Source organism: Plecotus auritus (assembly GCF_963455305.1).
Source record: "Plecotus auritus genome assembly, chromosome: 13".
Classification (NCBI taxonomy): Eukaryota; Metazoa; Chordata; class Mammalia; order Chiroptera; family Vespertilionidae; genus Plecotus; species Plecotus auritus.
The window spans coordinates 6,841,819-7,128,874 of record NC_137779.1 but is presented as its reverse complement, the minus strand read 5'-3'; the positions used below and the strand labels follow the sequence as shown (position 1 = coordinate 7,128,874).

Sequence of the window (287,056 nt, the reverse complement as noted above, 5' to 3'; positions counted from 1 at the left end):
CCGTTCATGTGAATTTGACAGGGGGCTCCTGGGCTTGCTTTGGAGGCCTCCCTACTGTCCAGCCTTGCTTTGCTCTGTGTGCACAGCTGTTCTAAAGACAGGAACCTCAGATAGGGAGAAAATGAACCAAAATGAGCTTCAAGCACTTGCCCTGTTGCTGTTGCTGCTGCTGCTGGTAGAAAAATAGCATCATCTCTGCTCTTCAAAATTCCCTCGGCAGATGTGCATACAGCTGTTCCGCCTCCTTCCTGTGGGCAGAGAGCAGGCGGATGCTGCCAGGAGTCTAGGAAACCATGCTATAACCAACTCATGCAAATGAGGCCCATGACAGCTTTCCCCCTTCTACCTAGTCTTCCTTCTTTATTTTTCTCCATGGAGGCAGTGGTGTGGGAGACATCTCTTAGTTCTAGGTGCTTCTAGAGGAGGAACTGAAGGAGGGAGGTTCCCAGAGGGGAGAACAGCCAGGAAGGAAGGAGGAGATGAAGAAGAGCAAATCTGGGTGGCTGCAGGGATGCAGCAAGGAGTGTTGGCAGAATTTAATCCTAACAACACTGACTTGCTATGTGACCTTGGGCAAGTCACTCCCCTCTCTGATTCTCATCCTGAGCCAAACGGCACATGATAGTGGAGTGAGCATAAGTGTTGGAGCCCAGTCTTTGCAGGTTGGAATCCTGGCTCCACCTGTACTAGTTGTGTGACCTTGGGCAAGTATCTTTACTTCTTTGCATCCTTAGTTTTGTCTAAAGAAGGAGGGGATAGGGAATCTTTGTCCTTTGTGCCCAACAGGTTTACTGTAAGGATGAAATGACCCAGCACATGTCAAAACACATCCTAAGAAGTGAAATGCTGGCAGTGTATGAGTTGTCATTCATTCCATCCAGGGGAACTTGATTCCTTCATCCCCACCAAGTCCAGGGAGCAGAAAACCTAAGACAAGCCACCAGGAGAGGGGTTGCCTTGCTGTTGGTGCTGCCTGCAGGAGGATCAATTTCAGCATGCACTCCACCCCACTTTCTAACACAGCTCCAGGCATTGACATAGAGAAGGCATTCCATCCATCATGGGGGCATTTGGAATAGAGGCAGTTTAATGTAATAGGTAAGCACAGGAGGCATAAGATGGGTCTAGTTTCAGATCTCAGGTCTGTCACTTACTGGCTGTATGATTTGGCACATCACTTAGCCTCTCTAAGCCCTGGCTTCCTCCACATTTACATGAAGATGATCATAACTACCTCACAGCATTATTGAGGATTAAAAGAGATAAAGTATATTGCCCAGTGCTGGGTACATAGTAGGTACTCAGTGAGCGAATGTTAGCTCTTATTCCTTCATTATTATTATGTTGAGTCTGAGGGAAGGACAGCCTTCTCAGGTTTGCCATGAGGCCAAGCGTCCATTGGCTGCAAATGTGAGGAGAGCTGGGATTAGCATGGCTGGGTGTGAGGCCTGCTGGGGCTGTGTGGCTTTAGATGTGTCCCTTCCTCTGAATTTTCACTTTCTCATCTGTAAGTGGGGGAAGTGGCCTTTAGCTGTCTCCCTCACTGGGTCGTGGGACTCAGATGAGTGACTTCATAAAAAAATGCCTTGCCAATTTGAAAGTGCCATGGAGCTGAGAAGAGGAGCTAGTGTGTAGGTACCATCTCCTCCCGTAGGCTGCTTCTTCCTTGCCATTCTGCAGCTCACTGTGAGCCAGGCAGACAAGGCAGATGGGATTTAGCTTGTCAAAGCCCGAAATAGGAGGCTGCCCTAGCCACCAAGATCTACCCCCTCTGCCAGCAGCACACGGGACATCAACAACCCCTGGCAATTCCTTAAGGCTCTTCCTACTGGCAGTTTACCAGCTGAGCCAAGACAGCCCAACTCCTCGAGAACATATTACAGTCTGGCCTCCCCAACACACATACACCCCAATACCCAGGGCCCCATGAGGAAACAGGAAGTCTGAAGAAAATTTAATGAAAGGACTACTTGAGAGGTAGGCAGGGTTAGGGGGACTTATCAGGGATATGAGACCCCCAGAGACTAGCCAGAGCTGGGAGCAGTTACCACCCCTAGGCTTGAATATCAAGGAGAGGAACCGGGTTACCAGAAGCTGGTGAGAGGTGGAGCTGGGGGTGGGGTGCCAGAGGGAGCTGTAGTCATAGAAGGACTTGGCCAGAATCACAGCACTGAATCAGGGAAGGAGTGGGAGGGAATGGGAGAAATACCTCCAAGTCTTTCTTCCAGCTTTCGAACCTCTGCTGGTGCCTCCCAGTGACCAAGCCCACTGGGAAGCTAGAGGACAAGGGACTCTATGGATGCTGTCTTAACGGGTGAGTCTCCCGAGACAGATGGTGCAGAGAATGACAGAGGGCGACCTGGTTGGGGGAGCATCATAAGCAGAGAATAGCCAGCCCCCTCCCAAATGCCCCTTCCTGTTCGTTCTATTGGGCCCCCAACTCTTAGTGAAGGGTACCCTCTCCACTTTCCTGGAGCCGTTTTCAGAGTAACATTGAACTTCTCAAGGATGTCAAATGTAGACTGTAGGAAGTGCTGGAGTCTGCTTCAGGCATAGCTGGGTGGTGAGCTCCATGAGGCCAAGGTCCGTGAACAGAGTCCAGCTCTTCCCAGAACTGTTCTTGCCATTTCTTTTTTCCATGCAGCTTGAGGGCATCTCATTTCTGTGGCTCCCCCCCATAGTGATTATGCGCATGGCTTTGGAGTCAGACAGACCTGGCCCTTCCACTGCTGGCTCTTTAGGCTTGGATGTGTTTGCTAACCTCTCTGAGCTTCAGTTCCTGCATGCATAAAAGAGGGCATACATCTACTTTATAGAGTTGTTACAGGGGTTGAATGAGAAGCTCAGAGCAAGGATCTGGCCACCCAGAAGACTCAGGATGTGACAGCTAGAACATTATACTGTCACTGGTGTATGACTTTCCCTGGTAGGGCTTCCTTGGCTGGGGAGCACCCCTCTCCTGGCCCCCACCTCCCCGTCCTCTCCTTTTCTCCATCCAATGTTCTCTGCTAGCTCTGTGCTCCTGGGAAGGGCTGCTGTCTGGCTCAGCTTGCAGAAAGCAGGGCAGGAGAGGCTGGGAGAATGCAAATGTGGCCTTATCTGCATGTGTGCAGCTGCTCCTTCCTTGAGTCCCTCATGGGGAACAAGGACAAGCTCTGGGCCCCACAGGATGCCCCAGGTTCTTCTGGCCCAGTTGATTCTGTAATATCAGCCACAGCGATACTTCCCAGCAACACCTCAGGCTTCTCTATTTGCAATGAGCTCTAATTGCTGTCATCTCACGGTAGCCTCCCAATGACCCTTGATCATTATCACCACTGTGTTGTACAGGGGAGGAACACCAAGGCTCAGAAGGGTAAACATACTGGCCCAATATCACATGGCTAATTGGTGGTGGAGTGGAGATTGGAACCCATGCAGTTGGGCTCCAGGATTTAAAGTTCATTATATTAGTGAGCATTGCTTCTGGCTGAAGTAAGAGAAAACCTTGACTCAATGTACTTAAACAAGGAAGACTTTCATCATGTCCCACACAGGCAGTCTCGAGGACATTGGGTCCTCTGGTTCCTCAGTCAGCATTTCAACAATGGCATCTAACTTGATTCTTCCCATCTCTAAGCTGGTTGGAATCGCCCTCAGTCTGGCTCCTCTCAAAGTCACAACATGGCTGCTGTGGCTCCAGGGGAGATGAGAGGCCTTCTCTTGATTATGTTGCTTTAAGAGCAAGGAGACATTTCCAGAAGCCATTGGCCCAAAACTGAGTCCCGTGTCTGATTCCCAAACCAAATCTCTGAGGAAAAAAACCAAAAAAACAAAAAAACAAAACAAAACAAAAGCAGGAATGGCTGAGACCAATTAGACTTTACTTCTGAGTCAAGAAGGGGAGGGAGAAATGGCCGTGATGGACCACCATCTGTCCCCTGCCTTCATGCTTGTGACTCCTGTACTGTTAATCCTGGCTCTGTGACTCGTTATCTATCTGTGTCCATTACTCGTTGCAAAGCAGGCTCCATGGTGTATAAGATAAATCTGGTGTTAGGACACTGGCTTTGTGGTTTCAGCCTGGCAGTGACTTGGAAGACAACTGGGACAAGAAACTTTCCCTCCCTGGAGGCTGTGCACTATTGTGAGTGCGCATCCTATCTCTGGGATCAGAAAGCTCTGTCCCAATTCGGGCCATGTGGCCCTGAACAAGCCTTCCTGACCTCCATTCTTCTTTCAGTAAAAGGGGCCTAATAATGGTGTATGTCTCCAGACTACAATGCAAAAGCACCTGGCATAGTGCCTAGTGCCTAGTAGGTGCTCAGTAAAGACCAGCCAGTGTTCATTTTCTTCCCCTTGAGAGTGAAGGAGCTTGTAGTCTCTTTGAGCCCAAGTGCTCTTGGAGACCCTGGCTTTGTGTTGAACCCCATGGCCATCTTAAATCTCATTGCTCCCCTAGAAGAGCAGGGATAGCTAATATCCTTCTGGCTCCTGAGGGAACTTTTCCAGGCAGCCATAATTCTGTGAAGCTTGACTACCATCTACACGCCATGCAAAACATCAGCTGACATTTCCTTCGCTGGTCAGTGCTGTGTGAAGCTGGCACAAAGGGGCCTAGAGAAGACAGCCTTTCTGGGACAGCAGTAGGGAGCTGGTGGCATTTCCTTCCCCCCAAGTGGCCTGGGGGAGCAAGTGACACCTAGGAGTCATCTGAGCTGCCCTGGGGCTGGTGAGTGCAGCTGTGGTCCCCCATGCTGCTCAGGAGTGTGAGTACATATGTTGGATGGGGGAGGGTGAAGGCAGAGCATGGTCGTGGGGGTTGGCATTCCCTCCCCTTCCTCTCCAGTCTCTGTGAGTTCTTTGTAGCTAAGATGAATTTTCTTATTTAGCATTTATGTGGCACTTTGGATCTGCACAGTGCTTTACAACCCGTTTTATTGGCTGCGCTTGTGTGTTATATATAGCAGCAACCTCAGCTGCACCCAGAGACTCTCTCCAGAGATGTGAACTGAGCAAGGCAAACTTTACCTAACTTTCTCAAGCTTTCTCAAGCTTGGCCCATTTCCTGGGACAATGCCTGGTCTTTTGTGTGTGGACAAGTGTGGAGTGGATTGGTGGTGGGGGTGATGCTGGGGTGGGGGTCCTCATGCGGACCTGGCAGCCAAAGCTTTCCCTTATCCCTGAGAAACTGGTGAATCTAATCACTAGATGACTTGCCTGGCTCAGCCCATACTTGCCTAGGCTAGTGGATAAGGGGCCACTTGCAAGACCGGCTTAAAACTCCTTCCATTTCTTGGTGAAGACACTTGGTCTTTGTAATTGACCTTGCAATATGTCTACTAACCTGTCTTAGAGTGAGTCACCCTCCTACCCCGACTCCACTCCCAAGCTGACCATGAGACAAGGACACGGTGTAAATAAATTATTAGAAAGGTGATCTCAGGAAGCATGAATGAGGGATAGAAAAGTGAAATGGGGAAGGGAGAAAAGCCTAGAGAAGGTGTGTTATTCAGGGGACCACTCCTGTGGCCAACTGGAGCTTTATTCTACTGGGAAACCTTGGAATGTGACTTCATTTGGAAATACATTCTTTGCAGCTATAATCAAGTTATTACGAGAGTATCAAGTTATTACGAGGGTATACTGGGTTAATCCAATGACTGCTGTCATCATGTGAGAAATTTTGACAGAGAGACACCGAGAGATGCCACGTGAAAACACAGGAGGACATTGGAGTGATGCATTTTCAAGCCAAGGAATGCCAAGATAGTTGGCAGCCACCAATCTAGGAAGAGGCAAGGAAGGGTCCTTCCCTAGATTCTTATGAGGGAGAAGAATGGGGTCCTGGGTGCACCTTGATTTCTGACTCCGCGCCTCTAGAACTGTGAGACAATAACTTATTTTAAGCCGTCCCATTTGTGGGAATTTGTTATACAGCCCCAGGGAACTAAGGTGCCACTCAAGAACTATATGAGTGCATGTGTGGAAGCAAATATAGGGAGCTGTGGTAGCCAGTGAAGGGAGGTGGAGGGGCGGGCACGGGGCACTGGAGCTGGGTTCTGAAGATGGCATAGAAGTTGTGTGTGCACAGAAGGAAGTTCTAGGCTGGAGGGAACAGAAAGTGCCAAGTTTCTGTGGATTGAGTATGACCTACCCTCTGGAGAAATGACAGATCAGTGGGGGAGCCAGGCCATTCCCCTTCCAACCCTTCTGGCTTCTGGCTTCTCTTCTAGGGCCTGTTGGTTCAGTATATCTGTCGGTCCATCTACTGGCTGTTCCCCTCTCCTTTTACTCCATCCCCACTGCCCTTGTAGAGTCCTTGTCCTTGAACAGGGTCTGGGGCTGCAGAGGGGAGGCACAAAGGTGCTTTGTGCTGTAGCACCCAGCATCTTCTGGGCAAGGGAGCTGGCTCAGCTGTGAATGGGCCTCAGACAAAAGCATCGCCTGTGAGTACCTGTAATTGGAGTGTCCGCGTGCAATGCTAGGGACAAAAGGGAGATGAATGACTGTGTTGTCTGCTGTCTGTTGCTATGGTTTCCAGGGGGCTGGTAGGGAGCATGGTTACCAGGCAACGAGAGAGGGACCAAGACAAAGTGATGGTGTGAAGGAGAGGTTTTGGGCAGGTATGAGTGTATGCAGGGTGAGGTGGGGAGGAGGTACAGAGAGAACGAGGGAGAGACCCAGGCAGACATAGAGGACAGACAGAGGCAGAGGGGAGAAACAGAGAAGATGAAAGAGAGAGAAAGGGAAGGAAAGGAAGGGAGAGGGAGGGAGAGGGGGGAGAGAGAGAGAGAGAGAGAGAGAGAGAGAGAGAGAGAGAGAGAGAGAGAGAAGGTGGGTCAGGGGTGAGGGAGAAAGAGACATAACACACAGAAAAAAGACTTAGAGAAGCAGAGACACTAAAACAGAGAAAGAGAGACAGGGACAATAGAGAAATGGAGGTACTCATTCACCCAGGAGTGCCTGCTGTGTGCCAGGGCCTGTGGCCTCTGGGGATAGGGCTGTTAGGAAGACAGATACCATTGCTACCCTGGGAGCTCACACATCCAGAGAGGGAGAAACGGATGCTGTGATGGAGGCAGGGTATGCTCCCTTCCCCCCTTGGAGTGACTGGGGCTTCCTCTCCAGGCCGGTGTCTCTTGGAGGCTGGTGGCCTCTGGAGAGGGCCTCTGGGTTCTTCCTCCTGTCTCCAGGAAGTGTCCACAGGCAGCTGCACTCCTAGGAGGCTGTACAAGTGACTGGGTAAGCGGCACTGGCTCTCTCCCTGGCAGCTCTCTCTTGGCCGCCCATCATGATGCTTGAATCTCCCACCATTATAACTACTTTGGCCAAGTTACTTCCTTTGAGGATTCTATAGCTATAAACTTCTTTTACATATGTTGCTCATCTGATCCTATATGGCAGGTATCGTCACTGCTTCCACCATGGAGGAGTGGAAACTGAGGTCATGAAGGATGAAGTGCTTTGCCTGGGGTCACACCCTCACTCAGGGGCAAAGCCCCTGCAGACTTCATATCCCCCGCTCAGTGTTCTTCCTTCTACTTACATCCCTGTCTGGGTCAGGCTTACTTGTTTCCAAGGAGCAGAAACCTACACAAATGGCCTTAGTAAAATGGGAGGTTTATTGAAAGGACAGTGAAGTGGCTCTTGAGAGGCAAGGGCAGGACTCACAGCTATTCTTACAGACTCCTTCGGGGCACTGAACAGAGATCAGAAGCCAAGGAGACAATTCCTTTCCATTCTCTCTTTCTGAGACTGGCTAGTGGCTCCTCTCTGCTTTTCTCTACACATTGGCTCAGCTCACAGGATTGAAAAATGCCAAGAATGACCTTCAAGGAAATTCTCTTGTCTTACAACTCGGATTCTCAAGAGAGACCCCGATTAGCTCACTTAAATCAAATGTATGGTCCTGGTCTAATCAGTGGTGGCCAGTGGGGAGGCTCCTAGCATGTGACATGACCAGCTACTTGTGGCTACCTCTTCTACAATGGCTGTCAAAATGGAGGTGTCAACAAGACAGCCCCCAAGTTATCCACCTAAACACATTCATTCCATCATGGGGATACCTTGCCTATCTTCCAAGGCTGTTGTGAGGAGCTCACAAACTGTCAAGGGCCTCAAAGACAAAACACCCACCCCCCATCTCCTTGCCAAGGTCACAGCCCTGACTCAGTGGAGCAGTGTTCAAGAAAATTGTTATTGATAAGCGAGCGACAGAAGGCAGGAAGAGTTGAGAGGGTAGATGGGCCAAGGTGTGTATCATGAGGAGGTGAATATGAGGAGGAGGATGCCATTAATTAATTCATTCATTCACTCGTGTACTAAGTCCTGTGAGCCAACAATGTTCTGGAAACCAGATGATAAAGTAGTGATGGAGAAACAGAGGTGAAGATGGCATGGCCTCTGTTCCCCAGAGATGCAGAGGGGGTGGGTGACAGGCACACAACCTGCTGGTTACAAAATATCTTGAGATGTTCTATGCCAGAGAGATAATGGGAACAGCAGGGGTGACTGGGAGCACCAAGGAAGGTCAAGTGCAGGTGAGCCCAGAAGGGCCTTTGAGGGATGAATAGGATCTGGAGAGGCAGAGAAAGGTAGGGTTAGAGAGTGGTGGGCAGAGGTATACTGGAAGAGTCATAGAAGCATGAGTGACACAAAAGTGAAGGGTCCCCGTTGGTGGGGTGCAGGGAGTGTGTGGGGTGGTGGTGAGAGCACTGGCAATCAAGGCTGGAGATCATCATGGAGCTAAAATATGCAGACTCAAACCTGAGGACACTGAGAAGCCATTGGGAGGTTTTAACAGGGGCTGGAGAAGAGGGTGATGCTTCAGATTTGTCTCTAGAAGATCACTCCAGCTGCAGCGCAAGTAGAATGAGTAGGGGACATGGAGGTAGAGAGGCCTGGGTGAGGGGATGGTGAGCACTGCCTTTCAATTTTTAATGTTCCCCCCAGGGAACTTGGCTAAAGGTACTGATTATAGGTCTCTGCCCAGCAGAGATCAACTCAGTAGGTTTGAAGTGGGGCCCATGGATCTGCCTTTTCTAATAGCACCCTTGGTGATGAGTAAAAATGGTTCTCAGACCACTCTAAGAAACTGTGGTCTAAGGGGCAGGAAGGTACAGACACGAACCAGGGCATATTTATTTATTTAAAAAAATATATTGATTTCAGAGAGGAAGGGAGAGGGAGAGAGATAGAAACATCAATGATGAGAGAGAATCATTGATCGGCTGCCTTCTGTAGGCCCCCTGCTGGGGATTGAACCCACAACCCAGGCCTGTGCCCTGATCAGGAATTGAACCTGGTTCATAGGTCGATGCTCAACCACTGAGCCACACTGGCTGGGCTCAGAAAGTATTTTAGAAACACCTTGCCAGTTACCACTTTAAAACCAAAGACCATTTTATGACGCTGATGGATTTTCACAAGAGTGGTTATAATTGGTTCATCATTATCATCTCACATATATATCATGTTACACACTCAGCTGCCAACATCTGTTGCTTATAACCAGGGAATAAGACAGCAGGATGGAACTTTGGTAGTAGCTCATTCTTACCATTTTTTTTTTTAATCTGCCTTCTCATAGGCAGATAAGAAGGGAAAGTTAAACTTTATTGACTACTTTCTGCAATTTTGCAATGTCCCAGATCTGGTAGGCCACCCAAGGAACTTTGAGGTTTCATGCGGGTACCTGGCGTAAGCAGGGGAGGTGAGGTAGTAATAGATCATTTAGAAAGGTCTGGAAGTTCTGGAGGGTGAGCTTTCTCAGGAGGGACTCCTCCTCACATCAGAATTCAGTTTGGCACCTACAGGAGACATGCTATTTCCTCCCTGGGCGGGGCCCTGCTCTGGGCCACTCCCAGGATGACCTTGCCAGGAGGGGGTCAGGAAGGCCTTAATCAAGCCAGGAGCTCCTCCAGCTCCTGGCTTCACTCTGTCAGACCCTGCTTGGCGGTCCATCCAGCTGGCAGCCTCTGACCTTTGTAATTTCAGAAGCTCTGCATTGCTAAATCTTTCCAGCCAAGAAAGCCAAGGAGGGTCCTCCCCTGCTGCTGTCTCCACTGCTGCCTTCTCAGGAGTGGGAAAAGGGCATGGGGGTAGATATTCACTCTCTCTTTAAGGACATAGAGGGATCTTGCCAGGCTTGCTCAGTTGGCAATTTCAAGACCTCCAGGACACAGCTGGGACAGTCCTGGGATTTCTTCTTTGGGGAGAATGGGGACAAAGGAATATGAGGGGGTGGGGGAGGGTTGGCCCAGTCCTGGCCACTAGTCTAGCTTTCTGTCCATCATCTTTAGCCCCAACATTGTCCTTCCCTCAACTATTTGCCTTTCTCTCTCCAGCTCCTCTTTCCTCCTCCTTCTTCCTCTCAAGCTTATCTGGATATTGGTCAAAGGGAAATGAGAGGACCTGGGATGATTTCCATGGCAGGTGACAAAGATTCTCTCCTCGCCCACACTCCAGTCAAGCTCCTCTGAACTCCCTTCTCAACTGGGTCCTGACTTTGGGGCTCTCCTGTTCCTCTCTGCATTTGGCAAGAATCCTGCTCAGTTGGTTGAGCCATCCTTGACATCTGCTCACCGTTCATATCTGATTGGGTTCCTCATCCTCCACCATCCCCCTGGGCTACCTTCAGCAAGATCCAAAAGGTCTGCTTAGCCAGCATCTCTACCTTTTGAGGTTTCCTCTTAGTAATTTTCTGTCTACTGACCCCCCCCCCCCAACCTGCTCCTTGACTTATAAATTCCCACTTCTGCATATTGTATTGTATTGTATTGTATTGTATTGTATTGTATTGTATTGTATTGTATTGTATTGTATTGTATTTAGGTTTCTCTCCTACTGCAAAGTCCTGTACCTATAACCGTGGTCATCCCTGAATAAAGTCCACCTTAGCATGCTTTAACAAGTGTCATGAACAACTTTTTCTTTAACAGGTCAAAGGCATTTTTTCCAGTAGATTCTATAGCTCAACAGAATTTAACCCAGCAGTTAAATAATAAGACTCTGGAGTCAGGGCGGTTGGTCTCACATCGCAGCTCTGCCACTTTCTAGCTATGTGGCCTTGAACACATGGCCAACTCTCTGTGCCTCAGTTTACTATTCTGTCCAATGGGGATAAGTACCCACCTCCTGTAGCTGCTGTTTGAAGAGGATGCCTGTAAAATGCTTAGTCTAGTGTCCTGCAGATCTTAATTTCCAATTGAATGGTGATTAGCCTTAATAAGGGTGGCTGCTTTTATTTCTGGGAATGAAAGATAGTTGAATGAAATAAGCACTTAGAGACAAGCAGGCCTAGTCTTGAATCTCTTCTTTGCTGCTTACTGGCTCAGTGACCTGGGGTTAGCTAATTTAACTCTTTGAACCTCCATATCCTCATCTTTAAAGCGGAAACAAACAGATCTAGCTCTCCAAGTTGTCCAGGTGAGGATGTGAGCTAATGTTTGTAAACTCCTTGACACTTACCAGGGGCTGAGTAACTATTTGGCCTCACCACTTACTGTGCCCTGGGCAAGTGACACTCCCTCTCCTGCCTGAGTTTCCTCATCTGGAAAATGGGGACAATGAGAGGACCTATCTCATAAGCTTGCTGTGAGGATTAAAGGATTCATTTTAAGTAAATCCCTCAAAACAGTATTTGGCACTGTTAAATATTACAATTATTCTATGATTCTTCCTCCTTCAGTAATAAAAGTTGATGGCCACTATTGACTAAGCACATTACAGCCCCATGAACTAGGAGCTTTTGGCCCCACTTTGCAAAAGAACAAACTGAGGCATAGAGAGGTAAAATCACTTGCCTAAGGTCACCTTGCTTGTAAGTGGCAGAGATACTATCACTGTCTTCACAAGCATTCATACAGTGGTCTGAATATGTGCCCACATATCCAAACGTAGTGGCATCCTGTGGCCCCAGGCTCCCAAGCTCCTCTCCGCCCCCCGCCCCCCGCCCCCAGGCTGTGGGCAAAGCCTAGTTGGGGTGATGGATGATGAGAGATCTGCAGTGCAAACAGAGAAATATAGGTCAGTTGCTGCAGCCAACCCCCACTTCGCTTTCTGCTTGTATCCCAGAGCCAATTTTGTCAACTTGATCTTCTGCCCTGAACTTCATCTGTTCTCGAGATGTTCTTGTGTCTCATGAATCATGCAAACTTAACAAAATGTGTGCTTCACAGATGAAAGACTATGGTCTCCTGACCGGAAGGCCTTTCTCTCCCCATCTGCATGCTTCTCTTCCTCTTGCCCGGGCAGCCTATTTTTTAGCCACCCTGCAGAGCGTCTTCTCTCTTCTTGCTCTTAACCTGCTCAGCTTGTGACTCCACTGCTTTGTACTATTCTCACTACAGACTCTGTCTCATCAACTAAAAACACTTTGGAGAATCCCAAGGGGTCCTGGATGAGCTTCTGGGAAATTCCCTGGGCAAGTTTAGTGGATTAGAACTCTGATCATAGGGTCCAATCAGTAGTGTAAATGGACTCTTCAATCAAAAAGAAAAGCCCTCATTTGTAGTATTTGCCAGTTTCCATGGTGCAAACACCTCCATCATGGTGTTTTTAAACTACCAGTATGACATCACTGAATGGGATCTTGGTAATAGATGCCCACAATCAGCTCTTATGAGCTGGTATGATCTGGGTGCAGTGCATGACTTTGTTCAGTTCCTGTGAGTGGTAGAGGCAGTTTTTATTATTAGTCTCAGTTTGGGTTCTGACTATGCCACTTACTAGTATTAGCTGTGTGAACTTGGGCAATTTACTTACCTCTCAGAGTCCCAGTTTCCTCATCTGGAAATGGGTATGCTAATAGGACTTATGTCTAGGGTTGTGGTCAGGGTTCAATGACACACAGAGTTAAATAGATGGGAGCTGCACTAGGTCAGACTAGAGAGGCCTCATGTCAGTCAAGATAGGCTAGGTGTAACAGATATAGTAACAGATAACCCCAAATCTCAGAGTCTTGATGTAAGGAAAGTTTATTTCTCATTCCTGTCAGGTGGCAAAGGCATGTTGGCAGGGAGGTCTTGGCTTGCCCTGGTTTTCCAGGAAAGCAGGTTAACAGTGGCTCTGTGTGACATGTCTGCATGGTCAGCACAGCATGAAGGAGAGGGCACACTGAACTGCAAGCTCTCTTAAACCTTTCCCCAGAAGTGGCACATGTCACTTCCACTCATATTTCATTAGCTAAGGCAAGTGAACGGACATACCTAAATCCAAGAGGGTGGAGAAGAGTAATCCTACTATGTGCCTGGAGAGAGACTCTGAAATTCTTGGTAAGCAGTCTTAAAGATTCCCATGCTCTCTTAGATCATTTTTTTCTAGTGGCTCCCATTTTTTTTCATTATGCAGCTATTGTTAAAACTGAACAAAGAGAGTAAGTGGGAAGCCCAGCCCTCAAAATTTACCAACTGGGTAACCTTGGGCAAGTTACTGAACCTCTTTGGCCTCAGTTTTCTCATCTGTAAAGTGGGGAACATAGATCCTTCATCTGTCAGCCTTGTAGTGCAGATTACCTGAATTAATATGCATAGTCATTGCAAGGACTGTGCTAGGTATAGATTGTCATTATTATTAACCCACTAGGGGCCCAGTGCACGAATTCATGCACCTTGGAAGGAACTGTGGGCCACAAGGCTGCAGTGGGCACAGGGGCGGGTCTCGGCCCATCCTCCGCACCTCTGCCTAGCCCCTCCTGCCGCAGCCTGGTCCCCTGTCTGCCAGCAGTCCCCGCTCCCACCACTGCCGCCACTCCCACACGCTGACGGCGCCAGCCCCACTCGCACCCACTGATGGCACAGAGCGATTGGTGCCAGCGGTGAATGCGAGTGGCAGCTGCTGCCCTGATCGCCCCTCAGGAGCAGAGGGAGGTGGAGAAGCCCTCAGGGTTGATCGGGCCCGGCAGCTGCTGCTTGCACCCACTGATGGCTCTGAGCGATCGGGGCTGGCATCAGGCACTGGCAGCAGGTGCAAGCAGGGCCGGCACCAGCAGTGAGTGCGAGCACTGGGCGGGACCATGACACGCAGGAGCAAAGAATTTTCAGTAACTACCAGAGGCTCACCCCAATGACAGCAACCGGCGACCCGCCTTGTTCTAGTGCCCCCACTCACTTGCTCCACCATCCTGCCATGGCTGATGCCCGCCATGTTCCACGCTCTGCCACCTGCTGCCAATGCCCGCTATGTTCTGCGCACGCCCCCTGGTGGTCAGTGCACTTCATAGCGACCAGTTGTTCAGTTGTTCTGTTGTGCAGTCTATTTGCATATTAGCCTTTTATTAAATAGGATAATAATCCTATGAGGTTGGCAATATCATTACCTCTTTTTGAAAATGGGGAAACAGAGGCTCATTGGAGGTTTCACTTGTCTAAAGTCATACTGTTGGCAGGTAACAGCATCAGGATTGAGTGTATGCCTATTGGACTTCAATCATTCTACTTTTGAGGAGCCTGGCACTTTTTTTAAGAGGGAACCACCAGCCTCTCTCCTATCTGGTGTGTCTGAACCCAAAGAGATGTCCTTGGCTCATCTGGGGGTTCTTCTGCAGACCAGGGACCATGGTGACTAAACAAAGCAAAAAAAGTAAACACTCATTAAAATGCAGACACATGGGTTCCTGCCTTGCTTAAAGGAAATGTCTCAATTAACACAGAAGACCTTCCTTGTTCTGTAGCTGCAGGCTAGTTTGTCTTTTGGATCAATTAAGTTGTTGACAGTCAGCACAGGAGGCTCTGTACAAACGAACAGCCAAGGTGCCTTTTGATGCAGGTGTGTGTGTGCTCTGATGGGCTGTGTGAGCAGGGAATGGACTAGAGTCAGGTTCAAATATTTTGATGCCATCTTTGGTAAGAAATACATTTTTAAAAATATATATTTTATTGATTTTTTATAGAGAGGAAGGGAGAAGGATAAAGAGTTAGAAACATCGATCAGCTGCCTCCTGCACACCTCCTACTGGGGATGTGCCTGCAACCAAGGTACATTCCCTTGACCGTAATCGAACCTGGGACCTTTCAGTCTGCAGGCCGACGCTCTAGCCACTGAGCCAAACCGGTTAGGGCAGAAATACATTTTATATCACAACCGGTACATGGCATGCACCCACAAACACATGCATGTGTGCACACATGCTCACACACACCGGATTACACATAACTATTGCACAGCGATCTTTTCATTTCATTCCATTTCACTGAACTCCATTCTATTCCACCCTGCTTCACTTCACTCTACTCCATTCCACTCTACTCCATTCTATTTTCCCCCACTCAATTTCACTTCATTCCTCTCCACTCCACTCCACTCCACTCCACTCCACTCCACTCCACTCCACTCCACTCTACTCCATTCAGTTCTGTTCCATTCCATGCTATTCCATTCCACTTCATTCCATTCCACTCCACTCCCACACCACTCCACTCCATTCTATTCCATTCCACTTCATTCCATTCCACGCTACTCCATTCCATTCTACTCCACTCCATTCCTTTTTGTTTTGTTCAACACCACTCCATTCCGTTCCGTTCCATTCCACTCCACTCCACTCCACTCCACCGTTTTCCACTAAATTTCACTCCATTTCTCTCCACTCTACTTCGTTCAGTTCTGTTCCATTCCACTTCATTCCATTCTACTCCACTCCACTCCTTTCCACTTCATTCCATTCCACTCCACTCCATTCCATCCTACTCCATACCTTTCTGTTCCATTCAACACCACTACATTCCATTCCACTCCACTTTTTTCACCAAATTTCACTACATTTCTCTCCATTCCTTTCCATTCCACTCCACTCCACTCTGTTCAGTTCTGTTCCATTCCATTCCACTTCATTCCATTCCATTCCATTCCATCCCATTCCATCCCATTCTACTCCATCCCATTCCACTCCACTGCACTCTATTCCATTCCACTCCACTCCATTCTGTTCCATTCCGCTCCACTGGACTCCACTCCATTTCATTTCATCCACTCTATTTCATTCCAAAAATTCAGGTTTCAGTTCACTGAATCGGTTTCACAGCACCATGAATGGGTTGAAAACATTGGACTGGACTGTGAGTGTCCAACCTCGGGTGTTGAGACACTTGGATATAGTAGGAAAATGCCATGGGGTTAAGGACAGGCCTGCCCACAGGAGTGAGACAGACCCTAGCACTGAATGTCAGTAAAGTCCCACTGCTGCTTAAAAGTCCTGCTTTTCTGTCTGACCTTCTCTCCCCCATTCTCCTCCTTACTGACTTGACCCCAGCTGCATTGACCTCTTTACTCTTCCTGTCATGCGTCAGCTCATCCCATCTGGAAGCCTTTGTACGAGGCTGGTCCTACTGCTCTGAGCCTTCTCCCTCTCCAGTCTCATTTCCTTTAGTCTGTCTGCTCATCAGTAAAACTTTCCATGACACCCCTCCCCCCCCCTATAAATGGCAGATCCAGTCATCTTCTATATGATTACCCTGCTTTGCTTTTAACATTTTTTACTACTTCATATATGTTTATACATTATGTAACTCTCTCTACTCAAAAGTAAGTTGCCTGGGGGCAGGAAATTTGTTTAGTTTGTTGTACCTCGGGGTCTAGAGAAGTACCTGGTGCATAGTAAATAATAAGCATTTATCAAAGGCACAGTAAACACTTAAGAAATACTTGTAGTTTTGTTTTTAACTTTTAGGTTCCATTTTTTTTTGGTATGTCCTCTATTTTTTTTAAAATATATTTTTATTGATTTTAGAGAGGAAGGGAGAGGGAGAGAGAAACATCAATAATGAGAGAGAATCATTGATTGACTCCTGCACGCCTCCTACTGGGGATCAAGCCCACAACCTGGGCAAGTGCCATTGACCAAAATCGAACCCGGGGCCCTTTAGTCCACAGACCAACACTCTATCCACTGAGCTAAACCAGCTAGGCCTCAAAAATTTTTATAACAGCTTTATTGAGAAATAATTCACATACAACTAACTCATTTAAAGCATATAATTGGTATTTAGTACATTCAGAGATGTGTGCAATAATACCACAGTCAATTTTAGAACATTTTTTATCACCTCAAATAGAAATCTCTTTAGCTATCAGCTCCCCAAACATAAGCAACCACTAATCTGCTTTTTATCTCATAAATTTGCCTGTTCTGGTTATTTTATATAAATGCAATCATATAATACATGATCTTTTGTGAATGGCTGCTTTCACTATGCATGTTTTCAAGGTTCATCCATGTTGTAGTGTGGGTAATTCTTTGTTCCTTCTTATAATTGAATAATATTCAATTGTATGGATATGTTACATTTTGTTTATCTAGTCATCAATTGATGGATTGGGGTTGGTTTCAGATTCTGACAAAATGATGCTCCTGTAAACGTACTTGTACAAGTTTTGTGTGGATATATATTTTCATTTCTCTTGTGTAGATTCCTATGGTAGAATTACTGCGTCATATGGTACCTCTATGTTTAACCATTTGAAAAACTGCCAGATTATATTCCAAAGTGGCTGCATCATTTTATAGTCCCACCAGTGGTGTAGGAGGGATCTGATTTCTCCACATCCTTGTCAACATTGTTATGTCTGGCTTTTTTATTCTAGTCATCCTTATGAGTGTAAAGTGATAGCTCATTGTGGTTTTGATTTGCATTTCCCTGATGACTAATTCATATGTTTATTGGCCAGTTGTATGTCTGTTTTAGAGAAATATCTATTCAGGTCCTGTGCCCAATTTTAATTGGGTTATTGATCTTTTTATTAACAAGTTGTAAGAGTTTCCTATATTTTTAGGTAAAATTTCTTTATTGGATAATGATTTGCAAATATTTTTCCATTATGTGGGAAAAACTTTCACAGAAGTTTTTTTAATTTGATGAAGTTCAATTTATCTTTGGTTGTTCACACTTTTGGTGTCATATTGAAGAATTTATTGCCAAATCCAAGGTCATGAAGATTTACCCCTATATTTTCTTCTATGAATTTTATAGTTTTAGCTCTTTGATCCATTTTGAGTTAGCTTTTGTGTACGATGTGTGGGAATTCACACTTCATAGTTTTGCATGTGGCTGCCTAGTTTCCCAAGTACTTTTTGTTGAAAAGACTACTCATTTTTGTTATTTGCTTGTTTACTTGTTTTGTGGTGGGTGGACTATTTTAATGAAGTCGTTCCCTTCCCCAGGTCTGTGAGTGTGGGGCACAGGCAGATGACACTGCTAGGTGCTGCCTCAGATCTCATCATTTAAGGAGGGCAATGATCAGACACAGACTAGTTCAGTGTGAAGCCTCTAATGTTGCTTCTCAGGGGTGCTGCCTGGGCCATGCCCACAGTCACACTAGGATTATAGTGCCTCTGACAGAACTCTGCTTGTTTCTTTCCCTGAGCACATTGACTGTTAAGCTCCATTATTTATTCTATTGTCAGCAACGATGCCTTGGGGAATAAATTGTCCAAAAATAGTTGTCATTTGCATGAAGCAGGTGCTGTTCTTAGTGTTCTTTACAGCCCTTCAGTCACCCTATTACACATCATTTATTATGCTTAACCCTATCATACCTCATTTATAATGAGAACATTGAGACATAGAGGTTTGAATCATTTGTCCGAGTTTGCCCACTATAGTAAGCTTTGGGGCTAGTATTTGAGTTCAGGGAATCTGACTTCAAAACTATTTTGAGCCCTAGCTAGTTTGGCTGAGTAGATAGAGTGTTGGCCTGCAGACTGAAGGGTTCTAGGTTAGATTCTGGTCAAGGGCATATGCCTGGGTTGCGGGCTCGATTCCCAGTAGGGGGCGTGCAGGAGGCAACAATCAATGATTCTCTCTCATCATTGATGTTTCTATCTCTCCCTTTCCCTTCTTCTCTGAAATCAATAAAAATATATTTAGAAAAAACTATTTTGATAAGTTGTCTAAAGTGTCTATCAAGTACACAGTAACTCCTCAGTATGGCAATTAGTAAAATGCATGCATCAACAAACCTAACCTCTAATTAAAGAAAGGGATTTCCGATCTTGTATCTGGCTTTCTTTTTTATGAACTAGTCCGTGTCTGATCATTGCCCTCCTTAAATGATGAGATCTGAGGCAGCACTTTGCAGTGTCATCTGCCTGTGCCCCACACTCACAGATCTGATTCATAGCCCTAGAAGGGCTCCAGACTCCCCAAGTGATTCTGATACAGTTCTCCTACTGACCAGAACTCTGGCTTTCAGCAGTGGCTCTCCATCCAGGCTGCACATGAGCATCACCTGGGGAGCTTTTGAAACTTAGGATGCCCAGGAGCAGCCTCTGACAAGTGCAAAGGACTGTTCCAGATGAAATGCCCCATAGACGTGCCTGCTCATCTGCCCTTCTGCCCCACGCGTTGCCTTTCTGTCACTGGTGTCTCTTGTTTTGTGTCCCTGTCTATTGATTTTATTTTTATCTCCTGTGTTTCTGTTGCTCTGTGTTTATCCTTGTTTACTGCCTCTCTCTCTTTCTCTCGCTCTTCTCTCTCTCTCTTTTGTCTCTCTCTGTATTGGGTGTTAACTCTCTGGGTGAATATTTCTGAGTCGCTGCCTCTCTGTGTGTCTCACCTGTCTCTCCCTTTTCCCAGGTTGATTGCTCTGTGTATCTCTGAGTCTCTGCCTCTGATTCTTTTCTGTCCTGGCTCTCTCACGGACTCTGGGTCCCTCTTTTCTCTTGTCCTGCCTACTGTGCATCTGAGTGTGTGTGTGTGTGTGTGTGTGTGTGTTTGTCCATGATTCTCTATCTCGAGTCTTTCCTTCTCTCTTATAACCTCCCTCCACCCCCCGCCCGCTTTTCTCCCACCTCCCAGCCCTTCAGCAGATTTTCTGTGAAATACAAAAAGACTCCTGTGGAGCAGCCTGAAACACTTGGGTCAGACTCCTGACCCCTGCAGCCCTCAGAATGTTTACCTGTAATTAGGAACCCCATCTGGGCCTATCCCACTCTCCTGTAGGGCTTATCTGGGGTCCTCAGCCTGCTGTGCTGCTAGAGATAAGTTGCCCTTTATGGCAAGGTTGCCTTGAGCAGGACTCTCAAAAGACTAGATAAGAGAAGCAAGGCCTTTGGGATCCTGAAACACTGTCCCCCTCCTCCCAGGCTGAAAACTGACCTTCCTTTTACAGTATTGACCCTACGTGTCCTAGGATATACTCAAGGGCTTTAAGGCTGGTCCAAACAGCCTTTAGGACAATCAAACTAACTTCTTTTTTGAGCTAAAACATTGCTAATTTATCATTAATTAAATAATTGATTTGCCCAATATTTATTAAACACCACTGTGTACTATATTCTGTGTTGAGAATAGAGCATTAAAGATAATAGATGCAATATTGTAAATCTCAGTACTCATAATAAATGAAATGGATTGAGCACCTACGGTGTTTCAGGAACTTAATTTATATAAGGAACTTCATAGCAGAATTCCTCGAGGGGAGACAACTGCCCGTTTTAGTGGAAAATACTTTAATTATCTGCCTGTAATCATTACAGCTCTTAATTAATTATAGCTATTAATACACTGGACACTTAACTCCCCTAGATTCAGGGGTTGTATTTAAAATGTTTAACAAATGACCAATTAACCAATGAATACATTTGTCCCACTTCTCACTGCTATAGCAGTTTATTGCATTAATATCAAATCTTCAGTTATTCATATTTCCTCCCCCCTTCCCTTCCCTTCCCTTCCCTTCCCTTCCCTTCCTTTCCCTTCCCTTCCCTTCCCTTCCCTTCCCTTCCCTTCCCTTCCCTTCCTTATATTGTTGAGGGCCTACTGGATGTCAGGTGCTGTGTCAGAAACTGGAGATACAACAATTAAGAGGACATCATAACTAACTCAGAAGAGGGGGATAGGGAAAGACATTAACCAAGTTCATGAAATGTGACAAAGGAAAAGTTCAAGAGTGTATACCTAGAAGTCTAACCCAATTGGAGGCATTAGGAAAGGCTTTCTGTAGGAAAGGACATTAATACTAAGACTTAGGTGTTGAACAGGGGTTAGCCAGATGAGGTCTCTTGCTTTCTAATTTTTGTGTTCCATAAGATAGAACATGTGTCCTGAGCTTAGTAGGGCTTTACCAAATCAAATAAAACATGTTGGCTTTGAAAGCAGATTTCTGGCTGGGTGGTAGTTGACTAAGCAAGTCATAAGGAAGATGTATGACATCTTTTGTCATTGCATGCAGCCAGCCGCTAGCCGAAAATCAAAGGCAATTTTCTCCACTCAGAATTCATGGTGACATCAGAGCTTCCAACATACTCTTTTACCTGCTCACTCCCAAGACTGATAAGCTACATTAGAGCCCAACAAAGTAGGCCTGGGATACAAAAGTTGATGGGAAAGAACATTATTAGGTCCTAGGCTCTCAAATTCATGCCTGCAGGAGCCATGCTGGTTCATGTTTCTAGAGCTTCTGTTCTTTTAGAGAAACAGAAACCTAAATTTTCTGATTTTCATGTTAGAACCTAATTTAAAACTTTAAAAAAGTCATTGCATACAGCAAATCAAATATCTATGGTTTGCTGTCTTAGTCCGTTTGGACTGCTGTAACAAGAATACCATAAACTGTGCAGCTTAGACAACAAACATTTCGGACAATTCTGGGGCCTTGGGAAGTCCAAGGTCAATGGGCTGGCAGATTGGTGTCTGGTGAGAGTCCACTTCTTGGTTCATAGGTGGCTGACTCCTTGCTGTGTCCTCACATGATGGAAGGGGTGAGGGAGGTCCCTGCGGAGTAATCCCAATTCTTGAGGGTTCTACCCAGAAGGCTCCACCTCCTAATATTATCCATCTCCTTGGGGGTTAGGATTTCAACATATGAATTTTGGGAGACACAAACATTCAGTCCATAACAGCTGCTATTTCTGACTTGGAAGTTATTACCCAGAAGTGGCAAGGGAATATGAGGAATTTACTATGTAGCAACATTGTTCTGAATATTGTACTACATGTTCCATGGGTCTTCATCGTGAATATTCATTGCATGAATATCTCTATTATCTTGTTTAATCTTTGGAACAACCTCATGGGACTGGTATTGTCCTATCTGTTGAGGAAGATTGCCAAATTAAGTCCTCAGGGACCCAATATTAACCATAAGGAAGCTTAATAGTCAAACAGAATTGGAAGTGAACTAAGGAGAGGAGAAAGCTTTTGAATTAGAGACCTGATTTTATAAGACCCCCAGGTGGTCTTATAAAGAGCCTTGAATAGCCAGATGTTTGTCTAAAAACTGTTTTTGTTGATTGGGTGCCTTCACTAATTGCTTTAAGTGCTATCGCTCTTTCTTGCAACTTTCTTGCTTAGAGAATTTTAACATGCTGGTGTAGGAACCTGGCTCCCCTGGTATGGAAAATGTATGTAACTCATAAAGTGATTCACATTCAATTAATTCACATCTGTGGTATTTCAGATCCGGCTAAGTAACACTTATAACTTCCCTTTCTGATCTCTTGATGCCTCTGAGATACTTCAGTCCTTTTATTTGATTCTCAAGAGGAGTTTCATATAAGAAAAGATAATAAAAAAATACGTACCTATTCTAGCTGGTTTGGCTCAGTGGATAGAGCATTAGCCTGCAGACCAAAGGGTCCTGGGTTTGATTCTGATCAATGGCATGTACCTTTGTTGCAGGCTCCTCCCCAGCCTGGGCCCTGATCAGAGCACGTGCAGGAGGCAACCAATCGATGTGTTTCTCTCACATCGATATTTCTCTCTGTCTTCTCCTCTCTCTTCCACTCTCACTAAAAGATCACTAGAGAAATATCCTCAGGTGAGGTTAAAAAACACACACAAAAAAAAAACTTACCTTTTACCACAAATTCTGTAATTTTTTGCCTGTAATCCTAGAGTCTTAAGGGCTTCTGTGCCAGCGAGTAGTTCACCAGATGAATTCCAAGGCCCCTCTGACTATTGCCAAGTGGGATTTGTCAGGTCGTGGATCTTCAAACCATCCCTTAGAGATGTTGTCTGTTCTAAGATGTGAACCCCGTGAATAATCAGATAACAGGGATTTACTATCTCAGAGTCACTGAAAGGTCAGAAATTGAATGGAGTAGCCACGTTGCTTAGCAAAGTGGATCTTGATTTCTGTCGTGCATTAAGCCATCGGGTTGCTTGTTGGAATGCAGATTCTTGAAACTGGTCCTCTATTCTGATTCACTGGAAGGATTAGTTATGGCAAAAGACTAAGTTATTGTATCAAGAGACCCAATAATAATGTGGTTTAGAGAACAAAGAAGGTATTTCTCCCACACAATTACAATCCAAGGTGAGTGTTCCTTATTTTTGGATACTATTTTGTTTCATGAGATGTGGCAGATTAAGGATGGCCACACATTATTTGGCATTCCTCTCATTGAGAAATGAGGTTGATGTCCCCTCTTCCAACATCTGGGCTGGTTCTATGACTACTTTGGGCAACAGGCTGTTGGGCCCAGGCCTTTAAGAGACTCCGACTTTTTTTCTATCAGAAGACTCACTCTTGGAACTCTGCTGCCATGCTGTATGGAAGCCCAACAGCCTATGAAGAGGCACATACACTGAGTGGCCAGATTATTATGACCACCTGACATTTGTAGGCAAATTAGTCATATACTGCATCGTATGGGATATGGAAGCCAAAGGCCTGTTCGAACACCTTTGCTGTCTGCAGTTACCAAGATAAAATGTCTCCAATTCGCACAGGAACATAAAGATTGGACGGTCGAGCATTGGAAAAAAGTCATGTGGTCCGATGAAATACGTTTCCAGTTGCATCATGCAGATGGCAGAGTGAGAATTTCACGGAAACAGCATGAAAGCATGTACCCCACATGCATGAGTACAACCCTTCAAGCTGTTGGGGGAAGTGTTATGGTTTGGGGCATGTTTTCCTGGCATGATTTGGGCTCTTTAATTCGTGTGGAACAACACAACATACCTAAGTATTGTTGCTGATCAAGTTAATCCTATCATGTTGATGGCGTATCCCAATGGAGATGGCTTCTTTCAACAAGACAATGCGCCATGCCACAGTGCTCATATTGTGCAGGAGTGGTTTCAAGAACATGAGGGAGACTTTACCTTGCTTAGGTGACCCCCACAATCACCAGATCTCAATCCAATTGAGCATTTGTGGGACGAAGTTAAAAGAGCCATCAGGCATCTGGTTCCACAGCCATCAAATCTCATGGAACTGGACAGTGCTATTCATCAGGCATGGTGTCAGATTCCTTGCATCACCTTTCAACATTTCGTGGAGTCAATGCCAAGAAGAATCACTGCAGTATTGAAGGCAAAAGGTGGCCCAACGAAGTACTGATGGGGTGGTCATAATAATTTGGCCGCTCAGTGTGTGTGTGTGTGTGTGTGTGTGTGTGTGTGTGTGTGTGTGTGTATTAGAGGCCCGGTGCATGAATTTGTGCATGGGTGGGGTCTGGCCAGCCTGGTCAGGGGGAGGGGACATGGGCAGTTGGCCAGCCTGCCTAATGGTTGAACTCCTGGTCAAGGGGACAATTTGCATATTAGCCTTTTATTATATAGGATATACACTGAGTGGCCAGATTATTATGCATTCAGAGATCATAATAATCTGGCCACTCAGTGTATGGAGAACAGCAAAGGTTCCTGGCTGTCAGCTGAACTCTCAGCTGAGATCCAGAAATGACTCTCCAACCGTGGGCATGACTCATTATGGAATTAGCTCCTCTAGTCTCAGTTGAGCCTTCCCAAGTCAGGGAAGCCATCCCCATCAATCCCTGCCCAAGTTGTAGATTCACATTTCTGATTAGAGTCACATTCCCAATAAATGACTGTTGTTTAAAGTCACTAAGACTTAGGGTGTTTTGTGTAGCTGTGATGACTAAACCACATAGGCATTCAGAAACCCAGGTTTCTTCCGTAAGAGTCTCCTCCACCTTTCATGAACTTGTCATCAGGTCAAGGTTGATTGAATTTCTACCATGTCCAGGTTCCAGTCTGTGGGAGAGGATGGAGAAGATGCATCTATTTCTTTCCTACATTGGCTTGGAGCTGGTACCCATTACTTCTGCTCACATTCCATGGGCGAGAACTTGTCACATGGCCACATCTAATTGCAAAAAAGACAGGGAAATACAGTCTCTAGCTATGCAGCCATATTCTCAGCCACTAAAAAGAAAGGGGAGAATGGGTTCTGGTGGAAGTCTAACAGTCTGGACTGGGGCACAGAGATCTACTTTTTTGCAAGCCCTCCAGGTGATTCTGATGTAAATGGTACAGCTATAGCATGGAAGAGTATGAGTTTTGAACTCAGTGGGATCTGAGTTTAAAACTAAATTCGACCATTTGTGTTTCAGTGTCCTTGTGTATATAAAAATGCATGAAAAGTGTGAGCACAGAGCAAGCACACGGCAAGATCTAAACAGTAGAAGGAAGGAAAGGAGGGAGAGAGAGAGGAGAAGGGAAGAAAAGAGGGAGGGAGGGAGGGAGGAAAGAAGGAGGGGAAAAAGGAAGAAAAGAAGGTTGGTTTTATTGTTAACTTAATCAAGTATTCCATTCTATCTTTTATTTTTATTAAATATATTTTTATTGATTTCAGAGAGGATGGGCAAGGAAGAGAGATAGAAACATCACTGATGAAAAAAATTATAAAACAAACAAACAAGCAAAAAACAGAATAAAGGGGGAAAAAACATCAATGATGAGAGAGAATCATTGATTGGCTACCTCCTGCACACCCCACACTAGAGATTGAGCCTGCAACCTGGACATGTGCCCAAACCAGGATTTGAACCATGACCTCCTGGTTCATAGGTTGACACCTAACCACTGAGCCATGCTGGCCAGGCAATCTTTTAAAACATCAATGCACTCAGTCATTATACTTAAAATGTCCCTTTTACCCTCACATCCCTAGTCTTAGTTCCATTTTACAGACAAACTGAGACTCAGAGAAGTTAAGTAAGCAGACCAAAAACTCTCAGTTGTTAAGTGCTGATGTTAAAATTGGAGCCAATATTTATTTCACTTGGTGTTTTATTACAAATGCTGTCTTTTAGGAAAAAATGAAGAGGACCTGTTCATGAATTTGGGGCAAGGAAGTGACATTTCAGAATGCTGTGTAGAAAGATAAATCTGAAAGTGTTGCTATGAGATTTGTGGAAACTAGAGGCAGGAGGACCAGTTTAGGAATGAGGTGAGAAGGTTCTGAATTAGGCTGAAGTGAAGGCTAAGTACATTCCTGCCTCCCCATCTGCAGTTACTTATCTCTGAGGAGGCAATCCCAGGCATAGTCGTTCCCTCCTTCACTTGAGTGTGCCTCTGCAAACCTGACTAGCCAACTCTTCCACTCATTTGGATATGACTTGCAATGTTTAGTTAGCATTGGTTCCAGAATATGATAGGTTCTTTTTGTGTGCCTCAGTTTACCCATTTGGAAAATTGGAATTACAATGCCAGCTATAGCCATTTCATAGGTATTCTATGAGGAAATGCATGGGAATATATTTTTTAAAAGTTGAAGTCATCAACTTCATGTTGAGTTTTCCTGAAAATGGAACAAAACAAGACAGCAGGAAGCACTCATTTAAACTTCAATTTCATGATTGATTCTGTGTGTCTTAATTTTGTAAATTAAAATTTTATATATTAAAGGATGAGGTAGTGGAGAGAGATTGGAAGATAAATTTTCTTGTGTTGTGGTTTCCATGGTGACCAACTCTCAGGCCTCAACCACTGGCTGAAATACAGAGAAATAAGAAAATAATGGTGCAGTGCTTTGCACAGTTCCTGGCACATGGGAAACAATCACTGTCAATGACATCAGAGTCACTGTCTCTGTAAAAGCAACCTACACATAGATGCTTCTCATGAAGACCATCATGGGAAATTCCCTTCTCCTTTGGGATACTTAAGCCTGAACATTCTGGGATTTACGAAGGTTCTAAGACAGTGAACCTTTAAGGGATGGGACTTAGATAAGGAGTTTGATTTGTGGGATCCCTGTTATTTTTAACTAACTGTGCAGTGGGGCCTCATCCTCCCAGCTCCTGCGTGTCTTATTTAAGACATCTTTGCATGCCTCCAGCTCAAGATTCTCTCCTATGTTGTCTTTTAGGCGCCTTATCATATCAGTCCACCTGGAATTGATTTTTATGTGTAATATGAGGTGGAGACCAGGATTCAGAGTTTTCATATGGATGGCCAATTTATTGCACCATTTATTGAAAAAGTCACTGTTTCTCCCTTGCTCTCCAGTGGCCCCTTTGTTATAAATCAAGTGTCTTTGTATGTGTGATTTTGTTTCTGCGCTCTCTCTGCTATTCCTCTGGTCTGTTTATCTTTCTTTGTATCAAAGCATGCTCATTAATTCTCTGGCCTTGTAATAACTCCTGATATCCAGTAGTGAAATTCATCTGACTTTGTTCTTCCTTGTGATAATCTTGGCTCTTTAATTTCTAACACATATTTTAGAATTCTCTTGTAAATACCTCACCCCCCCCCCAAAAAAAACAAAAAAGAAACCACAACACACAAAACAAAGAACCTACTTGCTGGGATTTTGATTGTGATTATACCTCTTTAGATCAGTTCGAGGAGAAATGGCATCTTTACAATATTGATTCATTTTTTTCTCACAACAACCCTGTGAGGTAGGTTCCGTTGTTGTCCCCATTGACAGATGCACCTCCCCTGTGTTGCTGGCGGAGCGATGGGAACTAATCTACTGACCTACCAAGAAGGAGAGGTGAAGCGGCCCCTCCCACCTGGATGTCTATCACATCTTTGATATGGTTTAGAAATATTGGCTTATGGTCATACTATAAAGCAAAGTGAGTATATTCAGTTTTACTATATTGCTTTATAAAATTCGGTATTAAATAAGCACTCCTTTGCTCTTTGCCCTATGGCAAACCACTCCCACTGCCTCTGGCATGCCTGTGACCTAATGCTGCCAATTTTACTCGCCTATGCAAACAGTCCGTTTGGAGGTAAGCAGTGTTGGTAAGCAGGTATGGGTGGAATCCAACTTTGAATGAGCAGGTGGCAGACACACCCAGCTTTTCAGGGGCCACAGTGGCGGTGTGATGGTGCTTTAAGTCCAAAGTCACTATTATTAATGGAAGTGTCCATAATGACTAGTCAGAGCCGTTGTCTTTGCTGAGGTGGTGACTTGGATTTCACTCCCGGCAATCTAATTCCTAATCATCATTTCTTGACCACCCCCACTGGAGATGCCAGAAACTTCTTGACATCATTTAGATTTCTTTCTGATGAACTTGGTAGAAGTACTTTACTTGCAACTCAGGATCCCGATGAGTAGAGTGATCACTGTCATTGTGATTAGTCGTGCCTACGCTACCCAGTTTATACAATGCCAACTCTCTGCACGCACACTAGCTCAGACTTCCAGAATACCAAATCTTGCTCAGCCCACACACGCCAGGCGCCTGCTTGTCAGGAGCCAAGGACTGGGCAAATACCAATTAGGACTTCTGTTGTCCAGCTGGAGCCTAATGAAAGGTGTCTCTGTTTGTAGTGGCCCCACATTAGGAATGACTCTGTGTGTTCAGTGCCCTCCAGCTCCCCTCTGTTTGGCAAGAGTTAAATGACATCATGTGGAACGAGCCAACATGCCACTGGCTAAAGGATCAATGAATCATGCTGTGGACGTGGGAAACAGCGAGGCCTTCCCTGGAAAAGCTTTCTCGTCCAAGGTACCATTAGCCACGCCACTATTTGCAATCATAATAAAAATAAAAAGTAATAGGAAACCCACGTAGAGGCAATTCTACTGCCTACTGGATTTTTAATTTTCTTGAGGATGCCAGAGGCAATCTCGAGCCCATTATGTCTGAATGAGACACATTAGAAAAGACTTGCAAAGTCCAAACTGCTTTTACAGCCATTAATTAGCCAGACTTCTAAATAGGCCCACAAGATTAAGTTTGGGTATGGTCTCTGGTCTCTCGAATGGGGTTGTAGTATGCAGAGATGTCAGAACCCATTGATCATTCATCTTTCCCTACCCTCTCACTCTCATCTCTGTTCTAATCAGATGTTGCCTTGTTTGGGACGTGGGGAGGGAGGATACTTCATGGCCAGGCACCTGATGAGAGTGCTCTGAATTTCCCTGCAAGGTCATGGACAACTTGAGCATATCTTGTGTACAGTAGGTGTATCATCCAGCATCCTTGGTGGCAAGGGACAGAAACCTAACTTTGGCTTTCTTCAACGAAATGGGGTGTATAGAATCAATGATGAGCTGGATGACCAATGAGCCTCAGGAAGTACAGCGAATGTCCAGCAGCAGAAATCGTCTGGGTCACACTTCAATTATCTCTACATCTTTCAGTCACTCACTTAAGAGTCTAAGCCCCTGGAGAAAGCATGGAACTAGAGGGACCCGAGTTATTCTCTTTCTCTTCTATGGCTGCTATGGTGACGATGAGCACTCATCCAGAACCATTCTCAATGGAAGAGCTCCCAGAGCAGAAATCAGCATGCCAACAGGAAGAGTTGTAGACTGGACATCCTTAAGTGACAGATGTCTCTGGGCTAATGTGGTCCATAAGTGTTACAGGATGAACTGACTTTGCTACCTTCCTATTCTGGGCAGAGTGAGGTGTCTCCCCAAAAAGGAAGAAATAAGAAAATATGATTTTCCCCCACTCTAATATGGGCCAGAGAGAGCTTATGGTGTCCAAGGAACTATGCTAAACATTGCTCATACATTATCCTCACAACCCTTGAGGTGTAGGAACTCAATATCCCCATTTTACACATGAGGAAAAGGAGGCTCCCCACGGGGAAGTCACTTTCCCAAGGACAGGGGTGGAGCACAGATTCAAACCTAGATCTGTCAGACTCCAAAATCCATGCTTTTAATCATCCCAGGTATTTCCTCTTCCCATTTCTGGTTTGGGGTAGGGTACATCTTAAAAGACAAAAGGGCCCTCAGAACTACAGACTTGATTGTAACCTGACTGAATAAATGAACATATCCAAACATAATAATAATATGCTATTGACAGGGAATGATGAGACTGGGAAACAGGGTGAGTGGGTAGAAGGCAAGTGGGTGCCAAGTCCATTCAGTACTGTTCAGGGGATGGGAGGCCATGGGCAACTGGCTTTTTTTTCTTCCAAGGGCAAGAGTAGGTTTTTAAAATTCCCTGAGAAGCAGCATGACTTCTGGAGCTACATGGCCCAAGTTTAAATACCCTGTGTACTTGTGTGGTGCTGGGCAGGTTATCTAACATCTCGGTGCCTCAGTTGCTTTGTGAGCATAGAGACCTCCCCTGCCCACCAAGGACTGTTGTAGTGATTAAATGGTTCAGTGTGTGTGAGGCACAGAGGAGGGCTTCTAGAACATCTCAACTTTTGGATAGGTGTGTGCTGATAATATTACCTTTCCTGCGTAGTCCTTGGTCCCTTTTCTGCTGCAAAGTATTCCACTGTAACCATTCCCCGAAGATGGATATTAGATCATTTCCCACCTTTTGACTATTACATGCAGCTCAGTCTTGAATATCTTTGTGTATCCCTCCCTGTGTGCATTGTGTCTATCTGCATCTTTCTCTAGGCTAGCTGCCAGGAAAAGAAATGTCTGTATCCTAGGGCAGCGGTCGCCAACCTTTCGGACCTCATGGACCACCAGTCACTTTTTAGTTCTAGAGAGTGTTAGGGTTGCCGAAGGAGGAAGGAACACACGAGGCCAAAAGGGGTAAAGAATTATGACTTTACTAGAGGCCCAGTGCACAAATTCGTGCACGGGTGTGGGCCAGCCAGGGGGAGGGGCCGAGGGCGGTTGGTCGGCCAGCCCCGTCCCCTGGTCAGACGCCCAGTTGAACTGCAGGTCAAGCTCCACTCTAGATGACAATTTGCATATTAGCCTTTTATTATATAGGATTAGGTCATCTGGAAAACCAGATGGGCTGAGCCCCAAGATGGCACTAGCACATAAGGACAGGAAGTCAGAGATTTTAAAGGACTCTAGATGGGCTTTTTCTGGGCGGAGAATTCTCTGGGTAGGTCTTGAGGGGAAAGGTAATGGTCTTAGCAAGTGAAATGTGGTCTAAGCAAAAGGGAATGTCCATTGTGAAGTGGTCTAAAGGTCAGTGCCCCGGGCGGGTAGTGGAAGGATGGTATCCATTCAGTTATTTGATCAGACTTAACAGAGAGTACCACCAAATGGCCCCCCCAAAGGCACTGAGCCAAGGTGCACCCCATCATTAGAGTGGGATGAACTGGTTAATCTGCCTTTTTGGTGAAGCTCAGCCTCCCTCTTCTCATTAAGGCACACCTATTTTTGGAGCTCAGCTGACATTCCTGGCTGCCCCCACTTTGTGATTCCAGCTTTGTGTCCTCAGCAGTCCCTTGCTATTGTTTCTCCTTCCCGGCTCCTATTTAATGCGGCCAAGTGCTTTTGGAATCCTTGGAAATAATGGCAGACAACATGTGGAATGGAATGTAGAAGCGGAGGTGCTGAATATAGCTTTTGTAAGGAGCTTTTGGTGTGATTTCAGCCTGAAATGGAGCACTTTTTTGCTCTCAGCCTAAATTGCCTGCATTGCACCTGGCGTGCTGGGTGGACACACAGACAGGCTGGATGTTTCTCAGGAAGAGTTCAGGCTGCTTTCTGTGGCTTTGGAAACAGGGCAGCAGCTCAGCAGGTGGGGAAGGGTTTCAACCCAGCATTGTGCTTCCAACAGCACTTTCCTTTCCCACCCTGCAGATTTCAGTCAATGGGCCTTTTCTAGTGACCTCAGAGGGAGTAATAACCCGAGATGGAGAAAAGGGAAATTTAGTGATTGAGGGCCTAAATTGGCTGTCGTAAAACCCCCTTTATTTATCATTATTATTTTTTGGAGGTATATGCGCAAAACAGAGCTTGAAAGATTACCTAAAAATCCAAATGAATGCCTTAGCAGCTCCCCGGAGGAGAAGATGGACTTAAAGTTACCTTGTATTTTCCCATTTCTTTGGAAAGTTTGCCCCCACCCCTGTCACGATTGTTGTATTTGGTTTACTATCCCCTGGGGTGTAGATTTTGCTGTATTTGCTTTCTCTGAGGAAGAAAAGGGAAGGTTTTGAAATAAATGTCTGTAATGGTGCTTTGCATTCAGATGCTAATGAGATGGCCAGGCAGAGTGTGTTGGACACTAAATGTTTACATTAAAATGGAAATATATAATCGATTTTTCAAACAGGGCCTCCTATTCACTGTTAAAATAACACTTCGTGGGACTAAAACAAAATGGAAAAAACCACCGTCTTTAAGTAATATTGGCTGAGGCAGCAACTTCTGGCGAGCTCCAGCCCAAACTAAGTAGAGAGACAATCGTTTCCAAGAATGCATCGGTACACCATCGTCTTTGTTATAATGGAAAAGGAGAGTTTCTTTATGAGCTGGGCCTGGGATTGTTATCATTTCAGTAAAATGCCTTCTCTTCAGGAGACAAGTAAAGAAGTTGATATTTCAACATGAATCAAGTTGAAGCTGTCTGAGTCTATTCATTTGACTGCTGATAGATGGTTTGAGAAAAAGTGGGTTAAACACAACTATTTCAGAGTCAGAGATGAGAATTGGAATCCAAGATCTCGTTACCAGCTGTGCAGCTTAGGGTCTTTTGCGGCCTCTGTTTCCACATCTGAAAAATGAAAAAGAAAAAAAAAAAGCTGAAAGAAGAACTGGGTTATCAGAAGAAGTATAGAAGAAAACTCACTTTAGGTAATAATTCAAAATATCTTCCCATTATATGGAGAGAACACACTGTAAATAATAAGATTAACTATTTATTGAGTGCATGCTGTGTGCCAAGCACGGTAGAACTTTAATTACATTAACAATGTAATTCTCCTAATAACTTTATTAGGTAGGTACTATTAAGTAGGTGCTAATATTATGCTGGTTTTAAGGATATTGGCTAATTTATTCAACAAAATGTTTATTAAATGAGTTTGAATTTCTCAGTAAAATAGGATTAGTTGGCTTATTCCTTGAAATATTTATTGAGTATCTATTATGTCCTAACCAATGTGTTAAATTCTGGAGCTGTGTTGGTAAGCAAAATTAGCCATAGTCCTTGCTCTCATGGAAATTAGAGTTCAGATGGGGAGGCAGACCATAATAGAATAATCTTGAAAATGGGTGAATTGTAACAAAATGAACCAAATGTGAAGGATGAGGATCTGTTCCTGTGAAAACATCTAATAAGACTTGGAGGAGTGACCTGCCCTGAGGTCTAAGGAGGTGCTGGAATTAAATGAGGGGGAGGCAATGGGGGTGTGGGCATTCTAGGCAGAGGGAGCAGCCCTTGCAAAGGTCTGTAGTAGGAGGAACATGGCATGTGAGTGAGGCCCTCCCCCCCCTTTACCCATTTCCATCTCTGTCTCTGGTCCCAGAAAGTGATAAGGATCAGGGCATGTTCTCAGCAGCTGGGCAACTGTTGAAGTAAGAGGACAACTGTGCTTTATGGGGAATGGGAAAGCTGTGGTGTAGCAGTGGGGTCATGACTATAACTCCCACTCTTATTAGAAAACTTTGTTCTAGGGGCCTGGCCAATCTTGCCGTGCATCCCAGGGAGCTATGAGATGAGACTCAAGTCAAAGTGAAGAGAAGAAGTAACCACTTTGGATAAAACCTAATGAACCAATGTGGTAGCCCAATTGACCACTGGTGACATGGAGAGCCCTCAGGGGACTTGTGGTCTCAATCCCTGTGGAACAGTTTCATGACATGGTACGTGAATGATTGAGACAGGACCGTGGATCTCCTGACAGGTGCCCTGGGATCTTATTATACTGTATCAGACCTGGGCTGGAGCATCTCACAATTACAATTCCTCTCACGGGTGGTGAGTGGGTGTGCACATGCTAATGAATTAAAATCTGCCAAATATTTCAACACTCCTGAAACAAAATGGAATAGAAGTGTAAGCTTTTGTACATGTGATTGTTACTGAGACTCTGCTTCTCAGCAGAGCCAGAGGATATTCTTGTTAAAATGTCAGTGTTCTACCAACAAGACCAGAACATGTGTTGGGATATTGCCAGACACAGGGCCTTTCTCTGCTGTGTGTGAGTATGTGCATGGTGCATGCATATGTGTGTGTACAGAAGGGTAAACATTAGATGCAGAAATAAGGGGAAATTTATCTGATTTGTAAAATATCTCAGAAATTGCCACTGGAGCCTGCTTAATTGAGAAGTCTCCTTTCTTTGAGGAATAAACATGAAATTGTTTCATTTTTTTCCAGTAACTACTGTGAGATTAATCTCTGTTCCACTTCCCACCCACTTCCTACCTTTCTGCTACCTGTTAAGTCTGTTTGGTTCTATAACTTTTCAGTCTCCTGGTCGCTGGGCCATTTTTCAACTCCAATCTTACATTTTTTTTCAAATTTCCCCTTTTGTTTCTCAGCATTGACCTGACTTGGGAGGTGGATCTGGCCTGTCTCTTACAACGCTGTACTCCACACTCTCCTGCTCCCTTTGTTTTCCCTGCTGCATTGAGGTAAGAAGGACAAAGCAGAGAAGAAAGAGGACATTTCTTTTTCTTTTTAATAGATTTTATTTTATAGAGCAGTTTTAGGGCCACAGAATAATTGAGCAGAGAGTTCAAAGAGTTCCCATATATTCCTGTCTTCACACACACACAGCCTCCCCCTCTAGCAGCAGAGTGGGGCATTTGTTACAACCAGTGGATCTGCACTGACACACCATTATCACCAAAGTCCATAGGATGCATTAGGGTTCACTCTTGGTTGTCCATTCCATGGCTTGGATAAACGTATGACATGTATCCACTATTACAGTGTCACAGAGAATAGTTTCCCTGCCCTAAAAATCCTCTGTGCTCTATTTATCCTTCCTCCTCCCGAATCCCTGGCCACCGTGATCTTCTTACTGTCTCTGTAGTTCTGCCTTTCCTGAATTCCATGTAGTTGGAATAATATAGTCATTACAAATTGGTGTCTTTCACTTCGTAAGCTCCTTCCATTTCTTTTCATGGCTTGCTAGCTCACTTCTTCTTAGCACGGAATAATATTCCATTGTGTGGATGTACCACTGTCTATTTATCCATTCACCTACTGAAGGACCTGTTGGTTGCTTCCAGATTGGGCGATGGACAAAGCTGGTAAAAACATGTGCAGGTGTTTGTGTGGCCATAAGTGTCAACTCATTTGGGTAGATAGAAGGAGCATGGTTGCTGGACTGCATGGTAAGACTATGTTTAGTTTTGTGAGAAGCTGCCAAACTGCCTGCCAGAATGGAATGAATTTTGCATACCTACCAGCAGCCAGTGAGAGTTCCTGTTGCTCCACATCCTCTCCAGCATTTGGTGGTGTCAGGATTTTGGGTGTTTGCCATTCTAATAGGTTTGTAGGACAGAGGGAGCTGGGGTCAGACCCGGTCGGAATGTGTAGGCCACGGTAAGGGAACCAGTTTGTATTAGGAGTGGGATGGGGGGCTGAACTGAGAAGTGACATGCTCTGTCTTCTGCCTGAAAAGGGGGCCTCGGGCTGCTGTGATAGAAATAGAGCTCAGGGAAGCAAGAGAGCCAGTTGCGGGGAGCTCATTGCAAATAACCTGGGTGAGGCATGATGGGGGCTTGGATCAGGGTCATGGCATTGAGGCATTGGGTAGCGGCTGAACTCTGGAAATATTTTGAAAGGTCAATTGCTGATGGGTAAAATGTGGGGTGTGATGAAGAGAGGAATTAGGGGTGATGCCAAGGTTTTTTGCCTGAACAATTGAATGGAAGGAATTGCCATTTGCTGAGATGGGAAGGATGGGGAGTTCAGTATCAGACTTACTAGTCTGACACATTTATAGGTATCCAAACAAAGCTGTTGAGTAGGAAATTTATCCTAGGACCATGGAATTCGGGGAAGAGGTAAGTCAGGGATACTGTAAGTAGGTAGCAAATGTTTCCAAAGCAACGTGTAAGTGCAGCCATAGGTGAGTGCGATGGGCTGTGGAAGCACAAGAAAGGGGCACAGACTGTGGTGCTGAGAAATGCCGCTGGAGTGAGTGGTCTTCAGGCTGTGACCTGAAGATGAAGTGGGATAAGCCAGGTGAAAATCGGGGCAGGAAATAGTTTAGGCAAAGGGAACAGCCTGTGCAAAGGCCTGCGGCAAGGGAGAGCATGTTTCCATTTTGGAACTAAAAGTAGATCAGTCTCACTCAGGGAAGACAATGGGGGTGGGGGGGTGGTCGAGGGGAGTGGGGAGCGCAGGAGGCAGGGGATAGAGACACACAAGCAGAGCCCTGGAGACCACGCTGTGGAGTCTGGACTATCTCATGTGAGCACAGGGTATCGCTGAACGTTCTGAAGCAGGGCGCCCGTGTGGTAGACTTAACATGCTTCTCCTCTAGGGAGACCTTCCCCCAGGAGCAGTGTGAGCCAAGTCTTGTGAGCTCATCTCCCTGGGGCCACCCAAGCCTGCCTTCTCGTCCATCCCCATTAGCTCCATTCCAACGCTCGTCAGGCATGTCACAGCTAAGTAGGTCAGGCCAGGCCGAGCAGTCCCTTAGGGACTTGGTCGAGTAATGGCCAGGCCCAGAGTCGGGGGTGGGGAAGTGATGTGCATGGACAGCCTGACTCCTTGCAGGGACTGGGTGCAGCAAGGGGAGAGGCAGCCTGGGTTGCTTCCAGAGCAGCCTAAACAGGAGTAGCTTTCTCTTTCTTGCTCACCACCAGTTTTCTCAAAAGGCCCCAGGCCTGTAGGTAAAATTGCTGAACTCTGAGGCTCCGGATCGGTGCTGATGAAGGTGATTTTCACTCTGGACAGCTCTTTCTCTCTGAGTCACCAGATCATGCCAAGGAGTGGCATGTGGGCATTTAAAGTGCTTGTGTATGTCATTTTCAGAGAGACCCTTAGACCATTTCCTTGGGCTTTCAGGAGGGGGTGAGTCTGGATGTGGCAGATTGAGAGCAGTCGGCTGAGCCTCTGAAGACCGGAGGCCCTGTACTTGTCTGTCATTTACTATGTGGCCTGGGCATGTCAGTTGTCATATCTAAGCTTTCACTTCTTTACCATTAAGTTAACTGGTTAAATCTGACGACTTAGATGAAGTGTACAACTTCCCTGAAGAATATAACATACCAAAATTAGCAGAGGAAGAAATAGAAAAACCTGAATAGCCTTGTATCTATTTAAGAAATTGAATTCATAATTTAAAACCTCTCCTTGCCTCCCCTCCCCCACAACTACACACACATTTTATCAAATATTTAAGGATAAAATAATGCTGAGATTACACAAACCCTTCCAGAAAGTAAAGAGAATTATTAGTTCACAGGTTCAAATCCTTTTTAAGGCGCATACCTGGGTTGTGGGTTCAATTCCCAGTCGGGTACGTGTGGGAGGCAACTGATTGATGTTTCTCTCCTCCCTCTCCCTCTCCTTCTCTCTCCCCCTCCTCCTCCCCTCTTCCTCCCCCTCCCCCTCTCCCTCTCCCTCTCCCTCTCCCTCTCCCTTTCTCCTTTTCTCCCTCTCCAAAATCAATAAACATATCCTTGGATGAGAATTTAAAAAAAAAAGAGAATTGTTTCCAACTTGTATCATCAGGCCAATATAACTTAGATAAGAAAAGCAGATGAAAGAAAAGAAAAAAAAAGCAACGCAGATGAGGACATTAAAAACAATTATAGATGCAAAAGTCCTTTAAAAATATTATCAAATAGAATTCAGCAACACATACAAAGGAAGAGTTGTGATCAGCCATGGGCACAGGGCCTACCACTCCCCCATATCAGCCCTTGACAGACATCACCAGTGGATACCTCTGGTTTTTCCAGCTCAATCTTTCTCACTTTAGCTCTCCAGGAAGCTCCCACCCATCAGTGACATTTGGCGTGTCAGAAGAAAGCTATTTGACACCATGGATCTTACCAATATAAGGCTGAGATGCTATCATTTTGTTGTGCTATTAAATTTTGAGGTCATGTATGGCAAGCATCGCTGTCTGTGTGGGAAATGGCCAGATATGGAAGAGCAAAGCTCAGTTGTTTTGGGTGATTCACTTGAAGGAAGAAGCCATAAAGATTAAATGCCAATAAGGACCATAGCCTTGTTGGTTCTCAGCACTCCTGTGTGATCAGCCCCAAAGATGTTATGGGTACACAGTAACATCCAAGACTGTGTGTTGAATGAATGCATTGCGAAGGAAGCAGATAAGTGGTTCTGTCTTTATAGAGTTGTTATGGCTTCTGCCAGTGAATTAAGGATAACCCATCACAAATGACAAGATCCAAACCCAATAGTTGGATGAATGAATGAATTCTGAGGGAGGCAGACAAGTAGTTATGTCTTTGTAGAGGTGTTATGGTTCCTGCCATGTGGAAAAGGATAACCAGCAAGTGATGAGGCCAGGAATTGGGGTCCAAGCCAAAGGCTGCCGTGTAAAGGGTGAACATCTATAGTCTGATGATTAAATTAATAACTTCAACCTCCTCTCGCCTCTGAGTTGCAGACACATCTGTCCAGCTTCCTTCTTGATATGTTTACCGGATTGCTTCACAGATTTCTTGAGCTCAGATTCTATGATTGACTGTATATCTGACCCCTAGTGTTTCCTATCTTGGTGAACCCCACAACCACCCATCCAGTTATGCAGGCCAGAGATTTGGAAGACAGTCTGAATACCATTCCCTTCTTCATGTCCCACAGCATCATTAGTTCTCAAATATATCCGCTTTTCCCTGTTTTCCCCACAACCACCCTGGTCTGAGCTCCCCGCACATTTTCTATGTGGAAACAGATAAGTGGAAGAAACTGATGCCCAAACATAGAGTCAGTGTCATTTACATGCTAAGAAAAGAGGTGTCATAATATGGTCCACTGACCAAATCTGGCCCTCTGCCTGTTTGTGTAAATAAAGTTTTATTAGAACACAGCCACACTCATTTGCTTATGTGTTGTCTATGGCTGCTTTTGCACTACAAGGACAGAGGTGAGTGTTGCAATAGAGAACATATGGCCTCCAAAGCCTAAAATATTTACTATCTGCCTCTTTACAGAAAAAAAAAAGTTTGCTGACTCTTGTTAGTCTCAGCTCCAACACATACTAGCTGTGTCAGCTTGAGAAAGTCATAGCACCTCTCAGAGCCTTAGTTTTCTCATCCACCAAATGGACAGAGTAATAGGATCTGTCTCATGGCTGTTTAAGGATTTAATGCACTCCATGCTTTGCACATTGCCTGCCACATAGAATATGCCTAATAAATGATAGCTATTATTAATAAGTTAGTACTATAAACAATGAATATCATTAATAAAACAAAGCCTTCTTTTGTGCCTTGGACAGACGTAGATACTTCCCTCGGGCCTGGCACTAAGTTTTCTTCCTTCATCACAGACGCGGTGGCAGCCCATAAGGAAACGTGTTTATCTTGAAAGCACCCAGCAGAGACGGCAAGGAAGGGGCTGAGCTGGTGGGAAGACCCCATTTCTCAAACCCAGCTTTCTATACGGAATTATTCAAAGGGAAACCTTATCAAGCAGCCTTCCAGCTTGGTGTCATCCATCTTCCAAAGGTAATTCAATAGCCCTTGGTAGCTGATGATTTATGGAGCTGGTGTCCGCGGGGAGGTTGCTCTTTGTATTACAGCTTGTTTTTATCAATGACCAGCAACCCGCTGGCTGGGGCCAGAAGCAACAGGCTCTGTGTTTAATCCTGTTCCCCTAGGCTGCAGCCAGCTCCAGGCCAGCAGAGGGCCGCTGGCCACTGGGCAGATAAAGGAATCGGATCATTCAGAGCTGAGTTTCAGTTGTTAAGTAGGACTGCTATGTCTCCTCTACAAAGCTGCTTTAAGCCTCCAAACCTCATGTGATCAATGCTGCCGTTCCCGCGAGGGGAGAGACTGTCGTTGCTGCTTTACAGATGAGATGCTGAAGCTGGGAGGGGGTTACTGGTCTGGTGCCTGGATTAAGAATGCACGGCAAGTGCTCCTGTCTTAACAGGACGTGTGTGTGCCTTGTGAGGAGGCCTAGTGTGTGGGCCGTTTATGAGGGCTTGGCTTTGTCTCACTGCTGCCTTATTCTGATCATGCCAGGACAGTCTTCATGGGAGATAGGACCTTACTCTCTCATTCGTCATTTCATTCATAGTACCAGGCCTGGCATGTGATAGGTGTTTCATAAAGAATGAATGAATGGTGCCTGGGCCTTTGCATATGCTTTTTCCTCTCCCAGAAACACTTTTTCTATCCTCTTTGTCTGGTTAGCTTCCACTTGTCCTTAAGGCCACAGCCGAGATGTCATCTTGTGTCAGTCAGTGTCTAATCAGGAAAATAGAAACCATATCAGTTAATTTAACCAAGAGAATTTGATAGGGATCTGGTTAAGCCCTTATTGGAAGATGGGTAAGGTGAAAAGGGAATGCTGAGGTCATAGAGATAGTAACCACAGTGGGTTAGTTATTCATCGCCGATGGTCTTAGGCTCTACAGCAGCGGTTCTCAACCTGTGGGTCGCGACAGGTTGAGAACCGCTAGCAGGGTCGCCTAAGACCATCGGAAAACACAGATATTTACATAACGATTCATCACAGTAGCAAAATTACAGTTATGAAGTAGCAACGAAAATAATTTTATGGTTGGGGGTCACCACAACATGAGGAACTGTATTAAAGGATCGCGGCATTAGGAAGGTTGAGAACCACTGCTCTAGAGGGACATCCCATCATCTCTGCTGTTTCCCAGTAGAAGTGAGTCCGTAAGTCCCCCTTGCACTCAAGGGGAGGGGATCACACAGGGCATACATATCAGGGGCTATGTCAGAGGCTGCCCGGCTCAGGCAGAAAGACTGTAGTACCTACGGGGCTGAGGACAAAGGGAAGAGGTTGGGACTTTAGAATCTACTAGTAGATGGTTGGAGGAAGGTCCCCATGGGCTGAGACGGGCTCTGAGGGGGTGGCCCTGACCAGTTGATACAAGTGACACTGGTGGGACTTAAAGAGGCTGTTTGTAGGAATGTGAGGAAAACAACACTTTGCAGCTGGAGCTAGCTGTTGTTTCTGGAACCAACTGGCACTGCCTGGAGTTGCGGGGAGCCATTGACACAGATAGGAGCAGGATGCAAACTGGAAGGAACGGTCCCTCTGCCCCTGGGATGGGTTGAATTCCACCCCCGCCCGCCCCCCCACCGCCGCCAACCCCCTGAAATTCCTATGGTAAAGCCCTAGCGGCCAGTACCTCAGAATGTGACCTTATTTGGAAATAGGGTCATTGCAGGTATAAGTCGTTAAGGTGAGCCCCTACTCCTCCATGACTGGTTCTGCTATAACAAGGGGACACAGTCCAAGAGAACATGAAGGCAGAGATCAGAGTGATGTATCTGCCAGCCAAGGGACACCAGAGATGGCACACCACCAGGAGCCAGGGGAGGCTGCAGCAGACTCCGTCTCAGCCTCAGAAGGAGCCAGCCCTGCTGACACTTGGATCTGGGACATCTGGGCTCCAGAACTGTGAGAGAACAGCTTCATGTCATTTAGGCTGCCCAGTGTGGCGCTTCGTTAGAGCAGTGCTTGCAAATGAATGCGACTCCTCCAGCCCTGTAGTCTCCTCCGGCACCACCCGTCTTTCGGAACCTGCAGGCATGTGTCCAGCAAAGTGGGCATAGTCACAGCCCTCGTCACCACAGGGGCGATGGAATGGTGGGTGTGAAGCTGGGTGTGAGGGTACTGGCCAGCATGTACCTCTTCCAGGAAAGCCTGCATGGACCCCGCCTGTCCCCTGTGTGTCCCCTTGGCCCTCTGTACTGCCTTCTGTCATAGCCCTTACTACCCTCTTAAACTAACTGATTGTCTGTATCTTGTCCTAGACTGTTAATTTCACGAGGGCAGGCACTCTGTCCTGTGTTCTCAGTTGTATCATCTATACCAATACAGACGATTATATGTATAATAACCTCATGTGATCCTCGTCGTAACCCTGCACAGAAGGTATTTTCACCCCCATTTGCTTATGAGAAAACTAGAGATCAAAGGACTTCGGTGGCAGAGCCAGGGCTTGGGCGGACCGCCTTCTACCTCCAACCCTAATCCCCCCACACCCCGGATTTTTAGAGCCACATACATTACAGTTTTGCATTATGCTGGGAACTGGGTTAGAACCTATCTGCATATCTTTCTCTATCTCCATATTTATGTTAGCTACATAATCATCCAGTCCCATTTTGTAGAGTAAGCAGGGCTGATGGAAAGCTAGAAACCAAACTTAATATTTCCTTTAAATCCAGCTCCACTGTGCAGCCAGAGAGCTGAAAATCAACCAACGTCCCTCCACGAAGAGCGGATTAATAGGTTGTTGATGCATCTAATGGTTTGTTTAATTGATGGCTTCTGCCATTATTAGGAGACAGGTTAGAGGGGTTTTTATGAGTATAAGGCCCACATCAATTAGCCCTGGAAGCAAGAATGTAAATACAAAATGTTGTTTGTTCTGTTGCCAAGCAAAGTAAGCACTATACTTGTAGCCAAAGCTTTAAGAATTTATTCTGCAAATATTTGAGCATGTATCACGTGTTTGGCACTGTTCTCATAGCTGTGTGGGATACAAAAGGGTAAGATGCATTTCCTTCCACAAGGACCTTGCAGTGTAGTTAAGGAAAAGAGATCTACATACACGCAACATTAATGAACAAAACAAGGCCATGGAGGGTAAATAGTGTATTAATGGAACGGACAATAGGAAAATGGTACTTATGGGACTTCAGAGGAGGGTGTGGTAATGATGATAGTAATGAAGACTTTGCTACCATTTTATTGAGCTTTTATTGCGGTCCAGGCATAGTGCTAAGTGTCTGTGTGCATTAGCATTTTACAGATGAGGCACCTGCGGTTCAGAGAAGGTGAATGACTCACACAAAGTCACACAGCCGGTGAGTGATGGAGTGAGTATTTATCCCGGGTCATATCACAAAGGAATTAGCTCTTAATTACCTACTGTGATATATCCTGAGAGTAGACTATACTCTGTACTTCCACAGAAAGCAGTGACTGTCTTAGGGGCCTGGGGAAGCTCGTGTACATGGTAGAGTTGATGGCATTTAAACTGGGTTTTGAAGCATGAATAATAGTTCAGTAGTTGGAGAAAGATAAAAACATTCTAGGCACAAGGAACAGCTTATGCAAAGCATGTAGGTTTGTCCCTCCCCCCCCTCCTGCCTGTAGCTATGCCCACCACACCCCCCTTTTCTCATAGATGGCCAGTATAAGTCAGTTTCACTCTCTTATCCCCCTTCATTCGGGGGACGGGGGTTTGGAGTGTCAAGATATTTACCCTTTGACTCTACTGGTGCGGAGGCTTGATTCTTTAGAATTCTACAGCAGACTCAGATCTCATTGAGTATTTTGAGCATTTAGAGGAAGACATGGTGGGACACCCTCCCTCACGTCAACATACGCTTATTAAAAACATTAGGAACATGTTGAGTGAGCAATCCTTGGGAGAACTAAAGTGCTTCTTGCCAGTTAAAAAAGGCCTTCCAAGAGAAAGCTGAAACAGATGGAAATAAATTGAATTCACTGCCCTAGGAGATCTTGCACAGTGAAACTCATGTAATTGACCACTGGTCTTCTGAGGGGGTGGGTATGAGAAGCGAGAACATAGCAGGAGGAAGGAAGAGGAATGCAGAGCTACATTTAAAATGGCCCAAACCGGGTTAGAAAATGGGACCTATATTAAAGTTGACACCATTTTTATTAAAGTTGTAGTGGAAGCTTCGGATCTGTCTGATCCCTGATGAGTCACTAGGGAGGTGGATTGAGCAGAAGGCAACTCCTCTGGGGGGTTTGAACTGCTGTCTCCACCAAGGTCCTTGCACTTGGAAAAGGATCCTGTGGACACGAAGGGGCAGAAGGCTTGCGGGGGGTGGGGAGGGAGGGCAGTGGGAGGAGCCACATGGGAGGACATTTACTAATAGACCAGCAATATTTCACTGAGAAATTATTTCTCCTTTGACGAGATAAATATGGCTGTCAGAGAAGGTTTTCATTTTCATTTTTAAAGATCTAGTTAATTAAGGTGGAAAACAAAAGAACCATGATTTTTCTTCCTTACACTTGAACACCAAAAATAAAACCACCACACCCATCCCTGCCCCACACACACACCTGGGGCAAGCTGGACATGTCTGCATGTTAAATAAAAGAAGAATCTATATATATAAAAGCCTAAGCGACTGAACAAGCGAACGACCAGTTGACCAGTTGCTATGATGCGTAATGACCACCAGGGGGCAGACGCTCAATGCAGGAACTGCCCTGTGGTGGTCAGTGCACTCCCACAGCCAACCTCTCGCAGCTAGCCAACCTCCCACGGTCCCTCCCCCTAGCCAGTGCCCACCCCTCCCCCCTGATTGGCCCCAATCGCCGGCCAGGCTGAGGGACCCCACCCGTGTATGAATTCATGCACTGAGCCTCAAGTTTATGAAATAATAAAGCAGTTCTGATATAGTCATTTTAAAATTTAAGAGTGTAAACTTGTTTCAAATATAACATAAAAAACAAAAATAAAATAAAATGGAGGAAAAGATGGTTTTGCAGAATGAGGAGTGCAGCCCCCTAGCAGATCTGGGTTTCTTCTGAGAGGCCAGAGGAACTTGTTAGGGATGATGCCACACATACCTTCCCAAGCTGCAGTTTCCTCATCTGTTAAATGGGGGTAGTGTCACTAAACCTTTGAGATAATATACGATGAGACACTTAAAGCATGTCCCGTATTGTCTGGTATATAATAGGGGCTCTAAAATGTTAGTTGTTATGAATGACAGTATTGTGGTCAAGAGTGACGTACCAAGTTGATATCTACAAACTGAATGTGAGACTCTGGCTCTCAGGCGTGTGATGTATTGAGCTCTCAGGAGCAAGGAGATGGACAAGGACAAGAAAAGGAGCAAGGATGTGATCTCAGTGGGAGACTAGCTACAGTCTCATCCCTGGAGTGTAAACTGTACTGTAGAATTGATGCCACATGAAGGTGTGGGGTGAGCCTTTTTAACTCCAGGTCGGTTATTACTGGATATAGGACGCCTTGTGGGGAAGGGATGTGCCCAAGGTGGGCTTTCTAGGTGAGGTGGCTCCTATTTGAGAGCAATTCTCTCCCAGGGCAGATGGGAGCCTAGCAGCTAGTACTCACAGCATCTGGGGGATGGATGCCATGGGCTCGTAAAGGGCGTTGGGGTTGGGTTCATCCACCTGTCAGGGTGAAGGATGCGGAATGGAAACTGAACAAAGTGAGTGAGTCAAGCCTATTGGTATGTAGCATGAGGACAAACCTTTTGACGCAAAGATGCCAGGAAGATCCAGGATATTTCTGACTAATTCCTCACAGGGATCTTGACAAAAGTGAAAACCTCCGCTTCCTACCACAGCCTGTCTTATGCTGTTGTTCAAAGTTAGGACGCTGGCTCTTCTCATCAGTGAGTCTTGAGATGCTACCGATGAGATGATGATGCCTTCACGGCTGAGATTACATCTTATCTTTCTTTGTGTCCCCCATGGTGCCAAGTGCAGTGACTGAGTAGTTGATTGAAGAGCAGCTCCCCCAGGCATTCTCAGGGATCCCAAAATGCTGACTTTTGGGGGGTGATTAAAGACGGTGCCTTCAGTTATGAATGTCTTGTTCCGGTGTTTAAGATCCCCCCACCCTCTTGATCTAGCCTCCAGAATTTTTTCCAATGACCCTCTCACCTACTTTCATAAGCCTCACGCTGTAGTCCAATTGTTTCCAACCTTTTCTCATTCAGTGGATACATCCATCCAGTTGTGCAGGCTAAAATCCTAGGTGTAATTTTTTTTCTTTCTTCTTTTATTTATTTATTATTATTTTTTAAAATAAATCTTTATTGTTCAGATTATTACCATTGTTCCTCTTTTTTCCCATAGCTCCCCTCCACCCAGTTCCCACTCCCCCTGCCTTACCCCCCGCCACTGTCCTCATCCATAGGTGTACAATTTTTGTCCAGTCTCTTCCTGCACCCCCCACACTCCCTTCCCCCTGAGAATTGTCAGTCCACTCCCTTTCTATGCCCCTGATTCTATTATATTCACCAGTTTATTCTGTTCATCAGATTTTTTATTCACTTGATTTTTAGATTCACTTGTTGATAGATATGTATTTGTTGTCACTTCGTTGTTCATAATTTTTATCTTTACCTTTTTCTTCTTCCTCTTCTTAAAGAATACCCTTCAGCATTTCATATAGTACTGGTTTGGCGGTGATGAACTCCTTTAGCTTTTTTTAATCTGTGAAGTTCTTTATCTGACCTTCAATTCTAAATGATAGCTTTGCTGGGTAGAGTAATCTTGGTTGTAGGTTCTTGCTATTCATCACTTTGAATATTTCTTGCCACTCCCTTTTGGCCTGCATAGTTTCTGTTGAGAAATCAGCTGACAATCGTATGGGTACTCCCTTGTAGGTAACTAACTGTTTTTCTCTTGCTGCTTTTAATATTCTCTCTTTGTCTTTTGCTCTTGGCATTTTAATTATGATGTGTCTTGGTGTGGTCCTCTTTGGATTTCTTTTGTTTGGGGTTCTCTGTGCTTCCTGGACTTGTAAGTCTATTTCTTTCATCAGGTAGGGGAAGTTTTCAGTCATTATTTCTTCAAATAGGTTTTCAGTATCTTGCTCTCTCTCTCCTTCTGGCACACCCATAATTCGGATGTTGGTACGCTTGAAGTTGTCCCAGAGGCTCCTTACACTATCTTCATATTTTTGGATTCTTTTTTCTTTTTGCTTTTCCAGTTGGGTGTTTTTTGCTTTTTTGTATTTCAAATCTTTGACTTGATTCTTGGGATCCTCTAGTCTACTGTTGGATCTCTGTATATTATTCCTTATTTCAGTCAGTGTATGCTTAATTTCTGATTGGTCCTTTTTCATATCCTTGAGGGTCTCACTAAATTTCTCGGAGGTTTCTAGAAGATTCTTGAGTAACCTTATAACCGTGGTTTTGAATTCTATATCCAGTAGTTTGCTTTCCTCCATTTCTTTCATTTGTGATCTGTTTCCTTGTCTCCACATTTTGGCTGCTTCCCTGTGTTGATAGAGTGGCTTTGTGTGCTAGGTGTCCTATAGGGCCCAGTGGCCTAGCCTCCCTAATTACCTGAGGTGGACACTCTTGGTGCACCTCTTTGTGGGCTGTGTGCACATTCTTGTTGTAGTTAAGCCTTGATTGTTGTTGGTATCCCTGGGAGGAATTGACCTCCAGGCCAATTGGCTGTGAGGACCAGTTGTGTCTACAATGGGAGAACTTCTGTGCTGGAGACACCCTTATGGGGCAGGACTTGCTTCAGTGGGGCTTTGGCACTCACTGAGTCTGCCCCCTGAGTGTGTCTCTTATGGATGTGAAGAGTTGTAGTCTGGATGGTCTCACTCTGACCACTGGGTACACTGGCTCTTGGATCTCCAAGGAGGTGCAAAGTTAGCCACTTCCTGAGGCCACCCAGCAGGAGCTACCTAGAGATCTGCAGATTCCTCCTCTTTGTTTGGAGTTTGGAGGTGCCCAGATGAGGCCCAGCTGTGAAGCAATGCAAGCTGCTGTTGAGCCTTGGGCCTTCTTTTGGAAGCTCTGGGCTCTCTGACCCAGCTGCAGTTTGTTAGGTTTGAGATTGCAAAAGGCCAGGCCATTCATATGCAAAAGCCTCCACACACAGCTTGGGTGGGGTTGTAAATTGGGTGGGGCAGGGTCTCAGGGAATCACCAGGGCGGAGCAAACAGCAATGGCTGCCTGTCAGCCCTGCCCGGAAGAATCCCCTGGGTCTCTGCGTCCCGTGGCACCATGCAGGAACAACGATGGCTGCAAGCACCTCTGAGAGAAAGCCGCTCTTGCGTTCTGGCCCAATGCCAGACAGTCCAGTTTCTCTCCATATGAGTCTGGGTCCCCAGAGTCTTGCCTGGACCTGGAGTTCAGAGTAGTCGGGAGCTTGTATCTCCCTCCCGATTGAAAAAGACAACAGAGTACCCAGTTGCCAGCCCGTTTCCACGTGCGCCTTCGTACCTCCACACCTCTGCACCTCTGCACCTCCTCCCAGTTTCAGTGCGCTTTTCTCTTTCCTTCTAGTTGTATAACTTCCACTCAGCCAGCCTTCCCGTGGTTCTGGATGACATCCATTTTGTCTTTTAGTTGTATTTTTGATGTGGTTGTGTGAGGCAGCAAGTTCAGGTGTTTACCTCTGCCACCATCTTGGTTCTCCCCTAGGTGTAATTTTTTATTTCACTCTTTACCTGATCTCCTCATCATCAAATCCACCAGCAACTCTGGTTTATTCTACTTTCAAAATATGTCCCAATCTGGCCATTTTTCGTCTTTTGCTTTGCTATTGTCCCAATCCATGTCTCTCACTCAGGTTACAACATCCTTCTCCGTGGTCTCTCTGCTCTGAACCCTGCTTGCCACAACACGTTGTATCTAGCACAGTGGCAGGCACATATGGGCTCTCAATAAATACTTGTTGAATGAATGGGATGATATTTCCTTTTTGACATTAAGAAATATTGTGTATTTCCAAAATAACAGTCCAGATTTTAGTATACGTTCCTTGAGAAACCATTTGTTGATTAATTCATCTATGAATTCAATAATGCTTTTGAATAAATTGATCTTCAGATATATGAAAGTAGTTGTATTAAGGAATGAGACTTTGGCACATGGGCATGAAAATTGGAAGATACCTCTACAGCCCTCTAGGAGGCAGTGGTTCACAGGTAGATGAGGTTAAACTAGGTCTTGGCTATTTCAAAGAATGACTCATTCTGGATTTCTGTTCTCACCTGTGTGCCTTTTTTTCTGGCTGTGCCCTCCACTTGGAATGCCCTTTTGAATCTACCTCAAAACTTTAAGTATATAAAGTCCATCCATCTTTAAAGTCTCAGCCCAAATGTCAACTCTTTGAAGTCTTTCTTGATTTTACCCAAGTGAGAAGACATCTCGCCCTCCTTGCTGACTCCCAGAGCTTTATCTGTACTGCCTTTATTTATAGCTGTGGGTGCCTGATTTAGATATTTCCTTAGCCAATAACATTTAAAAACGGGGGTGGGATGGAGTTCTGACATAGATTTGGCAACTTTTGACTTTGCCAAAAAGACCTTGAGACAAACAAGTTTTATCTGTACCATCATTTCATAAAGGAAACTTATTTAAGCACAAAAAGAGAAAACAGGGAGGAAGAACATTGTTTCAAAATAAGGAACTGTTTTAATAATGAAATAAATTTAGTTCTATAAAAAATTCATACAGAGGTGGCTTTTATTTTTCTCTTGATTCTGAGTCCTGGTAAAGAATTAATCACAGATAAGTTCTGGTTTAGAGAGGGGTATTAGGAAACGTTGTGTTCTAATTCTTCATGTCCCTACCCCATGGCCACTCTCAGCCTGAGCTTTTCATGGGTGATCAGTGGGTCTGATTCAGCACCAGCTCCCAACGAAGCCTGGCTCACTGGTGACTGTTCTAAGGCTATTTGATTGCACATCATGAAGGGCATAGACCAGCCGTGGGCAAACTACGGCCCGCAGGCCGGATCTGGCCCGTTCGGCTGTTCTATCCGGCCCGCGGAGCCGAAAGAGCGGAGGGTTCTCCTGCTCTCCCCTCCGCTCCTTCACCAGCAGCAGTGTTAACATGGCAACGTCGGGAAACACAGCCGCAGCTCCTTCTTCTGAGTGGGCGGATTTCTATCCGCCCATTCAGTAGAAGGAACAACCTCTCAATCTTCCAGAGGCTCCTTGTAATGCCTGTGGACGCGTCCCCGACATCACCCTGGGAATGCGTAGACTAGTTATCGTGGTGATGTAGGAAGACATGCCCCTGGAGAGCACCGTATCAGAGCATTAGCTAAAAAGGAGACCAACAACACTGTTCCCACTGAAGTTGATGTTTTAAAGACCAAAAACCTTTCAACCCAGTCTACATTGCCATCTACATCTACGTCCCGGGCATAATTTGGAAGTTGCACTAAAGAAAATGTTTAATTTACTGTTTACACATTTTGTTCTTTTCTATTTGTTTTAGTTTTAAATTATTTTATTATATTTAAGTTTAATTTGAAAGGCTTTTGTACCTTTCCTTTGTTAGGCAATTTTATTTTGCCTTTGCCATCTTCAATATAATGTATGTTATTGTGCTATGATTCCTCCATTTTTTGAAGTTTCAAATTATAATAATTAGTGTTTACATTCTTCTTATTAAAATGTTTGAAATGAATAAAACTATTGAAATAAAAAAAAAAGACCGTACCCTTTTATGTAATGATGTTTACTTTGAATTTATATTAGTTCACACAAACACTCCATCCATGCTTTTGTTCCGGCCCTCTGGTCCAGTTTAAGAACCCATTGTGGCCCTCGAGTCAAAAAGTTTGCCCACCCCTGGCATAGACCCTCCTCTTTCTCTAGAATGCTTTTGGTTCCTGATCCTTGGTCTCTGCACCATGATGGTTTTTCTGAAAAAGGTGAGGGCAGCGTAGAGCCCCTTGGATGTTTACCTACCAGTTCAGCCCTGAAGGTACTCATTTAGCTTTCCAGGAAGACATTGTCCACACAATGTAGCGAGAAGAGGCTATGATATTCTCAACTTGCACTGTCATAGTAGGTGCTCAGTAAATACTTGAACTCTACAATGTTGATCTTAACCTCTACAAGGTTAACTCTTTGCTTTGATCCTAGGGGCTTTCTTTGTTGAACCTGAGCCCTGTCATGCTTGGCTTTATGTTCCCAAGTACAGGTATTCCTTTAAGCAATGGCAAGACATAATGGAGACCAAAGGTGCCTGTATCTATCTTCCTTCCAGTCACCGAACAGAGGGAGGTCTTGTGACTCATTCTGTGATGCTCTGGATTATGGCTCTTTTCAGAGCCCTTGGGAGAACTGGGCCAAAGGCAAATAGCACCTTCCAGGGTCAAGGCAATAACCACAGACACCCCAGGAATTGAGGGGATAGAACCAACCCAAGGAGGCTGAATGTCTAGTACCCAGAATCTCTGTCTGTGGAATAATGAATTCTCGTTTGATCATCTGCTGTGTAAATCACCGACGATGGGGAGTTAATCATGCATAGGAAATGAACTCTTTCTCTGAGTTAATGAGCACAGAGCTCAGAGCAGCATCTGTTTACTCCCTCTACTTTAAAATCCCTGGCAGTTTGAACAATTAATTGTACCCAATAATCTCTCTTTATTTTCAAGCATTTGGAGGAAACCCCCAGTTCTCCCCAAAACACATACCACTGAGTAGTGGGAAAAGAAGCCTCTACTCGGCCTCTTTACCCACTTAAAAGTGATGCTCTAAGAATGGAAGGAAGGACATATATGTATATGTAAATGTGTGTGTGTGTGTTTGAGAGAGAGAGAGAGAGGGAGAGAGAGAGAGAATCAGGAGGAAAGATTAATTTTGGCCTCTATTTTATGAGCACTGCATAATGTATCAGGCAGCGTACCAGTGTTTCACTTACAGGATCTCGTTTCATCATCATAATACAATTACAGGCAGAGGTACTATTTTATAGAGGAGGACACTGAGGTTCAGAGAGGTTTAGTCACGGTCCATGCCACCCAGCTAGGAAGTGGTTGGGAGTGGTTGGAGCTTAGGCTTTTCTGACTCTAAGGCTCAGGTCTTAGCTGTTCTATCACAATTGCCCTTTCCTCACTCACCTGGGAGTCCCTGCTATGATGCCCCTCCCCTGATGCCTCTTGGATAACCCACAGGCAGAGGCTCTGAGGCCAAGCTGCCTAGGTGTCCATGTCCCACTTTGCAGCAGTGGGCTAGCCACTTCACTTCTCTGAGCTTCAATTTCTTCATCTATCAACTGGATATAATTACAGTGCCAAGAGAAGGAGAGGGAGAGGGAGAGACAGAGACAAAAAAAGTGACACAGAGAGAGAACAGAGCCCTATATCAGTCATATTCTTATTATTTTTTATGGAACACCAACTATGTGCCAGTCATTGCTAAACATGTTTGTTATATGCAGTATGCATCTCTAAGAATCAAAACTATTGCAGAAAGTAGGCATTAATTAACCAATAATCAGTCCATCATTTAGCAAATATTTACTGAGCATCTGCTACATGCATGCATGTCTTAGTGCTAGGGCTGGTGTCTATGTGGGAAGATAGACAACAAGCAGTAATTATGCGCTTAAATGATGATAAGAGGAAAGTGCATGGTGCTATCAGAGCACATAGTGAGGGGAAGAGGACCCAGCCTGTTTTTGGAGAAGGGGGTTTTAGAGATGTCTATTTGGAGAAAGTGACCTTTTAGCTAGGCCCCGAAGGTTGACTAGGAGGAAGTCAAGGAAAAAGATGAGGGGAGACCAAATGAGTAGGGAATGAGGGTGTGCTATTCTTATTTAAGCAGGCTCTTTCATATTTAATCCAAAGGAGTGATCAGGTCTGAGCTACTGTCAGGTCTGTGGCAGACTGTTGGAGCTGAGGGTGGGGGGCGAAGTTTGAGGCAGGGCTATGTCCTATTTAGATAGCCTGGAATGTTTCCATGCAAATGACTAATGATATCCTCAGTTGACTTTATTCAATGTATGACACTCTCACCAGTCCCTAGAATGTCAAAACTGGAAGGAAACTTTGAGGTCATCTGGGCTCAGAGATTACAAGTAGATCACACTTAGGGTGGCAGCTGGTAGTGACTGGTAGTGTCTGCTTACAGTTTGTTTTTTGTTGAAAAGAGTCCCTCTTAGTGGCAAATAGTGGTGAGATTGCTTAGTGATGTGTTTCAGGCATGGAATTGGAGGTTTATGGCAGGTATTTGAATAGGGGTAAAAAAAAGCTATATACACAATTGTCATCAGAACCCCTCTTAGAGAGAAAGCTGTCTTTGTCTTAGAATGTATTTTTATAGGCTGTTTTGGATATTAACGATGGGGCCCAAAGGACATAAGAAAACAGCAGAGAGAACTAAGTTGTTCTGCATAATGTGTAGAAATTCAAGGTTGTGGATGAAGCAGGATGCAGGGAGAGCTTGTAGGAGAGGAGAGGTTGAGCCACATGATGGACAGCTGAGCCTCAAGGAGAAGAAAAGACAACATGGGAACTCCCTGATGGTAGAGCAGCCAAAGATCTCCAATCAGGATGCCTCGTTTCCAACTTTGCCTCACTGCAGTCTAGAGTTTGTTGACCCAAATTGCCAATGAAAGTCAATTTTACACCTTGAGACTTGTATTGGCAGCAGTTGGGAGAGTGAGGGAATAGGGTCATCGTCCAGTATCAGATGACATAATATTGGGGGAAAAGAGACCACATGGGATGCTAAATGGATGATCCATAAACTGAACCAGCTCAGCGAAATAAAGAAGCTGGAGATAGAGAAATACAAGCCCCAACCCACACCCAAACATCCCTGGACAACCGAGAAGGAAACTTGGTCTGTTGCTGCATAAGAGATAACAGTCTGGGCTGATTTCTTTTGAATTTCAAAGAATGGGTTAATAGACATTGATGTATGTGAGATACTTGCCTATCTGCTTCCCAATTCTAGTTTACCCTCCTAATTTTAGAGATGGGGAAACTGAGGCGCCTGGAGGGGGAAGGAACCTAATGGAGGTCTCATTCGGTGGCTGCCCAATGAGCCTCTTCTCTGAGACTGTGGTGGAGACATTAGGCGGGAGTAATGAGCCAGGCTTCCTGTCTGCCGTCACCCTTGGGCTGCAGCACCAGCTCCGTTGGGGAAAATATCACAGTCTCAGATGCACTTGTATTTTTAAAGGGAAAATTATCAGGATTTAAATGAAGGCTGTTTAGTCGTATGCATGTGTGTTTTGTGGTGTTTGGTCAGATTATGGGGTATAGTTGGGGATCTGACGTGAAGGGAAAGGGAAAAAATGGGGATTTCACTTGGTTCCATCTCCTGCTTTTAACCCCTGCGACATCTCTCCTCCCTGGAGAGGTCATTTCAGGAGAACGCCTGAGACTTAGGTCTCATATGTAAGCGGTGGGTGGTCACTTAGGTAGCGGTAATCTAGGGCAGCCAAAGGGCTGCCTGCTGAAGAACTAGTTTGTGCTTAACATTTCCACCAGTTGTTACCCCTTTGGGATGAAGCATGGATATGCAAATGTATTTTTTCAATTCAGATGTTTATTTAAGTATAGTTGGTATACAATCTTATGTTGCTTATATTAGTTTCAGGTGTACAGTATAATGATTTGACATTTTTATACTTTACAATGTGATCACCTCACTAATTCTAGTAATCATCTGTCACCATGCCAACGTATCATAATATAGGGTGCCCCCCCAAAATGTGTACACACTTTGAATAATTATTAATTCCAATGTTTCTTTTCAGATTGAATCCATTGGAATTAATAATTATTCAAAGTGTGTATTTTTTTGGGGGAACCCTATATTATTGACTATATTCCTCTCCCATTTTCACTCATCCCCCCACTCCCCTTCCTCTGGTAACCACTCCTTTGGTATCTGTTTCTATGAGTCTGTTTTTGTGTTGTTTATTTGTTTTGTTGTTAAATTCCACATATAAGTGAAACCATGATAGATGAATAGAAAAAGAAGATGTGGTATGTGTGAGTGTGTGTGTGTGGTCGTGGTAATATGAAGACCACTTAATTCATGGTTGTGATGGTCGCAGGATGGGTCTTGATGAGTAAGTGGTCCCAACTTTACCTCTAGAAAGGTGGAGGTGGGGAGTGTACAGCTTCAAAAGAAGATTCTAAGACCCCATGAACAAGACAGAAAGGAAGGCAGGGAATTGAGATGAAAAGGAGTTTAGGTCAGAAAGACAGTGAGCGAAGACGGGAGATGGGACAATTTTGTTCATTTGGGTAAAATGAGCCCAGATGGGCCTGTTATCTGCAAATAGGCCATGGTGTAGGCCAGTGGTCGGCAAACTCATTAGTCAACAGAGCCAAATATCAACAGTTCAACGATTGAAATTTCTTTTGAGAGCCAAATTTTTTAAACTTAAACTTCTTCTAACACCACTTCTTCAAAACAGACTCGCCCAGGCCGTGGTATTTTGTGGAAGAGCCACACTCAAGGGGCCAAAGAGCCGCATGTGGCTCGCGAGCCGCAGTTTGCCAACCACTGGTGTAGGTTAATGCCTCAGACCTCGGGAAATAGTCACACAGGGTGGCATAGACGCCAACACTGTCCTTCCACATCCTCTGCAGAATCAGGCTCCGCTGCCCCTCCCCAGTCCCTGCCTATGCTGATCATTAGCTGGTAAGAACGTCAGTGCATCCTATAAATATAGACATCTCATCTTGGATTGCTTTCTGGCTCAGATAGCACCCCTTGTTTTATATCTGTGACATTAAATAAATGCTTCTGAGGACTACTCCATGCAAGTTTGTGGGTAAATGCCAAGCTCTAGGAACCCCCGGTTTGATATCTCCCTCTTTTCCCTCCCTGCCCCTCCCATTCTCTCTCCTCTCCTTTCTACCTCACCTCCTCCTCCCTCCCTGCACACATGCACGCATCTACCCATCTGCCACCCATTTCTCAATTCATTTAGTGAGTCAATACTTCTTATTAAGCCCTAGCTTTTTGGCAGGTATTGGGCTAGGTGTCAAGGACAGAAAGAAAAGAAGAAGCAGTTACTCTTTAAAGGGAGTGGGAAGCACAAGAATTGCTCTGATCTGCTCCAGACAGGCAGTGACATCTTCATCTGTTATTCCAAAGCAAGGCAGCTCAGGCTAGTTGCACTACAGTTGCACGAGGACTTATTAAAAGCACATGTCCCGAGCCCACTGCAGATGCGCAGTCTTCCGGGTGGATGTTTCGCTGAGGTCCCCAGGTGACTCTGAGGCACCTCCAGGTCTGGGAATTCAGCTGACAGAGTTTTGAGTGAGTCTCAGATGGAAAATGGAAATAATTTTAAAATAACCCCACTTTGCAGCATTGTTAGGATTAAATGAGAAAACAGCACCGGACTGTTTCCAAGTGGGCCTTCTGGATATATCCAGTCTTCTGTCCTTTCCTTTTTTTTTTTTTTTTTTTTAGATATCAGCTGGGATCCAGAGCAGACAGCTGAGTTGAGAAAGAGCCATCTGCTCCAATTAGGATAAGGGTCCTGGAAATGCTGTCAGTAGGAGCAATACTCTCTTCAAATAGAATCTTCTGGTTAGAAAAGTCTTTCTGAGACTTCAGCTTAAATTATGCCTGCTGCAGTCGCATCATGCTGTACTCTTGTTTCTCCCCCCATTCATGCGAACTCATTCTCCTGTTAGCACACTAGCTAACCACAACCCTAATCCTAACCCTAATACATGGGAACCTCATTACTTATAGGTAATTCAATTTGAGTTAATACTAAACTGCTTGGAGTGTTTTTCTTTTCTCTCTTGATGACAGTGGGTGATTTCTGCACACTGTTAGAAGCTAGTAAACCATTAATGTTCTTTTACCAGTTCCATCATATTTCTGACAGAATCCCCCACCTCTGTGCATAGGTGCTAAGCTCATAGTCTAACGTAGCTGCTCCTCCCTGCTGCTTAGAGTATTCCTACCCTTTTCTCACTCTCTGATGGCGAGGATTTAGGAATTCACACGCATTAGCATCCTTCTGCTCTGCACGTGGGGAACTGAAAGCCCACTGCCTTTGTAGGCTGACAGTAGCATGAATTCTCTTGTTCTTTCTTGACACATTCTTCTAGCAACACACTCCTAAACACACACACACACAAAACACAGCTCACGCTTTGTCTTGGTTATTGGACATCTAGCGTCTTTAGATCAGTCACTGTGTCTCCTGTTTCTCAGCTCTGATGCCATTAGGGCTAAGCACACAGTCACTGATGCTTCAGCACACATTTACAGAGGTTTGTTGTTAATAATGATGAAGAATGTTCCAGTTGTAATCATACTTTATAGCATTTTCCGAGCACTTGGAAGTTTACTAATGCATTCCTTAGTTATTTTGTGCAATTCTAACATGTCACTTTTGGCAAGTGACTGATAATTAGAATTACTGTGGTTGTATTTCAAGCACACACAATCTCAGGACCAACTGCAGCCCGGCTCTCAGACGGGCATCTGGAAGTCCAAATGCTCAGCACTCTCCCGGGCAATCTTTAAGATGATCCAGATGGGGAACCACAGTGTGGTGGCCGTGTACAGGGGCCCAGAAGTCAGCCTGACCTGGGATGGAATCCCGACTGCTGGGGGACCATGTGCACATCACTGAGGGTCTCCAGAGTGGTCCATCTGTGAAATGGGCTGATGAGACAGTATCAGGAAGATGAAATGAGAGCACATGGGGATGATATGTACTCAGTGAGCAGCAGCCACTACAATTATTTATTTTCCCTTGTGGCAGCGTAAAATTGTAGCTAAGGGCTGCAATTTATATCAGGGCTCAAGCCCTATCTCTTGCACTTATAACCCGAGTTGCCACCGAGTCTCAGTTACCTCATCTGTAAAATAGGGGTGATGGAGACCTCTATCTCATGGGACTGTTTTGAGAACTGACCCAGTTAATTGTGAAAAGTGTCATGGTAGAGCAAGGGCTGGCGCTTCACCAGGAGAAAGGGGAAGTGAGGCTTCACAGCCTGTGTTCTCTGCCTAAACGCTGGGCTCCTCCCACTTGACAAACCTGACTGTCAACCCTTCTCAGACTTAAAACCAAGTGACTGCTCATCTCTGTTTTTTTGCCTGAGGGAGAAAAGGATCACTTCTTCCCTGTATCCCACTGCCAGCTCTCCTTCCCTCCCGCAGCCCTCTCCTGTTCTCTCTTCCCAGAGCCAGGCCCCATCACCGTTTTTCAGAAACGGCAGCTTTGGGTACCACACTCAGAGGCCCTAGAACAGAGTGATTTGGGATTCCCGTCTCGTCCCCATCTGGCTGCTGCAGTCTGGACAGACACCAGAACAGACTCATCCAGTCAATGGCCTCGCCTCCTCTGGGGCTTGGGCCGCTGGGGCGTGGCTGCACATTTCCCTCAGCGGCGAGGCTGGTAGTGGAAGCTTCCCACAGAGGCCTGGGAGCAAAGAGGTTTCCAGCTTCTGGAGCAGGGGGTCGGGAGCCTGGGCGGTGGGGACTCAGAACTGGAGGCTACCTGGATGCAGCTGCGGGAAGGACATCACCTCACCACTCCGACCTCCGTGTCCTTATCTACAAGATGGAATAATAATTGCACCTGCCTCACAGGCTTGTCAGGAATATGTACATAGAGTGATGCTCTCAGGATCACCTGACCTGTACCTCCTTCCTCTCTTTGCTTCTTCACCGTCTTTCCAAACTCTTCAGTGATTTGGACTGAGGAGGAGAGTAGAGGAGTGAGTGGGGAGGAGAGTAGAGGAGTGAGTGGGGAGGAGAGTAGAGGAGTGAGTGGGGAGGAGAGTAGAGGAGTGAGTGGGGAGGAGACTAGAGGAGTGAGTGGGGAGGAGAGTAGAGGAGTGAGTGGGGAGGAGACTAGAGGAGTGAGTGGGGAGGAGAGTAGAGGAGTGAGTGGGGAGGAGAGTAGAGGAGTGAGTGGGGAGGAGAGTAGAGGAGTGAGTGGGGAGGAGAGTAGAGGAGTGAGTGGGGAGGAGAGTAGAGGAGTGAGTGGGGAGGAGAGTAGAGGAATGAGTGGGGAGGAGAGTAGAGGAGTGAGTGGGGAGGAGAGTAGAGGAGTGCGTGGGGAGGAGAGTAGAGGAGAGCGTGGGGAGGAGAGTAGAGGAGTGAGTGGGGAGGAGAGTAGAGGAGTGAGTGGGGAGGAGACTAGAGGAGTGAGTGGGGAGGAGAGTAGAGGAGTGAGTGAGGAGGAGAGTAGAGGAGTGAGTATGAACCCTGGCAAGTCACCTTGAGCAAGTCACCCTCCAGGCCCAGCTTCCTCATCTGTACATTGGAGGCGATCATCTTGATCATGTTTGCTGAGATTCTAAAGCGGGGTCAAGTATGTTGGCACATAGTAAGTGCTCAATAAACATTCAGTAGCATCCACATGAATAAGCATAAGATTGGACTCATAGCCCTTCCCAACATTTCCCTTTTTCATGTGGATGATGAGCCATTTCCTCTCCCGGGACCCTCATTGCCTGTGTGATTTGGCAGCTTCAGGATTCAGCTCTTGGGGACTCTCCTCGGCAGAGCTTTTCCTGAGACGGGTCCTCCTCCTGGGCTCCCTCCACCCATAATCCTTTGCACATAGCATTATTTGAGTCTGCTCCTCCCTTGGACTTACATCTCTTGGGGCAGGGCTCCTGTGACCCAATGGAGCTCAAGACCTTCCCTTTCACCCCCGCTACCCCCAGTAATTTCAGTGCACAGGCCCCAGGTCAATGTGAAAGAGAGGGTGGAGACTGCTCCATAAATCACAGCTTCACCAGGAACGCAGGCAGGTTCCTGTGGCAGGGACCTCGAGATGCTTAGCCGACTAAGCCCCGCACTCATTGTCAGAAAAGAGATCACCAAAGTAATTTACCATCATCTAGTTATGCCCTGCTACACTACCCCCTGGTGTGGAGACCCCTCACTCACAATACAATGCTGCTGGAGCCAGCAGAGCAGGGCAGAATGGTTAAGGCTTCCCCTCCTCCCTCCCCCGTGGAGGAAGGACCTGCTCATGGCAGCATTCATGTGGTGCCTCTCAGCATGGTGCTGAGTCACATGGTCCTGGTTCTAATACAAACTGTGCCACAGCCAGCTGTGTGTCCTTGGTCAAGTAGCTGTACTTCTCCCTTCCCCCATTTCCTCATTAGTAGAATGGGAATTTAATAATATTTTCAAATACGACCTATTTTTTTTCTGTGAGAAAATGAAATAATACAAGTTAAGCGTCTGATACTTAAGTCCGCAGTGAATTTCATAATGATCCCCCTCATTGCGGTTGCCGCTGCTCTTGCTTTAATTAATGATAATCACAAATGAACACGTTAGCTTCTGAATGAGGTGCAGAGCATCTCTAACGTGGAGAGTGCTTGAGAGATCGCATCCTCTTGACAAGAGAGAGCCCCATGTTCCTCTGGACTGGCGGTGTTGTTGCCTCCTAGCAGAAGGCTCTAGATGCATGGACATGTGCTTGAACTTTGGCCTACTAGGAAGAAGGACGCCGTTTTTTCATTCTGGGTACCAGGGGGCTTCTAACTCCTGCTGAATTGGGCTAGAGCAGAAAAAAATGGCCCAGGGAGGAAACACATACCCTCATTTCCTTTTTCTTCTGTGGCCTCAAACTTTTCTCTCCTCCCCCAAATGGACTGTTTTCATTGCTGTCCTGACCCCTCCCCTTGCCCTGGGAGTTTCTCACGGCCATTGGCATCGGTTCTTGTTCTATCTCCCAGTTAAGGACAGTGCTCAGTTAGCAAGTGGCAGAGCTCCATAGATCAGTGCTGAATCTGTGACCCTGCTTGCCTGGCATTTGCTTCTCTCCTCCACCCTGTCCCCAAAACTCAACCACCTTTTGATTTAACTCATTAGCTGAAAGAGCAGAATTTTAGCAAGCTATTTTAGCCCTTCTCTCTCTCTCTCTCTCTCTCTCTCTCTCTCTCTCTCTCTCTCTCCCCCTCCCTCCCTCACTCCCTCCCTCTCTCTCTCTCTGATGCTGAATTTCAGCAGATTTACAGATGGGGTGGCCCTGTTATCTTCAAGGACAATCCTAACAAAGTAAGGCCCATTTAGCATTTAAATCTTCTGATGGTCAAAGAGAAGAAATCTTAAGAGCAAATTATTCATGCTAATCTTATTAGAATCTTTAGATACAAATGGTCAAACCGCTCTGTGTTTGGTTCCATCATAAATTTTGAAGGAAAAAAATTTCATTTCCCGATATTGGTTGGTGGTAAAATGTCCAAGGTTGGGAAAATATAGCTAAAGAATGATATCAATTTGAACACCCACATGATTACCACTCAGGGCAAGAAGTCAAACATTGCCAAACTCCAGGAACTCCCTGTATGTACCTCCTCCCTCCTCCTTGGAGTTAACTACTATATTGCCTTTAATTGAAACCACTTTATTGCTTTTTCTTAGAGTCTTACTATTTATGTTTACATCCTAAACAATATGGTTTAAGTCTGTCTGGTTTTTAATTTTACGTAATGGACTCGTACTCTGTGTATTCTTTATTTGCTTCTTCCATTTAATGTTGTATTTGATTCATCCATGTTGTTGCATGTGTTACTAGTCTGTTTATTTTCATTGCTGCATAATTCATTGTAGCATTTATCTATTCTTCTGTTATGGGCAGTGCCATAATTCCTTTATATGTTAAGTTTGTTTGTGCTGTTTCTATGATGGATAACGGTGTGATGAATATCTTTACAGATATCCATAACAGTGTGCCCAGGACAAATTCCTAGATGTAGAATTTTTGGATCAAAGATTATGACTACTTTTTAAGCTTCCTTTAGAATGGTTGTACCAATTCGTACTTCCACCAGCAAAGTACTTTTCTGTCTGTGTGCTCACACTCCTGCTAGCTTATTTGCATGTATTTTAATCAGGCCAATTTGATAGGCAAAAGATGTTCTCTCAAGATTGTATGCATTTCCATTTCTGTGAGAATCATGAGGCTGGGCTCCCTCCCTCCTTTATGTTAATTGGCTATTTGTATTTATTCTTTTATGATTGCTTTTTTATATCCGTTGACCATTAAAAATTGTGGATTTTAATAACAGTTCACACGAGGGCTCAGCCCTGGTGAAATGTCACTGAGGCACATTTCAAGTAGGAGCGCTCAGGAGGTACAGGGCAAATGGGAGGAGGGAGGGGACTTCTGAGTGGCTGGCAGATCTCAAGTGGAGCTGCCAGGCGGAGAGTAATTTGGAAGCTTATTGTTCAGAAACCAAAGAGGACAGTTGTGCATTCAGCCCCATGCTGGGGAGAAAACAATGCTTCCTGGACCTGAAGCCATTTGAGAGCCAGCGATCCTGCTCTAATTGAATCTGCCTTCCACTTCCTTTGTGCCCAGGGGCTCTCTTTATGATTATGACTGCCTGGCTTCGGAGCAAGATGGGGAACATGGAAAAGGAGACAAAGCGTGTCGCTTGGCTTGATACTTGGGATTTGAATGACCAGCATCCCAAACTGAATTTACACTTCTTCCTTTTGTTCTCCCTGTCCTCGTCCTTTCTTCAACAAACATTTATTGAGCTCTACTATGTGCCAGGCAGTGTACTGGGTGTGAGGTGTTTTCCACCGCCCTAACCCTGATGTTTCCTAGCTTAGCTACTGGCAACTTCATCTTCCCAGTTCGGGCGAAGAAGCTGGGCGTGTTTGTGACTCTGCTGTTTCTGTAATATGTTGCAGCCTATCCACCAGCAAATTCTTTCAGCTCTACCTTTAGAATAGGGCGGGGGGATAATGTGGTCTGCTGCTCTAGAGATTGAGAGTATCTCTTCACAATATGGAGATCTTAGCTCAGATTGTCTCCTGAAAGTGGAGCTTGAGAGAATGGCTTGCATGCAGGTAGTTTGGTTGGGGAAAGATGCCAAGGAACAGAAGAGGGAGGACTTGGAAAAGTGAAATAGAGAAGGAGGGAAAGCCAGTGCAAAGGTGATGTAGGCAACAAGGCTCCTACTCAGCAGAGGTCCTCTCAACAGAAATGCCCTCCTGAGAATGGGAGGGGAATAATTTACCCATCAGTTCCTGTTCTTTACTAATCAAAGGATTGCCCAAGGGCTGTTACCTCCCTCTCATCTTCAGTGTTGTACATACACCAGAGTGCCTCTCAGATCAAACCCTAAAGCAGAAAGCAGCTAAAGCAAGGTGTACACCTGTGAGCAGGTGATTTGCTGCAGCAAGGCTGAAGGTGAAAAGGTAGGCCATGAGGATGTCAGATGGAGCAAACAAATTGCCTATCACAGGAGGTATGGGCAGGTTGTCTTAGAAGACAATGTAAATGTGGGTAGAATTAATTCATGTCTCTACTATCTGCTTGATGAATGTTTTCTGAATGAATAAAGAAATGAAAATTGATGGAAAGGGTCTTAGAGGAAGCAAGGTTTGAAGACCCCTGAAGGCTGTGTCTGGAGGCACTTGGATAATGATAATCTCTTCTCAAGTATTTTTCTACTGAGGACTGTCCGTTTTCTTGATGAGTCTGTGATGTTCTAAGGAAAGTAGAGGATATTTCCCCCCACTTGGGAATGCTGAGCACTTTAGCACAGATGCACAAGGTCAGCACCAGGTCAAAGTTTAGGTTTTCTGTCTGCTTTCTCCCCTTCACCTCCATTTTCTTACGGTCTCCTCTGTGTATAATTCAGCACAGTGAATACAGTGGTTGTTAAAACCTAAAGCAGTTTCTAATTTCGTTTCATTATGAGTATGAATGCAACCCTTAGGACCCATCCCTACGGCCTTAACTAAACGCAGTCTTTCAAGCTAGGAATCGACGAGATAAAGATCTGAATGGAGACTCTAGTTGGCAGAGGGCTGGGCTGACTCAGCCCCAGTAAACCTGCCATCAAGAAATCAATAGAGCTTTTTCAGAGCTGCCATTATACAGCAAGGAAAGAAATTTCAGAAATAAATTGTGGCATAGAATCAGATTCAGTAGATAAGGGGTGTGCTGACTCGGGCCACGTGGGGGGCAGCCCACAAGGGCGAGAATTAGTGATTTGATGAGCTGAAGTTTACTTCGCCTGTCTGTGAGCTTCAGTTTCCTTATCTTGAATTGGGCTGCCTGTTGACTGGGCCTGGGGGAAAATTATCCCACAAAGGAAGTTGCTGTGATGTTAGAACCAGAGAGAATGGATGCTGGGCAAGAACAAACCACAAGTGGGCACAGTTACAGATCCAGCTTTTTTGTCTTGACTCTGGCATTTCCAGAACCCTTAAACATGTCCCCACTGAGCTCCTCTGTGGTTGAAGTTAATCTAAGTGCACCCACAGCCAGGTGTTCTGATGGAGTCCAGACAAAGTGCAGGAACGGACCCGCGCTCTTCCCAGGGATCCCCCTGCCCCTGTGTTCCTCTGGGCTCTGCTCCCTGCCTGGTTTCGGAGCCAGGTGCTTCTTCTCCCTGCTGTCTTAGGTGCTCTTGGGCTTCACCTCTCGCCTGCTTACAATACCATTACCCCCTAGACCCACCTGACTGTGCCCTCTTAATCCTGGCACCTTTCTTCTGGCTTGCTCAGTCTTATTCATAACAGTACTCTAATTATTGGCTAAGATATGGCGACCCCCCAAATCAACATGGGTGCTTCATATGGGCTGGGAGTCTATTCTATCATATGCTTCCCTCTTGTCACCAGCGGAAATCTCATGGGTGGGTGTGGTTGCTTTTCAAGGAGGGCCCAGCTCCAGGGGGCGCCATCCATGTCATACTCCACGTGAATGGGCGCTCCAGAATGGAGGTGCCTTCAGCATCTGAGAAAGAGGACACTGCTCTTTACAGTGTTTGCAAGTCACTGTGAGGCTTTCCAAGTGCAATTGGTTCTGAGGTCAAGTCTGGCCCTGCATTTATAATGCAGGAATCCTTCATCTACTGCAGTGGCTTTGTAAAGTGCCTACTCAGTGAGGCTGAACTACATTTCCCAGAATGCCCTCCCTGGTCTGTTTCTAGAGCCACAAGCAAGGTTTCTGGGAGAGACTTGAAAGGCAGAAGTGAAGCAGCAGCCATTTTTGTTTGTTTGTTTCTGTAGGTCAAGGTAAGGCACTCTCATAGCTCACATGTATTGTCTTGGGTTCACCTCATTGGCCAGCTCCCCACGGTCCCCCTTCAGGCTCTTTGCTTCCTGGGCCAAGTGTGTGTGTGGTAAAGGACACCCACATTATCAGGGTCAGAGGCAGTACGGGCCAATGTGGATTCAAGTCCACGTCCTGTGGGTTCTAGTTTGTGCTCACAGATTCCAGCTTGTCCTTGTTCTCCCCCACTTCACACCTATCTGCTCTTCGGGACAGTCTGCCCTGCAGATTTCAAACTCTAGCATCAGATGTAAAGGCAACAACAGCCTCACAGAGACTGTTCAATCAGTTGCAATAGAGGAAGGTCACAGGCCTGGGACAGATTCTTTAAAATGCACATCAACCTCCCAGGGGGCCTGCTTCTTTGATTGAACAGCTGACTGATTCGCCTAAAGGATACATGCTTGGGGGCCTTATTTTGGATTCTTCCAAAGCAGAACCCTGACATATGTACTTGGGGGCAGGTCGTTAATCTAGGAGCCGGTTCCCAGAAGCAGAAGTGAGGGAGCAGGGAGACTGAAATCAGGTAACAATGAGATGTCAAGGAAGAATCCGCTATTTACAGGCTGTGGCTGTAGGCAGTCGGGCTGGACTCCACTAGGGCACCTGAGAAGTGTCTAGAGGCCTCCCAGAAGTCTCAGTGTGAAGGGGAGGCAGGAAGCAGTGTGTTTGTTCCTCTGAGGGCGTTAACTGCCCTGCACTGTGGGGATGCAGCTGCCTGAGGCTGAGCAGGCTTTTGAGCTTTAGGAAAAGCATTGATGCAGAAGGCAGAGAGCCCTGGGTTCTGGGCAGGTGCTTGTAGCTGAAGTGTGCCAGTGTGCTAGGGTTGTTGAGGTCACAACCAGGGATGAGCTGAAGGGTGGTGACTTGGGCACCAGGAGCATTTGTTCCTGGCTAAGCCATTGTTTGCAAGATCAAGTCCCATAGATGTTAGTGGTCAGGAAGAAATGATTAAGATGGCATAAAAGGTATATTTAAAAGGCAAAATAAATGAGTTCTAGATGTGTTTTTTTTTTTTTAATTTTAAAGGGCTGTTAGGAGCGCACTCGCGTGTGCATGTGCACACACACACACACTTTTCCTAACTCTCACTTCACCACCTTACCTCCTAAAGTACTTGCTTCCATTGTTCAGGAAAAAGTTTTTTTTTCCTTCAGCCCTGGGCTCTGCTGAGGCGGATACTTCCCAACCTTCCCAGGCAGCCTTACTCCAGCCCTGGTGAGGGCTATAAAAGAGCCCATCCCTGGCTCTTTTAAAATGAAAAGAACCCTTCATGTTAAAAAATTGAAGACTGGTAACACATATAAAAGCATGGTAGCTCAGCATCTTGGGGACAAGACTGTGACTAGCAAAAGGTTATTGATTGTCAGTTTTCAGGTAAGGGTCAGAGGCCTGATGGTTTGGCCATGCCTGTTATTTAAGGCCTGTATTTGGTTATCATTGGGTCAACTGTAATTTCTCATCCCCCGTTTCCAACCCCATGGCCTTCATGTTTGTTTTCTACTCCAGGCTCAGTGACAAATCAAGTAATCTCCTCATCTCAGTTTGGGATGCCGGCTGGGTCAGGGTTGTGCTACATGCTAGGCAGGGCAGCCTTCCCATGTGAAAGATACAGAGAGGGACAACTTCTTAAACACACAGAGTTTCTTTCCATTTTCCAAGTGGATGTTGACTTCGATATTCAAATGGATACCAACAGTATCACTTGATACTCAAACCTCCTCCTAGATGCGAACATTAGTGATAACTCTCCACGTGATAAATGAGAATGTTGAGGCCCCGAGAGAAGAAATGAGTTACCCAAATCCCAACAAAGCATTCATGGCCAAGCACATAGTAGGTCTTTAATAGTCATTTGACTATATTGATTAAGTATCATGGTTAAGGGCACAGGCATTGGAGTCAGACAGATTAGGGATATGCCCTGACTCTGCTTATCCCTGGAAATACTATTGGGCAGGAGACTTGATCTCTCTGAGCCTCAGTGTTCCCGACTGTAAAGTGGGAATAATAACAGCACTGTTGTAGATTGTTGAAAGGATTTAGTAAGATTGTGAACTGTGTAGGTGTTTGACAGATAATAGAAGTAACTGGTGATGATGATGTTGATGATGATGATGATGACAGTGATGATGATAAGTTAGCCTGACCTGGCTTGTGGGAACTTAGGTCATTCTCCAGCTACCTGACCTCTGAGGGCTTGGCAATCTTCCCACCCACTGGCAGGTAGACAGGAGCAGAGGCCTCCCAATGCTGTTTCCCTGGCTCACTGGTAATTGTTTCTTATACAAGCCAGTGTTGTATTGATTTTTGCAGGGGCCAGGGAAATTCTTGGGCCATGGAGACAAAGGCAGTGCTTTCCAGCTCGAGGGGTCCCAGGTGGGTGTCAGAAGCATCACCTGCTCTGCCCTACTTGGGACAATTTCTTAATTAGAACCAGCTGTACCCCCCCACCTCCTCCCACATGCGCCCCTTTATTGCATCCGTCAGCCCTTCCTCTGCTGCTCCTCTTGACCTTTAATAAGCACCGCTTTGTGCAGAGCTGCCGACGAGACATCGCTGTGTGCACAGTCCCCAGGACAGGCTGTCTCCCCAGCCCCTGGCCTCGCTGCAGCTTGTAAGGGAAAATTACTTTTTGATCTACATTTCCCTTTTCCATTCTTTGTCACCTGGTTTTGGAGACAAAAGGAAGAAAATAATGTTTTCTGGTCCCTCCCTCTGTCTCTTGTTGCCTCTTGGGTTATGCCTGTGTTGTTTCCTTTCTTCCCTTCCCTCTTTCTCAAGTCCATCCTGATGGTCAGTTAGGGAAGGTACAATAGCCTGGCAGGAAGCTCTCACCTAGGCCATCCAGCCCTGGACACGTGGATCATCAAAGGTGACTTTTGATGCACAAATGTTTAAATTTTTATAAAGTCCAATTTATCTACTTTTTCTTTTGTTACTTGTGTTTTAGTTTTCATATTTAAGAATCTTTTGCCTAATCCAAGGTCATGTAGATTTATAACTGTGGTTCCTTCTAAACTTACATTTTAGGTCTCTGATCCATTTGGAATTAATTTTTTAATGTGTTAGGTATGGTTCCAACTGTATTCTTTTGCATGTGGCTATCCAATTGTTCCAGCACCAATTGTTGAAAAAAACTATTCTTTTCCTCTATTGAATGGTCTTAGGATCCTTGTCAAAAATCAGTTGACCATAGACACACGGGTCTATTTCTGGACTTTCAATTTTATTCCATTGATCGATGTGTCTGTTCTATGCCAGAACCAAATTATCTTTATTACTGTAACTTAGTAGTAAGTTTTGAAGTGAGGAAGTGAGGGTCCTCCAACCTTGTTCTTTTAACGATTGCTTTATCTAACCTGTTTCAGAGCCCCCGATTGGGCTTGTAGAGACTTTATTGGATATGCATTGGGACCTAGTGCATCCTCCTGCCCAATCCAGATTCATCCCTTTCTCTTTCACATGTGTAAATCCCCAGTAACACTTTTGGAAGGCAGCTATGCTCGCCACTATACCACCAACGCCCCAGTAACACTTTTGTATTCTTAACTTTGCCATGGTGTCTGATTCCTGGGGAACCCAACTTGCAGAAACTCCCAGTGTCTGGCACATTGGTTGGAGTTCTAGAAACATTTCCAAACAGAGAAGAAAGATACTCTTTTTAAAAAATGTTTGTATTGATGAGAGAGTGAGAAAAACATCCATGTGAGAGTGAAATATCAATCCACTGCTTCCCACATGCTCCCTACTGGGGATGGAGCCCACCACCCAGGCATGTGCTGGTGACCTCTCTGTGCACAGGACGATGCTCAGCCAACTGAGCCTCACTGGCCTGGGCCAGACACTGTTGATGTGGAGGTCTAGGCACACAAGAGTGTGCCATCAGGTATAATTTTTCATTATTGATCCAGATAGCATGGTGGCCACCCTTTTAAGAACTTGTGGCCAAATGGAGCTTGTTGGTAGTGGAGTCAGGTTAGTTAGGGTGGTTAAAGGGCCTGGAATTATGCCATCCAAGGAAAGAGAATAGAACTCCCCAGTGGGACCAGGTGGTCAGAGCAGAGTGAGAGCAGAGGGCAAGTATAAGAGGGCACAGGTGACTTTTAATGTTTGCAAAGTAAAGACTTTCTCTGTGCTGCTCTTTAAGGAGAAACTTGGATCCACGACTGCTTATTTTCCTTCAGGTCTTAGATTAAATGTCACTTCCCCCAGAAGCTTCTCTGAACCACCTCCAACACGTGATAAGGTCATCATACACTCTGGGCACACTGCACTTCTCCTTTGAAACCTTTCATGAGGACAGGTCCTGGTCTGATGCATTTCCTGGTGTTTTCTCAGCACCAAGGACAGCTCTGGGCTCCTGGTAGGTGCCTACTGTACCTTTGCTGATGAAAGAAGAAACAATGAGTCAGTAGGTAAGAGTTAAAAGTGGAACAGATGTGGATTTCATTACAACACTACGTAATAGTGACTCACATCCAGCTGTGAGGGGCTGCTTCCAAGCGCTGGCTGCACAGAGTAGGGACATGAACCCAAGTCTTTTGCCTTCAGGTCCCACGAATTTTCATGACACCAAAGCTTCCTCCTGCATTTCTTTTACTTCTCTCTGTACCTTCCTCTACTCAGGAGGATTTCCATGTTCTCCAAAGGGGAACTGAGGAGTAGAATTGTTTTCCACCTGCTATGAAAAAAAAATACAAGTCAGACTATGTAGGAGCTACCCAGAAGAATAGATTTTTGGGTCATCTCAAGTGCTCAAGTATTTATTTCCTTAATAACACTTACTAAGCACAAGACACTGTATTATAAACATGACATATAATTTTTAGATTCTCAGAACAGCTCTGCTGTGTGGGAATTGTTATTTCCCAAATATGAAAACTCCCTGGTTTTTCCCAACTGCCTTGGAATTTAGAGCTACTATCCAACTTTTAAGGGAGTCGATGTAGAAATACAACCAGCTCAGTGGAGACACTCTACCATAGAATAGTAGACGGACCCCAGACCACGGAGATGGGTGTCTTCTCACACCATTCATCATGCCTCCAATTCTTCTGGTAAACAGCCCAAGAAACCAGATATGACATTTATGTTTGACTTAGTCCCACAACCATGTACCTCCCAGAGAGCTCCGACAAGCAAAGGTAAGGCTCTATTTTCATTACCCGGATTTTTTTAGTCTCAAATAAAGGAGAATGACATTCAGAAATATCTCCTAAATCATCAGAAAGATGCAATTATGTTTGTTGTCATTTGTGTTAACTGTACTTTGAGGAATGCTAATTTTCAAAACATCGGTTACCTCAATGTGTTATCTAAAAAAAGCCTCTCCCTAATCAAGAAAGCAGTATTTCCCTGAAAATTTCAATGGTAGGAAAATTCAAGCCCTTGAAGCTTAGGATCATCCCTGGGAAATTGGGTTGTGTTGTGTAAGGGTCATGAGTGAAAGTGGGAGAGTCCTGCTAAATTTTCTTTTACATCAAATAAAACATAGGTGGCATCTAAATAAGGTGGCATTAACCAGGTTATGCATATTAAGTGATTGGTAATGGGTCATGTTTAATTCATTGCCATGCATCATCCTTGGCTCCCCAGAAAATGTGTGTGCTATCTTTGCAAACTTGCAGGCAGGCAGTCAGAATGGTGGGCGTGAGCATTGTTTTTAAGGAAATCCAGTCTCAGGCTAAAGGCTTGAAGTCACAGGTGAGGCCAGTGGAAGTCACTTTGATGGAAGTCAACAGAAAGCCACTCCAGCTAGCTAGAGTGCAATTGAGGCTTTGCTGTGAGAGGCAGAAAAAGCTCATGGGAATCCAGAAAATAGAACAGTGGGCCTCAGGAAAGGCAGGGAGAATATCTGGAACTAACAGGATGATGGTTGCAAAAGACGCCTCCAAATGCTTGCTGTGTGACTTTGGGTGGATTACTTCACTTCTCTGTGCCTCAGTCTCAACAGAGAAGGTAATACTGCATGTGCTTCTGTGTCAAGTTTTAACTGGGTTTATCACTGCACTGTACTTAGCACGTACTATCTACTCAATGTGTGTTAGCTGTTATTATTTTTATACTTTTCCTGCAGTACTTTTGTGCAACTGTTCCATCGTCCTTTTGTTTCCTATTGTTCAATCTTTGCAGTGGTCCCTGAATCAACAAGACCTTCTAAGAGGGAGAATCTGATTGCTCATCCCTACCAAGATCATAGGCTCCTGCCAACCCATGGCTGGGATCCCTCTGGGTCAGAGACCCTCCCTGCTCCCCAGGTCAAGTGGCAGGGTTCATTTGGCAGAGCTGTGGAGAGGGTTTCCCTTTAGGAGGTGGAGGTGAGCAGCAGACATGTGGAGCTTGTCTAGAAGCAAGGATGAGAGCACTTCTGGCTGGGAAGTGAGAGAAAGCCTGTGATGGGCTGTGAGGATAGATTATGTGTGGGGCAGTGGTTACTGGTTAGGGAGGAGCCATCATGTGGCAGCAATTTACTTAGAAATGGAATAGAAAAGGGGTGTGTGTCTATGTGTATGTGTGTGTGCGCGCGCGCAGGCATGTGTGCGTAAAGAATTTGATGAATCTAGATCAGGGTATATGGGTGTTTAGCAAACTACTCTTTTAACTTTACTATGTTGCAGTCACTGTTTTAAGCATCAGGGACACATCAATAAACAAGCAGCCACTGAGCTGTGTATGTTGGGTTGTGTTGTGTAAGGGTCATGAGTGAAAGTGGGAGAGTATAAACAAATGCATGTATATGTTCATACAGAAGTAAATGTTTAGAAGAAAAACAAAATATATAAGGGGTTATAAAGTGATGGGTGGTGTGGCACAGAAGGGAACTGTATTAGCTAGAGTGGTCAGGGGAGACTTTTCAGAGGATGTGCAAAGACTTGCATCATGAATAGTGCATTAGGCAAAGAGCTGGGGGAGAGTATTCCAGGCGAGAGGAACAGCAAGTGCAAAGGTCCTGAGGCAGGAATGAGCATCGCAAGTATGAAGACTAGCAAGGAGGCCAGCATGGTCCGACTGGTGTGAGCAAAGGGGGCAGTGATATGAGATGCAGTCATAGAGGGAGACAGGTGCCAGATCTTTAACCTGGATTTTGTAAACCAGGATAAAGAGACTGGATCTGCTTTAAGGGAGAAAGTATGTCCGAGTTACATTTTAAAATATCAGTGTGGCCACTGAGGATTGTTCCATCACTCATATCTCCATTCCAGCTCATGGGAGAATGAAAAACGATTGTTTGCCCTCCTTTGAGTGATTCCAGCCATCATCCCCCTCCTCTCCTCTTCCTTCTCCTTGAGAACTCTCTCGTCACTGGCACGGCCACTGTTGGCATGAGGACACCCACTGGAAGCCACCCATTCTTCTTGTGCTTGCCTTTCTCCTGGGACCCTTGGCATGGCTACTCAACCCAGAGCTCCACCCAACAGGAAAGAAAAATTGTAATGGCCCTAACCAGTTTGGCTCAGTGGATAGGGCATCGGCCTGTGGACTGAAAGGTCCCAGGTTCGATTCCAGTCAAGGGCATGTACCTTGGTTGCGGGCACATCCCCAGTAGGATGGTGTGCAGGAGGCAGCTGATCGATCTTTCTCTCTCATCTATATTTCTAACTCTCTCTCCTCCCTTCCTCTCTGTAAAAAAATCAATAAAATATATTAAAAAAGAAAAGAAAAATAGTAATGAACATACCCAACAATAAGGGGTTGGTTAAGCAAATCCATTCACCGTGACACTCTTCACCATCAAAATTAAGTTGTGGGTAAGTAATTTCTATTGTTACAGCAATAGTAATGATAGCTACTGGAACATCTATTATGCAACAAGCTCAGCATTGATAACTCACCTATTTTACTTCATTTAATCTTCTCGACCCAGAGAGATCAATTCTGCTTTTGTCCCCAGTTTATAGATGAGGAAATTAAGGCCTCAGCATCTTGCCTGGAGAATTAAATAGTAGATGGTCCAGCGAGAGTCAGATGCAGGTCTTCCTCATTAAAAAGTCTTTGTTCTTGACAGAGGCCCTGGCCTCCCGTTGGAATATAACTATGTGTGGCTTTGCCAAGTCAGGAAGGTTGGCTGTTCAATAATCAGTGCGGCCTCCAGCCCATCTCTTTCAGCAACAAAGTGCATGCAGCTAAGTATTAAAGGTTGTTATCTCTGGGTGATTAATTAGGGGAGATTTTTGCGTGTGTTTATGATTTTTGTAATTAGAGTTAAACAAAAGTAATAAAAGATCTCCACGTGTTTTCCCCCCCTACTCAGCCCCTCTTTTTCCTTTCCTGTGGTCTCCAGACTGGCTCCGGGTTCTTAATGCACATAAAGCTGGAGTGGCCTCTTCCCCTTGGCCTCTGGCTTTGCAGTGTCAGCACAATTCTCTAGTTTGCTTCACTTGCTGGCATTCTGGATGCTGAGCTTTTCAGCTTCCAAAACAAAAGTGTTGTTTCTTAGCTAGAGGCTTCCATAATACATTTGCAAAAGACCCAGGTCTCTGAGGTTTTGTTGGTCATGGCCTCAGCCCTGGGGCCAGGCTCGGATGGGTGTGTCTTTGGTGATAAGAAGAGCACCGATTTGCTCAGCAAGGAGCTGGACCCAGACAATAATGGGGGTGCCTGGAACTCTGCTGCCAGCACTGAGACCTGACATCACCCACGTGTCCTCAAACACCGCCCAGGGGATGGAGATCTGTGTGTGCCATGTTTGGAGGTCATTTCCATGGCAGGTAACTCCCAGCTGTGCTCTTGGTGCATCCATGATTCACTCATTGCGCTCTGACTTGCTCCAGCCTGTGTGAAATGCTGGGAACTCAGCAGTCAGGAGAAACCCGAACCTGCCTTGGTGTGGAGTTCAGGAAATGCAGTCTCCGAAGAAGACAAACACTGAACGAGTGTCCCAGTGCTTAAATGTGACAAAAGGTGAGAATGCAGGAGGCCCTGGAGATGTGTCAGAGGGGAGCTAGCTGAGCCTGAAAACTCAGGAATGGCAGCCCCAGGAAGTGATGTTAAGCTGAGAATGGAAGGATGCCTGGGAATGAACCCCGTTCAGAGAGGCGAAGAGGGAAGTGTTTCAGCATGAGAGGGAGCCAATAGAAAGAATCGAAAAAGAGCAAATACAGGCGCTCCTGACCAGCTGAAAGAATGTATGCTATGCAGACACAAGACAGACAGGGGCATGGCATGAGCTGAGAAACCTCAGCCAGAAGCAGAGCGTCCAATAAACCACATCACAAAGGTTGTGTTATCCTAGGGATGACGAGAAGAAAGCGGTTGCAAGATTCTACTAGAAAAATAAGTGTTATTTTTAAATGACGTCACCAAGCAGCTGAAAATGAAGTTGCTTCTTGGAGTAGAGGATGCTTCTGTGACAACATGTTGTTCTTTCATTCAACAAATATTTACACAACTTCTGTAATGTAACAGGCACAGCCCCCGATTGTGGAAATGGGGGCGGGGGTAAAGGTCTCTAACCTTATGGCGTTTACAGTCTAATAGAAAGAGAAAGGTAATTTACAAGGGAACAGATAAGCAGATAATATAATATTGGGTATCACTAAGAGTCAGGGAAAAAGCAAAGAAAAATAAGGAGTATAGAAGGCCAGGGAGGTGGCCTGAGGCCATGCTCTTCCCAGTAGGTCAGAGAGGTTCTTCAAAAGTCATTTGAGCAGGGGACTGGGGGTAGGGAGGGAGCAAGGCAGACCTGTGAGTCACAAACCTGATGTGGTCTCCCCTCCGTGGACTTGAGGGCAGCCAGGCCGACTTGGGAGGCAAGCGAGGGCTTTTGAATAGTAAGGAAGGTTAGCCTTTTTGGACTTTTGACCTCAGATGTTTTAACCCTGCCTGTCTGGTGAGCACAAGTGAAATGTCCATCCGCACAGTGCACTCCAGTGTGAACCCCAGTAATTCTTTAACAGCAGCTTTGAACTTCATCGCCTGGTCACTGGTCACTACCAGATGCATGTCTTTACTGACCTTTATATTTAAACCAGAGATGAGCCTGACCAAATGCAGGTAAACCCACACTTCTGCCAGAGCCCTGTGTGGCCACGCGTCGCTGAGCTGGAAATGTCCTGGCGGTCTAACGGGCCTGTATTAGGACCGGAGTCCGAGGCTTGCTCATTCATCAGAGCCTCCTGATAAAGTCTGCAGCAGCCAGAGCGCAGGCGTGTTCTTTCTCTCTTTTAAAAGATACAAAGCGGTCTCATTGTCCTTATCCATCTCTACTGTTATTATCAGACCCCCCCCCCCCCCCCCCCCCGTCCTGTGGCCCTGCTTTCAGGGACATAGGGACCGGCAGTGGGTAAGACTGAAGGTTTGATGCTTGATGGTCTGCGTTTGAATCACATTTCCTACATACAGGCCGGGTGACCTCCCTGAACCTCCATGTGCCTCGCTGTAAATTGAAGATCATCACGCCTAACTCTTTGGCTAGTTGAGAAGATGAAATGAATTGGGGGAGCTTGTGCTTTTTGAAAATGATTCTCAAAATGTAGCTCATAGGAATGACTCTGAGAGTCTGTGTTAGAGTTCAGATTGATGAGCCTCATCAACGGAAATCTGTGACCCAGTAGGCCAGGGGTGGTGAATTTCAGGCGGGTTTGTGGAAAGGCTTCCACGGGATACACTTGGAGAAACATGGTTCCAAATTTGTGTTTTGCCAGAATGTTTCTCCTTTTATTTCCTCAGCCTGGATCGGCAATGTCCAGACACCCTGGATTCCGCCTTTGCTTTCAGATCCACAATAGATGTCGCCTCAGTGTCTCTGTCTCTCCCAATTTCCCCAGGTGTACAGGCATTTATCTTTTCTTCTGTTTAATCTCTCCTACACTATGGAACCTTCTATTATAGATTATAGATAAAATATTGTAGGCTAAATGTTATCTTCTGGAACTAAGAAAGTAATGCAGATACACTAGATACAAATTACATACTATGTATTACTTTTGCAGTAATGCAGATAACATGTTATAACATAATAGACATGGACAGTATACGTTACAGATGTCTTCATTCATCCATTCCACTACGTTTTAAGCATCTATTATGTACCAGGCACTGTGCTAGCTGCTGGGATATAGCAGCGAGGAAGACTGACAGGACCTCTAGGCACAGAGCCTGGGATCCATTTGCTGCTCCTTCCCTGGACTAAAAAACCCCGGGCTCCTAACGCCTACATTAATGCAGCCACCAGTGACTAGAATGGCATCAAGGCCCCTTTCAATACATCTGCATGATCCAACTGGTGCCTGTGGCTGGTGGTTAAATACTCCCCTTGAAATTAAATCTCTTCGTGGATTTTCATCCTTTAGCAGCCAAGCCATGATCCCCTCCCCTGGGTTTCTGCATTTGTCACACTGGCAGCAGTGGACTAATGTCTTTGGGGTTTTGCCCAAAAAAGATATATGCATCTCTTTTAGCCAACTTCCCCCCAGATTTGATTGCTTTTTGAAAATTCAGGTTCCAAAAGAGGAGGCATTATGGATTCCTCAGTGGTTTCACAATATACAGACTTCTATTCATCCATTCTTTCCTTTAACAAGAAAGTATTTCCCGTCTACCCATGCACGGCTCCGCACTGGCTTAAGCCTTGCCCCACCAGGTGCTCAATAAATGTTGGTGGAATTGGTGCTGCACTGGCAAATGCACCTGGCTCTGGGAGTTCGCTCTGTATTTACTAAGTGGTGGGAGTGTGTGTGTCGCTGGTCCAGTCGTTTCTGCCTTCCAAGTCGATGGCGATGGTGCACTGACCAGCTTTGATGCGGAGCCATCCAGCACATTAGAGCCCTGTTATCTTCTGTGCGCCAGGACGTGTTGTGCGAGACCAAAATGCTGATGTGCCAACATGGGAAGAAAGGAAAGCAGATTTTTACATTTGCAATAAAACTGCCATCCATCACACCAGCAAGACTCGGAGCACCTGAACTAATATCTGAGCTGTAAGATTGCAGTTTCTCTGGCTTTCCTGTCAATAGGAAATGTTTGTGCATAGCAATTCAGCGGCTGATACAAGCATTAAAAGACAAGGGAGAAGGAACGTAAACAAGGACACAGAAACATCCTGTCAGCCTGCCCACAGCGTGCTAATTAGGTGCAAGCCTGTACTGGGTACCGGATATGTATTGGATCCATATCCATTCTTCATCCTGTTTGGAATGTTTCCCAGCCAGTTGGTACTCTCCAAGAATAGAACAGGTGTCCTCTCATTGTGTCATTGGTGAGGATATCATCAATGTGATCGTTATCATTATCATCACAGCAAACTCATCTAGGTCTCCCATGTCCACCGAAGACTATATATATATCCTATCTAATAAAAGGGTAAGATGCAAATTAACCATCACTCCGTTACGCTACCAGCCAATAGGAGTGAGTATGCAAATTACCCAACAAAGATGGCCACACCCATATCGGCCAGGCAGCTGCACCCAGCAGCTCCAAGACCCGCCATGGCGGCACTGGGGCTGCGGGGGGCTGGATGGGGACACAAACACGCAGGGAGTCTGGCACCCCACAGCCCCAAGCCCCGCCATGGCAGCGCTGGGACTGTGGGGGGCCAGATCAGGGACACAAACCCGCAGGGAGTTTGGCACCCTGCAGCCCAAGGCCCGCCACCGTGGTGCTGGGGCTGCTGGGGGATGGGGGAGGGCAGCGGAGACACAAACCGGCAAGAAACCTGTGGAAAGGGAGATAAACTAACATAACTTTATCTCCCTTTCCACAAGATGAGAAAACTGCCCCTGGTTTATTTCGTGATGTGGCCCACATCTTTCTACAAGCACAGGGTATGTTATGACCACTCCCAGGAAGGTCTGGTCAGAATATCGTCTCCAGGGAATAACGCTACTGTGGCAAATCATCTAAGAGAGGAAACAAGCTTTTGTTGGGTTTATTCTGAAGGTCAGAGAACATGCCACCCCAACATATGCTGTGTTGTTATATTGATGATCTTGACCTGCAGATGATTGAAAAACAGCAAATGCATGCAGAGGCTTTCACTGAAGTCTCCTGATCTGCCTAAAATCGGACCCCCCAAAAGGAGCTCAAATGTCATAGGTCCCCTTCACGGGAGAAGTGTCATCAGGCAGAGAAGACTGACTCCTGTCACAGGACAGGAGAGTAGAAGTTGACATCACACCCAAACTTTGTTACAAACTATTTCCCCCACCCCCATTCATCTTTCCTAAATATCATTTACTCTCCTCTAAGAGGCCTATATCTCCCGTTCCCTTTCCCTAGGAAGAAGGTATTTAAATCTGCATTCTAAGCCACCTTGGGAGTTACTCATTTTTCCCTGGGATCTCCCACATATACACGAGGTACACATGTTAATGAACTTTTGTTTTTCTCTTGGTGGTTTGTCTTTCATTACAAGGGCCTCCACTAAGAACTTAGAAAGATAGAGGAAAACTATTTTTCCTCCTCCATAATTCTATCTCGGGAAATCAAGGCCCCAGCTGAACAATGAGGTTGGCTCAAGTACCAAGCAATCCCGGCTGACGGGAGGGACGCTTCTAGGGAGAAATCAATGATATTGGCATCAAAGTGGGATGGAGGGCACACGCATGGTTGCTGGTGGGGGTTTAAAGTGGTTCAACATTTTTGGAGGATGATTTGGCAAATTCAATAGAAATGTTCAAGGTACATCCAAGAGTCTTCTACTAGGAATCGCATCTGCTGAGATAAAGCACAAGCGCATAAGCCCTGGTCAGAACCCAGGATGCTACTGCGGGCTCCCCTTCCACGATAGGAAAACCTGGGAACAACCTGCATTTTTAGGACAAGGTGGCATGTATACTAATAAAAGGGTATGCTAATTAGACTGAACATCTTCCGGATGACCTTCCAGATGTCCTTCTGGACGTCCTTCCCGACAAAGCCATGTTGGCAGGGCCAAGGCAGAGGAGGGTAGAGGCGATCAGGCAGGCAGGGGAGAGCAGTTAGGGGGATCAGGCCAGTAGGGGAGAGCAGTTAGGGGGATCATGCTGGCAGGCAGGTGAGCGGTTAGGAGCCAGGGGTCCTGAGGGGTCCCAGATTGGAGAGAGTGCAGGCTGAGTTGAGGGGACCCCCCCTTCCCGTGCACGAATTTCGTGCACCAGGCCTCTAGTATATAAATTTCTTACACCACTCTGTAGAGGAGGAATTATTATTATCCCTGTATTATACATGAAGAAACTGAGACACAAAGAGTATGGCTAACATTCCCGAGAAAGGACAGAGCTGGGATTTGAACCCTAAGGCAGGCGAACTGCCAGTTGGATCATTTGCTCACCAGGAAATCACAAGCTGATATATTTTAGGGCCTTATGCTTCCGTCAGTTGAGTTGGTGCGACCAAGCCTGGTAATTGGTTGATCTGGGCATCTTGGTCTGAACCAAACTGGTGGGCACATCCTCTTTGGATGCTCGGCTCAATGGTGGCTGAAGGAATACTGAACTGACCCGTGAGTGTGACTCATAGGTTAACATTCACATAAATCTGAGAACCAGCCAATGCTGATGTGAATAAGAGACGTCCTCAGGAAGCTCATAATCTGGCAGTGGGGAGGGGGAGGGAAACAGACTTTGAGTGGGGGTTCTGCCTGTAGCCTCTATGGCCAGAGGAGGCGCCTCAAACCTATTCTTGGTAACATTAGCAAAAATTCTGTATTAGGAGTCATCTTACTCAAAGAGCAGGTTGGATACCTGTCTTCCTGCCAGTTGTGCATTCATTAATCGCTTCTTTTTATAAAGCAGTCAGCGGAACATTCAGAACTCCAAGGAATGGAAAACAGTCAATACAGCTTTTCTTTCCCCCTCAACAAACCCCTTTATTTTCTACTGGAGGTATCATTAAGAAGCCACCCCACTGGTTTCCCACATCTCCGTTAATGAGGCTCTCTTCTTAAATGACTTAAAGGGTCTAACTGCAATGAAAGCACCTCCGTCTCCCCTCTCCTGCTTTGGTTAGGAAAGTGGGTGAGAACCAGATTCATCCAAGTCAAGCTCCTTGACCACAACCTGGTCACTGCTTCATGCTCCTTCCCTAGAAGGGGTGACCCACCCTCTACTTTGTACCCAGGATGATTGACAGTGATGACATCCAATTACAATTTTTTATTTCTGTTTGGACACTGAGGGGGCTGGCCTCCTGTATACTGTGATAGAAATAACTAGCTGGCAAGCATGCAAAGTTTTTCATTTATGCAAAATGAATTTTAAAGGCTCATGATTTTGTTTCTTCCCTTGTTGCAACTCATGGGAATTATCCCAGGGCCCAAGCCTGATGGTGTTATGATCCGCAAGTGACGATTTATCCAGCTCTGTATCTTCAAGGGAAGAAAAGAGTGACACACAAAAATGCCCAGGAGCTTTCCACCTGCTGAAACAGCACTGTCCAAGGGTCCCCTGACACAACTTCCAACAGGAGGGCACAGCTAAGCCGAGACTTTGAGGATGAGTAGGGCTTAGCTAGGAAGAGAGAAGGAACAAGAATGCCCCAGGTAAAGATGATATATCTGCAAAAAACTTGTGGGAGGAGTTCACCCAGTGTTCCCCAAAGATCAGTGACTGCAAACAAACTTTGTTGCTAACTAGTCTACAGGTCAGCTGGGCTGGCCTACTGAGCTAGGGCAAGATGGCCTGGTCTCAGCTGGGTTCACTAATCAACCTGTGGGCAGGTTGTGGTTGTCTGGAGACTTGTTAGTCTAGAGTGGCCTCACTCACTTATATAGAAGTTACCTACCTGGTTGCTGGATGGGGTGACTGCAGGGTGGTGGCTGGGCCATGGTCTTTCATCATCCAGTAGAGCAACCCGCGCCTGTTACAAGAAGGAGAGTGGACAGGTGTAAAACCTCTTGCTTTAACCTTGGAGTGGCACACACTAACTTCCGCTGCATTCAGGCAGCCAGACCAAGTCCCACACCAGGATTGGGAAGCAGCCCTGACTCTGGATGAGAGGAACTGCAGTCACGTTGCAAGGGGTGTGGCTATCTGCAGGGGTGAAGTGTTGTGGATGTTTCTGCAATTGATATGCCGCAGACCTTAGGAAGAAAAAGGTTTCCAAGAGAGACATAAAAGCTGGGCAGCCTGTCTCCAAGCATGTGTAACTGACCTCGTGGAGTTTTGACAGATCTATTACATTTCTGTAATTTACAAGAGATGTCTTTGACCTCTGGGAAGGCAGAGTAGGAGGGTAGAGCACATGCTCCCTCCCCGTCCTCCCTTACCTTCCCCGTGCTGTGATGATGCCCAGCACCTGCCCCGGCTACCTTTAATCCTTGATTAGCTCTACCTGCTTTTGACGGACTCAATGGGATAAAGTCCATCAGAGGGAAGGAAGGTGCCAGGGTGCATGTGAAGCAGTAGAGGAACAAAACCAGACTCTTTCTCTGCTTCCCGACTCTGCCAGACGCTCATGCCCTCTCCAGATGGACGAATCAGAGAACTCAGCTCGGGCCTGCCATTGCCACACAGGTATTTAATATAGGAAAATTTTAATCACGTTTGTTTTCCCATGTTTCGTCCTAACGATGAATCATTTTTAATGGGAGACCAGGGGGTGGAAGAAAAGATGTTAGCAAATCTTGGCTGACGGTTTTATCACCAGTCTCAGATCTCTGGTCCCAGGGCTAAATTCACCACCAACTGCAAATCATCCTGATTTAGATGCACGGGAAATGGAAAGAGGGACCAATCTGAAGTTCTCCTGCAGGGGTTATGGCTCTCTGGCTCCCACTTGTCCACCATCCCCAAATGGGAATTTGGAGACTTCTGCTATATTCCAGCAGTTCCCACATTTTATTTATTTTTCTCAATCTTTATTGTTGAAAGTATTACATATGTCCCCTCCCTCCCCCCCAATGGCCTCTTCTAGCCTGCCCCCCACCCCAGGCCTTCACCACCCTATTGTCTGTGGGTTATGCATATATGCCTACAAGTTCTTTGGTTCATCTCTTCCCACCCACCCTCTCCTGCCTTCCCTCTAAGGTTCAACAGTCTGTTCCATGCTTCTGTGTCTCTGGATCTGTTTTGTTCATCAGATTCCACATATGAATGAGATCACATGATACTTATCTTTTTCTGACTGGCTTATTAGCATAATACCCCCCAGGTCCATCTATCCTGTTGCAAATGGTAAGAGTCAGGGGTCCTCAAACTACGGCCCGCGGGCCACATGCGGCCCGCTGAGGACATTTATCTGGCCCGCTGGGTGCCGCTGCCTGTCCTGCTTAGCAGCTGACTCGTCCAGGGCCCGCAGTGCGCACAGGAATTTGTTCATAGTTTTTTTTTTTTTCAACTATAGTCCGGTCCTCCAACGGTCTGAGGGACAGTGAACTGGCCCCCTGTTTAAAAAGTTTGAGGACCCCTGGAAGAGGTTTTTTTTTTTTTTTTTTTTTTTTTTCACAGCTGCATAGCATTCCATGGTGTAAATGTACCACAGCTTTATCCACTCATCTGCTGATGGGCACTTGGGCTGTTTCTAAATCTTAACTATTGTAAAATGTACTGCTATGAACATAGGAGTGCATATATTTTTTCCTGATTGGTGTTTCTGATTTCTTAAGATATTTTCCTAGAAGTGGGATCACTGGGTCAAATGGGAGTTCCATTTTTAATTTTTTGAGGCAACTCCATACTGTTTTCCACAGTGGCTGCACCAGTCTGCATTCCCACCAGCAGTGCACGAGGGTTCCTTTTTCTCCAAATCCTCGCCAGCACTTGTCATTTGTTGATGGTAGCCATTCTGACAGGTGTGAGGTGATACCTACCTCATTGTCGTTTTGATTTGCATCTCTCAGATGATTAGTGACTTTGAGTATGTTTTCATATGTCTCTTACTTTGGAGAAGTGTCTATTTAGGTCCCTTTTTTAATTGGATTGTTTGTCTTCCTTTTGTTAAGTTGTATGAGTTTCCTATGTATTTTGAAGTTAACTCTTTATTGGAGGTATCATTGGCAAATATGTTCTCCCCTACAGTGGGCTCTCTTATCATTTTGTTGGTGGCTTTTTGCTGTGCACGAGCTTTTTGTTTTGAGGTAGTCCCATTTGTTTATCAGTTTTCACATTTTAATTTTTTCCATAACTCTGTAGGGTACGGGTTCGTGCTTCACCTTGGCATACATGGAAACTGACCCTGTGGAGCCCCCAGTGCCGTGTCGGGTCTCACCTCGCACTAGGGCTTTACACCCAGGTCTGTCACACGGCGAGCCTCTGCTCTTCCCCACGTGCCATGTGGCTGCTCTTACAAATCACAAAACATTTCAAGTTTCTTGATAGTTACCGTTTCAGAGATTTGAGAGATCTGGAATTAATTTTGGTTACAGAAGACTATTTTTCTAGAGTATACTTACACAGCGGGAGAGTCTCCCTTCAGCATGGATACACCATTCCAGGTCCCAAGTGTGGGTCCCGGTAGAGCCGTGCCTGACAGCATGTCCAGGGTTCCTCTGACACCACATGCACACACGGTCCCCTACCTGCCATGTATGAGGCTGGTGCTGTGAGCCTTGCTCTGGCCGAGCCCTCTCCCCATCACCTGAGGCGTGCTGATCTCTGTGGTGGACAGACCACTGTTGTAGGACTCTGAAGGAGACCTGGCTTTCTCAGAGGGAATCAGGGTGGCGAATACTAACACTTTCTATTTTATTTTTCAATTACACTTACCTCCTTAATTACACAAAAAATACTTGACTACATCTGAAGTATTTTAAAGCAATTCCAAGATAGGATATCATTTCACTGAAAAATACTTGAGTGACTACCTCCAACAGATGAAGACTTTAAAAAACACACATATTCACACTTGGATAGCTTATTGTAGCCTTAGTTTATTCAGTTATAAAATGGCATGAAAACCCCAGAAAAGTTATAAGTCAAGAGTCAGGAAATATTACCATGAAAATCAAGAAACAGGAGAGTTTTACACAGAAGGCTGGTGAGTCAACAGCATCAAATGTTACTGAGGGGTCAAGTAGGAGGAAGGCTGAAAAGCGACGATTGAACTTGGCATTGGGAGGTCCCCAGAGCTATCCAGAGCTGTTTCAGTAGAACTGGATACTGAAAGCATTGAGGAAGTAGAAATAGTGCATCGACTATGTTTTCTGGAAGTTTGAACAGTAGAAGCTTGGGGGAATGCTTCTACTGTTGGGGAATCCAGGATGGAAGGAAAGTGCTCTTACGAAGGGGAAGCTTCAATAGCTTGCTGTGATCTAAGGGACAATCTACTTAGAGGGTGAGCTTGAGCCCAGTGGGTGTGGCTCAGTAGTTGAAAATCAACCTATGAACCAAGAGGTCACAGTTCAATTCCGGGTCAGCCCACATGCTCGGGTTGCTGGCTTGATCCCCAATGTGGGGCATGCAGGAGGCAGCCAATCAGTGATTCTGTCTCATCATTGATGTTTCTCTCTCTCTCTCCCTCTCTCTGAAATCAATAAAAATATATTTAAAAATGTATTAAAGAGGGTATGCTTAAATATATAAGAGAGAAGGGACAATTGTTGGAATGAGGGCTTGCTGAAGTAGGGAGTTGGAATCAATAGAATGAGGGGAGGAGTTGGCTTAAGAAAAAAGGAGGCGTTCTTCAATTGCCTGAGACATATTCATCGACTCTCCTTCTGTGCCAGACTCTGTACAGGGTCCTGGGCAGTACAATTGGGAGCACAGCCTGTCTTCCTCCTCAAGGTTTTCACAGCACTGGTTGCTAAGAGCCCACTATGCAAGCAGTTATGGGGGCTGTGATATATGGTCTCTGAACTGTTTATATGGAGAGGGTCAGAGAAGAATTCCCAAAAGAACAACTGTAGGCTGAGGCTTGAAAGCTAAGTACAAATGAGCTGGGTGAAGGGTATGAGGAAAGGGTGGGAAGAGTGTGTGTGAAGGCCTGCCAGCTCAAGCCAACATGGTCTTCCCTTTACCCTCAGGAGGAACAGACAGGTAAGAATGGGTGAAGATGCAGGTGAGTTTGGAAGCAGAAGTCAGAGATGTCAGGGTGCATACGGAATGGCCTATTTTCTTGGAGGTGACAGAGACTTACTGAGTAAGGGCTATGATAATGGTAGTGAGATGAACCAATTTACTATGTGTTTGCAGGGCAGGCATTGGCTTCCATCCTATAGAAAGTGGGTCTACTTTTCACCCCCACTGCCATCAACGAGTCCGAGTGATCCTCACATTTCCTCAGGACCAAAGAAATAGCCTCCTCCTTGGTCTCTGCCCATCCATTCTTGCTTCCTCCATTCCCTTTGCTGTGCACCAGCCTTTTAAATTGGTCACATATCCGCCCAGCTTAACACCCTCTGATGGCTGCCCACTGCACTTAGAAAAAAAAATCCAGACCCTTAGCCACATCCTCCAAAGATCTGTGGGATTTCTCTGCACAGCTTTCCAAGCTCATCTTGAGCCTCCTCCTCTCTCTGCTCCAGCCCCTCTGCCTTCTCTCAGCCCTTCCTTAGACCTTCCATGCTTCCTCTTGCTCCCCAGCCTTTGTACACACAACCTCCCGAGGCTGGATCACTCTTGTGTCTGCAGCATCTCCCCAATCCTGTCCCCACCCCACCCAAGTTAACCTCATGTGACTTGATAATTGAGACCTTAGCTCAATTACCACCACCTCCATGGAGCTCTCCGTGACCTCACAGAATAAGTCACCTTTCCCTCTTTACGCACGCAGAGCATGGTAAACCTCTTCATTGTGGGCACTTCATTCGGGAGCAGGTTTACATTTAATTGCCTCCTTATTCAGCTGGCATCCCTCTAAACATTACTGTAAGTGCCAGGAGAATAGAAATGGTGTCTGTTCCATGCCCCCCCCCCACCCCTTTCGCCATTATGACCCCAGGATCCAGCACATGTCTGACACATGGTAGGCATGCAATATGAATGAATGAATGAGTATTAGTACTCCTTGAAAAACCATTGCACCCTTAGCCAATCTTTATAGAGGCATTGATCTAATCCAGATTCAGCTGAGCATGTACAACCTCTTCCTGCCAAACATGAGATTTTTCCTCTTTTGTACAAACATATCAACTCCCTGCACGCCCATGCATGTAGCCCGGTGTGCGTGACCCACACCTCAGTAAACACATCATTTAGACAAGAGACGGAGGACACGCTCCCATCAAACCTGTGCCCTGGATGCTTAGCACGCATGTTTACTGATGATGCAGATTAACTTTAATCATATTGCACAGTTTCCATTTCCAATTGAAATTGAACGTCTGAGCCATGTATGGGCTTTTATTACCTTCCACTTAACGCTGCTGATGAAAGCGATCGGAGGGGAGCCATCTTCTTGGGCCTCAGGTGGGCGGCTGGGGCATAAATCAAATTAAAACTGCAATGTAGCGGAGGTGGTAATACACCATAGGAGATGAGAAGGGTTAGAAGCAATTTAGTGAGTGTGGGGCTCATCGGCAGGGCAGGTGGTGCGTGACGTGAGGGGGCTCCAACATGGGGAGAGGGGCTTCTGCCTCTGGTTATCCGCTTGGAATGTGCCAGCAGCAGGCAATTTTATAAGCAAAGGAAAATGCTATCAACCATGCTGTCAAAAACAGCTACAATGGCAAAAATTTCTCCTGAGGAAGGTTATCACTTTTTTAAAAAATAAAAATGTTTTTATTGATTTTTAGAGAGAGGAAGGAAAAGGAATAGAGAGATAGAAATATCGATGAGAGAGAAACATCAATAAACTGTCTCCTACAAGCACCCTATTAGGGATGGAGCCTGCAACCTGGGCATATACCCTGACCTGGCATCGAACCAGTGACCTCTTGGTTCATGGGTTGATGCTCAACCACTGAGCCACACTGGCTGGGCTGGTTATGACTTTTGAGTGTTTGCACATGTGGATTCCTAAGTGCAGCAGACGCTGCTGAAAGGGAGGAGCCGCCCAGGAGCCCTCCCAGAGTCACCTCATTAGAAGAAAAGAGACTCCTGTCACTTGGGAAATTACCAGGGTTTCAGGAGGCCAACTTTTAGGACAAAGATGCCCCTACTGTTCTTATCACCTAGTTCAGTGGTCGGCAAACTCATTAGTCAACAGAGCCAAATATCAACAGTACAACGATTGAAATTTCTTTTCAGAGCCAAATTTTTTAAACTTAAACTTCTTCTAATGCCACTTCTTCAAAATAGACTCGCCCAGGCTGTGGTATTTTGTGGAAGAGCCACACTCAAAGGGCCAAAGAGCCACATGTGCCTCGCAAGCCGCAGTTTGCCGACCACTGACCTAGGAAATGATGAGGGTTTCAGGAGCCCTGAGCCAGGAACTGGGGGCAGAGACCAATATGTAGTTTCTGTCATCTCAAAGGGACTCAGAAAAAGTGGGGAGGACATGTGCCCGACTCAGAGGTCCATCTTTATCCCTTTACTCATAGTGGACACTGATGGAAGGAAAGTTATAACATTGTCAACAGGAAGGACTAGCACTCAAACGGAATTGGAATGCACCCTTCCCATGGGCAGAAAAATGTGAACTGTATCCCGGCTCCGTCTTTTATCTGCCCCACCAGGAATCTGCATAAAGCGGACTCGTCTATGTTGACAGAGTGGTCTCTATTAGCTTTTCTCAGTTCATTTTTTAGTGTCTCATCTCTGATTCTACATTTTTACTTCTCTTGATAGGGACTGAGTTTTCTTCTTGGTATGTATATAAACTCTAAGTAATTTAAGTTTCTTCATCTATGACTACTGGCCTTTAGGAAAACACAGATACATACATTTACAATTGTACAAAGATCCAAGAAGTTCAGAATATTTGATGATACCGAAGGCTGGCTTATTAACAGCATACCTTGAAATGTCAAAACTTATATCCAAAGAAGTCAATGCCTAAAATTTTTTATTTGTTATTGCTTCACATTTTCATTATAGAGTGTGGGTTGTTACAGTGACGAGCAGCTGGGGTATTCAGAGGCTCTTGGAAAAAACGTATTCTCTCTGTGAATTGATCCACTGCTAAGTCAGGATGGGGCTAGTGAGTAGTCTCGTCCTATGGTCTAGTCAGTCAAGCATCGCAAGGTGGGGATCCCATGGCACCTGGACCCTCTGGGAAAAGAGACAAAGAAACTGGTTCAAGGAGGACTTATATCAGGAAGGCCTTCAGAGTCCTATTAGTCATGCAGAATCCCTTGCACCCTACCTGAGGTTAAATTGATGAGGATCTTTTCATTTACTTGAGGTTGAAGCCAAGCAAAATGGGCAAAAAACTGATTTCCTTTGGTCAACCTCTCCTTATCAGTCTCTTACCACCAGTAGGACTTATCCACGTGATTCTACCCTAATTTTTCTCCCCTCCTTTCTCTTACTAAAGATCACATTCTTTTAGTTTACTTTCCTTGGTAGAGAGCTAACTAACAAATGTGATACATTTTCTGTTATTGGAAGCTCAGATGATGCCTCCCCTCTTGCTCTCTAATCCAAAGTGTCAGCCAGAGATCTTGGATTTTAAGATGTTACAACAGACGGACTAATTTAAGCAGAAAATGGATTTATTAGAAGGATATGGATCATAGAATCAATGAGAAGGCTGGGGAACCCAGCTCAGAGGAGGAAAGGAATGCTTTGGTATGGGGTGTGGGTGAAGTGGGCGACATTCCTAAAACGGTGTCATTCTGGAGGAAGTGATGTCAACCAGTTTTCCCTCCTTATGACACTCCACCCAGGATTCAAAGTCATAGCAGGAAAGGAATGATCACACTTGAGTCATATACCCCAGGGTGGGAGGTACAGTGCTTTGACTTCTGGTATCATTATGACCACGCATATTGAATGGGAGGAAATTCTCCCAAAGGAAATGAAGGAGTTAAAGGGAATGGATGCTGGGCTACCCAAGCCAACAGATATCCTTTACTCCAAAACAGAGACCATGGCAGTAGGGTTCGAAAAAAAAAAAAGGCGGGGTAGGGGGAGGAAGAAGGACCCTGTGGACAGAAGGCTGCCCCCATTCAGATCACATCTTATCAGAACCAGATCGTATTTTGTCAGACAGCTTCACATGTTGTGAGAATTGAGTGGTGTTCTTTGCTTCTGAGACAGTTTCTGTTCACTGAAGTCAGATCAGCATGTAATCAGAGCAGGTAGGTGTCTACAGGCTGTGATCTGATGAGTTCTCGGAAGCCTCCCCTCCCAACACTATCCGTTAGCCTCTGGCCACTTGTTGGTACCTGGACTCACACGTGCAGGAGCCATCTCTTTGGATTTAGTACAGTCATGCGCCGAAAAACAATGTTTTGGCCAATGACAGGCGGTGTGTGTGACAGTGGGCCGATTATATTGGTGATTATAATGGAGTTGAAAATGTCTATCACCTAGTGACATGGTAGCCATGGTAAGGTTGTAGCACAACACACTCCTCACATGTCTGTGGTGATGCTAGTGCAAACAAGCCCATTGTGCTACTGAGTGTATGAAAATTCAGCACCTACAATTGTGCACAGGACGTAGTACCTGATGCTGATAATAAATGACTGTGTTAGTGGATGGAAGACCAGATGTAGAAGCATAGTCCCCGCTGAGCAGCGTGAGGATTATGGCTGAAGCAAAAACCTGTCTGTGATGTTTTAAGAAAAGGCTGGACCCGACTACCGTGCTGAATATACTCTGTCTCTGGGTGGCTTAAGCCATCTGAGAATTGTTATTCACTATATAACGTGGAAGCGAGCAGGCAAATTGGCCAGTGCTGATGTGGAGGTGGCTGAAGAGTTTTTTAAAATTCTAGATAAGCTGATTGGGGAGGAAAATTACTTGCCTGAGCAAATATTTAATATGAACGAAAACCTCCCTGTACACATACATATTTAAATTGATTAAACATTTTAAAGGAATTACAGACATCAGGTCACTTCACTTCTAAATACTTAAGCCTTTATATTAAAAAAATAAGGACATGGGTTGTTGTTGCTTTTTACAATTAAATAGCAATAACATTATTACTCTTTTAAAAAATATATTTTTATTGATTTCAGAGAGGAAGGACAGGGGGAGAGAGAGAGAGAGAGAAACATCAATGATGAGAGAGAATCATCTATCGACTGCATCACGCCCCCCATTGGGAATCGGGCCCACAACCCAGCATGTGCCCTTGACTGGAATCGAACCTGGGACCCTTCAGTCTGAAGGCTGATGCTCTATACACTGAGCCAAACCAGCTAGGGCAACATTATTACTCTTAAAATGAACAATAACTCCATACTACCACCTAATATCCTGTCTCTGGTAAATTGCCTCAGTGGTACCAAAAATTTATTTTTTTATTTTTCAATTACAGTTGACATTCAATATTATTTTATGAGTCTCAGGTGTGCAGCATAGTGGTTAAGACATTTATATAATTTATGAAGTGATCCCCCCACTGATTCTAGCACCCACCTGGCACCATACATAGTTATTGCAACATTGTTGACTGTATTCCCTGTGCTGTCCTTAACATCCCCGTGGCTATGTTGTAACTAGCAATCTGTACTTAATCCGTCACCTTGTGCACCCAGCCCCTCCATCCCCTCCCCTATGGCAGCCAGGTTGTCATGAATAGAGAGGAATGTTCATGATGCATTATCTGATTACAAGCAAATCTATAATGAAAAAAGAAACAAATGAAGCAAACCACCACCGATGTATATCTGAAAAGAACACCTCTTCAAGGAGAGCCCCAGGCAGGTCCTGCAGGTGGTGTTCCAGAAGGAGGCGCTGTTGTCCTGGGAGAGGACAACTCCATGAATGCCCCAAAGACCTTCAGTTGGGACAAGCTGTGGGGGTGGAAACAGTGGTATTGCTGATCTGGCCCCGTGTAGGCCTAGGCTAATGTGTGTGCTTGTGTCTTAGTTTTTACAAAAGAAGTTTAAACAGTAAAAAGAAAAAATATTTAATAGATAAAAGCTTATAGAATTCATATCTAAAGAAAGAAAGTATTTTGTTCAGCTGTACAATGTATTTTAAGCTAAGTATTATTGCAAGAGTCCAGTTTTAAAAAAGGAAGAGCTTATAAAGTAAAAAAGTTATAGTAAGCTAAGGTTAACTCATCAGTGAAAACAGAATTTTGTGGTAGATTTGGTATAGCCTAAGCATACAGTGTTTATAAAGGAGTGGACGGTAATGTCCGAGGCCTTCACATTCACTCACCACTCACTCACTGACTCGCCCAGCGCAACTTCTCCTCTGCAAGCTCCGTTCATTGGAAGCGCCCTGTACAACAGCACCATTTTTATTTTTTACCTGTATTTTTACTGTGCCGTTTCTATATTTAGCTATGTTAGATACCATCGTGTTACAATTGCTCACAGTATCCAGTGCAATAACATGCTGTACAGGCTTGTGGCCTAGGAGCATCTAGCCTAGGTGTGGAGTAGGCTAGACCATCTAGGTTTGTGCAAATGCACTCTATAGATGTTCGCACAACAACAAAATCACCTAGCGCAGTGGTCGGCAAACTCATTAGTCAACAGAGCTGTAGTTTGCCGACAACTGACCTAGCGCTGCATTTCTCAGAACCACAGCCCGTGTTAAGCTATGCGTGACCGTATTGCTATCTCTAGTCCCCGATTCAAATGGCAAATGGCCTCTAGAAAGAGCAGCATCCCAGTGATCCCACTTCTAGGAATATATCCCAAGAAACTAGAAACACGAATCAGAAAGGATATATGCACCCCTATGTTCATAGCAGCACAATTCATCATAGCTAAGATTTGGAAACAGCCTAAGTGCCCATCAGCAGATGAGTGGATTAAAAAACTGTGGTACATCTATACAATGGAATACTATGCTGCAGTAAAAAAGGAGTTCTTACCATTTGCAACAACATGGAGATGGAGAGCATTATGCTAAGTGAAATAAGCCAGGCAGAGAAAGATAAATATCACATGATCTCACTCATTTGTGGAATATAATGAACAACATAAACTGATGATCAAAAATAGATCCAGAGACAGAGAAACATCAATCAGAACGTCAAACCTCAGGGAAGGTAGGGTACAGTGGGGGTAAGCGGTAGAGATCAACCAAAGGACTTATATGCATGCATATAAGCCTAATCAATGGACACAGACACCAGGGGGGTGGGGGCATGAATGGGAGGTGGGGGGTAATGGGGGAATAAGGACACATATGTAATACCTTAATCAATAAAGAAATTAAAAAATAAAATAAAAATGGGAGCAAAAATAAATAAATATAAAAAAAAGAGCAAAATTTTGAGTCCTTAACATCTGAGATTGAACAAGTATTTTGCTGGTTAACTGGTACATTAAATCAATTCAAGACCACAAACACTGAGCACCTATTGTATGCCAGACACTATGCAGTATGCCTGCATATAATCCTATATAATAAAAGGGTAATATGCAATTTGGCCCTAACGGCGGACAGGAACAACCGGTCACTATGATGTGCACTGACCACCAGAGGGCAGACACTCAACGCAGGAGCTGCCCTCTGGTGGTTAGTGCACTCCCACAGGGGGAGCTCCACTCAGCCACAAGCTGGGCTGATGGCTGCAAGTGCAGTGGCGGTGGCAGGAGCCTCTCCCTCCTCGGCAGTGCTAAGGATGTCCAACTGTGGCTTAGGTTGATGGGAAGCAGGCCTAAGCTGTCAGTCAGACATCCCCCAAGGGCTTCTGGGCTGCCAGAGGGAGGTGTGACTGCCAGCTTAGGCCCGAGCCCCCGGGGAGTGTCCCTAAGCCAGCAGATGGACATCCCCCGAGGGGTCCTAGACTGCAAAAGAGTGCAGGACGGGCTGAGGGACCCCCCTCCCCCGAGTGCACAAATTTTCATGCACCAGGCCTCTAGTCCTATATAATAAAAGCCCAATATGCAAATTATCTCCTCAACTGGGAGTTCCACTGGGAGTTCGACCAGGGGGTGGGGCTGGCTGGCCAACCGCCTGTGGCCCTTCCCCCCTGGCCGGCCCCACCCCTGCTGACAGTGGCAGCAGGCAGCTGGCAGCCGGCAGCCACTAGGGACCCTACCTGTGCAAGAATTTTGTGCACTGGGCCTCTAGTGGTAAATAAGATAGAAGCAATTTCTTAACTCAGGGACCTTACAGACCAGCAGGGAGATAGATGTCTTAAAATGCAATGATAATAAAGTGACAAGAGCTTTGAGAACAGTAGGCCCTTGAGGGAAGTAGGGCTGTAGGTAAAGTGGGTGGGGGAGGAAAAGGTGAACTATACGCTCTCCAGGGTCCTGTAACAGCTCCCCCAGCTCTTTTCCACTTCCCTGTTCTATGGAAGCCCAGTGTATGGATCCCAGCAGAGGGTGTCGGGCCTGAGACTGCAGTTAGCACTCGGGCAGATCCATGGGTTTGAAAACCAGAAAGAAAACCCTAGGTCATTCCGGAGGCTGTCAACCAGCACTGTGTGAGGCGTCCCAGGCTGCTTTATCCAGCTGTTTGCTCTACATCTTGCAATAAAACATTGCACCAGTATTCTTTTTCTTTCTGCCAGATCATCAGTTCTCATTACGACTATCAGACAACTGAATTTGGGGGCAAGTAGCTGCAAAGAGTGAATCTTCTCTTGCCGTTTTTTGATTTTTGTTTTTTGTGGTTTTTTTTTTTCATTTTAAGGGATCTATTTCCCCCTTTTTATATTCCTCCCAGTATGAAACTAATGTGGTTACAATAACAAAGTTAACTCATCACTTACTATCTTTTAATTTAACTTTTAATTGTCCATTAATTGTCCAGTGCTGGGCTGTTTATTTCAATTTTTAATGTCAGGGAGTTAAATTGCTTTCCAAATGAAGGTTAACAAGAGAGGGCTATTCCTGACTCTGGAAACAAGTGAAATCATGTGGCATCATAAGCTCCTTCCTCTCTCCCTCTCTTCCTCCCTCCTTTTCTCACTCTCTTTTCCCCTCTCTCCATCCCGCCCTTTCTCAACTCTCACAACTACTTATTGGGCCTTCTCTGATTCTGGCACTGCCTTAGGTGCTATGGAGACAGGGGTGCAGAGAGCAGCTCTTTGCACATTGGGACCTCCCCCTTTAGAAGTTTCCCAGGGATATTAAATGTGGAAAAAGTTCCTGTGTTCAGCTCCCACCTTGGGAAGCGAGGTCTTTGCTCTTTCATTCTGAGCGAAGTCACAACTGCTTTACATTCTTAAGTATAACATTGCCAGAGACATCCAATCAATTTTAGTTTTGCTCAGAGCTGACTCTGCCATCATAGAAGCATCACAGCGTAGAGGTCAATAGTATGGTCTCTGGAGGCAGACTTCCTGGGTCCAAATGCTGCCTTTTCCACGTCTAGCTCTTAGGCCTTGGACAAGTTACATAACCTCTCTGTGCCTCGGTTTCTTCACCCATAACATAGGGAGGAGTTTCCATCTCAGAATTGTTTCCAGCATTATATAAGTCAGTATTTAGAGTGATTAGAAAAGTATCTGGTACAGAGTAAATGTTTGTTCAATAGATAAGACTTCCTTTGCCTATCCCTACACAGCTCCTGAATTAATAGCCATGCCCAGACTTAGCTGACTTTCTCCTGCATTTTCTTGTGCATGGCCCTGGGTTCTAATATGAAGGAGCTGGGGCATCTGAGCTAGCCTCAGCCTTTCTCTCCCGCCTCCTCACGAGCAGGCTCCAGGCACAGCCAGCCTTTACTCTGTATCAGCGGTGCCCAAAGACATTTGTTTTATAACATCCTTGGAAATGTTGCTGGGCAGTCAGGTTGCCTGGGTGACATGGACCATTTCCCTTGTGGTCCAGATTTTAGCTTCTGGGAATTAAATGTGTCTGCTCTGAACCGTGCCCCTAAGGAACAAATTGTACAGGGCGGGGTAAAAGTTTACCATGAGAGTACACAAAACACAGTTTAGTCTTGTATTATTGTTTATTGACTATTGCATTATTTTCTACACAAATGACTGGAAACTTACTTTACCCCACCCTGTGTAGAGTGTGCATATTCAGGAATGTTAGCCTGGGGTCAAGCCTGCCTGGAACCCCAGAGGTCGCTCTTTTTTTTTTTTTTTTTTAGAACCTCAGGGAAGACCCACAAGAATGAAGGACCTAATAAAGCTAGCATTCTGATCCTGTCCCCCCAGAGCACTTTCAGGCCCATCACAGGCTTCTGAAAATCAATTGAGTCCTGAGAGGAAACAAGAGGAACAGTCCATGGAGCTGCTGGCCCAATTCCCACTGTGATTAAACTTCATATTTTACCCTGGGCTGGGCTGGTTTCCAGAGACCAGTTGATGAAAGCGGCTATATTGAGCCAACTCTGTTTTCCTAAATAGCTGTGCGAGCAGAGCCCTTTACTGGGTTGGCAGGGACTCAGGCGGGAAGAGGCCCTCCTCAGTGTAAAACACACCAGCGCGGCGTCTGGCACCCAGGCTACTCCAGATGTGCAGGAGACATTGTCTTTAGTTAGAATGATCTTGTAGAATGGCCATGGTCTGGGGGTGACGGACATCCTGAGTTTGATCCTGGCTCTGCCTTTGAGAAAGTCACTAATCTCTTTAAGCCTTAGAATCTTCATCTGTACAATGGGTGTGTTAGTCAGATTAAGTTCATTGCTGTGGTAACAAACAGCTCCCCCTCCCCTAGTCTTGGTGGCTTACAGCAATAGAGGTTTATGTATCACTCATTGTATTTTTGTTGTGGTCGGCTCTCAGCTACGGGTCTGTGGCTCTTGTCCGTGTAGATTCTCTATTCTGAGATCCAGGATGAAGAAGCATTTAACTTACTGTCTTGGTTTTGTGCTGAGGGGATAAGGAGTGATGGTAGTCCTGCAGTGTCTCTTAAGCTTTTGCTCAGAGGCCCCCTATATTCACTTGGGCTCACCTTCTATTTGCTGTGGGGGCTAGGATGCCATCCTTCTCCCACAGACAGGCAGTGCAAATCACATCAGTAAGCAGGGTCATGTGATCCTCTTGCAGGCAGGGCAGCAAATAATTTGGAGCTGTAATTTAGCCTACCACAATGAGATAATAATACTCCCCTCTTTGCAGGATGGTTATGAAACCCAGATGAAATTGTACACATGAAAGTTTATTGCAAACTATTAAGTTCTGTGTTCATGCTAATTATTACTCTTTAATGCCAAGTTCTCCGTGGGTCTCACAGAGGTTGAATGCAGACATATTTTGTGCATTTTTCTATTTGTATGGAAATCTCTTTGCCTTCAAATATATTTCCCATGTGCTTTGAGGGCTCTCATGATGATTTCAATATCAATTTCATGCCATCTATCCCTTTTTATAGAATCCAAAGGGTTTAGTTAGTTTTGCATGCAGATGAATGTTCAGATCAATATTTTGGAAAGTCATGGTAAAGAATTGTGTCATTGCCTGCTACTTTTTGCCACTAAGAGTGACAGATTCTTCGGAATGGAGCTGGGCTTTGTCGGTTGGGATAGGACTCCTCATTGCCAACTACTCATTGATTGACTGTTCTTACCACTGGAGAAGACATTTACAGAATAACATCAGGACTGGCAAAAAAACAACACAAACCAACAAATTCCATTAATAATTGATTAGGAAGCTTGAGAAGGGGATTGAGAAACATGAAGATGCCAGGGGAAAAACTCACATAGCCTTCGTTAATTAAATAGTTTACTCAATAAATTATACTGAGTGTCTACCGGATGTTAGGCAGTTGGTATTCAAATAATTCATTCATTCGTTTATTCACTTACTTGGCAAATAGTTATTGGACATCTATGCACCACACACTGTTTTAAGCACTGGAAATATGTCAGTCAGCAGAACACTCAACATTCCTTGTCATTGCGGGACTTATCTTTTGGGGATGGAGGACTACTCAGGAGACACACAATTAATAAAACAAGTAAGCAAGTAAAATATATGGTGTCCTGGTACAAAATTAAGAAAATAAGAAAGGATGGGAGAGTGTTGAGAAAGGGGCTGTCATTTAAAGTAGAGCATCTGGGAAGGTCTGATTGGGAGAGTGATGTTTGAGCAAAGAGCTGAAGGAGGAGGGGGAGCAAGCCTGGTGGAAGAACAGTCCATGTGGAGGGAAGGACACGGGGTCTTCTGTGAGGTGGGAGCCTGCCTGGGTTGTATGGTAAGTGCCGTGGCCTGGAGAAAGGGGTTAGAGGAAGCTTATTAGGTAGAAACCAATCAATAGCTTCCACAGTCCATTTTTTTTTGAATGAAGAAAACTCTCAGGAAAAACACTGGAGAGAGAAGACTTGTGAGCCAGGAGTCTCTTAGCGCTAGTGTTCTTCATCTCCGTGTCTTGCCTGGCCATAGAGGCTACATTAAGAACCGCAGCCATCATTTACTCCCAAATTAAGCCACGAGCTCTCAAACTGCTGACACTCTGTGCCAGGAGAACCTGCCCTTTTCAAACTTGGCCTCTTCCCAAATTCAACACAACTGTCTCCTCCTCTATGAAGTGTTTCCATCATCGGCAAGTCAGATTGGTCCAGTTTCTCCTCTGTGTCCCTGTGGCAGTTCATTCATTCCTCTGCTACAATACCCAGGAGATTTCTTGTCCTTCGCTGTTTACTGTCTGCCTCTGATCTTTGCTTCCCAGACTGTGAATTTCTGCAAGATGATGACTATATCTCATTCATTTTCATATCAGAGTTCCACGAACAGTAACAGGCACATAACAGATACTCAAAAATAGTAGCTCAAAATGATGATTTCCTTTTCCTCTGCTGGGCAAATTTGTACAAAATCAGCATTTCTTAAAGAACACTAGCCCAGTGATGAAATGCTAAATATTCAGAGTGGATGCACTTTTTTTTTGGTCACCACCAAAATTCTTCTTTTGGGAAATACTTCCCCTCCTCTTCCTAGTTAATTTATTTTCACCTGTCCAATCAGATTACTTTATACACCTCACCACAGAGATTGAAGCAGACATGTGTTCATGATCCAAGATAGGTAAATTGGGGAAAATATTTTCTTTTTCTGTATCATTGATTGTAAGCTTGAGACTTCTATGGAGCCATATTGCTATCAAATGCAAAAGACTAATTATGAAGTGAAACAGAGAAGAGATGTTCAAATAGATGAGGAGAAATGAGGAGAAAGAAGAGAGATTGGAGGAGAGAGGAAAGGGGGAGAGAGTGGGATAGGTATTAATTAGATGGCATAATTTGAAACCTTGGATCCATTTAACCTAAAGTACATACAATCCTAGGATTTAGAGTTACCTGAACCAGTAGATTATATTTTTGCTTAAGCTAAATTCCACTGGGTTTCTGCCATTTGTAGCTGAAAATATTAAGATTAGTGCAGTGTTACACCTGCCTCTTAGAGAGGCACAATTGGAAATCCTGCTGCCATTCAAAAGGCTCTGACAAGTCCTGCAGGAAAGAAATCTGTTTCACTTTGTTTAAGTGAAATGTTTCCCAAACTTATGTGATCACTAATTCCTTTTTGCTAGTAACGAGTATTAATATCTATAGATACTATTTTTGTACTTTGTGAAATATAGTACTGAAGCATTTGCTAGTTAGGTTAAGGGCACCCATTTAATAATGTAAAATGAAATTAAGTGATGAGCAAAAAGATTGGATTTGTGATTCAGCTCAGCTTAATGGGGAAAGACCTAATATACTGAGTGAGGACAGTTCTGTGGAATCCCTCAGGAGCCTTGGCAGCACTTGAGCTTATAATACTACCACTAGTCATGAAAACAACTACTATTGTCAAGCACTTACTCTGTGTCAGGCGCAGTGCAGAAGCTCAGAGAAGTCTGAATGACTTGCCCAAGGTCATGAAGCCTGGAAGTGGAGGGACCAATATTTGAACCCACATCTGGCTGGCATTGAGACCCATGCCCTTTGCCATTAAATGTTCACCCTCAAAAACTTGGAAATAAATCATCTGACTAGAGGCATTGGCTGTCTCTGATGACTCTTGCCTAATCGGCACATCTACATTTCCACCAAGGAACCCAGTCAAAGAACCTCCTCCCGTTTTTAATGAGCACGTTCTCCACTGCACCCTGGCGGAAGCAGCTCATGCCGATAAGTATGGGCGATTGCCATTCTTCTCTCATTTGTCCCAGCGCGCATTTAACGGGCCCAGTGTTTGCAGTTCCATAGAAGTGCTGTGCAAAATAGAAATTCCGAAGAAAACAAATCGAGCTACCATCTGAACACTGCTATTTGGAGGCGAGATTGTGATTAACTGACATAGTTAGATGTCTTGTCTATCGGTAGTTGCTGACTCAGTAACAACACTGCACTGCTTTTGATGTCATAAAAATCTGCTCAACTCTGACTCTGGTGAATGGCCATCAGAGATAAGCTTGATTACTTCCTGGGATGGGAAGGTCACTACCTGATATGTTACCAGTCACAGAGAAGAGTCGGGTGCATCAATGAAATGTCCTCAGGTGAGGATTAAAAGAAAACAGAACAGAATTCTGGTTGTAGAAAGGTCAGGGAGAGAGGCACAGGGCCCGCCTTCCTCGGTGGCCTGGGGAGACGCTGAAACAGCGTGGGGAAGTAATAGTTCTGAGGAGAATGAGCAGGGGGCTGTAGGGGAACAGAACTCAAGTCTTAGTCCTCCTTTGCCACTTTCTGGATCTGTGGTTTGAGGCGAATCACTTTCCTCTCTGTGCCTCCGTTTCTTCCTCAATAAAAGGACAGGATTGGGATATCCAACCAGTGGTTCCCATACCTAGCTGATCACTGGAGTCACGTGGAAAGCTGCTTAAAAACAGTCCTTAGCAATAGGCTGAGACCTTTGGGTGATGCCTGGGAATCTGAAGTTTAACCAGCTCATCCAGGGATGGGAAACACTGGGCTAGATTATTTCTAAGGCCTTTCCCCAAACAAAGCATTGATAAATACCCTATCCTTCTGGGGTTAATGGAAGTCTCCCGCCATACCCTCCCTACTACTATGGTTCTGGTGAAGCTGATAATCACAGGACTTGATCCAAAACTCAAGCCTGTTCAATAGGACCACACTCCTCTGGTCACCGAGAAGGACCTGTGGAAGTCACGTGGCCAAGCCCAGCCAATTACAGCTCTTCCCTGAGACTTTGTACGTGGAACTGGAGAAGAAATAGCCTATTCCATAAGGTCATGGAACTCAGGCCTCTAACAGAGTCAGATAATGCCAATGGCCTTGTTTCCCAGGTCCCAGGAGCTGCCCTAATTGTTGCCTTCTGTTCTATTGAATGACCCCTTCTCCTGTGAACGAGCAACGTCCCTTTTGCTTGAGCCACGGAAGGTGTGTCTCTGTCACTCTCAACTGTGTTAAATTCAGGGTTTGAACCTAGGTCTGTCTCCAAAGTCTGCACTTCGAACTGCTATTCAGCCTTTTCTTCAGTGGGACAAGCACAGCCTGTTATCAGGGCCCCTCTGCCCGTGCAAACAATGCCTGCTCCTCCACCAGCCCCACCATTGTTAAAGCCTGACCCTCCTGTGTGCTTCTCACTGCGCTCTTTCCCTCCTCCTCTGTGCTCTTACGGTTCTTTTCACACAACTCATTTGCTAATGATCATTTATTGCTATGGACCATAATTTCTCATATCTACATTAAACATTTGCATTTTTTTTGTTCTGTCTCCTCAATTAAATTCTAAGCTCCTGAAGGCAGAGGACATAAGTTATATTTTTCATAAGTGATGGGCACAGTGAAGATTAAGCAGCAATTGCAGCTTTGCTAACTCGTAAACGGAGGAGCTGGGATTTGAACCCAGGAAGGCTGGCTCCGGAACCCATGTCATCCCGAGCCACAGCTGTGATGGATTAGGCACTCCAAGGGGAGAACACCCAGAGGAGCCTGCCTGTTGATACGGGGAGATTCGGAGGAAGTCGCTGCCTTCTGCACAAGCAGCCACATCTGCCAGCTGCAGGCGGGTTCCCGCAGGAAACAGAAGCGAGGTTTGTAAATCCGGCCCACACGATATAAGTGGAAGTCATTAACCTTGATTCCCTCGCCTCGATTCCTCAGAACACCGGCAGTGATGTAAGCTGCCCTGTCAAGGTCCAGAGCCCAGGCCCCCAAATGATGTGAGCCTCCTGGGGCTGCTGCCTGGGGAAGGGCACTCGCCCGACCTCTGCCCTAGCTACGGAGGAGCGCCCCCCTGGAGGGGATGCACCGCTTCCTGGGAGTCAGAGACAGAGACTCACGGGAACCAGAGCCCTGGGCCCTGCCCGCAGAGAGTGAAACTTATTGGAGGACACAGCTCACATGGCACATGAAAACCCACTTTGAATATTTATGAGGCTGCCCAGGATCCTGTGTAAACAAACAGTGCATGCTGAGGACTGAGAGAGACAGCCTGTCTTGGAGCAGGAAGGGACCTTGCAAATGATCTCGTGAAGGGGTCACCGAATGAGCTGAATTGGCTTGTAGCTGCGTGTGTTTGAGTTTTGTTTTATTTTGATTTGCTTTGAGCCGACTTTTAAACTTAGAAGAATTCATATAAAATACAGATTTCGGCTTCCCTTATAGCAGGCAGTCTGGCAGGCCTGGGCTTATGTATCTGCATGACAGCCACACCCGGCTAGTGCTGAGGAGAAGGTCTGCTCAAGAAAGGACAGATGCTCTTCAGTTTGCCACAGTCCTCCTCGGTCCCTGTTGCCTTCCCAACTCTGATGCCCAGTGCCATTTGCTGTGTACATATGCTTCTATTTTCCTTAGAGTAGAAAAATCACTCCCTATTGACCTGCTTTTCTCACTTAGATAAACTGCCTTGTGCAATAAGCTTTTGAACATATGACCCCTGGTTTCTTCCAAACTCTACATTTAATGAAATTTAGGCTCAGAGAGAGGAAGAGACTGAAGCCTGGCATCATGGAATGATCTCTGGGCTCAGTTTAAGTCGGGCAGACTGGAGGCCTAGGTCTGAAACCCATCACTGGCATCTGTTGACTATATACTCCTGGGAGAGTTGCCTTAGCCCTCTGAGCCTCAGTTGGCCCATCCATAAAATGGACACAAGAATAGCCATCCTGCAGGGCTTAGTGTAAGAATTAAAAGAGAGAATTCCATAAGCACTTTATAGACTTTATAAAGTACAGGGAATCATGTAACACGTCTGTCTGTATAGTGCTCTGAGTGTTCTTGTCTTTATAGTTTGTGTTTTATTTGGGCCTCACAGCCCCGGCCATTGGCTTACCTAAATCTTTGCAATGCTTGAAAGAATGTTCAGCCTTTTACACTTTTATTTGCCTCATCTCCTCTCTGTTTAGCTTGGATAACGGAAACGTTGTCTCCTTGGCCCTGCATCATCTGTGCTTTAAGTAATTCATTGATGCCTCTTCCAGGGCATATTTTTACAGACACATTTCCCTGAGTCCTTGAATTGGAGCAAAGAGCAAATCATTTCTTTTTATGGCCAAAAGTAACAATATTTCCTGAGCTGTTATTATGGGCCAGGCACTGTGCAAGGCAAATCTCTCACGTGCATTGAGAGTTCACAGTGGCTTTATGAGGTGAGTGTACTAAGTATCCATTGCTATGTAACAAATCATAACTCCTGTAACTTAGCATCTTAAAACAGCAATAAACATGTACTACCTCACACACTGTTTCTGGTGGGCAGGACTTTGGGAGTGATCTAGCTGAGTGGCTCTAGTTCAGGGTGTCTCATTAGGTTGCAGTCTCATCTGAAGGTTTGATGGGGGCTGGAGCCAGTTAGACCTGCAAGAAAGACTCAGCCAGAGTCATCATTCACATCTCACAGAATCCGTCATGATGAGCATCAGGTCTTGGCTCCCAACATATTCCAGACTGACAAAAAATGCATTGTATATGGCCAGAAAGCACAGGAAAAGATGCTCAACATCACTATCATTCGGAAAATGTAAGTCAAACCACAGTGAGAGACCCTCACTTCTATTAGGATGACTACTATCAAAGAAACAAAATAACAAGTATTGGTAAATATGTGGAGAAATTGGAGCCCTTGTGCACTTTTGGTGGGAATGAAAAATGGTGCAGCTGCTAAGGAAAACTGTGGCAGTTCCTCAAGTAATTAAAAACAGAATTTCCATATGATCCAGCAATTCTGTTCCCAAAAGAATTGAAAGCAGGACTCAAAAGGCCTTTTTACAGCCATAGCAGCATTGTTCACAATAGCAAAAAATGAAGAAGAAACACAAGTGCCCATCCATGGATGGATGGGTAAACAAATGTGTGGTTTTATATAGGTGCGATGGAATATTATTCAGCCTTAAAAAGGAAGAAAATTCTGACAAATGCTACAACATTGAGGACATGTTCCGCTTATATGAGCTGCCTAGCGTAGTCACATACATAGAGATAGACAGCAGAATGGAGGTTGTGGGGAGGGACAATGGGAGTTGTATAATGAATAGAGTTCCAGTTTTGCAAGATGAAAAGCATTTGTGATGGTTACACAACCAAGTGACTATACTTAATACCACCAAACTGTGAGCTTACAAATGATGACGATGGCTAATTTTTGGGTGATTTAAACCCAAATCCTTTCCACCAGCATGCACAGCCTCTTTTTCCTCTTGCTCGTGGATTTGTAGCTAACAGGAGGCCTGCTAGCCATTTCACTGTTGCTGAGGTAGCAATTTCTCAGTCATGGAAGGCCTTGGGGACACAAGTGGCTTTTAGGGCCTGAGATCAAGCTGGGGAGAAGGAGAGGGGGGGCTCTGGGACCCTTGACTGGGGTACAGCCGAAACCAGAGCAATGTCTGCGGAGAGCTAGTTCTCTCAAGAGCATCTAGGTGGGCTGCACAGCTGGGGTAACCGGCGAGCCTGGGAGCTCCGGAGGGACATTGGCAGGTCCAACTGCTGTGGAATGTTTTCCTGCACCAGCTGGGCCAAATGCCCTCAGCTTTGAAAAATCCCTGACATACGGGGATTTCACTTTTGTTTAACTTGCTGGTGGGAGGGGCAGGTATCATTGTGGTTTGAGGGGGTGGTGACTGGGGGCTGTCCCCTTTGCCCTCCCTGCCTTCCAAGCTTTGTGCCTGCACTTTCCACCTGCAGCCCCTTGCTGAGAAAAGTGACACTTTAATTCAGAACAAGTGAAAAGGAGGCTGCGCTCGGCATAATGAGAAGTGACCAGGGAACATGCTGGATTAACCAGGGGAGATTGTAAAGCGCTGGGTAAATGTCAGCGGCTGGAGCACAGGGGTGGGAGGCGTGTGAGCCGGTCTGGAAGCCGCGGTGTGAGTTAGCTGCTTGGCAACCCACTGAGGTCTGGGGCTTGCTGGGTGCTGAGACGGACACGCTGGTTCCGAAAAGAGCTTCCAGTCCTTTCTGGGCCCTGCAGGAGCTTCTTACCACTTACGATTCTGACACCACTTCCAGTGTGTGTCCCCCCTGCTCCCCCCCCCCCCCCCCGCCACACCATCAAGCAATTCTCTGACCCCAGCTGGGTGTGCTCCAGTTCAGCTCAATTCTGACATGATCTCGACTTGATCCTGTGGGTTCAGGGTCAGTCTCACAAGACTGCCTCCACTTCAAGCACCAGTTGCAAGGCCAGGTTGTCAGCTGGGGTTCTGAATGACTGGCTACTGATCAGAGGTTCCAGCGACCCTCACTTGGGGTTGAAGTCATTTGCTAGAGCAGCTCACAGAACTCAGACATGTTGCTCACTGGATTACTGGTGTGTTATAATCAGACTAGAAGCCTGGTGCACGAAATTCATGCACTCGGGAGCGGGGGTCCTTCAGCCTGGACTACGTTCTCTCGCAGCCCGGGGGCCCTCAGGGGATGTCCGACTGACGCTTAGGCCCACTCCCCTTAGTGTTGCCGTGGAGGTGGGAGAGATTCCCGCCACTGCCTCTGTGCTCGCCAGCCGTGAGCCTGGCTTCTGGCTGACCAGGGCTCCCCCTGTGGGAGTGCACTGACTACCAGGGGGCAGCTTCTGCATTGAGCATCTGCCCCCTGATGGTCAGTGTGCATCATAGTGACTGGTTGTTCCACCATTCAGTCGATTTGCATATTAGCCTTTTATTATATAGGATGTCACTCAGGAACAGCCAGATGAAGGGATGCGCAGGGGAGGGCATGGGGACCGGGCCCAGAGCTTCCATGCCCCCTCCAGGGGCCCCTCTCTCCCAGCCCTTCCAGGAGCTCACCAATCCAGAAGCTCTCTGAACCCATCCTTTTGGGTTTTTAGGAAGGCTTCATTGCGTAGGTGTGTTGATTAAGTCATTGGTGATTGAATGCAATCCTCCTCCCTACTCCATGGAGGTTGGGCTTGGGTGAGTGGGACTGAAGTTCAACCGCTCCAAACCTGTGGCAGGTTCCCTGCAGTCACCCCATCCCTAGGCTTCCCCAAGTCACCTCGTTGACATAAAGATACCTTTATCCTCGCAAAAACCGGTTTGGCTCAGTGGATAGAGCGTCAGCCTGCGGACTGAAAGGTCCCGGGTTCGATTCCGGTCAAGGGCATGTAACTTGGTTGCGGGCACATCCCCAGTAGGAGGTGTGCAAGAGGCAGCTGATCGATGTTTCTCTCTCATCGATGTTTCTGACTATCTATCCTTCTTCTTTCCTCTCTGTAAAAAATCAATAAAATATATTAAAAAAAAAAAGATACCTTTATCCTCATCACTGGGACAATTCCAAGGGTTTAGGAGCTCTGTGCCAGGAATGGGGACAAAGACAAAATATGTATTTCTTATTACCCATCACAGTATCAACTGGTTTACAGGGGTGGGACCAACCCCTGGGCAAGGAAGAACAGGAGAAAAATTCATTTATGAAAACTTACCAGATTCATCAGAGCCGGCTCCTGCTGAGTGTTTTCACACGCAGGTGGTGAAGAGCTTTGCCGTCCTGCGTGTCCACCTTTGGACCCTGTTTCTGTCCTTTGTCAGCTAGTTGACCTTGGGTCTGCCACTTGACCGCTCCAAGCCTCACGTTCCTCACAGAGAAAAGGGTTGAACAATGCCTGTCTGATTGGTGCGTTAGGGAAACTATACCTGGCACACAGCCAGCACCCCATACACGGGGTTTGTTAATGTTATCACTACCGCTATCCTCCCAGGGATCATCACCCCCGTGTTTTTGAGAAATGATCAGATCTGGAAAGAAGCAGGGAGGGTGGGTGTTTTCAGTACTGGTCCTCTCTCCTTCTCCTGCATCAGGGGTCGGGAAACTTTCTCTGTGAGGCGCCGTGTAGTAAATGTCTTCGGCTTTACAGGCCAGGTGGTGCCTGTAACAACTATTCAACTGAGAAGCAGCCACAAGCACTGTGCAGACAAGTGGGCTTGGCCGAGTGCCAAGAAAACTTCCCGCACGCACACAGGCAGCAGGCTGGCTGGGCCCAGGCGCCGTGTGCGGGTTCCTGACATGCAGCCCTCTGCCTTCTGCATGACCCGGTCGCTTTTCGTCTTGTGTCACAGGCAGCTCCTGGTGAATGCTGCCTGCGCTTCCCACCTGAACACAAGCTCCTCGAAGTCAGGATGCGTTCCGGAACTGCGCCAGTGTAGCCCGTTTCCTCAGCGTGGGGAACTTGCTGGCTAAGCATCATGGCATGCAGGCCGGTGAGAGATGGCAGAGAGCACTGGGCTCCAGTTCTGATGACTTTGGTCAGGTGCTTTCCCGCCTCTGCATCTCACACGAAGGCACACACAGTGCCCACCGTTCCGCTGGGTTTTGGAAGGATGGGTGCCTGAGGGAAAACGCTTTCTCTCTCTGGGCCTCTGCTGCCTCTCTGTCAAGTGGCGGTAGGAAGATACATTGCTGGGCTGCCATGAAGTGCTGGTGAGACAGTGAGGCTGACAACCCTGGTACCTCATGCAGGTTCTCTAGCAAAGAGCTGCTTTTGCAAGCCTCATCTTTATCTCCATCTCCTTCTTATCTCCTTAGTAACCCCCAGCCCTCATCTCTTCCTCCCATATCCTTTTAAAAAAGGGTTTATCGACCTTGGCACTATGGACACTTTGGCCAGGTCATTCTCTGTCATAGGGGGCTGTCCTGTGCACTGTAGGGTGTTCAGTAGCATCCCTGGTCCCTACCCACCAGGTGCCAGTAGCACCCTGCCCTTCCCCCGCCAGCTGTGACCACTAGCAATGTGAGAGGCATTGTCACATGTCCCCTGGAGGCAAATCCCCACCCTGGTCAGAAACCACTGCCTTAGAACAACTGCCACATGTGGCAAGGCAAACATTTGGAGGAGTAAGCCTTTGGAGGTGTCTGGGGTGTTGTGTTCTATGCAGCCGAAGATGCACAGGGAACGAGTCCTCTCCCCACAGAGTCTCCTGTGTATTACCGTGTGACCTTGGACAAGTGACTTAAACTCAGCGGGCCTCAGTTTCCTCCTAAGTAGGAGTAAAAGATCCTGCGCCCCCAGAGGTGTGTGGAAGACTCCATAGAGTAATATAAACAGGTTGCTAAGCGCACAGCAAGTGCTGAATAAGTCATAACTGTTCCTTTGACTGTTTTTTTCATTGTGGTAATTGGTAATATATTAAAATTCCCTTCTACCTCTGGAATTTGGAGCTTCTTTTTAATGCTCAATTTGCAAACTGAAATGAACGGACTGGATTTGACATTCAGACATGTTTTGTTTGGCCTGCAACATGATTTAAAAATGTTCGACCCCATAGCTTACATTTAAATGTCAGGAGAGTTTACCTCAAGTTCTAGATTTGGAGCTTTTTTTTTTTTCTGGAAAAGTGGCTAATTGGCTCGGAGCTGGAGCTGCAGACCCTCCAGGCATAAGTAGCTGGGGCTGGTGCCGGCCACCTCCTTTAGATGGAGGGTGTGCCCTTCCGTTCCCACCGAAGCCCCACCACGCTCATTTCACCTTCACTTAGTGGTGTCTCTAGGGGTTTGAGTTTGCAACTTCTTATCTGGAGTTCTTTTCCAAGACCCTCAGAGCTGATGATGAGTTGTGTCCAGATGTTTCAGTTCCTTCATTACACCTGAGCCCCCTCTCTGACCGGAGAGGGTGAGTCACGTGACTCACCCCATCTAATCTCAGTGTCCCTTCCACGGTGTCACTCTGGACAGAGTCAGGCAGGAACGTCGCCCAATCGTCAGCTCTGCAAGTCTGAGGCCCTACAGGTCTGAGGCTCCGGATCCCCCATCCTGTCATCTCTCCCCATTCTCCTGACCCGTGTCCTTCCCTGTCCCGTCTCCCCCAGCGCAACCAGCACTGGCAGCTTTTCAACAACCGTTTATCAGACTCGAGGAAATAACAGCTTTTAACTGTGGTTCTCAAGCTCGAAGACTGTGATCAAATTCCAAACCATTTCCAGAAGTGCCCCTTGGGGCCCTGGGGAGACGTGGTTTCCATGATAACAGCTCCGTGCTGTCTCCCATCTCTGGTCCCTGGCAAGGGAAGTGGATCTCACCTCCCAGTGGCATTGGAGGAAATTTAAAAAATCCTCCAGGAATGACATATTCAGAGACAACCGCACCACCTTCATGGGGACCTGCAGTCGAATGTGCTGCCAGTGACTCAGGTGTAACAGGGAGCCCTGTGGCGCCCGTGCCTCCAGACACCGCTCCCAGCCTGTGGGCTGTGTGCAACTGGAGACAGGCACTGTGAATGGGGAGAAAGACAGCTCTTTCCCAACAGTGTCCTAGCCTTCCCCTCAGACCCTCTCAGGTCTGAAGTGCCTTCACAGGATTGATAAAACATGAAGTAGACAAAGGAGAAACCAGAAAATTAAACTAAGAAAGGCTGGGTGGGAGGGAAGATGCTTCACAGATATAAAATGATAATATATGCAAATTACTTAGTGTTCTCTGGTCTCGAGAAGGCGCTCTATATTAGTGATAATATTTATTATCATCTGATTGGGTCTGCTTCAGAGGCTGCGGCGATCACCATAGCAAATGTCTACGAAGCACTTGTTCTGATTTGTGGCCGTGATCTTATTTAATTCTCACAACAATCATCCCTGGGTATGGTTATTGCCTTTTAGAGAAAAACGGAGGCCCAGAGTGGTTAAATAGCTTGCCCCAGGCCACACAGCCCCTTAGTGGGCGATCACGGACCCAAGTCCAGGCCTCCCTAATTCCACCCTCCATGGTCACATCTACCACATGGTCCTGCAGCCCCTCTTTTGAGTTTGGGGAGAGAGCAGTGTTGAGTCTATAGGGAGGGGCAGAGGACCTTGTGAGCGTCTAAAGGCGATGGATGTATCCACTTTATCCATCGTTTTATCCCCGGTGTCTAGTGCAGCTCCAGAAATGTAGCAGGCTCTCAACAAGTATGTGTTGGATCGATTAGAACAGTAATTAATTCAAATGGTGTGTCTCTATTGGTGGAGATACACTTGTATTACAATTGTCTGGTTCATTTTCCTCTCTGTCTCTGAATTGTGAGCACCTGTTTCTCTGATACAGGAAAGTATCATTGTCTGTTGGTTTCCTTGAGCTGCTATAATAAAGTAGCACAGACTGGGTGGCTTAAACAACAGAAATTTATTTTCTCACTGTTTGGGGAGCTAGATGTCCAAGATCAAGGTCAGCAGGTTTGGTTTCTTCTGAGACCTCTCTTCTTGGCGTGCAGACGGCCGCCTTCTCTCTGTGCGTGTCTCTCTCAGTCTGTGTCTTGATTTCCTCTTCTTATACCGACACCAGTCACACGGGATTAGGTCTCTGTTTTGTTTTTCTCTTCAAGTGCTTATCACCATCTTATGAGTGTTTTTGCTTGCTTATTTTTTTTTATTGCTTGCCTTCCCCAGCTAGATCTATGAGGATCTAGTTTGTTTACTGTTCTATTATTGGCTCCTAGAATGAAGCTAGCATGTAGTACGTGTTCAGTAAATCTCTGGCACATGAATAAATGAATGAATTCATCTCCTTCTATAGCCCCCATCTAGATACCTCAAAATCCAGCAGAAGGCTGTCTCTTCCTCTGAGAAGCCTTCCTGGACCACCCACATTTACAGCGATCTTCATGCTTCCCCAGAGGTGGGACATGTCAGGCAAATCTGCTGTTAAATGACTTGCTTAAAGAAGTCATATAAGCCCTGGCAGCATGACTCAGTGGTTGAGCGTCAACCTATGAACCAGGAAGTTACAGTTCGATTGTTAGGGCACATGGCCGGGTTGCAGGCTTGATCCCCAGTGTGGGGCATGCAGGAGGCAGCTGATCAAGGATTCTCTCTCATCCTTGATGTTTCTATCTCTCTCTCCCTCTCTCTTCCTTTCTGAAATCAATAAAAATATATGAGTCGTATAAGTAAAACTGCTTATATATCTACAGAAGCACATTCCCTAGCACCACTCCCAAATAGACTGAGTGTCCAAGTCTCTGGGTACCAGGCCCTGGAATTGGCATCTCAATACCCCTCTCCCAGCATCATCTGAATTACATGATCCTCAAATCAACTTTGAGAAACCCTGCAAAACTAACTACTGAGAACCTGAGGTCATAACTGCCTGAGAGTTTAGTCAAGTCTCCTGTACGTCTTTTGGCAAATAGCTACTGGTGCCTTTCCGTTTGTCTTAAGAAGGCTTGCCTTTTCTCTGATAGATATGTACAAACTATGCCACACGGAGGTCTTTTCTGATGACAAATGCTGACTTGGGGGAGGGATTTCAGCCCCAATAGGTTTTAGGAAGCCCAGACCTTTTGGTGTTTCTAGCACAAGGTCCCAAATGCTCCCAAGAAGTGGGCAGGAAAATGGGTTCTCAGGGCAAAGGTTGCAGATCCAAGGGCAAAGGTTCCAGGGGCCAACTGATTTATTTCCTTGCTTTTGTTCATGCATCTCTCTCTCATCCTCAGTAAACTCACCCATTCACCCCTCAACTTCCACCCCATGTCCTGGGCTTACGATGTAGGTGGTTGTGGGATTATGTTGGCAGGGAACTAAAGCGATGGGGGTAGGAAATCTTTCACTGGGGAAAGAATATTTTTTTCTCTTCTGTTGGTTTTAGATGTGTTTGGAAACGCAGCTCTTATTTTCCTCTTGCTCTCTTCTTTCCCCTCTTTTTCTTCACCCTCTGTCTCTTCTTTCTTCCTCTCCTCTTCCTCCCTCTTCTCTTTCTCACTTTCCGTAAGCCTGGCTCTTCTATCAAGAGTTTTCTATGTATTGTTCCACTGAATCCTTACAACAAAGATCCAGGTCCCTTTTATTACCTCCCCTGCTTTACTTATGAGGAGACTGAGGCTCTGAGAGGTGAGGTCACTTGCTCAAGGTCACACAACTTGTTCCAAGGCAGAAGTGGGATTCAAACTTAGTTTGTCTGATGCCAGACAAAGCCTATGCTTGGAACTGTGACACAAGGACAAACAAACGCAAATGCTTGCATGAGGCATTTAGACCGTAGGGAGTGGTGGGACTGTGGCCAAGAGTGAAGGAAGCTGCTGCTACTCATTTCCACCTGAATGTTCCCAGGTGAGCTCTTTCGATTTTTCAAGAAAAGCTAGAAACCCAACACTTTATGTGAAATCTCTTTGTTTTTCAGTGTCAGCAATTTCTTTTAATTGTGTGAGTCAAACATGCCTACACTGTTGAATTTAGGTGGCAGACCACCAATCTGTGACCTCTTCTCAAGCATCCACTAGAGCAGCCGTCACCAACCGGTGGTCCGCAGACCACTGAGGTCGAAAAGGTTGGTGACTGCTGCACTAGCGTGAGGCTCCTCTGGGTGTGGAGCGTCATAACATCCACCCACGGACCCCAGGTTCTGTGAGTCCAGGGGATCTTTGTCTCCTTGTGTGTTATCCCATGACTCACCAAAAACCATGGTTACTGTAATGGGGGAATGTCCTGGTAACCCCATAGCAATATCTGGTAGAACTTCACTGATGAATATAGTAGCCACTAGTCACATTTTATTAATTAAAATGAAATAAAATTTAAAAATTCAACTTCTTAGCCACGCTAGCCACATTTCATGTAGTTTGTAGCTACTATATGGACAGCACAGATGATAGAACATTTCCATCATCACAGAACATTCTACTGGACAGAACTATTAAGAATCAGACTCTAGACCTGCCCCTCCCCCCCCCAATCCCATAGGGAAACCTCTACTGGTGACAAGAGAGCTTATTTGGAGACACCTTTCATATGTGTCTATGGTAGATGGCTTCATGATCAATTCCCCTTTCTCTCTTGGTAAATGTGTCCATCATTAGCGCCCTTCTAGTGACTTTTGCCTACCTCTGATGAGTTCAGAAAAAGCAATTATTGGAAAATATTTCAGAACATACAGAGGAGCAGCAAGCCCTTGGAAGAGATGTTTTGAGGACTCACTTGCCAGCAATTGATACCTGGGAACCTCCACCCTGATGCTGTGTCTACTGATGCTTCTGCAAGGACGTTATTGGAGTAAGTTAGTCCAAGTTCATCCTAGCTCAGTAATGGGAAAGAAAATTAAACAGAGGTTCTCAAATGTATCAAGGAGAAAAGTGAGGTCTCGGTGGGGAATGTAGACTAGCTAATAAAAGAAGGCAAGCTTGAAATTAATGATTCAAAAATGCCAGAGTTACCAAGTTTTGTATTTTAAGTATTCAATGGGAAAGACAAAGTGGAGAAGTTGGAACATACACCAGACATAAAGAAATTGCTAGAATAGTTATCAGCCAAGAAGTAATTAGAAAAGACTTGGATGAGTCGAGGCATCTGCAGGGTTGGCAGAGGGTAAGGCTGGGTATAAAGCAAATCTGCCAAATTGCTCCATGATTCAGGACCTGGGTGGGTGGGGAGCCAGGATATCAGGGGAGCAGAAAGCCCAGGGAAGAGCTATCTGTGCAGAAAGTTTGCTTAGGATAGCCATCTGGAACCATGACAAGAAGACCTAATGACGGATTGGAATGAGCATCATCAGAAAGAGAGGAGTGAACCTTATCAAGGTGGCACAAAACGAATCGCAGGAGACACGAAAGTCTGTCAGATGGAACTCAAAGTGCCAGTTTTATTGCTGATTAAAAAATAAAAACCTCTTGTAGAGGACACAGCTTGCTAATACTCTTCTGAATTGAACTTAACCTCCAATTCCAACTTCAAGCAAACAAAGCCTGCTCAGCGAAGCCCAGAATGCACCTTTTCTGCACCCCAGAGAGAATACTGAGCTGAGCATGTTCAGTTTCTTCTTCCAGATTCATCAATCAGGTGGGGCAAGAGCTGGGAGTGTCCCTCTATTGGAGGGTCCCCTACTGGGAAACATGATGAGTAGGGAATAAATGTTCCTCCTCCCACACCTTCTCCTCCCAACAATATCAGGTTGTCTGAAGAAAATGGAATATTGCTTTTAAAGATAAAAGAGAATCAGAATTACTAAGTCATCAGAATCTGAGGGAAATGTATGGGGCCACCTGCTCGCTCCCTCTCTCTTTTTCGGATTCTTCATTACTAGATTTTAACATGGATAGACTTCCAATGAGGCCCTTCAATTTCATGGCATTCTTTCACCCTCACTGCTTCTGCTTTTTGTGATTTTCACATTGACTCTATGAGTTAGGTGCTCTTATCATCTCTCTGTTTTACTGATGTGAAAACAGGCTCAAAGATGTTAAATACCTTGTCCAAGGCCACATAGTTAGTAGGTGGAGGAGCCAGGGTTTGGACCTAGACCTGTGCCATTATCCACTGCCCCAGAGAACCTGATTGGCCCAACCTCTTTTCTTTGTTTCCAAAGAAAAGGCTGTGAGAGGAGTGTGTGGGTCCACAGGCAATTCAAGACTTGTCCTATCCAGCAGAAACTGGAATTCTCTGCCTTTGGAGCTGCCCATCACAGATGGTGGTTGAGAGAGGTGTGCTAGGGTCAGACAGATCAATATTCAACCCCCCACTTAGCTGGTGACTTGAACAAGTCGCTTCTTTCTGAGCCTGTTTCCTCACCATAAATACAGATTGCCCATTTCATAGGAATGTTATAAGAATTCAGTGAGACACTGAGTGCTAAAATGTAACAGAGTGAACACTGAATAAATGCATATTGTTCTTTTTGTGATAGAGGAGTCAGAAGAGTGAGTGCTAAACTTCTCATGTTTTACCCAATTATGACAAGCCTTTTCATACTGCTATGTCTTTGTCTAAAGTGTTCCTTTTCCCTGGAATGCTCTTCCATCCCTTCTACCCAACTCCCTCAATTTGATGACCTCCCACTCACCCTCTTAAGACCTAACTCAACATTCACTTTTGGGGAGCCTTCTCAGATTCTCCCAAGCAGAATGAACTGCTGCCTCTATAAATCTCTACTAGGTTCCTCTTCCTTTCTCTATCAGCGCTCTTAAATGCTATGTTACAGTGATCTGATGACTCAACTCTCTTCCCAGCTCCCAAGTAGGCTGGAGTTTTTCAAAACTAGAGAACATGTTTGAGTCATCAAAATGTTCCATCAGTCAACAAGGACAACTTGTTAAACATTCACCAAATGTCTGAGTCAATGAATATTTAGTGCATTAGTTACCTGTTGGTGCTTAACAATTCCCTCTCTTGAAATAACATCCTTATTATCTCACAGTTTCTTTGGATCAGGAGTCTGGGCATGGTTTAGCTGGGTCTCCTGCTCTGGGTCTCTCACAAGGCTGCCATCAAGGCATGGCCCAGGGCTTTAGCTGTCAGCCATCTCAAATGGGAAGGATCCACTTCCAAATTCGCTCATATAGTTTTGGGCAAGATTCAGTTCCCTACGGATTGTTGGACTGAGACTATTGAGCTGTTGGCCAGAAGCCTTCTTTGATTCTTTGCCAGATGGGCCTCTCCATAGAGCATTTCACAATACAAAACTGCCTGCATGCGAGTGAGCAAAAGAGAGGACAAGAACGGCAGCCAGGGAGAGTGCTAACAGGGGACAGTCAAAGTCTGGTAATCTAATCACAGAAGTGACATGGCTTTGCTGTATAGTCTGGTAATTTGAAGCAAGTCCCTAGATACAGCCCACACCAAGGAGAAAGGGGTTACACAAGGCTGTGAATATCAGGAGGCAGAGATCCTGGGGAAACATGCCCGGAGTTACCCAATACACTTAAAAATGCAGAATAAAACAGAGGGGAGAAAAGGAAGTGCCAAAGGGAGATGAGGAAGTGGGGATGGAGAAGAAGAAATAAGAAGAAAGGGAAAGGAAGAGGACAGAAGGGGCTCAGTCATCAAACACTGCTTAGACATCAATTGTGTTCTCAGGAAGGTGGTATACAAGAGACACATATGCTGTTCCGTGGCTCCTCCCAGGGGTGTCTGTCAAGGTCGAGGGATGAAACACCTACATGAGGAATGACTACAGAGCAACTCATGGTCCTCTGTGGGATGGGCTATGGGGTTCATCCGACTCCAAGTGTTAGGAGATTGAGAGGAAGGGGAATTCATTGGGTCTGGTATGCTGAGACAGGGGGCTCACAACATAGGTAGTTTTGCTAAGGAGAGAGGAATAGTGTGGGGAAAAGCTCAGAAGTGAGAGACTTCTTGAATAGAAGGTACTCTAAAGTAACTGACATGGAGGATCCAGAAGAGCATGAGTGGGACACAAGATGGTGGAAGCAGATGGAGACCAGGAGAAATTTGAGTTCTATTTGGTGGACTGCTAGGAGGGTTCGAAAGTGCTTGAGTGGAAGCAGTATCAAGCAGGGTGAAGCACAGACGTTTGGAATCAGAAACACTGGCTTTCCAGCCCTCAGCTCCGCCAGGTGTGCAAAGCTCCTTGGACAAAGATCCTCTGAGGCTTAGTTTCTTCATCTGTAACATGATAACATCTCTCTCGTGTGTTTGTTGTGAAGATGAAATGAAATAGTGCAGTAAAGTGCTTAACATTATGCCGGTCTTATGGCATTACACTGCTATATGGCAGAGTTGCTGCCATTGTTGTAATTATTACTGTTTAAAGGGTGGGGGGGCCTGATACCCTGAGAGATTAAGTTAAAGGTGTCAAAGTCTTCCTTTTAGTGGCAAAACATTTATTTAGCCTTTCGCCTGGTCTCTTACTCATTGTGGACCATGACAGATGAGCAATGGGGACTTTAAAGTGACAGATGTGCCATCTAGGAAAGGACAGAACGGGGAGGGACAGAGGGAGACGGGACTGAGGAATGACCTAACAATGCCTGGAGTCACGGTCAGTGGAGCTTCAGACGATTGAGGAACTGTCTTTACAGAAACGTAACTCTGAGGCCAAGGCGAGGGCAAGTTCCCAGAATTTGCCTGGGACACTGGCACAGTAACTCTCATTCAGAGGGAGGAGCCCGGCTAGGATTCCAAAGACAGGAGGGGCCTTGGAGGTCAGAGGTCAGAGGTCAATGGGATGGATGCCCTTCCTTGTACTGTCTTGTTATCCTTTGAAGGAGGTTGTTGTTATGAGCAGTTGGGGGCGGGACCACTGGGAGGGTCTTAGACTTGAGTAAATTAAGATACTGACCCTCTGGGATGGTGGGGTTATATCCTAGGTAAGTTAGAAAGTAGGGAAATTCGCTTGCTTGTTGCATCTATCATTTAACCCCCAAACACCTTCCTTAAGCATTTTTATTCAGATCAAATGTGCCTCCCTGGCCATGTCCTACACTGTGGTTCTTTCCTCTCCACTTCTTCCACCCAAACTTACCAGTTGTGGGTTACATTCTCTCCAGTTCTGCTTTCTACTCTATTATCTCATAAAGTGGTGGTTCTCATACTTTTGAATTTCAAGTGCTAGTGCATTTTCAATGAATGCACTTGAAAGTTGCTTGTTGAGATAGAGATAAGATATAGAGATGTGTCTCAACACGTAGACTGCAAACTCTCCATTTTGTCAAATAAATACCTTTTAAAAATTATTCCATAAATGACAAGTGTTATTTCTTATTCCAAACAAAGAAGAAAGGATAGTCTGAAATAAAAGACAATCTCTTAAAGGGAAGAAGCTGAGCTTTCTGAGAAACTCCCCCTACACCGACTTAATTTTGTGTGAGTAGACTGCCCTTTGGAACCTGCAGTCATAGGTGGTTTATACTAATGTGTTCATGGTTTGATAACATATCCGTCTCAGACATATCAAACTCCTCCTATGTGTTAATCCTGTGCTAAAGGCTGGACCCAAGGAGATGAAGGACACTTGGTATCTGCCACACATTCAGTCCTGATGGGAAAGCATCTGTGAATCATGCTGCTGATTACAGTGTAATCCTCCAAATGACATGGGCATGGCGAGCAGTTTAGACAACTTGCTAAGGGTGGGCCGACAAGAAAGGTGAAGGAAGTTTCACGGGTGAGAGGAAGTGAAGGAAGGAAGGGCAGTCAGGCAGAAGGACCGTCTGCTGAAAGGGAGAGCAGGGTGAGAAGAAGCACTGCCCTTTATCTTGGATCTACAGCATGCTAGGGGCTTTCATGTCAGCTCATTTTAATCCCAACCACAACTCTGTAAGGTGGATGTCACCATTGTCATTTCCGCCATACAGAAAGGAGGCTCAGTAGGGAACACCACTTGCTGGAGATCAAAGAGTGAGAGGCAGGCATGAGGTTTGAATCTGGCCCTGCTGGACATAAAAACCCATGGATTTAGCTACCTCATTGGCGCCCTCAGGAAGCCTTGAGGGCTCTTATCCACACTCCTGGTATTGCTTGTGGGGAAATGAGGCAGGAAATGAAGGCTGAGGTTAAGATGGTCAATAGGTAGGGTTGCCAACTAAAATGCAAGATGTCAACAGACCAACACACTTACATTCCAGTCGGAACCTTCAGAACCCAAGAGCGATTTCTGCAAAAAATTCTTGCTTCCCATGAAAACGCAAGTTCTCATTATAGTCAAGCTGAAATTGGATTCCCAGTGAAGCAAGATGGCTTTAGGTTAGCCCCCTCCACCCACCCATCCCTCGAAAGAAAGAAAGAGCAGTCTATCTTATTTCTTATATGGAAAAGGCCATGGAACAGACTGGGTCCCAATGTGGCAATGTCCCTAAAAGGACAGGGAGCAGGGCACAGGAGTCCTAGACCTTCTTCCTATCTTGAGGAGTCCACAATCCGTGAGGACTTCTTCGGGCCTCCCACCTCATCCCCATTTTCTCTCCTACTCTAGGCAGCTAAGCCTCTGCTTTGCCTCCTGTCCTGAGAATTCCTTTGTAGGGACTGGGGGCCCGCACCAGAGGGAACTGGGAGGGAGCCCACTTTCGGAGCACTTAACAGTGACAAGAGCTTCCCTTTCTTCTCTTCTCCCTGTGATTCCACAAACAAGAGGGCTTTTAATCACAGAAAGCAGACTGGAGTGGAGTTTTTATCTAGAGCCATTCACCAAAGGGATCATGTTTAGCTTGCCTTTGAAGAAATGAAAAAGAGTGGCTTCTCCTCCTTCATCCTTCCTGTCTGTCCGCTTTAAAAAACAAAAGACCGTTTGAAGGGAAAACACTCCTCGTGTGGAAAAGACATAGAAACTTCCTTGTTGGTTAAAGATGCATCATCAAACGTTTTGGGCAAATTAAACCTAATGCTGTTCTACATGGTTTCTTTCTGTTTTTGTTCCGCCATTTTTCTGGGCCAACCCTGTGACCCAGAACTACACACTTTTTGCCCTTTGTGTTGTTGGAGCTGCCTAGAATTTGGGGTCTGGTCGTTGTGTTAACCCTAAGATTGCTGGGAAGTGTTGGCTGGTGCGTGGGAAGAAAGAAAAATAGATGCAGGCACTTTGGATACATTATCTCATGTAATCCCTCCAACAATCCTGTCCAATAAGTACCACTCTCCCCACTTTACAGATGAGGAAACTGAGGCTCATGGAGGTTCAGGCTAGATGAGGTAAGATAAATGCTTTAGGGAGTTACGGCCACTGGGTGGGAGTTAGGGCCGGGAGGCAGATGCTGCTAATTTGACACCCACAGAAAGACTTTGGTGACTCCCCTTTAGTTGCATTCTTTGCCTTCTGAATGACTCATCCTCGCTCTAATGACAAAACCAGAGCTATGATTATAAATGTGGGTATTTCTCCCCTCCCCTCCCCTCCCCTCTCTTCTCCTCTCTGTAGTGGATCCTATAGAGCAAACAAAAGTCTTCCCACCTTCCTGACAGCTCAGAAGGAACAAGCCAAATGAGGCAACTTGCTCATTAGAAAATAGATACTAGGATTTTCAAAATGCAGGTGTGCATGACGTGTCGGTGCTGGTCAATAATGGGGCTTGCTGACCACTTTGGAAAGGTCCCTGGATTCTCAGCCATAGGCTGCATCTGCTCACTAAGCGATTAAAAACATCGATAGGAAGCCGTGGAGGCAGGCTGCGGAAACCTGCTCGATCCGATAGATGTGGCTCTTTTCCACCGTACCGTGGTCTGCAGGGGTCAGCACTTAAAATACAAAATGAAGACTTAGATGGGGGTTGGATGGGGGTTCGGGTTAAGGATGAGAAAGGAAAGGATTCAGTCAATCAAGTAGTTGTGCTTATCGTGTGCCAGGACCTGTTCAGAGTGTTGATATTGCAGCCATGAACATGACAGATGATATTTTCCAACCCAGAGTGTTCGCTCTAGTAGATGGGAGGGTGCAGACAGATTATTCCTTATGTAATCACAGTGCATGGTGATTGTTTCAAAGGAGCTGTGGGTGTGCAAGGGGAGGGAGCGGCCCTCATTGGGGAAGTCAGGGGCTGCACCCCCGGAGGAAGGTTTTGAGTTGTGAGGGTTATATAACACTGTGATTGCACTTAACGCCACTGAGTTGTAGACGTTAAAATGCTAAATTTTAGGTTGTGTATATTTTACCACAATAAAAAATGCAAAAGAAAGAAAAAAAATAGAGGGGGATTGGACAGATCGATCTGTAAGGTTAGTGATTCTGTAACTTTGACTATCCAGACTGGGTAAGAAGCCACTGACTTTGCTGCTTATTCTAAATGTGCTCTCATTGCATGCCCAGCAGGCGGGGGCTGTCGCATCATACCCGGGCAGTGCTCCAGAGTGCTCGGCCGGGCTGCGGCGGGTCTTCTGTGTCAACATGAGAAAAAGGAAACAGTATGGACAGCTTTGTGAAATCTTAGGCAAGTGAGAGTCAGTCAATTTAAAAGCATATTATTTCTTCTGAGATCACGTCTTTCTCTCTCCTGCATTTTGGGTATAAAATGTGCTTCTTTTTTTTTTTTTTTTTTGCAATGATCATGATAATTTGTGGAATTGATTATTTCAAGAACTGTCTACACTTGACAAAGAGAAGTCTCACAGCCTCTATTTATTTCATTTATTTATATTTTTAAAGTTATACTTGTTTGCAGAAACCCGACATCTCGGGATACTCATTTCTAACTTAGAAAGGGTCAAATGACTGGAGTTGGGCCTGCGAACCTGCATTTCTCTCAGCTTCCCGGGAGCTGCTGCTGCTGGTGTGCCCTGTGCTCAAGTTCCGTCTCACATCTGCATCTTTGTCCTCCAGAGCTCGCTCCCGGGAGTGTCCCCTCCCGCCCCGCCTCTTGTGCCTGCCCGGATAGCTCATACTTCAGGTCTCCGTTCTCCCTGATTCCCCGGACAGGGACGAGTGCTCCTTCTGTGTGCACCCCAGCCCTCTGTGTGTAGCCCAGGAGTTCCCCACCTTTTTTTGGCCATGTCCCACCTAAGCATCTCTAAAATCCTGATGCTCCCCGCCCCGTGACATAGAATTCTTATTATTAAAAAAATGAACTCCTATTCACATGGAGGATGCCTACAAGGCCATTCACTTGGTCTAAACAAGCTTCCAAAGAACAGGGCATCCATGAAAGAGAAAAATAAAAGAACAAAAGGACAGTGGAAGTACTGAGGAAGCAATCACTAAGAAATTGTTAAAAAAAATAATAATATTAAGTGATATGAAAAAATAGCAAATAAAGTTTCTAAACATATAATAGAGAACTGAACTGAAATGCATAAATGTGTCACAATATATATTTATATACTGTATATGAGGCCCCTAGAACCATAAGAAATGCAAAAAATTCACTGTTAATAATTCATTCTCAAATTACCCCCCTTAAAAATCAAATCAGTGGGGCGTGTGCCCCATGTTGGGAACCACTGGTGTAGCCCATAATATCACAGGTAACAGCACAGTCACTGCCTGTCTACCTGTCTATCCCCTCATCTGACACCCCCTCAGCCCCCCCCCTCCACTGTGAGCCTATCAAAGGTAGAGATATCGTCTCCTCATTGAAACCTCAGTGCTTGGTACAACCTCTTGCACGCGAGTCTGTGCCCAATGCATTTTGTAATTTGTTATAATAATGAGAGAGGGCACATGACTTGAATTACTTTTCTGAGACTCAGCCAAGCTCTCCTGGTTTGGGGCCATGTTAGGTGATCCATCGAGTAATACCTCTGGCCTCCTTCAGATCGTGTAGAAACCCACAGAATTGTTTTTCCTGGTCAATTCCACCTTCCTTCCTCCTAAGTTTCTGAAAGCAGGGAGGCTGGCTCTGTTACTGAGTTTCGCCACCCCTCCATCTCTCAGGAGACCCTGTCCACCCCCTGAGCCACTGGCATGGGTGCCCGCTGGTCGAACACAGGCTCTCAAGATACTGCAGGTGCCTCTGGCTCAGTGTCACATGGAGCACGTGGAGTGGGAAAGAGCGAGAGGCAGGTACAGCCACACTCTTTAATGGTGAAGTGTTTCCATTCACCTTGGTAAAGAGCTGCTTCTCCGGACCCCTCCAGGGCCCATTGTCTGCACTGTCCCGGCCACTTCCTCCTTCCCCTGGAGCCCAGGCTGCCCTGTGTCCAGCGCCCACCTGCCAAGTCAGCTCCATGCCCTACTAGTTGCTAAGTAGTTGAATATCACTTCTGGGCTCAGAAAGACCTAGATCTAAATCCCAGCTCTTCTTCCATTTACTACCACCTGTGTGTGACCTTGGGCAAGGCTCTTTATCTCTTTTGAGCCCCAGTTTCCTTGTATGCAAAAGGGGTACGTGTCATAATAATACCTTCCTCCTTGGACTACTATGAGGAGGGAATACGATGCGTGTAAAGTGCTTAATCCCTTGCAAGGCAGATAAGAAGAGCTCAATACACACTAGTTTCTGCTATTATTAAAATTACTGTTATGAATATTATAAGCAAAGAAAAGCTGCAGAGTGTCACTCCTGGGAAGATCCTTAGAGATGCTCAGTCCCAGGAATCGACATAGAGATAAGGGGGGCATGCATATGCACAAGGAAGGCTGGGTGAGAGGCAGTTAGGATGGTGGTGTTTGTGGCACAAAGGAGAGCATTGACCTTTGACTGTAGTCATTCAACTTCTCCAGTTTTAAAGACTCTGGGGCATGAAACAGAACACATCTGTAGGCCAGATTCATCCTGTGGGCTGCCAGTGAAGCCCTCTGACAGGCCAATCCCTTCCTTTCACAGATGGGAGACTGAGGCCTGAGTCAGGAATGAGAGTTGCCAGAGTTCAGCGAGGACAGGAATGCTGGCCCTTCACTCCGTCTGTGCATTGCCCAGACGCATCTACAGACCCCCTGAAGGAGATCAGGCTGGGAGTCATAGGCTTGTTGCTCAGAGTCCTGAATAATGGACCTCGGGAATTCTCCAGGCAGTCAGTCCAGTTGAGAGGGACATTTAAAAAAATAGCACGTATCACTTTTCTAAAAACAAAATTCTGTGACATTTATTTTAATCTCAAAGAAAAGTAGCAGGGAAAGGCACCGTGGACCCGTGCCCGTTCTGGCTGTATCATTTCAGACAAGGCCCTTCACTTAGCTGGGAGCCTGTTCAGAGGGCTGCACGGAAGGCAGTGGGAAGATGTGGTTATGCTGCGCTTTGGGGCTGTCGGGAGCCCATGTGGAATCTGGCCTGCCTGTAAGGCAACCCAGTTTCCAGGAGGAAAATAATGCATTAACTACCACGTCATATTGCAACACTGACTATCGATTCATTCGGTAATTATTTTGGCAACATCCAATCCAGGGCGAGGACTGAGGGAAGTTGCTGCTAAAGGGAGCTGTCCCCAAAGCCCCTGCTGCAGACGACACCCGGCTTCAGTTCTGCCTCGAGACCTGCAGGGGCCACAGGCGGGTGCATAGCCCTGGTTTTCTCCTTTGTGGCCTCTTTTTTGGTCCAAGCCAAAGGTCAGTTGCCTCTGTCTCTGCTTCAAAGCATTCCAGGAGAGAATTCGGTATTCCTTTCAGTAGAAAAGAAGTCACAGGCAAGACAAAGTAGCCACATTGAGAAGTTGCAGCCTATCTTTAAAAGCAGAAGGCACTAGAGGCGACACACACACACACACACACACACACACACACACACACACACGGAGGAGGGATGCTTTGGGATGCAAAACTGGATTCTCTTAGGCAAGTCCCCTTTCCACCGTACTGTTGTGCGTCCACATTTATTTTTATTTTTTATTTATTTTTTTGAAAAAATTTTTTATTGATTAAGGTATTACATGTGTCCATATCTCCCCATTGCCACCCTACCCCACTCCCATACATGCCCTCACCCCCCAGTGTCTTGCATCCATTGGTTATGCTTATATGCATGCATACAAGTCCTTCAGTTGATCTCTTACCTCCCCCCCCCCCGGCCCCCACAGCCTTCCCGCTATAATTTGACAGTCTGTTGGATGCTTCTCTGCCTCTGTATCTATCTTTTTGTTCATCAGGTTCTAATGTTCTTTATTATCCATAAATGAGTAAGATCATGTGGTATTTTTCTTTTACTGACTGGCTTATTTCACTTAGCATAATGCTCTCCAGTTCCATCCATGCTGCTGCAAATGGTAAGAATTCCTTCTTTTTTAAAGCAGCATAGTATTCCACTGTGTAGATATACCATAGTTTTCTAATCCATTCATCTGCTGACGGGCACTTAGGCTGTTTCCAAATCTTAGCTATTGTAAATTGTGCTGCTATGAACATAGGGGTGCATATATCCTTTCTGATTGGTGTTTCTAGTTTCTTGGGATATATTCCTAGAAGTGGGATCATTGGGTCAAATGGGAGTTCCATTTTTAGTTTTTTGAGGAAACTCCATACTGTTCTCCACAGTGGCTGCACCAGTCTGCATTCCCACCAGCAGTGCACCAGGGTTCCTTTTTCTCCGCATCTTCTCCAGCACTTGTCGTTTGTTGATTTGTTGATGATATCCAATCTGACAGGTATGAGATGGTACCACATTGTCGTTTTGATTTGCATCTCTCGGATGATTAGTGACTTTGAGCATGTTTTCATATGTCTCTTGGTCTTCCTTATGTCTTCTTTCGAAAAGTATCTATTTAGGTCCGTTGCCCATTTTTTGACTGGGTTGTTTATCTTCCTTTTCTTAAGTTGTATGAGTTTCCTGTAAATGTTGGAGATTAAACCCTTATCAAAGATAACATTGGGTAATATGTTTTCCCATGCAGTGGGCTTTCTTGTTGTTTTCTTTTGCTGTGCAGGAGCTTTTTATTTTGATGTAGTCCCATTTGCTTATTTTCTCTTTAATTTCTATTGCCCTAGGAGTTATATCGTCAAGATATTGCTTTGGCATATGTCTGAGATTTTTCTGCCTGTGGATTCCTCCAGTATTTTTGTGGTTTCCCATCTTACATTTAAGTCCTTTATCCATTTTGAGTTTATTTTTGTGTATGGTGTAAGTTGGTGATCTAGTTTCATTTTTTTTGCATGTATCTGTCCAATTTTTCCAACACCATTTATTGAAGAGACTGTCTTGACTCCATTGTATGCTCTTGCCTCCTTTGTCAAATATTAATTGAGCATAGTGGTTTGGGTCGATATCTGGGTTCTCTATTCTATTCCATTGATCTATATGTCTGTTCTTGTGCCAGTACCAGGCAGCTTTGAGAACAGTGGCTTTGTAATACAGCTTGATATCTGGTATTGAGATCCCACCTACTTTGTTCTTCTTTCTCAGGATTGCTGCAGCTATTCGGGGTCTTTTTTTATTCCAGATGAATTTTTGAAGAGTTCGTTCTAGGTCTGTGAAATATGCCATTGGTATTTTAATGGGGAGTATGTTGAATCTATAGATTGCTTTGGGTAGTATGGACATTTTAATGATGTTGATTCTACCAATCCATGAACACAATATGCTCTTCCATCTATTTATGTCTTCCTCTATCTCTTTTTTCAATGTCCTATAGTTTTCTGAGTAGAGGTCTTTTACATCCTTAGTTTAGTTTGTTCCTAGGTATCTTAATTTTTTTGGTGCGATGATAAATGGGATTGCTTTTTTAGTCTCTCTTTCTGTAAGTTCAGTATTGGTGTATAGAAATGCCATAGATTTCTTGGCACTAATTTTGTATCCTGCTACATTGCCAAATTCATTTATTAAGTCTAATAATTTTTTATGGAGTTTTTAGGGTTTTCTATGTACAGTATCATGTCATCTGTGAATAATGACCATTTTATTTCTTCTTTTCCAATTTGAATGCCCTTTATTTCTTCTTCTTGTCTGATTGCTGTGGCTAGCACTTCCAGTACTATGTTGAACAGAAGTGGTGAAAGCAGGCATCCCTGTCTTGTTCTTATTCTTAGTGGAAATGATTTTACTTTTTGCCCATTGAGTATGATGTTGGCTGTAGGTTTGTCATATAAGGCTTTTATTATGTTGAGGTATGATCCCTCTATTCCCACTTTGCTGAGCGTTTTTATCAGAAAAGGGTGTTAGATTTTTGTCAAATGCCTTTTCTGCATCAATTGATATGATTATGTGATTTTTGTCTCTCACTTTATGTGATGTATCACATTTATTGATTTGCGGATATTGTACCAGCCTTGCATTCCTGGAATAAATCCCACTTGGTCATGGTATATGATCTTTCTAATGTAATGCTGGATCCAGTTTGCTAGAATTTTGTTGAGGATTTTAGCATCTATGTTCATCAGGGATATTGGACTGTAATTCTTTTTCTTTGTGGTGTCTTTATCTGGTTTTGGTAGTAGGGTAATTCTGGCTTCATAGAAAGAGTTTGGAAGTGTGCCTTCCTCTTGAATTTTTTTGAATAGTCTGAGAAGGATTGGTTTTAGTTCTTCTTTGAATGTTTGGTAAAACTCCCCTGTGAAGCCATCTGGTCCAGGGCTTTTGTTTGCTGGAAGCTTTTTGATTACTGTTTCAATTTCATCAGTAGTTATTGGCCTATTCAGGTTTTTTTAATCTTCCTGGTTGAGTTTTGGAAGTTTGTATTTTTCTATGAATGTGTCCATTTCATCGAGGTTGTCCAGTTTGTTGGAGTAGTGTTTTCATAGTATTTTTTTACAATCCTATGTATATCTGTGGGGTCAGTTGTTACATCACTTCTTTCATTTCTGATTTTATTTGGGCCCTCTTTGTTTCTTGATGAGTCTGGCTAGAGGTTCATCAATTTAATTTATCCTTTCAAAGAACCAGCTCTTCGTTTCATTGATCTTACGTATTGTTTTTTTTTTTTTTTTTTTTTTTTTTGGTCTCTATGTCATTTATTTCTGCTCTGATCTTTATTATCTCCTTCCTTCTGGTTACTGTGGGCTTTTCTTGTTGCTCTCCTTCTAGTTCTTTGAGTTGCAAGGTTAGACAATTTATTACCATTTCTTCTTGTTTTTTGAGGTAGGCCTGTAGAGCTCTGAACTTCCTTCTCAGGACTGTTTTCATTGTGTCCCATAGATTTTGGATTGTTGTGTTTTCATTGTCATTTGTTTCCAGGATGCTTTTAATTTCTTCTTTGATCTCTTTGGTAACCCAATCATTGTTTAATAGCATGCTATTTAGCCTCCAATTGTTTGATTTTTTTTTCATTGTTTTTATTGCAGTTGATTTCTAGTTTTATGCCATTATGGTCTGAGAAGATACTTGTTATGATTTCTATCTTCTTTAATTTGAAGAGACTTTGCCTGTGTCCTAATATGTGGTCTATCTTTGAAAATGTTCCATGTGCAGTGGAGAAGAATGTATATTCTGTAGCTTTGGGGTGAAATGTTTTAAAGATGTCAATTAAGTCCATCTGATCTAGTGAGTCATTTAGAGATTGCTGTTTCTTTGCTTATTTTTTGTTTAGATGATTTATCCAGTGGTGTCAGTGGGGTATTAAAGTCCCCCACTATAACTGTATTGCTATCAATCTCTCCCTTGATAACTTCCAGAAGTCGTTTTATGTATTTGGGTGCTCCTGTATTGGGTGCATATATGTTTACCAGAGTTATATCTTCTTGTTGAATTGCTCCCTTTAGTATTATGTAGTGGCCTTCTTGTTATGGCCTTTACTTTGAGGTCTATTTTATCAGATATAAGTATTGCAACCCCAGCTTTTTTCTCAATTCCATTTGCCTAAAAAATGTTTTTCCATCCCTTCATTCTCAGACTGTGTGAATCCTTTGTTCTGAGGGGGGTCTCTTGCAGACAGCAAATATATGGGTCATGTTTTCTTATCCATTCAGCTACCCTATGTCTTTTGATTGGTGCATTTAATCCATTTACGTTTAATGTTGTTATTGATAAGTACTTGTTTGTTGTCTTATTTTTCCTTAATGTTTGTGTTTCTTCTTGCCTTTCTCTTTCTTCTTTTTACAGCAGTCCCGTTAGCATTTCTTGCAGTGCTGGCTTGGTAGTGATAAACTCTCTTAGCCCTTTTTTGTCTGTGAAGCTCCTGATTCCACCTTCAATTTTGAATGATAGCCTTGCTGGGTATAGTATTCTTGGGTTCAGTCCCTTGCTTTGCATCACTTTGTATATTTCATTCCATTCCCTTCTGGCCTGGAGTGTTTCTGTTGAGAAATCCATTGATATTCTAATAGGAGATCCCTTGTAGATAACTTTCTGTCTCTCTCTCTGGCACCCTTTAAGATTCTTACTTTGTCGTTGGTGTTTGCCAATTTAATTATGATGTGTCTTGGTGTCGGTCTTTTGGGGTTCATCTTGTTTGGGACTCTATATGTTTCTTGGACTTGTGTAGTTTTTTTCTTGCCAATATCAGGGAAGTTTTCTGTCATTATTTCTTCAAACAGGTTTTCTATTCTTTGCTTCTCTTCCTCTCCTTCTGGTACCCCTATTATGTGAATGTTGTTTTGTTTTGTGTTGCCCCAAAGCTCCCTTAGGCTCTCCTCTTGCTTTTTAAGTCTTCTTTCCAGTTGCTGCTGTGTTTGTGTGTTTTTTCCTACCTTGTCTTCTAATTCACTGATGCTGTCCTTAGCCTCTTCTAGTCTACTGTTTAAGCCTTCCATTGTGTTATTTATTGCAGCTATGTCGTTCTTCATCTCCTCTTGGTTCCTTTTCATGTTGGTGATATTCTCATTCAGCTCCTTATAATTCTCATTGAGTTGTGTGTATTTGTCATTGAGTTGTGTGTATTTGTCATCTAGCCGTTTGAGCATCCTTATAACCATTACTCTGAATTCTTTCTCTGGTATGTTGCTAGCCTCAATTTCATTTAACTCCCTTTCTGGTGATTCCTCTTTTTCTTTCCTTTGGGGATTGCTTTTTTGTCTTCCCATGTTTAAATTGTAGATCCGATTGTTTTGCTACCCAGGTTCTTTTGGGGATGGTGCTACTGGTGTGATCTCTCAGGTCTCTTGGGCTTGGTAATCTAGTATAGCTCCCTATTTGAGCTATTTGGGTTCTCTTGATGTAGGCCTGTGAGCTGGAAAGGCACAACTGCGGTGTCTAGAAGTCAGCAGCCATGGAGGGGGGTGTCCCAATTTTTGCTGTCTCGTGCCCTTGTTTGAAATCACGTGTGCCCAGCAGGGACTCACAGTGGCCCCCAGGGACCGTCTCTTGGGGTGATGGGGCTCAAGGGGCCTGTGCTCTGGAAAGGCATGACTGTGGTATCCAGAGTTCTGTAGTTGTGGGGTGGGAAGACTCAGCTTTTGTTGCTGCACCTGTGGTGGATAGGTGCGCACTCCCAGTGGCAGCACTCTGAAGGGCCCTGGCACTGAAGCCACATAATTGAGGCATCTGTGGGCAGGTATCCAGGATGAGTGAATTCAGAATTTCTACTGCCAGTAGGGAGTGCATTCCTGTTTGTCCAAGATCACACCCAGCAAGAGCTCACAGCTGCTCCCACAAGCGCCCTGTGGATAGATGGGCTCAGGGTGCCTGCCTGTTGGAAATGCGCGACTGTGGAGGTGCATTTGCCAGCACAGAGCTCTGATGCACTCTGAGGGGCCCTGGCACTGATGTTGAGCAGCTGGGGTGACTGTGGGCAGATATTCAGGAAGAGGGAATTCAGAATTTCTACTGTGGGGCAGCGCGCCCTTGTCTGTACAAAATCACACCCAGTGCAGGCTCCCAGGCGTTACCTATGGAGTTATGTGTCCTGGATGCCTGTGCGCTGGAAACGCGCGAATGTGGTGTCTGGAGTTCTGCCGCTGGGGAGGGGGGAAGTTGCACTTACTGCTGCTAGAGCAGTGCACCTTTGGAGGTGGAGGTCCCAGGGTCCGCAGGTCTGCGGGTCTGTGTGTGGGGCAGCAGGATTTTGGCTGGAGTGGCTGCTGGGTCGCGGGCAGTTCCAAGGCCTGTCTGGTGGTGGTGCTGATGAGTTCTTAGAAAAGGCCGTTCTCCCCTTCAAGATGACTTGGGCTCTGTGTCCACATTTAAATACTACATGAGCTTAGTCAGTAGATGAGATGTCCACAGTGTGTACATGCCTAATGTGTGCTGCTTGTAAGTAAAGAAGCTATGCTACACACCTCTGCATAAAAAGTCTGTCGAGCCCTGACCAATGTGGCTCAATGATTAAAGCATCTGCCCTCAGACCAAAGGGTCACAGATTTGATTCCCAGTCAAAGGCAGGTACCTGGGTTGCAGGTTCAGTTGCATACCCAGGACAGTCAGGGCACATGTGGGAGGCAACCAATTGATGTGTCTCTCTCACATCGATGTTTCCCTCCCTCCCTCCCTCCTCCCTCCTTCGCTCCCTCCCCCTCTCTCTAGTCCAATGCTGGCAGGCCCCTTTCCAGTCCTGGAAAGGCAGTCTGGCTGTTCCCACAGGTAGACAATACAGCGTGCCCTGTGCACTAGTGGTGTGACTACTACTTGAGAATCTCTGTAGCATCTTTGTCTCACCTGTGCTCTTACTTTTTTTTTTTCTTTTAATGGAATAATCTTAAATGAGAAATATTTTTTAAATGGAAGGATAAACCATAAGAAATTTTAAGAGTATATCTGGAGAGGGAAAGAGGATGGGTGGGACAGGGTGTCTAGATTTGTCTGAATATACCTTTTGGGAAGTTTTGACTTTAGAGCCATGTCAATATTTTACATAATTAGAAAAGAAAGATATTTAAAAGCAATCTCTAAAAATCAAAAGGCAAAGTAAGTTAATAAACTCAATGTGATTTTATTCCAGTTGACTGTAAAACACAGTAATTTGAATATACACCCAAGTGAGAAGTTAAAAAAAAAAATCTTAAACTGATTTTAGCAGTCACATTCTAGGTAATAGTCTAAGCATGGTCGTTCTGAAAGGGGTGTGTGTGTATTGTGGGGTAGAGGAAATGGGCAATTATGTTGGTGTCACTAAACTCAGATTTTTGGCATGGCATACAGGAGATACAAGTATAAGATGTATGATTAATGGGGCAAACCTGCAGCCCTTATTTGAGAGGAAATTATCAGTAGAAAGTCATAATATATATCTTTTATCCTCAAAATTTCCTAGGTCTCTATTCTAAAAGTCCTGTAAACAGTAACTAACCCAGTGGAGGTGAACAGCCCTGACACCACTAAAGGGAACCAGTGCTGTTTGGAGGAATGGCCGATTCCAGGTCTGGGCAGGAAATTTGTGAGTTGAGCTTGGAACATCTTGGCATATCAGAAAAAGAGAGTGCTGTCAAAGGCTTCTCTGGTGCCAGAGGGCTCGGGAATCAATCGAAAGGGCTGTCCGGGCTTCACGAAGACAGTTTCAGTATTAATGAGAATACTAATAGCAATGAGCTGCAGAGCGTCAAATACATTTAGATCTGCGTTTATCTGAAAGATAAAAAGTACTACCTTGTGAGGATGTTAGCACACCATCTCTATATTTTTTAAACCAGTAAATAAAGAGAAAGGGTCATGTTTCTATTCTGCTTTTTCTGTACTATTCGGACCCTGAGTTACCCAAATAGTTGATAAGGGGGTATTTCTCTGTAGAAGTGTTCCAGCTAATCCATGAAAAATGAATGATAGATTGGAGCTCACCACCATTTTGTGACCTCTAATAAATTCATAAATTAGGGAGAGATCCTCAGTGTCAGCTAGCATCACAAGAAAAGGAGAAGTCATAAATTATTAACCTCCTGGTGAAATTTCTTTTGAACTTAAATCTGATTAAACTTTCTAGATCTTACTGTCACTTAACAGGAAATCAAGGGCTTAGAGAAACGTGTTATTGATACCACAGGTATGCAATCAGGAAAACACAGGTTATGGGAAATTGTACTAGACAAACAACCAAGTTTCTAAGAAAAAATAAGACAGAGCCCTGGTCAGTGTTGATTGGGCATCGCCTGTGCACTGAAACGTTGCTGATTCAATTCCTGGTTCAGGACATGAGCCGGGATTGCTGGCTCGATTCCCAGTAGGGGGCATGCAGGAGGCAGCTAATTGATGTTTCACTCTCACATTGATGTTTCTCTCTCTCTCTCTCTCTCTCTCTCTCTCTCTCTCTCACTCTCTCTAAATAGCAATAAAAAGTCTTTTAAAAAACACTTAAGAGAGTAAACCTTGGCTATTTGATGATATTAAGGAATTATTGTTAATTTTATCTAGCATCATAATGACAATGACCCTAAACTTTAAAAAAAAAAAAGCTTTTTTTATCTTTTAGAGATAATCCTGCAGTATTTACAACTGGAATAATGCAATGTTTGGATTTGCTTCAAAATAATTTGGGAGTGTGGAAAGTGGGTCAGAGTGAGATAAAAAATCAACTTCAGCCCTGCCACAGTGACTCAGTTAGTTGGTTTAATATCATCCTGTGCACCAAAAGGTTGCCAGTTCGATTCCTAGTCGGGGGTACATAACTGGGTTGTGGGTTGGGTCCCCAGTAGAGGCATGTATGGAGGGCAACCAATTGATGTTTCTTTCTCTCTCTCTCTCTCTCTCTCTCTCTCTCTCTCTCTCTCTCTCTCTCTCTCTCTCTTCCTTCTTCTCTCTAAGCATGGCCTCAAGTGAGGATTTTTAAAAAATCAACTATGTATTGTAATGGTTAAAATTGGAAATGGGTACACAGGGGCTCATTATACTAGTCTCTTTACTTTGTGCTACACATGTTACACACATATAGTACACAAGTGGTGACTAGAACATAGTGACATAGACTTAATAACTGAAGCTATTTTTATCTGCGATAGCAATGAAAGTATTTGTCTTGTAGAGTCTTGGAAATTATGCAACTAGGGAAGGAGAATTCCTGGTTTATCTGTGTTAATCCAGGGGCATTTGAACCCGCGTCTACCTATATTCTAGGAGAGAAATGGATAATAAACAGCAGAGGTGGGATTCAGATTAGACACTAGGTACAGCCTTCAAGAAGTGAGGATTGGTAAACCTTGAGCAATGAAATCATTCCCCCCACCCCGCCCCAAATGTCTATATGAAGAAATACAGAATCCTGTAGTTTGAATAATTTAGTCTGATCCTTTTTAAAGGCATAGAGAGATGAATTGGTCTCATTATCATATTTCATATTATCCTGGTAATTATTTGAATTATTTATTGTTCACTGGACTTTTAGAAATGGGTCCAGACTGTCAATATTCAGATGTCCCTTAATGCTGATGGACAATGATTAGCCATATTGTACTGTTTAGGTATCAAAGGAGGTAATGTTATGCAAATAGAGACTTTATCAATATTGCAGGAACTTCACACTGGAACTGGCTGGGAAATGTTAATTGGTCTTGTGGAGGGAGGTAGGGACCCAGCTACCTCTTCCATGCAGGTGACTCAGTTCCCACCCCAAATGTCATGTTAAGGCTGAGTTTAAATATCCCAGGCTGCTTACAGAACCAGCTCTCAAAAGCTTTAAAATGAAAATGTCAGGAAATAGGGCCTGAGAGCCAAGGGCAGTGGGGATTTTTGAGAGGCAGGAGGGGATGGGAGAGGTGGAGCCCAGTCTCTAGTTTCCTTTACCTCCAAGCTCCCCAGCCCTAACTAACCTCACCTCCTGGCAGCAGCAACCCACTCTAAGCCAGCAAATGCATCTCTAGTTGTCAACCAGAAGGGGTCACTGCAGAGCGAGCAGCGCTCCCAGGCACTCACATAAACAGACTCAAATATCCAAATACACACACATATATCCAAAGTATATGCGCTTCTGGGCCAGTACCCGGTTACCTCAGGGTTCTTTTTCCTTCTCCTCCTGCAGCTTGTTCTCTCTGCATTCCTCCTCCCCTCCTGCTCCCCCTTCCCTTTCAAAGAATTCCTGAAGTTCACATTGCTGTTGGGGTTCCTGGGTCCCCATAGCTATCAGCAAGAGGGTGGTTTTGTTAGAGCTGTGGTGGAGACCCGGTGCTAGGCTCTTGGAGGCCTTTAAGAACTGGCGAGTTTTCCTTCCAGGAGTCTGCAGCCTGCGGAGTGAGAATAGCAACTCTGCTGAGAGTAAAGGGCTCCAAGGGAGAGATGAGCTAAGGGGTCCTACAATGACCTCTTTTTCTTAATGAAAACCCCAAATAGAGAAATTCTTCTGCCAAAACCCTCTTGGCTAGGGTTTAGTTGTGGTTCTGAGCTTCCACTTTCAGGGATTAGGGTTGAACTGGGAAGGAGTAGAAGAAAGAGAAAGAGCTAAAAAAGTAACTATTCCCCCCCCCACACACAATCCTCAGATTTTCCCCTCAAATCCCTCCCCCCAAAAGCTTTCTTCTCCAAAACAGACAAGCTGTGTTAAGAAAAGTGGCTGTTGCTGAATTCCCAGGAGTGGGTGGGGTGGGGTGGGGTGGGTGGGGTGCTCTTTCCTGTGGACCGCTTGGCAGCGGGGCGGTGGACTGGCTGGCTGTGAGGCACAAAAGCGCCGCATGCACAGATGTGACGCTGCGCCCCTCTGCGGGCGGGGCGGCTTGGCAGATGGCGAGAAGCCGAATCGGTGACGGATTGTCCATCAAATGGCACTTTCTGGGTGGTGGGGATCTCGAGGCCCTCAGGCACAAAGAGGATCACAGGGGACCCCCGTCTCTGGCCTAGGCAGCCCCTCCCAGAAGTGTGGGGGGTGGGGAGAGATTAAGTTTTTACTCTCTCCTTCCATAGGAGGTCCGCTTTGAGACTTGCCAAGGGGCTGGGAAGGGAGGTGGCCGCCTGGATCACACCCAAGAATGGATGGAGGAAGGCCTGCGATAGTGGGGAGGAGAGAGGGGTGGGAAGCAGGATCTCCTGCCTGTTTCCGTTCGGGGTGCGGGTGGCTTTTCCTGGGGTAAGCTCCGCAAGTCTGTCACCCCGGGGCCCTAGTGACAGGCGCACGCCCCTCGCCCTTTCTCCTCCCAGGACCTGTGGGCTTTTGTTATGCAGATGGCGGCGGAGGGCTGAGCCGGAGGAGGCGGGAGCTGGTGGGGAGGAGGAGACGAGAGGAGGGAGGAAAGTGCAGCTTGCGCGACCAGCCTCCTCTTCCAACGTCACATTGTGAGAGAGACAAAACCCAGCGCGCCTGAGCTCACACGCGCAGGCACACACAGGACCCGGTCGCCTCTTCTGCCCTGGCGCACCCGAGAAAGCCAGCCTTCCCTTCCTAACTGGGGCGCGGGGGCTCCGCAGGCTCAGCGCGCAGCCCCGAGCCAACCCAGAAGCCGAAGAACGCCGGGGACAAGCCTTCTTTCTCCCCCGCCTGCCCGGCTGAGGCGCCCCATCCCCCGCCCTGAACCCCGATCTTTCCCACCCGATCCCTCTAGGTTTCGCGTGGACAGAGCCCAGAGCCGCGTGTGCCCCGGTTTGGAATCATCGTTTCAGCACTTCGGACAGCGCCCCGGGAGTGGCCCTTGGGTTGGCTATGGCGAGCGTTCAGCAAGGCGAGAAGCAGCTTTTTGAGAAGTTCTGGCGAGGAACCTTTAAAGCTGTGGCCACCCCGCGTCCTGAGAGCATCATTGTCGCCAGCATTACAGCCCGCAAGCCTCTACCAAGGTAATGACCTCTTTCTTAAGGGGGAGACCCTGATGGGCCCACTTTCTGGCCTGTGCCCTGAAGGGTGGATGCAGACAGCTGGGCCACTGTGCCGGTCTTTCTGTCACTACTCGCTCTCTCCCGCTGGAACATGGGAACTAATTGCTTGCATGAGGTGGGAGCTGGCAGGAAGGGAGAGGGAGTCTTTAGCAAGGAGCAGCACAACTGTCTGCTGACCTGGCAGCTTTTGGTCAAGAGGTGTTGCTTGCTTGGGTGGGGGTGTAGGTGGAATACGACTTGACTGAGAAACTTTTCTTGGTATCAGGAGGAATGGTGGGTTTGAGGTGGCTGGAGGTTGTTGTACAAACAGAGATGAGGGCTGAACCAGCTCAAGCAGTGTTCAGCGATAGTGGCACACTTCTATACTCAGCTCCAAAACTAGCGAGCTCTGAAGGTTTTGACAAAATCCCGTATTCTGGTCCCTCCAATACACCCCAAAAAGCACCCTGCTCCTTGCCTTTCTGGCTCTGTTGCTGCTGAATTCTGTCCTCGCCAGCATCCAAAACCAGGAACGGAGCTCAAGAGTCAGGGAGGAGCCTGGCAAGATCACAGGGATGGTCTTGGAAGAGTTTTATCTGGTCTTTCAAAAAGGATCCGAGTGCTTTGCATGCAGGCATGAGAAGGGATCATTAGTGGTGGTGGACACAGTGTGATGAGGGGAAGATAGGGAGAAGTGAAAGGGGTGCAGAAAGAGGGAGAAGAGGATATGGGGTGAACAGAGAGAAGGCTGAGCAACACAGAAACACTCTATGGTGGAGAAAACCCAGTTCTTTTCATGACTCGTTCAATCTAGAGGAGTTTGAGAATGAAGGGAATAAGGCTGTGCCCTCTGTCAGGGAAAACCGAGGTGGTGTGAAAACTCATCATTTGCTCGTGTTGGGTGAGTGGTTTGGTGGGAGATAAAGAAAGAAGTGGACCAGGGGAGACTGGAGGATTTATTAATCCTGGCAGGCTGCATTAAGGGAGTAGATTGAAAATATGTCTGGGAAAGTGCTTCCGACAGAATGCCTGTTCTGGTACAGCCGAATCTGAACTTTCTAGCGGCCGAGGGCTGGAGGACCTACAGGAAATCGTACCTAAAATCAAACTCAGCCTGGAGAACTTTTCAAGGTCTGGAAGGGGCCTGGCTCATTCGGTCTTTAGAAAAATGGGTGCCCCCCATTGGGAATGGGTGGATGCAGTGAGAGGACAGCAGGATGTAGGGGCTGCAAGCAGCAGCAGCCAGTGTCTGTGGATGGGAGGGAGGGAGCACCCTCTGACACAGGCTGGAGAAGGGGAACAATGACACCCAATGCCATCAAAAGCCCATGTTTCTCTGCTTGGAAGGAGGTTCTTTGTAGAGAGTTTTGACGTCAGCGGTTTTGTCTCCTTGGGTTTCTGCCATTCGTTCCACCTTTGGAGTGGGTGCACCTACTGTTGGCAAATCAGGTGCTGCGTTGGCCAAAAAATAATGCCCTTGTCGAGGGGACCAGAGGGAATTTCACTGGAAACCAGCAGTGTGGCATTTGGTCTAGGGTCGTCCAGAGATTTCAGGGGTCCGGGGGAAGGCGAGCAGATTCCTGGTGGTATTTTAATTCTGCAAAGCTTGCCCAATGCCCTACCGGCTTGGTACCCTCACCCGGTGTCTGTCAGTCTGTTACTGGCATGCTCTTTTCTTGGTCACATTCTCAAACATAAAAATTGCCCGCGAGGTCTTCCAACTGTCATGTTTGTTGTATCTTTGTATAAATCCCAATCTCAACCATCTGAGAATCTTACAGTAGCCAACCCTCCCCACACGGGTGTTTTTTCACCCTGGTGTCTTCTAATGTTCTGGGTCTCCACCCCTGAGATGAAGGCCTGAGCCACAAGCCCCTCACTCATGTCCTGCTGGACGATCCTCTTCTGTAACAGGTGTGGCCTCCCTTAGAACAGACTCCACACTGTACCCGCCTCAGTCCCCGGGCCTCCCTGCCTGAGACGCTGCTGTTATTATTTCTATTTCCCAGCTGACAAAACAGCTCAGCAAGGTAGCGCCACTTGTCCAGGACACTCAGCTGCATGGCAGAACGAATAGAAATCCAGGTTTGTCTGAAGCCCAGGTCTGAACTCGTAACCACTGTGTATACTGCCTGTGACTCCTGGTTTGGGGCGGGGGTGAGGAGAGTGAACAGGGGGCATTTGTAGTCAAGTTTTCAGGAAAGGCTGAGTTTGAGTAGTCTTTTAACAAGACTGTCTGTAAAACCTAAAACCTGGGTCACCCCATTCTCACCCCAGCCAGCCACGCCCCGTGATGGTCCACGTCCACCCCCTTTTTGCTGTTCTGTGCTTACTTAAGGGTGAAAGCACCATATTTCCAAAGCAGAGGTCTTAGGAAGGGAAGGGACAAAGGCACGGGCATAGCATTGGCTGGGCCCCAGCGGCTTCCTCCAGAGGCAGCCTGGGGACTTGGTCTCATCAGAAATGTTGTTTAGTTCCATGAGTCAAGCCCAGTTCACAGTCAGCTGATCTGCTCCTGTCGCTGTCTGCGGGGAAATGGGGAGGAGGCGGGTGCCCCACCAGCCAGCTCTGTGGGTTACACACTTGTTTGTTTATAGATGAGGGCTACCCCCTGAATGAACTTCCCTGGGATATTTTAAGTCTCTCTCCGAAGATAATAGACTACCAGGATAGACACTTACATTCAATTCGCTGATTCCATGGCAATGTGCATACATCATACAGGCACTGGGAGTGAAGCATCCCCTGCCCCCCCCCCCCCCCCCCCCCGCCTCGCTCCCCTCTCTGAGGCATACTTGATGAGGCAATAGCTTTATAATGTATCAAATTGCAAGCAGATGTCTGACTCAAATGTCAGAACAGTGTAACAGAGTGGGTGGCAGTACATCATAGTGGTTACGAGTTCAGACCTGGGCTTCAGATAAACCTGGATTTCTATTCGTTCTGCCACGCAGCTGAGTGTCCTGGACAAGTGGCTCTACCTTGCTGAGCTGTTTTGTCAGCTGGGAAATAGAAATAATAACAGCAGCCGCCTCATTCAGGGAGGTCTGAGGACGGAGTGGGTAAAGCACTCCCCACAGTGTGCAGGGAGAGCGGTCGTTTAATAGGCATCGCCTCTAACACAGGCAGTCAGAGCTGAGACGGCCAGAGGAAATCAGCCATTCCTCCCAGGACTGTGCCCACCCATTTCCCTCCCCACCCCATTAATGCTGACAATAGAAAAGGTGGGATTTCAACTCCTGACAGGCAACTACATGGAGATGGAATTAACACACACCCCTGGGATCGGTACCTAATTCCCCTCCCTTAGGGGAAGGTGAGCTGCTTTCTGACCTGACCCAGTTGAAGAATGATCTGGATCCAGCAGGGATTGGTACAGCATCTTTATGGAGTGTTCTTTGTGTTTGCATAGAGATGACCAGGTGCTGCCAGTCTAGAGGAGGCTCAACCTCCTTGAAAATCACAATTTTAATCCCTAGTTCCATCGAATCTAGAGCGACTACATAATCTATGGTTTCTACCAATATTGAAAGGAAGAGGTTGCTCTGAGTAGTTCTCCCAGGGAGAACTAACAAGAATGGTCCCAGACAAACCAGGATGAGGGTCACCACGGTCAAACCTCACCCCATCCCAGCTGGGAGAGAGCAGCGCGCATCAATACGTCCTTGGATTCTTCCCGCACCGAAGAGGTGTAGCCATTTTCCCTGGCGTTAATGAGTCACCTTGTTAATCGCTTAGTCCGGAAGTTTGTACCCAAGAAGTTTAGGCTCAAAGTGGAAAGCCTAGTGTTCGAGGCCAACTCAAACTGTAATAATCAAGTGGACCAATAGTAGTTGAGGACTTAATGAGCATGTAAAAATCATTTGTAATTAGTATATCAATTGTTTGTGGATACACGTGAGCTAGTAAAGGGCTAAAAAGGGGCTCCCCCTTAAAATAGGATAAGCATTCCCTTTACAGTTCCTTTGGCAAACTAATAATTTTCTTCGAAAAGTCTTTCTCGTCTGAATAGTCCAGAAGCAGACTTCAGCCCAGTCCCTGTCCAAAGGGTCATAAATTCCAAACTGTTGGAGATTTTTCTGCATAAAGGGAAAGATGGCCAAATTGTAAGTCAGGGGAAAAGCATTTGAACCATTTAATTCAAGACTCCCCTTTGTGCCAAGAGATCAGTGAGCATGTTTGTATTGACCCTGTCCTGGGGAGCCCAGTGCGGGGATGTGGGAGGTGGCCTGACAGCCGTGGTCAGGAGTCAGGGACAGAGGGTCATGGAGAATGCTGGCCCTGGCGATGGGCAGAGGCTTTTCTCCGGGAAGGGCGTGTCATCGTTTTGGTCCAGCCTCTCTCCTTCTGAAGGTGAAATGTGCTGAGGGGTGTACAGGGGTTGGTAGGGGATCATGTCCGGCCATCTGTGTCCATTGGTGGGGTGCTATTGGAGAGACCTGTGCTGCGGTACATGTTGGTGACAGCTGGATGTGTTAATGGAGTGAGTACATGTGGTCCCAATCCAGCAGCAGATTCACTCTCTCCCAGTGCCACTCCCAGTCCTGACAGAGGGGATTCTGGGATTCTGAGAAGACTTGACTCTCGCTAGTATCAGGGTGAAGCTCCCTAGATATAGCCGCCTGCTGCTGGGAGATTAGACATGGCGGCTGGTAGGGGACAGAAAGTTGGACCTGGAAGTGCTTTCTAGGCCTGTGTGAGGCTCCATGAACGCTACTCCCGCTCTAAGCCACCCTGAAGGGGCCCTCCCTAGCAGCCCAACCCCCTTCATGAGGGAGGGAGCCTGGGTCATGTGCCTCCTGCTCCACAAGCACCCAGGCAGGCTGCAGGGGCACAATCACCCTAAAGATATTCTTTCTTCCAGATGTTACTTTCCTGGGAGGTGGAAGAACTTGCAGGGGCTTAACAGAGCCGGCATTCTTTAATTGCTTGTTACGAAGGCTTGCTCTGAAGTGTGAGGGGATGTTTCCGAGGTAGGGAAAGCAAAATGGTTCAAGGCTTGACTTCTGAAGTCAGAGCCACCCAGGCAGAAATGCCGCTTTGCTCTTTCCTGGCTTTGGAATCTGCTGGTCACGTCACTGCTCCATGCCTCAGTTTCCCCACCTGTGAAATGCTCAGCGGATGGGGTTGTAGTGAGGTGTGGAGATAGATAGCTCCTATAGAGAACATGGCCCAGTGCCCGGCACAGACCAAGACCCCCATAAATGGCAGTCTCCTCACTAGGACATGAGCCACCCCATGAGATGCAGGGAGAATGCCGCGTCCCTCACCACCTAGGCGGGGTTAGTTACCTGGTGCTGAGGCAAGGGAGCCTTGCCACCTGTCCCCCCCACCACTCTGCATTTATTTGAGAATATGATTTTGGCACTCCCCAGAGAGCCACCGGAGATGTGTAGAGCTGTTGAAAAGAACCTGACAGGCCCTGATGGCAAACTAATCAAAAGAATGTTTCCATTCACTGTTTGCAAACGCTTACTGGCTACGTGACTTTTGGCAAGCAAGTTGGCCTTCTCCATCTTGGTTTCTCCATCCACAGAATGGGGCTGACAGTAGCAGCTACCTGTAAGAGGTATTGTCAGGACTGGAAGGACTGATTCTGGAAAGCGCTGCTTGGCCCCAGTGAGGCCTCCATCAATGTTAGCACTTGCTTTTAATAATCAGTCATAGTTTTTATTCGTCCTCCATGCCAGGCCCATCAGGGAGGAAAGGATGAATGAAATGCAGTGTCTCCCTTTAAGGGCCTCGGAAAGTTAACTCACAAACACACGTATGACATGAGGCAGACGGTCTGAAGTACTATAGGAGGTAGGTGGGAATAAAGAAAGGGGAGGTGGAAACCCAGAGGAGGGAGAAGCCCTCTGTGAGGCTGGAGTCCCTTGCTTATAGTCACACAGTTATCCTTAGTTATCTATTCTGTGAAGTGGCCATGATTCATTTATTTCATCAATTTAACCTACAAATGCAAGGGATGATCAGAACAAATAGGGCCTTTATTCCCAGTAGAGTCTCAAGAAAGATCAGTGGGTTAAACTCTCTGGGGGAGCATAGTCAATGCGGATGAAGGAGGGCCACGGGAGGGAGCTGCCCATGTATTACAAAGCTTCCAGCTTCCCTGGCACTGGCTCAAGGATGCAGGGTCTGGTGTGGGCCATGGGGTTTCTTGTCCTTCCCCGTCCAGCTCTGGCTAAAGCGAGATTCCGTCTGCATCAGGGGGCTCAGAGTGAGCCTACACGCGTTGCAGACAAGGCGCGGGGGCGTGAATGCACCCCTGGAGGAAGCTGCATGTGGCTAAAAAATAAAGCTGTGCCCTCATTCGTTCGCCAGTGCTCTTGAGCTCCTACTCAGTGTAGCAGTGAACAATGTGAAGTTCCTGCTCTTGCCCAGGGAGAAAGATAATAAGTGAAGAAACAAACACACAGTATAAGATCAGGTGGTAACGAGGACTCTAGAGAAGAATCAAATTGGGAGAACGAGAGGGGGGGGGGGGGCTGCTGTTGGATGGAGAGGTCCGGGACCTGGATGAAGGGAGGGAGCAAGCCAGGAGGATAACTGGGGGGAAGTGTCTGAGACCGAGGGTACAGCAAGTGCAAAGGCCCGGGGGTAGAAGCATGCTGGGTGTATTGAGGAACAGCAAGAAAGTCAGTGTGGCTGGAGCAGAGTGAGAGGAAGGCTGGAGAGGACTGCATAGATGTAGGCAGCAAACAGATGAGGCAGTGCCTGGTAAGCCAGCTGTGGACCTCCCTGTCCAGGCAGGGGGTCCCATGGGGCTCCTGCCTCTCAGTCAGGGTCCAGGGTCTGCTCTGCTTCTCTTGGCTTCTCTCTCCCGATTCTTTGCAGCCAGCGGTGACTTTGAATAGCAGTGTCAGAAGCATAGCTGGGCCCTCCATGTGTTATGGACAAGCATGAAATTTACAATCTCTCTGATTGTGATCAATCAGATTAGGAAATTGAAAAAGACACTGTTTAGACTTTCAAATAGCAGTGGCAAATCTTGTTCCCATGATGACGAGGGTTTGATGTATCTCTCATATTCATGCATGCAAATCTAGACTCTCCCTCTCACCCAGCAGCCCCCTTCACTGCACACCTGCAACACCGTCCGACAAAGCTAGTTTCCCCTCCCTCCCCCCTCCCTCCCTCCCTCCCTCCCTCTTCCTCTTTCCTTCCCTCCCTCTCCCTGCCCTCCATCGCTCTCCCTCTTCCCTCCCCCTCCCCCATCTCCATTTGAGATTTTGCTGAGGGAGCTCCCATATGCCACAGCCTGTGTGAGGACCTCCGTGAAATAAAACACAGAATTAAGATGTCATAGAGACAAAGCCAAACCAAGTACAGGAACAGTGCCGAACCCTAAAACAGTCATTAAGTAATTCACGTCTACATGTGTCTGTTCAAAACAAACATGAAGATCCTCAGGATGCAAATGTCTCTCATCAGGAGATTCCCTAGTTGCCGGATTCCCAGGGCTTACATCCTGCTGACAGCTTCCCTGAGCAGGAACACCCCCCCCCCCCCGCCCCCGCCCCATCACTGTTCTCTGGCTTCATTAAAAGTTAAGCTTACGCAAGTGAGCTGGAATTTTACAAGGCAGGCACACTCCTGCGGGAGGAGAGGTGCCATCTGGGCCTGCGTGTGTACATTCATGGTGCATGTGCACACTCACTCACGATGGGGATGTGTGTGCTGAGCTCCTTGCGCATCATGTGCCCAGCCCTGTGCTAAGCAGGTTTCACCTGTTGTCTAATTCCATGTTCACCATCACTTTAGGGACAAGCATTTTTAAGAACTTGTTTTACAGATGAAGAAACTGAGGCATAGAGAGTGGAAGTGACCTGCTCAAGGGCACATGGCTGGTAGGACTCGGAATTGGGAGAAGAGCCAGAGCTCTTAATGGATATGTTTATAGTTTAGCTTGCTTTGCAGAGAAGGGAAAACTGAGACCAGGGAGGGCAGTGTGGCTTGTCCAAGGTTGCAATTTGGAAGTGATGAAAGTGAGATCTGAACTCAGGTCTGCCTGACTGCAACTGGCTACATTCTTCTCTTCCTGTCACTGTGGTTTGGCTTTGAAGGTCATGGGTGTTTTTGCTTTGTGTTGCTCGTCTTGTTTTAGTCCAATCTAGACAATCGCCATTGTTATAATCCCATCTCACAACACGCTACCCTCACCTCCTTGCCCATTCTCCACACTGAGCCAGAATAATTCAGAGCGAGTCAGATATACGTCCTCCACCCAGCTACAGACCTCCATCACTATCCCTTGGTTTGTAGACTATAGAGCCAACTCCCTGCCGAGGCCTAAAGTTTCTTTAGGGTCCAGTTCCTGCCCACCCCCCAAGATCATTCCTAAAATACTGCCCTTCACTCCCGCTCCTCTGCTGCACCCTACTCCTTTTAGTTACTCAAACTTTCCATTGCCTTCCTGCCTCAGGGCCTTTGCACATGCCGCCAGGAAAGCTTCCCCTCTCCCCTGGTGCCTAATCTACCCATACTCCACTTTAAGATTTCAGCTCAAGTGCTGTTTTCTTAGGGAATCCTTCCATAATGCTCCAGACTGGACACACCCCACATTAAAGCCTTTCTTAGCACTGTAGTACCCCTCTTGGTTTGTAATTTTATATTGATTGTGGGATCGTTGATTAAAGTGTACTCCTCCCAGTAGACCGTAAGCTTCATGAAGATGTACATTGGTACATCTCTCTCACCTGATACATAGCAGAGGACCAAACAAATGTTTGTGGAATGTATGAATTTTAACACTGTCCCTTCATCAAATCACTTTCATGCCTGATAGTATGAAATTGCCAATATATGAAAACAGTGATGTTATTTCCTTTGAGAACTGTTGGAACTTCTGAGGTAGAACCATGTCCATCTGTATTTCAGCACCTAGGACAGTGACCCACAGTTGGGGGTCTTTGAATATTTGTAGAATGAATAATTAATGAGGGCACACAGGTATAGAAGCATGTGTTACCGATGAGGAAACTTGGAGCTGGACCTAGGCACAGCATCGTATAGCATCAGAATTTTAGAGCTAAAGGATGTAGAGATCACCCAGACTCCTCAGTTTACAAGTGATGGGTGAGGGATATCTATACTAATAAAAGGGTAATATGCTAATTAGACCGGGTCGACTAGACATCTTCCAGTCATCTGGTCCTCCTTCCGGACAAAGCCATGGTCATGGGGGCTGAGGCAGAGGCAGTTAGGGGCGATCAGGCAGGCAGGCAGAGGCAGTTAGGGCCAAACAGGCAGGCAGAGTGGTTAGGGGCGATCAGGCAGGCAGGCAGGTGAGCAATTAGGAGCCAGTGGTCCTGGACTGTGAGAGGGATGTCCGACTGCCAGTTTAGGCCTGATCCTGCAGGGAACCCTGTGGGTCGAACCTAAACTGGCAGTCGGACATCCCCCAAGGGGTCCCAGATTGCGAGAGGGTGCAGGCCGGGCTGAGGGACCCCCCCCCTTGCACGAATTTCGTGCACCAGGCCTCTAGTATTTTATAATATGCGTAACGTTTTGGAACAACAGTGTGTGTATATAATTTATAAGTAAATACATATACAGGATGTCTCAAAAAATGTATACACACATTAACGGCTAATAGCTCAATTTTGAAAATGAAATGTATTTCAGTAAACACCGCCTTTATAATTATTCAAAGTGTGTGTATACATTTTTTGGTACACCCTATATGTAGTGGTTTTATTCTCAAAATCTCTTACTGAGAGGTGGGAGATCAAGAGATCTTTAGGACCCGCTGGCCTAAGTTAGCTCCTCATTTTGTGGGTGGGGAAACTGAGACCCACAAAGGGGGAGGGATTTGCCCAAGGTCCATAGCCTGAGTCAGCCTGGGTGAGCTCTGTGTTCAGGGAGGTGGTGTTTGCCCATTGTCAAGGTTCATATTTGAACTTCCCCGCTGTGACCAGACACCACTCTCTCTTGCTCCCCGCCCCCACTGTGAGATATGGCACCTGCCCCATTGAGACCTCCGGGCATATGCTGCCCGGAGCCTGGTCTGGGATCCTGAGGAGATGTCCATCTGTGCCCAGCCTGTGCCCAACAGAGCAGGTGAGCAGCTCTGGCTGCTTCTGGGATCCTATTTCAGGGCTTCCAGCTGATAAGGAGGCTTTTGTTTGGCCAGCCTGGCTTCCACAGCCAGGTGGCAGGTGACGCTGGGCCCGCCCACTGTCGCAGGGGGAGGTGTCTGGGCAGGGGTGCAGGATGGGCTCAGGGCCACCGTTTACCATGGGACGTTTGTTTCCGGAAGGAAACCACTCTCATAAAGGCGCCTTCCAATGGTTAGGTTCTTACAAACCGGCATCACCTCACAGAGGGGACCTTTGAGGAGCTCAAACACAGCTTCTTCATGTTGCAGACGGGGAGACTGAGGACAGAGGGAGCACGGGGAGTCCTGTGGCACACCAGTGTGAACATCAGAGCTGGAGCTGAAACATGGACCCTTGACACCAGTCCTAAGACCCTCCTTACACTGCTCAGAGTTCCTTGGGGAAGGAGGCAGAAAATTAATTTATCCCCGTTTTACAAACAGAACTGGTGAGGCTCAAATATGCAGAACGACTTGCCTACTATCACATCATTGAAATAACCACATATTGTTACCACTGCTGCCGTTGTAGTTAAACAGTTACTGTTGATCTCCTTTGATCCTCACAACAGAAAGGGCCAGTTTTTTTAAAAAAATATATTTTATTGATTTTTTACAGAGAGGAAGAGAGAGGGATAGAAAGTTAGAAACATCGATGAGAGAGAGACATCGATCAGCTGCCTCCTGCACGCCCCCCACTGGGGATGTGCCCGCAACCCAGGTACATGCCCTTGACCGGAATCAAACCTGGGACCCTTCAGTCCACAGGCCGACGCTCTATCCACTGAGCCAAACCGGTTAGGGCAGAAAGGGCCAGTTTTATGTCAACGTTTTCATAATGGCTACTAACCATAGTTTCTGCGTACTGACTATATGCCCAGCACTGAGCACAGTGCTTTCTCTGCAATATATCACCAACCCACTCATTCGTCCTGTGAGGTAGTTAGATTCTATGACAGTTTCCACTTTGTAGACGAGAATATTGAGGATCAGAGGGGTAAGTCACCTGCCTAAACTCGTGCAGCTGGGAAATGTCAGAGAGCGGATCTGAAGCTTGTGCTGGGTGGGACAGCTGCCCTGCCGATCCCCTGGCACAGGGAGGAACCCCCGTTGCCACGATCCTTTACTTTTCAATTGTGCAGAGGGATTGCATCTCCCTTCATTTGTTCAGATCTCCCTTCAGCACCGAGCTTCTACTAAATACAAAGCATCGTGACGAGTAAAATTTCCTCTGCTCTTTAGTTGCTCACATTTGAGTAGGGAAGATGTGTCTATAAATAAGTAACAATTAGCAGGCAGGCCAGGGTTAATATTGTCAAAAAGGGAATTCCTTAGCGGCTAGCTCGGGTCTTCAGAACCAGTGTCAGCCCTTTGGGACTAGATGGGGCTCTTAGGCCTTGGCTGGGCCATCCGGGCTAGGTCCGTTAGAATCAAATGGACCCGGGCCATGGGGAAGCCCTGTCCCCACAAGACTGCCTTAGAGGAGAGGACCCTTAAGTGAGCACCCTCGGCCTGGGAGCCCGAGTTTGAAAGGTCTGCTGACTCTCCAGGGGGAGGTGCCTGTGGAAACCACGGGGACACACTGAGGCTGGCTCCCCGGGCCTCTGGAGGAGGGGGTGCTGCTTAGGGGCGAGCTGGGCTCTTCGGTCCGGGCTCGGCTCTTCTGGTCTGGGCTCAGCTCTTCGGGCCTAAGCTCCACTCTTCAGGTCTGGGCTTTGGCTCTTCGGTTCTGAGTGGGCCCTTCCGGACTAGGCTGGGCCCTTCGGGACTAGGCTGGGCCCTTCGGAGAAGGTTCTGCCCTCCGGGACTGGCTACAGCTGTTTGGGTCTGGGCGAGGCTCTGGGGGGCTAGTCCCCTTCCTTGGAGACTGACTTTGGCTCTTCGGGACTAGGTTGGGGTCTCAGGGGTGAGGTTTGGCTCTTTGGAACCAGTGTCAGTCCTTTGGGACTGGATTTGGCTCTTCAGTCTTGGCTGGGCTATTCCAGAAAAAAAGAAAGCGGGGGCGAGGGTGAGAGTGGGGGGGAGAATTAAATTGTGAACAGGTCAGTTGCCCAAGGCCATATAAGTTAGTGGTAATGCCTTGCAATTTTAGACCTCTCCTGTTCATAAGCCAAGCTCCATGGCAGTGGATAGATACTACTTCATGGTATCTTCACCCCAACCCTAGGCCGTAGGTACCATTGTCCCCATTTGGTAGATGGTGGAAGTGAGGTTCAGAGGATTTAAGCAACTTGGCCAAGGTTATTAGCATCTTGTAAGGGTCAGGGTTAGAATTATAGCCCTGATGTGTGTGCTGCCACAGCCTTCCCTACTACCCAACACCTTCCCCAGAGGCAAGACAGGGAGCATAGGCACCACAGGTGAGGCCGCGCTGTCCTGTGAGTGTTTAGATGAGCACTTCGTGGAAACTTACGTTTCCTGGGTCGCTTCTGTGAGGCAGGCAGCAGGGAAGGGCCTGCTGGCAGTGAGGCTGCCCTCAGGTGCTGGCTGAGGGGTGGTCCTGGGCACTGAGGGTTCCTCGGAGGAAGAATCAGCCAGCAGGAAATGCCTGTCACGCTATAAGTGCTCTTCCAGCAAGGAGATTATCGAGCCTCCTGTGAAGAGGAATAGCCCTTCGTAGGAGATGAGAGATGCTGGTAGTTAATCACGTGTTTTCTTGACCAGAGCTGGACTCAAAGAGGGCGATGCAGAGGACGGGCTGGACCGTTGGTGCTAAGGAGGGGGCTAGGAGGATCGATACTGGTTAAGCACCAGTGTTTCCCACTCCCTTGCACTAACCTGTAGGGAGGAGAAGAGCAGCCTTACATTGTAAGGAAGAACACAGACAGGCCCAGGGGGTTCTTTCACTTGCCCAAGGTTGCCCAGCATGGCAGAGCTCTGGCCATTGGCTATTGGTTCATACACGTTACCGTGGTGACACCCGTCATTTCTGCCCACAGGACACCTCTCTGGTCTTTTGGAATCTCTCTTCCTCCCTCTCTCCTTCCCTTTTACTCTCTGTCTCTTCCTCTCCCCAGTCCAGAAGCAATCTTTCTCTACTCTAGAGGAATTTTTCTTCCTGTGTGTTTCTCCAAGACTCTCTGTCACCCATAAATCCCCTTCTCCTAAAAACTTCAACTTTTCCAAAATGCAAAATCTAAGAACACTCTCATATTCTTCCTGTTTTCAGTCCTGACACATGCCTCCCCTGAGGCAATGAGGATAGAGCCCAGGATCTGCTTAAATAGTTAGAAGAGAGGAAATACAGGGAGGAAAACCGTCACATGAATCAATATCAAAATATCCCATGGCACGTGCACTCTCTCCTTTCATCCCCTTCAGCTTTTGAGATGGGTGGGATTACTGTCTCCAAGTAACAGACAAGGAGGAGCTGAGGTTCAGGAAGGTTAGGTGGCTCCTCCGAGGTCACACAGCTGGGAAGTGGATCCAGGATGCAAGCCCAGGTTTGTAAGGCTCCGGCAGTCAAGATTTCAGCCCATGTCTTACTAACACACGTGAGGGGGAAAGTCACAACTGACCAGAAAGGGCACGTGACTTGCCCAAGATCGATCAGCAGTTCAGCAGAATGGGAGCCAGCCTTGCTGCTCAGGAACATGTTATTCAGGACCTGCATTGAGTGGAAACCACCCACATGCATTTGGGCCTGTGCCCATGGAGTTCAGTCTCTAAGGAAGGTACACTCAGCACCCAGTCATGAAGCTCAGAGAGGAAAGAGAGATTCCTTAGAATGTCCACCAAACCACAGAACGAGGCAACTGAGTGGATAAGGGCAGGAAGGCAAGGAAAAAAGAAAAGTCCCCCAGGGTGCCAACAGCTTCATTAGTAGAGGTTGCCTGCAGCACCGTGTTGAGGTGGCTCCTGGGCTATATGTGCGATCAGTAGCAAGGAGTGTGTTATCAATTAGTGATGTCCATCACTGGTGCCGACAAGGGCGGTGGCAGAGTCGGGGCAATGTCTTTATCTTCCCCGGGACGGGAATCCTACGGCTTTTGGGAGGACCAGATCAAGTACCAACCGTTGAACTACTATGCTGTTGGTGCCGGGTTCTTGACATTCATTGTTTCAATTTATGTTCATCACACCCCCGCATTTTTTTCCAGATATAAATAACAGAACCTCAGAAAGGCAAGTCACTTGCCCAAAGCAAAAGAAACTAGGTAGTAGCCAATCAGCACTGGTAATTACTGTTAAATACAAAACCATTGGGTTGATGGAGAGAAATGTCAATAGAAGAGCAATCCCGGAACCTTTTAATTAGTGTGTGAATGTATATATTTGGCCAAAGGGCTTTGTCTTGTTTATCTCCATAGGTCTAGCAGCTAGCACAAGCCATGCCCAAAGCCTCTTTCCTTAGAACTGTGACAGGCACGGTGCTAGATCCCCGAGGAGGGGGTGCAGTGAGTGAAGAGATTTGGCTGTGCATATGTCACAGGAAAGCATTCTGGTGCAGTGCTTGGCACAGACTAGGTACACGATACCTATTTGTTGAGTCAACCAGTGCTAGAGGACTTGGCTGCTGGGTGGGATTCAGAAGACAAGAGAGAGACCATCTTGGTAAAGGCAGGGCTTGAGGACCAGCCTGCTAGCTGCCTATTCCGCAGATGCCAAGCTCAGCGGACATGTGTGATGATCTCCTCAGGCAAGTCAGGCAGCTGAAGCGGGGAGGGAGGAGGAGGAAGCGGGTGTCCTGCACTGAGGGAGCTATTTTTGGCTCTGTGTTCTGCCAGCAGGATGCTGGGAGGCTGCAGGAGGGGACTGCTGCAGGGGCTCTGGAACTCAGAGCCAGGACAGGCCAGCTTCCTCCTGCCTGGAGCACCTGAAGGCCACGTGGCGGGGCGGGGCGGGGGGGGGGGGGGGTGGACAGCCAGGAGGGGCGGCCTCAGGGAGCCCCATCTCCTCTTTCCCAGCTGTGTCTAGCGGCTATGGGATGGCTTCATCCTCCCCAAATTCTTAGACTCTAGCCTCTGTTAAGTTTTTTTTGTTTTTTTTTTGTTTTTTGGTGGGGGGTGGAATTCCTCTTATCTGCAGAGCTGGCAAATTGCATTTTTAAAGAATTTCAGATGATGAAATCACTGTGAGATGTGTAGACTTATTTATTCCCATTTCACAGACGAGAAAAGTAAGACTAATAATAATGACAAGGATAACGATAGCGACCATGTAAGGTAGATGCTAAGCATTTTGTATATATTAACTTCTCGAAGCCTCGCAGTGCCCTGAGAGATAGGGAATATGCGCATCTCTACTCTGCAGATGAGGAGACGGAGGCTCAGAGAGGTCAGAACGTCATCATGTCCAGTCCTATCCGGTTCCAGAGCCTACGCGCTTACCCTCCAAGCTATCCCGCCTCCTTGTCAATCAGACAATTTTATTTATTAAGTAAATAAGTTGCATTTGTATAGTGTTTTCCATTTTCCAAAGACTTTATGTATAGGACATCCCAAGAAAATGTATACACATACTTTGAATAATGATAAAGGCAGGGCTTATTAAAATTCATTTTCAGAATTGAGCTATCAGCTGTGAAAATGTGTATACTTTTTCTAAAATATATTTTTATTGATAGTGTGTATACGCTTTTTGGGAACACCCTGTGTATTGTGCCTGTGAGCTGCTCGGTAATACTGCAAAGGAGGCGGAACAAGTACTCTTTCTTCTTCACATACGTTGACACGTACAAGTGGTGCCTGGAAAGTCCTTTCTGCTGTGCTCCGTACGGTGCTTTGTACAGTATGAGTGACATGCGATGCTTTGAACAGTCCCGCAAAGCACCTCCTGCGCCACACGCACTGTTTCACTTCCCCGAGCCTCAGTGTCATCACCTCCAAACGGGAGATGCCTTTCTCCCAAGGTTCCTGCGAGCATTAGAGACGATGATTTGGAAAAGAACCTCACACACCTGGCACATTAAAGAAGCATCCAGCCCTGCCGGCATGGCTCAGTGGTTGAGCTTTGACCCACGAACCAGGAAGTCATGGTTCCATTCCCAGTCAGGGCACATGTGCAGGTTGCCGGCTTAATCCCCAGTGTGGGGCGTGTAGGAAGCAGCCAATCAATGATTCTCTCTCATCATTGATGTTTCTATCTCTCTCTCCCTCTCTGAAGAAGCATCCAGCTACATCCCTTGGGGTTTTTCTTTTATTAGGAGTGAGCAAATACTTCTGTTGGCTCTCTCTTTAAAAAAAAAAATGATTTTAGAGAGGGAGGAAGAGAGAGAGAGGGAGGGGGGAGAGAGAGAGAGAGAGAGAGAGAGAGAGAAATTTTGAGCCTATATCTAATTCTAAAGGCAGTGCTCTTAACCGTTAGACCTCACTGCCTAGGCGAAGTGCCACTTTCAAAATGTTCTTGGGAAGATTAAACATGGTGATAGACAAAGTGATTAGCCTACCATTAATGCTTATATTAAACTAGAGGCCCGGTGCATGAAATTCGTGCACAGGGGTGTGTGTCCCTCAGCCCAGCCTGCACCCTCTCCAATCTGGGACCCCTCGAGGGATGTCTGACTGCCCGTTTAGGCCCAATCCAGGTAGGATAGGGCCTAAACGGGCAGTTGGACATACCTCTCACAATCCAGGACTGCTGGCTTCCAACTGCTCGCCTGCCTGCCTTCCTGATTGCCCCTAACCACTCCTGCCTGCCAGCCTGATCACCCCCTAAACACTCCCCTGCCAGCCTGATTGATGCCTAACTGCTCCCCTGCCAGCCTGATTGCCCCTAACTGCCTTCCCCTGCAGGCCTGGTCACCCCTAACTCCCCTCCCCTGCAGGCCTGGGTCCCCCCCAACTGCTCTCCCCTGCAGGCCTGGGTCCCCCCCCCCAACTGCCCTTCCCTGCAGGCCAGTTCACCCCCAACTTCCCTCCTCTGCCAGCCTGGTCACCCCTAACTTCCCTTCCCTGCAGGCTTGATCGCTCCCAACTGCCCTCCCTTGCAGGCCTGATTGCCCACAACTGCCCTCCCCTGCTGGCCATCTTGTGGCAGCCATCTTGTGTCCATATGGGGGCAGCCATCTTTGACCACATGGGGGTGGCCATCTTGTGTGTTGGAGTGATTGTCAATTTGCATATTGCTCTTTTATTAGATAGGATAGGTAACACAAAATAAAACAAGAAAAAACTCAGTTGTCAGAGTTTCTCTTTGTTTTATCCTTTGCAAATTGGTATCCCATTTAGTCACTTGTATATTCAGCGACACATGTACTGAGTGCACTTTATGTGCCGGAGCTGGTGGGGACCCTTAGCACATGACAATGAACTAGATCCTGTCTCTGCTCTCACGAAGCAGAGTTGGGTATGGGATGGCTTCATCCTCCCCAAATTCTTGGAGATTCTGAGAAAGGACACCAGCGTTGTCAGAAAAATGGGGTCTGATTGGTTAGTTCAGCCTTGGGCAAACTACGGCCCGCGGGCCGGATCCGGCTGTTCTATCCGGTTCTCTTGCTCTCACCTCCACTCCTTTACTTTGAATTTATATTAGTTCACACAAACACTCCATCCATGCTTTTGTTCCGGCCCTCCGGTCCAGTTTAAGAACCCATTGTGGCCCTCGAGTCACAAAGTTTGCCCACCCCTGGGCTAGTTGCAATGGGAACCAATTGGTGGGAAGAGTCAGTTTCCCATTCATGGACACACTGAGCCAGTAGGCAGGTATAAGGGACTGTAATATTTTTTTTTAATATATTTTATTGATTTTTTACAGAGAGGAAGAGAGAGGGATAGAGGGTTAGAAACATCGATGAGAGAGAAACATCGATCAGCTGCCTCCTGCACATCCCCTACTGGGGATGTGCCCGCAACCAAGGTACATGCCCTTGACCGGAATCGAACCTGGGACCCTTGAGTCCGCAGGCTGACGCTCTATCCACTGAGCCAAACCGGTTTCGGCAGGGACTGTAATATTTTTAAGTAAGTATTTCAAGAAAGTATTTCCTTTCCCTTGTAGTGACAGAGCCTTACCTCCATGCCAGTTAGGGCCACCATAGACACAATTACATTTCTCAGATGCCCTAGGCACGACCATTGGTGCGGGGCTAGCATATTGTCCTCAGAGAGCCAATCTCGGCCCTTCTCTGGTATCAGGTGCAAGGGAGGAGCCTCTTGTGGGCTCTGGTGGTGAGCAAGGCCCGGCTGGACAGGAGTAGGAATAGTAACAGTAAAACCAGCATTTACTGAGTGTTTATCCAATGCCAGGCACTGTGCTAAGCACTGTATGTGAATTATATTGTTTAATCCTCCCGCCCACCCAAAGGTGGGTACCTTTTCATCATTCTCATGTTGCAGTGTGACATCTGGGGCTCAGTGAAGTGACAGCACTTGTTCACGGTCATGCCACTAGCAAACAGTGAAGCAGGCACTGGATCCCTGGGCCCTAACCACTCTACAACACTGCTACCCAGCATCTCTCTATGGCTCTATATCTGGGTCCCAGGGAGGCAGGGAATGTGGGGAAGGCTGTTAGGCCTGGGGCACAGCCTGTGGCCGAGGACCAGGAGTAAGTGGATTGAATCCACCCAACGACAGTGTCACCCAATCAAAGCCCTCCACCGCATGGCTCTGCACCCTCCCAGTCCCCAGCCTGTCCTGAGCCCCAGCCTGGGGTTCCGTGGCATCCTTGATTCTTGATTCTCTCAGGGACATGCTGAAAAGATTGAAGTCAGCAATTGCATAAATCACTGACTATCAAAAATGAGGGCAATTTTATATATTTTTTCAGTTCCTATTTCCCCTACTTGCTTTGCTCAAGGGTTTGGGATTGTTCCGTAGGCAAGCTTGTAGAGGTTATGAGGGGAGGTCACCAAGAAAAATGAGCCGTCTTCTCTGCATGGAGATTACCTATGGCGCAGACAGCAGAGCCCAAAGGAAGCCCGCAGTGGGCAGAAGGCGGATGAGAGGGCCACTGGACACCCTGTCCTCCCAAGCCCCCTCCGGGCTTGCTGTCACGACCTGGCCTCAGCCACTTGTCACAGACGCCCTCCCCTTTCCTGCCTCAGTGGGACCTTGGAACCTCTCAGGCAAGTGGTCCCCAGGCCTCCCAAGCAAACCATCAGAGAGAGAGTACGGATGGTCTTTCTCTTCTCTCTATCGATGACAAAACTGTTATCCGAGGACGCGATCAGAATATGCAGCCAAAAAAAGTCTAGGGATGAAGTATGATAGTAGTGTTTCAGTCAGTTAATTAGCAATGTTTGTGGGTTTTCTCATTTTTAAAAATTTGGTTGTTTATCCTCTCATTGTAAATAAATACTGGGCAGAGCAAAAGTAGGTTTACAATTGTGAGTATGTAGACGTTTATTTTTGTACTATTTTTATTATTTTTTTCATGCTAATCAAACCCACTTTTGCCCCACCCTTTGGCACCTAATTTCATTTCTGAAATTGTATATATTTTTTCTTAAAGAGCCCCTCCACCCCCAGCAGTATAAGTAAGCTGTTCTTGGCCCTGGTTATGGCCCTGCTCTAAGATTCTGAGATCATAAGATTCTATGTTTTTATGTTCCACGAAGCTAAGGTTTGTCACCGCTGAGCCCCTTCGGCTCCCTCTCACCTCCCACGGCACATTGGGACGTTTGATTCCTAGACTTCACAATCCCAAAAGCTCCCGCTTTGCGCCCAGAACATCTGTAGACCAGGATTGTGAATTCCAGGAGGTCGTCCAGGCCCTGCTGTTTCTGAGGGCAGCTGCTCCAAGGGCCGGGCGGCAGGCAGCAGGCAGCTCCCCCCCCACACCCCCCCCCCCGCCCCCGAGAAGCCCACTATTCCTTGGCTTCTGCATTCACTGGGGTTTCTCTATGTGTTCCATCCTGCAGCTAACAGGTCTGATGAGAGAAATAGGAAGGTCAGGGTCAGCAGGGGCTCCAACCTCCTTATGTACAGGCAAGGAGATCGGTCAGAGTGCGGCCAGGGTGGTGCAAGCCCACTCAGCAAGTGGCCACAGCCAGGGCTCAGCCCAATGAAGAGACCGCCTTTCCTTGGCGCTGCTCCCCAGGAGGGCACTTGGCTTCCTGCGGAGGAGCAAGTGGGGTGATCTCCAAGGCTGAGTGGAGCCCATCTCAGAGCCTAAAAAATACGAATGTCCCAGTTCCGACCAAGCCAGCCTCCTCCTCCAGGATCTGTGTTCTTTGTTCCCTTGGTGACGCCCCAGGCTCCCCTCGGCTATGATTTCACTGTATTTCGGGGGCACCCAACGCTTTACCCAGAGAGGAGGAGAAACACTGCTAGCATTGCTGTCCCTGGGGCTGCGGGTCCCAGTCTCTGCAGATGCACAAAGCCCGAATGGAAAGAAATATAATAAGTGTCACAGCAGCCTCTCCTGGTGCAGGCTTTCCAAACCCTAGCTGGCCCTGGGGGCGAGGAGGTGGGACTGCCCTCTGGAACTCCCAGCTCAACACTCTGGGGCGTTAACACTCTCCTGTCCTGAGCTGGAGAGGAGTGATCCGCTCTGTTAGGGCTGATGGGGCTCCACTTTATGATGGGGAAACTGAGAGACTCTGTCACAGAGCTCTTCTGAGATGATAAATGGGCGAGTCCCAGGGGACAGTGCAGTGTGGTAGGTCCCAGTACATTGCATAGCGGCGTCACCTGGAGAGCTTTAAAAAGTACTGATGCCTGGCCCCACGTCCAGACATTCTGATTTAATTGAAAGAAGGTGCTATCCAGGCATCACGATTTTTCAAACACCCTCCTTCAGTGATTCTGATGTGCAGCAGTGATGGGGAACCACTCCAGTGGCGGTGAAGGGACAGGGAGGTCTCTTTGAATCTTAGCTCCACTGTGTTATACACGTACCCTTGAGCAAGTGGCTTCGTTTGTGTGAGCCTGTCTCTCGTCTGTTAAATTGGTGCCAATAATACCTGCCTCATGTTGGTTGAAAGTGGGAATTAAATGAGATGATATGCGTTAAGCACTTAAAGCAGTGCCTAGCCTGTCATAAGTGACCAATACATGTTGGAGTTATTATTGGTATTGCTATTTTATGACTAATATCTCTCCTCATCCCAAGCCCTCAGGTTGGGAGATAGAGAATCAAACTGCAAGTCCATTGATGGACCGATTCTCTTTTTTTCGGCTCTTCTGTCAGCAAACGAGCTGTGTGACCTTGGCAAACCACTTAACCTCTCTGAGTTCAGTGGCCTCATCTTGCCAGGTGGTCTCACGGCCCTGGCCTGCAGTGTCCAGAGGAGCTGTGAGCTTCAGTGAGATAATGGATTTGAACGAGCTTTGGGAACGGGGACTGCACCAGAGGAATTTGAGATGTTATGATTATGACGGCCATTTCATTCCCCTCGTGCCCTGGCTGGCCCATCTGCTCTGGGAGCTTTTGGGTCTCTCTCTGCCTCCTTTGGCCGCGGTCCTGAGCTGCTCAGTGTAACATTTGGGCAGGTTCCAGGGAGGATCCTGTCCCTCCGCCATCTGCCCCTCCAGTTAACTCTTCTCTCCCGTCTTGTGGCCTACCAGCCGATATGGGACCCCGAGTGTGTGCGGTGGGGTCCCAGAAGAGATGATCTCCTCACCTTGGGTTTCCCGCAGTGGAAGCGGGGAGGTCCCTGCCTCCAGATAGGTCTCAGTCCCAGGGCCCCACTGAGCACTCTTCTGCCCCACCTCCGTCCCCACCCCACTGCCCGGTGCTCTTGGTGATGGGCTGTGGAATATGGGCCTCGCCCAGCCCTCACCTTCTCCGGGAGGAGTTGGTGCCTGTGGGAGAATATCAGGGCACAAGGCTGGCTGCTTCCCCCGGGAGCCTCGGCCGCTCGCTAGGAGAATCCGTGTCCTTGCCCAAGTCCTCCAGCTCCTCTGAGACTGTTCTCTCCGCTCTCCAGTGGGAAACACACCGCCTCATCCATTGGTGGGATGAGACCAGATGTGAGAAAGTTGGAAACCTCTGTTGCCTCAGTGGGTGTCAGTGCTGCTGCTGGGGGTGGGGAGGGTGAGGCGATGATGCTGCCAGCCCAGATCCCCTGGCTGGGACTGGAGCCGGCACAGGCCTCTGGGCTGCTCCCTGAGGTGTGGGCTGGGAGGACCTGGGAGGAGGAGGGCCTGCCTGGGATTGGCAGCTGCTGGCCTGCTGGCAGATGGCCGCCTCAGTGGCCGCCCAGGGTCAGCTTCATGGATTTGCACATTAACCCTTCCCTCCCCGGCAGACCTCAGAGGCTGGTTCTTTAGGACTCTGACCCGCAGAAGTGCTGGGTCTCTTGCTAAGCTGTGGACTAGCCCCTGGCTTACATCGTGTCATTCCCCTCGCCACCCCAAGCATATGGGGGGCACTTGCAGAATGCAAAGCTGGGCTCTTTGGACCCTCACAATCCTCAGCGCTGGGCAAGATTGATGACAGAGTACCCTGTAAATATTTGTCACTTGTATTAATACTGATTTTTGTAAATATTGGCACACACAAAAATATCACTGCACCTGGATAACAACCGCTGTGAGATTTTGGGCATACATATGTTTTTAATTTCAGACTTTCCCCCCTAATTTAACAATACGATCTGAGTATCTTCCAATGTCAGCGAATATCTGTGCACCTCATCATCTTTAATGCCTACATGATATCTCGTTACAGGCATTTATCAAAAGAAAGGCGCCCATCCTCCGTGTTGGATGACACACAGGAGAGAGGAGTAAACTAATGCGGAGAGGCTCGGGGATTTGCACAGGGTCATGCAGCCTGTACATTAAGAGCGTGAACTTGAATTTGGGTCTTGGGGCTTGAAGTTCAGGTCTCTTTTTTCAGGTGAAAGAAGTGAGGGGTTAAGAGTGCTGCTGCTCTAAGCCAGTGTAGAGCCTACCGCAGTCCCAGGGGGAGTCCAGACCACCTTGCTGTTGATGCTTGTTGGCTCAGTCCTGGGTTAGCCTCCAGCCCTGTCTCTGTGGGCTGTGACCGTAGGCAGCATCACGCCCTCACTCTCTGCTTCTGCCAAGCAAGGCTCCTAGACCCCCCTTATCAGGCCATTGGGGGCTTAAATTAGGTAAGAAATCGTCTGCCTAATGTGGTGCTTGGCAATGGGGCTAATACTGTTCCATCGCAGTTAGAATTGTTGGTATTATTACTGATAAGAATATTAATATTATGTAACACCTATTAGCATTATCTAATATCTAATATTATCTAATGCTGTCTAATATCTAACATTAGACCCTTCTCCTTAGGCCTCAGTTTACCCATCTGAAAGCAGGGTACTGCCCTTGATTTATAAGGGTATTTCTTTCCTCCCTCCCAGCTGCCTGGGCAGATGCATGTTAACCTTGCTGGCCTTGGTCCCCCTCCCCCATCAGTGCTCTCTCCACCCTCCCCCCACCAGCAAGAGCCAACTGGCGGCCCCTCCCCCATCAGCTCTCCGGGCCTTTTGACACTAATTGATATGGAGTTTCCCCCTCTAATCCTGCCTCTGCCTCAGGGCCCTTGTTCCTAGGGCATCTGCTCGGTGAGGGGCGGAGGAGGTAAGGCCTATCGCCACCCGCCTGTCTGCCATCTGGTCCCCTTCCCCTCCCTCCTCTCAGCGCCACCAAGAAAAAGCTGTAATGAACCCGTGCCCCGCCCAAGGGGGTGGGGGTGAGATACACACACACACACACACACACACACACACACACACACACACACACGCAGGTTGCAGACACAATTATTTGCTAAGCTTTTGTGCGGCCAGCCCTCAGGCAGGCTCCTGCGGAACAGCTGCTGGGAGGGCTGGGGAGCGAGATGCTAACAGGAGGGGAACTTTAATTATCCGACCGAATGGCCTCTTGGGCAGCCCTGGGGACTGGACATGAAGGGGAAGGGGGAGGCAGGCTGGGAGGGAAGGACAATTAAATAAGAGAATGGGGCAAGAAAGGGATGGGACTCACTGGCTAATGGGGAGGAATGACAGGGAGGTCACAGGACTCCCAGCCTCTGAGAGCCAGACCGCAAATCCAGGGGTTGAAGGCAAGATTTGGAGAAGTTACGGCTTTCTTCTCCTGCCCTGAAGCCACCTGCTCTGCAGGACGCCCTCTCTCAGCCACCGGGTGTGGAGAGCAGGACCTAGGACTCCATGCCACTGGGTCTAGGTGGCCTCTGCCCCTGCTGGCTGTGTGGCCTCCAGCCAAGTGCTGCACCTCTCTGGGCCTGAGGTTCTGCGTAGACTGGAGTGATACCTCCTCACAGGGTTGAATGGGATAAGATCATTCACGCACAGAGCAAATATTTATTAGCGCCTGCTGTATACCTGACACTGACAGATGGGGTGTGGGGGTGGCACAGCCAAAAATCAAGGAAGCAGACTAATATAGAAAAAATTGTGAATAGGACCCAATACTTCTGGCAACTTTTCAGATGCTTCCCCTTCCGCTCAGGTCAGAACAGATGCCCCCGCCCCCTCTCCCCCCCTCCCCCGCTTTTCTTTCTTTGTTCCTAAGCTCGTGTGTGTGTGTGTGTGTGTGTGTGTGTGTGTGTGTGTCACAGCCATAACTGTGCACTCACGTTTCCTGGCTGTTTGCCAGTGGAGTATATTTTTCTCTGCATCAGAACAGCTCCAAGCTCAGCACCTGGTACACAGTGGGTGAATCACTCAGGCTTTACATACAAGTGGTTGGGGCTGAAGAGTACCAGCCGTTCCAGGGGAGGCCACGGAGGGGCTTCTCCGCTCAGGAAGAGCTCCGCATGCTTCTCTGCGGGACCGCCTGTGGGCTGCAGGCTGCAGGCTGCACGCAGACGGTGGGTGAGAGTGTCCTTGCTGAGGAAGGGGAGCAGGGGGTTGTGGGTATTTAGCTGTACCTCTGGGGCTTACGTATTTAACAAGAATGTTTTCATAAGTTACAAGTTTCCCCTGAATGAGTTTTGTATGTAAACATTAATTTTTAAAAAAAGATGAGGTGGAGGACTCAGAAGTAGCAAGTCCTGCCTTCCCCTGGGACTAGGGAGGACAGCGTTGCAGTGGGAGGAGCACCTGCTTCCGGTCTCCAGCGTCTGGTCTGTGAAAGAGGGAGATAGCGCCCCCTTGTCCATCTTGGGCATCTTGGTGCAATTGGTGAATGGATAGATCTGAGCCAAATCCCAACCTGGGCATTCTTGGGCAGGCCACTTCCCCTCCTGAGCTCCTCCTCATCTGGGAAAGGGGTTGCTGATCACGCTCCCCCCCACCCCCGCCCAGGTTAGATGCGAGGGTTACGTAAGCAGCAAGGCGCTCAGCGTGTCCTCACACGGCCGCATGCTCGGTACGTGGTAGCTAGGATGCTTCTGGTGGCAATGTTTGTAAATGGTACATTAGCCCACGGCCTGACGTATTCACATGGGGAAGAGGGTCGGAGTTTTTCTTTTTCTCTTCCCTGGAAGGCCAGCTGTCTGCCCTGAAGGGAATGGGCGCCGTTCATTTGTGCAGCACGCATTTCCCATACGCCCACCACGGGCCACTTGCTTTGGATCTGGATAAATCACACACAGAGTCCGCCCACAGGAGCTCCAGTTCTCCATCATCACCTGGCGTCTGAGCTGGGGACCAGCTCGGCGTCTTCTAATAGGGTTCCCATGACATCATTCCCGGAGGACAGCCCTGCTTGGCAGCATCCTGGAGACCAGGCTTTCTGTGGCCGTCCCACCCCCCTCTTCCCGCTGCCATTGGCCTTCCTTCCCCACTGGGGCAACGAAGGACAAATGGGCAGCAATCTTAAGAACACAACTTGCTCTTACTCTTACTGTTTTTCGACTGTCTGCCCCGCCCCCCTTTTAAACACCCAGCAGACTCCCCCAGGGTGATCTCTGCTGCTACTGCAGCCCTCTGTTCCTTTCCCCTCAGTCCTGCTCACTCCCCCGACTTCGTCCTTCAGCCACCATCACTGCTGAACATTGAAGCCGTGGCTCTTTGCGATTCCTCTGCAAAGACCCTGCGAAGTTCCTCCATTGCGTTTGGCGGGTGCCTCTCACTCAGGTGCCTCAGCAGGTCTAGTTCTCTTGTCGCTCCTGCCGATACCTCCCCTGCTTAGTGATTTCCTCCGTTGACATTTACCTCTGTCTCTATTTCCTCCCACCTATGACAGAGACTGACCCAATTACCTCCTCAAATTTAGGGGCGGCGGGAGAGAAAACAGGTATTTCTCCATCAACCCGGGAGTTAGTGCTGTTTACTGCCAGCACGCAGGAGCTACGGTGGAATTAACGGATGGCGAGGTGAAAATTGGATCGCCCTCTAACGTCCCCAGCCCGCCTTCATGGTGGGGGAGCAGCAGCATTATGTCTTGAACTAAGTGACATGATCTCAAAGAGATCGATGTTTACCCATGACTCACAAACAGAACACATTGTGGAGCCAAGCAGCCCAGCTGCTCGTGTTTCTGGACCAGTTTGCCCCTCCATCAGCACTAACGCCACCAAACCCAGAGCATCTCCGGTTCCGTGACGGGAAGTCAGGCCCAGAGAGGTTGAGGATGTACCCAACGTAACACGGGCATAAACAGAACACGACCTGGGGTGAGGACTCAGATGCTCCACTTTCCAGGTTTGAAGTCCAGCACTGCGTCACCTGCTTTCTGCTACATATTTTTAAACAAGTTTTAATCCTAAAAGCAACACATGCTGATCGTTTATCGAACGCACTGCAGCAGTACGCAAAAGTGGAAGTGTCTGCATCTTAACTCTACTCATCTCTGATGGAGAGACCTGCTTTCTTGTACACTGTTCCAGAAGTGCGTCGCGAAAACACAACACGTTATGCTGGGAAACTTGCCTTTTCTTCTTAAAGTTGTACCTGGGGTTTTAAATATATCACTACACATAGAGCTGCCCTGTTCTTTTCTTAATGGCCGCATTGTATTCTGGACGGCTGTCTCATCCTTGACTTAATCAGGGTTCTATTGATTCACAATCAGGTTGTTTTCAGAATTTTTGCTATAACAAGCAATACTACCAGAAGCATTTTCATACATCTTTGCCCACCTTGGAGATATCTATACGATGGGCCCAAAGTAGGCTTACAGGTGTTCGTATGGAAAATAATACAACAACTAATAATACTGTAAAGACAGCCTCTGTGTTTCACATACTCACACTGGGAGCTGCGCTGGCCCCACCCTGAGTGTCTGTGTGTCGCTCCTAGAAGAAGATGTTGCCCAGTTGCCCTCCCCGCGTTTGCACCCTCCCCTCCACCAGGGCTATGAGAGTCTCTTTCCCCGGCCTTTGCAGACGAGGGGGCAATCCAGCTCCTCCGCCGCTGTCATTGTGAGAGTTGGCGCACAGTGCACCTGGGCATTCCCCTTCTTCGCTAGAGTGAGGGCCCACGTCTTCGCGTGTTTCTTGGCCGCTGTGGGTCCTTCTGGGCAGCTTTACCTCGTCGTGCCCTTCATCCATTTAATGGCGTTGGCCGTTGTGTTTCTTTTTCGATTTGTGAGAGCTTTTTGCCTATTGAGGAACTTGTTCTTCTATCTGTCGTGTGTGTTGCCTATAAACTCCTTTGTTGTTCATTTCTGATGAGGATAGACAGTCAGAGGAGGGGCGGGGGATCATTGTCGGTAGCTTTTGGAGAAGGGACAGAAAGTAAAGCTAAATTCTATCTCCCTCCCCAGTTGTCTCTTTACCATGATTCGCGGTAGCAGATGGAGGCTGTGAGTCAGAACAGGTATGAGGCTCCGATCTGTCCCACTGGACCTGGGTTCAAACAAGGGCATGTATTTAGAGGAAAGAAAACCCGTCTGCAAAGAGCACCCAGCTACTTCCCAGCTCCACGCTGCAGCTGGCAGCCTGGTCCCGTTCCCCAAATGCCACTCCACGTATTTAAAGACCAGACAAGGTGGCATCTGGCCTACAGGAGCCCTGCAGTCTTACACGGAGGATGGCACCGGAAGGGAGGAGGCGGGCCCTCTGGGCTGTTCATCTTCGGAAGGTGGGGGAGGAGGGCGTTTCTCTGATTATCACGGGGCCAGCACATCTGTGGGCACTAAACCCCTGGGAATATATTTTGGCAAAAACCTACAATCCCATTAGTGTGAGAGTATACCACCCTGCCACCACACCCTTTCTAGCCTGGAGTAACCCCAGATGGGTGCCCAAATTCTGCTCAAGAAATTTCTTGAAGACATAAGCAATCGGATCAATGTTTATTGCAGCATTGATGTGCAAATTAGAAACCAACCCAAGTATCCAGCAGTGGGGAGTAGTAATTAATTGTTCGCTATCCAAAATATGGAATGCAATGAAGCAGTTAAAGGAATGAGGCTGAACTCTATGGGCAGGGAGAGAGGGCCACGGCTTTTGGGGAGTGAAAAATGGGAGCTGCAGGTGGATAAATGTGTAGTATTAGGACCGCAGGACCCTTCTTTGCTTCCCCAACATATAATCGATCCATCAGCAAATCTCTCAGTTACAGATAGAGCCTGAGTCTCTTCTTGTGCATCCCCACTGAGCTGGGCAGAGCTGCCATCACCTCTCACCTGGACTCAGGACAGTCTCCCAAATGCCCCACTGCTGCTTTCATCCCTCACTCCCCTCCAGTGTGCTGCATGCGGCTGCCAGAGAGATCATTGAGGATCAAACCAGTTCAAGTCACTCCTCTGCTCTGAACCTTCACTGCTGCAGGACCAATGAAACCCCAAGCACCAGGCAGTGGCCCAGCCTCTATTCTACAGCCCCGCCCCCCCCTCACCCCCCCCCCCCCACACACACTGCTTCTTTCCCTCACCCGCCCTGCTACTCCAGTCACAGGGTCTCCTTGCTAGCCCTCCTACACATGCTCCTCCCAGACTCACTTCCCCCTGGACTGTTCCTGCTGTCACTCACCCCCAGTGGTGGCTGGACTTTGTGTGTCTCCTTTAGGATGGTTTGATTGCAAGATTCCACAACTTACTCAGTGGAGCTCAAGTAGAAAGGGTTTATCACAGGAAATTTCCCAGAACCCCCTGCTTTGAATTGCCTGATTCACCCCCAGCTCCTCCTCATCTGCTCCCCACAACTGAGGAACTAGTCTCCTGCCCCAAATTCTACGTCCCTTGAAGAGAGGAACTGATTGGCAGAGGTGACGTGCAAATCAATTTGACATAAATCAAATCCTGATTTAAATGCTCCAGAGGCCAGCTCTATAAATATTTAATGGAGGCTTAAAAAAAAAATGTTGAGTACAAAATCCTTTCTGGAATGTGCAAAATCAAGCCCTCATCCAAGACATGCTGACCATCCCTGAGTTGAAACAATGGGTTCTGCATGTGGGGGCTGCCTGCAAATCCTTTCCTCCAATCAGCTGAGGGAAAGGGGACTCAAGTAATCCCGGAAGTTTCCCAGGATTTGAATTCCCCAAACATTTTCCCACCACCCACCCACCTCAGCTGCTTTGTTATTTGTTTGTTTGTCAGTTTTTTGCCGGCAACCGCAAACCCCAAACCCCAAACCCCAAACTGCACAGTTTCTTGTCTCTGGTAGCAGCTGGCTTTCACCCTCTTACCTCCCCAAATAACACTTACTCATTGTTTTACCCCAACCCCCTCACTGCTCCCTTCTCTACCCAGGAACCTTCTGTCTCCAGCATCTGGGTGTCAGACTGCTTCACTAGAAATGCCACTATGACCCCATCCCTTCTCAGTGCTTTGATTTGAGGAGTAGGGCTCTGTGGTTATTGAGTACTTCAGCGCGGGGGGGGGGGGGGGGGGGGCGCGGGGGGGGGGGTGGATTGGAAGGAGAAAGGAAATACCCAGAAACTCACAGGATGCAGGAAAGCAAGGGGCCAGAGAGACCTCATACGCTGATGGTTTTAAATCCTTCTTGGGGACTGGGACACTTTTCCCAGAAAAAATCATGCTCATACGACAGCACCAGAGTTGCTGCTTAACCTCAAGACACCTTGAGTTAGGGAAGGGGACCCCATTCCCTGGGTGGACTTCAGGCACTCAGCATGGACGCCGCACTAGGTCCCCCCCTCTCTGATTCAGTGCACACCCCTTCATTTTTATCTCAGTGATGGGACCCTGAGGCTCAAGGTGGGGAGGTGACATTCTCAAGGCCACACAGGGAGAGTCTTGACTCGCAGTCTTTCTTGTTTTATCCCTTGCACCCCACATACGCAGACCCTCCCACCTATCTCCTGATTAAACAGCCAATTGATTCCCCTCAGAAGCAAAGCGACCAGTGTGGCAGATAAAACTCTGTCATCTAAATATCTAAATTAAATCCTTGTAAAGACGTCACAGGAAGTGCCGGTAAAGCCAGTGGCCCCAGGCAGGGAAGAGCTGTTGGTGTTATCAGAAAGGCCTGGGCTGAATGACCCATTTCCAACAGTGCAGGGAATGGAATCATGGGAAGGCAGAGTCGCATGGAGAGGGCGTGAGTCCTGGCTGTTGGCCTTGAAAAGGTGCGGCTCGCAGCGGGGAGGCTGTCCTGAAAAGGACTTTCCAGGTGTTGCAGACAGGCCACGTGTGAAAGCGCAAATGAACCGCCCAAAATAGATGCGATTCCTCTTGGTGGTAATTGCCAGCGGGGTTGGTGAAAGGTTTTGTATGCAGAGCACAGGAAGGGGAGAGCTGGGGACATAAAGAGGATTTCACTGTGGAGCCATGAGTGAGGAAGGCATTTTTCGTTTGTTTTTTTTTTTTGTTTGTTTGTTTTGTTTTGTTTATTTGTTTATTTGTTGGTCTTTTCCAAAGAGAAAATGGTCCTATCTGGTGGACAGGAAATGGAGGTGCTGAAACCCCCCACAGGGGGCGCTGTTCTGGCAGCAGGAAAGTGATTCCTAGAGAAGTGGAGAGGAGCCATGAGTTCCCTTGGATGTCAGGGTGGCCTTGCTCCTGATCCTCTGCCCCAGCCTTGGTTTTCTCATCTGTACAATGGGAATGCGTGGACCACCCCTTTGAGTGGTTCCCATCAGTACACTGGGAATGAATGATGGATCTTAAAAACTTAGTGTTGAACCAATGAACCAAAGAAACCAGGGACAAAAAAGCACCTACTGTGTGATTCCATTTGTATTCAGCACAAAAACAGGCAGAACTCATCTGGAAGTCAGAAAGGTCAGGAAAGGGAGATGAGAAAGTGACAGAAAGTGAGTGGGGATTGGGGGTGGGGGTGAGGGTGCTTCTGGGTGTCTGGAATATTGTCTTTCTTAATTGGTGGAAATTCATTGAGCTCTACCTTGATGATTTAGAGACTCTTCTATAAGTGTGTTAAGTTTTACTTAAAAGTTTACTTAAAAAAACAAAAAAATGTATGCTGTGTGCATAGTTTCTTAGAGAAGATGGAACCAGTAGGCAAGTGGCAGAAAATAGAAGAATTATGGAAGAGAGGCAGAAGGACAGTCAGGGGAGATCAGCTGATTCATTGCGAGGGAGAGTGTGCTTTCATCAGAGTGCGGGCTCAGAGGATAGGACTCCTGGGACACCTTGGGTCCGCAATGCGGGCAGGAACCTGGGCAGCCTAAAGCTTCCCCAGGACCTGAGACATGGGAGGTAGGGTGTGCACCACTGCCCTCCAGTGGCCAGTGTTGCCAGAATCCCTCTCTTATCAGGCTTGAGAATTCAGGCTTTTGCCTTTTCCCACCAGGGACTCCTGCCTGAACTGAAGTTAGGAAAGGGATGTGTTTGTGACAGGATCCAAAGAGAAGAATGCTGGTTTTCTTTCTCTTACAAAGAAGCCTCCACTCGACCCCCTGATGAAGACTTCATGCTTATTTGCTCATTAAAAAAACAACAAAAACTTTTCAAGACGCATTCTCTGCTGGGGACTGATCTAGATACTAGGGTGGGCCAGGATTCTAGGTGGTTGTTTAAGGCAGAGATGATCCCCACAGGACTTCCTTCACAGGGAGACGGTCCCTAAAACAGAAGCAAAATTTAAGCCGGGTGCCAAGCAGAACTCCCTGACTGCAACGTCAGCTGACTGTGTACTTGATATGGAAGAGAGCAGCTTTACTAGACATAGATTTCAGAAATCACGGAACTGAGTTGCTAGCCACAGGCAGAGAATGTTGGCAGAGGGATTGTGAAATGTATAAAGCTTTGTTATGTACATCTCAAGCTGAGGCCCAAAGAACCTGTACCGATGAAGGTGCTCTCAGCTGCAGGTTCCAATAAAACACAATGGAAAGTGGCTTAAATAGTAACAGAAGTGTATTCTCCCGCGTAACAGAAGTCCTGAGGGAGGGCTGGTTAATCAGCAACGCACCTAGACCTCAGGTTTGGCTCTGCCATTCCCACAGGGTAAAGCTGTTTTCCCTCACTAGTACGAGATGGCTGCAGCCTCTCCAGCCATTGCATGCAAACACAGTGAGACACAGCATCCTTTCTCATGTCCTATTGTAAGAATAAAGAAAGCCTTCCCACTGGGCTCCCAGAATTTATCATATGCTTGTACCCAGGCCAGTCACTTTCCATGATTGGCTTTGATCAACTGAGACTCATTCTGTGGCACTGCAGGTGGGCCCAGGCTCTCCTAATGAGGCGTGCTCTCTTCCCCCTTCCCCCCACCCACCCAAAGGCCTAGACAGAATCAGGATTCTGATTAACAAGGATGCATCCTCAGATCACAACATGGAGAGCAACTGCATGCCTTCGGGAAGCTCCCCATTGAGAGTCAAATGATGGTTGGAGGGGTCACAGGTCTCGGGTGCCATGGCCGAGGGCCGCTTGTGTTTTAGGGGAGCGGAGCTAGAGAAGCCCTGGGCATCATCTCAGCAGTAGCCTACAGGCACTAAACAATGGTGCACACCAGGCTCGGGTCCCTGGAGCGCCAGTGTGACCTCAACATGCAAATCTGATCATGTCACACGCTGCTTAAGACCTCCCAATATCTTTGCATTATTCCCAGAAGTCTTACCTCGCCACCCAAGGTCCTAAATAGTCTGGCCTCTACCTCCACCTTCCACAGGCACTCATTCCATTTCCCCCTCATCTCTTTGCTCCTGCTGCTCTGAACTTCTTTCCCTTTCTTCGTTGCTTCAGACCCAACACATACTAGTCTTGATAAATATTTGTTGTATGGATAAATGCTGTTTTCCAGCCAAAAATCTTACCTCCCCCCCCCCCCACACACACATTCTAGTTAGTTCCTATTTATGCTTCCTCCTTAACAATTTCTTCTCTTCTTGCAAATGAAACCCTCCCTATAATTCTCTTTCATAGGCCTCTAGACTTTTCTGCTCCTACTTATCCCCGTTGTTTTGATGTATTTATGTGATTATTTGCTCAATGTCTGTTTTTCTCCATCTCTGTGTGCATTTCAAGGGCACTGTTTGTCTTTCTGTCTCTCCCTGACTATACTTCCAGGGCCTGGTCTATCTGGGGCTCAAGTATAGTCCCTGAAGCCGCGAGGAGGTGGTCTGCCTGTCGTCTTCCAGCGTGGTGGAGCTGCTGCGGGCCCGAGCCCGCCTCTCAGCCTCCAGCCCTCAGTTCTTCCTGGAGCTGGCACTCCTTGCACAGAGCAGCTGCAGGCTCATGGCGCACCCCGTGCAGTTACCAAAGGTGCCCTCTCTGGGTGGTTGGATTTGGACTGATGCTGCCTGCCAGCAGGCACACAGGCTGGTGGAGGGGCCGTGGCTGGGTCTCAGCCCTGCCACTCCCTCGGCCAGGGCCCGTGTGCAGCTCATCGGTTGCACAGAAGCCCTGCTCTTCCCAGCCCCTGTTTTGTGCATTTTCTGCTCCACACGTTTCCTATGTGTCCTAGCTGGCCCCCTCCTCCAACAGGCGCTTGTCAGCTTTGATCTTTTAATCCGGGATTGGCCAGAGCATGATTGACATGCATTTAAACTGAGCCTCCCTGGGGCTGAGACCTGCTACTGTTGGAGAGAGCAGGGACAGACAGGCTGGCCAGGCCTCTAAGCTGGATCATGGGGCCTCCGGATCTTCTCTGATCCCTGGACATCCAAACCTGGCTGATGCTGGGGGTGTACCCTGCTCGTCCTCAGGGCGCCCCAGGGAAGCTCTCTGTCTCCCCAGCCATGTGCTGCGGCCATAGGTTGAGAAGGGGACCCTTTGTTGAAAAGCACTTATTGTGAGTCAGGGCCTGTCCGGGGGCCTGGACTAATAGGGAGGATGAGAGAACCTGTCATGCCCCACTCAGAGCTCACATTCTATGTGGGGAGGCACCTGAGCCCCAAATGACAATGTAAACTGAGGAGTGCTTCGATGGGGTGTGGGGAGAGCATTCTGGGCATCTAGAGCAAAGGCATGTAACGTGTGTGTGTGTGTGTGTGTGTGTGTGTGTGTGTGTGAGCGCGCGCACATGCGTGCGCAGGGGAACAGGGGATAAAGATTTCCAGAAGAATAACACTTGCGCTGAGACTTTAGCCAAACAGGGAGTCTGGGGGTGGGTGGGGGGTGCTGGGGCAGAGGAGCAGCACGTGCAAAGACCAGGGTGTACGGAGGCACGGCCTGTAGTCCAGTTGGAGTATCCAGGGTGAGGGGTGAACAGCGAGAGACGAGGCTGGCGTCTAGGTCACGGAGGTGCTGGTTCTTGATCAGCACCCATTAATCCAGCCATTGAGTCATTTGGAGCCCAGCACAGGCCAGCGGCAGTCCCAGGATCAAACAGAAATAGTTCTTATCTTCATGGTCGGTCAGAGTCCATCTGGTTACAACTTGGTCTTCGTTTTAAAGTTGAAGTATGCTTTGGTTGTAATGAAACCTGTCAAATAGGCCAGAATCACCTCACTGTGAGCCCTTTCTCCTCCGGGGAGTGGGAGCCTTGAATGAAACGCAGACACAACAATGTCAGGGGCACAGGAAGCAGGCTGCCATGTACCCTGGTGGGAGTGCATTCCCATGGAGGGAGCCCTTTCTCAGCGAGGACAACCTCCGGCTAATGGCCCGTCCCTCAGGGCCCCACACAGCTTCCCAAGGCCTTTCTGAGGTCTGAGAACGGAAATCCATCAACCTCACGACTAAGCGTTCGGCTCTCTAATGGGCTCACTGGCTGGGCAGCTGATGAAACCGAGCAGCGACAGGAGGGCAGAGGTAACTGAAACGCGAGAGGAAATCCACAGTGAGTTTCCGTCTCCTTTCAGAACAGTGTTCCTCACAATTCCCCCTGCGGCCCAGCATCACAAAAGGTCAGACATCGAGGGATTGTAGCGAGCAATTCAAAGCACCTAGGGTGTGTCAGGACAAGGAAGCGCCTGTGCCCCAGGGCGGATGGCAGTTTTCAGAAGACAGCATCTCCTCCAGGAGAGCTGCCCATGACAGCACAGGCTCCTGTGAGGCACCTGCAGTGGTTCCGCAAGCCGGGGAGCCAGGCATGGCTCCTAGGAAACAAGGGACCCTGTTCTGAGCAGAAAATTGAGTTCTGCCTTAGTAGTTTATTCCATTGTGTTTTGTTTTGTTTTACATGTTTTTATTGATTTCAGAGAGAGGAGGGGAGATAGTTGGAAACATCAATGATGAGAGAGCATCCTCAATCAGCCGCCTCCTGCCCTTCTCTCTCCCCACCCCCCCACCGCCCCCACCACCACTGGGGATGGAGCCCACAACCTGGGCATGTGCCCTGACTGGGAATTGAACCGTGACCTCCTGGTTCATAGGTCGACACTCAACCACTGAGCCACACCGACCAGGTGCTTTTGCCCATTTTTAAAATGAAAAGCTGCTCACTATTTTAATATGATAAGGGTTTTATTAACCATTTGTCATGCACATTTTTGATACTGTTTTTCTTGAATCATGATTCCCTCCACCCCCCTCAAAACTTCCTTGTTCATATTATATTCCATGTTGTGGAGAAGTTTGCAGCTGCCTGGTTTTTTCGTTTTGGAGTATTTTTTTAAAATACATTTTTATTGATTTCAGAGAGGAAGGGAAAGGAAGAGAGAGAGAAACATCAATGTTGAGAGAATCATCGATGTCTGTGTCCTGCACGCCCCGCACTGGGGATCGAGCGCACAACCAGGGCATATGCCCTGACTGTGAATCGAACCAGGACCTCCTAGTTCATAGGTCGACACTCACTCACTGAGCCACGCTGTGGGCAGTTTTGAAGTATTCATCTTTCTTCCCTGCTTTCCTTGTACAATTGCTTCTTTATCATGGAAACTGAAAAAATTGCACCAAGATATCTTGGTGTTTATCGCCTCCTCTCCCCAGAGCTCGCTAAGTGTTTGATTGGCAGAGGGCAGCACTCACTCCACCCAGGGCGTGTCCTCGCCCTTTCTTGGCGCTCTGGCCCTCCTCACTCACAGTAGTGACGCCGGGGGTCTCTTCTCCGTGTCTTTTCCTTTTCCTTTTTCATTTCCCTGTTTCTGAATTAGGGGAGATTTCCTCCAGCTTCTCTTCACATTTCCTATTTGATCCTCTCTAATATGTGGTGGACTGCTGAATGCTCCTACTGCAGTTCTGTTTCTAATTCAGCCAACATGGTTTTCGCTTGCATGGCCTCTCCCAGGTTCATAGGTCCCCCTCCGCGAGGATCTCCTCTGGAGGCACAGATGCAGTGCCTTTTCATCTTATCGAGAAAATTCTGAACTTTCCTCTGCAGCAAGTCTGCATTACATCGAGACGTCTTTCTTCCCCTTCTTCTCAACGTCGCGTTTTTCTCATGTGGCCAAACTTTGTTCTCTGTTGGCTCACTCTTACAGTGTGAGGTCCGTGATTATTGTAAAGTGGAACCTGTATGGATTCTAAGAGGGATTTGGTAGATATTTGATTGGATATTTCAAGCCACATGAAAGGAAAAGGGGAACATTAAATTCATTGTAATTTTCCTTTTCATAGATTCAGCTGCTTGGAGAGATAAGAGCGGGAGCCAGAGCCAACAGATATCTTTGGCAAGGAGATGTGCCCGTGGGGAAGGGCTGCCTTTTGTGTGTGGGGAAGCCAGAGGTGGCCCGTCCTCGGCCAGCACCATCCCAGGGTGCTCTGCCTTTTTTCACGCTCCAAGTAGGAATCAGCGCCACAGTGGGCTGGTCCCACTCTTGGCCACTGGCTCCGCTTCCATTCCCAAAGGTCCTGCTGGCTTCCCAACCTGCCCCTGGTGGCCCTCCTGGCTGCCAGCAGGTGTTTGTAAGTCCCAGCCGGACACCTCCCGTTGGCTCCTGGGCCTGTTGTCCCGACACACACAGGCCTGCTGCGGAGCTGGGCTTCTTCCAGGCTCACCCTGTCCGCCCCACACCTTGCTGATCATCTTCCGTGTCCCTCTTGCTCGGGAGAGTGGCCATCCTCAGCTTGCAGCACAGTGTCTTGTTCACAGTCTTGTTTGTCATCTCCATGGCAGTTTGGGGACCACACGGGAAGGTGGTGGGTAACACCCTGAGGAGTTCTCAACTGGCATTGTGATTCTGAGTAGTGCCCAAGGGAATACTTGTCCAAGGTTAGGGTGAAGGAGAGGGGGACATATGCAGTTAAGAGCAGGAAGGCAAGGAGAGAAAGGAAAGGAAGGAAGGAAGGAAGGAAGGAAGGAAGGAAGGAAGGAAGGAAGGAAGGAAGGAAGGAGACGGGGAGAGAGAGAGAGAGAGAGAGAGAGAGAGAGAGAGAGAGAGAGAGAGAGAGGGAGGGAGAGGGAGAGAAAACACATCCCTGACTGGTGTGGCTCAGTTGGTTGAGCATCGTACTGTGCACCGAGAGGTCGCCTATTTGATTCCCGGTCAGACCACATGCCAGGGTTATGGGCTCCATCCCCAGTAGGGGCTGTGCAAGGGGCAGCAGATCAATGTTTCTTATCTCTCATCAATGTTTCTCTCTCTCTCTCTCTCTCTCTCTCTCTCTCTCTCTCTCTCTCTCTCTCTCTCTCCGCACCCCCCCCCCCGTCTCTCTCTTCCCCTTCCTCTCTCAAATCAATAAAAATATTTTTGTAAAAAAGGAAAACACAGAACAGAAAGGAGAATGGCCCACACGGTGGTCTGCGTGCCCACTCGTGCCCTATGGTACCTCCCACTGCTGTAACCATGGGGTGAGGCTTCCCAGGGTGGTCCCAGGTCCTCCGGGGCTATTTGAGGAACTCGATGCTGTTCCGGGTGATCTCCTTGCTAGCCCCCTTCACTCTGCCACCCACGCTTCTGGGGAGAGGACACCCAAAGGATTTTTCATGTTTTTGTCTTAGAAGTGGGTTGTGATGGGAGCAACAGGAGTTATCAAAAGCAAGGCAGCTAACCACGTCCCCTGCTGGTGAAAACAAGGAGAATGTCACCTCTTTGCCCCCAGTTCTTGGGTAGGTCACTGGTTTAGCTTCTCTTGCTCAAATGGGGTTGAGAGAATAGTGTCCGAAGGGGGAAGGGAGGGAGGGAGACAGAGAGAGGGAGCGGGAGATCTCAGAATGAACATCACCCAGACTGCAAAATGCCGTACCATGTGAGGAGGAAAGTACTCCAGGAGTTAAGGACCATTATCAGAAAATAGATTTTCCTGTCCAGAATGCAAAACAGACAGCAGGGCCTTGTAAGTGGGGCTGGAGGGAAGATTAGAAGACAGGGTGCTCACCCTTCAGGAGGAGGACTGGATTTCTATGGAATTTTTTACAGATGCCTGTGTGCCTTCCCCTCACATTACAGTCCAGGTGAAAAATTACCCCAGGCCCACCAGGGAAAACGGGTCTACGTGAGCCAAGACTGCATTGCCAGGGGCCACAACAGCACATGGAATTTCGTTATGGGTCTGCGTGGCTGGCTTATGTATATGTGTGCCCTGTGGGCGTCCATCAGCCTCCAGGCTGTGTCACTGCGGGGACCCCTGGCGGATGGTATCTGGGTTGCTCGGGCCCATGTAGCATATTCCCTTACAGAAGGAGAAGGAAGGCATGAAAATGGGTCTGTGCTGCTCCGAGCACTCAGGGCCCGAGTCTGGGGCTGGCAGTTGAGATTCATGGGTTCTCATTCCATCTGCACACATCAGCTGCTGGATCCATAAAGGCGGGTGATGCAGCGCCCGGCTGGGTCTGTTTCCTCCACTGTAAAACAAGGTAGTCATATTCCTGCTGGTCCAGCCGGCCTGTGGGGTGTGATTGTGGCTGGAATGCGACAGGAGAGACTGACATGGGCAGCAGTTATGACACTACTCATCCATCTACTTGTGCATGTACCGGCATTTATGGGGCACCTGCTCTGGGCCATGCACTTGGACGGGCGTGCTCAAGGTGGGCCCCGTCCCCGCCTCTGCTCCGCTCACACCGGGTGTCTGAACCCAGCTCGCCGCTCTCCCTGTCCTGCTCGTAGATGTGCTTCTCTACCCTTGAAGTCCAAACATTCACCAAGACTTCCAGGAGTTCATCTTCTCTCATTATTGTTCCCGGAACTTGCTGAGTCTATTTGATTTGCTACCAGAAGTCATTCATCCACTCAGCCAAGTTTTCTTCATGATTTCTGCATGCTCTGTTCTCTCCTCCTCAGCCAGGATCGAGGTGTCCTGGATTCGTGTGCCCCACCTCTTCTTTCACCTGCTTCTTTTTCACGTCTCCATGGAGTGCTGCAAGGGTTGGTGTCCCCAGGAATTTGCTAATGGGTATTCCCGCCGCCTGGTGAGACCCAGTTCATCATGGCTCTCTCTGGAAAGCAGCTACGATTCTCTCTCACCGCCTTCCGTGAGGGTGCAGAGAGGAGCTGAACTGGCCCTGTGACGTCCAGGTCCTTCTAGATAACGTGCGCCACTGACGGAGGGCAGGTCCCTCCCTCAGGCCTCCCATGAGAGCGTGCGCAGGAGGCCAGAGAGCGGAGGAAGTCAGATGGGACCGGCACCAACACAACAGGCGTCGTCTCAGCCTTACCCTGGGGAGCACTGACCACTGAATCAAATCGGGCTCGTGGCCGTCCGCAGCATCGCCGCCCCGTGTCCTGCCACGCAGCCCCCGCCCCCTCGGAGCACAGAACAAAAGGCCCTCAGAGCCCAGTGATGCTGCGGACACGGCACAGCGCTGGAAGCCAGCCGTGGCGCAGTCTGCGGAAAGGGCACACGCGTGTCCTGCTGGGCCTGCTGGGGAGGTGGTCCCTAGCAGGTGGAATTAAGGGTGGCCTGTTTTCTTCTGGGTTTTGTATGTTTCCGATGTCCCATAATAGCATGTTTGCCACGCGTATGACCGGTATTATTATTATTAGTTGAAGGAGTCTAGTGTATCACTCATCACTGCGAAATGTAGGGTGGCCAGCTGGTCCCGGTTTGCCCAGGACTTCTGCCGGGTTTTAGCACCCAAAGGCCCCCCCCCCTCAGGGATCCCCCAGTCCTGGGCACACCGAGGTGGTGGGCCATCGTCCCAGTGTGACAAGGAAACGGCGTGGCAGGGGAGTGACGCACGGAAAGGGAGTGCTGAGGTGAGCATGGCCCGAGGCTAGCCCGGCGAGGACCTGTGCCTTTGCTACCGGAATCAGATCCTAACTTGACATCCATGTTTCCAGATGGGACCGTGTGGGGAGCATGTTCATTGCCTTTGTGTGCAGTTCCCTCCTCCCCCACTGCCACACACACACCAGTAAATATGACCCAGTTATTTCCATACTCTGATCAACGAGACTGACAGCTTTCACAAGGACGGGGGAAGTATCCAGTGGAGAGGAGGCCAGCAATGAGAGAGTGGGTGGGAGTCGCCCCGTAGGGCGAGGTGTCCGCGTGGGGGAAGGAGGGAAAGGCACGTCCCAACGCCAGCAGCAGCACCGACGGCCCCCTACAGCCCGGCGTGGCCCGGCACCAGGTGGAGCTTCCTGCATGCGTAGGCTTTTCTATCTTCATGAGGTCCTCGTGCTAGGAGAGTGTTCGTACAGCCAACGCTCGGTGCGGGAACGGGGCACAGAGAGGTGAGTTCGTTCGCCTAAGACACTCAGCTCCTTAGTGCAGAGCTAGGACTCAAATCCGGCCCTGTCTGCCTGTTGGGGTACAGTGAGTCCATGTGGGTTGTAGTCAGAACCCTCAATGTGCATGACTTTGGTTAAGCCCCTTAACTTGTCTCTGCCTCAGTTTCCTCAACTGTCAGGGAGGGCGCTATCCCCTGAGTAAGGACACAGAGAGGTTAGAAGCCCCAGCGAAATGGTAGATGAGGATGCCCTTCCGCAGTCCCTCATGTGAGTTCCCATGTTGCCTCTGTAATACCAAGGATATGTCCACTCAAGGATGAAAGGACAGCAGGAGGTTCAGAAGAAGCCCTGGGATCCGGAGCCCACGGGCATTTCCAAGTTGGGCTGTTAGACGAGTAAGGTGCTCGGGGAGGTCGGTCCCCAGACCAAGAGCCCTGGGGTTCTGTGGCTTCTGTAGGATGCCTTTGCCGGGGCAGGCAGGCCTGTGGAGAGGGGAGGAGAAAGGGTCTGGGTCTGGAGGAGAGAGAGAGGAGGAGTGAGAAAAAAGAAGAGAGGTGGGGAGGTGGCAAGAGAAGGCAGCGTGATGGAGAAACAAGATTTGCAATGAGTGTGAGGGATGCTATGGAAATTACTTTTTGAATGCCATTTAATTGGTTTATTAGTGTAATCCAGTTGCAGTGTGATTTGATTCAGACCTCCGATGTGTGTGATCCAGCACCCACCAAGGGCTCTGCCAGTCTTTACACACAGCAGCAAATGGCTAACAGAGAGGAGGAGGTGCTGTGGGTGATGGGAGATGAGAGGGAGAGAGGAACGGAGAAGAGAGGGGAGAGGTACAGAGGGGAGAGAGGGGGAGAACGGGAGAGGGGAGAGGAACGGAGGGGAGAGAAGGGGAGAGGAGGAGAAAAATGGAAGGGAGAGGGGAGAGAGGGATAGAGAGAGAGGAAGGAAGAGAAAAAAGAGGGAGGGCAGAAAGAAGGAGGGCAAGGAGGGAGAGAAGCTATGGGCAGAGAAGATGTTGGTCTCATTACTGGTGGTAAGACTGGGCTCAGCCATATGGATGTGGGGACTGAGGACTGAAAGGTGAACACACTCACAGTCTTGCAGTTGGTGCAGAGCTGGGATTGGAGCCCGGACCTGCCTGCCAGCGCAGCACTTCCCTAGACTCCAGAGTCCTGTTCGAAACCTTCCCACGTTGCCATGCTTTCCTGCGTTGCCACGCTTTCCCGCGTTGCCAGCACCTCCGGCCTGTTTCTTCTGAATTGACGTCAGCCACATCTTTGATGCAAATGCCTGGTTTTGAGAAGGAGAGAGGACAGAGTAGTATTGTGACCTAGACTTCAGAACTCCTGGGCCTTTGTCACTGCCCCCCACCCCATCCACCCTTAGGTTACACACCCAGGCACCCGCATGCACACACGCATGCACACACGCATGCATGCATCCTCCATCTCCATCTGTAATTATAGAACCTACGTCAACATGGCTGAGAGTAACCGGCTGGGAACACAGGCCGGCTTTATCTCTAATGCCGATTCCAGGGACCTGTGATTTCATTGGTGCCACATGACTGTTTATGCAACTGAACATGCACATACAGCTAATGAGCTATAATTCTGGAGCATCCTGTCTTGATTGGGACTAATCCTATCTAATAAAAGAGTAATATGCAAATAGACTGTCACTCCAACACACAAGATAGCTGCCCCCATGTGGTCAAAGATGGCTGCCCCCATGTGGACACAAGATGGCTGCCACAAGATGGCCAGCAGGGGAGGGCAGTTGGGAGGGACCAGGCCAGCAGGGGAGGGCAGTTAGGGGTGACCAAGCTGGCAGAGGAGGGAAGTTGGGGGCGACCAGGCCTGCAGGAAAAGGCAGTTGGGAGGGACCCAGGCCTGCAGGGGAAAGCAGTTGGGGGGACCAGGCCTGCAGAGGAGGGCAGTTAGGGGTGACCAAGCTGGCAGAGGAGGGAAGTTGGGGGCAACCAGGCCTGCAGGGAAAGGCAGTTGGGAGGGACCCAGGCCTGCAGGGGAGAGCAGTTGGGGGGACCAGGCCTGCAGGGGAGGGCAGTTGGGGGCAACCAGGCCTGCAGGGAAGGGCAGTTGGGGGGGGGGACCCAGGCTTGCAGGGGAGAGTAGTTGGGGGGGACCAGGCCAGCAGGGGAGGGCAGTTAGGGGCGACCAGGCCAGCAGGGGAGGGCAGTTAGGGGCCATCAGGCTGGCAGGGGAGCAGTTAGGCATCAATCAGGCTGTCAGGGGAGTGGTTAGGGAGTGATCAGGCTGGCAGGCAGAAGTGGTTAGGGGCAATCAGGAAGGCAGGCAGGCGAGCAGTTGGGAGCCAGCAGTCCTGGATTATGAGAGGTATGTCTGACTGTCCGTTTAGGCCTGATCCTACCTGGATTGGGCCTAAACGGGCAGTCAGACATCCCTTGAGGGGTCCCAGATTGGAGAGGGTGCAGGCTGGGCTGAGGGACAGCCCCCGCCCCCATGCACAAATTTCGTGCACCAGGCCTCTAGTTATTTTTATAAAGATGACAATCAATAATCTTGGTGACCCACCGATGGGGCAGCGAGGCCGGCTTCAGGCACCATGAATCATCCCAGGGCTGGTTTTCAGGACCCTCCAATGCTTCTCAGCCAGGACAGGGCGAGAGGGACGGAGTTCCTAGCTACCCTCAGCAAAGAGCCTCTGCGTGGCCCCTGCGGGCGGGGGCGGGGGAAGGAGGAAAGCACAAGTGTGGCCCCTCAGCTGGAACATCTCTTGGCTTCTGTCCACCATGAAGCTCACCGGGGAACTTGGAGCTGGAACCCTGGATGAGCCTGAGGTCTCGGTTTGAATTCCTGCCGTGGGCATAAGCACATGACAGTTTCAAAGGGTTCCTTTCCCGAGTGTTCTGGAAGTTACCCTCAGCACGGTGCTGTGAAGCAGGAATTAGAAACCCCATTCTACAGTTGGGGAAACTGGAGATCAAAGTAGCAATGGACGGAGCTTGCCCCTGATCACACACCTGGAGAGTGTGGCCAAGCAGAGCCGGAGTCTGGTCCCCCAACCCAGCCCCAGAACAGAGCTGGGCCCGTGTCCTCAGAGGAAGGAGATGGGTCCCAGTGCCCTTTCCTTTCTTCTTCTTTCTAAAACCGGGTCATCAAGATGCAGTCAGCCCATGTGATGGGGGTGAAGGACGTAGATAAAGTGGCAAGAGCAAGCATGAATTGTGAGCTGGGAGGGGGGGTGTTATTCTCACAAACCTCCCCAATGCCTGCTAGGTTCTGAGAGTATGGGAAGTCCAGGCAAAGGGAGCCAGGCCCAGAGCCCACCTCCGGCTCCTGTTTGTTAGCTGGTCTTGGATGTGTGACTCACTTCTTGAGCCTCGTTGCCTTACTGGTGAAACGAAGATGACAATAACACTTGCAAAAAGAGGTTGTGAGGATCCATTCATTCATTCATTCATTCAAGGAGTACGCATTGAGCACCTACTATGTGCTGGACATTGTTCTAGATGTTAGAGATGTCACAGTCAATATGAGGAAGTCTCGGCCCTTGTGAAGCCTCATGTCAGTGCGAAGAGAGAGGCCATAGGTGGATGTGCAAGTGAATGCGCAGTATTATAGATGGTGGAAAGTGCTGAGGAGAAAGGTGAGTCAGGGTACAGGGGTAGGGAGAGCCTGGCCTTGAGTGGGGTCCCTGTTGGCCATATGCAGCCTGTTCACATCTGGGGTTTAAGGAAAGCCTCGTGGTGAAGTGACATGGCGCAGAGATTTGGAGGAAGTGCCGGAGCAGCCAGGTGACAGCTGGGCTAAAGCGTCAGGCGGGGATGCGCCAGTGCAGAGCCCTGAGGCGGGAGCGCACTTGGCCAGCAGGGAGGAAGCCGGTGAGAGAGGCTGAGAACCGTATGGCAATATTAGAGAGCAACAGGGCCCGCATGTACACTGGGTTTGGGTGATTTTAGGGCTTTGATTTATACAGTGAGTGAGACGGGAGCCCGAGCTGAGGAGTGACACAGTCTGACTTCACCTGAGAAGGGTCTCTCTGGCTTTGGGGTGGGGAATAGACTTAAGGGGACGAGGACAAGGACTGAACAAGAGATTGCATGTGGAGCCCTTCACACAGAACCTGGAGTGCTTCCAGTGGTCAGGCAGGCGTGGTCTGCTTGGGCTGGGGGCTTAAACCGCACACATTTGTTTGCTCACAGTTCCGGAGCCTACAAGTCCAAGATCAAGGTGTCAGCAGGCTTGCTTTCTTCTGAGGACTCTCTCCTTGGCCAAGACGTGGCTACCTTCTCGCCGTGTCCTCACATGGCCATCCCCTGGTCTTTGTGTCGTCTGTGTCCTCATCTCCTCTTGTCATGAGGACACAAGTCCTGTTGGAGTAGGGCCCCCCCATACGACCTCACTTCGCCTCACTTATGTCTTTAAAGGCTTCAGCTTCAGACACGTTCTGAGGTCCTGGGGGTTGGGACTTCCGCGTATGAATTTGGAGGAGACACAACTTAGCCCCCAAATAATAATAATAAAAGTAGTGATAAATTATTGTTGTATTATCCTCATGGCCCATTTAGGATCTCTCTTGTCTAGGCCAGTCACGTGCTCTTCATATCTGAGCAGCAGCACCTTCCTGGGACTGACACAGGCTTTGAGGCCCCACCCCCCACCCCGTGTTGTCTAGTCACAGCATTTACATGTTCTCTGTGCCGGGGTCTGGGATACTGTGCTGAGCAAGTAGGCAGTCGCTCTGTTGACCTTGACATGACATGGTTTCTGGAACCTTCTCCGTCTCTCACAGTCTGTTCTGGATCTGCCCAGGATCTCCTTTCAAGACGCATTTGCTGGTCGCCCACGTGTGCCAGGCACTGTGCCAGGCTTTGGTGGTGGTGATAATGGTGGCAAGACAGGGCTCTGTTCTCCAGGAGCCCCTGGGGGGTTGTTCAGTGCAGCTAATCACACAAACAAGCCCGCCCTGGCACATTGGTGGCTGTTAATAAATCTTCCTCGTGAGATAGCATATGTGTCTCTTGGAGATCCTGTAATTCAGCAGCGTGTGGCGGGGGGAGTGCAGGCCGAGGGACAGGCCTGTAGGGGAGGTCTTTGGGCACAAGAGCCTGGACGCACAGGGTCTTGTAGATGATGGCTTACTCGGCTGGTGTCTACTTTGTTTGTGAGAAGAGAAGTCAGTCTGTCATTTTTCACTGTACATCCCGTATGTGGCTTCGTGGCGGGCACACTGTCGTACTCAACAAATATTGCGCAATACATAGATGGACCTCAGAGTGCACGGTCCAGCTTGGAAGCCACTCCCCAGCTCTGGCTGTGTAGATTTAAATTAAAAAGTAAGTGAAATTAAATCGTATGATTACATGTACTATTCATTAATTACCAACATTAAAAATCCACTTCCTCAGTCATCTTCGCCTCATTTCACGTGTTCAGCAGCCACGTGTGTGCGTGCTGCCCTGTTGGAAAGCACAGATGCAAGTTGCAGGCGTCTCCGTCGTCACAGAAAGCTTGATCTCGGCCAGCGGATCCCGCCCGGGAGCAGTTTTACCCCCGGGGCACCGGGGAGTGTTTGGAAATGTTTCTGTTGCTGTTGTCACAACTGGGGGTTGCTGCTGGGATCTGGTGGATAGAGGCCAGGGATGCTGCTCAACCTCCTGCAGTGCCCGGGACAGCAGCGCCCCGACAAGGGTGCTGAGGTTGAGCAACGCTGTTCTGAGTTCTCTGTCTTCAGGAAGGCGACCCCGAAGGTGACGACCTGAAGCGACTTGTCTTTACATGAGATTGCGATGCTGCTTTGTGGATGAGAGCTCAGATATCTACAACACTGGAGTCATCCGTGTAATTCCCCCAATTCTGGGAGCAGTTAGGGCTGGCGTCATTGCCAGTTTATGGGAGGGAAAAGCAAGTCTCAGAGATATTGTGTGTCTCAGAAGAGAGCAGACATGGAACTCCAGTGTGCAAGTTATAGAGAGGCTGGGTTTTCTCAGCTAAAGATCTTTCTAACCATCAGCTTTCTGAAAGTGGAAGGAGTGAGTTTCCTCTCATTGAAGGTATTCTGACTGAGATTACTCCACAGAGTACTCCATGGAGTACCAGCCCACTGGGCCACGAACAAGATTCGGAGGCTCCAAGTGTTTTAGAAAGCCTGCATGACGCATTCCCTTTCTGGGTTTTCGCATTGCATTTAAGGCATTAAAGGCTCTGATAAGTCCTGCAGCAGCAAAACCTGGTTCTCTTTGTTTAACCTAGTATTTCTCAATCTCATTTGAGTACCTTGTTCCACCCCATACCATGATAGAGGAGCAAGCAACTATTAATGTATTGTAGACCAAGGTTCAATAGAACACATTTTGGTAAATGTTGCTTTATAGCATAGTCAGGCGTGGAATGAAATACCCAAATCTCTCTGTCCCTTGGGTCTGCCAGTACTTAATACCTGTGTGACCACGGGCAAGTCCTGGTGTTTGGGGAGAGTCATTGTGGGTGTCTTACCTCAGGCCACACAGCTAGAGGGTACCTTTCAGAGCTTGGCAGGCATTTCTGCCATTGAGTAATCATTTTCCTTGTAATGATTCTTGGGAGTCTATTTGAGTCCAGTCTTTCTCCCCAAGAGCCTGAATCAGATGCAGTGTGGCCCGTTCACCTGCTTGACACCACATTCCCCAGGAGAATTACATCACCTGCCTCATTTAGAATATGTCACCGTGGCAACCGTGGCTGTTCTTTAGTGCAGACACAGACGGCTCCTGTGTGGCAGTGGGTGGGTGCTGACTCATCTGAAAGAGGGGGCAGGGCAGTGGTTTCCACTGGGGAGGACCATGTGTGTCTGTCAGGTGGCAGTTGGGTGGGTGTTAATGTTGGTGTGCAACACAGTGTTTCCAAGACTCACTTGGGAAAAGACCCTTGTGACTTGAAGACTTCTTTTTTTAAGCTTTGATTAATTCCAATCAAGTACTAACAAACGGACCGTCTAGCATGCCCAGCTATTGAGAGAGGTCATGGTAGAGTCTAGAAGGGAGGGTCCGTAAGGAATAGATAAATTGGAGTTCAGGATGCTGTGTTTTCCAAAGTTTTGGATCCACATGATTATTTGGCTATTTTAGGTGGCCCTAGGGCCGCAGCATGAAATAGCATGGTGAGAAAGCAATTGCCCTTTTTATCCACTTTCTATCCCTCCGATTGTCAGTGCTGTCTCCGTTTGGGACTGCTGTGTTTTTAAGGCCTCTCAGCACCTGCTGGCTAATCTTCCTTTCTTAACAAAAGAGGGAGCAGGTGGCAGGCCCCGAGCCTGGGCGGGTCGCACGGCATCGCTGGAATGTCATTATGTTCCCGCATTTCCTCACATCTATTTTTAAGGCTGTCTTCTATTTCTGAACAGGACACCTATTTTCCATGTACAGTCATGATGTGAGGTTTCTGATTTTAACTATGTATGGGAAGTCAAAAAGCAAGTTAATTTCAAGAATGATATTAAGCAAATGCTCTTCCAGGAAACAGATGCGTAAATGGACAAAAATCACAATTGGTCATATATGAGCAGCTGAGGTTTGGAAAACACGTTTTGAGGGTGACATGGCTTTGGAGAAAGCAAGCCTGTGTTCAGTGGTGGCTCCGTCATACCCCAGCTGGGTTGTCTTGAGCATGGCTTTTTGACTTTCCGAGTCTCAGTTTTGTAGTCAATGAAGTGGGGATAATAAATTACCTATCTTATGTGATTCATGTGAAATAGCCCTAGAAGGCAGAGAGCGGGGCTCAGAAATTGGAAATCCATTGTGCGTATTTTATGTCTAACATCAGTTTGTGCAGAGGGTGCCTCTAAGGGTCCCAGGTTTGGGGTAAAACAATTTCTTTCTCATCAACATCCCAATAGTGACATTTGCTGAGTACAGCTGACCCTTGAACTACACGGGGTTGAACTGCATGGTCCACTTAGACCCGCATTTTCTTTCAAGTGGCCCACACACTTCAAACCTGCATTGTTCAAGGTCATCTGGCGGTTGGTCACACATGCAGGGACCGACTGTTGTTATATGTGGATTTTCAACTGCAGGCGGTCAGTGCCCTTAACCCCCACACTGCTCAAGGGTCAGTGCCCTCACTCTGTGCCAGGTGCTGCTCTAGGCACTCACCACTAATTATCTCATTTAACACTAGAGGCCCAGTGCATGAAATTCGTGCACTTGCGGGGAGGGGGGGGCCTCAGCCCAGCCTGCACCCTCTCACAGTCCAAGAGCCCTCATGGGATGTCCTAAGCCAGCAGTCGGACATCCTTAGCACTGCTGTAGAGGCAGGAGAGGCTCCCGCCACTGCCGCTGCACTCGCCAGCTGTGACCCCACCGATGCATGATTGGGGCTGGGGAGGGATGTGGGAGGTTGGCCAGCCGGGGAGGGACCGCAGGAGGGCTCCATGGTATGTCCAGCCCATCTTACTCAGTCTCGATCAGCTGGACCCCATCAGCAGTCTAACTTACTGGTTGGAGCATCTGCCCCTTGGTGGTCAGTGCATGTCATAGCAAGCAGTTGAGCAGCCTTAGCATATCATTAGCATATTACACTTTGATTGGTTGAATGGCCAACTGGACGACTGGACACTTAGCATATTAGGCTTTTATTATATAGGATTCCCAGTGATTCAGCAAGATAGGGGATATTACCCTACTTTACAGAGGAGGCATGAGGAGGTAACATACCTTACAAAAGTTACACAGCTAGAAAGAAGCAGAGGCCATCCTCAGCCCCAGGCAGCTTGCCTACATGCTCTTAACTACTCTTATTCGTTCCAGAAGCTCCTACATTTTGTAGAACTCTAGTGAAATTGTTTGTTGTTGATAATGAGACTGGTTGCATTCGTTAGTAGCCCTTTGGTAACAAGAAACATAAACCACATGAAGGTAGCTCCAATAATAAAGAGAATGTATTGGTTTTTATTACTGAAAAGTTGAATAGCTTCAGGTCTAGCTGGATCCAGGAGCTAAAACAGTGATGTCGCCCTATCATTTCGTAGATAATATCTCCTCTTCGGCGACAAGGAGGCTGCCATCTTATCCTTTTTAGCGACCTCTAGCAAAGGAGTCCCTTCCAAATAGTTTCAATGAATGTCCCAGAATTGAGTCTCACTGGCTCCATGGGCCTGATTTGCATAGGTGCCTATTTAGGGACCAATCACTGTGGCCAGGGGCAGGTGATGCTCTGATTGGCCAGGGCTGGATCATGTGCCCCTCCTTGGAGCTGGGGTGAAGGCACCTTTGCCTGAAACAGATGGACTGAGAGTAGAGAAGGGAATGGACCCCTCAGAGAAGAATCTGCTGCTCACATCGTAACAGCAGAGAGCAGACGCTCAGCAGGGACAGTCATGCCCCTGTGAAACCATACTCTCACGCTTCATCGAGAAGGCTCATGGCTAGGGGCTGCCCCTGGAAGGGGCAGACTGGGGTTTCGTCACTCCTGTCCCTCCGGTTTGCTGGGTGACCTTGGACGACCCCATAAACCTTACTGTGTCTCAGTGTCTGCCCTGTGACACGGGACAGTGATTCTTGCCATCACACTGTGCGAGGCTATTTTAAAGAGCAGAGCACATGCAGCAGGGTGATTTATCAATGTAGTGAACATTGCAGCTTTTTATTCTCCATGGTTCCTACAAAAAAACATACTTTAGTCCACGTGTTTTTTTTCCAAAGGGCTAATACCCCTCTCAGAATCCCAGTTTAACCAGTCCCTGCTGGATGTGTAAGACCTGCCTCTATCTGTCACACATTTCCTATGTACTTTCAAATAAGCAGTTTCAGAGAGCCCTCATGCAATCCAGTGCTATCTTACCAAGATGTCTACATGCCAAGATGCCACATGGCGAAAGCTGTGCTCATGTCTTACAGGTGCCATCCTAGGTAGTCTCCTGTTGGCAATCAGAGGCAGAGGAAAGCATGCAGGACAGGCAGGTTGAGACTGAGAACCAAGTGCAGATCCCGATTCTGACTCTGATAGCAGGACCGGGGCGAGTCACTTAGCCTCTGAGCTTCAGTTCCCGCATCTGTGAAATGGGAACACAGAGGCTCTGTCGTAAGGTTGTTGGGAGGACACTCATGCTAATGTGTGTAGGGAACTTGGCTAACTGCCTAGACCTGGTGGCACCTCCCAAGGTCACACAGCGGGCATCAACCCAGCCTGCCTGCCTCGAGGACCCGTGGCACCCACAGGATCTTGTAACAGAGCACACCTCTTCCGGGGCCGTGGAGGGCTGCCCTTGGGCTCCCAGCAGGTCAGGCTCGCAGGCCCCTCCCATCTCCCAGGTTTGCTCTGTGTACTCAGGCTACAAACTGCGTGCTGCAATGTCCTGAAGTAACTCAGCTCTTCCGGCCAGCCCCCTCCCTGCTCCCTCCCTCCCACCAGGCCCAGAATAGCCACGTACATCACGGCTCCAAAACAGTCTGCAGGATGCATCCTCCCCTTTGATGATAGCTCAGCCTGGTCTAAGTGCTGGCATAGCCAGGGCCACTGTGCCTGGTACAGCCTCCATAAGGCTTAGGGGTGCTGTGCTGTGGTGGAGAGATGTCACTGATTTCACTTGCAAGGAGATGTCACGCTCATTGTTATTCCTGGTGGGGGTGGCAGGGCAGATGGTGTGAGCTCACCTTGCCAATGCAGAAACCAAAAGGCTGGTGACAGGCCCATAGCTGTGGTCTGATGTGACATTTCCATGAGGTCTGGCTTCACTCTTTATTAAGAGAACCAACATCCCTTACCTTGCTTTGTAGTCTCCTTGCCGTGGCCTGCAAAGTTCTGCCAGAACCGGTTTCTGCTCACCTTTCTGACCCTGTCCTACTTCTCTCCTTTCCTCTCCCATTTTGCTCATGTCCATCTCACCTCTTTTCAGTTCTTAAAACCCACTAGGCTTTCTCTCTGCTGCCTCAGGACCTTTGCACATGCTCTTGTTGCTCCCTGAGAAGCTCTAACCCAGCCCCTTCTGAATGATTTTTTCCTTCTTGCCATTCAGACTTCAAGCAAGTCTCTCCCACATTTTCCTTTCCTTTTTTGTGCATATCACAAGGTATAATTACATATATTTTTCAGAACACTTATTTTTTAATGTCCATCTCCTATGCTAAATTATGAGGTCCATTATTGGAGAGACTTGGCTTATCTTGTTTCTAGAGGTTTATCCAGACCCCAGGAGTGTGCTGGATCCTTAAGATGGGTTCAGTAGGTATTTTTGAAGGAGAGGCACGTTGACGACAATGTTATAGGATAAGCATCATCACCCCTATTCAATGGATGACAAGATAGAGATGCAAAGTATCAAGAGCTTTTCTGAGGTCACTGTCAAGGTTAAAAACAGAACATAAATAAAAACCTGAGTCCCAGACTCTCAGTCCCAGGGTTCTTTCTACCTCTCACATCTGCTATAGAACAGAGACATGATCATGGTTTTTCCTCAGGTGATACCAGGAAGGTTTTTTTCTGGGAAATAGACTTTCTGAGCTGAGTCTTGACCTATGAATAGGCAATCACTGGGGAAGATGGGAAATGTGTTCCAAGAGAGGGAACAGTAGACACACAGGCTTGTGACTCTCATGGTAAGCCCTGAGCAGATAGCAGGTGCCTTCTTATGCATTCCTTCATCTGTTAACTTACTTCTGCTATATTTACTTGCAATCTGCTATGTGCCAGACACTTGGGGGGCACTAGAAATACCTGGTGAAAAATAGCACAAGGCACTGATAACACTAGTAAATCTTTACCGAGCCCATATCGTGCCACAGACACTGTATTAAGTGCCTATGTGGACTGTCTCATTTTTAACCCTCGTAACCATGAGATTGATACACCCTGAGACTGGTACAGGGGTCGTCCCCATTTCACAGAGGAATAGGTGGAGGCTTAACAAGATTAAATAACTTTTCATGTCACTCAACCCATAGATGAAAAAGCTGGGATAGGAACCTAGGCAGCTTGTGTCAAAAAGCCAAGTTTATAAGCCATTGGTCATTGCTCCCCTCCCATAGCTGTTCTGGGTAAGAGGGTCCATCATAATCTGGAAGGTTTCCTGAGATAGCACAGGCGCATTCCTCAGAAGTACGAGCCGTGTCAGAAATCCCTCCCTTCCCCACCTCTTCTGATGCTAATGCTCCCTAGAGTTGGACACCAGCGAGCAGTCCTTCTGCACCACCCACTCCTCTGCCTCTCACTCCCTCTACCTACCTTCTTCTTCCAGAGACTTTGTCCCCTCAACACCCTTCATCTTCTCTCTAAGATTGTCCCTGCCCGTGGCAGCCACGTCCAGGGCCGTCACCACATCTGCGCTACCTCTGACACTCAGCGGGCTCTCCAGTGGAGACGTCTATGATCACTTCTCCCCAGAGCAGAGCCAGACATGGAAGGAGTCGCCTTCAAATTCTGCAATTACCACTCCCTAGATTGCAGCTATTTGTCTGGAGACACCACTGCCCAGCCCTCCTCCGTGCCTGGCAAGCACCAGGGCAGCATTTCAGACCCTCTGGGGCCAACCTCAGCCCTGAAATCACTTGTTTGGCTCTTGACTTAAGAAACATTGATTCTACCACCTCAGTGTCCCCTTCCTACCCACTCCCCAGGGCTTCTGCTTCACATTCAGTCCCTTGCCAACTCTGTTGAAGAGACTCAGAGTGATGTTTCTTTATTCGTTCGTTAGTTCGTTCATTCATTCACTCATTCATTCATTCATTCATTCATTCATCGTGACATGCACTGAGCAAGACTCTGGGGCTACAACACTGAACCAACCAGATAGAGACACCAGAGAAGAACCTACCTGTTTCCCTCTCCCTGAGAGATGGAGCAACAGATGAGGGTTACTTATCAAAATAGACAAAACCTGAGGTATAAGCAGGAGTTGGCCAGGAAAGAGGAGAGAAGTCATATCCCCATTATATGCAAAGGTGAGGAAGGGCCTGGCCCACCTAGGGAAATGCCTCGCTGGCAAGAGTGTGGGGTGAAGGTTGGAAGTGGAAGGAGAGGGAGCTGAGAAAGATACAGGAAGGGACTGGATCCTCCTGGTCTCATCCTAAAGGCGATGCGGAGCCACACAAGGCTTTAGGCAGTTGCATCTTCTGTGAGTCTCATGTCAGTGCTAACCGGCTCTGGCTTCTCTTTCTCGGTAAGTCTTTGTCTTCTACCAGCTCAAATCCTGGTAGCCCTGAGCAGGCTGGATTCTAAGACTAAGGTATGCAGCATCTCTGGGGAAAGGAGAGAAGGCGTGAGGTCCCTTCATGTGGGGGTGAGATGGAGATTAGAGCTGGCTGGCTCAGGAGCCAGTTCTCTGCCTGATGCCAGTTCACTCCCCGTGCTGAGGACTCATGACTGGTGAGGGGCAGTAGCCCCGGGAGGCCAGGTCCAGGCATCGCCCCGACTGCTGTGCAACTTAGTGTGGATTTAACTCATTTTTCTGGACCTAGTTCTCCATTGACAAAATGCTGTGCATGGAGGCCCTTTCCACTTTGATCTTCCATAATGGGCCTCAAGGGAGAATAAAGTGCAATCTGAGATGACTGGGACCTGGAACATCTCACATGTCAGCTCATGAGGCAAAACGCTTTTCCCTGGAATTATCCACTTTGGTGGACAGGTGGACAAAACAACAAAAAACAAAATGTGAAAAACTGCCCTGGAGAATCATGGACCCAAAGGAGAAATGGCTGTTGATATGACATGGCACTCCTACCCTACACCATCAAACACTCCTGGGCATTTTTACATGTATGCATGCCAGCATTCCCACATAGCTCACATCACAGATAACTACATATATGTGCACCCACATGCCCTCATCCATACACTCAGATTCCCTGAGGGTCTTTCTGTACCACCAGTTACAGGGGTCAGATCTCTGTAAATGCTCTGCAACTGTATCTGGGTTTCACACACACACATACACACACACACACACACACACACACACACACACACCAGACTTAGCCCTTGTAATTTCTGGAGCCTACACAAGGAAGAATATGCCAGGCCCTAAGGTTTTCAACCAAGTTTCAGTGGCGACTAAGGAGGTGAGATCTGAGTTAGTGGATTGGGAATTGGTGGACTTGTTCCGTGCATTCTCTGTTAATTTCTTAGACAAGAGCCCCTCCCAAGTATGGTCCAGAGGAGCATAAGAATGAGGACAGGGACTTAAGCTCCATAACAGGCAACTCCCCAGCCCATCTAAAGCCTTGGAGAATTGCTTCCATGTGCTGGATCCTCCTCATCTCACCCTCCAGGTCTTCTAGCTTCCTGAAGGACATAATGACCTCCAAAGACCCATGTTTAGGATGAGATCAGCTCCCTCCTGCTTTTATCAAACATCTTATCAACCTTAGCTCATAGTCTGAGATGGGAGAAGGAACATAGTTCTCACCTGCCAACCAAATCCTGGCCACTGGCCACTGGCTAATTTCCTTTAAGAATGAAACTGCATCCCATCATTTCACACCCCCACCTCCTCCTCAGGACACTCTACTTCTTGGTCTCCTCTGAGCATGCCTATTCCCTCCCTGCACCTCTTAATGTGGAGTGTGTGTGTGTGTGTACGTGTACGTGCATCAGTATGTGTGGCAGGGCTGTGTACTCAGTGGCAGGAAAGTCCTTGAAGGTTGAAGGAATGAATAATGGAAGGAAAACAATGACCACCTTGTCAAGCCCCAGAACAAAAATTCTTCAAGATGGACTCAAAAATAGAAACGTTTCCCGCATGTTAATTAACTTGTTCCAAAGGTGGGTTCAGAGTGTCCTTGAGATGTGGAGGCTAGAAAAGAAAAAAGGTGCAGCCCTGCGCGTGCACTTGGGCCTGTGGGCAGAACTTCCGCTCCTACTGGGGCTCTGCTGGTACACGTCCCTGAGAGCCTGCCGGTGGTTCAGCACCAAGGACAGCGGCTGAACAGGCTGTGGTGAATCTGACCTTGAAACGCTACCTGGCTGCAATGCCTTCGTCCTTACCTATAGAACCTACTAGTTACATCACCTTTCAGGTGTCCCTCACTTTACGGGAAATGTGTACTCCTGGAAAGGTGTATATAAACCTATATCTTATAATGTGATCAATTCAGACACACATTTATTTCCAATAAATCTTCCAGGAGGGAGGGTTGGAAATCTTGAAGCTTTGGTCTCCCTGATTTCTGAAAGGATAGATGTGTGCAGAGACAGTGTAATTTATTGGTTCAGAGCATCGTAGGACTATCTCCCGGTTCCTTGGCATTCGAGGCATTTGGAGCTGGATAATTCTTTGTTTAGGAAACTGCCCTGTGCATTGCACGATGTTTGAAGCATAAATCCCCCACCTTCACAGAGAATCTGTGGGAAAGGTGTCTCTGAATTTGAATCTTGGCTCTGCTCCTCTTAATGGCTCTGGCCAATTGGCTTACATGCTTCGTGCCTCTGCTTTCTCATGTACAAAATGAAAACCACTTTAATATTTATCTTATGGGGTTTCTGTAAGGAATCAGATACTCCTTGTCAACTTACTTAGCACCATGCTAAGCACGTAATAAGCCTTCAAAGATGCGAGTGTCATCCCCGTCATCGTCATCATCCTCATCTTGGCCAGTGAATTCCTGAGACTTTGCTGTTGTATTTCTAAGTCATTCATCAGAAAATGTCGCTGGTGTCCACTAAGTAGCTGGCACTCTGCTAGGCAGTGGCTGTTTAAAGATGAGCAAGCCGTTCGTCTCTTTCCCTCCAAGAACCGCAAGTCCTGGATTTGATATCATGGCCATCAATGCATGTGACTCCCATGGTGACGTGTGTATGGCACTTTATCCTGTATCTCTCAGCAAGCACAGGCTTCGCAGCAACCACGTGCCATGGTCACAACCAAGCCCCAAAGGTCAGGGGCTTCAGACGACAAAGGTTTCTTTTCGTGCTCACACTGCATGTTTGTCTTGGGTTGATGGGATGCTCTGCTCCATGTTGCCCTCTCTCAAGACGCCAGACTGAATGAACCCCCACCATCTGGCACATCTGTAATTACTAGGGCAGGGACAAAGGGAAACTGGAGAATTGTGCAGTTAACTTGTAAGGCTTCTACCCAGAAGTGGCACACACCAATTTTTTCACACTTCAGTGGTCAGAGCAAGTCCTGGCATCACACCTCAATCCAAGGGGAAGGGAAGTGCCATCCACTATATGTGCCTGGAAGAAGAATGTCTATTCCTCAGTGTCAGACCCCCAGGATTAAACCCATGATGACACTGGGGCTACGTGCTTAAAACATCCTCAGAAGGGCTCGTGCTTTTCAAAAGAAAGCAAGAGGCAAAACAATCCCCCTACATCTGGTTTTTCCTATCATCTTCTGAAAATAATGAGCAGGAAGTTTTAATGGGAGCAGGGAGAAGCCAACGCTATTGATTGACAGCTCAAATCGGGATAATCCACATCAAGGCCCCACTGGCCATTTCATTTTGGCTTCCAAAGGCTCTGTATTAATTCATTTTTAAAGTGATCTCTCTTACTCCCAAGGGGTGTATCCCAAATAACTATGTGCTTACAATACTCTATTTGATTAAAATTTAACAAGCTGTGTTATTGGCAAATAAACTATTTCAGTGCTGTTGCCAATGCCAAACAGAATGTTTTGAACAAAGGAACAGAATTGACACATTAAAGAGATCGTCATTAATAATTCACAACAGCCAAAAAGGCAGGCATATAGGTTTTGTTGTTTTATTTTTCAGTGATGGCATTAGAGTTTAAAATACCAGAGGAGTCAGCCAAAGTTCTGCGGTTTCCTACTTATTAAAAGGGGGAAATCCAAGAAACTGAACTTAGGCTGTCATGTGGTTTAATAAAAAGAACATTTAAGAAGACTAGCCACCCCCCTGCTGTTCACTTGCTGTGTGACCTCAGGCAAGCCACTTACACTCTCTGTGATTATTCCCTGTTTCAGAAAATGAGACTAAGAAAACATTGCTTATTTAAAGCTTGGGGTTTTATCAGGATAACAGAGAGGAAAGATATAAACAGAATTTTATTGATAAGTGCTTCTCTTTGCTTCGCAAGCCAGACACTGATTTATCTGGCAGGGATTTGTGGAAAAGGGAGGAAAAAGGCCATTCTCTCAGTTTGAAGGGTTTATATTCTCAGGGGAAACGCTGGGGAAAAAAAGCTTGGATTCAGCTGATAATGAAGACACTGATCCAAGCAAATTGCCCCCGTTGACCCTCATGAACCCTGCTCCACTGCTAACAGTACTGGTAGGATTTGTTTAGCATTTAATTAATGTACACCAGGAATCATGCCAACCTCTTTCTATTTATGCATTATCTCACAGCCACCCTGCAAGGTGGGTTCTGTTAACATGGCCATTTTTCTAGAGAAGAAAATCGAGGTTCACCAAGTAGGTTACGCATCCACGACCACTCAAACGGGAATGGATGGGCCAGCGCGCAGGAGCCTCCCGCCGCTGTCTCTGCAGAGCCGCAGTTCCGCACCACCTCTCGCCTCTGGATTTGCGTTGGTTGGGGACACTCTGCTCTTGTTGCTCCCTGGCCACCTCTGCCAGGGTGTAGACCGCCCTGGGAGAGTCCGAGCTCCTGCATGAAACATGGAAATATGAGCCAGTTGGCTTTCCAGAGGGCACAATGCTAGAGCCACTTGACTGTAGTACCTAGGGAGTTTTTCGCCAAAAATAGGGGGTTAGAAAAATCTGTGGGTAGGTGGGAGGATGGATGGTTGGATGGAGGATGGATGGAAAAATGGAGGGTGAATGAATGAGTGGATTTCACACCAAATGAATGGTTAAATAAGCAATCTGATTTAGTAGCCATGAAGAAATAGCCTCCAATTCCTGTCTGCCTTTGAAGTCTTGCTTGACAAAGAGTAACCCCTCAATGTGTGTTACCAAATTTTTGTCATTATTAATCAATATTAGCTACTTGTCACTTTAGTGACCCCAGGCTTTGGGTGATCATCGAAGATACCATTTTTTAGTTTCAGTCCTCATGTGCTATTAGCTAAGTGCTGGTTTAAGCTTTGCTCTGGGTGATAACAATAATAGTGACTATTATTTATTGAGCCTCTCATGTGCCCAGTACTATAATAAGCCTTTTATCTGCGTACTACAAATACAGCTCACTCACCATGTTGATGTTACTGGTCTCATTTTACTGAGTGCTGGGAGATGATCCAGTCCTGCCCAGGTAAACGGGGACAGATGCTGGATTCAGCTCCAGAGAACATGCTTGCTGCTGGGTGCCTTTCACGCTGCACTCCTGGTTCTCAAACACGGCCCCACATCGGCAGAAGCAGCTCCTCGGGAGCTTTTTATAAATGCAAATTCTTGGGCCCCAACCCAGCCTTACCAATGCAGACACTCTGGGAGGGCCAGCAGGCTGTGCTATGATAGCCCCCTGTGTTTCTGGCGCACATTCAGTTTGAGAACCATGGCTCTCGTCTAGAAATGTTGCTTCCTTAGATTTCAAGGATGCATTTATACAAAATCATCCAGTTTGTTACCTTTTTGTGAATCTATGGGGTCAGAGCTTGGGGCTCTAGAAGCTAACAGGCCTCCACCCACACTCTATGCGACCTGGGATGTGTGACTTAATTTCTCTGAACCTCAGTTTCCTTACCTGTAAAATGGGGGCAATTGAGTAGTGGGAGGGGATTAAATGAGATAGTCCACATAAAGCTCTCAGCCCGGTGCCTGGCATCATAGAGCGAGTGATCTGTTTTTATTAAATCTGCCCTCCCCAGCTGTATTGCAAGTTTTCCAAGCGGCTGGCAGCACACCTGTCTAGAGATGGTCACACACTACAGGTCCACTGGGGATGTCCACGCAAGGACAGAACCTAGGACGTAGCAGCACACACTGGCTTTTAAGACAACAGATTCAGAGTAGGCGGTGCCTGGCTCTTCCACCTCCTGGCTGCATGCGCTCGGGCAAGTTTCTGAACTTCCCCAGGTCTTGGTTATCTCATCTGCGATCCCACCTTGGGGACACAGGACCTGTGCCGTGGCTATGGCGGGGTCAAATGCAAGTAGAGCGTGTGGAACGGTGCCAGGCATGAGCCAGCCTGTAGCAGGTGCTGTGTCCCATGAGCTGTCATCATCGTCATAACCGCCGTCATCACGATGGTGGCCCTGCTGATTGCAAAAGCAGGCTTTGTGCAGACTGCGTGCCCCACAGCCACATCCTCTGTCCTCCCCATTCCTTCCCTCCCCTCCCACACTGGCCCGCCCACCAGCACAGAGAAGCTTGGGAGGCCGCAGGGGGCAGGCAGCCTCATCGGAACTCCACTCTCCTTTCCTTTTGTGTGTGTGCAAAATCACCTTGAAGAGCCCTGTGTCCATGGCTTGGGGAGCTTTCGGTATTTATCTCCCATCTGTGGAGGCCCCTGGGCGCGGTCATCCACGCTGGGCGTGCCCCGTAGCATCTATCGCTGTGGCTCAGGGCTGACTCCTTCCAAGTGCCGGCCACGGAGGTTCTGGCAACAGCTGATGGATTTCCAAAGCCCAGAGGTAAAACTGTGCTTGTTCCTGTTAATTGATCCTAAAAAGAAGGCGACGGGGAGAAGGAGTCTGGGAGAAATCTCCACATAGAGCTTGGGGGGGAGGGCAGTGCCTCTCCCCAAAGATTCTGTTGTGGGGTCTTTTTCCCCTGCCTGTGCAGCACTGTGGGACTGGCATTGGGGGTCCGAGCTAAGCCCAAAGGATATTGTCTAATTGACTGAGGGAGAAAATGAGCAAAAGCCATTAGGCTTAGGAAGGCATCCTTGCGGGGAGTTCAAGGTGAGGCAGAAACAGAAACAGGAGAGCCCTAATGGTGACGCCAGCAATGGAAGAAATGAAGGCAGAGCAGGTGGACAAAAGTGAGCGGTTCAGCCTGTTGCCTGCCGTCCTCTCGCTGGCTGGGCACAACGTCGCCCGCGGAGAGCTTTCTATAATAGAGACCCTGGAGCCCACCCTCCTCCACCACCGCCTGTGGGGTCAGGATCCCCAAGGGGGGCCCGGGAATCTACTTGCAGAAAGCGCCTTAAGTGATTCTGAGCCAGCCATGGATTTCCATGTCGAAATATAATCCTACCTGCCGAAGACCACAGCGTCAGCCTCCTGGCTCCCCCCAAGCCTGATCGGGCCGAGCCTGCACTTTGGAGCAGAGTCCTGTGTGAGAGAGGAGAACGTGGGTGGTGGTCGTGTCTCACCGGCGAAGAAAGCGCGAGCGTGGCTGCTGAGCCAGCGGGCAGCTCCTGGAGCGCCGCTAGCCCCTGAGAGACAAGTCCCCTCCCGCTGCCCGCCCAGAAGAGGCAAGGATGAGCCCGGGTTCTGGGCCAGCATTACAGGGGCCAGTTCATTCCCTAAAAGGCGCCGGAATCTGAAAGCCGCCGTATGTTACCGACTGTCACCGTATGTCCCGGCTGCCTGGCATGGCTGGCCCCGGGCGTGGCTGACTCTGCATCACCACCTTTGAGGAGAGCAGAAGAAACTGGTCTCTCAACCAGAACTCACAAAATGCAATGCCTGCCAGGGTCCAGGGACCGCACATGGGTGAAGTGAGCCAGGCGGGGACCGGGTGAGTGGGGGCCACTGCTGCCCAGAGCCCGCTGATGGCTGCCTTGGGAGGGGAAAGCAGGTCCCTCATCTCCAGTCTGATCTTTCTTAAAGCCAAACTGTGTGCATGAAACGCCTGGTGTTGAAACGTCGTCAGTGAGTTTTGAGCATTTGCAAAGTAGCATGCAACTCCAGCACAGCATGTCTGCGGACTTGGTTCTCCAGGAGTGTCTTGTACAAGAGGGGAAAAACAACCAAAAACCCACAAAAACCCTGCCGCTTTCCACCTGTCCATTCGGTGAACGAGCTTTGCAAGTACCTGCCCACTTAGCAGCAACTCCCTGGGCCAGTGCTGTTCCGGGTGGGGAGGGTTCCGTTGCGGACGAGACGGACCACGGCCGTCCGAGGCATCGACTCTGTGCCAGAGCCGGGGCGTCTGAGAGGTCACTGTGTCTGCGGTCTCCAGCTGCGATCCGTGACTGTCTCAGGCTGGCCGTGGAGAGGGAGGGGACGGCTGGGGGTTGGAGAGCCAAGCCACCAACCCTGCCTCAAACGGAGCAGCTCTGTTCATCTGTTCTATGTGGGCGATTTTAGGGGGTCACCGAGTCTGCGCACGGGAACACTAAGGACCAAGTGTCCTGAGCAAGGGCGCATCCCTGGAGGAGTCACACGTTGTGTCTTCCCGCATGCCAGGTTTATTAGGGGAGACTCCCCAGTAAGCCAGCAGAGCCACACGTAGGTTACACGCAGAGAGGGGCAGCTTACGTGATAGAAGCGAGCAGAGTGAGTATCGGGCACAAAGTCCTGGCCACAGGTGGTGTCCGCACATGCAGAGTGGGTCGGTCTCGGGCCAGGTGGCTGCAGTGGTGTCTGGTGGAGTGGACGTCCCGCAGAGCTCTGACCGTGACCTGTGGTACAGCCCTGGCCAATTTAGTCCCGATCTCCCATTTAAGGAAGGCAGAAAGGGGAGACATTTCCCCCACCACCCCCAGCTGTGAGGAAGGGAGGGTGACTGTTTTCTCTGAGTTGATTGATGTTGCGCTCGGGGATCTGAATTCTCTGATGTAATTACACTGTGTGCTCCGTGCGATAAGGGGATTAATCAGTCCATTACGCAGGGGCTGCTTCACCCACAGACGGAGGTAATTGAATGGAGACGTCGGACATCACGGGGTCCCAGCCAGCCAGCCAGTCTGCTCTGGTAACAGGCAGGCGCTGGCCTCTTGGCGGCTAGGCCATCTTTTCCAAAGAGGAACAAACTGTTGTTACTACCACTTAGTGCAAGGCAAGTTCCTCTAAGCCTCACAGTTCCCTGTGAGCGGGCCGCTGTTCTAGACCCATTGTAGAAGGAATAACTGAGACTCAGCTACTTGAAGACATTGTCCCAAGAGTCACAGAGCTGGTCAAAGTTTGGATTTGAATCTAGCAGGTGGATGCAAAGGTGCCCACGATGGTTACTGCCTGGAAAAGAAAATCAAGGCATGAAATGAGGCCAAAGCTCACAGCCTGCTTCTCTGTTGTCGGTGGTCTGCGTGGACAGGTGAGGCAAGAGCATTGGGTCATCTCGGCTGGAAGAATGTGGCAGTCCAGGAGAGAATGGAGTCCAGGAGCCAGTCTGCAAAAGGAATTGCCTGTCCCTGAAAAATAGGGAAGTATCGGGGTGAATCTGAGGGCAGCGGGGAAAAACACGGGGCTGCAATTGGAGTTACTGTGGGGTCATTTTGGAATATGTAAAAGCATCGAATCATTATGTTCCACACCCGAAACCAGTGTAATTTCATGTCAGTTGTGCTTCTTAAAAAATACACCAAACACTAGACTTGACTCTGGCGTGACCACCTCATTGCTGTGTGACTTGGAGAAGTGAGGTCAGCTGTTGGCGCCTGCACGCTGTCATCGGAAAGCTGGCATCATAATCCCCCCTTAGGGAAACCATGCAAAGTACTTTAAATGAGAGGCTGCACAGAGTCCGGACTCGTTGACACTGCTGCTAGCGGTGGTGCAGTGTGATGGCGAGACGGGGTGACTCCAGGTGCTGGGCACACTCCCCCTGAGGCGAAGCATGCTTCCAGCCTTCCTGTCCTCTGACTGCTTGCCTTGGACTTAGTAAAGGGAAGAGAAAACAATATCACATGTTGTGGGCATTTCTGATGCCCCTGGCTCCAGCCAGGTCCCTGTGCTCACCACGAATAGGTCTAAGAAATATACGTTCTCACCCTCCGTGTAGAGATGGAGAAACTGGGATGCCGAGGTTAAGTAGCTCAAGCACCGTCTTCATGCACCAACAGGGCTGTGGTGTTTAGTACAATAGATCATTGCCGCTCAGTTCAGTAAACATTTATTGTGTGCCCATTAAGCTCCGTGTTGGGACCGTGGGTGCAAAGATGAACAAGACCTGCTCCCAATGGCCCCGCGTCGGGTGGGCTAGGAAATCAGGCGTGTGGATTAGTTAAATGGTCTGAAGCAGTTAGAATACATCTCTGGGAGGAAGGAGGTGCTTTTAAAAAACATCAGTGCCCAGGCCCCTGCCCCAGGGATTCTGTTTCGTTGGGCGGAGTTGGTCCTGGAAATGGCATTTTTTAAAAGTTCCCCTGGTGATCCTTAGGGGGAACACTGATCTGGAGGCCTCACAGGTGTTCTAAAAGCCTTAAATAAGCCAACAGATTTGCCCCCGCAACCCTGACACACCAGCTGCCAGGCGAGTTGTGGTCCTCGAGTGAGAACATGAGCTCCCAGGTGGGATGGACGAGAAGTTTCTCGAAGGCCCAGCAGTGTGGGAGCAACTCCGAGGATGGTGGGCTTGAGGAAGACTGCAGGGTGAGGGCAGTGGTGTCTTAAAGGTCGAGCCGTGAGCGTGGCCGGGGACGCAGCCTGGTGTCACTGAAGACACGGGCAGGGTGCGTGGGCTCTGGGTCAGCCCCCCGCTCACGCACTCGGTCACGGTCAGGCCAGTTATACACCCTCCTCTCTGTGCCTCGGTCTCCTCTCTGGGAATTAAGTCTCTGACTCTCCCAGGTCTTCGCAGGATATGATTCAAAGATGTCAAGTACAAAAATAGAATAAGGCAGGAAGGCTGGGAGGAAGGTGAGGGGCTGGTCGCTGGTGGCAGTTATTTCGGGGAGTTGTCGAGGGCTGGTATTCAGTACCCGGAGGAAGTAGAAGGTCCAGCTGGCACGTTGCTGACTCAGAGGGACGGCTGGCAGGGAGACGGGGCCAATGCGCTGAAAGTCTGTGTAATCAGAGAAAATGCCTCCGTGATTTGCGATTATAATTCTCGACAACAAACTCTGAGACTCCAGCATCACTACTAATAACTGGTTGAAGGAGGTGGCGGTTAGGAATGAATTAAAATGTTTGAAAAGCTGCTTTTTGGTAAAAGCACGGGGAAATATTATGGGCCCCTAAATTTAAAGGGGTATTTTCAGCACCGTAATCCAACCAACTTGCTAAACACATCTGCTGGTGCGTCGGCAGCAGAACACCTTTGCCTCTCGTTGCACATCCCCGCAGCCCTCCGGGACCATGGGCCAGTGCCTGATTTTATTCCTTTCATTATGTGTTTTCCAAATCAAATGAGCGAGAAGATCGAATGGAGTATTTTCTTTTCTGTTGAAAAAGGCTGGTCCCCACCTAAAGAGTAGGGACAGCATTCTCACACGTTAGTGAGCATAAGAATCCTTGGCATGCTGTATAAAATGCCAGCTCCTGGGCCTTGTTCTCCAATTCTGCACTTTACACAGTGTCCCTGGTGCTGCTGGAACAGGTGCCCATGGACCACGCTGGGAAACATTGGACTTGGAATCAAGTGGAACTAGGATAAGGTTCTGGCACCATCATGGACCAGCTCGTGGCTCTGGACAGGTTACTTTTCCTTTTCTAAACACCAGTCGCCTCATCTGTAAAACAGGATGTGAATGGCACCTACCCTGAACTCTTGTGAGGATTAAATTCAACACATTGGCTTAGCACAGAGCCAGGGATGTAATAAGTGGTCACAAATGTCAGTCATCATCATCCTTGTTCATTATAACTACCTGAGCAGGCCCTGACTTCTTCCTCACTCCAGGTCTCACATTGGCAAAGTGGGAGGAATTGTAACAATACCTTAAAACCAGCTTTCATTTAAGGGTTGTAGATTACATCAGAAAACGTTTGCAAAGTGCTGACCACACTGCCTGGCACATAGTAGGCATCCCACAATTATTTGTTCAATGAATAAATGAATGAATGAGCTGATGAGTGAATAAATGAGTGAATGAATGAATGAAGTCAACTCTTGCCTTCCACAAACTACAGACATTAAGTGACTTAAAGAGAACTTCCCCTCTCCAACACCATGAGATGGGCCGCTAGCAGATACCCAGTGTTTGTTGCTTCAGATAACGCTTGCCATGATAGGAGAAAGCATAGCTGTTCTGAAAGAATGGAAGAGTGGCTTCACACCCAGCCAGGTGGGGAAAGGAGGGACGGGTGTTCAAGGCAGAGGGAACTGCATATGCAAAGGCATGAAGTCAGGAGTACATGAAAGGTTCTGGGGAGCTCCATCGGGTTGGTATCCTTGGAACAAAGGCTGCGGGAGGAGTGGGGACATGATGGGCTGGGACCAGATCACGCCCGGCCTCTGAGCCATGGCTGGGAGTCTGGAGTGCTCTAATCTCAACAAGAATCCAGTGAAGGGGTTTAGTACAGGAAGTGACTCAGTGAGGTGTGCTTTACAAGAGGCCCCTCGCTGCGTGGAGGAGAAAGACTGGAAGGGAATGGATGGGAGACAGGGAGACCAATTAGGAGGCTGCAATCCAAGACCTGACTGGCCGCGGTTCTTGTCAGTAATTTCGTGGAGGCATTTGCTAGCTGATTGCCGGCCATCTTCCCATGCCCGTGTGTTTGCAACAGCTGGAACTGTGCAGAGAACAGCCATTTAATCACGTTCGCCTGCTGCATCGCACGCGCGGCCCTGCCCAGTTGTCACTTTCTTTGTCAGAATTGTGGGTTGCGCAGCAAAGAAAAGGGACCCTGGGGCCAGCTACCTCTCAGTAAACCCCCAGAGCACCCTGTGTTGTCACATCCTTAAAAAGCTCCGGCTATTACGCCTGATCATTTCCACCCATGATCCTGTCGGGATCGCCTCGTCAATTACTAGTCAAGTGGGGTAATGGACGTTTCATTAGGAGCCTCTCCTTCAGACACACACAGCGCTTAGGAAATGAAATGCGCTGGGGTTGTGCATTTTTTCAGCCAGTGATTAGGGGCTATAATTAAGAAGGCATTGTGTCTGATTTCTAATCTTTTTTCTTTATTTAAATTTAATTGATTTTTCTCCTTGATTTAATCAACCCAAATCCTGCCACCCAGCGCCCCTCTCCCCTCAGATGCTCAGGAGAACTCTGGTGCTTAAAGACGTAGGACCACACCTGGGAAATGTGGGTCAACCTCTGTTAGCTGGTGTGTGAGGTGTCGGGATGTTAGGGCTAGAGAGGGAGGAGGGAGGAAGAGCTGGTTTTAGACCTTTGAAACCTGGCTGTGCTGTGTAACCTTGGGTGAATTATTTAACCACTCTGTGCCCCATTTTCCTCACCTTTAAAATAGTAGGAATTATAGTGTTGTCCTTATCGTACTCTGATGATGATTAAACATATAAAAGCTTCGAATGATGATTGGAAAATAAGTGCTAAAAATATGACTTATGTATGATTTTTACCATATCATTATCTACCCAGTAACTCCTTCAATCCCCACATTTCTGTGCAAGTGGGCTATTCCCATTTAAGGTAAAGAATTGGAAGTCCACAGCGAAGTAAGTGGCTAAGCCAACATTCAGTCTCAGTCTCAGCTCCAAAGCTCACACTCACGTGTTTGGTCCCTCCTACCCCGTGGCTTCTGTCTCCCCATGTAGGACGTGAGGAAAAACAGAGGTTTTGCAATTAAATTCTCCAGATGAGCTCACTCAGCTCGTGGTGGCAGGATCAAGACCTGAGTGCTCTTGGTGCAATGATGACCCATTGTTCTCAGCTGTGTCTCAGAGAGGGCAGGCAGCGTCTTCAGAGCCACACAGCAGTGAGGAGCGAGGAGGTACTCTCAGTCTGCACATTTGTCTTATTGTTCTCAACCTTTTCCCCCAAACAGTCCAAACATCTACCAGATGGTGTGACCACGCACAATGCCCCTCCCCCACGCATAGACCAGGTCACGTGATGTTAGCATTCTCAGCATGCGGACTACTCCCACACCTCTCTTTCCTGCTCAGGGAAGCCTAACAGAGCACAGCTCAGGGCAAAGGACTCTGTGGCAGGAGGGATCTGGGATCCGTTCACTTGTTCATTTAACAAATATTAATTGGGCCCTTACTGTGTCCCAGGGCACTAGTTAGGAATATGGAGAAATACTGTGAACAAAAGAGACCAAAAAAAATTCCTGCCCTCATGAACTTAGATTCTAGTAGATGGGAGTGGGGGAGAGGAACTCATACAATAAACAAAAAACATGGAGTAAATGGTTATATTATATTACAAGGTAACAAATACTATAGAGGGAAATAAAGCAGGAATAACATACAACAGAAGGGGCTCACACAGGGTTGTTGGGGAAGAAATGTCACGGAGAATGTGACATTTGAGCAAAGACTTGAAGAAGATGAGGAAGGAAGTCATGTGATATTGGGAAGAAGACTTTCAGGCAGTGGGAACAGCATGAGGTAGGATTCTAATGGGCATGTCAGAGAAGCAGCAAGTAGGCCAGGGGTGCAGGAGTGGAGAGAGCAGGAGGAAAGAGTAGGAACAGGGGCCAGATTGCATGGGAAGCCTTGGCGAGCTTTGCAGAGAGGAGTGTCATGATTTAGCTTGAGTTTTAACAGGATCCCTGCACTGCCTTCTGGGGAGTACACTGCAGGAGGGCCAGGCCGGAAGCAGGAAGACCTAGTAGTCACTTGCAATAATGCAGGTGGGAGATGCTGGGGGCTTGAACCAGGGTGGCAGCCACCTGGGAGGAGAGAAGTGACTGGATTCTAGTTCTGTTCTGAAGGTAGCATCTGGATTTGCTGACAGGTCAGACCAGAAGTTTGAGAGCGCGAAGTCAAGGACAACTCCAAGGTTACCACTTCGAGCTGCCATCAGCCGAGATGATGAAGATGCATGTATTTATACATTTGTTTTAATTGGAAACCCAAATGCTCATCTTTAATAATCATTAGTAACAAGCCATGGCGGAGCTGCCATCGATCCAGACAGGCCCTCATGGCACACTGTGGCTGACCTTGCTCCCACGAGCGGGTAGAGGCTTGTTGGTCTCGGGATCAGCCTCATTATTCCACGGGACTTACTAGGAGTGGGCGGAACCCACGGTGGGGCCTCCGAAGGGCTCTGCAGCTCCCCTGAACATGAGCCAAGACCCTCCGTCAAGGGAAGCAGCCCCACACCTGTCCAGTCTCTGTCCCCACTCCTCTCTTTGTTAGGTGTGAGACAGACAGACAGACGTGGGAGCCCCCTCCCTGCATCCACTGCGGATCAGTCCACCACCACCCCCGCCTCATCACCCCCTTCTCCGTCTCTCCCATCGTCCTCCCGGCTCAGACCGTTTGGGGAACTGTGGGCCTGCATGGGCGTTGGCTGGAAACATTGGGTTGCTCCCAATGGGCTGCTCTCTGGGGAGAGGGAGAAAGTGTGTGCGACGTCTCCCCTTTCTTTTAAAATTGCGACAAAAGGCAAATCCTGTTTTCTTCCTGAGAGTGTTCTGGTGTATCAGGACGCATTTGAAATGCCGAGCCAAACCGCCCCGGCTGGTGACTTGGCGTGATGAAGGCTTCCCTGGCTACCAGCTCTGAGTGGCAGCCAGCTGACCTTTTCTCTTCCCTGCGCCGGCCCCACCCCTACCTCCAGCAGCACGGGCAGGGACGGGGCTTCCAGGAGGAGCCCCCATCAGGGTGCCTGAAGCCCAGGACTCAGGGCTCACTACTCCGCCACCCCCTGGCTGCGTGACCTGGAGCAGGTCAGCCCTGCTCTCAAACTTCCTGGGAAGAAGGGTTTGGCAGGGGGACTTGGCTGCCCAGTCTTTATGCTCCAAGTCTTAGCAGAGCAGAAGCTCCAGAAATGCCTGGGGAGCAGGAGAGAGAAAGCGGGAAGATGAGAGATGTCATTTCTTAATTAGTAAACAGAGCACTTGGGATGTGCCAGGCACTGTTCCCAGAGCTTTCCATAGACTCACTGTCAGTCCCGGAAATACCTGGGAGGTGTGGGCGCTGCTGCTGTCCGCATCCAGGCCAGAGAGCGAAGTCAGGTCCCAGGCCACAGAGCGCCAGGACCAGGGTTTGAACCCAGCGGTTGAGCTCTAGGCTGTGCCCCGAAGGCCACGCCGTGCCGCATCTGTTGGGGAGAATGCCTTGAGCCAAGGTGCCCGGCTGTTCGGGCCCTGCAAGGACTTCAGCTGGTTTGATGGCCTAGAGAATGACACACCTGGACAGGTGAGCAGGGCCAGGGCCTTGAGGCCAGAGAGCCAGTCGAGAATCTGGCCTTGCTCCTCAGGGCTCTGCAGAAGGAGAGACGTGATCACCTCCGCATTTTGGAAGGTAACCCCACCTGCTGCATGGAGATGGGCTGGGCAGGGCCAGCGCAAAGGCCGTGGCATTTTTTCGGTGAGAAAGGATTGTGGCTTGGACTTGGGAGGGACAGTGGAGATGGAGAAACAGAGATGATGCTGAGGTGCTTTGGGGCGAGAATGGTCAGGATTGGCTGATGGGCTGGATGTGAGAGTCAGAGAAAGGGAGGGTCCAGGCTGGTAGCCAGCTGGCTGCTTGGATCAGGAGGTTGGTGCTGGGGGCAGTGATGTGCTGAGGTTTGGACAGGTAAGTTTCAGGTGCCTGTGGTGTTTGCATGAGGAGACACTGGGCACCGAGTGTCAAGGTCAGAAACGAGAGACAACCAGGATGACCACGCGCCCTGGGGCTTTTAATCAGTGCCCCGTTGGTCCCCAGAGTGTCCCCATGTGGACAGTGAGTTGTATGGTCACCCTGGCTCTGCCAGTGACACATCTTGATATTGAGAACATCTGGGTCCAGGTTCTTCCCCATCTTACACACACTCACACACACACACACACTCACACACACACACACACACACACACACACACTCAGCTGGACAAATCCTATGCATTCGTGTGGATAGTCTTAGCTGGACACAAGTGACAGGGTGGCCGTCATGTGCAGTTCCGAGGGAGGCAGTGTCACGATGGTCAGGGAGGAGGGGACTAGTCTGAAGACCAATGCTTCAGTCCCTCCAGGCCCCCCCACACTTGTCCAGCCTCAGGCCCCACCACCAGGGAGGTTTTTACAGAGAATGAATGAAGGCTGTGTCTATGCCCCACCAGCCAAGTGGGTAGACGGATTTTTAAAAATGGTCTTTCTTTTCCACTCAAATCACATTCCAAAGCCCCCAGGTGGCCGCCGTTTCCCTCCACGAAGAAGGAGTCCACAAGTCCAGCGGGGCTCACGGGACAGCACCGAGCCTGCCGCGGCGCTTCCCTCCCGCCACCAGGTGTGGCGCGAAGGCTGTAGGGAGACCCAGAGCCCTGGGGAGACAGTTGGTCCCTAAGGGCAGCCACCCCCTCAAACAGGAAAGCGCCTTCTCATTCCTTGCCACCAATTCCTGCCGACGGCTCCGCGCCTCCCACGCAGTGGTGTCCACGGTGACAGAGTTCACCAGGCAGCACGCCCACCGCCTCACCCCCTGGCTCTGCACACCCTCCTGCGGCTAGAAGGCACGGTGCTTTCTCACCCCACCGCGCGGTGCCCAACACAGGAGGCACTGTTGGGGCTCAGGGATCCCCAAGTGGCCCCCGTGGTGCCCAGCCCAAGAGGCAGGATCGGGGGGCAGGGTGTGGCTTCCGGAGGCTGACTATCTGGGTTCAAATTCTGTCTCTACCACCTGTTAACAGGACCATTGGCCTCAGTGTCTTCATTGGTAAAGTGGGGTTGATCGTTGCACCGGCCTCGAATGGCTGGTGAGGACCATCAGAACCACGGCAGCTCTCAGGAGCGTGCTGAGCTCAGAGCCGGGGCTCCGCAGCAGCTGCTGTGATGATGATGATGATGAGGAGGAGGAGGAAGAGGAGGAGGAGGAGGAAGAGGAGGAGGAGGAGGATGATTCGCATCTATAATGGCGCCGTCCGTTATCCAGCATGGACACGGATGCAGGTGGCAGGAACCAGGATAAGGAACAAAGAGGAAGGGAGCAGACACAGGCGCTCTGGCTGCCAGGGCCTTCTCAGAAGCCCCGAGGGGTCCACGTGATGGCATTCCATTGAGGCTCTCCTTTTACAGGAATGAGAAATGCAGGTTCTGTGTCCGAAACCATTGCAAATTCCAAATTAGTGAGGCTTCATGGTCTGCGGAGAGGCGCTGGAGGGGAAATCGGTGGACGGGTGTTTTCTAGCTGTCGGAGCAAGCTGGCTGATTGATTGTGTCGGTCAATAGACTGTGCAGACAGCAGCCGGGGAACGGCGCAGCGGTGGGGGGGTGGGGGCGGGGAGGAGTGAGAAGGAGGCGGAATACCAGGCAGGGTGGAGGGGCTGGGGACGTGGCCAGCTACAAGCTGGAAAAGGACATTAGTTACACCACAAGCTGTGTAGACACAGCCTGAACCGTATAGCCAGGCTTAGTCCGGGGCCAGGGACACACGGCCACAGTTCCTTAAGAATTCTGGGCACCCTCACTTTTCACTGTGTGACCTTAAGCAAACCACTACCTCTCTGAGCCTCTGTTTCCCCATCAACCCTTACAATACCCACTTCCAGGGCTTATAATGGGACTTACTAGTAAGTGAGAGAATGGGTTTTAAATGACTGATGAGGTGTTTGTAGGCGCTCAATTAATGGGGTCCCTTTACTCTATCTAACACAGCGAGTTGGGGGCGTCGGCGTGCCCATGCTGCAGCCTGTGAGCTCAGAAGCTGTGTTTGGAGGTGACAACTCTCATCCTTAAATTGGGGGCTAACGGGCCATGTGTGAGGTTCTGGGCCCTACTGTACCACCCCAGTGTGTTCAGAAAGGTGAAAAGATGGGGATGTTTTAGACACAGAGAAGAGTGTGACTCACAAAACCTAGGAATTGGACAGGCTCTCCAGAGGTCATCGGGGCCAATCCCCATGTCTTCGGGGTCCCACGCTGTCCCAGGCAGATTGGAAGCCATGCCCTCATCAAAGATGACTGGGAAGGATCATTCATAAGGCGCCTCGCCAAGCAGAGATTCTTTGTCACACGAGAGCTACCAAGCCTCTTTCCAAAGTAATTGCAGTTATAATTACAATAATAAGACATCGTGCTTAATTTAATAAGTACATATTTCCCATAACCACCTCAATGCGAGGGGCATTATGCCCATTTTAAAAATGAGCAAACTGAGGCTTAAATAGACAAGAGGCCTTGCTCAAGGTCATGCTGCAGTATCCTGGATGGATTTACAAGGAGCCATTGGAGCAGGATGGAGTAAAGAATTTATTCCTGTGGGGAAGGGGCAGTGGGGGTCAGAAAAGGCAGGTGTGGAGGTGAGCTGAGCCTTGGAGGATGGGTGAGGCTTCTCCAAGGGAAGGGGGGACCCTGAGAACGGAGGGACCAGCTGAGCAAAGACAGCAAGGTTGGGAGCTTCTGACCTGGAGCCTATTTGCAGTGAGTAATTGCAACAACAGTGACAGCTAACACTGATGAAATGCTTGCTCGACACCAGGACTGGCGTCAGGCACGTGACGGCGTCATCCCCAAGGCTGGGCACTAACATCAGCCCCTTTTGCAGAAGAGAGGAGGATGGCTTGTCCAAGTCCCAGTATGAAAATGCAGGCGGCTTTGCAACACCACCTGCTGAGTCCCGAGCCCCTGGCGGCTCCTGGCTGTTCAGTGGCTGCCCGTTGTCAGCAGATAAACCGTGGATCTGAATGAGACCTCTGCTCATGTGGTCGCGAGGGGCTGCCTTGAGACCCCTAGGCTGTTCCTGCACAATCCCTCCCCGACTCCCCAGTCCTCTTGGAGCCACGGGGCACCCATCAGAGTTGGAGGGAGATCATCATGAAGCTGAATGCCCAACGAAGACAGAGCTCTCCAATCTCCCAGTCCTGCCGTAATGGGTTTGACTTTTAAAAGGCAGATGAAAGTCCCAGTGGAGGGACAGACCTTCCCCATCAGCTCCTTAATTAGGATGACTGTGGAGGAGCTGTTTCCTACAGGTGGGACAGCTGGATGCCTGGCTGGCACTGACAAACAGCCACTTCCGTCTAAGCCAGACATCTGCTCTCTCCAGAGACCCCTCTCCCACAGGGAAATCCTTTGTCAGAGAAGAGTGGCAATGGTAAAAGATGGGGCCTCTGGGACAAGCCTAAGGGAGGGTGAGTGGCAAGGGTGTGATTTGAGAACTCGCTGCTGATTGGTGCTGGAGCTGCAGAGGCGGAGTCTTCTGAGAGCTTTCTGCCGATTGGTGGAGTTGCGATGGACCAAACTCTGCATTCATTCTGCTGCCTCCATCATCATCATCACCATCATCACCATCATCATCGTCATCTCAAATAACGTATATTGAGCTCTTATTGTGTGTCCGGGAAGTGGGCCACGCATTTCACAATAACCTTGAGGCAGGTTATATTAACATCCGTGAGGTGTTAATATCTCACAGCCTCAGCTAGGAGAGCTAAGGCCTGGTGACATTAAACAACTTCCTGTGGTCAGCACGGTCCAGAAGTAGCCTCCCCTGCTCAGGCCCTGCAGTGGTTTCTCATCTCATTCAGAGAAAAAGTCACGTTTCTGCCATAGCCTACCCGACAGCCCATGAGCTGGTCCCTCCTTACAGTCTCTGACATCACCCCTGTTACACTCCCCCTTGCTCCCTCAGTTCTAACCTCAGTGCGTGTAGTATGTCCCTACCCCAGGGCCTTTGCATTGGCTGTGCCCTGTTCTCATTCCCAGGCATGCATGCAGCTCACTCCCTCATCATCTTCAAGTCTTGCTCAAATGTTCCCTTCTCCTTGATCACCGCATTAGAAATTGCAGCCCCCAGCGGCATTCCCAGTCCCCCATCCTGCCTCATTTCTCTCCTGTATGGCACTCGTCACTCTCCAGTAGTTGATATGTTTACCACCTTATTATGTGAAAATGCTCCTCTCCGCCTCCCCCTGCCCATCCCGGTAGGATGCAAGCTCCACCAGGCAGGCCTTTCCCTCTTTTGTTCTCTGTTGTGTCTCTGGTGCTTAGGACAGTGCCTCATGTAGCAGGTGCTCAAGAAGTATCTGTTGAGCCGAAACCGGTTTGGCTCAGTGGATAGAGCGTCGGCCTGCGGACTGAAGGGTCCCAGGTTCGATTCCGGTCAAGGGCATGTACCTTGGTTGCGGGCACATCCCCAGTGGGAGGTGTGCAGGAGGCAGCTGATCGATGTTTCTCTCTCATCGATGTTTCTAGCTCTCTATCCCTCTCCCTTCCTCTCTGTAAAATATCAATAAAATATATTAAAAAAAAAAAAAAGAAGTATCTGTTGAGTCGGTGACTAATGAGGAATGAGTGACTGGTCCCTGGCAGCACCCTTTGAGACCCGTCGCTACTCTCTCTGCTCTTGAACCAAGGCTTCTCCAAACCTGGGTGGAAGTTTCCCGTCAGGCCACGCGCTCTGCCTGTGCTCCGCAGATCTGGTTTGCTTGGTGCCTCCTCCAGCAGTGGCTGTGATGATGCCCCAAAGGGACTCATCAAGCCAAGAAAATATAATCAGCAGCTTGCCCTCCCTGGAGAAATCTAAACCCTGTCTGCAATCCCAACTAACGCGGAGGTCCTGAGGGTGCCCTGGGCGGGAGCGAGGGATGTTATTCTTGCCCGCGGTGACACAGCTTGGCAGAATCGGGGCGTGAACTCAGGTCAGCGAGACTGCAGGGCCTGGGCACTTTCTCAGCAGCATCGTTTGCAACCCGTTCAAGTGGAAAACCACAGCATTTTGGAATGCAGCCGTTTCCCTCGTCGGGGCAGCCTGCATTCCAGGCAGTCCCAGGAAGAGAGAGCCTCTCCCTCAGCAGTGCGATCCCTCACCCGGCAGACAGGCGATCGGCAGGCCAGCCTGTGGAGGGAGAAATGACGGGGTGATTTGGGGTCGATGGAGGGCAGTGGCTGGATGTGTTCCAGGTGAGAGTTCAGAACCCAGGCAGGTTGGGGGCATGACCCGCTTGGTTGAGCTGGGTAAGAAATGCTGAGCTTATTTTTCTCCATATGGTTCTTTTGTCCTTTGACCTAAACTTGGGAAGCTGGCAGTTTTTGATATACAAGAGTGTTTACCACACACACACACACACACACACACACACCTGTTCACACACATACCTGTTCACACACACACACCTGTTCACACACACACCTGTTCACACACACACACAACACCTGTTTACACACACACCTGTTCACACACACACCTGTTCACACACACTCACACACACACCTGTTCACACACACACACACATACCTGTTCACACACACTCACACACTCACACACACACCTGTTCACACACACACACACTCACACACATACCTGTTCACATACACTCACACACACACACCTGTTCACACACACACCTGTTCACACATACACACACACACCTGTTCACACACACACTCACACACACCTGTTCACACACACTCACACGCACCTGTTCACACACACACACACCTGTTCACACACACACACCTATTCACACACACACACCTGTTCACACACACACACATACCTGTTCACACACACACACACACACACATACCTGTTCACACACACACCTGTTCACACACACACCTGTTCACACACACACACCTGTTCACACACTCACACACACGCACCTGTTCACACACACACACACCTGTTCACTCACACACACACCTATTCACACACACACACACACCTGTTCACACACACCTGTTCACACACACACCTGTTCACACACACACACCTGTTCACACACACACCTGTTCACACACACACACACATTCACACACACACCTGTTCACACACACACACACACATTCACACACACACCTGTTCACACACACACACCTGTTCACACACACACCTGTTCACACACACTCACACACACCTGTTCACACACTCACACACACGCACCTGTTCACACACACACACCTGTTCACTCACACACACACACATATTCACACACACACACACCTGTTCACACACACACACACACCTGTTCACACGCACACACATTCACATGTTCACACACACACAACTGTTCACACACACTCACACACACACCTGTTCACACACACACACCTGTTCACTCACACTCACACACACACTCACCTGTTCACACACACTCACACACACTCACCTGTTCACACGCACTCACACACACACACCTGTTCACACACACACACACACCTGTTCACACACACACACACACCTGTTCACACACACACACACACCTATTCACACACACACACCTGTTCACACACACACCTGTTCACTCACACACACACCTGTTCACACACACACACCTGTTCACTCACACTCACACACACTCACACCTGTTCACACACACTCACACTCAGACTCACACCTGTTCACATACACACACACTCACACTCAGTCCTGAGAACTGAACGAAACCACTCTCATCAGTTGCCTGCAGCGACAGCATGCTAGGGGTGGTGCTTGCCTGGCCAGGCCAGCCCTTGTGTCAAGTCCAAGTCCTTTGTAAAATCCATAGTCTGGCTACTCAGCGTGTGGTCCAGGGACCAGCAACATAAAGGGGGAATTGGTTAGAAACATGGAAGCTCAGAGCCTCACCCAGACTGGTTGAATCAGCACCTATGTGCTCACAAGATCCCCAGGTGAGTCCCCTGTACCCGAAGGCGTGAGAAGCACCTGCCTATGGCTCTGAAGGATTCCAGCCCTGTTTTCCTTCTTCATTTCCACTTCTTTTTGCCTCCCATGTTCATTACAATATTATTTACAATAGCCAAGACATGCAAACAGCCTGAGGGCCCATCAGCAGATGATGAGAGAAGGTGTAGTATAAACATCTACGGTGGAATATTATTCAGCCACAAAGAAGGAAACCCTGCCATTTGAGACAACATGGGTGGACCCTGAGGGCCTTATGCTAAGCGAAATAAGCCAGTCTCGGCTCTTGCCTTCCACCCTTCACCCCACCTTCTCTTCTAGCTTGCTGCCTCCTCTGCAGTTACATGAAGTCCACTGCTGTGTCTGGGTGGTGCTGGACTTTTGCACACGCTACTCTACTCTCCATACATCTTCCAGCAAGCTCTCTCTGGCACCCACCCACGTTGCCCAGGCTGGACTGGGTGCTCTCCCTGTGGTTCTGTGGTCCTCTGAGCTTCTCCCTGTCAGAGGACTCACTATATGACTGTCCCTCCCAGCTGAGGGATCAGTTTTCCCCTCAGGCTGGGAACTCCTTGAGGGCAGAGACAAGTCTAAGCTGCTTTGGGTCCTTGAAATCTGATACTAAGTAGGTGTTCAGTAAACAGTTGTTGACTAGATGAAAGCAATAATGAGGGAGATGCCAGCCTCGTCAGGCTTCCTTCCCTTTCTCATTCCGTTTCTCCTGAGATGAGCATGACTGCCCCACGTGCGAATGGTGTCGTTCTGATGATGTCTCTGGAACGCCCAGTCTCCCCCAGGCTCCCGTGCTTTTCCCACCATCATAGCAAAGCTCAGAGGCACAGCTCCCGCAGAGCGCCCCCAACCAGCTTAATTCACCTCCAAAGGGCTTGGTACCAAGACTCCAGCCAGGATATTAACAGAGCCAACCTGGAGCCTCAGGAGCCCAGCACAAATTAGCCATAAATCCATCTTGTCTGCGGGCTGGGTCGGCCCAGGAGAAGCCTTGGGCTTCCTGGTGGACTCGTGAGCTGAGGGTCTGGGCTGTGATTCTCTCCCGAAATAGGCAGAGTATAGGTGTCTGGCCAGGTGCGGGGACAAGGGTGGGTTACTTCTGGCCATCGATGCATGTGTGGACCAAGAACCCGAGGCATGAGCCTGGGATGGGAAGCAAGTCCCTTTGCCTCCCAGGTCTCAGTGTCTTTATCTGTGTAACGGGGATAAGTTGGTCAAACTGAGAACCTTACAGAGGGTTGCCAGCATCAAGGGAGACACTGGATTAGCAAACCCTGCACCCCTAAGAGAGGCTAATCATGCAATGGAGGCACTAAGGGTCAGGGAGTCCCAAACCTGATGACCAGGGCCATTCCTTGCTGTGTGGATGTAAGATTCAGGCCAAACGTTGAGTTATAGCCTCTTCTCCAACACACAAGGCAAGCCCCTGCCTTACAGGGTAATTATACCCCACTCCTTATTTCCTTACATTTTCAAAGTGTTTTGCAGATTGTCCTCCTTTATCCTCAGTTGATTTTTATACTAGGTGCACCGGTTAATAATAGCGGATTTTGTAATCAAAGAAAACATAATAATTTCAAGAGAAACATCAAAAGTGCTTTATTCAATGTCCATTGCTAGCTACACATTTCCCCATCTTTCAGGTAATTTGTGGATACCGTCCCAATAGAACTTTTCTTGTTTTGAGGCAAACCATTCAGAGACCCAATTTTCCACTTCTTCGTACATTTTGAAGTGCTGCTCAGAAAGTGCGTGTGCCATCGATCGGAACAAGTGGTAATCTGAAGGAGCAAGGTCTGGTGAATACCCGGGGTGGGTTAATACTTCCCAGGCAAGATCTTTTAACGTGTCTTTAACTGGTTTTGAAGTGTGTAATGGTGCATCATCATGAAGCAAAATTACTTTGCCATGTCTTCTGGAACATTCTGGTCGTTTCACAATCAAAGCGTGGTTCAAATTGATTATTTGTTGTCGGTAGCAATCAGTATTAATGGTTTCACATGGTTTTAGAAGCTCATAATACACCGCACCTTCCTGATGGCACCAAACGCAGAGCATTGTCTTCTTTCTGAAGCAATTTGACCTTGTAGTTAATGTTGATGGTTGACCTAGATCAACCCATGATTTTGTGCATTTGGGATTCTCAAAATAAATCCACTTTTCATCACCAGTCACAATTCGATGCAAAAAAGACTTTCTTTCGTGCCATTGAAGCAACATTTTACTGATGACTTTTCCGTTTTCCATTTGTCTTTCGTTCAGTTGATGTGGCACCCATTTTCCTTCCTTTAAAGTCTTTCCCATTGCTTGTAAACGATTGGAAATTGTTTGCTGAGCAATGTTTAATCTTTCTGCAAGTTGTTTTTGAGTTTGACACGCATCTTCATCCAATAATGCTTGTAATTGTTGGTCTTCAAACTTTTTCTGTTGACCTGGACGTTCTTTGTCTTTCACATTGAAATCATCATTTTCAAAGTGTTTAAACCAGCATTCACAAGTATCTTGAGATGGAGATGTTCACCATAAGCTTCCTGAAGTATTCAGCAGCACGTTTCTTCAAAATAAAGTAATGAATTATAACTTACTGCAAATGTGGGTTTTTTTGGCACGAAATTCGACATTTTTAGTGTAAAAATATCTATGATGTTAACACCTTCAGCAAATTTGACATATGAAGTTTTGAAGCTTGTTGTCAATACAAGAAAATAGCATACATATCAAATCGCAATATATCAACATATGTGTAACTCCATCTAGTGAAAAATCTGCATTATTAACTGGTACACCTAGTAAACACACAGGGCAGGGTGTTCTTGCCACTTACTCTTCCGACTATCAGTTTTCCCATCTGTGTAATGGGGATGACCAGGTGTACTCCTGGGTGTCTTTGAAAACTTCAATGAAATGATACATGGGAAGTGCTGACCCCAGGGTCCAGCATGGAGCACACGCTTGACACATGCCAGCTGCTGCTGTGACCAAGTGACATGGAAAGAGCACTCGACTGGACGTCAAAAGGCTACGGCTCCAGCTGCTGGTCTAACATGAGTCACCCACGGTGTGGCCTTGGGCAAGTCCCTTTGCCTCTTGGGGTCTCAGTTTCCCCTCCCCATACCAGGTGGGCCGAGGCTGGGGCCCCTTCCCGCTCCCCTGCAACATGGTCCATCTCTGAATGTTCAACTCGGTTAGTGCTGGGCGCCAGGACCTGCACCCAGCCCTGGGCCCAACAAGCACTTTGTTGGGAGAGAGAACCAGGGAAGTGGCTGGGGAGTCAGGCATCTCGAAGAGTTTTGCAGAAAGTTCAGCCCTGGCTCTTATCAGAGGCTGTAAATCTGCTGGTTGCCATGACTACAAGAGAGCAGCTTCTAAGCTCCAGGTCGCTGATTAGCAGGAAGGGAGCGGGAGGCCTTGTGAAATCAGCACTCAGTCTCCCTCCCTCCCTCCGTGAGGTGGAGCAGCCTCTGGCCTTTGACTCCACTGTGCCCGCCTCTCCTGAAGAGCTTGCCTTCTTTTAAGTTTTTTTAATGCAGCATCGAAGGGCCATGTGGTAAAACGGGTCCTTCTCAGCAAAGATGGACACAGCGTTTTCTTAAAACCCTGCAAAGCCTGGCCAGCGTGGCTCAGTGGTTGAGCATCGACCCACAAATCAGAAGGTGACAGTGATTCTGGGTCAGGGCACATGCAGGCTCGATCCCCAGTGGGGGGCGTGCAGGAGGCAGCCGATCAATGAGTCTCTCTCATCATTGATGTTTCTATCCCTCTATCCCTCTACTTTCCTCTCTCTGAAATCCATAAAAATATATAAGTATGTATATATTTTTAAAAACTTGCAAGGATGCAGATTTGGAGGCAGGGAAGGGAGATGGGTGGGGCCACGAAGGGAGGGCAATTTTAAGTTGCAGCCAGCCCACTATACCTGTCTCATCAAAGCATCACCAGGAGCTCCCCATCCTGGATTCTGAACCCTGCTGAAGGCAGTGATGGATGAGGCATCGTCTTCAACCTGAGCCTATGCCCCACCATCTCCCCCTTCCTGCAGATGGCCCGTGTCCCTGCTCCCTCCATGCACAGATTCACCAAGCCCTTCTGCCAGTGCCTGGACTGCTCTCCATGCATTTATTCACCGCCCAGCTCCTCACATCAGCTCTCCGTGTTTGCCTGTGGCAGGGCCGCCTCTGGTATGGACTTGTGTCTTATCTTCCTATAGTGCCCCAGAGAGTCGGAAATGCCATTCTCCTGTGGTCCAACTCATGATCTGCTAGGCCATCTGCACACGTCGCTAAGCTCATGGCTCGCTTTTCTAAGAGACATAGCGGGCGGAACAGAACAGGCATGGATGGGTCTGTTGAGTAGACTGAGGCACGGGCTAGTTTATTTCCACCAACTGGCACACGGGGGTTCGCTCAAAGCATCTCCAAAGCCCTTGCTAGCTTTTCGAAGCAAATGTTCTCTGCAGCCATGCATGTGCTCTTTAATTTATGCCTTGAACATGTGTTGTGGGTGTTTGCTAAGCAGCAGGCTCGGGGCAGGAAGGCATGACCCTACTCTGAGGGAGCTCATAGTTTAGTGTGAGAGAAGACGGTGAAATGGTCATAGCACATGATTAAGAGTTGCAGTGAGGGTACCAAATGGATTAGCACATCCTGGGAAAGGGGTTAGACCGCCCCAGGTGTCTACTCCCTACGTCGCCATGTTCACTTCAGCGGTGGTGACTCTGTCTGGCCAGCTGCTCAGGCACTAAACCTTGGAGTCCTCCTTGACCCCTCCCCTTCTCTTAGTCTCTTGCACCCCAATTTAACCAGCAGCAGAGGACACTAGTTCTACCTTCACAATATGTTAGCATCTGACCACATCCCATCACTTCCACTGCTGCCCGCTGCCCTGAGCCTGGACTGTTGCTGCAGTCTCCTCGTCGCTGTCCTTCTCTCTGTTCCATCTGTGTCTCCAGCCATTGGAGGGATCCTTCTAAAATGCAAACCAGACCGTACCTCTCTTCTGTCCAAGAGGCTCCTCATGTTGATCACAGAAGACCCAGAGTTCTCCCTAGGACCGACAAAGACCTGGTCTCTGATCTTCTCTCTGATCACTCTGGCCCTTGCTTTCTGTCCCTTGTGTATGCCCAGGGTCTTTGAACTTGCTGTTCCTTCTGCCAGGAGCACATGTCCTGCTTCCTGCAGAGGCCTGTGTAGAAGTTATATGTTACTGGGCAACAAATTACCCCAAATCTTTGTGGCTTAAAACGATAAACAGTTATTATGTCTCGGTTTCTGTGAGTCAGAAATTTGGCTGGGCAACTGGCTCACCATCCCTCATGTGATTGTGGTCAGATGCCAACCAGGGCTGCAGTCTTACCTGAAGGCTGGACTGGGACTGGGTCCACGTCCACGGTGGCCACTCCCGGGGCCGGGTGGTGCTGGCTGTCGGCAGGAGGCTGTGGCTCTCCTTCACCTTGGGCCTCTCATGCGCCAGCTTCCCTGGAAGTGGTCAGTTCAAGAGAGTGTGGCTGAAGCTGCCTTTTTACCTAGACTGGGAAGCCACACGTTGTCACTGCTGCTGACTTATTCTGTTTTCCATCATTTATTGTATTCGTTAAAAGTGAGTCACCTGGCCCGCCCGATACTCAGGGGAAGGAAATTAGATGCCATCTTCTGATGGCGGGAGTGCCCAGGAGTCTGTGAACATATGGCCAAACCATCACAGCTGCAAGGTTAGTCCCTAGCCCTTCAAGTCTCCACCCCGTTACTTCCTCAGAAAGGTCTTCCCCGATTACTCTGCACAAAAGAGCAGTCACCCCTCCCACTCCCTAGTCCCATTTCTCTGATTTATTTCTCCATAATTTTATTACTACCCAGTAAGCCTGATTATTACTCACTTGTGTGTTTATTACCTGCTCCCCCATCTAGAATGTAGACTCCATGGTCACAGAGGACATCTGTTGTGTTTGCTGCAGCCCCGCACTTTGAGCTGACCGGGGCACATTGCCGACCTCGGGGCATGGGCGTTCATGAGTGCAGTCAGCCCCGGCCAGACAAGGGTAGGGGAGGCACGCCTTGCTGGGGGCTGGGCAGAAATGGCAAACCTTGAGTTGTCTGAGAAGAGCCAGGACAGATTCCACATGGACAGACTGGCCTGGGCAAAGGCATGGAAATGGGACCCTCAGAGGAGGAGGGTGGGCAGGGAGGTGCAGGGGACACAAGCTGAGCAGGATGGAGGGAGCTCTGGAAGCATGCAGCCAGCAGTGAGGAGGGCTGGGAAGCCCTGACCTGAATGTTCATTCCTCCTTGGCCTGCAGCATCTCCCCGCTCTGCTTCTAAAGATGCACCGTAAGCAGCTGACAGAGATGGATGCGTTTGCTGTCCTTCCTTCAATATTGACTGGGCTTGGCCTGCTCTCCTGGCAGCCCTGAGGAGCAGGGGGCTTATCAGATGCATTCATCCCCAGTCGTAAAACCAATTTTGATGCACTGGCTGCAGCAGTTGGGGGCATGAGAACTGCCGACGTTGCTGATCGATGCTGGCCCTGGAGTCTGCAGGCAGGGCGGGCAGGGAGGGGCCCTTGCTGGTGGGCGCCAGATCCACCTGTGACTCTGTATTGCTGACTCCTCCCGCTTAGGAGCCAGCAGATTTGAGTGACAGTCTCTTCAAAGACTGGGTAATTAGGCAACTTCTTTTCCCTCCCTGGGACTCAAAGAAGGAGGGAGAACTCAGGGAACTGCCTTGTGTTGTTTGGAGCTCATCTTAGAGGCAGAAGAGGGAACTTCAGGCCTTCTTCAAGTGGGTGGCCTCAGACCTGCTACGGCACCAGATGGGAGGGTTGGTTACCAGGGAAGGAAAGGGAAGGAAACAGACACTTTTTAGGTCTTCCTGTTCACTTGCTTTATCTTCACCACAACTCAACAACATATGGGCTGATACTATTCCCTACTTTATAACTCAGAAAACTGCAACTCAGGTCGAAGAGCTGGCCCCCGGACCTATAGCCACTATATGGTGAAAGTGGTATTTAAATTCAGGTATCTCTGTTCCATATACATATAAGGCAAGAAAAAAATGGAATTGAAATGGCAAAGAGGAGTTGGAACTAGTGACATCATGCTTTGGCCTCAAATTGTGTCTTGAGGAAGGAAGTGAAATGCTGGTTTCCTGCCTCTCGCTGTGATTTAGTCAGGATAGGGTTCGCTGTGCTGCAGCAACAAATAACTCAGCCTCAGTGGCTTCACCTAACTAAGGTTGATTTCTGTCATGCAAAGTCTGATGTGGTTAGGCATCTCTGCTCCATCAGAGTCGCTGTGACAGAGGAACACAGTAAGACCTTACTGTGTCAAACTGAACATGACATGTCATTCCCACTCAGAGACCATTGGTCAAAGATAACCTCATGGCCCCAAACTAACTGCCAGGGAAGCTGGGCTACGTTAGGGCGTCTAGGAAGGTTTGATGAGCATCGCGAGTCTCTGTCACAGTCTAACACGTTTGCTTCCTTATTTCTGTTCCTGTAGGACAGAACCCCAGAGCAGCCCCATGGCTCCAGGTCAGGATGGACCCTCTGAAAAGCTGAGCCAGCATCTGGCCACAGAGGCCTCGGGCACCAGCTGGGAGAGAGACAAGGCCTGCCGGGAGCGCAGTCCTGCCAGAGCACGCAGGTGAGGTGCTGCCCACCCCTCCTCCAGGCCAGAGAGAATGTGCACGTCCAGGAGGCAGAAATGAGTCTGTCTCTCTGGCCGTTCCTCCCCTCGGGCTTTGCAAGCTCCACTTTTCGACCCTTACATCGGGATCAGCAAGCCTCCACTCTACCCAGAGGCAAGGGCTTTCTGGGTTTTACCCCATCTGCGTCTAGGACAGTGGTTCCCAAACCTTCTCCCCTGGGACTCTCGGGTTCCAGAGAGAAATGAGAGTTATTGACTGAAACAATGAGATCTTTCTGTTTCGCACAATACACTTATAAACGGTGTTTCCCCCCTTAAGTATCCCTCCCTTAAACACTTTGGATTCTTTTTTCTCTCAAATTCCTGGCCACTGTTACATTGGGGAGTGTTTATATGAAACCAGATGATTTAACATGTGGCTGCATTATTTCATCCATTCACCCCTCATTTGGCCACTCACCCGATATTTATTAGGCTCTTCCTCTGTGTCAGCACTCGTTGAAGGAAAGATTTGGAAGTGGCCTCCCCCAGTTACCCGGCAGCCTGTCTGCTTCCGGAAACGCGTAGTGTCTGTCCTCTGCGTTTTCTCACATGTAAGTGTAGTTAAGCAGCTGAGTCGCAATCCCCTTGATATTTAAAATATTCTGGCTACAGCTCTATGATTTCTATCCTGGCAACGCGGAGACCTTAGCGTATGTTGTAACCACTTGTCATTTTTTCCCCACTCACAAAATGATCAGGTTCTTGGAGTAGAATTCAATATGGCAGCGTTTTATGCTGTTCTAGAGAGAGCTGGGTGCTTCCCAAACGCGTGGCCGCAGAAACAGAACCCGGAGGCAGCGGGTTCCGTGGGAAAGCCCGCAGGGCAGGAGCCACACTTCCCGCCTGCAGCGCGGGCGGCCCGTAGGAGGAGGCAGTAAGAATCAGCCCCTCTCACCGCGTCTGCGAGCATCCACGCATTGAAAACGCTCGCCATGTATGTAGTAAGTGAATAAATGGTAGTTGCATTATGGCTAATAAAGACAATAATATTCTTATTAATATGTCATTTTCCCACTGTGGTCCAACTGGGTTGGCGTGTTTCAATTTCCAAGTGGTTTTTCATCCCCAACCACCTCCTTTTGCCATGGATAGTATTTTAAAAATATCCCTGGAGCCTGCCCTGATTATAATAGGAGATAACTCGACTTCATTTAACTGCAGCCTGAGCATTTGAATTTAATTGAATGGGAAATAATTATTCCTGAAAAGCGGAGAGTTTTGAGGTTCTGTGAGGCGATATAAGATATGTATCTCGTTACATTAGACTTCAGCAAATATACTTTCAATAATCAGCTGCCACTTAACACATACGCCTCCTATTACATTTCCAGCAGGCACTATACAGACAAGACGTATTGGGGAGGGAAGGGGCCGGACTGCCGATTAATTATTTAAAAAGCGATTTATTTACCAAGGTAAACCATTTGCAAGTTTGATAGTAAATCAATTAAGGAAAAGTTAGCCTCTATAATTTTGTTTTAAATAATCAGTTGGTGTTTGGGTAACGTACAGCGTCTGTCTCATTAGGTCGGCATTAACTCCTTATTTGAGGCACTTAGTCTGAAGTGTGCCCGATCCAGCCATGAGGCGTTAATTAGGGCCCCGCTCTGGGCCTTCACCCTCCAAGGAGCTGGGTCCTTCTTCCCTCGGTGGCAACAGCCCTGAGGGGCTCAGGAATCCTGAGTCCTCTAACGCCAGACTCTGTGCTCCCTACAGCGCCTCCCGCGACAAAGATCGGACACCACCGCCGTCCTCCAGGGGGAAGAAGAAGAAGAAGAAGAAGTCCACCCGGAAGAGGAGAAGGAGGTGAGGCCCAGGGAAGGGGACTCCTTGAAGATGGGGGATGGGACAAAACGGGGTCAAAGGGGCTTCAGAGCCAGTGACGCCTTGGGTTGAGTTCCTTCCGCTGCCTCTTAATTAGCTGTGTGACCTTGGAGAAGTCACTTCACCTCTCTGTTTCCACTATGTAAAATGAGGATAATGCCTACCTCTTGGGGTTTGTGTGTGAATTAGGTGGAAACCCAGATGCGGAAGGAGCTGTCACAGTGTCTGACACATAGTAAATGACCAGTTAATCAGAAGCATCATCATGACCATGAATATTGATTTGGGTTTTGGGGTTTTTTTAGAACTCTCTCTGTGTGGACCCTTGACCACAATCTACCCGGCAAGCATTGTTGTCCCCATTTTAGAGATGAGAAAAGAAAGGCACCGAGAGGGGGTGACAGAGCCCCCAGGGACATGACTCCAGGCTCCTCATTGGCTCTGCCACACCCACCAGCAGGTTTAAAGCCAAGGATAATGGTTTTATATTTGTGCCAGCTATTGATTCTTTTGTAGCCTATGATTTTTTCTATGTACAATTTCTTTTAATTCTTTTGTATTTAAAAAAATTCCCAGATATTCTTCTAAGCTGCCATTCATTAGACCCACAGTGGTGGGCAGAGACCTTAAAGCCGGAGTTGAAAAACACACCAAACCTGGAGGCAGTATTCGAAGAAGCCTGCAGGGGGCAGCAGAGAGGAGTGTCTGAGTGACAGGTCCCGGGCACCCCTTAGCCTCCTTCTGAGGGGGCCCAAAGGGGAATGTGGATGAGACCCTGACTTCCAGACATGGTGGGGCGAGCGGTGGAATGGGGGCAAATGGCTTATGCCTCTGGATCTTAGGACACTTGAGAGAAGGCAAGCACGGGCAGCAGGCTTCACTAAGTCGTTCTCATTCAGCAAATGCCCAGGAGGCTCGTGTTTGGGGACAGGCACCGTGGCTCCGAGGAGCCGGGCTGTTCTCGGCCCTGCCCTCCCCAGGCGGACATGTTTGTTGGCTTTTGTGTGGGGTGTCTGGTTTGGTTTGGTTTTGGTTTTGTCTTTTTAATTGGTGGCCAACGTTTAAAAGCTCGGAGATTTCACATAAAAAGATGTTTTCTGGTGACTTCTGTTGAAAGGGAGGTTTTCTGGCAGCCCAGGCTGCATTCCCACACGGACCCTCGGCTGACCTCCGAAGCCTGCCTTCAGCCAGGTGCTCTCTGGTTGGCCACAGTCCCCACCACTCCCTACTGCCTGACCCCGGGCTGCTGCTTCCGTTGAGTGTGAAACTACGAATCTTTTTCAGCCTTGGTGCTTTGTCAGGGGGGAAATCAGAGAGAGCAGTGACCTGCCCGAGGTGACCTCGTGAGTTGGTAGTAAGGTCAGGATTGGAACTCGGGTCACCTGACCCTCAGCCTGACGTTTCAAACAAATACTTTGGGGTGTGTGTGTCACTGAGAGAGCTGAGGCCAGCATCGGGGCTGGAAAGGGGTCTTTTTGAAATCATCCCCGGCCTTTAAGAACCTCGCTCTGGCGACGTCTCCCTCGCCCACAGGTCCCCGTCCTATAGCCCGTCGCCTGTCAAGAAAAAGAAGAAGAAGAGTTCCAAGAAACATAAGCGACACAGGTATGGCCCTTCCTCCTCCGCCAGCAGGGACGCGCCAGGGGGTGGGGTGGGGGTGGGAGAGTGGTGGCACCGAAAGGGCATTCGGGAGCATCTCAGTCACATGGAGTGTTTCTCTAGGAATTGCTTTTGTTGTTTGTCTTTGTATTTTGCACAACGTGAGACCCTGGCTGCGAGGGCCAGAGGCCCACCAAAGCCACTTGGGTAGAGGGGACTGGGTGGTAGGCGGGCAGGGGTGTCCCAGGGACAGCCAGGCCTCCGTGAGGGTCTAGAACCGGGGGGCGGAGGCCGATGGAACCCAAGCAGGACACGCGGTTCCCCGCTCCACGTGGAGCCACGGCGGCCCTGCTGCTGTCTCTCCGCATCGCAGGCCCAGCCACAGGGAGACACGGACTCTCTCCATCAGAATTCCCAAGGAAAGGCCTCGTGGTTGGTCCCCGTGTCCCACGGCGGAATCATGCAAACAGGCTCTGGGATTGTCCCCCCTGTGGACAGTTAAGGGGCATCTGAACTGGACACACGTTCCACAGGTCCCAATCCACACGCAGGCACACACACTCACACGTGTGGGTTCATGGGGTGGGCAGGAGAGTGGACAGATGCTCAGCAGAGGACGCGAGGCTGTGTTTATGGGCCAGGCTGGTGCTTTGTCCCGGGGCGATTAGGACACGCTGGTGCTGACCTCCCAGACTCTTCCCTCTGAGCAGCACCCACCCCACGCTGGCCCTCAGCGTTGAATGATGGCTGACTATTTGGAGACAGGAGCTAGGAGCAGAGGATGCATTGAGATTTTTTTTCTCTGCTCCATTAAAAAGGCTTCAAGTTTTTAAAAAATTCTACTTTTTACATCTGTTTATTGAATGCCTTTATGTGGCATGAATGAGGATTCTGGGCCCCCAGGAACAGAACAGCCACCCAGGCCCAGCCCCTACCCTCAAGTTGCTCCCATTTAGCTGGGGAGCTGGGTGATGATCATGTGAGCAGGTCTGGCCTCGGAGCTTGGGAGGCAGCGGGGAGACACCCAAGCAGCCTGGGGATCGGAACACGTTCCAAGGAGACGAGGCCACCGGAGAGGCACTCCAGGAATGAGCAGGAGTTACTCGGGTGAAAGCTGTGTGACCTTGGGCAACTTAACTAACTTCTCTGAGCTTCGGTGTCTTTGTAAACTGGTTGTTAATAGTATCTCCCAGGGTTTGGGGGAAAGATAGGATGAGGGTGTGAGATGCTGAGCATGGAGCCTGGCCCACAGTGAGTCCCACATGTGGAACTGGTGGTCCCAGGCGGATGACAGTGATGATGATGATAATGACAGTGATGCGTCCACAGCTGGGGAGAGACAGATGAGTGAGGCTGGGGGTGGGGAGGGGGCAGAGGACGCCCTTACGTCACCCTCACCAGACTCGCCCAACCTCGTCGCACACGGGCTCACTGACGATTGGGTGAGGACCGAGCGCTGATAGGTTTTGACCTGGGAATTCAAAATGCAGACAGCGCCTCCACGTGGTCTTCATACCCTTTTGAATCTAAGAGACGAGGAGGCTTCACTAGGCGTCCCGACCCCAGTGTCACATGATCGCAAGCGCACTGACACCTGCATCCCAGGGAAAGGCCCTCAACCTCACCTCTCTTTATTCTCTTCCTCCCTCCCCCCCTCCTCCCTCTGTGTCTTCCTTCCTCCTTTCTCTCCTTCCCTCCCTCCCTCTCTTCCTGTCCCTCCACCAGGTGGTTCTCCAAGAAGAGAAGGCACAGGTAAGAACCGTGTCCCCGTGCTCGTGGGCTCAGCCTCTTCCTCTTCCTGTGTCCGTTTCCTCCCAAGTAGCGGCCTGGCCTGCCTCCCTGAAAGTTCCGTCAGCTTTCAGCTTCCACCAGGCAAACAGCTGCCCCCACCAGCGCTGGCAGGGCCCCTCCGGAGCTTCCCCCACTTGCCAGAGCCTCATCTGAGCCCTGACAGAGGCCTGGGGTGGGGCGTGGAGAGAAACATCAGCCCCCCCGACTAGCCTTCCCAGACCCTGGCTGAGCGATGGAGGCAACCCCACTGTACTGGAAACTGGGGGGGGGGGGGAGGGGGGGGCGCACAAACACAGCTAGGGTACTCCCCATACGTCGGAGCCCGTGCTGAGCCCTTTCCATGCGTGTGCGTATTTAGTCCCCACGAACCCTCATCACAGCCTGTGCGGTGCGTTCCCACGTTACCGATGAAGAAACTGAGACTCAGACAGGCGCTGGGACAGGCATGTCCACAGACACACAGTCAGAAGGTGGCAGAGCCAAGTCAACCCAGATCTCCGACAGCGTCAGGACAGCGCGTGGCTCCTCAGTAACGCAGCCACATCGCGCGGCTGGCCAAGTGCAGAGCCATTCCGTCCATTCAGGAACAAGTAGACGTGGTTTCCAGTGTCCTCCATTCACTCGGCCCAGCCGCCTGGACCGCGGCTCACTGTCACAGCCGAGGAAGGGTCTCCGAGAGACGGGCCACTTGCCCGATGTCGCACAGCACCTGCTGTGCGGCCGGAACTTGAACTTGGGTCTTTCAGGGAGGCCCTGCCCCCACCCTCCACCTCCACTGAGTCTCAAGCATGAAGACAGATCCGCGGCTCATGGCGAGGTCCAATGTCAGTGCAGAAGCCAGCCCTCCCGTCCCGGGGCCTGGCCAGTCACACCTTTTGTTGATTCCTGAAACCCATCTGCCTTGAAGGCCAAATCCGCTGACCCTCAGGGCCTCCGTTCCTTTACGCCGGGACCTCGAGTCATCCTTGTCCATTCTGTCCATAGCCCAAGCCTCTGACTTAGAAAAAATAAGACACTAAAACCCAAATGCTTGAAGATTCATGGGCAGGACATTTCCGCATCTACCAAGCTTGCTGAGGCTTCAGAGTGTCTCCCTGAACATTCCGTTCTCTTCTCTCAGATACAGATGGCTCGGCGGCCAAGGGCGTGGGCTCTGGGCCCCGGTGCGGCCACGCCCCCTCCCCTGTGTGACTGCGGCTCCTCTGGGGCTCAGTGTCCACATCTGTAAAATGCGTCCTTATTCAACTTGCCCTCTGCCCCTAGGTGTGGGGAGGGTAAAATGAGATGATTGACAGAGTGTTAAGCAGAATGTCCACTCTATAATAAAGCCTCCAAAATGGCGGTAGTGTCATTGCTTTTATTAGTGTTAAGCTACCAAAGCCGGCCCCCACCTCCCGCCTGTGTGGGCGGAGTCTCTGCTGGTGAAAGAGTCCGCGCCCACCCCCACCACTAGCTCCGAGCCCTCCCGGCAGCCTGGCTCTCTGGCCCCTGGGTGTCATGCATTTTAAGCACTTGTTTATGTTTACCTTTGCCTGGAATTCTGCATCTTTCAGTTAACTGGCCATTCATTTCTCTTTTAGCTCCTCCAGCCCAAAAAGCAAGAGAAGGGAAGAGAAGAGGCACAAAAAACAGTGAGTAGAGACCTCTGGGAAGGTCCTCCCCACCTGGGGAGCTGCCCAATGATGGGGACAGGGAGGGGACAGGAGAGGGTGGGACGCGGGAAGGGGAGGACAGAACTGAGCGGACTCGCTCCAGGGGCTTGGGGGTGCGTAAGGGCACACAGTGGTCTGTACGATGGGGGTGTGTGCATGAAAGTGAAGGGTGTGCACCCATGTGCCTGGCACACCCCTTGTGTGTGAACTGGTGCTCCTGTGCATGTATTCTGTGTTTATGTGTATCTAGCGTGTGTATGTGTAGCGCCCACATTGTTTGTAAATGTCTATAGATTTTCCCATCATGCAAATATTTGTGTGAACTGTGTGTATAAATGTACACAATATGGGTACCTCATGTGTATGTGTGTGTGTGGTATGTATTTGTGTTCATACGAATGCATTACATGTGCCCGTGCTTACGTGAGCATGACTGTATGCACATAGGTGCGCTGTCTGCCATTGTATGGGAATTGTACACCCTGAGCGTGCACTGCTCATATCTGTGTGCATTATGCACTCGGGGCGGGGGGTGGGGGTCTTTACCTGTGCACATGTGTGCTGTGTGTGCACAAGGGGTAAGGGGGCATGATCATATGCATGCACATGCATGAGGTGCACATGAGTCCAAGCCCTGGCCGCTGGAGCTCGGGGCACCAAGGTATCGGTGAGCCTTTGCCCGTCTTGGGACCCCAGCGGGTGCACGGTTTGTAGCTGGTCTAGAAATTCACATCAGTCGGCGCTTCCTGCTGAGTTCACTTCGCAGCCAAGTTAAAAGCACATTTGGTTACAACCCACCTACTCTGTCCCCTCAAATGTTAGTGCATGTGTTTTCCAATCAACTGCTATTTTATCTCCTGCCAAGAGGCCTCTAAAGTGAGGATCAAAGGCAATGGGACGAAAGGCAGGGCACAGAGGGAGGGCGCTCAGCTTTGCGGCTCCCAAGGTCACTTCACCCAATGTCAGTGCAAAGGAGGGCATTTCAGCCACCACCACGGTGCCCGGAGAAAGCTCCAGAAGGAAGCAGTAGTGCTTCGAGTCAGCTCTGGGGGCTTCCTGGTCATCAGGCTGGTGCGAGTCAAGAGGCAGTTATTGGTCATGGGCATTGCATGTGCTGTCATGCCAAGTACAGACAGTGCCGTTCTCTGCGCCCTCGGCCCCGCTTGCCCACTGGGCTGCAGAGCCAGGGGCTGAGCCCCGACCCTAAGGGCGGGGCGGGATCCTCGCTGAGATCAGGCCTGCCCGCCTCCCGCAGCACATGACCGCCCTCCCGAGTGCCAAGAGCTGAGTGAGTCCCAGAAATCACCAGCAGGACGGTCACTCTTACCACATCCGGGCTGCTTGTAAACAAGTGACCCCGGGGTGAGTCAGCCCCTTTTATTCGCATCCCTTAGTGAGGCCCTGACGTCGGCAGGCCCTGTGCTGGGCCCAGGGCAGAGCGCAGCCAGCTTTCTTCTGGCCTCGGGAAGCTCCGGTGCAGCGCACAGGAGCCGGGCAGGGGCGGGCGCGGCACAGCAGTGGCAGAAGGATGCTGAGGGAGCTGTGGGAGCCCTGGCACGGGAAAGGGGGCATGGCAGTGAGGGGGGCTTCCTGCAGGAGGGGGTGTCAGGGTGGGGTGAGGATGAGGTGGAACTGTTGTCGGTTGCAGGTTAGGCGAGTGCACAGACTTTCTGTGCCTGGGTTTCCGCACCTGTGAAATGGGAAGAACAGGGAAGCTGCGCCATAGGTTGCCGTGAGGAACAGCCGAGTCCATCAAGGAAAATGCCTGGAACACAATGCCTGGCCGGCAGTGTGTCAGTGCGGGCTGCCTGCCCTCCTCGTCACTGTCGGGGGGCCGTCAGGACCTGGGCCACGTGTGAGCCAGAACACAAGCATTTCGGAGCTGCTCGAGCCCCAGGGGAGGCTGCAGAGCTAACGGGGTGGCTCCTGGAGGTGCTTGGGGTTCCCGGTCAGAGTTTGGACTTGACGTGAGGGCAGTGGCCTGGTTATCACATTACAAGGTCCCGAGTCCTTGGCTGAGATCATCAAGCTCCCCCGATAGTCATCTCCACCCCCCGTGTCCTCCTGGCTCGGCCCAAACCTCCGGCACCCGCAATGGCACCGCTGGTTCCGGTCCTTGTTGTCGTTGAAAAGGAGCTGAAGTCGCTGTCAGGATACCGTGCAGGGACAGTGGTCATGGCTACCGTGCTTTTTGTCATCGGTGATGTGTGACTCACTCTGAGAGTGGGCTTTTGACTCCAGGGGAAGATTCTAGACTCCATTTCCAGGTCTGAGGTTACAAACTGACAGCCCAGAGGCCTCATGTACTCCGCAGGTGTGTGTGTTTGCCCCAAACAGTGTCATTTTTAAAAACAAGCTTCCATTTAAAATAGGAATCTTTTACATTAAAAAACCCTATAGTTCTGTATTTGCTTGAGAAATTGGAAGACCCAGCACCAAGCCATTATTGTGGGCAAAGGCTCCTCCTGTAGCCCGGGCCCTGGGCTGACACCTTGGTGCACTGCGGTGCCTGCCCGGCGCGTGGGGCTGCTGCTGAGACTCCGGCCTTAGGTGAGGGAGAGGGGGCAGGAGGGGCCGCTCCTGTCCAGGGTGTGGTCGGCAGCCTGCTTCCAGCGGGGAGGCTGGGTCCTCAGGCGGCTCCTCCCGAGGACCCCCTTCCTGCTCACTTGTGTGCGGTACGGCTGGTGAGAGACCCCAGGTGCCCCGTGGGGAGCAAGGGTGATGGGGTGAGGTGGAGGGAGAGGCTTAACTTTGGCAGGGACACTGGCAGAGGACAAGGTGTGTCACACGAGTCCGATCAGACTGCATCCCAGTCCGATCAGAAGGTCAATCACTCAATCTCTCTCTCTCTCTGACTCTTTCCTCCCCCCCCACCCCAAGATCGCGAAGCCGGCCCCGAAAGTCTCACCGCCTCCGCCACCACCACAGGCCCTCGCGATCCCAGAGCTCGGAGTCCCGGTCCTCCAGCTGCGAGAGCAGGTAGCCCCTCGCCCCAAAGGGCCCTCACCCAGCCGCTGCCCAGAGCCCAGTTTCTGTTACATCAGCTTCGCCTCCCATGCCGCTGTCCCAGCGGAGGGATGCCCACCCCCCCCTCACACCCCGGCACTGTCATCACCACTAACCACACATATGCCTCCTAGCGCCCGTGCCGCTATCAGCTACAGGGGCCCCTACAACCTTAGGAAATAGGTGCTATGGTGACCCCCATTTTAGAGATGAGGAAACAGAGGCACAGAGAGGTTAGGAACTTGCTCCTCACTTAGCTACTGAGTGACAGACGAGGATTGAATGGGGCGTCTGGCCCTGGACTTTGCACTCCCGCTAAGGGTTGCTCTAAGCACAGAGATGTTAAACAACCTATAAAAGGTCACACAGCACTAAGTGCCTCGTTCTGAGGCCCTTCCAAGTCGGGTTTCTCCTCACCTGGGCCCTTGCTGTGCCGCTTGAGAACAGAAGAAGGAGGGGCTTTGTGGGCGAAGGAGGGGCCTGTGATTGAAGTTGCTGATGTGCGGGAACACCAAGGCCAGCTTCTGGATGCCGGCGGCCGCTTGGTTTTTCTTAAGTGCTTCTCCCACGTGGCTACGTGTCCATGTCACCCAGAGGTTTTAAATCTGACGTCCTTGTCCGCTGCCCCCAGTCTGATGAGAAAGAAGCTCTACAGCAGCGGTTCTCAACCTGTGGGTCGCGACAGGTTGAGAACCGCTAGCAGGGTCACCTAAGACCATCGGAAAACACAGATATTTACATTACCATTCATAGCAAAATTACAGTTATGAAGAAGCAACGAAAATAATTTTCTGGTTGGGGGTCGCCACAACATGAGGAACTGTATTACAGGGTCGGGCATTAGGAAGGTGGAGAACCACTGCTCTAGAGCAAGGAGGAGGGGAAATGTTTCTCCAAGCCCACGCTGCCTGGCCCTGAGCTACCCTTCCACGTACATTTCTCTCTCAGTCATCCCAGGAGGCCACGGGCTACAGGCCTTCTGCACGTTGGCTGCCCTTTGCCATCACCTTGGGAGGTTTTAAAACACCAGTGCCCGGGCCCCACGCTGCACACGGTCAGATTCAGTTCGGATGAGGGCGGGGCGAGAAGGCAGGATTTCCCGTTTCCCTGGGCGATGTGGGCGAGGCGCCGGGCGTGAGGAGCCCACAGGAGTGCCCTTTCTGAGAGTCAGAGGCGCCCCTGGCCGGCACGGCGGGCAGGGTGGCCAGACCTCGGCCTGACAGGTTTGCAGGCGGCATCTTTGTCACTTGTCAGCTACATTTTCCCCAAAAAGTTTCGGGTGACAGTCAGTGAGATGCCTGTTTCACAGATGGCGAAGTCACATACACAAAGACGCACAGAAATCTGCGGTTATATTTATAGACAAACACATGAAAATACAGACGGACAGGCCCAGACACACAGTCACATACAGGCGCAGACGCACAGACAGCCTCTCAGATGTCCCTAAACTGAATCAGGGAAGCGACCTTCTCTGTCTTCATGGCTGCATCCCAGCCCCTAACACGGTGCCAGGTGCATAAATAAACATTTGTGAAATGAACAGGTGAGACGATGAGAGAATGAATGAATGGGCAGGTGGGTGGGTGGGGGATGTTTGGATGGATGCGCGTGGAGTTTATACAAACACTCTAGTCCTCAGATCCAGTGGGACCCTCAACCTCCTCTCTGCCAAGCTCCCCTTGGACAGACGCTCAGGTCTCTCTCCCCTGACCCCAGGCACCGCGGCCGGTCCCCCGAGGAAGGGCGGAAGTCTCGACACAGGCACTCCCGCCGCTGCTCCAAGACCCTCGGCAAGGCCAGCCCCCAGGCCCCGTCCAGCCACCCGCCTAGCCAGCCCCTCCAGATGCTCAGCCTCCTGTCCGCCAGGGGTGTAGTAAGTATTCCGCACGGCTCCTCGGCCAGCCTTGGCCACGACACCTGGGGGGGTGGGGGGGGCGGGGGGAGGCACAAGCTCAGGGCAGTGTACATCACATGTTAATTCAGTTTCGGGCAGATATCCCCCTGGTTTCAGACCTCATGGTAGATCCATCCAATGCTCGTTCGCCAGCCTTCGGCAGCACTCGGCTTGGGGAGTCGGGGCTGGGGTGGGTGGTTAGACAAATGGAAATACCCAGGGGGTGTTGAAACATACGCATTTGACAGTCTCCAGAGTGACATCTTCAGGAACGCATGTGTGAGGCACTGTGGGAGCCACTGGGGGAGGAAGGGACAGGGGGTCTTAGAGGGACCAGGGGCACCCCAGCTGATCAATGAAGTCCACGTCTCTGACGCCAGCCAGCCCCCTCTTTGACTGCCGCCGGACGTGGCTTCACTGTGTAAACACAGCCCTACCTGCATCCCTCACGGTCCACAGAGGTCCGGGGGCGGGGCGGGGGGGGGCGGCACGGTGGGCATAGCTGCTCTCCCAGTCCCTTCCACAGATGGGACAAAAAAAACAAACGGCTCCGAGAGGTTGCGGTCTGGGTACACACCACAGAGCAGAGCACAAGCAGGTGGACTCGGGCCACACGCCCCGTCAGCAGTGACGAGCTGGGCTGCGACCAGACGGCGCCCGCGACGCCCCTGGGCAAGGGGCCGGGGTGGAGGGGACCCGGTCCCAGCGTTGCCACTTCCGGCTGTGCCGCTCTGGGGAGGTCCCTGAGCCTCATTGAAACGCGGTTTTCTCAGCGGTAAACACGCTCACAGAAGGGGTGGTTGGGGATATGCAACAACATAAAGTCTGTGACGGCCTGTTGTAGGCGCTAAAGGGGCAGGCAGACAGACGAGGGGATTCAGCCCTGAGGGAGCCTGCCTGAGCACCTGCCAGGTAGGAGGGGCCCATCTGTCTGGCCACGAGCAAACAGGCGATTTCAGATGACTGCTCCCTTGAAAGGAAGTGGAGGAAGACAGGGAACGAGGTGCTTGCCGGGCGGTCGGGGAAGAAAAGGTGATGGCACCCCTTGTTGGGCCTCATTGACACACTGGTTGGCTCCGTCCGTCGTGCGTTCTAAACCCTCCGTCACCAGCCAAGGCGCCCTGAGTCACCGAGGGTCAGTGTTGCCCAATCCCCCCTGGCTGGAACCGCCGCGCCGCCCAGCTCCTCCGGGGCGTGCCTGTGTGCGGGGTGCGGCGCCCGCATGCCGCCCTCCCCGAATGCCCTCCGACGCCCCTGTGTGCAGAGGTTCGGAGTCCGGTTCCAGGCGTGGCTCGACAATCCCTTTTCTCCCTCCCAGCCTCAGCTTTCTCACCTGCAAAATGGGGAAATGGCCTCCCAGAGGGATTGTTTCGAAGGTGGAAATAAGTTTAAAATCCAAGCAATAGGGACAGAAGAATGCCTCTAAGTCAGTGAAAGCCCCGTCTCCCTGGTCATGGCGTTTGTGGCAAGCCATTCAGTGGCCCCCATGACCCTCATGAAAAAGTGCCCCGGGGAGCAACTGGCTGTGTGTGCCTGGGAGGGTTCCTGACAGCACAGGTCTGCCAAGGAGTCGGGGGGGAAGTGGTCCGCCCACAGTCGGTGGGGGACGAGATGGCTGCTGGCTCTTGAAGCCATCATGTCCCCCTGGGCCCAGCCCTTCTCAGAAGAGCTGAAAGCTCGTCCGTGGGTAGAAGGCAGGGACCTGGAGAGCTCGCCCAACAACGCCCCGATTCCAGGAAAAGAAACAGCCTCGCAGAAGGCCAGTGACCCCACGAGCCATGGCAAGTCAGAGCTGTGAGAGCACGCGGTCAGGTTGTGTGGTCGAAGCCTGGCTCCACGCTGGGCATCGTTACTGGAGCCTTTGGAGCCTCCGTTTCCTCATCTGTTAAAAACGTGGAGATAAGGCTCTTCTTCAGAAGCCTCGTTGTTAGGACAAAAGCAAAGCCATGTTGTGAACCCCCGTTCCTGGTGCGTGGCACAGGGCAGAGCCCAGCACATGTTAGCGGGTGTCATGACAACAGCATCCCGGTGCTGGCTCCGCCCCTCCCTCTGGGGGACCTTCAGCAGGTTCCATGAACCTGCCGTGCCTGTTTCCTCTAAATCTGCAAAACTCAGATAATAAGGTGGCCGACCTCCTCACAGGTATGTTGTGAGCGTTCAATGAGTCAGTGTAAGTAAGCATCTCAGGCTGCGGCAGGCGAGTGCAAACGCTGTTATGGCTGATGCTAATGAAGTAGCAGTGGAAGCAGGAATGGTAGCAGCCATGGTGGTAATTGTAACACAGATTAGTGTGCTTCTGGCCCAGACTAGACAGCAGATGAGTCGGGACGTAGAGCCAGGCCCCTGCTCCCACTGCCTTCAGTTTCCTTCCAGCCTAGAGGGCGGCTGGACCCACCACACTTGTGGTTGCCTGACTTGTGGGCACATCGGATGCCCCCAGTTCTGGCCCTCTGAGTGCCCTCCACACCGGACCCGCTCTCATCTTCTCTTCTGCAAAGGCAGAGGTGAGAGGAGGTGCCAGGGGGACCAGAGGTTTTCCAAGTCCTGGCCCCACATGTTCCCTGAGCTCTCTGTTAAAGGGAACAGCAACGCCACTGTCATTGATCACCTGTTCAGTCATCCGTTCCGATCAACCAGTTACCCGCTGAGCATCTATGAAGGGTCAGCTCTGACCTTGGTCTGGGGATCCAGTGGGTGAGGAGCAGTCTGCACCTTCATAGGCGGCGGCAGACGGGTGAAAACTGTGTAAGACAATCCACAGCAATGAGTGCAGGGATGCTGAGGTGGGCTTGAAGGTGAGCAGGCTGGAACAGGACTTGGGAGGTTATTTTAGGGCAGAGAAGGCTAACTAACTGGGAAACCAGAGGTGAGCGGGAGTGAGCTGAAGGAAGCAGGAAGTGAAGGCTGGAGTCGGGGGTGGAGACAATTCCAGGACAGGAGGTGGGGGTCTGGAGAGGACAGGGGCCCGAGCATGAAGGGTCTCCTGTGCCACGGTTCCTGCCCCACTCCACTGCAGGCATTTCATATGCACAACTCTTTGAAAAATCAAGGGCGGTGTATCACATCAAGGGGCATATTTGCATATATGAATATGCAAATCTGGGGTCCTGTCTTGTTGCAATCGTACTTGGTGAGCTAAAGATAACCTGAAGCCCTCTTGCTAGGCCTGAGCTTAAATCCAAAGGAGGGTCCCAAGGAAACGACTTAGGGACCCTTCACAGCCTCACTCATGTTCCTTATCTCCACTCAACCATCTCGTTCAGGCCTTAGAGAGACAGAGACATGAATAAAATACTCCTTTTGAACTCCAGAGCTCATAGTCTAGTAGTCAACAGAATGCTGAAACACAGAGAGATGAGTGTTGTAATTAGGGCTGAGACTGAGTCGGTGAGCACCTCCTCAATTGTTAAAATATTCAAATACTTGCACACCAGTTGATAAATAGACCCTGTCATCACCATCTCCACCCCCCACTGCCACCCCTGCCCTCTCCCCCACCCCCATTCAACAAAGCCATCTCCTTTCTCCTCTGGTACTTTCTGGACCTCTTATAGTCCAGCAACTAAACAGTTATACTGGACAGCCCTTCAGTACCAAGGCCAGTGACCTTTGGAAGGAGTATCCACACCAAACCAATTATTGTTGAATATTTGTAACATCACCTCTAAGATGGAAGCAGACACAATGGGTAGTAGGACCACAGAAGAAGGACCAGACAGTATTGTCTTGGTGTCTGAGGGCTTTATAAGTAAAGGAACATTTGAGCTGGGCTTTGAAGGATGAGTAGGAGTTCACCAAAATGAGATGGATGATGACAGAGGGAGGCGGAAATACTGCCATGTGCCAGGCCCTGTCACATATTTTACAGTTTTTTTCCTCACTTGATCCACAGAATAGGTTTTTGAGGTAGATACTATTATTATAAAAACTGAGGCTTAGAGAGGGGAAATGACTTAGGCAGGTAGCCCAATTGGGAGGAAGGGGAGCTGGTATGAATCACGGCTTGTGCCGCAGAAGCTTACTCTGGGAGCCAGAGCACGGAATGAATGGCAGGTTGATGGCCACAAGGTTTGGGAACGCCCTGTTTACAAAATAGGAAGCATATCGCCATGTAACTAGGAGGGAGTCTGGACGGGGCTGATCGAGGCGGAAGCTAGACCTAGGAGAAGGGCAGGCTCTGTTTCTCCTCCTCCAGAATCTAGCTTGGGCTAACAGTTGCCACAAACTCGTTGCCAATAAAAATCTGCACAGATGCCACAACAAAAAACAAGAAAGAAAAGAAGCAGAACTTGGGGTCCATAAAAATGGGTCTCATGACGTTTGTCTACAAGAGGCGATAGAGGGCAGAGATGAAGACTCTGAGGCAGGTCTGGATACTCGAAAGTTCTTGACCTTGTCTTCCTGTGAGACCCAGGGTAACAGCAATAACTAATGCTTACTGAGCACCTACTGTGTGCCAGGTGCTAGGCTGAACTCTGTACATGTATCATCTGATTCATTTCTCCGAGTAGCCCTTCAAGGGCTTCCATAATACCCCCTTTTACAATGAGGAAACCACAGCCTAGAAAAATTTAGGAAGAGGCAGCTACTCAATGGAGAAGTTAGATTCACACCCAGAACGCCCAACCTCAGAGACCATGTGTGTAGCTGCACGGCCCCCCTCATGTCATTTCACTGCGCCGGGCCTCAGTGTCCTGTCTGTACCGTGGGCTAATCGGGTAGTCGTGCAGATGGAATGAGATAAACTCTTCCTTCATTTGAAGACATGCATGAAGCACCTACTGTGTGCCAGGTACTGGGTGAGCAGGCAAGGTTCCTGCCTCATGCAGCTGCAGTTCTGTGTGGAAACTGCCCAGTGCTTGGGCCATACCCTCAGTGCACAGTGTCGCCCGCGTTATTGTTTGTTGTCAGAGTGGCTTTATTGGACTTACTCCAGATAGACACCGACGTGATGTTTTTGGAGTTTCTCTCACTTTGCAAGGTTTAATCACAGCCAAGCTCTCTGGTGACCCGCAGAACAACCCTCGGAGAAGGGTGGGATGGCAATTTGCTTCTTATTTTGTAAACAGGGAAACTGAGGCCACGGGCAGCACGTGGGCGGGCCTGGCTTTCGGAGCCCTGGCCCAGGCTCCTGCAGATTCTGCAAAAGCCCCCGGGCTCTCCCCAGACGGGAAGGCTCCACGCCCAGCATGCCCTGTGGTTTAGAGGAGGGACCAGCATGCAGAAGGGCAGCCTGAGGCTTGGCAGGCTGTGCGACCCGTGGGTTGTGTGTGTTTTCAATGGAAAGTGGCATGACAGTGTCAACTTTTACTTTTGCCGAGTCAGGAGAGAAAGAAAACAGGATTTTCTATCATGAAAGTGACATCTCCCCACCAGAAAAGGTCAGAGGGCATGGCCTCAGGAGAAAGGATGCGCCTTTAAATGAATGCAGCTCCTTCCACTGCACTGAGTCCTCTCGTTTCAGTTGGGGCTGGTGAAAATCCATCCAACTGGATCCGTGCTGAGAGTGTGAGAACCGGTGGGCTGGGGCCAGCAAGAGGGCCTTCAGCGAAATTGGAAGCTGGAGCTGCCCCTGCTCACCTGGAGGGAAAGACAGGAGGAGGCCAGAGCACGCCCTGGGCCCCAGGTCAAATGCGGTGCCCAGCCCTGCACAATGGCTCCAGCCCCGGGGCCTCTGTCACCTCCCCACAACCCCCTGCAGGTCTCCCTCTCCTTCTCCATCCCCTGCTCCTCTCAGATGAACTCCCAACAGGTCAATGAATCCATTCTTTGCTGTCTTCCTAATTAGTTTGCAAAGGAAGACAACAACAGCAAGCAAAATAAACTTAATGTCTGTGCCACAAAAGGATTTTTTAAAAAGAAACAACCAGCCCCTCTGGCTAAAGCTCTGCTAGCAGCTCCGGTTCACTTGAGAATTCCCAGCCCCGTATGGCAGGGAAGGAAAAGAAATTTATAGCCCTCTCTCCACGGGGCCCTGTGAAGCTCAGCAAATGGACTTGTTCAGCTTAATTGGAATTCTCTTCTTGATTGTATTTTTGTAACCTATTAGGCTATGCTGCCTCTTGATCTCAGAATTCAGCTGAAATTAAATTTTAAAGTGTAAGTGAGAGGTTGTCTTTTTCCCCTGTTCTTGATTAAATAATGATTTGAGACAAAAACAATAAATAACAATGCCAGCTTCCCTGGAGGGCTGAGTGAGACTCCCAGTGAAACGCCGGGAGCCGGAGTTCATGGTGAGGGGACTTAATTACTTATTAACAAAACTCAAGCGTTAACGCTGAGTGTGTTAGGGAAGGAGATGCGGCAGGCTGGTGAGGCGGGAGGACGAGAGCTTCAGCGGGAGGACGAGAGCTTCAGCGGGAGGAGCTGAGGAGGAAAGAGGGGCTGCTTGCTTGCTTCCTCCCCAGGACCAGGAGCTTGTTCCTTAAAAATAAAATCTGAGATTGGCAATCCTTCCAATCGATAAGGCTTTATGGCTCTGGTCTCCTCGTTCCTTTCATTGACAAAGGCCATGAGGGGTGAAAGGTCAAGATGGGGGAGCAAGAACAATCCATTATAGCTCTGGAAGGGAAGACGGGCCACGCAGGACACACATGTCTGTTGCTTTAAGGGTGATTGGGGTAACAACACTTAGAACAGAGGGTCACAGACTTGGGTCTCAGTGGCCAGGCAGCTGCGACACAAGCCAGGGGTCCTTGTGGGGGGCTTTGTGGGGCTTGGGGCCGGAGAGCTCAGGCGCCGAGGACAAGGCCGCCTCTGTGACTCTCACGCTGATACTGCAGGAGTGTGGACCCCGCATTGCAAGATCTTATTCCTTCAACACGCACCAAAACGGGGTTGTTAGGTGAAACCAGTTAGTTCACATTGGTGGTCGCGCACACCAAGGGGGCGTATCTAAAACAAGGCACCGCTGTCCCGGGCCACTGGGGGCTGCAGCCGACTGTCCGTCCCTTCACGCTCCTCACCCCAGGGCTTATGGTCAACTCCCAGCTGCCAGGCAGTGTCTCTGTCTGTCAAAGGCCACCTGGCCTGGCCATGAGGCCGTCTGGACAAACGAGAGAACTGAGAGCTCCGGCGCGGGCTTCATCCCGAGTGGGAGGGGCGGGAGTGGGGAGTCAGTGCCGCAGCCCCACCCGGGCTGAGCCGGACCCTGGCGTCAGCTCTGCCCTGGTTCCTGCCCCTCTAGCACCCACTGTGGCAGCTGGTTTGATGCATCTTCTACTGGGTCCTCTGCTCCCTCCCTCATCCCCCCACGTCCCTACCGCCACGCCCTCTGGGATAAACTACCAGCCCTCAAAGGCCGGCTTGATTTCCCCGAGAACCATCGTAAGACGGGTGCTGTTGCACCTGGTGGCTAAGCAGATCTTACGGGGCTGAAGGTTCATGCCAAGACCCAAAGGTGGGCCTTTGTGAAGACATGAAAGGAAGGCCGAGGCCGAGGCGGAGGAAGGGGTCAGAGTGGACCAAAGAGGGCAGCCCTGGTCTGAGGAGCGCCCCGTCTTAAATGGGGTCCCTGGTTCCCTGAAGACAGTGTTACTGGGCAGCAGGTCAAGGCGACTCCTCAAGGATCTTGAGCACCGTTTTGCAACCAAGCCGGGAAGAAAGGGGCAGGGAGCAGCTGCAGGCCTCGAGGAGACCGTGCAGAGGACGGAGAGCTCAGAGGTGAATTCTGAGAGGCCTGTTATGCAGAGGAGGCGACAGGGTGGGGCCGGGGGGCTGCCCTGGTGTCAGTGTGGTCCGGGCCACTGTTTGCATCTTCCATGCTGGAGGGGGTGCCCAGCTCGGAAGGAGACCCCTGAGACGGGAGGGCAGAGGCCAGGCACGGAGGCCTCTGTTGTCTGCCTGTCACGAAGTCGAGACTTGGTCTCCTGTGCGTCCTCGTAGCTGTCACCCCCCCCCACACACACACACACACATTTGTCTCTGGATCCCCTCAGTTGTGTCTCCTCTTTGTGTGGGGTGAATGGCAAGCTCTGGAAAAGGTAGAGTCTGAGGCTGCGAGGCCATTAAACTAACCAGACATCTCTAATGAATGTATTAAAATGTCCTGTCCCTGGAAATATAGACAGAGCCATCAAGACGTGGAAAGACAGAACCAAATAGATTTCAGGGGAAAGAAGCAGGGATGAATGCCCTCCCTCCCCCACCCCACCCCAGGTAAATACTCCAATCCAAGCAGGTCAAATAGAGGGAGAAGGATTGTATGTCCGGCACCTGCCAGGGATGTTACATCACACTGGTGTGCCCGGGCCGTGGAATTAACCCGCCCCCCCCCCCCCGCCCACTGACCAGGCCAGTTGTGAATACTGACCTGGGATGCCGCAGCCCAGAGGGTGGGCTGTAAAGGATGCGTCATGCGTGTCACAGAATTGAGATTCATCCCGAGCAGTGGGACCTTAAACAGGCCGGAGAGGCTGGTATTTTCAGGCACCAGGGTCAACCCAGTGGGAACACTGCAGTAGCACCTATATCTCTGTTTGCTGGTGATGATGGAAAGCACGATGCCATATAGAATTCTTGGTTCTAAGCTCGCAAGTCCCATGTGGATATTGGCTGTGGTCAGGTAGAGACGCTCCGAAAGTGTCCCCATGAGCACAGGGTGTGGGGTTGAGAAGGTGATGAAGAAAAGATCCCTTTCTGCCTCCACCAGCCCTGAGGGGCCTCCCACTTGCCAAATCTTTGCCGATGGGGACCCACAATGCACCAGGGCCAACCATTGGAAATTAGTAGACAAGGCTTTGCGCACAGACAGGGGGAGGGTCCAGCTCTGCCAGGTTCTGGGGAGAGAAAGGCCCAGCCTGGCTGCCCAGCGAGCAGGCCAGGGATCACAGGATCGTTGTTCTCACAGTCCCTTTCCTTGAGCCTGGTTCTCTCCAAGGAGGGCTTGCCTGGCCCACTGGTGACATCCTAGCCACCAAACATCCACCACCTCTGAGGCCGAGTCTTGGAACCCATCCCTGGACCATGCCCAGCTGAGCGCTCGCCCCAGCGCTCGGCCCGGGTCTAGCTGCCTGGCATGGCGCTGTCTGACTCCTGACCGGCTGTGGAAATACACCTTACCTTTCCCACCCCAGAGGCAGGGAAGAGGTGACATCCACACCCCAAGGCAGGGAAGAGGTGACATCCACACCCCGAGGCAGGGAAGAGGTGACATCCACCTTGCAAACAGGAAGACCAAAAGGAGCTAGAAACTCCTCCTGAGCAACCTTAGTTTGAGGTCCCTTCTCCAGGGCAAAGCTAGCCAGGACCCAAGCAGGGAAAGCAGCAGCGGTGCTGGGTAGAACGTGGCAACGCTGGGCCACCCCTTGGCTGTGCTCAAAGCCTCCTGGGAGAATCCACGAGGAAGCCCCGCCTCCCCGGCCCAGAGCTGACATGCTGAGCTGTCAGAGGTGCCTGTGACTCTCCCAGTTGCGGTGTTCTTATGTCTCACCCTCAGGCCAACTGCTGAGAAGGCAGGAATGTTCCTTCAGAAAGCCCCAATGCGTGAGATAAAGTGGGGGGCAGGCAGGCTGTTGATGGTGAGACCCACACGAGGATGTGTGGGGTCCGGGGCAAGCATCTAAAGGCAGCCCACATGCTATCCGTCTGCATGTTTAAAGTCAGGCCGGCGGACTTCAGTGAAGTGTGTGCTCCTACCTTGGCAGCATGTCTTCACAAGTATCTCTGCTCTAAGTCGGGGACCTCAGGCCCTTCAGAGAGCCGGGCAGGGCGTGGCAGTGTGGGAGCCTGCTGAGGGTCTGGCCCCCCCTTCTCGTCCGCCTCCTACACCACGCGGCACCTGGATGGGCTTCCCACGCCTGCACGCTGACACCTCAGCCTGAACCTCCAAGGCCTGTCCAGAGAGCCCCTTGGAGCTAGGAGTGGGTACACCTTGGAGAACAGGTAGATCCAGGAGGAGCCGCAGAAATCCCGGGCTTGGGGCCATTTACACAGGATTCTGGGGTCTTGGTGCCGGGAGAGTCGTTCCCGAGGCGCCTCTGGATCCCATGGGGTGGTTATCGTTGGAGGAGGCCCAGACAGGGGATCCTCTTGCCGCAGCTAAATACGCCTGCACTGTTGGGGACCAGAACCAAACATGGGGTCATCTCAGGTGTGAGACACCCAGAACCTGGGGAGAAAACCATCCGCTGGCTTCTAAACACACCGCCTTCCCACGGACGGGCTCTCCAGCACCCCTTCGCTCCGTCTGTCTTAGGTGAACCCCAAGCAGGATTCTGGGAACCCCTCCTTGTTCCCAGTCACCCCAAAGCCAAATCTCCAAGCCCCTCCCCAAGCTCTTTGTTGCAAGCAGACCCTCCCTGTGTGGCCTGATCCTGGCACCCGGACAGATGCAGCTCTGGCCCCGCACGCATGTCAGCAAGCTTTCTGGGTCCAGCTTGGGCACTCAGGGACTGACGCGAGGGAGCGCTGGCAGCTTGAGGTCCCCACAGAGGACACAAACAGCTCTGCCGCCTCCCCGAACCCGGAGAAGCCAAAACTCGCAGTTCAGGGCCAAGCGTGAGGGTGTGCAGAAAGGTGTGTGTGTTTTCTTGTCATTTGCGACTCTAATGATGGACTCACGTTGCCCGCTCTTCCCTTTCTCTTACACCTTACCTACCTACTAAAGGAGGAGCTCTTGCTTGGTAAGTGGATAAAATCCGCAGACATGAGAGCCTTTATTAGAAGCCACTCGAGAGCCTTAGCCACCTGCTCCGGGGGAAGGACGCACACAGATGCCGTAGAGCTTTTTGTTTGTTTTCAGTCAGACTATTAGACTTCCTTTTGCCCGCCCCTTTCTGTTCCCCTTTGATTGAACACTACTAAAATGTCATTTTGTGACCTTGACTTTACATATATATTTTTAAAAACTCATCTTTATTTCATTTCTTTTCCCCATGTGATATTTGTTTAAGGATCTATTCAGGCAACTTTTTATTTAAAAGAAAAAATAGTCCAAATCATTGAGAATTTGGTTGAAGTTTAAAATTTTGGCTTTATCTTTTTTATTTTTTTCAGTTCCAAGATAATTTGTTTTTCAGGCCCACAGTCCCATTTCTTTCCCCTTCCCCTTCCTTTATTTTATTATTGTTTTAGATGAAGGGTGTATCCACCCCCCTTTCTATTAAGTTGCCTCTTTGGTTTGCGTTAATTCATTAGAAATTAAATTTTGTATAATTTCCTTTTTCTTTTGTTTAATCTGGATCGCATGCTTTTTCTCTGCATGATACCTAAATCTTCCAGTTCTCCTAGCAGGGGGTAAAAGATATCTCCTTTCTGTGGTATTTTTTCAGGAATTTGTGCTTTTGTTTTTTGGCGTCTCTTCTTTCCTCTCTCTCTTTCCTCTCGTTACAGTGCATCATGACGGTAAACATTTCTAGGTTATCTAGACGCAGCCGCGGGCCGATGCTCAGCGCGTCCAACGGGTGTTTTTGCTTTCAGATCACTGGGTCGGGGTCTGCTGCTGACCTCTTTACCAAAACAGCCAGCCCGCTCGCCACCCGCCGCGGCCGCTCCCAGGAGTACGACTCAGGCAATGACACCTCCTCGCCACCCTCCACACAGATCAGCTCCAGCAGGTCTCGGGGTCCGGAGAAGGAGAGTCCCGGTGGGGAACGCAGCCAGGGCCGGGACCTCAACAGCGGCAACACCTCTGATTCAGGGAACTCCTTCACCACCTCCTCTCCCCAGAACAAGGGGATGGCTCCGGAGAATCTCTCCCCCGCCAGCAGGGGCAGAGAGCCAAGGTCAGTGCCCTGGGCGGGAGGAGGGGGCCCCTTAGCTCTGCATCGCAGCCTCGCACCCTTACCCTGCATCTCCCACTGGGCTCCGACCCAGGAGTCTTTTATTTGCAAGAGGAAAAAAACTCGAACTGGCATCGTTTTTAACAAATCCTGCTTTTTAAAAATGTTTTTTGAAATATTCAGCTTCAGGTACAGCAGGGTCCAGGGGCTCAAAAATATATCCTTGGGAATCTGTCTTTCCCATCACATCTCTCAGCTCTGCTTCCCTCTCTGTTGCTTCATTCTTGAGCAGGCCCTCCCAAAGCACTGGCAGCGGTGCCATCCAGCTAACATTACATCTGTTAGCCAGCCACTGGCAGGGAAATGCCTCTTTCCCCGAACTTCATCAGAACACCAGGGCAGGTGCCCATCAGCTCTGCTCGGCCAGCGTGGGCCCCTTGCCTGCAGTGGACCAACCACTCTGGCCAGGGGAGGCTGGATTCTTGTATAGAATAAGTCGCTGTCATTCAAAAATAGACCCCAATATTTACCCAAATGTATTGAAAATGTATGTCCACACAAAAACCTGCAATTGATAGCAGCTTTATTCTTAATTGCCAAAACCTGATGTAACCAAGATGTCCTGTAGTAGATAAATGGAGAAATAATCTGCGGTCCTTCCAGACAATGGAATGTTATTCAGAGCCAAAAAGAAATGAGCTTTTAAGTCATGAAACGACATGGAGGAAACGTAAATGCATACTACTAAGTGAAAGAGGCCAGTATGAAAGGCTGCCTACCGCCTGATTCCAACTGTATCACATCTGGAAAAGGCCAAACCAGGGACAGGAAAGGACCAGCGGTCGCCGGGGGCTGGGCAGGGAGGGGGGGAGAAGGCCGAGCACAGCGGCTCCTTAGGGCAGGGAAACGATGGTGTATGAGACTATAGTGGTGGATACACTTGTCAAAGCCCATGGAATGGACACCACCAAGAGTGGGCCCTCATGTGAGCTGGGCTTGGGGTCAGGCTTATCTATATAATAAAAGGGTAATATGCAAATAGACCAAAGAGCAGAACAACCGAACAACCAATCAAAGCATAATATGCTAATGATATGCTTAGGCTACTCAACCGCTCTCTATGACGTGCACAGACCACCGGGGGGCAGAGAGTCGACCAGTTGATCAGTCGCTATGACGTACACTGACCACCAGGTGGCAGATGCTCTGACCGTAGGTTAGCTTGCTGCTGGGGTCCAGCCAATCGGGACTGAGCAAGATGGGTCAGACACACCCTGGAGCCCTCCCAAGGTCCCTCCCCAGCCCGATTGTGCACCGGTGGGGTCCCTCAGCCAGGCCTGCGCCCTCTCGCAATCCAGGACCCCTCGGGGGATGTTGGAGAGCTGGTTTCAGCCTCCATCCCACAGGCCACTGCCCTTGAGAAGGTGCCAGATGCAGGGCTCATGGCTGGTGAGCACTGCTGTGGCAGCATGAGCCTCTCCCGATCGGGACTGATTGGGCGCAAGCCCAAGGCAGGCAAGTGGGGCCGGGTTGAGTGGGAGCAGCAGGCAGGAGCTACAGATGGCGTTGGAATGCAGGTTTCAGCCCGATCCCTGCCGGCCACCCAGAGGGACCCCACTGGTGCATGAATTCATGCACCGGGCCTCTAGTTATTTATAACAAATGTACCCTTCCGTGAGGAGTGGTGACAGTGGGGTAGGCTGAACTTGTGGAAAGTTGTAGATATAAAACTTTACATGCCTCTTGCCCATTTCACACACCTGCTGGGTACAGTTTTCTGTGGAAAACATTTCCGTGCAGCCACATAGGAGACCGTTGTAATGCTCTCATCACCGAGGACAGCGCCAGGGCAGCAGCTGCTGCAGTTTGCTGCCCACTCCCTCCCCACACTCATGCAGGGTCTCATCCCTCAGCTCCAGGCACCTCCCACAGGCCGGACCCTGGTTGTGCTGGAGATACAAAAGCGGGGGCCCTTCTCCCCGGGAGCGAGTGTTAATGGGGGAGATACAGAGATGAGGAGGGTGGGAAGGACGGGCTTGCACTCTGCCATACAACAGTGGGGTCTTCCTTCTGGGGATGGGGTCTGCTCTGGTTCATAGTGGCCAGGTTTCAGAAGACAGGACTCGGGTGGGGTCCCTCAGCCTGGCCTGTGCCCTCTCACAGGAGCTCTAGGCTGTAACGTGCTATGCTGATCGATAGGGTGTCAGCATCAATATGGGGACCTCCTGTGAGTATGGGGACCTCCCGGGAGCGGGGCCCACCAGGATGCCTAAGGAGGGGGAACAGGCCCAGGTCGGAAAGACAGCACAGCCACGGCAGCAGAGCCGTCTGCAAGGACAGAGCACCCTTTGTGCCCAGCACATAGCCACTTCTGTCCTGGACACCGCGTGGCATCCACACAGAGACCTGGCCTCTGGTTTGCCGCCTCAGGACATCCCTGACCCCAGTTCACGCCCAAGCTTGGCTGGGAGCCAGGGCTGGGCCAGAGCAAATGTCACTGTCTCCAGAACAGGAGTGACATTTCCAGATGAGCGGGGACACATGTCTACTGACACAGGCTGTTATGCAAGGAACACCGAGAGTAGCGATAGAAACACCAGCAGCAGGAGTAACAGCAGCAGCTGGTATTTACGGAGCCCCTAACATATGCCAGGTCCTATGCCATGTGCTTCCCTGAATCATCTTCCTGCACGCAGAACCCTTTACGGGATCGGTCCCATTATAACCCCTTTTAGCGGATGGGAAAACTGAGGCTCCGAGTAGTTCGGAAACGCGGTAATGAGGGTCAACACCGGATCCAAACACAGGTCTGTCCCTGGAACTGGAGCGACGCCTAGAAGCGTCGGGCAGTTACCTGCTTAACTTGCTCGATGTGGACAGTGATGCGAAATAATTCAGCCCCAGCCTTGCACTTTGAAATGTAAATGATCTTTAAATCCACAGCTATTTGTGTTATGTCAGCTCTGAGCAGATGGCTGAGTGCAAGAGGCATCAGCTCTAAATCCGGGGAACCCTCATCCGTGAAGGGGCGGTGGCTGGCGAGGTGCAGGGGCATGGGCTCAGAGCTGGACAGATCCGGTTGGGGAGTCCAGGAGGCCTGGAGTCCTCTGTGAACTGGGGTAACAGTGGTGCCGCTTCTCTAGGCTGTTGGTGGGACCGAGGGAGATGAGGCCTGTGAAGGGCCAGGGCACTGGGCGTCTCCAGGTGCTTGTTCTGCAGCTGTGTGTTGACAGCCTAGCGCCCAGGTTTCAGGGGCTGGGACAGTGTCCCCAAGGCGATCAGTGTCTGCAGGAGGAAGAAACAGCTATGAGGCCAAGAGGTCTTGTTGGGCAGAGGGAGGCATGGGGGCGGGGGACACACTGGAGGGCACCCAGCCAGATTCAGGGGGTGTCAAGGAAGGGTTCCCTGAAAAGGTGAGGTCAGACTAAAGCCTGGACCCTGAGTAGGAGTTTTCAGCTGAAGAGGGGAGAACGGGGGTGCCAGGCGGTGGGAATGCTCCAAGGCCGGACACAGGGAGGGGACAGGGACATTCTAGGAGGAACCAACAGTCCGCTAGGCCCCGAGTCCAGAGGGAAGAGCTGAGCCTGAAGGCTGAACCACGAAACCTGCTAATGTTGTTGGAACTTGACCCTTGACCCTTGGTCCAAGCCAAGTGAGCAGGTCCTGACAGCCCCGAGTGGCCCTGGGCAGGTGAGAGCACAGGGCGGTCGCTGTCCTTGGTGGTTCTGAACAAGCCGCTACCCTCTGGGTCTCAGTTCTCCCAGGTGCAGAATGGCGACACCGTGGTTTCCCAAACGCAATCCAGCTTCTTGATTTTCACCGTCTCTTCATGTAAGGACACTTAGGGTGCCACCTTAAATAGAACATTAGTACCACTTGTCCTAAATAGAAGGCACCCATAAAGGTACACGATGAAACCGTGTATCTATTTCTAGTTAGTCACAGTGGCCTGCCTCCTCTCTGGGAGACTGCAGACTGGAGAGGTGGTGAAACCCAGCAGCACCCAACACCCTTCCCACGAATGGAATCAAAGGACCTGGAGAGACTGGAAAGGGAGTACATCTCCCAGCACGTGATAGGAGGGAAGGGGGTGCGGGGCGCCCACAGCTGAGGCACAGGTGGGAGGTGAGTGTCAGCTCACGCCCGCAGGCCAGCGGCAGGCGGTACTGACGATGGTCTCCCTCCCACAGGGGACTGCGGTCGCCCGTGAAGTCCAGTGCAGTCCCGCCCACAGCCCAGAGCTCCCCCAGGAGAGGGTGCTCCCGCAGCTCCTCCCACGCCAGCACCCGGTCTTCCAGCCACTCCTCCCGATCCCCCAGCCCCAGGGCCTCCCCCAGGTATACCCGGAGCCGATCCGCCTCCTCTGGGAAAAGGTGAGTGCCCTCTGACCTTGGCTCTGCAGCATTTCCTCCCGAGGGAGCTGATGAGGTACCAGAGACCAGAGATGTCCTTGGACCCATGGGCAGAGGAGTCAGGCAGACGTGAGTTTGAATGCCATTTACCCAGTTCTGGCTGCTCGCCTTGGGCCTCCGTTCCTCTCTCTGGGCCTCAGTTTCCTCATCTGCAAAATGAAAATAACAATACTTACCCTGAAGGGTTGTTCCAAGAACTACAAGGCACTTAGAGCAACTTGGAACATAATATTAGTTATTATTGTTGCTATTGGCATGATGAGGAGCTGATGTGTGTCAATTAGCTTCTGCAAAAATAAAATAAAATAACCCCCCACCCAGCTGGCATGGCTCAGTGGTTGAGTGTTGTTGACCTATGAATGAGGACAGTGGTCGGCAAACTCATTAGTCAACAGAGCCAAATATCAACAGTACAACAATTGAAATTTCTTTTGAGAGCCAAATTTTTTAAACTTAAACTTCTTCTAACGCCACTTCTTCAAAATAGACTCGCCCAGGCCGTGGTATTTTGTGGAAGAGCCACACTCAAGGGGCCAAAGAGCCGCATGTGGCTCGTGAGCCACAGTTTGCTGACCACGGAACTAGGAGGTCATAGTTCGATTCCCAGTCAAGGCACATGCCCGGGTTGCGGGCTCAATCCCCAGTGGGGGACATGGAGAAGGCAGTCAATGAATGATTCTCTCTCTCTCTCTCTCCTTCTCCCTTCCTCTCTGAAATCAATAAAAAAATATATTTTTAAAAATTAAAAAAATTGCCCTGACCAGTTTGGCTCAGAGGACAGAGTGTCTGCCTGCGGACTGAAGGGTCCCAGGTTCGATTCCGGTCAAGGGCAGGTACCTTGCTTGCGGGCACATCCCCAGTAGGAGGTGTGCAGGAGGCAGCTGATCGATGTTTCTCTCTCATCAATGTTTCTAACTCTCTATCCCTCTCCCTTCCTCTCTGTAAAAAATCAATAAAATATATTTTTAAAATTACCCCCAAACTTAGCACCCTTAAACAAGCATTTATTTAATTTCTGACTGTGGATCAGCAGTCTGGGCTGGGCTCAGCTGAGTGGTTTTCCAGTCTCTCTTGGGCTCATGTACGTGTCTTCCGTGAGAGGGGGCTGGCTGCTTTGCTCCAGGTGGCCTCTCACCTTCCAGCTCCCTTGCCTGGGCTTCTCCACGCGGCGATGGCCAGGTTCAGAGAGAGAGCGTGGAGGAAGTGTGCGAGGCCTCTGAGGTCCTGGCTTGGAATGAGCGTGATATCCCTTCTGCCATTCTGTTAGCCACAGCAAGTCACAACGACCAATCAGACGCAAGGGGTGCTCCTCTGAGTGGGAGGAGCTGCAAGGTCACATTTCAAGGGGTGTGGCTACAGGAAGACGAGTCCATTGTTTGCATTCCACCACTGAGCACAATAGCGATTGGTAATTGCTTCTTTTTCTCATGTCCAATAAGGATGCAGCAGAATGCACAGACAGGAAACCTCAGGGTCTGCAAGAGTGCACCCCTGGGCTTCCTGCAGTGCAGCTCCCCTCTGCAAACAGGAACTCCCCACAGATGTCCTTGAGCAGATTCTATCCCCTGCCTGTGCCTCTGTTTCCTCATACACAACAGGACTGGTCACAGGACCCAACCCTAGGATGTGCTGGGATTAAAGGAGACAACGCACCCAAAGCTAATCTTAGTTCCATGTGGCACAGAGTAAAATACATACTATGATCATATAGACCCATCATAGCTAACATTTCCCGCGTGCTGGCTCAGCGCTAGTCTGCTAAGTGATTTACCCTAATTTACTCATTTAGTTTCAGTTCTGTGGGGTAAGTACTATTATTAACCCCATTTTAGAGACGAGAAAAGAGACCCAGAGGCATCACCTACCTAAGGTCACGTGGCTAATAAGTGGCCAGGATAGGAAGAACTCAGTCAGAGGAAGATGCCTGTGTTATTATTAACCACGTGACAGGGAGGGCATTTCATGCCAGGAAGGACCTGCTGCCTCGGGCGGCTCCGGAAACAAAAGGCCTGGGCCCAGCTGGCCATCCAGGCAGCCCTGGCGGCCAGCAGGCGTCTCAGGGGGCTCCTCTCCTCCAGGTCCTCCTCGCGCTCTCCCAGCTACTCCTCCAGGTCTGGCAAGAGGAGCCCGCCCAGCAGAAGCTCTGGATCCCGCCGCAGCCCCAGCTACTCCCGCTACAGCCCCAGCAGGTACGGCCCCGCCCCCAGGCACTGGCCCCGCCCCTCTGGGTAGGCCCCGCCTCCCAGGCTCACAGTGGAATGTCCCCAAGCCCCGCCCCTACTCCCCTTAGGTCAGACCAGCCTGGGGTGGCAACTGAGACCCAAATATATCCTTGTGCCCTAATGTACCCCACCCCAAAGCTCCCAGGGCCACACCCCAGAATTTACATCTCCACCATTCACACCCCCCATAGTACCTCTCATCCCCATATTGAGCCCCCAATTCTTACTCATCCGGGCCTGTGCAACCTTCACATCCTCACCCCTGCAGCACCTGCACCCCTGTCCCACCCCCAAAGGCTGACACCCTGCCCACAGTGCTCACCCACGCCCACGGTGCCCACCCACGCCCATGGTGCCCACCCTACCCACGGTACCCACCCTACCCACGGTGCCCACCCACGCCCATGGTGCCCAACCACGCCCATGGTGCCCACCCTACCCACGGTGCATGCCCACGGTGCCCACCCTGCCCACGGTGCCCACAGTGCCCACCCTACCCACGGTGCCCACCCACGCCCACGGTGCTCACCCTACCCACGGTGCCCACCCACGCCCACGGTGCTCACCCTACCCACGGTGCCCACCCTACCCACGGTGCCCACCCATGCCCACGGTGCCCACCCACACCCATGGTGCCCACCCTACCCACAGTGCACGCCCACGGTGCCCACCCTGACCACGGTGCCCACAGTGCCCACCCTACCCACGGTGCCCACCACGCCCACGGTGCTCACCCTACCCACGGTGCTCACCCTACCCATGGTGCCCACCCTACCCACGGTGCCCACCCATGCCCACAGTGCTCACCCTACCCACAGTGCCCACCCACGCCCACAGTGCCCACCCTGCCCACGGTGCCCACCCTACCCACGGTGCCCATCCTGCCCACGGTGCCCACAGTGCCCACCCACGCCCACAGTGCCCACCCTGCCCACGGTGCCCACCCTACCCACGGTGCCCACCCACACCCACAGTGCCCACCCTACCCATGGTGCCCACCCTACCCATGGTGCCCACCCTTCCCACGGTGCCCACAGTGCCCACCCTACCCATGGTGCCCACCCACGCCCACGGTGCCCACCCTGCCCACGGTGCCCACCCTACCCACGGTGCCCACCCTGCCCATGGTGCCCACCCTACCCACGGTGCCCACCCTGCCCACCCTGCCCACGGTGCCCACCCTGCCCACGGTACCCACCCACGCCCACGGTGCCCACCCTGCCCACAGTGCCCACCCTGCCCACGGTGCCCACCCACGCCCACGGTGCGCACCCACTGCCCACGGTGCTCACCCTACCCACAGTGCCCACCCTACCCACAGTGCCCACCCTACCCACAGTGCCCACCCTACCCACGGTGCCCACCCACGCCCACGGTGCCCACCCACGCTCACAGTGCCCACCCACGCAGACTCTGCAGCCCGGTCATCTTCCCTCCCGCCCTCTGGACCCTGAGCAGACCCTGCCCCAGTGGGGGGAGGGCATGGGCACAGGAAGTTAGTGCCCCTCTCTCAGCCCCTCGCACAGGAAGCCAGGCCAGCCCCAGCTTCCCAGTAATCCCCTCCGCACCCCTTCAGGGACCGGGACCCCAAGTACAATGAGAAGAACTCGCAGCAGCGGGAGCGCGAGCGACCGCGTAGGAGACGGAGGTCCTACTCGCCCATGCGGAAGCGCAGGAGAGACTCCCCGAGCCACCTGGAGGCGCGGAGGATAACCAGGTGAGAGGCAGGTGGAGGGTAACCAGGTGAGAGGCAGGCGGAGGGTAACCAGGTGAGAGGCAGGCGGAGGGTAACCAGGTGAGAGGCAGGCGGAGGGTAACCAGGTGAGAGGCAGGCACGGAGGGTAACCAGGTGAGAGGCAGGCGGAGGGTAACCAGGTGAGAGGCAGGCGGAGGGTAACCAGGTGAGAGGCAGGTGGAGGGTAACCAGGTGAGAGGCAGGTGGAGGGTAACCAGGTGAGAGGCAGGCGGAGGGTAACCAGGTGAGAGGCAGGCACGGAGGATAACCAGGTGAGAGGCAGGCGGAGGGTAACCAGGTGAGAGGCAGGCGGAGGGTAACCAGGTGAGAGGCAGGTGGAGGGTAACCAGGTGAGAGGCAGGTGGAGGATAACCAGGTGAGAGGCAGGCGGAGGGTAACCAGGTGAGAGGCAGGTGGAGGGTAACCAGGTGAGAGGCAGGCGGAGGGTAACCAGGTGAGAGGCAGGTGGAGGGTAACCAGGTGAGAGGCAGGTGGAGGGTAACCAGGTGAGAGGCAGGTGGAGGGTAACCAGGTGAGAGGCAGGCGGAGGGTAACCAGGTGAGAGGCAGGTGGAGGGTAACCAGGTGAGAGGCAGGCGGAGGATAACCAGGTGAGAGGCAGGTCGAGGGTAACCAGGTGAGAGGCAGGTGGAGGGTAACCAGGTGAGAGGCAGGCGGAGGATAACCAGGTGAGGGGCAGGCACGGAGGGTAACCAGGTGAGAGGCAGGCGCAGAGGGTAACCAGGTGAGAGGCAGGCGGAGGGTAACCAGGTGAGAGGCAGGCGCAGAGGGTAACCAGGTGAGAGGCAGGCGCGGGGTCCAGGTGCGACCTTCACCCTTACTCCCACTCTCTCCTCACCGGTGGGAGCTCAGGGACCACGTCGCCCCAAACTCCCAACCATGGAAATAGTTTGCCTTCAGAATCTCAGGGCCAAGTCAGCACCCCGTCCACCCTACTGGCTGGGAAGAGTGGGGCCAGCATGAGGATTGGGTGTGGCCTGGGCGGTGGCCGGAGTTGGGACCAGGAGGCGGGGCTTGGGAAGAGAGTGAGGTCGGGCCAAAGCAATGGGCCTGGGCCTTTGCCTGGGGGTGGATCTGGGCAGACCCACCCGCTCAGAATCCAGGCCGAGATAGGCCCATCTGCATCTACACCCTAACCACGTGTGCAGAGGGCAGGTGGGGTGAAGCTCACAGGTGCTTGGAGGGAGGTGAGGAGGAGAGTCCTGGGTTTGGAGTGGAATCCTGGCCATGCCACGTCCCAGGGCAGTGGTCGGCAAACTGTGGCTCTGTTGACTAATGAGTTTGCCGACCACTGGGATAGGGGTTTAATCACAAGGAAAAACAACAGCCTGTAATTATTGGAATCAAGAGTGTAGGTCAGTGGTCAGCAAACTCCTTAGTCAACAGAGCGGCAAACCGCGGCTCGCGAGCTGCATGTGGCTTGTGAGCCGCAGTTTGCCGACCACTGTCCCAGGGGAACTGGAAAGTTCTCACCCAGGAAGTTTGGGAGGAAATCAGTCCCGGGAGTATCATGAGCTGGAATGAAAGGAGACAGAGATGGGGACGTGCCTTGTGAATTAAATGCAGAACACTAGGCCCCGCTGGGGGCCATCCTTATGGATGGGCTGGTCAGGTGCCAGGTTTCTGTAACAGGTAAGGTCTCAGAGCAGAGAAGCCCGAGGTCTGAGTGGACGCCAGCTGGGAAAATGCCTGAGTGCTGCCCTCCAACTGGCTTCGGGCTTTTCCTGCTGACCCTTCAAGGCTCAGCCCAGAGACCCACAGGGCAGGGGCGCCCCCTCATGCCCGGAGAAGGAAAAAGAACTTGTGCCAGAGGAGGGGACTCCTGGACCCACTGCCATGTCCGTGGGGCCGGCTTAGAGGAAGGCTGACGTCATGAGAGTGGCATTTCCAAAGACTCGGGTTTCCTTGGTCAACCCCAAATAGTCCATCCGATGAACTCATCAGTGTTTCCCAAACCTCAGCCCCCACCTTTGCCTTGTCTATTTAAGTGGCCTAGTGTTGACTTAATTTTCTCTAAATAGACTTGCCTTTCTTAGAGGGCCATACATTTCTCTAAAAAGGAAACTGAGACACACACTAAATGGAAAATTGTCCTTCCCTGCCATAAATAGAAGGTTCCAGTCAAAGTAAAAATAACCAAACTCGGATTGAAGTTTAATGTAGACTCCGTGGCCAGCTGGAGGCTCTGAGCCCCGGGCCTGCTGTGTTAAAAAGTGCAATTTCCACTTTTTAGGACTTGTCAGCACTAGATCTGTCTCCCTGGCGCTCGGAACCGCCAGGGGAGAAGAGCCGGCTCTCTCCCCTGGCACAGGCACAGGCACAGGCGGGGCGCAGGCGGAGGAGTCTGGCCCTCATGCTCTCCCTCTGGTTTCCGCAGCGCACGGAAACGCCCCATCCCCTACTACCGGCCCAGCCCCTCCTCGTCCAGCGGCCTCAGCAGCACCTCCTCCTGGTACAGCGGCAGCAGCAGCCGCTCCGCCAGCCGCAGCTACTCCCGCAGCCGCAGCCGGACCCGCACAAGCAGCAGCTCCAGCTCCCGCAGCCCCAGCCTGGGCTCCCGCAGCCGGAGCCGCAGCCGCAGCCGGAGCCGGAGCCGCAGCTCCAGCTCCGCAGACAGCGACTCCAGCACAAGGCGCTAAGCGAGGCCTCTGGGAGCCAGCTGCCTGCGGGCAGGCCTTGCCTCGGCCAGCCCCCCTCCCTGCCCACCCTGCCTTCTTGGTGATAGACTTTGAGGGCTCCTGGACCCTGTCCTTCCTGAGCTCCTGGGAGGAAGAAGAGAGGGGTCGGCCTCTATGTCCAGCTGCTAGGAGCCTTCACCAGAGCCACCCTGGGTTCAACTCAGGCCTGGACCTACGGAGAGACCACACTCCCCTCAAGGCTTTGTAAGCAGCAGCAGGCCATGACTCCAGGGGTTGGGCCTGGCCAGGGGAATGCAGAGGTGGCTCCACTGACTCCTGCTGCCAGGGTGCAGGGCGATTTAGCACCCCTCCCTCATGCAGGCTCCTGGCTGCAGGATTATGGATCCCTCGTGAGGGTGGGTGTGGGGTGGGGTGCAAGAGAAGAGACCAAGGGCCCTTCAGCTCCAGGAGAGGGTCAGGCCTTTCACCCCCAAACAGGCCAGAGCGAAGGCTAGAGGCTGTCGAGTCCTAGAAGGGATGTGTATGAGCAGGGACGTGGGCATGTCCGTTGGGAGGAGGGTCCTCTGCCCAGGGATGCAGACACAGAGGGCGAGGGCGGCAGCTCCAATGCCCCCGCAGGTCAGGAGAAGGAGCCGGCAGGTTCTAGCACAGAGAGGCCACCACTGGCTCACCCACAATGCCTCTGGGCTGTTCGCAAGGACCTGCAACCTCCCGGAGAAAGGACACAGCCCCCCTTCCTAAACCTGCCTTAGCCCCACCAGCTGGCACCAACCTAATTCCACAGGACCATCTGCCGAACATTCCCCAGTGCCATGGCCAGCTGCCAGCCCCCAGCGCCAGCCCGTCTGGCCTTGCCCTCCGGTTGGCGTCTGCCTGCCCCCTTCCCACCACCCAGACTGCCACACCCTGGATCCTGCCCAGTGCAGCTGAGTACCCACCTCAGCCCACGCCTCCCCCTTTGCCTCTCAGGAATTTTGCTAGGATGGGGCAAAACAGCTCCAGTTTGGGGGAAAGACCCAAATCCAGAAAGTCTGGGGGTCTTGGGTGCTTCATGCCCTGAGCTACCAGTGGCTTCTGAAGTTCCTTGTCAGTGGAGAAAGCCCCACCCTATTTCTGCCCTCTGCCCCACCCCCACCCCGTCCCCTGCCCAAGGCTGGGCAGTGGGGTAAGCTGATCTCTAACACACAAACACCAGCAGCTGCTGTGTGCACAGAAGGCAGAGAATGGGGGTGAGAGAGGATCCCTAAATAAACTCCGGGGCAGCCCCCTCACCAGCTGACTGGCTCTCCGGAACCTCGTGGGTGGGTTTCACGTTGCGGTGGCCACAGCAGCAGGACAGGACGTGGAGGGAGTGAGGGGACACTCTCAGCTTTGGGGAAGCAGGGATGAAGCACCCTTTATCCCTCACACCACAGGGAACACATTGGGGAAAAGCATGTTTTTTTTCTGAAGCAGCAACCCTCTCCTCCTCAGTCTTTCCCATCACATCAGCCTGAGGGGCCACCTGCCTGCAGCCACCCACAGCCCTCCACCCGGAGCGGACGGGGCTGTCCAGGCAGCGTGAGGACCTGGCCCTCCCATGACGCCTCTGGCCCAGGCCCGGCCCCCGCCCGCCAAGACCTACCGATGCCAATGCTGTCACCACGGAGGCCAGAGGGCAGGTGCCCGGGACAGGGCAGGTGCCCGGGACAGGGCATGTACAGCAACTGTAAATAACCCTCTTCCCCACCCGGAGCCCCGCTGGACGCCACCCCCTTCACGGAGACTGAGGCTCCCGGAGCCACGGCACCTCCTTAGGAAGAAGCGAGAGGCCTGGCGGCCCCCAAGCCTGTTATTTATTTTATGTATTTATGTTATTTATTTATTTATGTGATGAGATCTCGCTGCGCCACCATTAGCAGTATTCACTATTTATTTATTTATATGGAGAGGCTGTGTGTGTGTGGGGCAGGGGGGAGGAAGGGTTTTTTCTAAAGTATTTCTGTGGATCTCACTTCTTTCCCCTCGTGTCTCTCTGGACGGGATTTGAGAGGCGGATGCGGGTGGGGATGTTGGCTTTCGCCCTGAAGGTGAGACCCCTGAGCTCCAAGCCCCAAGGTTCATCCCTCAGCCCCGCCTGTGGGGTTCAGGCTGGGCCCCGCCCTGCCCACCCGGTCAGCAGCTAAGAAGCTTATGAGCGGAGGCGAGAGTTGACGTGAGGCACAGCTCCCGTGGGGGCTGGAGTCTAAGGTTAGCTGGAAGGGCGGGCCGCAGTCGGGCCCCTGAAAGTCCTTCAGGCGCTGAGGGGGCAGGTGGTGCCAGGTGTGGGGGCCTGCCCAGCCATCAGTGCTGACGCGGCTGCCTGTGTTTGAGGCCTGAGGTTGGAGGTCACGGGGTCACCAGGAGTGATAACGGGGAGGCACTTGGAGCTGACGAGGCGCTCAGGTCCTGAAAGAGGCCGCCGGGAACGTGCACCCCTCGCCTCACCCTGCCACAGGGCACCTGCTGGCGGGCAGGATCACTGGGCATTCCCCAACACCCGGCTGGCTTCCTGCGACCCGCTTCCGACAGGCGTGGCTCATTCCTCCCGTCCTGAGACCACTCTGTCCTTTCTGCCAGGGGTCCCGCTGCCAGGGACGAGGTGCCAGTCATCCCGGGAGACACACCCCCCCGCCCCGCCCAAGTGAAGGCCTTCTTCTGTGACCTCATGCTCTTCTGTCAGGAGAGAGAACAAAGCTGTTTCTGAAACTGGGGAGGGAGTAAAATGAGCAGCTAGAGGCTCCCCCCGCTCCCCGCAAGAAGGTCACCTCAGAACCCGTCCAGGGACCCAGGACCCAGAGGCTCTCCCAGCCTCCTCGGCCCAGCCAGTGGGGTCTATGGCTGGGACGGCTGGCCCTTCCCACAGTCACCCAGCCGGGCCCTGGACGGTCACTGGCCTGGCCCAGCGCTGGGTTTGGTGAGACTTTTGCCGCAGCCCTGGCCGTTTCCCTGGCAATGTGACTCACCTGCCTTCGCCCAGACGTCCCAAGCGAGGGAGCCCCTGGCCTGGGAAGGCTGGCAAGAAGGCTGCTTCGGTGCCCCTGGGGACTCCGTCCCTCGCTCTCACTGGGTGTGCTGCTCATCTCCTTTACACCCCCCGCCATCGCTGCTCCCCCTGCTTCCAGGGAACGAGGCAGATCCCGAAACCTCAGGCAGAGCGCACTTGAACAACCAGGACGGAAAAGGGAGGGAGACCTGGCTTGAGGCCAAACACCTGAAGCCCTTGGCCCCCGGCTGCGGGACTCACTGAATGAGTGCGCCTGGGAGAGCCGCTCCCTTTCTGGGGCCAGATCCCACGTTGAGAAGTGGGGTTCACCCGAGGCCTGGGCAGTTCTCAAAGGCAGAGCGAGCTCCCTGAGACTTGGAGAAAAAAGGACACATGGACATGGTGAGGTCGTTCATCGGAGAGTAGAGCCTGAGGCAGTTTGTGGGTTCCCTCTGGCTGAGAGGAGACGCCCCCGGATCAGAGCCCCCCCGGGCATCCGGTCCATCTGGGTCTCACTGCATCCTGTGTTTCTCCCCTTTCTTTGAAGGAAAGTTAGTCTTTCAGAGGCAACAGGAAATCAAGATGTTGGAAGGACACAGGGCCTCAGAGAGCCCCCATCCCTTCGTTCCTTCAGACCCATCTTTCCCAGGTTTGCTTGAAGAGGCCAGAATTCAGGGTGCGGCCATGGGCTCGAAAGCATCTTCTCCTCCTCAAGTGCCACTTCTGTCGCTGCTCCTGCCACAGTCTCCCCCCAGAGAGCCAAAGTAGCCTCCTGGCACGTATCTTGCTTTTCTCTTCAGCTGAATATAAAATTTTGTCTCATAAAATTTTTTTTAAAACCTACAGGTTTCCTTAACACTCGCCCCTCCTGCAGTGGCCACCTGAGTCCCACCGGGGCAGGCTTCGTGTTTCTAGCAACGCTTCTTAACACCGCTCCCTCCCTCTGCGCCGAGCCAGGCGCTGCCTCCTCCTCTTCCTCTGCGGCTGCTGTCTTTCCTTTGTTGTTTGTTTTTATGTTTTGAGGTGATTTTTTTTTTAGTGGTGCTGGTTTTGCATTGTAAACACCATGATGGGGACCTCTTATCAGAACTTGGCTTTTTAATAATTTATTTCCAATTTACGGAGTGGTGTTGGGAGAGGAGAGGGCCTGCCCGCCCCAGAGTGGCTCCCACCTCCCAGCTCCGTGCGGCCGCCTGCGTGGGAGCGTCAGCACCCAGGTAATGAGAGCGGAAGCTCCGAGCAGATTGGAACTGGCAGCAGCGCAGGCTTCAGTCATACAAATTAAGCTCAAATGGAACTGAAACACTGGTTAACTCCGGGAAAACCTCATTTAGATGGAAATTAATTGAGGAATAAAATGCCTGCACACGAACCAACTTCTATTAAAAAGTCACAGCTCCTTGGGAGAAAAAAGTGAGGAAGAAGATTGTAATCCCTCTTCCCCGGCCAACAAAAGCTGTGCCTCACCTTTTAACGTGAGCCTGTGTCTGCCTGCATTGAACGGAGTGCGTCTCGGGTCTCGGGTCTCAGCCCTACTGACTGCAAAATGGGGTTTGGCCTGTGTTCTTGGCGGCGTGGAGCTGTCTGAACCCACGGCCCGCAATCTCAGGAGTGCTTTCTGGCCCGGACTATGCTTGAGGACTTCTGTGCTGTATCGCTTCCCTCCCAATTCTCAGCTGTTTCCTCAAGCCGTCATGAGCCCAGGACCTAGCAGAATCGACCACATCAGCCCAACAGTCTTGGTGAACCCCAAGGCCATTTCTCCACGTCAGGGGCTGGAACGCCCATCGGGAAAACCCCAAACCAGGGGCCCACCACCAGCCCAGCTCAGTCTGAGCAGCCAGCCTCTGCCCAGGACAGCCACAGCGGAGGGAGCAGCTCTGGCGTCCTCCCGCGTCCTGGGACCCAACGCCCAGCCGCCACGCCTGCTTGCTTCCCGATTCACAGCTGAGCAGAGCCGTCTCCGGGGTCCGATTCTCAGCCTGTACGAAACACGGGTCTGTCCTAATAAAGGTCCCACAGTACGGTGTTCGCACACACGGCGTGCTCTGTGCCTACTGGGGTGAGGCGGAGGGAGGGCAGCGGGAGGGGGAGGGGGGAGGAGGGAGGGGGAGGGGGGAGAAAGGGAGGCACACCTGTCGCCGTACTCATTTCTTCAACCCGCAGAACAAGCCTGGAGGCCTGGGCTTCGTGTGCCCTCCCTGCGGCCCTGCCTTAGGGGGCCGGTCCTGGGCCTTGGCAGGCGCTGGGTCAGCCTTCCCCACGACGCTGAGAGGGGTGTGAGGTCCTCCTTCCGACAGGGGAACCAGGCCCTGAGAACACTTCCCTGCTGCGGCCAGGAGGCGGCGACGGGACCAGGCCCAGGGACCCTACCCCTGCCCGCCTCTGCTCCCCCACCCCCTGCCCGCCTCTGCTCCCGGCATGGGCTGGGGCCAGCTGGGGCCACGAGGAGCCAGTCCCCTCTGTAGGTGGTTTCTCCACGCCCCACGGGGCAAGAGGAAGTTCCATGCAGGGGACACACGCAGGACCCAAGGACCAGACCTAGAGCGCGACCCTGCCGCCACCAGTCGGTGGCATGGAGCAGGGGTGACCCCGGGCGACTGGTTGCCCATCTGTAAATGGGGACAGCAGTCCCCTCCCTGAGCCTCTGTGGGAACTGAGTGCAATGGGGGCTCTAAAAAAAAAAAGGCCGGCCAGTGTGGCTCAGGGGGTCACAGGTCAAAGGCATGTACCTAGGTTGCAGGTTTGATCCCCGGCCTGGTCAGGCGCTTGCAGAAGCCAACTAATGAATCTCAATCTCTCTCTCTCCCCCTCTCTCTCTCTCTCTCTCTCCCTTCCCCCCTCTCCCTTCCTCTCTCTCTCTCCTCCCCCCTCTCGTTCTCTCCCCCCCTTCCTCCCTCCCTTACATTTTCTCCAAAAATCAGTGGAAGTGTCCTTGGGTGAGGACGAACAAACGAATGCAATAGGGCTCACTCAGGGCCTGTGTGAGCATCGTCACTGTCCCCGGAGCCGAGACGAGGGTCTGCAGGGAGGGCTCGTGCACGTGGCCTCGCAGACCAGGAGCAGGGCCCGCAGGCCGGAGCCTCCCGTGTCCTCAGTGCCCAAAGCTGCTGCCCTGGAGACGGGGCTGGAACACACGGCGGGAGGCAGGGAGGGAGGGGTCGGGGCCAGCCCAGGGGGACCTGGGGCCGATCCCAGGCCAGAAACCTCTCCCTTTCTCAAGGAAACCTGAGTTTTTAGATAAAAATTTCCGCACTTTTAAAATGTAACTCATTCCTCCTCCCCGAACACTATGTGGGTCAAAAATGTGATACACACAAACACAGAGATAACACATGTCATCTCAGGCCAGACCAGAGGCGGGGCCCGGCCCCTCACCCCTCCGCAGGGCTGGGGAGGATTTTCACCCGAGTCCTGCACAGTCTTGTCTACACCTGTGAGGGGTTACCACTGGGGAGAAAGCAAACAGACAGGTTCCCACCGTCCCCCCCCCCCCCCCGGGGCATCCTGCCCCCTGGAAATCTCTCCTGGGAGTGACTGGGATGGGACACACCCCTGGGTACATCCAGTGCTAACCTCCACTGTCACTCCCCCCCTCGCCCCCGCCCCCCCCCACACGGATTTACTTCTTCCCACATAGGGGTACGGCAACAGCCCTATCCTCTTCCGAAGTTCTGTCAGTAAAGAATAGTAACAATAATAACCTTTGATGGAGCAATTAGCCCTTTTCCCACCTTAACTTATTTTCATAACGACCCCATTTAGTCCCATTTGACGGAGCAGAACGTTGAGGCTCACGGAAGACTCCAGAGCTAGTGGGTATGTGAGCCCAGGTCCGGGGGCTGCAGGCTCCCTGCTCGGCCCTCCCGCTCTGACGGGGGAGAGCTGGCCTCCGTGAGGGCCCCCTGACGCCTTTCCCAGGAAACGTGGCTGCCAGGAGGCTGCCCTGTGCTGCCAGCTCCCTCCCGAGTCCGCAGGAGGATGCCAACTTCCTATTTCCTGCCTGGCTCCCACTTACAGGAACCTCCAGTGGCTGTCCTGAACAGGCGCCCCCCTCCCAGCTCCACGCCCTGGCTGCCAGGGAGAGGGACCAGCTTTCGGAGGGGCACCTCTCCCCAAGACGGGCAGCTGCCCAGGGATGGAACGCCCAGGGGCACACACAGCCTTCAGGGGGCGAAGGCATCTGGCCAGCAGGGGGAAGAGGCTAAGCGAGGCAAGACTCGGCCCACTTGCTTTGAGACCTAAGCAAATCGAGCCCCGTCTGGGACCCGGTTCCGCCACCTGTTACAAGAGGCCGCTGAGGCCAGCGGTCCTCACCTGACAGCCATCAGAGCCACCTGTGACTTCCCAGAGCCGCCCGGAGGAACACCTGCTGTGGTGGGAGCCAGACTGGGTGTTTTGAGAGGCTTCCGGGTCCTGTTAATACGAAGCCGGGAGGGATGGAGAACTACTGAATCCGGGGGCACCTGGAATGTCACCTGCCTACAGTCTGGGGTCCTGCGCGTGCTACAAGCTGTCGTCATGGTGATTTACAGCTACAACAGCGCCCTAGAAAAACTGATGTCTGGGCTGATGCTGGGGAAGGGACTCAGGAAAGAGGAGGGGATAGGCAGGGGTGGGCAAACTTTTTGACTCGAGGGCCACAATGGGTTCTTAAACTGGACCGGAGGGCCGGAACAAAAGCATGGATGGAGTGTTTGTGTGAACTAATATAAATTCAAAGTAAAGGAGCGGAGGGGAGAGCAAGAGAACCGGATAGAACAGCCGGATCCGGCCCGCGGGCCGTAGTTTGCCCACGGCTGGTGTAGAGGCATCCCTGGCTGAGCACGCACACGGGCACACGTTCTGGACCAGAGGACCGCCTTCCACCAGCCTGTAGGCTCTGCAGCCCCGCCTCCCACGCATTCCTCCCCTGGGCTCACGACTATGGTAATTGGTATGTGTGTTAGTTCACTGCCCGCCTCGCCTCCAAGAGGACCAGCTTATCTGCCTGTTCACCGCCCCCCCACCCCCCGCCCCCCGCAGGCCCAGCAGGCAGCCACACCTGGTCCAGCAGCTTTGGTAATTGGTATGTGTGTTAGCTCACTGCCCACCTCGCCTCCAAGAGGACCAGCCTTATCTGCCTGTTCACCACCCGCCACCCCCCGCCCCCCGCAGGCCCAGCAGGCAGCCACACCTGGCCCAGCAGCCCTCAAATGACGGGCGAGGGTTCACTTGATGGGGCATGCGGTGTGCAGCCCAAGGGCTGTGGCCAAGTGGTGACACGTCGCACTTGGGGAGCCAAAAACGCTCTCTCGCTCTTCCCTCGGCGACTGTGTCCCTCCTGGGCCTGAGAGAAGGCAGCGAGGCAGCCAGACAGTGGACAGACGGCAGACAGACAGATGGCACCTGCTTCCAGTCCAGCACCATGGGCAGCTCTGGGGTTTATGTCCTGAAATTAGAGAATAACGTGCTTTTTAAAACTAATGTTCTTTAATTTTTCTATGACGCTTGGCATTCAATGTCATATTAGTTTCCGGTGTCTGGCCGAGGGGTAGACATTCTACAACTTAGGAAGCGGTCCCCCCAGTAGCTCTGTCACCACCTGGCACCGTACTTGGTTTTCACAGTAACTGCTGACTGCGGTCCCGGTGCGCCACATCCCATGACGGTCTGTAACTGCCCATCTGGACTTCGCAACCCCTTCGCCTTTCTTACCAGTTGCCCAACTCCCCGCCCTTCTGACAGCCTCTAGTCCAGGGGTGGGCAAACTTTTTGACTCGAGGGCCACAATGGGTTCTTAAACTGGACCGGAGGGCCGGAACAAAAGCATGGATGGAGTGTTTGTGTGAACTGATATAAATTCAAAGTAAAGGAGCGGAGGGGAGAGCAAGAGAACCGGATAGAACAGCCAGATCCGGCCCGCGGGCCATAGTTTGCCCACGGCTGCTCTAGTCTGTTCTCTGTGTCTATGAGTTTGTTTCTGTTTTGTTCGTTCATTTATTTTGTCCTATAGATTCCACATATAAGTAAAACCATATGGTATTTGTTCTTCTCTGACTTATTTCACTTAGCATATTAGCCTCTAGGTCCATCAATAGTGTTACAAATGGTAAGATTTCCTTCTTTTTCATGGCCAAGCAATATTCCACTGTATAATGGAACCACATGATTGTTGTTGTTGTTTAAGGCAGTGTCTGTCTGAGAGTGAGAACTTGGGCGTTAGAAAGACCTAGGTTCCAGCCTGACTCTGCTACTTCCTAGCTGTGTGTCTATGTGTAAGTGGCCTAACCTCTCTGAGCATCAGGGTCCTCTGCTTTCCAATGAGGACAATAAGTACCAGTCTCATAAGGTTGCCATAAAAATGACTAGAGCTGTTGCACGCAAAGCACTTAGCCCAGTGCCTGATTGCATTATTATCATCATTACCGACACACACACACAAAAAAAAATTAGGGGGGTTTCTGTTGCCCAGGTAAGCTTATGACACATTTTTGGGATGGTTCCAGGTCACCTGGGCAAAAGGTCAAAGTGCCTCGAATACCAAATTCTCAAGAGAGTCACTCCCAGCTGCCGCCCTCCACAAGTCTCTCCCCCACGCAGAAGAATCCAGAGTCTCCTAAGCAGTGGGCGAGCTCCACGTATGTCCCCACCGCGACACGTCATCCACATTTCCACCAGACCTGTTCCGACATCAGCTCACCAGTGGAAGGCGTGGGGCGCTGCACGGGCGCTCTCCCCACTCTGCGTCCTGGCCCTCCACGTCCGTCGCTACGGCCCTCCGTGGCCACATGGCTCAGGGCAGTTTTCCGTTGTGTCTCTTTCTTCCATTGCCAACGGGCTTGATCAGGTCATTTCTCCAGGCGCCGCTGGGCCCTTTCACAGCCCACTCTTGAATCTAAAACCAAAATAGACACCAACCATATAGAACATGCTCATATTTGCACGTGCGCGCGCACACACACACAGTTTTTTCCCTCCAGTCTCCCTCACCTCCACCCTATTTCTGGATGAAGTGGTCTTAACCTAAGGGAATCCATGACCTCCCACTAAGCTTTTATGTATAAAAATACCCGCATTTTGAGGCAGAAAAGTACATGTTTCTCACCAGTTTCCCAAAGGGACCCAACTTGGAATCATTTGCAAAATCTGTCTTGACTCTCAGGTTATGGCAGAGGTTCAATTGCCTCCTAAGCGCCATTGCCCTTTCACCCCTGGCAACAAATCCCCCCCCCCCCCCCCCGCTTTTTACCTGGGTTCACAGCCGCCCAGAGTGAAGACTGCACTTCCCAGACTCCCTTGCAGCTAGGTGTGGCCATGTGACTAACGCTGGCCAATTAGATACAGGCAGAAATTTTGTGTGGTAGCGTTCAGACATTTCTATAGATTTGTGTGTGTGCTCTGCCCTTCTTTCTTTTTTCCCTCTTTCCCTCCTTCCTTCCTTCCTTTCTTCCTCCCTCCCTCCCTTCCTCCCTCCCTCCCTCCCTTCCTTCCTTTCTTCCTTCCTTCCTCCCTTCCTCCCTCCCTCCCTCCCTTCCTTCCTTTCTTCCTTCCTTCCTCCCTTCCTCCCTCCCTCCCTCCCTCCCTCCCTCCCTCCCTTCCTCCCTTCCTCCCTTCCTCCCTTCCTCCCTTCCTTCTTCTTGCTGGATGGAATGTGGATATGATGCTGGAACTCAAGTGGCTCTCTGGTCCATGAGGTGGCTTTGGCAATGGAGCCCATAGAGACAAAACAGTAAGATGGGAAGGTCTCGTTCCGAGACGTTTTTGTGGAGTAGGAGTCCCATGTCAGTACCAGACAGTCTCTGGACTTGAACATGAGGGAGAAACACTTCTCTCTTGTTTCAGCCACTGTTATGTTGACTCTGCTATTCGCAGCCAAAGCTCATCTTATATTCAGGGTGAAACAGTCCCAAACAGGATGTCTGGTGTGCTTACAGCTCTCCTTGTCCATCTCCGCCATCCTCCCAGCTCCTTCTCCCCCTCCGCCTCCCCCGCTAGCCTCCTCCTCCCTCCCCCACACAAACCATGAGAACCCTCAGTCTGAACCCACCCAAGAGCGAGCTGCCAATTCCCAGACCTAAAAGCAACACAAAACAAATAGACAAACCAACTTGTTTCCAAAGCAGATGCCTAGTGTCAGGGTCACCAACTGGTCGAACCAGCTCTGCCCTGACCTCACCTCAGAGGTACCTGGGAAAGGCACCGTCAAGACGCCGCTCGCACCAGCTCTCCCTCCCCCAAAGGCCTCAGGGCCACCCTCTGCCTAGCGCCTCAGAACCCCAAACGGCCAGGAGAGGTCTCGTGCCCTGGGCCGGGGCTCCTGGCAGAGGAGCAGAGGTGGCCCTCAGGATGGGGTGGCCCTCAGGACGGATGGCCCTCAGGACGGGGTGGCCCTCAGGACGGGGTGGCCCTCAGGACGGATGGCCCTCAGGAGGGGATGGCCCTCAGGAGGGGGTGGCCCTCAGGACGGATGGCCCTCAGGACGGGGTGACCCTCAGGACGGGGTGGCCCTCAGGAGAGGGTGGCCCTCAGGAGGGGGTGGCCCTCAGGACGGGGTGGCCCTCAGGACGGATGGCCCTCAGGAGGGGGTGGCCCTCAGGACGGATGGCCCTCAGGATGGGGTGGCCCTCAGGACGGGGTGGCCCTCAGGACGGGGTGGCCCTCAGGAGAGGGTGGCCCTCAGGAGGGGGTGGCCCTCAGGAGAGGGTGGCCCTCAGGACGGGGTGACCCTCAGGACGGGGTGGCCCTCAGGACGGGGTGGCCCTCAGGATGGGGTGGCCCTCAGGACGGATGGCCCTCAGGACGGGGTGACCCTCAGGACGGGGTGGCCCTCAGGAGAGGGTGGCCCTCAGGAGGGGGTGGCCCTCAGGACGGGGTGGCCCTCAGGACGGGGTGGCCCTCAGGATGGGGTGGCCCTCAGGACGGATGGCCCTCAGGACGGGGTGGCCCTCAGGACGGGGTGGCCCTCAGGACGGGTGGCCCTCAGGACGGATGGCCCTCAGGACGGGGTGGCCCTCAGGACGGGGTGGCCCTCAGGATGGGGTGGCCCTCAGGATGGGGTGGCCCTCAGGACGGATGGCCCTCAGGAGGGGGTGGCCCTCAGGAGGGGGTGGCCCTCAGGACGGGGTGGCCCTCAGGACGGGGTGGCCCTCAGGATGGGTGGCCCTCAGGACGGGGTGGCCCTCAGGACGGGGTGGCCCTCAGGACGGGGTGGCCCTCAGGATGGGTGGCCCTCAGGACGGGTGGCCCTCAGGATGGGTGGCCCTCAGGATGGGTGCTGAGGACGCTCTTTGAAGCCACACCAACAAGCACAGGAGGACAGAGGTCGGGAGGCAGCTCCTGGGAACAGCCAGGCCACGACGCCCCGTTGCAGATAAATGTGAGATGCCGGCGCGGCGCCCGGAGGAGCAGAGCCCCTTTCTCACCGGCGGGCGCTCTGCTCCTCGGCGGCGGCGAGGCTGGCGGGACGCGGGAGGAAGAGGCCGCCGGCTCCCGCACTCGGGCACCAAATGCTTTGAACCGGCAGCCACCGGCTCGCGTCTGCTTCTCACTGCCTGGCCGCATCCTGTCGCACGCTCCTCACACCACAGGCGCCAGGACAGTCGGTGCCACCTGGCATGTGCCAGGACCTGGCTGCGCCCCGATGCCTGCGCCGGGTCCCGTGCTGGTGTCGCTGACCCGGCCACATTCAGACGCCAGTCCCTGCCCTCAGCCCTCACGGCCCGATGTTGGAGGGAGGAGGCAGCAGACAAACATGGCAGATATGACGATGGGAGGGGCAAGTGCGGCTGAAGAGAGGAAGTCAGCGATGACAGAGTGACTCTAGGGCGGGGGGGGGCGGGGGGGGGGGCTTCTCTGAGGCGTGGCCTTGCAGTGGAGTCGCAAACGAAGGGCGGGACAGCCTGCGGAGGTGTGGGGAAGGCCCCGGGCAGTGGTGGCAGCGGAGGGAGTGGGGCCCTCAGACAGGAACACGTGTGGTTCTTCTGTCTGAGGACAGACAGGAGGTCATGGGACTCAGCAGGTGAGGGAGGGTGGTGGCGCAGGGGATGGGACCAGAAAGGTAGCCAGCAGCCTTCATCTCCTTCGTAGACGGCGGCACCTGCAATGCGTTCACTGCGGGTGTGATGACGCGTTTATGGACAGACAGGAGAGCCACGGCGTTTGTCCCGCCCCCGCACTGCTCCTTCTCTGGCCCTCCGGTGCTTTGCGTCTAAGAATGAAGAACGGCGCGTGAACGAATGAAGGAGCCGAGGCGCGTCCTTGCGGGGCTGCTTGGGAGCCGGTCAGCAAGACGGGACTCCGCTTAGCCGTCCGGCATGGAACAGGGGTGACAGCGCCCTGCTGCTCCGAGGGTGGCCGTGAGGACGAGGAGGCGAGGCACATGGAGCATTTAGCAGAGCGGGGCGCGGAGCGGGTCTCGCTGACGGGGTGCTGTTCAGAGGATGACACCACGGTTAGCAGCCCAGACGGCAGCCAGCTTGACTGGGTCTGAATATCTGCTCTGCCACTCGGAAGCTGTGTGACCTTGACCCAGTCATTTAACCTCTCTGTGCCTCAATATTATCGCCCTCGAATGGGGATAATAAACCTATCTTAGAGCAACTTGGGTGAGGAATACATAAGGTGACATCTATAAACACAACTGGTGCAAAGCACTCAATGTTTGCCCTTCTAATTGTTATGAGGATGATTATAATTTTCTGTAGACGCGGTCAGGGGAGCTGGTCCCCTGCAGAGAGCTTTGGGGCGACAACAGGAGGCTGCTAGGGCTCAGTCAGTAGCGTTACCTTCATGGCGCCGTGAGGCACAGACTTGGTGAGGTGGGCCCGTGCCGGTTGCTATGTTATCTGAGTTATTAACCGTTTGTTTTTGTACGGGTGTGCGGCGGGAGCGGAGCAAGGGCCCCACGTTCAGCCACAGCTGGGCTCAGAACCCACAAGCTGGTGGCCTTGAACAAGTCACATCATGCCTCGAGCCTCAGTTTCCTCATCTGTAAAATGGGATGATGATAATAGGAACCTCTGTGGTGGGGGGAGGGGACTGATGTGAAGATTAAATAAAAACATGCTTGGAAAGCACTTCCCTTGGGGTCTGCACCTTCTCAGCGCTCGCTCGGGAGATGTTAGTGAATATCCCAGAGCTGTCACTGTGTGTGGGGTCTCTCACAGGTGAGCTGTCACTGTGGGGGGTCTCTCACAGGTGAGCTGTCGCTGTGTGGGGTCTCTCACAGGTGAGCTGTCGCTGTGTGTGGGGTCTCTCACAGGTGAGCTGTCGCTGTGTGTGGGGTCTCTCACAGGTGAGCTGTCGCTGTGTGGGGGGGTCTCTCACAGGTGAGCTGTCGCTGTGTGGGGGGGTCTCTCACAGGTGAGCTGTCGCTGTGTGTGGGGTCTCTCACAGGTGAGCTGTCGCTGTGTGTGGGGTCTCTCACAGGTGCGCACAGGGTTGCTAACACCTCTTACTCGGCCAAGATACACTGAGCTCCACAGGGCACCAGGCACCCTTCCAGGCACGGGGGTGGGGGTGGGGAGGCGGGGGCGCTGCTGCGTACAGGACACCCAATAATTCTGCCCTCGGGAGCCAAGTGTCTTCTGTGAGGGGCCCGAGGAAAAGGAAGGGAAAAAGCAGGAGCATATGTGCCCCTATCTGCTGGAGGATGTGCTGGCTCTGGGGAACTCAGAGATCAGAGGGGGATTCGGAGTGGGTCTTCCCGGGCCTGGAGCCGAGAGGGCCGGGGTTTGGCCCCCCACCCGGAAGAGAGTCCCGAACCCTTGGAGCTGTGGCTGAGACGTGAGGCAGGAAAGTCCTGCGGAAAACCTGCCTTTCAGGGCCTCACGGAGGCCTTCCAGCGCCTCCCACCCTGGCTGCCCGCAGTGCCGCCGCCGATGCGCTGGGAGGAGGGCGGGCACGGGCTTCCTTTCTGCGCCAAAAGCAACGGCAGAGTCAGGCGAGGACAAGCCCGTGCCTGTCCGCCTGGCACTGCCGTGTGGCTGCGGGCCTCTCCCAGGCCCGAGTCCCGGATGCCGGTGATGCCACCCCGCCCTGGCTGGCCTGTTCGAGGCTTCCCTATGGTCCTTCCGGTGGAAGCTCCAAGAAGGTGGCAGCCTACAGCACCCGTCCCAGGGCCTGGGGTCGAGCATCCCCCACCCCCTCCGAGGGTCTCTCCTTCCCTAGACCAGCCTGGACGGCCCCTCCTCCCTGGCCTCCCCAGGCCTGGCCCTGAGTTCTCACCAGGGAGCTTGCTGATCCTGTTCCCGGGGGTGAGCTGACTCCTCCCGAGGTGGCTGGGTCAGCAGGACAAGCAGCCGCCTCCCGGCTCAGCCTCCCCAAGCAGAAGGCTGGCCTGACCCCAAAGTGCAGCGAGTGTCCAGTGGGGGACGGGACCGCAGGCCCGTGGGAGGGTCACCGAACAGGACCCGAGTAGCAGAGTCCATTCTGGCTGCTACCGTGGCTCGCAAGTCCCACTGGCTCGGGCTCCAGCCCTCAGCCCGCTGTGTGGCCCAGGGCAGGTGGCTTTACCTCTGAACCACGAGAATTCAGTGCAGTCAGAGTAAAGAGCTGTGCGCAGGGCCTGGCACGCAGTCCGTGCTCAGTAAATGCAAGTGGAGACCATGATTATAAGAGGCGTAGAGCAGAGGCCTCAAGAGCGACACCGCCCAGGTTCGAACCCTAGCTCTGCCACTTAACAGAGACTGTCTGTATGGGCAAGTCCCGCCATCTCAGTGTACCTCCGTTTCCTCATCTGTAAAGTGCGGTAATGACAGTCCCTTCCTTGTCGGCCCTGGGAAGATTAGATGAATTAATATACATAAATTTAAAGAGCTTAGAATAGAACCTGCCACATCGCAAGTGCCAGATAAATGCCAATGATGCCTAAATCTGCTTGCTAGCTGCACGCCCTCTTCTCTTCCCTCCCCAGGGCCTCGATGCTGCAGGCACTCTCGAAATGAAAAGGTGGATGAGGCCCGCGGTTGTGTCCCCACCTCCTCCCAGGCCCTGTGGGGCTGTGGAAGGGAGGCCTGGAGAGGAGGGAGAGGAGGGAGAGGAGGGAGAGGACGGAGAGGACGGAGAGGACGGAGAGGACGGAGAGGAGGGGCTTACAAAATAATTCCACCTGCAGACTTGCCATAGACAACACAGTCCCAACAGACACCCCCCCACTCAACCCATAGCAAACCCACTCAACCCACAGCAAACCCACTCAAACCCACTCAACCCACAGCAAACCCACTCAACCCACTCAACCCACAGCAAACCCACTCAACCCACAGCAAACCCACTCAACCCACTCAACCCACAGCAAACCCACTCAACCCACAGCAAACCCACGGGACCAGCCGCTCCCCCTCCCACCCACCCAGGTCCCTCACCCAGCCCCAGCCCAGGTCCCAGGCCAGCCAGCGCCCGCCCTCTGGGCCACGCAGTCGCCGCCATCCTGGCTCCACACCTGGCCCAGCAGGAAGTACAGAGCTCCCAGGCTCAGGCTCAGCTGTGACATCAACCCTCAGCCAGAAGCTTTCAGAGGGATGATCTCGCCCCGGGCCAGCGGGGACCCAGTCGCTGGGATGTGGTGGCAGGGGCCAGGCTGGGGGCTCAGCCTCCCTCCCAGATAGAGGGCGAGGCGGGTGGGGTCACCACCACTGGGGTCCGGTCAGTCTGCTCAGCAGGCATCAGAGATTCAAGAACAACCCAGACCCCCTCCCAGGCCCTGCCGCCCCATAGCTGCATGTAGGGGCCTACCCCCAGCGCCCCTGTTTCCTCGCCTGCAAAATGGGGTGGTGATGACACCCCTGTTGTTGCGAGGGCTGCAGTTGCTCCCCACACGCACGGGTGGGCACGCAGGGCAGTAGAGGATGGTGAGTGCGGGTACCCTCCATGTTATTATTTTTAGCAACTGCCTCATGCGGGCAGCACTTAACATCACAACGATTTCTCAGCCAATGACTCACTGAATTCCTCCGCACCCCCACCCACCCACGGGCAAGGCGGGGCTGAGCCCCAGAAGCCCACAGAGGGACCGCCTGCCTCAGATCGCCCACCTGTTGGGGGCAGATCAAAGATGGGCCCTCCCATCGAAGGGGGGTTTGTAGTCATCCTCCAAGCCCCGGGGGCGGGGGCGGGGAACTGGAGAACAGGTCCTCTCTGCCTTCAGGGTCAGGCCCGGCAGCCTGCCTGGGAATCGCACCCGTGGGTAAGTTTCAGTAGTGACCTCGCAGTAACAGTAGAGAGGCCACCACTAGTTGCCCGGCCCACGCAGTTTCAAGGGGCCTGGCACAGCGAGCGGCGTGGGTGAGAGCTCAACTCTGAAAACACGTCGGTCCGCCCAGCGCGGGAGGCTGCGCCCACTCCTCCGGGCACCCGCCGCGAGCTGGCTGCTCTGAGGTCCATTTCACAGGAGGGAACGGGCGCTTGGGGAGAACCTGAGAGCCTGGCAGGCGCGGGAGGCGAGCTCAGAGCTGTGGGCTGCTGCACCCGGGGCCACCTGCCCTCAAGTCCGCGGCTCCCGGGTCCCGGTCCCCTTCTACGGTCCGGGGGCGGCAGGATCAGCAGGCGCGGGGGAAAGTATTTGCAGAGGGTGATCTGAGCCTGCAGCCAGCAGAGGGTTATTAATAGCCGGGCCTAAGTGCTGGCTGGGAGGGCGGCTCCGGGGGAGGGCGGGGAGGGCGGGCGGAGCCGGCTGGGGGCGGGCGGAGAGCCTGTCCCAGGGGCGGGCTGCAGGGCGCTCCCAGCCCCCTCGGGCCAGCTGGGCGTCCGGATCCGCAGGGCTAGTTCATCACCTCGGAATACTCCCGTGACGGACCCTGGGCAGTACCACCTCCAGCCGCAGCAGCTATAAATAAAAGGCTCCCAGCCCAGAAGCCAGGAGAAGTTTCTAGGCCTGCGTCCCAGGGTTTATTAAGCTCCTGGCTCCACTTGAGACCTTGGCGGCTCTGGCTTCGAGCCTGGACAGCCTGGGAGGACAGAGGCTGGCGGATCGCGGGTGAGGCGGTGTGGGCAGAGCGCTCTGGGATTCTGCAGGACCAGCCCGGGTGGCCTGTAGTGGCCGGAGAGTCTTTGGGGGTTGGGACCCCAGCCTGGTGCCTGCCTCCACCCTCCGCAGTGGATGGTTCAGCAGCTCTTGAGGCTGAAGAATTAGCTTGGAAGGCTAGCCCACCCACATCACCTTGCTGTGTGACCTTGGGCAGGTGGCTCCCTCTCTCTGAGCCTCCGTTTGCACTCCAGCTCAGCATCCGCCATGGCTGATGGTCAGATGCCCTTCTCCTGCCACTACCCAAGCCGCCTGCGCCGGGACCCCTTCCGAGACTCGCCCCTCTCCTCCCGCCTGCTGGACGATGGCTTTGGCATGGACCCCTTCCCCGATGACTTGACTGCCCCCTGGCCCGACTGGGCGCTGCCTCGACTCTCCTCGGCCTGGCCAGGATCCCTGAGGCCGGGCACGGTGCCCCGGGTGCCAACTGCCACAGGCAGGTTTGGGGTACCTGCGGATGGCAGGAGCCCCCCACCCTTCCCTGGAGAGCCCTGGAAAGTGTGTGTCAATGTGCACAGCTTCAAGCCGGAGGAGCTGATGGTGAAGACCAAGGACAGATACGTGGAGGTGTCTGGTGAGTGGGGATCAGGAGGGAGAGAGAAGGGGTGGGGTGGGGGCTGCAGGTTGGAACAGCTCAGAGGACTTCTCCCGGAGGGGAAGCTGTGAGGGCTGACGCAGGCGACCTCAGGGCTCAGGAACGCAGCCCCAGAAGTTCCCTTTAGGGAGAACTCCCCTGGCCGGGAAAGCTCGGGCTGCGGGGCCTAGGGGCGCCGGCCTACCCATCAGAGCCGCAGGGAGGTGGGAACCCGGCCGGATATGGTGACGGAGAATCGCAGAGGAAGAAGTGACACAGGCATAGGAGTTGAAAGACAGAAGAGAAATAGGGTTTCTTGCACCCCAGCATCACAACATAGCCTCGAAGGTGTGTTTAATGTGGAGTGTTAGCAACAGCCTGGCTTCAAGGGCAACACTCCCCTTGTCCCAGATGAGAACACTGAGGCTTAATCGCCACTTTAAGGATACCAACTGGTAACCTTGACCAGGCTTCCTGTCTGCCAGACCCACCTGAGCGCTTCGCCTGCAGCTTCTCAGTCAATGCGACCCGAGGGCAGGGGCCCCGTGGGCCTCCCCTTCTTACAGACGAGGAAGCGGAGGCACAGGGAGGCTTAGGGAACGCGCCCAAGGCCACCAAAGGCTCAAATCCAGGCTGCCTGCGAGTTGGAGGCCAGAAGCGAGTCGGTCATTTAAGCCCCTACGAGGGACGAAGGGCCGGCCTAAACCTCTCCTGTTCCTTCTCCCCAACACGCCTCCCCCCCAGCCCTGAGGACAGAGGCCTCCAGGCCCACTTGGGCCGAGGCTAGGACCCGGCGGGATGCGTCCAAGGTCACGCTGTGAGTCAGCAGCAGGAGGAGTCTGGGCCTGCCCACACTCTGGGAGAGAGGAGACGCTTTCTGTCGCTTCCCTTCCCGGCAATTAAAGCTCCATTAAAAGGAGCTGGTTCCCAGCAGGCTCTGCCGGCCAGAAAATCAATAAAAGCCTCGCAAACACGGTGGGCAGGACCAGCCCTGGCAGGAAGGCGTTCATGGGCGTTTCAAAGCCCGGCAGGTCGGAATGATAAACATCGGAGGTTCTGGCAGGCGTGGAGGCCCGGAGTCAGGCCAGGGCCACGTGCTGCCGGAGGGGTCAGCCAGGGCTCTGGGCAGCCGGGGCCGGGAAGCTGGGCTAGGGTCTGAAACAGGCTCCCCACTGACCGGCAGGTTGTGCAGGTGACTTAGCGGCTCTCTGCTGTTTCCTAATCTGGAAATTGGGGTTCAAAGGGCTACAGGAGCATAAGGATGATTGTATCCAATGAGCTGATGCGTGCAACGTGTGGGTACAGAATGCCTGAAACGGTTACTGAAGCTGATGTTGCTAAAATGCCAGCCACACAGGAAGGCCCTGAGAAATCATAAATGGCAGATGGCCTTCGAGACCTGGGTTCCCACCCTGGCTGCGCTGTTCACTCTCTGGATGGATGTGGACAAGAACGTCTTTTCACCGCTGAGTCTCAGTTCCCTCGTCTGCAGAGTGGGGATCATCATAATATCTATCCCACAGGCTACAGAGAAGCTTAAATATATGCAGACAATATGAAACAGGAGAGTGTCTGTAAAATGGAGCTGGTGATGGTGCCTGCCTGGCGCCCCGGAAATGGGCATTATTATGACCACCCTCTCTGTCTTCGTTTTAATTAAGGTTCCTGAGTTTTCCACCCCAGGTCGGAGGGTCCGGTGGCCCTTCCAGGAGACCTCTGCCCAGCCGCTCCGTCCTCTTTTCTAGGTGCTTCTTAACAAATGGGATCGGGCAGCTCCAAGCCGAGATCCCAGCTAAGTCACTTACTGATCCAGAGGCTTTGAATGCATTTCAGAGCCTGTTTCCACATCTGTAAAATGGGGTCATTGGGGAACATAAAAAAGACAAAGACAGACAAAGCCTTTTGAGGCTGTAAAATTCTCACAGGTATGCACTTAGCCACCTTGGCTTGACAGAATCCAGATCCGCTGAGAGGACATACAGTCTCTCCCGAAAGCAATTTGGAAGATCAGATCAACAGCAGAGGCTCCATCTAAAATGCAACTTTCGAGGGAAGTCAGACGTAAAACCGGTCTCCCCTCCTGCATCTCACAGTGACAAACCTGTTCCCCACGCACTCTGTGCTGAATACCTGCATGGCTCGCTGCTTCCTCCTGTGGACTTCTAAGTCAACATGGCTAGGTCTGTTGTACCCCTTTTACAGATGAGGAAACTGAGGCCCAGAGAGAGGAATTCACCTGAGATCACCCACTTCTCCATGGCAATGTCTGAAATCCAAAGCCAGGCCAACCTAGCCAGTTCCCGGTTCCGATTGTGTGGCCCTGGGCCAAACCTCCCTACCACCTCCTACCCTCAGCGTTACCAGGAAGGTGGACTGGGTCAGTATTTGCCAAACAGTGTTCTTTTAGCTGTCACTAGGCTTCTGAGAAATGGATGGAGGAGGGCGTCCAGAATTCTAGAAGGTGCCAGATGAAACAACATTATAACCGCCCTCTTGCTGTGGGGCTTGGCAGAGCGTTGAGTTTGCTAACGTGGTTTCGGACTCTCTGAGAGACGGCCTTGTCTTATCTGACACATGTGAGTGTCCAGTTCCAAGGAAGTGTTTGGATGATGCCGGACCAGAAGATTCCCATCATGCCTCTCACACTCCCACCCCGCCCTGCAGCCACCAGCCAAGAAACGTTCCCTTCCTTGGCCACTGGGCCAGGCTCTGGCCGGGGAAGGGACTGGAAAGCCCCCAAGACCGTATGCCCAGCCCTTCTCCTTAACCCCAGGGCCCCCGCCGGCCCGGTAACAGCCTGCTTTCTGCAGCTGGGCCAGTGGCTTTCCCCTAGTGCCGATGCCCACATTTCTCCAAGGCTCCCAGAGGCCTCTTGGCTTCCCTGGACTTCAGATGAGTTCTGTTTTTCTTTCTTTAATCATGATAATCACTTTTTTATGTTTACAAAAATCAAATTATTCCCACGTAGAAAATAAACAGGAAAGCAAAATAAGAAATTAAAAATTACTCATAATCCTTCAACTGCCCCTACTAAATAGATATTCAAATGCTATGCAAATTAAGCGTTAAGGCTCAACACCTTCTTTCAACCAGATGAACCCCACCCCAGGCCCCTCTTATGGAAATCAGAGACCCTCTCCTCCCTGACCCCAAAACCTTGTTCTCAGAGCACGGACAGGGAGGGTTAACTTCTGAGGGGCAATCCTGTCCCAAACATCAAAATAAACCACAAGCGTTTACCTTCGCACAATATTTTTACAACTTACAAAGCAATTCTGTGACTGTCATTCACTCCTCAAAGTAACCCAATAATCAGGATGCTGCTGTCACCCCCATTTTAGAGAACAATACACTGAGGCTCTGAGAAAAGTAGATGTCAGAGCAGGGACTCAAGTCCAAAAACCACATACCTGCCTCTGAACTTTGCTCCTGCTCTTCCAAGCTGTGTGACCGTGGGCACATCATTTAACCTCTCTGAACTTCGGTTCCCTATCCACACAATCGCAAGCATAAGGCTGGTGTGAAAATGAATGGAGTTGTTACAGGTGAGGTGCTTAGAACAGTGGCTGACACCACACAAGTGCTATATGGGTTTGCTATTATTACTCTGATCCCCCGCTTCCTCCTTTGTTATTCCCAGGACGCAGTGTGCAGAAGGGCTGAGTCAGAGGCACTGGCCTGTCCCCAAGGGAGACAGGCCTCCAGAGGCCCAGGCCCCAGGGAGGGGACCAGGGGCTGACCGCGCTCCTCTGGCCGCGTGCCAGTGTGAGAGCCGGGCAGCTGGTGGTCAGGGCTTGGCAGGTCAGAACAGACTCTCAGAGCATCAGCACATTCACAGAATAGCAATACTCCAGTTTCAACACCATTTCCATCACTGCCCCTTCTGCCCAGCTGGGTGATTGAGCAGCACAGATCAAGCTTAGAAATTCTAGAACCCGGAATTTACCCTAAAGAAGCCCAAGAATATCGGTGCAGCGACATTCTTTCCATATCAGGAGCTGTCCCGGTGCCCAAAAGCTGGGGACTGGCTGCATGACCTTGTGTACCCCACGGGGACGCCGGGCAGCCGTTAAAAACCACGTCCAAGAGCATCTGCCGTAACAGAAAAGTAATTACGTAGAGTGTGTTAGCAAGATCCCACTGGGTAAGCTCTGTGACGCACAGCTACACCACATAACATCTATGCATTTCTAAGCACCCAACGAAAAGTCTGGAACACCCACAAAAATGCCAGTGGTTTTCTCAGGGCGATGGGGCTATGGGTGGTTTTGATTTTTTTTCATTATTTTCTAACTTACACATGCATTATCTCATAATCAGGAAAGAGTAATTAAGAAAAGAGTAATGAATAAAAAAGCAATTAATAATGTAGTTACCTATAAATGGTCAGTTTTTCAAAATCTGGGACCACAGAAAATAATATATCCCACCAGGTTATTCAGTCTAGATTCCCAAGCCCCTCCGAAGGGTGTCCCTGTGTAAATGAGGGTCCCTCGCCCTGGGCTGTGGCCCCACAAATGAGGAGGGGAATGGTTCCCCCGACACTAACTCCTTGTTTACAGAGAAATGAGAGACACTCTCCCTTTAAAAAAACAAGAATGGGAGAGGGCTACCAGGCTCAGAGTGTGTTATATAAACTGCCAGGGGAGAGGAGTTTGGGCCCCGGCCTCCTGGTAATTTCATCTTTTTCCTTCCTAAGGAAGGAAAATGAAAGAACGACACCCCCTCCCTTGCCCCCTGCAGGAGGGAAGGGGCAGTTCACACCATGGAGCCTTCCCTTCCTGAGGCAGAGCCCCTCTGGGAGGCTGGGGGGGCGGGTGCTAGCAGACTGAAGCGCTGCTGCCCACAGCTCTCTCAGGACCAGGCGCAGGAATAGGACTCGGAGCTAATAGGATGGGCAGAGAGGGTCGGACCCAGCACCTGGCTTAGATTCAGAGAGAGCTGGTTCAGAACCCGGGGCTGGGCCTCCGTTTCGGCACGGGTAACCCTGAGCAGCCCATCCTGGGAGGTGGGGAGGGTCCATGAGCTGTGCAGCCAGCGGGCGGCATCGGGGTGTTAGCCCAGGGCTCTCCTGTCTGCTGAGCGGTGGGTGCTGTCCAATGAGGGCTTAGGAGATACAAGGCCACACGGGCCTGTGACTTCCTAAGACGACACATAATTGTCTACAAACTGCAGTCAAGGCCTCCGCTCCAGGCCATGGTCTTGCTTCATCTCCTCAGCAGCCTGGGAGTGGGCTCAGGTGAGGGCCCGAGGCTCAGACTGCTGGAGCCTGGAGTCTAGATCAAGCCCCAGGCCACACCATGAGCGGGGCAGGGGCAGGGGCAGGGCTTGAACCTGAGCCTGGGCTCTCATCAGCGGGAGCCAAGGGACTCAGATCCTGACGTGGCATTCCTCCCCTCCAGGCAAACATGAAGAGAAGCAGCATGAGGGGGGCATTGTGTCCAAGAACTTCACCAAGAAGATCCAGTAAGTGACCCCTGGGTGCGTTTCCGGGTGGGCGTGGGGGCGGGGGAGGGGCTGGGACCCGCCTTCTGGGGTCCGTACCCTCCTGGGCATCGCTCCTTTGAGACACCCGCCCCTCTGATGTGGGGTAGGGACCTGAACCTTCACCCTAAAGGGGGAAATGTCACAGCAGAGGAATCACGTAAGCAGAAGGCCACCCGCAGAGCCAATGAGTCAAAGCCACACAGAGCCCCACTGGCAACCCCGTGGGCAGAGGAGGCTGTGGGTCCTTACGCTGCCGGCACACGCCTTGTTTCTAAGCCATCAGCCGCCAGGTGTGCTTCTGGCCCGGGTCTGCGTCCTGGCTGCAGCTCAACATGCAGGGCAGGAGAGACCGCACCTCCCGGGATGGAGAGCCGTGGGTGAAAGGTCCTCACGGGTGGAATTTAGAACAGCCCGAGCGACCCCTCACCCTGAACGCCCTTTCCTCACGGTGAGGAGGACGGAGGGTGACGCTAGCCCTGCGGCCTCCCCACCTGCAAATCAGAGGAGATGGTGGCCCAGGGTCCGCGCGCAGCAGCCCCTGGCAAGTGGGCGCCGACATCACTGTTATCCTTGCTGCTATCGGTCCTCACTCCGCCCAGCCCTGGAAAGACAGCATCAGCCGGATTCCTGGGCTTCTTTGGCCTCGGGATCCTGCAGTCCCGTCCCCCACGTGTCCTGGCCTGACCCCCTGCGATGCGGGTTCCTGGAAGCCGAGGGCACTTCCCCATAAGGCAATGGCCTAACTGTCTCTGCTCACTGGCCTGCCTCCCAGGACCCCTCCCCGCAGTCAGGCACCAGATCCAACGCTGCGGAGGGGAACGGGAGGGCGGGGGGGGGGGGGGGGGGCGCGGGGTGTTTCTTTCAAGAGGTTCAAATGAGGTGTCCCCGCCTCACAGACAGAGCTGCGCTGTGAAGGGGACTGAGGCAGAAAGAAGGCACCGCATTAATCGCCTTAGAACATGGCCATTTGCGTGGATGCTGCCAGCTCTGGGGCCTCGGGGGAAACAGCTCGCTGGGAGTTACTGACCAGACAGAACAGCCTGAAGCGGCCGGAGGCAGGGCTGCGGGTCAGCTGGGCCGGCCGCTGGGCCGGCAGCTGGGCCGGCTCCTGTGACAATACTGCACTAGCCACTGCCCTGAGCCCCCCAAGGGCCCTCCCAACCAACCAGCCACCCTGACCTGCCCCGGACCCTCCAGAGCTCCCCACATCCCAGAAACTAAGGGTCCCCAGGGCCCTCCCCCCTCGCCACGGCGTGAATCCTCCCACTCTGGTTGGTCAGTGCCCAGCTGCCTGTGGTTCAATCTTCTCATCTCACCCAGGGGCTTGGGAGTCCAGGCTCCACTAACCTGAGCTGCTGTCCCCCGTTCCCCGCGGAGGCGGCGGCACCCCGATGGGGCAGGAGAGGATGTGTGCGAAGCGCTTAGCACAGGGGATACCTCAGGCTCCTCCTTGGGGAGCGGCCTTATTAAAACCTCCAGACCAGGGCACCTGGTCAGAGACCTTGACTGAGTCTCTCCCCACCGCTGGGCCTCCCTCTGCCTTCCCTCCCCAGGGGTAAAATGAGAGCTTTGTCCTGGGCAATCGTGAAGACTCTTTGGGGCTCTGACATTCTGGGGGTCAATGACACGGGGCTTTGTGCTGAGATATTCACAGCCGTCAGGGTGCACCTGCACGGCCCACGGCTGCAGAACAGTGCAGGAGCTCACCCTCAGCAAGCACTTCCTGCGTACGGGGTTCTCACCACCTGCAGGGGCCGACACTTCCGTTACCCCTTCCCCTTTAAGGAAATGGGCTCGGGGGCGAGATCAAAGGCTCCAGGCACACAATCAGGAAGAGTCAGAATTCGAACTCAGGGCCCTGGCCGGGTAGCTCAGTGGGTTAGAGCATCGTCCCGATAGGCCAAGGGTTTGATCTCCACTCAGGGCACATACAAGAAGCACCAATGAATGCGTGAATAAGTGGACCAACGTGTTTCTCTCTCCCTCTCCCTTCCCCTCGCTCTAAAATCAATATATTTAAATTTGCCACCATTGTATCCGGTGCCCACTGGGTTGGCATGCGGACGGTTAAGCAGAGTTGACCCATCCCAGCAGCCAGGGGGAGGGACAAACTTCAGAAGCTCAACTTGGCAGCTGCCCATGTTCCCTCTTCCCTCCTCCCCACAGGCCCTGTTAATGCCCGCAGCTTCAACTGGGCTGGCATCTCCTGGTAGATTCGGCGCATGGGCTACGGGCTGTCCCTCCAGGAAGGGCCCTGCCCATGACCCAGAACGGGCTTACCTCACTTCTGGGTTCTTTCATCAAGACCCGGGGCTTTGCTTGTACAACAGGCAGAGCCAGCGGGGCCAGGAGCGCTCTATGGGGATCGAACCTTCTGTCCCCCCGCCCCCGCCCGCCATGGTCCCTTTTTCAAAAGTCAGGTGCCAGAGAGCTACTGTAAATCCAGAGACCAGGATTCCAATTCCATTCCCATCTGCCGTTCACCAGCTGTGTGACCTTGGACAAATCACTCCTCTCTGACCTTGACCTCCCCATCTGTGAATCAGGGATGGTGATAGAACTCACCTGGTGGGATTATGGTTAACAAGGAATGAGATGACTCAGGTGAAGTACCTGGCACACAGGAAACGCTCAGAGGCCGTTTTTATTATTTTTATTCATAAAGGCATCCCGAAGAGGTCACCACAGGTTCTCCCAGTTCCAATGGTTTGTTGGAGAAACTGTGTCCTGGGTAGCCTCATTCACGCCAAACAATCCCCACATCATGGAAGCGGCTTCAGAACTGGAGCCGGATTTGGGTTCAGAAAGCCCATCCTTGACTTGCTTGCTCACTCACAGAGCCTGTCCTCTAATTTCCCCAAGTCTCCATTCAACGCTCGATGCCACGGGCATATCAACTCCTATTAACCATTCGGGACCCACTGCAAAGCTCTGACCAGGTCATGCCTACACATGTGTTTAGGAAACAAAACACTTATCACCTACTGCAAACACCTAAGATGTGCTCCAGTCACAGCTCATTCTAAACATCACCGAGGACGTTGGCATCGGCATTCTAGCCAGGCGGCCAGCCTGACCCATTCTGCCGAATTGCCCATTCCATCATTAATTCCACCCGCAATGCACGTGGCAGGTGGAGACACACCTTCCTTCGCTCTGCGCGGGGAGGGGCTGGTGGCCATTCCTGCCAACAGCTGGTGAATGGTGGGTGCTAAGTGGAGACTTGAACCTGGAAGTAAGTTACTGCTGAGCAGCATTTTACCACTTGCAAAGCATGTTCACATTCTTCGCAAAGACTTCTAAGGCTCCAAATGCGGTACACGTTTAATAGAACGATCTCCATTTTGCAGAGGAGAGAACAAGCCCCAAGTAATTGAGTGGCCTTCCCAGGACCACACGCAGCGAGAAAGGGGCAGAGCCAGGATTCAGACCCAGCATCTACACCCCAGGCCCAAGCTCTTATCAAAAGTATTTTCTTTCGGAGGAACAGAAGAATGTGTGGCCCGCGTTAACATAAATGACCAAACCCTGTGCTCCTCCTAGGCTTCCTGCAGAGGTGGATCCCGCCACGGTGTTTGCCTCGCTGTCCCCGGAAGGCCTGCTGATCATCGAGGCTCCCCAGGTGCCCCCTTACTCCCCATCTGGAGAGAGCAGCTTCAGCAGCCAGCTTCCTCATGACGGCCAGGAAGTCACCTGCACTTGAGACCCGTCTTGGCCCATCCTTGTCACATACCGCCCCCCCCCACAAACCCCCAGGGCTTCTCTGATTCCAGGGTACATTAGTCATCACTTTAGCTGAACTCATAGACTTAGTGCAACTAAAATGTTGGGGGTCAGGGTAATCTGACCAGTCCCTAGAGAGTGTAGTACCAGGTCAGTGGTCGGCAAACTCATTAGTCAACAGAGCGGCAAACCGCGGCTTGCGAGCCACATGTGGCTCACGAGCCCCAGTTTGCCAACCACTGTACTAGGTGTTTGCACCCGAGGGCGCAATTGGCAAGTCATGCTGGGTTGCGTTAGGCCAAAATGCTGGAAGTTTTTTTTCTTTACCTTTCTGTCTTGATAAAAATGTTGTTCATTCAACAGTTGCAAAGCATGCAGAAGGGGACATAACATTTCACACAGTATCTCACCTTGCAAGGGCTGCTTTTCTCTGGGGACCTCGCATCACCCAGATTCCTATTCTGGGCCCCAATGTCCGTGCCTGCCCCCTGGTTGGCTGATGGAGCCCATGAGCTCACCCCACTGTGTTTCTGCAGCCCTGGCCTACAGAGGTGATAGCAGGGCTTACTCCCCACCGGGAATTACCCAACAGCCACGTGAAAACAGCACCTCTGCCCTCCACCCAGCACCTGCCGCACGTCCCCGAGTTCGCAGTCCCCCAGGAGTCTGGGAGCCCCTCAGTTTACCCTCTAGCTAAAGTCCCCCTTTCTTGTGTCTATGTCCTTGTCGGGATTTACAGAGGGGGCTGTCTCCAGACAGCTCCGCCAGGAACCAAGCAGAAGCCAGGCAGCCTGGCAGGCAGGATACGGTACAGAGCATATGGGTGGGACGTGTGCATCATTGTTATTTGAATTGTGCTGTTCTTTAGGAGGAAAAATAACAGTAAATATTAATAAAGGAACTGGTGTTCTTAGCCTTGTGTGCTTCCTTCGACTGAGGAATTAAATGCTACATCACTTAGATTTTTAATATCAATTGGGAATGCTCGTGGCTGCAAATACTAACACCCACCACATAGTGGTTTAACTGACATAAGCATCTATTATCTGACTTTACAACAAGTCTAGATATGTGATCTCACAATTATTTCTTCAGCTGTAAAACCCGAAGGATTTCCCTTTTTCCTCTGCCATCTCTGACAAGTCTCCCCTCTGTCTGCAAGGTGGCTGCAGCAGCTCCGAGCACCCGTTGGGGCAATGTGCAGGAGAGGAGGCGGGGCACAAGGCCCCTCATCCGCACTCTCTTTTGCAGGTTCAAGGTCTCTCCCATTGACCCAAACTGGGCATGTGTTTCCCCTGAAGCCAATCGCTGGCAAAAGGGAAAGGGCGGCCACAAGGGGCCGATCCACACTGGCTTCTCCTCTGAGCGGGAACACTGCTGCCCGAACAAAACACCTCTGCTGGGAGGGGAGCAGGCACTGTGAGGAAGTCAGCATTGCAGGGACGGTCGCAGACCGATGCGCCGGGGCACAGGCCACGTTCGGGGGTTAGGAAACCAAGTCAAACTGAAGTAAGCAAGGAGGTGCGTGTGGGTGGGTGCACACGGCTGAGAAGTCCAGGGTGAAGTCCCTTTCAGGCTCCCAGTGACGTCAACAAACGTTTCTCTCCATCCTGATGCGGAGGTGCTGCCTCCACTCCCAGTCCCCCTGTGTCCTGCCTCCCCGGCTCCTCCCCTCCATCCCCCCCGCCCCCCCCCCATCCTCTCACATGGCCACAAGATGACTCCAGTCACTACAGCCCACATTCTTCCACATTCCAGCCCTGGGGGGCGGGGGGAGAGGAGCCAGTCTTTTCCCATAGCGTTGGTCACATTCCCAAGAGTCATTCTCACTGGACCTGCTTGGGTGTCCCATGACCACCTTTGAGCTACAGCCCATGAAATCAGAGCTTTGGTTGGCCAGACCTGGGTCACATGCCCCATCCTGGAGGAAGTAGACGCTAATTTTACAATGAAGAGGCTGAAGCTGAGAGAGAAGCGGCGGCAGGGAGGTCACGCGGTGACAGCAGAACTGGAACCGAGATGTTTGCTTTGGGACCTTAATGAGGAGCTGCTGGGCACCTCCACCCCCCACCCCACTCCCCCCCCCCCCCCCCCCCGACAGCAGGGTCATGGCTGCTTCCCAAGCACCTGCTCTGCTGCTCCTGTGCTAGGAGCCAAGGGTGCAGGGGCCAATGGCCACGGTCCCCGTGGGCAAGGAGCTCCCGGAGCAGAGGGGGCAGGAAAGGAACGCCAGGCTCTCCGGAAGCCCTGCTGGGTGCCAGGCGCCGCACCAAGGGCGCCGGGTGTAGCAGACGCAGTCGCCCTACAAGTCTACGGGGCAGGGTCACCTAATCTCTAGTCTACAGGTGAGGGTGCCAAGACAAGGCAGGCTGCTGTGTCCTGCCCCTCGTCACAGCCTGGCCATCTGACCCCAGCACCTTCACCGTTAACCACCAGTTGCCCTGTCTGCCTGCTCCCCACAAAGCGAAATGAAATGTGAGCCCGTCCACCTCGGGGGAAGAAAGATGAAATTGAAACTGGAGAAGTCGGCGTTCACGCTGCCCGTCACCACCAGAGCCATAAGTAGAGACGAGGATGGAATCATGGTGGGCACTTCGCTCAGAGGGCCGGCGAGCTGAGAGGGCGGCGGGATATGTACCCTCAAAAGACCACCGTACATCTCACCTCAAGCCCCCCTTTCATACGGAGAAGAAAGTGCAGGTAAAGGGTTTGGGATTCAGGAGGGAGCAGTGGATCAGACAGGAGAAGAAAGTGCAGGTAAAGGGTTTGGGATTCAGGAGGGAGCAGTGGATCAGACAGGAGAAGAAAGTGCAGGTAAAGGGTTTGGGATTCAGGAGGGAGCAGTGGATCAGACAGGAGGAGAAAGTGCAGGTAAAGGGTTTGGGATTCAGGAGGGAGCAGTGGATCAGACAGGAGGAGAAAGTGCAGGTAAAGGGTTTGGGATTCAGGAGGGAGCAGTGGATCAGACAGGAGAAGAAAGTGCAGGTAAAGGGTTTGGGATTCAGGAGGGAGCAGTGGATCAGACAGGAGAAGAAAGTGCAGGTAAAGGGTTTGGGATTCAGGAGGGAGCAGTGGATCAGACAGGAGAAGAAAGTGCAGGTAAAGGGTTTGGGATTCAGGAGGGAGCAGTGGATCAGACAGGAGGAGAAAGTGCAGGTAAAGGGTTTGGGATTCAGGAGGGAGCAGTGGATCAGACAGGAGCCGCAGTGCGGTGACTCTGAGCGTCGGGTTCCCACCCTGAAGCTCAGGCGGACCCCCGCTGCGGCCCTCGCAGTCCCCCTGGGGCTCAAGGTCGGAGTGCGGGCGGGTCTCCTGGAGGCCAGGCGCGTCCGGTCACACATTCCAGCCCCTGGGACCACAGCTTTCTCCACCCAGCAGTGACCACGCCTATTAGCTGTGCATCTAAAGCTAAAAAATGTTTGACTTCTTGAGTTCCCCATCATTATTTCCAGGTGGGGCTTCGCAGGGGGTGGGGCTTTGCAGGGGGCGGGGCAGGCTTACAGAGGAGGGGCTCCCCCTGCCAGGTTGGAGGATCAGCGGGCAAGGAGGGGCCGCACAGGCAGAGGAAAACACATGAGCCGAGGCGAATGGCATGTCCCGGCTGAAATCCTCTTGTTCCCATTGTCCTCAGGATTGAGCACAGGCTCCTTGGCTAGACTAACAAGGCCTGTAGGTCTCAGGTTACCTCCACCCCACCCCCAGCGCCCTCCCCATCCCACCCAACTTCCCTCTGTCAATCCAACCGGACAAGCCCTCTTTTGTTAGCAGAACTTTGAACACTCTGTTCTCTTTCTCCAAGCCTTACTTTCTCGCCTCTTCACTGGTTAATTCTTGAGGTCTGTCAAGGCAGGAACGTCCGACCTGCAGAGAATTCTTGTCAGTTTACTGGAGCCCAAACTGACGACCTACGCCGGGGAGCAAGATCTCCAAAGATCTTGAAATGAAGGAGGGAACGTGAGGAAGATGAAGGGGAGGTGGGAGGAAGCACGGTGGGGGCTGGATTCCAGGACAGTAAACAGATCATGTGTCTCTAGAAGGTGGCTTTGCTTACTTCAAACGTATGTCACCTCGACTCAGAAAAACACGGACAGGGCTTGCTTACGGCAAAGAGAAACCTTTTACTAAAAATGCCATGTGCCTGGGGCGTGGCTGCCCAAGACCTGCGCCCGCACCCGCCCAGCTAGGAATCTGCCATAAGGTCCCCTGCGAAGCTCTTTCCCGTAAAACCCCTTTGGGACACAGGTCTCGGCTGGGACTCTCTCTCCTGACACAGCACACCCTGCCACAGCCGGCATTTGTGTAGCAGAGCAAATCATAGGCCCTGGCGGGTAGCTCAGGTTAGAGCATCGTCCCAGTGCACCAAGGCTGAAACCCAGGTCAGGGCACATACCGGAACCTACCAACGATGCGTGAACAAGCAGAACAACTGCTGTTCCTCTCTCTGTCTCTGTCTCTGTCTGTCTGTCTGTCTGTGAATGGAGAGGAGACGTCCCATGGGCAGGAACCTGAAGGGAGAAGGGACCATGAGAATGCCTCCTGAGATGTCACTGCCCACCTGGCCAGGGCCCTGGATGGCGGGGGCGACTTATTTAAATCTCTCCAGAGGGCATGGCTTCACCAGGTGACTGGACTGTTCCCCTGGTAGGCCACAGGTCTCTCAAAGGCCGGGCCCACATCTTGTTGGTCTCCGCTGTATCTCTAATTCCTAACACAGTTCCTGGTATATAGAAGGCATTTTGTATTCACCGGATGTATGGATGAATGCACGGAACAAATAAAATCCAAATTCCTTCCCACCGCCTTGAAAGTCCCACAGGATCCGGCCCTGCCACCTCCCAGATCCATCTCCTGTGGCTCCTGCTCTGCTCTGGTTCATCACACACGGCCTCTTTCTGTCCCTCAAACACACCGTGCGCACACTCGCCCCAGGCACACACCGTGCGCACACTCGCCCCAGGCAGACGCACCGTGCGCACACTCGCCCCAGGCACACGCACCGTGCGCACACTCGCCCCAGGCACACACCGTGCGCACACTCGCCCCAGGCAGACACCGTGCGCACACTCGCCCCAGGCACACACCGTGCGCACACTCGCCCCAGGCACACACCGTGCGCACACTCGCCCCAGGCACACACCGTGCGCACACTCGCCCCAGGCACACACCGTGCGCACACTCGCCCCAGGCAGACGCACCGTGCGCACACTCGCCCCAGGCAGACGCACCGTGCGCACACTCGCCCCAGGCACACACCGTGCGCACACTCGCCCCAGGACACACCGTGCGCACACTCGTCCCAGGCACACACCGTGCGCACACTCGTCCCAGGCAGACGCACCGCGCGCACACTCGCCCCAGGCAGACGCACCTTTTGCACACTCACCCCAGGCAGACGCACCGTGCGCACACTCGCCCCAGGCACACACCGTGCGCACACTCGCCCCAGGCACACACCGTGCGCACACTCGTCCCAGGCACACACCGTGCGCACACTCGTCCCAGGCAGACGCACCGCGCGCACACTCGCCCCAGGCAGACGCACCTTTTGCACACTCACCCCAGGCAGACACACCATGCGCACACTCACCCCAGGCAGACACACCGTGCGCACACTCACCCCAGGCAGACACACTGTGAGCACACTCACCCCAGGCAGACACACCGTGCGCACACTCGCCCCAGGCAGACGCACCGTGCGCACACTCACCCCAGGCAGACACACCGCGCGCACACTCGCCC

At 50.0% G+C, this 287,056-nt stretch overlaps 2 protein-coding genes across 4 annotated transcripts; both read left to right on the top strand.

Annotated features, from left to right (window-relative positions):
- Nucleotides 1-133,671: 133,671 nt before the first annotated feature.
- SRRM4 (serine/arginine repetitive matrix 4) lies at nucleotides 133,672-255,518 on the top strand. 2 transcript variants are annotated; one of them, XM_080649955.1, is made up of 13 exons: nucleotides 133,672-134,208; nucleotides 218,820-218,963; nucleotides 220,725-220,814; nucleotides 222,366-222,437; nucleotides 224,157-224,183; nucleotides 225,803-225,853; nucleotides 228,755-228,853; nucleotides 230,600-230,756; nucleotides 242,196-242,500; nucleotides 246,688-246,870; nucleotides 248,988-249,098; nucleotides 250,708-250,848; nucleotides 253,264-255,518. In XM_080649955.1, exons 1-13 carry the CDS (start codon nucleotides 134,078-134,080, stop codon nucleotides 253,523-253,525), a joined length of 1,773 nt encoding a protein of 590 aa, XP_080506081.1. In that variant the 5' UTR covers nucleotides 133,672-134,077; the 3' UTR covers nucleotides 253,526-255,518. The 2 variants fall into 2 exon arrangements, with proteins under 2 accessions (XP_080506081.1, XP_080506082.1); XM_080649956.1 differs by lacking the exon at nucleotides 246,688-246,870.
- Nucleotides 255,519-270,508: 14,990 nt separating this feature from the next.
- HSPB8 (heat shock protein family B (small) member 8) lies at nucleotides 270,509-282,230 on the top strand. 2 transcript variants are annotated; one of them, XM_080649546.1, is made up of 4 exons: nucleotides 270,509-270,696; nucleotides 271,728-272,107; nucleotides 277,510-277,573; nucleotides 281,138-282,230. In XM_080649546.1, the coding sequence occupies exons 2-4, from the start codon at nucleotides 271,741-271,743 to the stop codon at nucleotides 281,295-281,297; spliced, it is 591 nt and encodes a 196-aa protein (XP_080505672.1). In that variant the 5' UTR covers nucleotides 270,509-270,696; nucleotides 271,728-271,740; the 3' UTR covers nucleotides 281,298-282,230. The 2 variants fall into 2 exon arrangements, with proteins under 2 accessions (XP_080505672.1, XP_080505671.1); XM_080649545.1 differs by lacking the exon at nucleotides 270,509-270,696 and adding an exon at nucleotides 271,233-271,485.
- The last annotated feature ends 4,826 nt before the right edge of the window (nucleotides 282,231-287,056 follow it).

Bases quoted from the DNA above. Each gene is read 5' to 3' on its own strand.
- SRRM4 (XM_080649955.1), top strand. From the start codon at position 134,078: ATGGCGAGCGTTCAGCAAGGCGAGAAGCAGCTTTTTGAGAAGTTCTGG. The intron at 220,815-222,365 runs GTGAGGCCCAGG...CCTCGCCCACAG, and splicing joins ACCCGGAAGAGGAGAAGGAG to GTCCCCGTCCTATAGCCCGT. The intron at 225,854-228,754 runs GTGAGTAGAGAC...CCCCACCCCAAG, and splicing joins GAGAAGAGGCACAAAAAACA to ATCGCGAAGCCGGCCCCGAA.
- HSPB8 (XM_080649546.1), top strand. From the start codon at position 271,741: ATGGCTGATGGTCAGATGCCCTTCTCCTGCCACTACCCAAGCCGCCTG. The intron at 272,108-277,509 runs GTGAGTGGGGAT...CCTCCCCTCCAG, and splicing joins CAGATACGTGGAGGTGTCTG to GCAAACATGAAGAGAAGCAG. The intron at 277,574-281,137 runs GTAAGTGACCCC...TGCTCCTCCTAG, and splicing joins AACTTCACCAAGAAGATCCA to GCTTCCTGCAGAGGTGGATC.